The 288,358-nt window shown below is 42.1% G+C and overlaps 2 protein-coding genes across 2 annotated transcripts; both read right to left on the reverse strand.

The window, feature by feature from the left end:
• Positions 1 to 1,169: 1,169 nt before the first annotated feature.
• LAMC2 (laminin subunit gamma 2) lies at positions 1,170 to 59,965 on the reverse strand. The gene is made up of 23 exons (XM_039253000.1): positions 59,799 to 59,965; positions 38,885 to 39,073; positions 31,169 to 31,304; positions 27,974 to 28,072; positions 25,576 to 25,712; positions 24,694 to 24,816; positions 22,792 to 22,981; positions 21,594 to 21,706; positions 20,022 to 20,240; positions 19,227 to 19,409; positions 18,311 to 18,556; positions 16,155 to 16,300; positions 15,066 to 15,222; positions 14,604 to 14,809; positions 13,378 to 13,457; positions 11,369 to 11,518; positions 10,737 to 10,881; positions 9,927 to 10,076; positions 9,295 to 9,409; positions 7,806 to 8,005; positions 5,238 to 5,396; positions 5,045 to 5,144; positions 1,170 to 2,568 (listed from the first exon to the last, which is right to left on the reverse strand). The coding sequence occupies exons 1-23, from the start codon at positions 59,875 to 59,877 to the stop codon at positions 2,315 to 2,317; spliced, it is 3,576 nt and encodes a 1,191-aa protein (XP_039108931.1). The 5' UTR covers positions 59,878 to 59,965; the 3' UTR covers positions 1,170 to 2,314.
• A 31,258-nt stretch (positions 59,966 to 91,223) lies between these two features.
• On the reverse strand, positions 91,224 to 217,765 carry LAMC1 (laminin subunit gamma 1). The gene is made up of 28 exons (XM_039252980.1): positions 217,257 to 217,765; positions 136,302 to 136,606; positions 131,411 to 131,541; positions 129,418 to 129,584; positions 126,409 to 126,597; positions 125,526 to 125,643; positions 123,989 to 124,087; positions 123,758 to 123,894; positions 123,052 to 123,174; positions 122,717 to 122,906; positions 122,236 to 122,348; positions 119,676 to 119,897; positions 119,359 to 119,547; positions 113,765 to 114,010; positions 113,121 to 113,274; positions 112,377 to 112,519; positions 111,259 to 111,437; positions 110,004 to 110,160; positions 105,679 to 105,884; positions 105,165 to 105,244; positions 103,551 to 103,688; positions 102,664 to 102,808; positions 101,277 to 101,426; positions 100,914 to 101,028; positions 99,444 to 99,643; positions 98,185 to 98,343; positions 95,863 to 95,962; positions 91,224 to 94,264 (listed from the first exon to the last, which is right to left on the reverse strand). The coding sequence occupies exons 1-28, from the start codon at positions 217,669 to 217,671 to the stop codon at positions 94,008 to 94,010; spliced, it is 4,827 nt and encodes a 1,608-aa protein (XP_039108911.1). The 5' UTR covers positions 217,672 to 217,765; the 3' UTR covers positions 91,224 to 94,007.
• Positions 217,766 to 288,358: the final 70,593 nt, after the last annotated feature.

The following is a 288,358-nucleotide window of genomic DNA, read 5'->3' on the forward strand; positions in this document are numbered from 1 at the left end:
AAATGAGTCCCAGGGCAACTTTAGAAGTCACATATTGTAAATGGCAGGGTCCCTGGAATGACTATGTGGAGGGTCACCCTGCCAACTTGCTCCCCATCCATTATGAGAGCAAGAAAAAAAGTCTATTGTGTTTGAGCTACATGCATTTTTAGGTCGGTGTGATATTGTAGTTAATCTAAGTAATACATATACATTTCCCGGACACTAGTTGTTAGTTACTGTGAGAGATTTATAGGATATCTGATTGAATATGTGAAGACAGGATAATAAATTCACTTCTACACAAGGTAAGACTAAGTGATTAGACGTGTCAGAATTTGTGGGATTAATGTGGACAGGAACAGAATCTTTTTCCTTGGCCACTTGGGTAGATGGCCAATTCAGGATCTTAATTTATTAGATTTTAATTTATTAAAAAGCATGACAATATGCCACAAACTATTGATTTTACCTTAATTTCATAGCCAAAGGAAAAAAGACAAAAATATTAATTATGACCCCCCCCCCCCCGCCCCCCGTTCAGGTTGTTCAGGAAAAAGTCCTTCTTTATGCTTAGGAGACAGCACCAATTAACTCTCATAAAGTGCTCTCAGGGTTGGAAAGGGCAAAACAAGATGTTCAGAAAAATGCAAACTCTAGGACCCACTGCTCTTTCTGTGACGTTTTGGTTTCTATTGTTTTGGTACCTCCATCTTAGGCTTAGAGTTTGACAAATTAGAAACTGACTACAGGCATCTAGACTTGTTCTTTATTTAAAAACATGTCCATGGAGAAGCCAAGGAGATACAGAGGCGAGGCTACACCTAAGTCTTCCAAGCCGAGATGGAAGCGTCTCTGTGGTGTTATCGTGACTCCCAGCAATTCCAGCAATTCCCAGCGGTGGTATCGTGACTCCCAGCAATTCCAGCAATTCCCAGTGGTGGTATCGTGACTCCCAGCAATTCCAGCAATTCCCAGTGGTGGTATCGTGACTCAACAGTCTGTTGCAATCAGGTGTGGAAAGGGCAGGAGTGACAGCTGGAATGCAAAGAAGTGCGGACAACCCAGACCCATCCCAGCTTTGCCAGACCCGAGGGCCCCATGGGAGTGTCTTGCAACATATTCTGTTGAGAAATGAGGTTGCAAACCAGGGGGTTATTCCAATAAAAACCACTTGTGATGAACAAGAGTTGTAAGTTTAAATTTATTTTTTTAATGTTTGTCTTCCTTACTAGACAGTCAACTATGTGAGGGCAGAGCCTAGGTCATCACTGTACCCCAGACCCTGACACACAGTACGTACTCAATAAATATATGTTGTAAGGATGGATGGATGGAGGGATGGAGGGGTGAAGAATGGAGTCTACCTGGCTCAGCTGTGAGTAGGAACATTCTCTGCTACAGGGAGAGGGAATGAGAAAATAAAACATACAGACACATAATTTTTAGTGTTTGAAAAGTGGGATTGAATTAGGACTAACAAATCTTCTAGATAATTGTACTTCTTTCAATGTGCAAGCTACATGTTTCTATCACTTTGTAACACAAAAGTAAATACTTTCCCATTGTTTGCTTTGCTGGTCAGAAATGTTTTAATAAGAAAGCAGTCTCTAAGTTGCCATGGCATCATTGGAGAAAGGATGGCACGTCCCGGCCCCACGAGAAATCGAAGGTGGCAGGACCCAGACAGGTTACCATTGCTCCCGATGGACCAGGCAACCAGCCTCTCACCACTGCTCACTTCTTCCGGCTTGAAAGTGGATGATGTGTTGACAAACTGGGTGCTAAGTGGGAGGAACTCTGATCAACAAGAAACTTGTAGTTGGACACTACAAGATAATAGGGTTTCACTGGCCACAGTGGGACTGGACTTCACTCTCTGTTTCAGACATGAGGAAGAACTATACGAGTGGGCGAAGTAAAAAATATTCTCCTTTGGTCATATTACTCAAAGAATAAGCTGACTATAGCCCAGCAGCATACTCCATACTCCATACACTGTCCATACTCCAGGACTCAGTTTGTGACTTCCCCAAGGCCAACACCTGCCCATGCAGCCTGTCCTTCCATTCAGTCTACCCTTTGGGGTCCGGGCCCTTGGCCAGTCTCACACCCAGTGCTATTTGCCTCACTGCCCAGCATCAGGAAGCAAGTAGTGTCACACAGGTGCAATAAGACATTTATCTGGCCAAGGTCTCAGGGATGGGGTCAGGTTCAGTGGACCTGAGCATGCCCATTCAGCCTGTTCAAATGTCTCCATCCTGCCCCAACCACATGAGATGGCTCCTGAGGTCTGTATCCCAAGAACCTCAGCTGAGAAATCTCTCTGGCTGATTCACTGTTGCTCGAGAGCCTGGGTATTATAGCAGCCCGGGGGCAGGTTGTCCCTGATGTTCTCCAGGTTCTTCACATCAGCCAGAATCCCATCTATGCTCGTCTCCAGCAAACGGAGGTCGTACTGCTGCCGACGTGCTCTGTCTTCCAGCTCTGACATCAAGGGCCGCAGCTGGCTGTTGATCTGAGTCTTGGCTCGGAAGAGTTTCTGCTCCAGTAAGATCAGTCCCTCTTCATCCACACTGCCAGGCTGGTCTATTTTAGGGAATGAGAAAGGAGTTAATATAGAGGAGCTGTGATTAGATCTCCTTGAACACACATGGGTGTTCTACACCCTTAACTAAAACCTGTTTCCACCTGCCCAGAGAAAATGGTATGCCATACATCTAATAAGGCTTATTTTACATTGGGAATAATATAGAAAATACTCTGAGAGCTCTAGCCTACTTACTAGTTATGAATAGCCCAGTTCAAGCCTCTGAGCTCTACAGTTAAGCAATATGAAGCTTGGATTTCTCCTTTCACTTTAGGGCCAAGTTCATGCTCTGAAAAGATGAAGGCTGAAGGTCATAGGAGACTGAGTACTGTCCAAGGTGTTTGCCCAACACAGCTCACCCTAGGATCAGAATCAACTCCAAATTATGTTTACTGAACTATCCTTGGGAAATATCTTGCTATTTTCCATTAGAAGACCTTTAGAAACTGGCTGGGTTTTGGGGTTTATAGAGGCCAAGGTATGCTTTTGCTATTTGGGGGATAGATTCCAGCTGTTAGGAAATGATGTAAGATTTCATTCTGGCCTGAAACAGCGGGAATTGGACTAGATAGGAGTTTATTTCCAATATGAAATGTAGTCATATTTGTTGAGGTATGTTTTACCCATAAATAATCTAAAACTAATGTCAGCAGGAAGGGCATCTGGCCAAACCTATTTGATCAGAATAGGGTTTGAGTGGCCTTTGGTCAGTTCAAACTCAAGGTCAAGTGGCCTCACATATTTGAGCTGAGGTGTTAGCTTTTGACTGCCCGTTTGTTACATCTAGAGATTAAGCTGTTACTGTTCCAGAACTCCAGAGAGCAAACAGGAGAAACAACATCCTCACAAAAATGTGGATCCAGTAGATCAGACCTTCACCTAGGAGCAGGGGAGAATTCCAGAATTTTGGGTTCTATGACATGCTGGGAACAAAATAACCATGTCTTCAGGCAGCACAATCTGCTCCAAAAGGGCAGGAGCACGGGAATCAAAGAGTTCTCGATTCAGATCCCACCTCCACAGTTTACTGTGCGATCCATGGGACATAATCAACCTCTCTGAGCCTCAGTTTACTCCTCGGTGAAATAAAATAATAAAAATAATAAAACCTGCCTCACAGGACCTCTAAAAGGCTTACATGATATTACACCAGAGAACACCTGGCATAGTGCCTGACACCCAGCAAATGTTTAAGAGTTCCCACCAACCTGCTCTCCCCGAATTCTCATTTTCTCTTGAAGGGTCTGTTAGTTGCATTACCTTTTTCAGAACACTAAACAAAGCTGCTTGTATCTCCACTGGGGAACTGGGTTTGTTTGTTTTTCCCCACCCTTAGAGAGTATGTACTCTTTGGGGCCAATCGGACCACAAAGCACACTCATTAGTATAACAACATAGGCAATATTGATCTGCCAGGGTGGGTACGGTACTCCACCGAAAAATCAGATTTTAAAGTTGTCCTACTGAATTGAAGAGGTAAAACCAAACCTTTTCCTGAATGTCGCTGGAATCCATGATCCAATCCCTCGTTCCCTATCTGCTGCAGACCATGACAAATCAGGCCAAATGAGGGTTTGATATCAGTTCGCCCAACCCAGAACGTTAACCTTAATCAGTATATTTGGGGGGGGGGGGTGCAGGGGAGGGATACTGTGGGCAAATGTGAATTGTTGTCACACTGTGCCACTAAACCTATTGTATCTGAAAAGTTTGCAGTATCTCCTGTACCTACTATCTTTACATTTCTTCTGGGCTATCAACAGGCCGGTCAAGTTCTCACTTACATCAAGGTACAACTGCAGGTTGGGATGGACAAACAGCAGAATCAGCAGGTGACTCTTTGACTTCACAGCCTGGGCCAGTCTCCCCTACTCACAACTACTGCTGCCTCAGAGCTCAGGCTTGGTCACCTCCCTCCTCAATTCCTTCCACCATCTCCAAAGTGGTCACACTCTGCCTTTTGTCTAACTCACCTCCAAGCTCTCCTCCACTCACTCCTGCACTCCATTTAGTGATCTTTCTGAAATATACAGTGATGATGTTATTACTCTGCTCTAAACTGTCCACTAGCTTCTCAGGACCAAGGCCAGAATCCTTAGTAGGACTTTCAAACTGTCCAGTTTTCTCTTTAGCTGTGAAGTTTGAATATACTGCCTTCACAATTTACTATGTGATCTGAGGGGCATGATTAACCTCTCTGAACCTCAATCCACCTTCTGTAAAGACTCTCAGATATTTGACCCACAGACTTTCACCTCCAAGGGCAACAGGTACTCGATGACCCATCTTAAAGATAGTAAAATAGAGTCCAGAAAATGTAAAGTCATGTGCCCAAAGTCTCTGGGCCTGGAAATAAAGCAAATTTCTGATACACTTAAGGGGTATCAGACTTCCATTCATCAGGGCTAGGTCTAGCTTGTTTTCTGGGAGAAGCCCTGAAGCATGAGGCTGGGAGACTGTGGATGCCCCACACACCTATTAGGTTTAGGATGCTGTCCAACGTGTGGAGTGTGTCTTGGATGGTAGCTCCGGCATTCTTGGCTCTGTTATCAACTCTTTGGGCTTCTGTAATTACCTGAAGAAAAAGAAATACAAACCAGTCTTGAAAGGGTGTCTCTCACATTGGCAAGTTTAAAAGGATCTCCCACGGAAAACGACAGAAACTGACCATCTGCACTGCGTCCATATCCAGGTCAAATTCTTGCTCCTTCCTTGCCAGCTCTCCTTCCACTTCTCTCATCTCGCTCTTCAGATTGGCCAGTCCCTTCTCTATGGCCAATGCTCCATCTGCTGTCGCATTGGCTTCCAAGTTCAGACTCCCTATCTCCTGGGAGAAGAAAGGGAGCCAGGGACACGAGGAGAGACAGGGGTGAGGCACAAAAACATCCCAGAGACAAATACAGAAAAAATACAGCTGCAGCCAGGCCCTGATGGAGTCAGTTAGATGAACAACGGAGAGTCAGACTTGCAGACACACTCTTCCCCAAGCTCTGCTTGATACAAATTATTTTGAGGGTACGGCTGTAGGTACTAGGAGGGTCAGAAGTGAAACACTGGCTCCGTCAGGTCAATGCTCACCAAAAGGTGAATGCAATAAAAACTATCTGGGAAAACTCAGAGGGTGAGAAACTTACAACATTTCCTGTCATAGTTCTTTGTTGCCACAGTCTTTGGAGTGACTTTACTAGGATCCCTACGACAGCTGAATTTCAGGTGCAGAGAATGAATGGGCCACAGCTGTGACTTTTGATTGTATCAGGACATAGTGTATCAGTATCTTTGTCAATAAACTGTTATTAAGCATCAAATTGCAGTCATTTCTGTGCTAGAAGCTATGTAAAGAGAGGCACATGAAATTGGTCTCTACCCTCAAGGGACTTATAATTAGAAATTATTCTTGCAAATTACCAAGTGGTCAAATGGTACAGATACTAAGAGTCCCCTTTGGGCTTTCTAGAGCTGCAGAAGCTTTTTAGAAGTCATGCCTAAATGAGAGGTAAGAAGCTCTCTTCCAGCTGAGAAGCACAGCTCCTACAACAGCATTTAGCATGTGGGTTGTAGGGTAACTAGTCTGTCTCTCCCCATTACAATGAATGCTCCTTGAAGCGAAGGACTGGGTCTTTCCCACCTCCATATCCCCAGCACGAAGCACAGTGCTGACACATTGTGGGAGGGGAAAAAAGATAGGTGTCATGCTGAGCGAAATAAGTCAGGCAGAGAAGGACAGATACCATATGTTCGCACATATAGGTGGATTAGGAGGAATTTAGCGGAGGGCCGTGGGGGAGAAGAAGGGGAAAAAATAGTTGCGGACAAGGAGGGAGGCAAACCATGAGAGACTCTTGAATGCTGAGAACAAACTGAGGGCCGACGGGGGTGGGGGGGAGATGGGCATGGAGGAGGGCACTTGTGGGGATGAGCACCGGGTGTTATATGGAAACCAACTTGACAATAAACTATTAAAAAAAAAAGAGTATGTGGAGCTTAGACACAGAGAGATAAGGGATCTAGAACTCCAGAATTTCATAAGCTTGAATCAGACATCGATGATAGTTGTTACGGAGTTGAACTGTGTCCTCCAGAAAGATATGTGGGTGTCATGACCCCCAGTATCTCAGAATGTGACCTGATTTGGAAATAGGGTTGTCATAGATTCAATGCCTTAAGATAAGGTTATACTGGAGCACAGAGGGCCCCTAGTTCAACCTGACCGATGTCCTTATCAGGGTCAGAGACACCCAGGGAAAAAACCCCATGTGATGATAGAGGCAGAGATTACAGTGACGCCACTGCAAACCATGGAATGCTGAGGGTCGACGGCCACCACCGGAAGCTAGGAAGAGGCAAGGGGGGCTGCTACCCAGGGTCTCAGAGAGAATGTGGCTCTGTGGGCATGCTCATTTCTGACTTCTAGCCTCCAGAACGGGGAGACAATAAATTCCAGTCCTTTTAAGCCATCTAGTCTGTGGTACTTCGTATAGCAGCTCTAGGAAACAATTACAATAGTTACATATATCTATCTTGGACGGCTCTCCTCAGGGCATTGTCCAAAAAGCAAATGAAGGTTCCCGCTCTCAATCAATGACAGCCTTGGGAATCAATCAACAAAAGGGGCGCCTGTGGGGGAATAGGTTCTATTTACATAAATGGGTTAGAAAAAAACTGAGGGCGGAAAGCCACCACCACGGGGGTGAAAACGCCCGAGGTTAGCCAGCGAGATAGTGTAATGAGTAACTTGTTACAGCACTTGCAGGAAATTACCTTCCATCTGACGCCAATATGCTGATGTACCTCGATCACAAACACCACTTGCCCCCCAGACCCTGCGCTTCTTACACACACAAGTCAATGATTACTGCCTGATTGTTTTCTCCACATTCACGTGTGGAAGAGCTTGTTTTCTTCACGTTCACCACGTGGGTAATATCTTGTGAGCTCAATAAATACGGAGACACAAGTTCTGTTCGGGCTTCCTGGCTCCTCACAGGCCTTAGCTTCTCTCATGGTCGATTCTGCATTTGCGCTCTCACTGAGTAAGCTAGCACGCCAGACTCCTAGTCTGTGACAGGTGGCTCCGGGTGTGACGTGGATCCGGGGCTGCCCTGGGCCCCAACAGGACTCTGAGTTGTAGGGATCAAAATGAGCCTGCTGCTCTCTCTCACTCGCTCGCTCTCTTCCCACACCCCCCTTGCGTTTGCAGCTGCTCACGCCAGCCTGCACTTGGGTTTCTGCTTACCTGTTCGATCTTGCCCGTGATTTCCAGGGCCTCCCCAGCTGCGGTCTTTGCCCTCTGGGCATCGGCAGCAGCACCGCCCAAGGCCGCCTCTGCCTGCTTGGTCTTGTCGCTGGCACCGGCCACCCTCTGGCTTATGTACGAGAGTCTCTTCATGGCCTCCTCGGCCTCTGCTTTTCTGTCTTCAACCTGCAAGTCAAACTCTGAAATGAAGACGAGAAAATAACGGCCTTGAAGTTAAAGTTGACTTATAAAGCTTACAAATGAAGACGAACGGGGCTAAAGTTCTTATGAAAAATTCCAGGAGTGTTCTTACTGCCTCGGGGCAAAAGTAGGGGAAGTTGTGGCTGTTAGTGGTCTTCTTATCCAGCAGAAAGTACCTTAAAGGAGGCATTGAGAGGGCCAGAATTAACTCCTTGCTCAGAGAAACTGACAGCCTGCACTTGTTCCCTCCCCCCTCAGCGCCCCCCCCCCGCAAGAGTACTAAGGCCCCAAGGTAGATCAAAAGTCGGTAGAATCTTTATTTTTGAGAGAGCAAGCAAGCATGAGGGGGGGGGGGGGGGTGGAAGAGGGCGAGGGAGACAAGGATCCAAAGCGGGCTCCGCACAGAGCCTGACATGGGGCTCGAACCCACCAACCGTGAGATCATGAACTTAAGTCAGACCCTTAATAGCCTGAGGCACGCAGGCACCCCTGAAAGCAGGTGGAATCTTTCAAGCCCCAAGTTTCAAGCCAGAGCCTTAAACCCTAAGCTGCCAATGATAGTTGGAGGCTGGATAGAATGGGTAAAGAGGTTCTTTCTGTGAGGAAAATCCCAAAACTTTAGAAATGTCTTCTTGTACTTGGTTAAAATTTCAGGTTTCCTTAATCTCTACAAGGCACAAACCCAAATTTCCTGGGGTCTAGGTATTGTGACAAAGCTTGCTCTATCCTCCCTACAAAGCAACCACATCGATTCTGTACGTTCAGAAGTTATTAAATGTTTATTTTTGAGACCAAGCACGAGCTGGGGAAGGGCAGAGAGAAACACAGAATCCAAAGCAGGCTCCAGGCTCTGAGCTGTCAGGTCATGACCTGAGCTGAAGTCAGACTCTTAAGCCACCCAGGTGCCCTTAATACTGTATTAGAACCAACCAGGCTACAAAGGAAAACTACCTGTGTGGTAGTGGGAGGCTGGATCTGTGAAGGACCTTAGAGATCATTTTTAATTCAACCTTCTCCCTTTAAAAGACCTTAGGGTCTGGAAAGGTTGTGACTTGCCTAAAGTCACCTCATAGTCCGCTCAGAGCAGTCAGCCCAGCAAATTTCAGAACTCGAGCCTTCTGACATCTAGCTAGTCTTTCCACTACATCCAATATTAATGCAATTTCTTTCTTTAGATATTATCAATATCCCAAAGTACCTATCCTCTAGAGAGCTACATAGGGATTCAAAATAAAGTCACAGTTCTACCCTTAACATATTCAAGTGACCTGAACCCTGAAATGCTTACCTCTGAGGTTCTTTAAGATGTTCTCAACTTCATAAAAAGTGGCATTGCCCATACTTAGTGCTTCTTGGGCTCTGCTTTTAGCAAGGTTGGCACGGGAAAGCAGCTGATCTGACCTCTGTAAATAGGCAGAGCAAGACCAGAATGAATGTAACCTACACCGAGGAGGAGCAGCATTCCTGCCAGCAGAATCACTAACCGGTTTCCCTTCACGACAACAGAGCTGTGGTTCACCAGGAAGTCTCGGGGTGCTATTGCAAAGCCCTCCACAATCTGCGACAGAGCAAACTTTCTAACCGAACGACCCATCCCATATGAAGAACTGTCTCAAAGTCTAGTCCACTATCCAGGACAAGTACAGTTTTGCAAATCCTAACTTAATACTCCAGATACTTCCTAAGACTAACCTAGTAGAAAAAGCTGGACCAAAACTGAACCCTCGCCGGAGTCCTATCCCTAGGTTTGAGGGCTGCTTAAGTGGGTGGAACTGAATTCTACCAAGTTGTGTCTATCTCAGTTACTCCATCTACAAGGTACCATGACCTTCAGAGAGTTTTCTATGGTTCCTCTTGCCATATTTATTCACATGGTATGCATCCATTCCCTGTTAAGTAAATGAATTAACCAAAGGATACCTGTCTCCCGTTCTTTCCATTCTGTAAGAGCTGCTGGGTTTCTTCTTCCCAGCTTCCCAGATTGTTTTGCACATGCTTGAACTCATCCATATGTCTAGTCACCAGGCTTGAGAGAGAATCTGCTTTTTGTCTGATTCTTTTTACTTCTACCTGTAAAGCCAAAGAAATGAAGGAGTCTGACTTCTGCCCATCAGTCCCCGCACCAGCCTTCTTCTGAGCTGGCCTCATGGTTTGAAAATAACAGCAAAGTCTAACAAATGAAGCACTATACCTAATGATAGGCACCAGGTTCCCCCAAGCATCAAACAGGTTTTGTCTCTTGTTTTAATCACGTTAGTTTACATATGCGTGGAAGCATTTTTTTGTAGGAATCCTTGAGTGCTTTTTGCATAGCTAGAAAGCTGAATTTTAGTCTAACAAGTATGTGACAGTTAAAGGAATTGATGACAACGTAAAACTTCTGAGAACAAAAGACTTCTGAATGGCTGTACATAGAGACGTACTATAGGTTGGACCCAAATGTAAATGCCAAGCTTTATGCCAATTTCCCATAGGTTTTGGTAGTCCCCAGAACTAAGATCTAAAATCTTGATCCACTAATAGCTTCAGGATGTGGGCTAAGGCTTTTTCAGAAGCAAAGACTAGGGTTTAAGAACAAGGAAACGGGTAACAAGAACAGATACTCTCTGATACAATGCAAGAAAGGTCCACGTGAAGGGAAAGCTGAATGACTGACCGCTATTATGGAATCCCCCAGAAGCCAGCACTGTGGCCCTTCTGTCCATCAAGTGCATTGGTACATGCCCTCACCTGAAAAGACTGATCACTGATTCCCTGAAGCTGAGACACCGAATTGAGGAGGCGAAGGCTATGCTGATAAGACCTATCTGCTTCAGTGTCTGCTTGAGTGACCTCCCCCGACAGCTGCTGGGCCAGGGACTTGGTTTTCTCCAACCTGCAGGGTTTGGGGGGGGGGGGGGGGGAAGAACTTTGAGAAATCACTTATTAAAACCAAACATTCATCCTGTCGTGTAAAAAGTCTGGAAATTGGAGTTCCCAGAAGAACCAATGAGGTTAAGTGTCCCCCCTCCATGATCTAAACCTAAGCCTTGAAGTTTATACAGGCTAAGTCAGAAGAATTCAGCCCAAGTTTCCCACGTCTTGATAACACATTATCTTTACATTCCCCCGTGTCCTCCGATGCGTCTACTCCCATCCTTCAACCACAACTTCCCCCAAGTATTGCAATCTCTCAAAACAAATTTTACTTTATCATTTTCTTCCAGCTGTAAAGGCATGTCCTTTCCCCCAAATCAACACTCCTTCTCTTGTCCCTTAGGATTAATATTTAATGAAACATGATGCCCCTCACACGTGGCTTGCCCCACACCCCAGAAGGCTTCAAACTATCCTGGCCCGTGTGAGGGCCCGTAGACACCTACTTTCCCATGAGTCCTTGCACCACGGAGCCCTCCACGCTGCCACTTCCGCCTCCTTCCCGCACAGCCTTGTGTGCCAGTGACAGCGCTTGTTTGGAATAGTCCTCGGCTTCCCTTACCAGCCGCTCCATGTTACTGGCTGACCCGACGTGGCTGAAAGGATCAAAAACAAAGAATCTGAGTTTTCATAGCACAGGGCTTCCGTTAGGTGTTCTATTTGAATGACGGCAGAGGAGTTAGGGAACTGGCAGCCAAACGTAATTGATCCAGATTAGACGGAATTAGGGGACCTGAAGGTGTTCTGGAGATGGAGCTCATGTCTTAGACCATGGTTGATGATCTCTTCCGTCTATGGTGGAACCTGGGGGAGTGGGGCGTGGAGATGGGTGCGAGCAGTTCCAGGGGGGTAAAATACTGCATTTATAAGCTGTTTTGTGCCACAAGCCTAGGTCTGATTTCATCCAAGAACCCCCCCCCACTACTTTTTTCTAATTGTTGGACAATGAGATGCTTTATTAAAGTTGATACATTTACTATATAAGAATTCTGTGAAAAGAACAGGGTATTAAATTACTTTGGATCTAGGTCTCTGCCTTATAAAGTCTGTCCCCAAAAGATGTCCTCTCACTATATCCGATGGCTGCAAGCATACAGGTGACTAAAAAGCAGCAATATTTTTCCCTTCTAGGTTTCAACTGACTTGCCTTGGGTATTACAAATCCTCCTCGCACAATAATAATAAAAAAATCCCAATCCCTAGTCTACATAGTACCATCTCCGAGCAGGTGAGATGGATGAAGCACCCGGCCAGCCCTACATTTGTGCTTGGCCAGAGGTCCACACAGGATCAGCCTTGAGAAAGCCATCTTCCCTTCAACCAGACAACTCTACTTGAACTATTCCGAGACTCCTTGGAGGGGTGAAACTTCAGGCATGGGCGTCTCTACAATGAAGTGCTTGTGGTTGGTAAACAGTTCAGTGGAGTCTTGTTCTATTGATCTTTCTTCTAAGTCTGATTCTGGGATGGTAGTACAGCCACCTGGCATGACCATGGTCCCCCCCACTACTCTTTTGATGCAGCTCGCCAGAGGGGACAGAGCCTGTCAATAAAAGCCCCCCCCCAATTGCTTAGAAAGTGATTTTTATTTTTTTTTAATGTTTTTATTTATTTATAGAAGAGAGAGAGACAGCGTGAGCAGGGGAGGGTCAGAGAGAGAGGGAGTCACAGACCGAAACAGGCTCCAGACTCCGAGCTGGCAGTCAGCACAGAGCCCGACGCGGGGCTCGAACCCACGACCCGCGAGATCATGACCTAAGCGAAAGTCGGACGCTTAACCGACTAAGCCACCCAGGCGCCCCTTAGAAAGTGATTTTTAAAAAGAGAAAGGAGAACCGAGCTCAGGAGGCAGCTCTTGCTACAAAAACACAAATCCAGCCCTTCACGGACTGAATTCCATCTGGGATTCGCAGAGCCTGCCACCCTGCTGAGCACTCTTGCTAAGAGCAAACCTCTTCCACAGGGTTAGGATTTACAGTCCCACTACGACTAGGGAACTGCCTGTTCTCACTGGGGCCCCGCAGAGCCGGTTTTTGGGAGGCGGCTCCCCATCTAGTCTTGGCCCCCACAGGCTAGCAAACAACTCGTCGCTACTTGTTCCCAGGCTCGATGTGGGAGCCTGGGAGTCCCTCAAAGCTGCAGAGTGTTCTTTTCCAAAGGCTGATTCATTTCACGGGGCCGAAAAAATCTCCCATCTGACACACACCAAGGCCATACTGTGAGTCATAGAAAAATCCGTGGTAAAAAACACACCTCCACCCCCAACCCTTGCCAAATGACTGTGCCCAGTGGCCACCTACGTACACTAAAAGGGCAAGAGGTTAAAAAGCTGCAGGGCAAGGAAATGGCTACAAAGGAGGCTGGGGGCATTGACTATGTTGCTTAGGTCCTGAGGATCCTGCGGTCTGGTCCAAGTCTGGCCTGAGGAGGTAGTCTGAAGCGGGGGTCTGCTCACCTGTCTGCCAGTCTTGTGGCCTCCTGAGCCAGGCTTTGAAAACCATTTGGCCCCACGTAGGGCTCTGTGGGAGGAATGTTCTGGAAAAAGGAGAATTGGTTAAGACTTTGCACTCAGCCCTGAAACCAAAGCAGGTTCTGCATCTGTCCTGCTAGAACTCGTTGTCATTAGCCACACACTGCACCCTGACACCTCGAGTCCCTAGTCCCCATAATCGTTAAAGTACAGAGAAGAAAGTAGAAATCCAAGTTCAAAAAACCTCTGTATATAGATATCGATGTTTAAAAATCTATTCATGTTCATATGTATTTTCCTATGCATTTAAGGTCAATAGACTATCTACCAGGTTTAATGGTGGTTATTTCTTGGCATCATAGAGGATTTTCTATTCTCTGAAATAGAAAATTGTGTAATGAAAAAATCATACACTTAAAAAAAATTTTTTAAATATTTTTCAGAGCGTGAACAGTGGAGGGTCAGAGGGAGATCCAGAATCTGAAACAGTCTCCAGGCTCTGAGCTAACTCCCTGCACAGAGCCCAACACGGGTCTTGAACCCACAAATCGTGAGATCATGACCTGAGCTGAAGTTGGACGCCCAACCAACTGAGCCACCCAGGCGCCCCTCCATACATCTTTTAAATCCTTCATTTCCTCAGCATAATAATGGTCTTCCAATTTCCTTTATTCATATTCCACCCACCCACTTCCATTATTGTCACCGTTGTCCTCATTGAGAACTCCTTCAGATCTCTCCCTCCTACAAACGACAGCGTTAAGAAAATCCTACTGGCAACATTTTTCCCCTTTTCGGAATTCTGTCTTCACTGGATTCCTTCCTTTCTACCCTTCTTTTTCATTTGTTCATTCATTCATTCGGGCAGCAAACATTTATCACCGCCACACACAATGCCGTAGGCTGCTAGTGCAAATGTGAACAAAACTAAATCCTGCCTGCTGGGTGCTAACAAGCCAGGAGGTGTGCAGCGAGAAGGGAGAAGAGAGCGGGCCCACAGGAGGGTACGGTTAGTGAGAAGTGAGCTAGGAAGAACACAAATGCAGTAAAACAGGAAGTTACAAGAAGCCAGATAACACAAAGAAGAGGTGTTCCTGTTTCCGGAGAAAGTCTAGCTATCTGCCAGGCGGACCTAAAAGTGGGAGCCCATCTGCAGGGGGGTCTCCCCGTCTAGCAGGGGGTCCTCCGTATCCTAACCCAGCAACACCTACAGTGTTTCGCAGGGAGGCCTCGCTTTCCTCCAGGCTCAGGCGCATCTGAGTGACCAGCCTGCGAGTATCCTGAACTCGGTTCTGATACTGACTGCCCAGGGCCTGAATTATTTCCACAGTCCTCTTGAGGTCATCCAGGCGGCTCCGGTAGCTATTCTCTTCACGCTTCACCTTGGCCAGCTGGAGACTGAGAGCTCTAATAGCACCTGATACCAGTAAGGAAAAGAGGGATTGAGAACTTTCGCAATCAACACAGGGGAATCCAACATGACGCAGGGTTGAAAGGGCCTTTGACGGGCTTACGGCAAAATGGCAAAAACCCAGGAAATGAACGCATGCAACTCCTGTTCTATTGCCATCACAGACTGTCCTAGCTCTGCAAGTGCAGAGACCCCTGCTGAACCAACACCCACAGAAGATTATGAATTCCCTTCTGTCTGAAGGGAAATCGGCCCTCGTTACCTTCTGAAATCTGAGCTTCTCTCAGAATGTCCCGCAGGGCCTGCTCGGCCTGCTGCAGCCTGCCTTCCAGCTCCGTGTTGGGCACTGCTCCACTGCCACCCTGGGCCCTTGAAACCAGGGCCTCCAGGCTCTGGAGCTGCTGCATGAACTGGTCCATCTGAAACCACACCGGAAAGCGGATCAGAACAGACGGTGCCGATCATAGTCCAATCCCGGGGACTCGGTGGGTAATAGGTAAGAGCCCAAAAATGCTTGGCATGTCAGGGTAGTTAAAGACTCTAGAGCCCGGATTCGGAGTTTGAATCCTGGGCTCCACTAAGTAGCTGACTGGGACCTTAGGCAAGTCACTTTCTTTATCCATTAGATGGGGATAATAAAATATATTACTTGGATTAAGTTAGTATTTGCATACGGCTCAGAACAGTGTCTGGAACAAAAAGTGCTATAGAGGGCAGGTAAAATAGAACTGGACTTTTTTTTATCTATCTTTGGGGTTCTGTTTGGGCCTTTTCTTCCTCTGCCTTCACCCCAGCAAAATAGTACTAATAACATCAATGTCCTCCTTCTCTGGAATGTGAAACAGAAGTTTCTGGAGGCCATTCTTGTTGGAACAGTCTTGACACCTTGTAGACTCCGCGTATCTTCTATAGGTTTTTCATTTGTTTTGCAAAGGACCTCTCTTGCAAAAACCCAACAGAAAACGGAATATTATAAGCAGAAAGAGGACTGAATTCAGAGTCGGGAATTCTGGGTGGGCTCCGCCTGGCCATGTGACTGAAAAACTGCAAAGGTCTTGAGATTTGGGTCCGTGAAAACTAAAGTCCATACGCTCGCTCTCTTGTAAATTTGCTACAAGATCAAGTGTACCAAATGAGACTGTATCTGCAAAAAGGTACTTTTAAAAACGGCATGCTTAGTATTGTTTCAGATTAATGCTCCTATTTAATACAGCAATTTTTTTTAAAGAAATAGTAATCTCCACCCTTCATCCCCAGGAGACGAGGAGGGTGTCCTAGATTTGTGATCGACCCACCCAGTAGACACTTAGCAGTTGTACTCATGGGGGTGAGACCTGGGTAGCATGCACACCTGAATTTTCACTTGATTATAGCAGGCTGGGCAGCTGGTTAATGCCGCATGCTCACAGGTGAGGCCGCCAAACCCTGGCTTGCAAACACAGCTGCCATCACTTCGACACTCCCCAGGCTCAGAGCCCATTGGGTTGCAGTTGCAAGCTAGAGATAAAAGACAGACAAAGCATTTACATCAAGCTAATCCTAGAAACTGGAGGGATAGCAAAGATAAAAGATCAAGTCACCAATGGCCAAGGATCCTTCTTTGCCCTTGTCAATTCACATTGTGCTAGATTTGTCTTGCCTGTGCCGCTAAGTGCATTTCTAACATAGATGGATCTTAGGAATCATCTAGCAAGTTTGTTTGGCGAACGTGTGGATAAAGAGGGACTACAATAGTCCATCCTTTCTGGCGATGCCTTCCCTCCCCCCACCCCACACCCACATCAAGTTGTAAGGCTGGTGGATATTCTGCAGGTGCTCCAGCTTTCCTCAAAAGAGGAATAACGTTTGTCCTGGACTTACTATATACCAGATGTAATCTCCCTGTTTTCTAGATGAGGAATGTGAGCTCAGAGAGGTTGAGTCCTCTGTCCTAGGTCCCACAGCAAGTAAATGGCAAGCCAGAATGAGAACTTGGAAAGGGCAATGCTCTTTTCCTTTTGCTCTGCTGCCTTTGATGTAGGAAATGCAGTAAAAAAAAAAAAAAGGCAGTATCTTTATTCCTTCGTACTGATTGAGCACCTACTATGTGTCACACCGTGTTCTAGGAACAGGATATAACAGTGGGTGAGGGAGTGCACTAAAAGACTTAAAGTGAGTCTCTTGGCTGCTCTATGATGCTCTTGAAATACTTGCTGCACATGGTAATATGATCACATGTAAGTACTGTCATCTGCTTACAGATTTGTTTTCCTTATTAGCACATGGGGGTCGGAACTGACTTATTCATCACTGTGCCCTCAGATCTAGCTCCATATTGGGTACTTGGTAGGCATTTGACAAAAGCTAGTCGAGTGAAGAAATATATGGTCTGAAGCCGGTGAAGTCTCTTAATAGCTCTTTATCGCTAGAACTATACTGTTTACAGTGTACTTTCTCATGCTATTTTATTTTACATTTGCAACCACGGAGTTAAATATTCATATGAAGAAGCTGAGGCTCAGATTAACTGGAATAACCAGTGTAAATACAATAGGTTAAAAACAGAACAAAACTAGAACTCTGTACTGCAAATGGCATGTGGGCTCTTCCTATCATGTGTACTTTCTAGCACATCCAGGCTAACCGACAGGGTTGGGGTTCGGGCAGGTGGGATCTGTGCTCCTGGGTAGAAGCCTCAGGCTGCACAGAGATCCTTAGGCATTTCTAGGGCTGGAGACTGTGCTGTCTGGGCTCCCTGCAGACCTCACGAGGAACTGGGAGTCCTCCAATCTGGGTCCCCAGAGGCTCTCGGGGGCTCTGTTAGGATAGAGTTCTGGGCATCAGGGCTGGTCTGGGACCTTCGCAACTGAGGGTGGGTCCATGGGGGCAGGCCAGCTCCCTAGAACTGAACTTGCCTCTTGAACATAACCTGTGCAGGGGCTGGAAAGGGCCGAGTAAGGACCCGTGTGCGCGCTGGCGCTTTGATCTGAAGCAGCCCTGAGGAATGCTCTCTGATAGCTGCTGCTTTGAAGCCAAGTCCCCTTAGTAGAACTTGAAACTGTTACCTTTGTCTGCATCGATTACCCCGACTTCCTGAGAGGGTCTCTTAAACTGCTTCAGCCTTCCCCCCTCACCACCACTGTGTGCAGGCTTAGTCTCGGGTCACTTCCTCGGTCCTGTAAGAGGCCTGCCAGCCTTGGAATCAGGCCTACGACCTGGCCGCGTTTCAGCTCCTCTTCCACTGAAGAATGTAAGCCTGACCTCTCTTTACTTCCCTCACCCAGCTTTAACCCATTCGACATCCTCTAGGTCTGTCTTCCAGAACCCTGCTGCAGGGGTCGTCAGACCTTTGACAGGTGAACGGTCCAAACTGTTCGTGGGCCAGTGGGTCCGAGAAACCACAGTGGCATCATCTTACCTGCTGCTGCCCAGCTGATTTGCATGTTCTTAGGCGTGTCCACACTCCAAGCTTGCATGTGTGCACACGCACACCCCATCTGTCCAGCCTGTCTAGGGATGCGGTCCTACCTCGACACTTGTCTGCTGGGTTGGGAGCCAAGGGGTCTCCGAAGTAGCCTGCTTTGCACTGGTCACAGTGGACGCCGGCTGTGTTGTGGATGCACTTCAGACACCTGCCTGTCAGGCGGTCGCAGTTCCCGGAGGCAGTGGGGTCCACGTTGTTGTTGCACTGACAGGGCTGACAAGGCCTCACTGGGCCGTGTTCCCCAAAGGGGTCCCCAAAGTAGCCATCGGCGCAGAGCTCACAGCGGGCGCCTGGAAGGAACGATGCCCAAGCCTGAGTGGTCATCCGTTGGCGGCAAGCAGAGGCGCAGGGGCCTGGGGTCCCAGTCACCCTCTGGAAGAGCCTCCCGCCCTGGACCCCAGAACAATGGCAGGAGAGGGTGCTCAGGGTAAGGGGTCAGCTGTCCCGCTCCATGGGGGTCCCGGCTGTTAGAACACAGCAGCCGTACCAGGAAGCTCCCTGCTGGTTACCAAGATGGGTGAGGGAAAGTCAGATTTACAGCCGTACCACTGAGGCTGTTGCTGAAGAATGAACTCGTCTTTCAGGCTGACCAGCAGAGAAATGGGACCTTTACTTTTTTTTTTTTTTAAGTAATCGCTACACCCAACACGGGACTCAAACCCAGAACTCCAAGAGTCGCATGCTCTACTGATGGAGCCTGCCGGGTGACCCGAGAGAGAATTGGCATTTAAAAGGCCACATATTTATGGCAAACTTCTTCTCTTAAACCTCCTAAGACCGCATTAACCATACCTACATACCCTACAAAACCACACGCTGCCCTTCCTCCATTCACCTCTCGGGCATATTCTTTAGGATGAGCCCTAAGGAATTATAATTCCCCAGAATTTGTTTTTGGAAGAGCAGCTGTTTATGTGAATTCATGGCATCCGGACAGGGGCAGCAGGCCCTCGGCCTTACCAGTGACCGCGTGCGGGCAGTTATTGCACACCACCTCCTCGGTCTCGGGCATCACGGAGCAGCTGAACCCATTGCGGCAGGGACACGGCTTGCAGCTGCGGGGGTCGTGTGGGTCATTGTAGAAACCAATGGGGCAGTCCGCACACTCGATGTCCAGATTCTCATCCCCTGAATAACAATCTCCTGGAGGCAGAGCAAGAACGGAGGAGTAGAGAAATGAGCAGCGTTACACAATACACTCCCTTTAATATGGATGAGGCATGGGAAGCAGAGCTTCGGAACCAAAACCTTCCTGAAGCTTTCCCCCAGAGTGTCTGAGCCCTGGCTTTCACCTTTGCCCTAGTACCAACACCAAACCTGGCCACAACCCTGAATCTCACCCTGGCTCTCCTACGCCAAGTAGACCAAGCTACCTTAACGCTGCTCCCCTGTCCCCACGGCCTGACCCCATGTGTCAGCACATTCATTCAGACCCTGACATTGCCTTTGATCTCTCCATACAATTCCTGAAACTCGACACTAACTACACCAACCCCCCAGCACTGAACCATGACAGCCATTTCCTGTAACCTGGTACCTTTCCCACAACCCTGTGGCATTTCCATAATGAAAAGGATTGAGTGTAATAAAGCTCTGGGTCCATCTTGTCTGACTCTGGCCCCCTACCCTCCTAATCCTTTCCCATCTCCAAAATGAGTTCGGGCGCGGTCTTTCTTACACAGCTGTCTCTTCCTCGGGAGTCCGCAGGCCCCTGACCGTACCCCAGCCACCTGGGCCAGGTGTCATTTCACTCACCCGTGTCTGGATCGCAGGCTCCTCCCCCTTGGCAGTTACATGGAATACAGGTGCCAAAAGGTCCCAGTCTGGCAGAGTCTCTTTTGTAGCCAGAAGCACAGTCCTGACAGAACTGCCCTTTGTACCCAACAGGACACACACATTGTTCAACCCAGGGGGCTGGTGCGCCAGAGACTGGGCGGGCTGAAATCAGGGTCACGTTGTCCAGGTACCCAGTACCTGCAATACATGGAACAGTCAGAAGTAGCAGGGGGTGAGGTCTAAAGATCTAGTCAGGCTTCTCGTTGGATTTTAGATTTTTTTATTTCTTTTTTTTTAACGTTTTTTTTTATTTATTTCTAGGAGAGAGAGAGAGAGAGACAGCGTGAGCAGGGGAGGGTCAGAGAGAGAGGGAGAAACAGACTCTGAAACAGGCTCAAGGCTCTGAGCTGGCAGTCAGCACAGAGCCCGACGCGGGGCTCGAACCCACGAACCGCGAGATCATGACCTAAGTGAAAGTTGGATGCTTAACCGACTAAGCCACCCAGGTGCCCCGGATTTTAGATTTCTTAATACCCTAACAAAGATGGGAGGCGGTCACTCCCTAGGCCACAGGTATAGCAGTCCATCATGACTGACGCACACCAGAAAAGTCCGTTTAAATTCTGGCTCCACCCTCACCAGCTGTGTGAATTGGGCAAGTCGAGTAACTTCTTTATAATGGTTTCCTCAACTGTAGAAGTAACAGTGGTATCCACCTCCCATGTTGGTTGTGAGGCTAGACAACTGCCTATGTTGTATGCCTGGTTCAAAGTAAAGATTCAATAAATCGTTATTTGTTGCATTAATGATATGGAAATTATACATGCCAGCTATGCTTCCTGTTTATGTAAGTGTGGAAAAAGCTCAAACTCCCATTTAAATCCAATGGGATTAGGAGGTCAATAAAAGGAATTAACAGGGGCACCTGGGTGGTTCAGTTGGTTGGGTTCCGACTTCAGCTCAGGTCATGATTTTGCAGTTGATGGGTTCGAGCTCTATGCCGGGCGCTGTGCTGGCAGCTCAGAGCCTGGAGCCTGCTTCAGACTGTCTTCCCCTTTCTCTGCCCCTCCCCTGCTAGTGCTTGGTCTCTCTCTCTCTCTCTCTCTCTCTCTCTCTCTCTCTCAAGAATAAAGCTGAAAAAACTCATACATATAACTTTTAACAGAATAAATACATGTGATGCCTGAACCTGGTAGCCCCGAGTATTATTCCAAAGGAACTCCAGGAAGAGAGGGCTATGTTGTGGATCTCATTTCCTAGCTAAGGGGACATGCCCAATTGTTGTAGATTCTCTTCAAATAATCAGATTTCACCTAAATTTGGAGAGTCTTTTAAGCAAAGTAGCATCATTTCATTCTTCATTGGTGCTAACTTTTTTTCTTTAGAGAAACCTTACTTTTAACTTCTAGAATGTAAAAACTTGGACCTGACCAGAGACTCTTGATCAAAACCATCCAAGTGGTTTTACCTACTTGTTTGGACACTGTCCCCTCCTTAGGTTTTAATTCTTTTCAGCTTTCTAAGAGGAATTCATTTCCCTTCGTTCCTTACTGTATTCTCCATAGGTAGCCCGAATCCGCAGTGCCGTGAGGTTACGCAATAACCTCCGAAACTCAAAGTAACTCAGCTGGGGACTCCAGTTACTGCTTGGGCGTTCATTTAACCTGCAGGATTTAAAGCCAGAAGCTTAAAAATACAACTCTTCTCAAATCCTAGCATTCACGTACAGGATACAAAATATACCCAAGAATGTGGGCACAGCTAAGCCCCTTCACGGTCCTGCCTACCAGAGAACAAAGGATGGGCAGCTGCACCCTTATAGGCATGAACTTGGAGTTCCTCCCTCCATGGGAAGGCAGGCACCCTACAGGCAGTGATGGAGGGCACCCCAGTGTGGGAAGCCCAGCTGCAGGGCCCATGGAGTCCGGTGCTGGTCCAAGTCCTCAGAGACCACTTCCTATTCTTGGCCACACAAAACTTAATATCAGGAACATCTGAGTTCAAGAATCCCTAACTCTCAAATAAGTTACTATTAGTTTTTGGTTTTGTTGTTTAAATGACGTGTTAGCTGAGTGCATTTCACTTTTTTCAAGAGTCTGCTTTCACATTTTATACTACCCACATCCAATACTTCTTGATTTAGCATTATAGTATCTGGCTCCATCATACCACCAGCCCCTGCGCTCCTCTTTCAGAGTTTGGTTTGCTTTTTTCCTGGAATATCTGTTTCAGAAACCACCGTACCCCTTTTGTTTCATTCCCTTAACCTCCCCTCTCACTGTATTCCTCTCCCAACTCCACACTTCACTCATAACAGAACTACCAAGAACTTCTTCCTGCACAAAACATCCTCAAGCATGATTATTTCCTCTGCCTGGCTAACCTTCTCCCCCACCCCCCACCCCCCACCTCTTTCTTTAGAAAACTGTTCATGTGTTATGAATTCTTGGGAAGCTCTCCGTGACCACTCCAGTGTGGGTTACCTGCGCCGCCTCTGTGTGTTCAAAATACCCGTGCCCATCTTGTCCGCCTGGTCATCTCCAAGCCACACTGCAATATCTTTTTTTTTTTTTTTTTTTCCTCCCATTAGCCTGTTGGGGCTTCAGGGCAGGAAGCATGTCCCATTTCTGTATATAATACCAAGTTTCGTATGTGCAAGGTGCTCAGAAAAGCTTATTAAATTAATGAGCAAAGGAACCAGACCTCAGTCACCGTTTGTGGTACTTGACTCACATGTAGTCATTCTTACCTGAACGTGTAGGTCTTGGTGATCCCACATGGCAGCGCCTTGCCACGTGGCATCAAGGGAGCTGCGACCCGCAGACCAGCACCTTCCAGGATCACATCGTGGGTGGATGGGTGTCTGCCTCCCCTGTCCACACGGTAGTCAAAGGACAGGGTTTGCCCATAGCTCACCTGTTGATTCCCAAGAAATTTGGCTGTGAAACAGAATTTGAAAAGATTGAGATCACTGTGAAACTGGAGAAGCAAGCAAGCAAATTTGATGAATGTTGGTAAATTTCTGTGGGAGTCCTGTGCTGTCTGTGTACCGCCCTGCCCCAAACCACCCTTCCAGAAGAGCCAGCTTATGGATGTGGCCATACTGCTATTGGCTATAAAGGAGGATTTGTTACTGAAATGCTAACAGGGCCTCATTAAAAGACAGTTCCGCTCATTAGATGATATGTGAAGATCTGAGGTATGTTGGCAATAGCACCATCTGTTACATAATGCTTTAAAGTTCACATTAATGTGATGTTAATAATTCTTGGAGGTATTATTCCCATTTGACAGCTGGGAGAACAGAAATTTGCCTAGATATCATACAGTAGCTAATGACCTGAACTAACATCTGTTCCTAACTTACAAAGGGTTAAAACTTTGGGAAATGCCTTGTTTTCACTTTTCCATTTGCTGCTCAGTAGATCCACAGGTTTGACGACCGTCTTTATTTTGTCTGGGTGGGAAGCCTCGAAACTTTCCATTTGATTAAAGTTAGGAACTTCAGCCAGGGTCTAGCTGCCTCATACAGTCCTGGTGTTTTTTTTTTTTTTTTTTTAATAAAACTTGTTTTTCAGGAATAGAACTTAGTGATTCATCACTTACATAAAACAGCCAGTGCTCATCCCAACCAGTGCCTCCTTCATGCCCCTCACCACTTTAGCCCTCCCCCTCCCCCTCCCCATCCAACACTCCGCTAGCAACCCTCAGGTTGTTCTCTGTATTTAGGAGTCTCTTCTGGTTTGTCTTGCTCTGTTTTTATATTTTTACTTTCTTTATATCTTTACTTCCTTTCCCTTATGTTCATCTGTTTCATATCTTAAATTCCACATATGAATAAAATCATGATTCTTTCTGAGCTATGTCTGTCTGACCTAGCATAATACACTCTGGTTCCGTCCACATTGTTGTAAATAGCAAGACTTCATTCTTTTTTTTAAATCACTGACTAATATTCCATTGACTACATATACCACATTTTCCTTATCCATTCATCAGTCAATGGACATTCGGGCTCTGTCCATACTTTGGCTATTGATAGTGCTATTATTGGCTATGGTTATGGTGCTGCTATAAACACTGGGGTGCATGTACCCCTTCAAAACAGCACTCCTGTATCCTTTGGATAAACACCTAGTAGTGCAACTGCTGGATCACAGGGTACTTCTATTTTTTAATTTTTTTGAGGATCCCCCATACTGTCTTCCAGAGCAGCTGCACCACTTTGCCTTCCCACGCAGTCCTGTTCTGTTGTGCCATGAGTTAGACAATAGGGCTGAAGCTCCAACCATCTTCTGGAGATACTGCTGTTTTGAACACTAAGTGATATGGTTTTCACATTCTCTACCTCCATTTTTCTATCTTGTCTTTGAGTCTTAAAAGTTGGTTTCTGGGGCGCCTGGGTGGCTTAGTCGGTTAAGCGTCCGACTTTCGCTTAGGTCATGATCTTGCGGTTCGTGGGTTCGGGCCCCGCGTCGGGCTCTGTGCTGACTGCCAGCTCAGAGCCTGGAGCCTGTTTCAGTCTGTGACTCCCTCTCTCTCTGACCCTCCCCTGCTCATGCTGTCTCCCCCCTCTCTCTCCCCTAGAAATTAAAAAAAAAAAATCTAAAAAAAAAAAAGTTGGTTTCTATAAGAAAAACACCATACATACCAGGAGCTACAAAATAGACAGGGTCTGACCGTCGTGCTGAGCTAAACACATCTCGGTGGCGTTGTGACCATTGCAGCTTTGCAGGAGCCCCATATCTTTGGACAGCCTTCCAGCCATCAACATCTGGAACACAAATAAAACCACTCTGCTTTCGGACAAACCTCATCATCTATTGAGTTGAACAAGACTTGATTGCCAAACAGTCCTAAAGGTAGGTAGATAGTAGGGCTTTCTTAACAGTTCAGAATAATGTACAGTCCTCAAGATTTCCTGTACCCTTCTGTACTTGGGCTTCAACTTCACCTGCTCCCACCCTGCAGCTGCTTCGACTTCTTTGAGTCTGTTTCTTGTAATAAGAGAGCATGTTTTCATCCACTTGTAATTTGTACTTTTGTTTACATAAATAAGGTCTGGCCCAAGTGAGTTAAGAGGGTCTAATATGTTCAAAAAGAAACTCAAAGTTGAAATCGTATCTATCTCCTATGTTCTTATAGTGATTTATAGCTTGATAACTAATTTCACATTAACACATGTAATGTATGTGAAAGCAGTAGTAATGTTATTGGTTATCCCATAACTACCCCCCTCTCCAATCTACATGAAAGACTCTTTAAAATACGTGAGAAATGCAAGGATATGAAAATCTGGTCTCTCTTTATTCTTCGTTTTTCATACACTAGTATGAGTAAACTGTTCTAGACCTGACTTTCAAGGCATTAGGATCTGCCTTATCACCCTGACAAAATAATGTATGTTAAAAGCTAGAAAGAGAAATGCTAACAATCAGTCAAGGGTCCCATGCTGTGAGGAAGGGGAGGCTGTCTATAAGCACAAAGCTCTATACAGTGTTAAAAACAAAATTCTAGAAACAGAACACTTTACCTTGATGGAAAGTAGAGATGATTTTATAGACACTGTAGTCCCCAGAGCTGTGGCAGTTGGCCGAATGCCCATAGCAAAAACACTGGGTACAGCCCTCGGGGTTTCCTCCATCCAGGTGATAGTAACCTGGTCGACACCTGTAACAGCATTTTAGAAATCAGGACCATGTTATGGGTTATTTCATACAGAGAATATGATAACTGATCTCTTCTACTCTCTCTCCCAGCTGGCCCTATTAATTCCCAGAGCTAAGTTACACGTACCACCCTCACTCCCAGACCTGATGGACCATCACAGCCACCCACTGAGCGAGCATGAACATTCACTTTCTGTCCCTCTGGTAGAGCAGAATCACATTTGACTTGGTGGTCTGGGAACTTAGTGATTTTTTTTTTTTTTTTTTTTTTACCATCCTTGCTGAAGACTTGAGTGGAGGTCACATGAGTCGGACAAAGAGGCAGGGCAGAAGTATGTAGAGCTGGCCCTGTCTCAGAGCAAGTGTTTAATGGAAACAAAAGAGTGGGAGTTTGGCGGCCAGGCAAGGAAAGGCATATGCCCGGGCCCCAGCACCGGCTCAGCTGTACCGAACTGCATAAGAACCCCAGGGTGCTGCCCACCATCCCTGCCCCTTAACCTGGGCTCTGACACACGGGGGAAGGGCAGGTGAGGGTATGACAAAGAAGGATGGTTCTCTACAAAAACAAGACGTAGGCTGGCATCCCACCCGCCAGTGGCCTCTCTGAGGACCACAGCTACCAGGCGAGATGCAGATGTTGGGGTCACAGAGAAGGAAAGAAAAGCTGAGGAGGACTTGTTTCTCCTCCATCCAAGTTACTTACATCCTTCTACATGAAATAATAATTTCAGTTCTTAGCACTCATGCTATGCCAGGTGCCTTACGTATGTTCTTATATGTAGGCTAATTCTTAGTACAACCCTATGAGATAGGAATTGTTCTTTCCAGCGTTCTTGGATGAAGACACTCAGGTCAGAGAAGTTAAGAAACTTGTTCAAGGTCCTACAGCTGCTACGTGGCTGAGGCAAGATTCAAACCAGGTACAGCTGCCTCTAAGTCATGTGTCTAATCCAAGCGACCCTGTGTCGGGAGTCTGTTTACTGTGCAAAATCACAGGAAGGCAGGTTGGCTGTGAACAGTAAATGCCTCAGAGAACAACTGTAAATAAAAAAGTATTCTCTTTTTCTCTATAGAGCAAAGGCTCTAAAAAAAAAACAACCATGGTTTCCTATGGAGGAAACCTGTAGGTTAAAAGGGATTAGAAAAACCGGAAGGAAGGGAGGGGCACAGAAAGCCAGGGGAAGGAACTGTGGGAAATCAGGCAAAACTAAACAGTGTTTAGGGATGTACTTGGGTAAGGACTTATGAAGTAGGGAAGCGATTACACAGAGGTCAGAATAGTGGTCACTTCTAGAAAGGGGGGAGGGTGTTGTCACAGAAATGGCACATTGTTCATGAAGGTCTATTTCTTAGAATTGGTGATGCTGACCTTTGTGTTAGGTGGTTTTCTATTCCTGTGCTATGCTTCGAAATTAACCTCTTCAGCAAGTGACTCCTCTTTCAACACTTAGTTTCCATACCCTTACCTCAGCCCCAAAGAACCCCCTGAAAACAAAAGCTGGGAATGTATCTGAATTTTCTCTGCCCAGCTATAAGTGATGGTTAGAATGCTAAAGACCTGCTTTCTTACATTTAAGGAAATGAAAAGAAAGCCTTTACCGCCTTTACCTCTGGGGCCAGCCTCACTGCACTCTGCTCACAACAATCTTAGAGGAGGGACGAGTTTTCAAGTCTGGGGTGTCTGTCCTTAAGGAATATCTTGCAAGCAGCGACTGCGAGTAGATCACTGTTTACTGCGCCACCTGCCCCAACATGGCTTAGGGCCCAAAGGGCTCTTATATCTCCTCCCGGCTCATGTGTGTGCATGTAACCACCGTCCCATCCCTGGGCGGCTCCTTTTATGCACATGATGGTTCTATATGGCCATACACGGAGAGATTTCCTCTTATGAGCATTTTCCCAACGTGCTTAATTAGGCCAGGCCTTTTCTGGGGCCCAGCTGAGTCATGTGACCTAATTATTGCATACCACCTTGTACAGGAGCACCTGGGATTCGGAGTCAGCAGCCAAGGGACTCACTGGGGCCCTGTGAGCCCTCTCTTGTAAACAGAGAAGGGGCCCACAGCAAAAGCCTGGAGCCTAGTGAGATTTGGGGGCTTAGTGGTATGTTTTTAAAAGACAAGTTTTTGAGGACCAAGAAAGAGCAGGACTGAGGTCCTTAGCATTTGTCCCTCTTCCATAACCACACTCGGAGGATGAATCCTCATGCTAGTTGCCAAGGGACCCTCCCTGCTATGTCTGTAGGGCCACAGCTACACAGACCTGTCACAGCGCTCTCCAGTGACAGCTGGCTTGCAGACACAGGGGCCTTCATCGCAGGGCCCCGAGATGCCAGCTGGCTCACAGTCACACTGGGAGTCTCTGGGAAAGAAGAAAAAGAAAATGAGGGATGTGTTTCCAAATGCATCTCAACTATACAAGCAAAAATCAAGCGCTCACAAGCAAATGTCACCGACTTGAGTAAGTCCTTCCTCTTCCCTGAGGCCTCCCTCAGCCAGCCTTGTCCCTGCTAATCTAACCCTGTAAGGGCTCACTTGTCTGTGCTCCTGGTGCTCTGATGGCGACAACCCGTCCCTGAACTGTTTGCTTACCCAGTCCGAAGATGAGGAGGGGATTGTGCCAGATGTGAACCAAATTCCTCACTAAACTGGGTAGTTTGGCTTGGTTTGGTTGACTGCTTGGTTCAGTTACCTTTTTTTCTTATTTGTTTCTCTTTTGTTTGATTCAACGATGACTACTTTCATCACGGCTGATCCCATCTCCTTGCTATTTTGTTGTTGTTGTTGTTGTTGTTCTTTTGGTAACACTTCTATCAAGACAGAATTCTTATTCCGTGCAATTCACCCATTTAAAATGGGCTAGTAACTAAACTCAAGGGGTGTCTGGGTGGCTCAGTCGGTTAAGCATCCGACTTCAGCTCAGGTCATGATCTCATGGTCCATGGGTTTGATACCCACGTTGGGCTCTGTGCTGACAGCTCAGAGCCTGGAGCCTGCTTTGGATTCTGTGTCTTCCCCTCTCTCTGCTCCTCCCTTGCCCGTGCTCTCTCAAAAATAAAGATTCAAAAATTTTTAATAAAATGTACAATTCGATGGATCTTAGTAGATTCTTAGAATTGTACAACTATCCTAATTTTAGAACACTTCCATCACTCAAAAAAATAAACCACTGTGCCCTTAGCAAACACCCTCCACTTCCTTCTCTCCCTGCCCCGCCCCCCCAGCCCAGGCAACCACGAACCCACCTATTGTCTCTATAAGTCTGCCTGCTCTGAACATTATCCATAAATGGAATCCTACCATTTGTGGCCTTTTGTTTGGCTTCTTCCACTTAGTATGTTTTCAAGGTTCATCCACATAGCAATAATTCATTTTTTACGGCCAAATACAAGTCTATCATACAGATAGACTACATTTTGTTTATCCATTCAATAGCTCGTGGCCATTTGGGCTGCTTAGCTATTATGAACACTGCTACAAACATTTGCATACAAGTTTCCATGCAGAGGTGGATGTTTGTGTATTGAGTGTATTCCTAGGAGTGGAAGTGCAGAGTTTGGCTGGGTTGGGTTTTTTCGTTTGTGAGTTTTCTTGTTTTTATTTTTTGGTTGCAAGACCTTCTCAATGAAGGAGTCCATGTTTCCATTACTTACTTTTGGTCAGTCTCTGTCTCGTGCAGGCCCGTGCTTTGGCTAGTAACTAGTATCACTCAGATGGGCACATAGTCCTATGTGTCTATATTGTGGGTCTAAAACCAAATATGCTGTCTTTTCCCTACTGTTCTGTTTCTCTTCTGACTGCTCTTTGACCCCATCCAAACCCTACCCAAACCTGGATTGGATGCCCCCCAACCCCCTCACATTTCTCATCCAATCAGATGAGGCTCCCTGAAGATCCCTTTCCCAGTCCTGATCTTTCACTTGCAAGGGTCTCCTGTCCTAGCTCTTCTACATGACTAACCGGACCCTCTGACAGACGTTATACAACACCTCGTGGTTGGTAAGAACCTGGGACGCTAAGGAGTAGGTTGCGGGTCTCTAGGAGTCTCCAGGCAGGGCAGAAGCTTGAACAGCGATGGCAGCGAAGGATAAAGCCAGCTGGGGCCGAGCGGGAGCACGGTCTGTGTGCCTCTCCCCGCTCTGGGCCCTGGGGATGCAGTGGGGAACTAGACAAAGCCAGCATGGAGCTTCCATTCCAGTGGGAGAGACAGACGAACACTTCCTCCCACTTTCTACATAGAGCAATGGTCAGAACGCAGAGGGTGGAGAGGCCTCTGTGGGGAGTGGATGAGGTGAGGATGGAGCCCATGAAGCTCTCTGTGGCCCTGTGGGAAGCAGGAGTGCTCAAGGCCAAGGCCGAGATCACTTGGCTTCGCCCCTTTGAAGAAGGGAAGGCAGGCTGGTGGGGCTGGAGTGCAGGGGGGGCCGGGGGAGAGGGGTGAGAAATCCAGGGAGAGCCCGTTGCTGAAGGTGCAGAGGGCGCAGAGGGCGGGGAACGTTGCAGGGTCCTGCTGGCCTGCACGAGCACTTTCTATCCCCTCAGAGGGGAAGGGAGCTACTGACGGGTTGCAAGCAAAGTGATCTGATCGACTTCATATTTTAAAAGCATTTCCTAAGGGACCCTGGGCCTGAGGAAAGGATGTCTGAAGACCATGTAAAAGGGGGCAGGGAAAGCTGAAGAGAACAGTCTGCAGAGGCCTAGCGGGTGAGAGAACTTGGGACAGTTGTCACTAGGCCAGGGTAAGCATGGCTGGAGGGTGTTCTCCCACGGGCAAGGGGCCAGAAAAGGGGGCAAACAGGAAGTGATCTCTGCGGGCACCCTCTAGCTAACAGCTTCCCCACCACTGTCCCCCTCCTCCTCCTCCTCCTCCTTCTCCTCCTCCTCCTCCTCCTCCTCCTCCCCCTCATGTCCATCTGCGGGCTCTGCATCTCTGTGGATTGCTTAGGTGATTTATGTGTGCTCCATCCTCTTCCAGAAAAGAATCTGAAGAGAGACAGAGGACACTTCACACTATAGGGGAATAAAATACTGCAGAAAAGTTTTCCTAGTCCAATTCATACTGGGTTGAAATGGGTCCCAGGTAAGAATCTGAAGGACTCTTTACCTCCATCCTTGTTCATCTAAAGTGAAGGCGGGGGGTGGGGGCAGTCCTCCAGGTGAAGAACATAGGTTCCAGAACCAAAACTCTGGGCCTAAATATTTGGTCCACCCTCACCAAATATTTAATACTGGGTAAACTTAACCTCCTGGGGTGCAAATTTCTATCCTTAACATGAGTAATAATGTTCATCCCAACCTCCCGAGGGTTACTGTGAGGATCAAATGACCTAACCCACGTAAAGTCCTCAAGCAGCCTTTGGCATGCACGTAGTGCTCACTCAGTAAAGTAAGTGGCCACTGATGTCTCTGTAATTATCATCACTCATGGCAGAAGCTGCCATGTGGGGGCAGTGCTTACAGTAGCCTCTGGTCCTGGGTACACCCGGCGTCGGTGAGCGTGTGGAAGCCTGGCAGACATCGGTCACACCGCTCTCCTGTCACACCTGGCTTACAGCTGCACCGTCCAGAGTTGTCACATCGAGCGCTAAGAGCACCTGTAACCAACAAGGTGGGGAAAAGGAAAGATTTAACTTACTTGATGTTAGGAAACCACTGTGGCCCTGCGGCAGCTCATGGAATACTACTTAATCACCACCCACCACCCACCACCCACCACCCACCACCCACCTGCTGCCTCTAGCCGTTGTGCCACGCTGAGTATGCACCCACCCGCCGGGACAAGTTTTCCCAGCCGACGACAACTTCAGGCAAAGAGGCAATTCCTCGGGAAGGCATTTTTACTTCTGTATCTGCTCCGATTTGAACATTCAGTAGTGTGTGAGCCACTGCTTTTTAAGTTTGAATCCTTGAGCTCTCAAGAGGGAAAACTTGTGAATGAGCACATCAGCCTCCTCGAAGAGAGTCAGGAGAAAGTGAGCAACAATTTTCCCTGATTCCTAGCAGGCAAAAGTCATCTTTTAAGGCTCTGTGCTTGAACAGTGTTGTTGTTCTTTTTTGAGTATGAAAAGGCCTCTTAACCAAAAAATCTTTCTACCTCCGCAGAGTGGAGTCCTCTCCCCTTCCCTGCGCACCATACCTGGCTTAGTGCACAGAGCATTTGTCCTGTGGTTTTCTATAGACGCCCTCTTCTCAGTGGGCCCTCTCAGACTGAGAGTTGCTGAGAGACCGGAAGTGCTCAGGATAGCAAACGCACCACTACGGGAGCCGGCCTCTTCTCTATTCTCACTGCCTTCTCTTCCCCCGCCCCCAGTTCAAGCCTCTGTCCTCTTCCCTGCCTCCATCCTTGTCTCCCTTCCTTCCTCTTGTGTTCCTTTAAAAATGGAATTCATTTTGGGGCGCCTGGGTGGCCCAGTCGGTTAAGCATCCAACTTCGGTTCAGGTCATGATCTCACAGTTCAAGGGTTTGAGCCCTGTGTCAAGCTCTATGCTGGCAGCCTGGAGCCTGCTTCGGATTCTCTCTCCCTCTCCCTGATCCCCCTCCACTCACGCTCTGTGTGTCAAAAATAAAACGTTAAAAACTGAATTCCTTTTAAAATGGGTGGCTCAGTTGGTTAAGCGTCCAACTCTTGGTTTGGGCTCCGGTCATAATCTCCCAGTTCATGGCTGACCACACAGAGCCTGCCTGAGATTCTCTCCCTGCCCCTCCTTGCACTCCTGTGCTCTCCTTCTCTCAAAATAAACATTAAAAAACATTTAAAAATGGAATTCAGATCACATTACTCATCTGTTTAGTCTTCTGGTAGCTCCCCACTGTAAGAAGAATATCATGGCCCATAAGACTCCACCCCTCCTTCCCTCCTTTACTAAGCTCCAGCTCCCCAGCCCTGCTGGTAGAATGTGCCAGACTGCTTCTCCTCAGAGCATCTCACTTCTCCCCTGGCCTGGAACCCTCCTTTGCCAGAACTTCCCCTGATTGGGCCCATCCTCGGCTCTCAAGTCCTGAGTTACTACTACTTCTCTAGTGAAATCTCGGATTCCCAAGTCCTGCTTCCTCAGGATTACTTCAGCCTATGATCTCTGCTGTTCCCCGTGCCCAGGACAGAGCCGATGCAGAGAAGATGCCCAGAAATCTGTTGGACAAAAGCACGTATGCCATGAAAGAAGTCAGGGCTGTTGGGAGAGCATCAGGGGGCAGCAAAAGATCTTCAAGGGGGTGAGAAGTGTTCCTCACCTACTTCACAATTTCCGAGCTGGCAGAATTCTCAATCTATATATCTCAGCTAACTGGGATAGCCAGTATTGAGCCAACAGGAAACTAACCAGTTGCTCCTTTCTTTCTAATCAGTTATTCTGTGAATTTTTAATTCACTAGCAGATACAAATCAAATCAATAAAGATAATTGGCTCTGCCTACATAAAGGCTTTTATGCCACCTGTGGAACGTGGAAGACCTTCGCCACATTCCCATGGCTGGAATGACCCCATGTCAACCCTGCAAAGCTCAAAGGAGCCTTCCTCATCTACAAGCTGTCAGCCAACAAGGAAAGTTTCTTTCTGAATTATGCTCTGATGAGTAACATTCAACAGAAGACCTCTTTTTTTTTTTTTTTAATGTTTGTTATTAAGAGAGAGAGAGTACAAGTGGAGGGGCAAAGAGAGAGGGAGACACAGAATCCGAAGCAGGCTATGGGCTCCGAGCCATTAGCACAGAGCCCGATGCAGGGCTCAAACTCACAAACCGTGAGATCATGACCTGAGCCAAAATTGGACACTTAACTGACTGAGCTGCCCAGGCACCCCAAGACCCCTCCCTTTAATACAACTATTTGTTTCTTTGTTGTTTAACACACGTGTTGATCTGGGGTTCGTAAACGCATTTTTCGCCTATTCCAATTTATGGAAATTATGCTTTCGACTTAAGAAAATTCTCCCTGCAGTAACTTTTCAGAAACTAATTATTCTTAGAAAATGGAGAAGACTGTACTTTTGACTTTGGTCCACATAGACCAAAATGGTTATTCTACAAAACCCCATTCTGAGGGAAATCAGTTATGCTCTCAGGAAAATAGGCATTCTGTATTCAAAAGAGTTGGGGAAATGGTATACTCTGGGTCTTTCAGAGGTTTAGAACTTCATTCAGTAGGCATGACGCTTGTTTAACTTTTAATACCAGTGTGTCCAAACATTATTTGACATTCTTACAGGCAACGTCTACTATTATCTCGAAACTGTGCTCTACAGGACATTATCTAGAGAATTCTGCTCTACAAGCTGGGGGGTCAAAGTGCCCAGACTTTGAAATCCAACAACTCTCCCTTCAAAACCAGCTCTGCCATTTAGCTGCGTGTCCTTGGGCAAACTGCTTACTCCTCACTTATTTTAAGTGAGGGTAACAGCCTGTGCCTTGTGGAGCGGTTGCAAGACTTTGAACTAAAATATTTAAAGAGCTTAATTCAGTGTCTTGCACGTCATGGGTTCTGGAAGAATGTGGTTTACGCTGCTATCTCTAGGCCTCCCACAAACCTTGACGTGGACATGGACAGTGGTCCTTACTGTGAAAACAACAACTTTATTTTACATTCCCAAGCTGCCAAAATAACAGCACTGGGTTTTCTATGTATCTCATTTAAATAAAAACACTTGTTCCAATTCCTACATGGTGAGTTGCTCCTGGGGACTATGAACAACTGGGTTGAAAGAACAAACTAGCTTCCTGTTTCAGTTTTGTGCCCTAATACACTCTCTTAGGGCTTATATAGAGAGTTTATATGCATCTGAGGGCTCAGGAAGGTGTTCTAAAATGATTACTACTTAGGGGCATCTGGGTGGCTCAGTCAGTTAAGCATCTGACTTCGGCTCAGGTCACGATCTCCCGGTTTGTGGGTTTGAACCCGGTGTCGGGCTCTGTGCTGACAGCGCAGAGCCTGGAGCCGGCTTCAGATTCTGTGTCTCCCTCTCTCTCTGCCCCTCCCCACTCACTCTGTTTATTTCTCTCAAAAATAAACATTTTAAAAAATTACTATTTTTTAAACAGTAGTTATTTTAAATTAAACAAGAAGAGGGTACATCCTTTTGAGGGCCCTTTAAATATATATTCACTTGTATTTTAAAGTAACAAGAATTATGTTTAAGAATTTTAAATTAAGACCTGTTTTGGGTCTTTGTAATTGGGTCTTTGCCTGGGGGACTCAGTAAGTTAAGCATCTGAGTTTGGCTCAGGTCATCATCTCATGGTTTGTGGGTTTGAACCCCGCATCGGGCTCTGTGCTGACAGCTCAGCCTGGAGTCTGCTTCAGATTCTGTCTCCATCTCTCTTTGTCATGCTCTCTCTCTCTCTCTCTCTCACTCTGTCTCAAAAATAAATAAAACCTAAAGAAAAATTAAGACATGTTTTCAATAGTAACCCAAATGTTGTAGTATGAGTAACCCACTGTCAAGGTCATAGATAATGTAAAAAAAAAAAATAATAAAATTGAGAGAACAAGTCTAATATTGTTGATGTCCATAAAGATCTCAGGAACTTAGGTGTCCTGGGAAGAAAAACCACACATGTACATACAGTGAACTTCAAAATATTTGCAAAAGGTTTTCAGGACTTACACATGTGGTTATAAGAGTTGAAGAGAACTCAGCCCTGTCACTGAACCCAAAGTCCTCACCTAAAAATAAGCCTGGCTGTTATATTTATGAGAAATCGATGTGACACCCAAAATCAGTGACCACTTAGGGGATTTTTGATGCTGTTGGCTTCATTTGCTATACATGGAATGACCGTATTTTTTGGTAAGGTGTTTTCCTCTGCATTTGAAATTGAATATGCAATTAATTCCTTGGTAGGTGACACATATCTGTGGCTGATTGGGACATTGAGAAATTCCATAGGGAATTAAATTTGTGCCACTGGGCTAGGAATCTGGGCAGCCGCAGTGTAGTGGGGGACAGCTCGGGGTGGGAACTATCTCTGTCACTAACAAGTCACTCAGGCTGGCAGCTCCGACTCTGGAGCTTCAGTCTCTTCATGTCTGTAACAGTGGGTGGAGCGTGCTAACATATACAGGTTGTCAAGTTTCTATGAGCACTGAAGATCTAGTATATGAAAATATTCAGGAAAAATATAAAGCACTACCCAGGTCTTAGGGAATAAGATCCATGAAGCTTTTCCTGGCCATCTAATTGTCTGCTGTTGGGGATAAAAGGACCCCATTCTGATGCTTTATTTGTTCATATGGAGGGAATAAGAGAGAACAGTTCTCCCTCAGAATTCTGGATTCCCACTTCAGCTTCTGCAATTGCTTGTTTGAAGACTGGAGGCCATTCATCAGCTCCTCTAGGCCTCTCTTTCCCCACTCTTTAAAAAATATTTGAAAGCCTCACTGCCAATTTCAGGATATTAATAGAAAAATGTTAATAGTTTTAGACCAAATATATGGCCTCTATAGCCTTCCTTCTGAAGTGGAATGTAATTTTTACAAAAGCCAGTGTCCCACTGGGAATTTGACACTGATCTCTGTCCTAATTAAAAAAAAAACAAAACTGCAACTAGAATTTGCTGAGTTGTCTACCATGTGCTGACCAAACATTTTATCCTCACACAGTCCTATGGTGGGAAGAGCATGATGTCCCCCTTCTACAGATGGGGACACCGGGGCAGCAAGCAGTGAAGGGACACGCCCAGAGCGACACAGAAGTAGTGGAAGTACCAAGATTTCAACCCAGGCTGTCTGGCTCCAAAACCCACCACTAGTCTCAGCCTTATGATCTTTCATGTCAGCGCACCTGGGGCTGGCACCTTCTTGGCCACATAGCTCTACAGCCTTCGACAAGTTTCTTCACCTCCCTCTCTAAGCCCCTGCTACCTCATTTGTAAAATGAACATAATAATAGCACTTTCTTCATATGGTTATTTGTGAAGATTAAATTAATTGCTGGATGAAAGCATCTAGAAAAGTGCCTGGCACAGAGAAAGTGGGTAATGCATGTTAGCGATCATATGAGCTATAAATCCTTGCTGGGCTCCTCCTCGGTCTACCAAGCTGTTCACACTGAGCCTGGGATGTCTATTCCCCAAAGGCAAAGAAGAACCCAGGCTCACGGATGCTGGGCGAGCAATGGACTGGAGTGAAAAAGAAGAGACAGCGTGACAAATCCTTCATTACCATCTCTCTGCCACACAGCAGGCTCCTTGTCCAACCTAAGGACTAATAACCTTGTCCTCAGGCCAGGCTCTCCAGCTAAGTTAATTAAGTTTCTAATTACATTCTTACTTATCGTTTTGCTGGGATGACCCAGCTCCAGTGACTCACAGTGGAAGCTGCATAACCTAAAGGAATATGGGCTCTTCAGAGGGGTTGAATGCCCACTAACATGGAATAATTTTTTTTAATGAAATTCTCTAATTCACAAGGAGAACTGCTAAATCCAAAAGATTCTGGATGCTGACTCTATGCCACAAAGCTGAGCAAATCTGACTCTGAGCACACCAACACCGCAAGTCTGGTGAATTGGGCAGCGTTTGCTGGAATTGGGGTCTGCATCAGCACGGGGTCCTCCCCAGTTTTCTGTAAGGCGCTCCAACACAGTCTACCAACAACTCCTTGGCTAGACCAAAACGTGCCCATTTTTACATTCATTCAGCTGCTACTGTGAATTGGTTTCATAGAGCTATGCTGAGTCATTGCCATGCACTTTGGCTATACCCATTAAGCACATTAACATTTATCGTATTATGCTGTTAAACACTTTCTAACAAAGAGAAACAGATACTGCCCAGAAAGATAATACACGAATAAGGTGGTTTTAAAAACACCTCCACTTCTGTAACAGAACTACTTGTCTCTCCCTCTGTATACGTACTAACTTGTCTTTAACGTCTGTGATGAACATAGCGCAACATGTACATCTGTGTATGCAAGAACTATACATAGCTGTGTGAATACAGCACTGGGTGACAGGTTTTTTAAAAAAAAAAGCAAAAAAAGACTCCTGCTATGAACCAGCCATCTTGTAGGTATTTGCTATTTATTGATTCTATTTTATCTTGTTAACCCTGTGAAAGACTCTAATCTTTTTTTTTTTTTTTTTTTTTTTTGAGAGAGAGAGAGAGAGGGAGAAGGAGGGAGAGAGACAGACTCTTAAGCAGGCTCCATGCTCTGTGGGATATCACAACCCTGAGGTCATGACCCTGAGATCATGACCTGAGCAGAAATCAAGAGGTGGATGCTTAATCAACTGAGCCACCCAGGCGTCCCTCTAGTCTGCCTATTAATCGGGCTGCCTCTTGGACTAGTACAACTTTATATTGCTAGCATCTACCATAGCACCAGAAACCGGTCTTCCTATCCCTTATGTTCTGAGAGGTTGGTCAAAGGCATTGCTATGGATGCACTGGAAGCCCACAAAGCTTCCTTTGTCCCTGGGTCAAACTGCCATCTGCCAGGGAAGGTAATCATGGGCTCTTGCTACGAGAACTCAAGGCAACTGTGTCCTAAAGACTCCAGGTGGTTCCTACAACTCCGACTTAAGAAAAACATGTTGCCTTTCCGATTGAAATTGCTAAGACACTATCAGTACCAGTGTCTAGTAGATTCCCAATTGTTCTAGATGTTGAATACCCTCTCTTGGCCTGCTGGTTTCTCCTTTCCTCTCCCCTACTATCCCCCCCCCCCAGCCCTCACACTTTCATTGCCCCTTTTCCCAACATTTTAAGCATAGTCAACACACAAAGTTACATCAGTTTCAGGTGTACAATGTAGTGATTCAACATCTCTAGGTTATGCTGTGCTCCCCACAAGTGTAGCTGCCACATGTCACCATAGGATGCTATCACAATATCCCCAACTGTATTCCCTCTCCCCTGCACCCATTTTGCCCATCCTCTCCACCTCCCCTCCCTTCTGGTAACCATTAGTTGGTTCTATTATAGATCTGATTCTGCCTTCTTTTTAGTTTATTAGTCTCTACACCCAACATGGGGCTCAAACTCCCCACATCAAGATCAAGAGTCATTCACTCTTCTGACTGAGCCAGCCAGGCTCCCCTGATTCTGCTTTTTGTTTATTCATTTGTGAGTTTGTAAAATTCCACTTATGAGTAGAATCATCTGGTACTTGTCTTAGTCTGACTCCTTTCACTCAGCATACTGCCCTCTAGGTCTGTCCGTGCTGTCGCCAATTACCTTTGGGGTTACAGTTGCAGGGTAAGCAGCGATCCCTCTCTCTATGTCGGTAGAACCCTTCCTTGCACCTCTCGCAGTGAACGCCATCGGTGTTGTCAATGCAGTTGAGGCAGCGGAACCCATTGCCTGTCTGTCTGTGAAGCTCCTGATCAAAAACGCATTGGCTGGACTTCCCATTGCAGTCACAGACTAGGGATCAGAGAGGGGGAAAAAGACACAGCTAGTAAAAAGCTCAGAGACAATATTATGATTGATATAAATTATGCACAGGGTACTAAATATTCATGCCAGCTACTTGGAGTAAGGAAGGATGAAATGGGCTGAACGAGGATTGGGAGGCTTTGCTCCACCTACAGGAAGCAGCAACCCTGCGGGGACTGGGCGGGCCTGTGTTCTCTGTTGGGAGAACATGAGCTCAGGGTGGCCTAATGTCCCATTCCTCAAGAGACCCCAAAATCTTATGTATTTTTTAAAATGTTCATTTTTGAGAGAGACCCAGAGTGTGCACAGGGGAGGGGCAGAGAATCTGAAGCAGGCTCCAGGCTCTGAGCTGTCCACACAGAGCCCAACATGGGGCTTGAACCCACGAGCTGTGAGATCATGACTTCAGCCTAAGTCAGACACCTAATCTGACAACTGAGTCACCCAGGCGCCCTCACCCTGTGTGTGTGTGTGTGTGTGTGTGTGTGGAGAGCTGAAGTGTGGCTTCTAGTGACCGTTCTGCTGGCCAGTATTTGTAGGGTAAATGTGCTTTTTCTGTCAGAATTAGTTGGGAGATTCTTAAAAACTTTATTTTGAGAGACAGAGTACAGGCAGGGAAGGGACAGAGAGAGAAGGTGACACAGAATCTGAAGCAGGCTCCAGGCTCCAAGCTGTCAGTGTAGAGCTCAATGTGAGGCTTGGACCCATGAACCATGAGATCATGACTTGAGCCGAAATTGGAGACTTAACTGATTGTGCCACCCAGGCACCCCTCATTATGTATTTTTATGTAAAAATTCTTGATTTAACTATTTCCAAGGAATTCATTTTTAAAACCATGTGCAACCCCATAGAATAAGTCTACGGGCTAGAGAAAACCTGAGGACTGCCAGCAGGTGCAGTCTGGTGCAACTGTCCAACAGCTGATGGTGTCATCTGCTCAAGATCCACAATATCTGTCCCTCCAGTGATGGTCAAAGCTGAGGAGCCAATATAACTGTCTGAACAGGTATCTCCCTCCATCCTTCACTGTGCCTTGGGTGTCCCTCCCAAAGCCAGGTGTCAAAAGGAATCAGAGTCCCATGAAGAATAAACTTTCCCAAATGTCTAGGAAAGTTCACCCCACTGATGTACATCTCCATGAGGGACCTAAAAGCCAATGACGAACATGAGGAAATGCCCAGCATAATTCCTGGCACACAGCAGACTCTAAAAAAGTTTCAGTCACAACTGAGAAGACAAAGATGATAAGCCTTGAGGTTAAAAGAACTGGACCAAGCCCTTCAATTCTGTGAACCTTGTTTCTTATAAATGTAGAAGGCATTACCTGCCTCCCTGGATTGTTGAGAGGATCCCAATGAGAAAAGAATAACCAGTCCTTCACACCTATTAATTCATGCACACAAGACCGGGTTGCCTCAGAGGAGAAAAATGCATTTCAGAAAGGTTAAGTAATTTGACCCAGTGGAGAGCTGGGGTTTGAACCTGTGTCTGATGCCAAACCTCATTTTCTTTCCATCAGGCACACTATCTCCATTGGCCACGCAGTCTCAATAAGAGTCTGTTTCTAGAACTGCCTAGGGCCATGACTTACCCAGAACACTGATTAAAAAAAAAAAAAAATCAACAAATGTGCCAACGCACATGCTGAACAGCTGCCCTGTGCAGGCCATGTCAGGGCTCTGAAGGCACAAAGGGGACTAAGTAAACCTGATGAGCTTCTGAAGCGCCTTCCTTACCACACATACATCTCCAGAGCCCATGCTGTTTCTAGCACCTCACCTATATTCGCTCAGTTACTTCTCAGAAGAACACATTAGCACGAGCGGTCTTCTCCTCATTGACTGGATGAGGAACCTAAAGTCACACAGCTAAACGGCAACCATACAGTTTGCTCCTACGTGTGTCCAGCCACAAAGCCCTCACCTTTCCCCCGCTTTTCAGGAGTCTTCACCTATCCCTGCTTCTTGAGAACCTGGTGAGCACTGCATGTAGGCGTTCCTTCTAGGAACCCCTCACACAGGCTCATTCAGCCACTCCATAAATCCTGTCCCTCTACAGACAGCATGGGTTGTTCCAAATTATTTTTTATGGAGCCTTAAATCTGCCTCCCTCCCTGTAATTTTTTACTGTGTTCTTGTTCCTTAGAAAACACCTGCACACCTACTCTTCATTTCCTTATCAGACATTTTATTTCAAACATTGCTTTACAAGCACCGTTTGTTTGAGCCTTTGTCTGAAGACCTCTATCCTATCTCCCTCTTTAGCCTTCTCTCCTTCTGGTTAAACTGGAGACCGGTCACCACCAGGTCTTTCAACCATTTCCCATGGGATGGTTTCTAGATTCTTCTGGACTATGCTCCAGAGAACACACTTGAACTTCCCAATGTCTTTCTTAAAGTGGCCTGAATTATTAGAGTCCTCCAAGTGTGGTTTGAACAGCTCAGCGGGCAACACAAGTGGATATTAGAATTCCATGAACGCAGTTCTGCATTTCATTAAACTTCCAGCATATTAAGCCTGCACTCAATTCAGACTCCCAGCTCAGTTTCGCAGAACGGGTGCCAACTCCAATCTTCCCCAACGAATGCTTGTGTAACTGATTTTTTGGATCCCGAACAGATGTGCCACACAGCTGTCATGTGCTGTGAAATTACCGAGAACATCGTTAGGCACGTACAAGAGCTAAATTCAGCAGCCAACGACCCTTGTGTGAGGTCACTCAGCTGGACCACGCAGTGTGCCAATGCCCTTTCTGCCCTGGGTCCCTCTCGAGGGTAGTCTCAAAACAATTACAAAATTCTCATTGTGCCTTTCTGACCCAGAACAAACATTCTGCTGATAATAGTTAACTTTATAAGGATGGCTCATGATCTATTTAGAGCGATACTTTAAAAATAGACAACTTGTTATAATCTGGTGCCGAATGCCTCCCTCCCCTCCTGTCCTCTCTGCTGTCAGGCTCTACTCTGGAGGGGAAAAAAAAAAAAAAGTGTTCTTCCTTCAAGTCTCCAGCCTCCCAGGGAGATACATTCTAGTTGGAGCAAGGGAGCGGGGGGTACCTTCAGTCAGCAGCTCTGCTCTGGAACTCACTCGCTGCCAAATCCCACTCCTCTCTCCCTGCAATTTCCATGAAAGCCCAGGGCTGTGCCGACTGGAGTCGGAGGTCTTGTGTCCAGGAGCACGTTGGCCTTCTGTGTCTGCGTTATGTGAGACCCTCACGAAGAGGCCCCCCAGCCCTGCCCTGCCCCTGCAGGACTTTGAGGTTTCCACGCTGCACTGAGCTCAACACTTAGCTACACTGCACTTAGCTTCATATGGAGTCTTCTGCACATTCACACCCAGAGAAGGAGGCTAGAGACTTGTTCCTCTTGCACAAGATGACCCCTTTTGTCACTGATGAGGGGGACCGTGTTTCAAATGCAGGTCATCTCCCAAATTTTTAAAAAAATTTTTTAATGTTTTACTTATTTCTGAGAGAGAGACAGCATGAGCAGGGGAGGGGCAGAGAGAGAGGGAGACACAGAATCTGAAATAGGCTCCAGGCTCTGAGCTGGCAGTTAGCACAGAGCCCAACGCAGGGCTCGAACCCACGAACTGCGAGATCATGACCTGAGCCTAAGTCAGGCGCTTAACCAACTGAGCCACCCAGGTGCCCCAGTCATCTCCCAAATTTAGACTAAGTTCCCGAAAACTAATTACTACTCATTCTCACTACTGTGTGTGTGGGGGGGGGAATCTTTTTATTTCAAGTTCCAGAATATTCTTGCAATAAAATGTGCCTCCTATAGCTTGAGCTTGGTCTTTTTTTTTTTTTTTTTTAAGTTTATGTATGTATTTGGAGAGAGTGAGCATGAATGAGAGTGAGGGAGGGGAAGGAGCAGAGAGAGAGGGAGAGCGAGAATCCAAGCAGGCTCCACGCTGTGAGACTTCATCTCACAAACTGAGCCCGGAGATGATGACCAGAGCCAAAATCAAGAGTCAGACGCTTAACTGCCTGAGCCATCCAGGTGCCCTGAACCTTGTTCTTCTTATTCGGTGACCAATTTCTGCCTAACTACTACCATGGGCACGCTGGTCACTGAAGGGCACTGCCAGGCTGGGAATGAGGTGACAGGGAACAGTGGGGACTCTGCCAACAAGGCTCAAGGGACAAGCAGCCAAGTGTGGCCACGTGGGGACCCTGCCTGCTGTGGTCAGCATTTCCACTCCGGTTGCTAAAGAAGACAGAATTCTGGCTCCGTGTATACAGTCTACTGATTTTTAAATGTTGGCCAAAAGAAAATTTTGTAAAAATTTCTGTCTAAAATAAATCTATGTCCAAGGACAAATCTTTGCACTTTGCTCTTCTAACAGGCAGAAAACACATCTCATGCTTTAGCTAAAGGAGAAATGAAGCCCTAGGATATGGTACAGTGGCCTGCTCGGAGTGGGTATTTGATGTGTTTATTCTTCATTAAAAATTTTTTATTGTTTTATCTTTGAGAGACAGAGACAGCAAACGGGGAAGGGTCAGAGAGAGAGGGAGACCCAGAATCCGAAGCAGGCTCCAGGCTCTGAGCTGTCAGCACAGAGCCCGCCACGGGGCTGGAACACATGGACTGGTGTGAGATCATAAGCTGAGCTGAAGTTGGACACTTAACTGACTGAGCCACCCAAGCACCCCTGGATGTGTGTTTAAAGAACAAATGACTGACAGTTGAACCTGAACTTTAGGACGCCCCGAGATGTGTTTCTACCATTGAAAGGACTCCATGTGTCCCCACATGTCTGCACATGCCTTAAAAATATAAATACCAGGGCGCCTGGGTGGCTTAGTCGGTTAAGCGTCCGACTTTCGCTTAGGTCATGATCTCGCGGTTCGTGGGTTCAGGCCCCGCATCGGGCTCTGTGCTAACTGCCAGCTCAGAGCCTGGAGCCTGTTTCAGTTTGACTCCCTCTCTCCCTGACCCTCCCCTGCTCACGGTCTCTCTCTCTCTCCTAGAAATAAATAAAACATTAATTATATATATATACACCAATATTTAGCGGTCACTCTCTTCCCTTTTCCTTGAGAGGATGCTTTTCTCCACAGAAGACCAGTCCGGAAAATAGCCTTTCTTAGTAACTTATACTGCAATGATTTATTTAGTTTAATAGACCCAAATATAAGCCTTGGCTACATTTTAAAACAAGAATAAATTCTAAAAATATTTATTATAGTTTCCTCCTTTTATATTTAGCCTTGTTCAATTTTATGTCTAGAGGTTGTTTATCATTTTTATTTCATAATTACTTGCTATGCTTCCAAATTTCATAGTTTGTCTAGTTTCCATCAGGGAATCTTGACACAAAAGCAAGCAATGAGGGGCACCTGGGTGGCTCATTCGGTTAAGCATCTGACTTTGGCTCAGGTCATGATCTCACACATGAGGGTTTGAGCCTCACACTGGGCTCTGTGCTGACAACTCAGAGCCTGGAGTCTGCTTTGGATTCTGTGTCTCCTCTCTCTCTACCCCTCCCCCACTCATTCCCTCCCTCCCCTTCTCTCTGCCTCACCCCCCCTCTCTCCCCCCCCCTCAAAAAACAAAAACAAAAACATTAAAACAAGCGATGAAAGTATAAAGATGAGGGTTTTGGACATTTCCTGGATTGCCTGGGAAGCATTTATCAAGGGCCCATTCACGCAACAAATACGCATGGAGCATGTAGTATGGATACGGTGGTAAACACAACCAATAGATGTCCTAGCCTTCATGGAGGTTTCATGCAAGGAGCTCTACTTACTAGGTAAGTAATAGAGAATATTTGGATAGTGACATTTGTTAAGGAGAAATCCACAAAGCAGTGAAAGGAAACAGGAAGTTGCCAGTGAAGCGGGTGAAGTGAGGAAGTGAAAGTGCCATAAGCTCATTTACTTTTTTTTCTTTTAAGTAATCTGTACACCCAATGTGGGCCTCAAACCCACAACCTTGCGATCAAGAGTCGCACACTCCACCAACTGAGCCAGCCAGGCGCCCCTGGTTTACTATTATATTTCTATTTTGATGCTGGTCTGTTCATGAGCTTTGTCCACTTAACTACTAGGCATGAATGATGTTCTTATCAATTATGAATTACTTAACAAATGTATCAAATTATTCCCCTCTCATTTTGTTACATATTTTCTTTAGCTCTCCTCCTCTTTCTCTCCCAAGTACCTCATTGGTAGATTTTGTTTTACTGGTTCTTACTCCTTTTCTCCCCTCCTCCTCCTCCTCCTGTCCTTAGTCACTGAGATGTATATCTATTTCACTCCTTAAATAAAGATCGTTGGTCTCATGGTTTGTGAGTTTAAGCCCCACACTGGGCACTCTGCTGTCATCAGGGAGCCGGCTTCGGATCCTCTGTCCCTCCCCCCTCTCTGCACCTTCCTTGCATTCTCTCTCTCTCCCTCTCTCTCAAATAAATAAACATTTTTTTAAAAAGGAATAAATTAAAGATCACTTCACTCCTGACAGGCCACACTGGATGTCTGCATCCTGGGACCTCATAAGCCAGCGTGACTTCAAAAGCAGCTGCCAATGTTTTATTTGTCACATAAGATACATATATTTACTATATATATTGGGCTTTGTCAAACACTCCTCATATTATCCATGTTTTCCTCATTTCAGCATGGATGGGAATGGGTCTGGGACCCTGGCTAACTTATCACTGCAGCAGAAAAAGCAGAAACAAATCCCTCTCAGACACTGGACAGACCCAAAGCCTTACAGGGTCCAGGAATCAAGACAGGTGGATTTTCTCTCCCTTTCTCACTGAACTCCATATCCTAGGTGCCAGGTCCCATCCATTACTCTTATTCGACTCCTCCCTTGTCCTGTGCTTTTTCCAAGCTAGAGCGCTCTCTGTCCCGCACTCCGGCTCCCCGAAATCCCGGTCTCCATCAGCCAGGCCTCTGTCCACAGCTACAGCAGTAAGACTCCTCAAGGTGACCTCAAGCCCTGTGTGAACACATGTGAAACCAAGTCCTTCTACTCAGATTTTCACATATTTCTTTCAGTCTAGTAAAGTGTAGGTGGTTTTTTGTGTCTGACTCTGCTGTTGCTGCTTCCTTGGCACTTAAGTATGTATTATAATAATCACTATAATAGCATACCGTCGCTGAGCCTCCAGGTGCTTCTTAGAGAAGCCCTCCGGGTGGCCAGACACGGGCTGTTCCGCCCCCAGCCCCCTATACTCCCCTAGACTCTGCACACAATGGAGCAAGGTGTGCAGAGCCCCTCGGGCTCTTTTTGCAGGGCTCCCACCCTCACACACACACACACCTCCAACAAGTCGAGACAGGAAGCACGGGGCAAAGGCTGTTTCCAAGCTGCATCCTCAGGAGAATGAAAGGAAACTGAAAATACAGGTACTTCCTAGGCTTGCACTGTGGCGCAGCCTTGGAATAATCCCCATCAGCGGCTGCCGTTCACTGAGACCTCATTTTAAATTCCCCATAGGAAACACTGAGAGCAATTACGAGAAATGTTAACAAGTGGGCATCAAACTGATGATTTGTGCATAGGCAGATCTTCTTTCTATTGTTCTCAACTTAAAAGACGTGCTCTGCTTTTCACCAAGGTGATCTAATTTCCATCTCTGGACAATGTATGGGATCATCGTGCTTTTTAGTGCTCTCACAAGTAACAAACTAAAAAATCCGAGCTCCGTTCAAAACCCTGCAGATTTGGCCCCGCCAACACCCCCAACTTTACCTCATTCCTTTTTCTCTTGTTCACTGGACTCCAACACACAGACCCTTGCATGAACTCTGGGGGGGCACCACCTCCTTCCCACCTCAGGCCTCTAGGCTTGCCATTTCCTTTGCCAGGAGCGCTACCTGCCTCCAGTCCCTAAATCCACATGGCCACAGGCTGATCTTTTAAACAGCATAAATGAGATCGTGTAGGGCCCCTGCTGATGGGCCTTCTACAGCTTCTCCCTCCTCTGAATGCCCATGGGACTTCATTCTCCCCTCCATGCTGGTATTGATCACTTCCTGTCCTCACTATTTGTGTATGACTTCCTCTACTACATTTTCTGTTTGTATCCCCGTGGGACCGGGCGCAGGACTGTGACTGGGTGGGTGGGTGGGTGGATGGATGGGAAGGAGGAAGGCAGGCAGTTAGACTCTAAGAAAAGTAAAAAGAACCTGAACATCCAGAAATTTCCCAGGAGTCCAGAGACCCAATATGAAAATTTCTCAACACAACACACCAGATTCAGTGTCTACATAAGGTATTCGGTGTAAGTCTAAAAAGGTCATGTTGGGGTGCCTGGGTGGCTCAGTCAGTTAAGTGTCCGACTTTGACTCAGGTCATGATCTCACGGTTCGTGGGTTCAAGCCCCACATCAGGCTCTGTGCTGACAGCTAGCTCAGAGCCTGGAGCCTGCTTCAGATTCTGTGTCTCCCTCTCTCTCCGACCCTTCCCTGTTCACACACACATACACACACACACACACACTCTCTCTCTCTTTCTCTCTCTCTCACTCTCTCTCAGAAATTAAAAAAAAAAACATTTAAAAAAACTTAAAAAGCTAATGTTTTAACCAAAAAACAGGGTGAGATGGGAACAGAAAGAAAGGTGAAGGTGATCTTTTCAGTGAGAAGGAGTGTCTGAGACTTCCAGGTTGCTCTCACACCAGAGGAACTATTACTGCCTCCAGACCGCCTCCGCACCTGTGGTCCCAGACCCCCCCGCCCCCCCCCCCACGGGCTGCGACACCCCGCCTGCCCTCTCCAAGAGCAGCAGGGCCAGAGGGAGGGCGTGCAGGGGCCCTGGGCGGGCGGGCTTGGCCCACTGAAGACCAGGAGATCAGTGTGTAGCGGTGGGGGAGCCTTGACAGGCAGGGTGCACTTGGCCTGCGCGAGGGAAGATCTCAGGGGCTAGGAATCTGCGCGTCATGTTTGAACCTGGCAGTGTGTGCTGGCTGCTCTCACCCACAGCTCTGCTGCCCTCACTTCCATTTCAGGGGCTCCGGGCGCTAACGCTGACTCAGTTACGAGGCAGCAGGTTTGGAAAGCGTTACCCGTGACCTCCTGTGGATAAGTCCATGCAGAGATGACACTCCATGCTCTTCCTTCTTTAGCCCTGTCTTTCCAGCATTTTGTGCCCCTCATCCCCTTTCTGTGACACCACATCTTTTTCTCTCTTTCCCTTTGGAAACTGTCTTCCCGTGGACGCTAGAAGGACTGTACTGTCCGATTTCCTCTTGGCTTCTGACCTTGACCCCCACCCGTACACAAGTCTTTGTGGCTCCTCTCCTTACACTAACTCTAAATGTTGGGGTTGTTCCAGGATCAGCCCTGACCCTCTATGAGACCTCACTCTGGGACTCTCTCATCTAAGCCAAGGGCTTGGATAACCATGATCGCTATTAACCGGTTCTGCCAAGGTACTTCCTGGCCCAAACTTCTTCCTTCTCAACTATAGACCAGCCATCCACTCCACATCTCCAGCTGGTTGCCTCACAAGCTTTTACACAAACCGTGTTTAAAACCAAACTCCTCGTCGGGGCGCCTGGGTGGCTTAGTCGGTTAAGCGTCCGACTTTCGCTTGGGTCATGATCTCGCGGTTCGTGGGTTCGAGCCCCGCGTCGGGCTCTGTGCTGACTGCCAGCTCAGAGCCTGGAGCCTGTTTCAGTCTGTGACTCCCTCTCTCTCTGAACCTCCCCTGCTCACGCTGTCTCTCTCTCTCTTCTAGAAATAAATAAAAATATTAAAAAAAAAAACAAAAACCAAACTCCTCGTTGTCAGCCCTTCAAGTCAGAAGGCTGGAAGCTATTCTTATAGGTTCTCCGTCCTTCTTACTGCCCGTACTTTTTGATATAATCCACCAAATAGCTCAAGTCCACCCAAGTCTATGTCCACAATAGCCCTTTTAGACCAAATGCCTATCACTTCTTGCTTACAATCCTTCCTGGCTGAATTGCCAACAACTTCTCTTGCCTCCATCCCGCAGTCAGAAAACCTTTCCAAAATACACATCCTACCATACCGCTCTGCTTACAACTTACAACTCCCCCCCTGATACCTTTCCTTTACTTTTAGGATAAAGACCAGAATTCCCTGACATTTCTACAAATACTTCCATGGTCTAGCCCTACTTACTTTTCCAGCCAAATTTCATATAACACTCCCCACTGGGACATCTTTACCTCTCTCCCATTCATTTCATTTATACCTCATTTTATGTCTTTACTTCCTCAGCTTTTTAAAACTCTTGCTTTGTGAAGGAAAAGCATCACGGGAGGGAGAGGTGAGTTGGGGCTAACCTTAGCAACCACCATCAAAACTGCTTGTTTGTTCAAAGCAGTTATCCAAAAAGTTAAACCTCCATTGTCCAATTGAATATTATTTCCTTCCTCCGAGTTAAAGAACTGGCCTCCAGTAAACTGACACTTTTATGCTCAAAGATAGCCATCATCACCTCTGAGAAGTCACTTATACTGAGGCTCTTTAATAAGAAGTCCAAATGTAGAGATCTACACTGAAAACAGTGAATAAAATAAATGTTACATATATATAATGTGAGAACAGCGTACTCATTAAAAAGAAAACCTGGCAGATGCTTATCTTCAGAACAAAAACAGTTATTGAAAGTGTCCTTTATTCATTCATCCATTTATTTATTTATTTATTTATTAGAGAGTGCACAAGTGGAGGGGCAGACGGAGAGAGAATCCCAAGCAGCCTCCATGTTCAACATGGAGCCTGACATGGGGCTCAACCCCACCACCCTGAGATTATGACCTGAGCCAAAATCAAAAGTTGGACGCCTAACCTACTGAGCCACTCAGGCACCTCAAAAGTGTCCTTTGAATAGCAATCTATTCTAATGTATTCTTTGTTATTTTTACATATATTCAAATTGCACATTACTTCCGGAGACCAAAGCAAGATCATCCTGACATCTATCAGTGAAGTAGATCCTAAAGGCACTGGTAGCTATCATCTTACAACAATCAAAGTCTCGAAACCTGAGATGCTCCACATGACCATGTATTTTACCATCTTGTACTTCTAGATGATGAAAATGTTCTTAAGTGTTTTCTAGTTTTAAAACCTCCTACATGAGATTTTTCTTTCCAAGATTTAATGTTTCTCAGGTTGGGTGAGTACTTTAAAACAAAGTCTGAACACTTCTTCATTTAAACTGATCTTGAAATGTTGTAGTTTAATGTGTGAATGTCTGCTTCTAGTTTTATCTTCTTAAGGCCTGTCACAATATGTTTTCTAATTAAAAACTGAAATGGCACTTCCCTCACTAAGAGTCTTTTAACTGAACTCAGTTTTTTCTCTCTCATATTTTTCATAGCTGCCTTTTAAGCCAACAGAGCCAGAACCACTGATGTATATCCTGCCTGACTCGTTTGCTTCTCAGGGATGTGTAAATGCCCAAGCAGGTGTGAGTAAGTCTGCACCAAGAAGTGCCCTAGGGAGGGGAACAACAGAGGTCGGTGTCCTAATCACATGGGCAATTTGGGATGTTAGAATTAGGGACCAATCTTTTGAACTCTTAATAGTCCAAAGTCATCAAGAGTCCATGAAACTCAGGTCACCACATTTTCCTTTGGAATGATGATGGCTTGGGGTGCCTGGGTAGCTCAGTTGGTTAGGCATCCGACTTCAGCTCAGGTCATGATCTTACGGTTCGTGGGTTCGAGCCCTGCGTCGGGCTCAATGCTGACAGCTAGCTCAGAGCCTGGAGACTGCTTCAGATTCTATGTCTCCCTCTCTCTCTGACCCTCCCCTGCTCACACTCATGTGCACGCTCTCTCTCTCTTCCAGAAATAAATAAATCATTAAAAAAATTTTTTTTTAATTTGGAATGATGATGGCTTAACAGGAGTCACCTAGTTTCACTAAGAGCATATTACATTACAACCTAGACTTGGAAACGGCGCACGTGGACTACAGATACTCTGCCTGGTAAGGCGTACACCAGGAGACCACACCTGGAGATGTCTTCCCCTAATCCTTGGACAGGGCCCAGGGAGAAGGAAAGAACGTCCCAGCCAATAGGGAGGTTGCAGACACCAATTTTCATCTAACTAGCAAAGGAGTTCAGGGTCCAGGAGGAGGCTCAGTCCGGGTGAGTTCAAAGGTGAAAGGGAAGAGATTAGGACACGGGATATAGAAGAGACTCCCCTTTTCTTACATCTGACACCTATAAGGGCTCTACTCTGAGACCACGAGTGTCAGCCTTGGGATGGAGGCTCAGTGAATGTGCACGGGAAAAATTCCACATGCAAATATCCAGTACCCCTCTGTAAACCCACACTCCTGTGCCCACAGAAATCGCAATTACTGTATTTCTAAGAAATCATCAATAAACAAAAGCATTTCAATATGGAAACCCTGCTTGACTAACTTCAAAGAGTATGGTATTCATTGAGCATTTTCTACATGGCTCGACAAAAGGTATCCTATACCCTTTTAAGAAGCAACTGAAATAAAGAAGAGTGTTAAGGATAGCTAGGGTGGCACCTGAAGCAACGAGAACTCCCCCCCACCAAAAAAAAAAGAAAAACTTGGGTGTAAGAAGTCTGGGTAAAGAAAAGCTAAAAAGGAAATTCTGATTTGTACTGAAATGCTTTTTCAGTTACAAAACATTAAATATGGTTTTTCAATCATTTCAATTTGTTTTGTTGGCTCCTTAAAAACAAGTTACCAAATAATTCCCTTTTTAAACCTTGCATTGCTTTCATGAACAATATACTTTTGTACAAGGAAAGTAGCCATAAATTTCTTTTTTCTGTCCATACATCCTTCACAACGATAAACTCAGGTATGGGCATGCTTACTGGGCACCATTGCAGTTCTCAGTTTTGACAAAAGAACCAAATGGTAGGTAATTCATGTATGTTTCCAATGTTGGGAAAATATGTATAGAGTACATTTATAGAATCTTCCTTAGAGATTCTTTTCTGAAAAAAAAAAAAACAACCCATCTGAAAACAGTAAATCAAAACTATACTGCTTAATGTCAGAAGAATGAATTAAGTTAACATCTTTTAGGGGACCAACTATTTTTTATATATCCATCAAAAGAGGTAACAAAAACTGCAAGAAGAGATTGGGCCAGGAAGCTTCCACTAGGGAGTAGGTGCAATGTGTCTTGTATCTCAGCTGAACAAATGTGCTGCTGCTGCACTGTCATTTCTCATGGCAGGTCAGCTGTGGCCTCCGCACGGGAATGTCCGCTCCTACCATGGACAACAGCCCCCCTACCCCCACCCCCATGAGGCAAGAGCAGAAGCTTTACGTTACTGTTGGACCCAGTGCACTTCCAAAGTAGACCAGTCTATCTGCTATGAGAAATGATCTTTCAACATTCAGAATCCCCTTTTACCAAAAGCAAAATGGGTGATGTTTTGAAATAGTAAGTATGTGCATTGCTTACAACATTCTGGCCATGAAACTGTCCTGATTCTGAAAGACTCTCAAACTTCTACCAGTGGGCCCCAACAGGGAGAAAAAAATAGCCTCTGGACACAAATATGCATGTATAGAATCATAACATCAGGGTGCCTGGGTGGCTCAGTCGGTTCAGTGTCAGACTTCAGCTCAGGTCATGATCTTGTGGTCCATGGGTTCGAGCCCCACGTCAGACTCTGGGCTGACAGCTCAGATTTAGATCTGTGTCTCCCTCTCTCTCTGCCCCTCCCCCATTCACGCTGTGTCGGTCTCTCAAAAATGAATAAATGTTAAAAAAATTTTTTAAAGAATCATAATGTCAACAGTCATTGAAGAACAATGATAAAACAAAAAGGCTTATCCCTGTCCCTCAACTGTCCTATTTTTTTTTAAACTGAGCCACCTAGTCAATTCCAAGCTGCATGAAAAATCTGACAACAGAGTTGAACAAAAAAAAAAAAAGAGAGAAAGAGAAAATTTAGTCATTTAAAATCTGTTCTCTTGTCAATGCCCCACAAACTAGAGTTCGTGCTTGGTTTTAACCTGTGGGTCTCAGACATTTTTAATGTTTTATTTATTTCTGAGAAAGAGACAGGCAGCGTGAGCAGGGGAGTGTCAGAGAGAGAGAGAGGGAGACTCAAAATCCGAAGCAGGCTCCAGGCTCTGAGCTAGCTGTCAGCACAGAGCCTGATGCGGGGCTCAAACCCACGAACCGTGAGATCATGACCTGAGCCGAAGTCAGACACTTAACCAACTGAGCCATCCCGGCGCCCCTCAGACATTTTTAAAAAGAAAGGCCACTATAATGAGTCACATATACAAATAGAGACTTGAAAATAGACAGGACACAGATGCCCCTACTAGAGCCATAGAGATGTTCTTATAATAGATCAAGATTCCACCAGGTGTGAAAATTAATGTAAATGAACATTTTTAATAAAAATTAGAAATAAGCCAAGAAGCTATCTTGTTAAAGAATATTAAACTAGCAACTGAAATCTGGTCCTGTTACTAAGTGCATGGCTCTGGTCAAGGCAATCACTTTTCTGTGCCTTAATTTTCCAATCTATGAAGGAGGATTACACATGTTATAACCCAGCTCTACTATAACTTACTGTGACAATTCAGTTCCTTTGGCTGCCACCTGGATATCATTTTCCTCATCTACAAAATGAGAGGCTTTTGTAGAGAACCTCTAAGGACCATTCTCATTTAAATACCATGAGGCTGGGGTGCCTGGGTGGCTCAGTCAGTTGAGCAGTTGAGCGTATGATTTCGGCTCAGGTCATGATCTTGTAGTTGGTGGGTTCGAGCCCCGCACTGGGCTCTGTGCTGACAGCTCAGAGCCTGGAGCCTGCTTCTGAATCTGTGTCTCCTTCTGCCTCTGCCTTCCTCATGTTCTTTCTCTCTCTCTCAAAAAATAAACATTAAAAATTTAATAAAAACTACCGTGATGCTGTAATAAGTGAAGAGTGGGGAAAGGTGCAGAAATTTTTGTAAGAAATGCCCCACATAAGTGCAGCTAAAGATGTGAATCACTTTTCCAATGTTTAAATCAGTGTGGGAAATGATTTGGCTGTGATTTAATTTTTTCTAGAATGTGAATATTCACAAAATGAATGAAAAAATCTGGAAAAGAAACAGCTGGAATTCTGTAAATGGTCACCAAGCCTGAAGAAGTCCAGGATACATATACCTTTACCCAATTGCTCTCCACCCCTCCTCTGATGGGAGACTAGAAAGGAAAGACTAGAGCCCTTATGTTGATCAGTGCCAGAAGAACCATTCTTTTCTTCTTTCCTAACCGTGACATAAGGAAGCACATGACTGTTGGGCAGGCATATATACAGGTATACAGTCACCCACAGACACAGAAAAGACTTAGCTTTTGGCTTTGAACATAACTCAAATATTACATCATGTTCTTGGGGGTTATATTAGAACATGGCCCAGTAATGACTCAGTAATCTGCTAGGACTAAATTAGGGTATCCAGAATCCGTGGCCCTCCTATTTCTACACTGGTCTGTAATAAATGATTCAAGTCTTGTTCTTGGAAATTTCTCTAGCCAAAACAAAACAAAAACCAAACTATATAGTTGAGCCACTAAACAGCTTAAATGGGTAAAGTTTTCCCAAGATTGCCTCAACGACTCAATTTCATGCTCCTGACTTTCCCATAAACATTGATCACAAACCAACATTCCTCCTCAGCTTCTTGGGCCAGTGGAGCTAAACCAACGGCTGCCCCCCATTCAGGACACCAGAATTTAAGTCTTTATAGGAATTTCCAGCCTGCACTCCAATTCAAATCTATGGTCCTACTTCTTGCACATACTTGAATATAATAAGGTGGAGGGGGGGTTATTTTTCCAGGGGAAAAAAGTCACTTTTAAGTCTTTTCAAAATCTTTTAGCATAGGGCACTTTCTCAATTACTTTTAATTTTAAAATAATATTTGGGGAAGACATGTTAATTTGAAATGTCACTCAATGCGTTGGATACTTATCAGTAAGAAAGAGGCCAGGCTATTGAACACAACCCTCATAATTGTTCATTATCTCACAATTGTGCGTGCTGAAAATTGTCATAAATAAGCCTTTCAAGATGATTATGCGGTGAAGATTAAAAGATGCATTGAAGGATAATCTTTAAATATTTTAGACATTTTGAGAATGATGTATTTTCCAATGACTGCATGAAAAGCAGAAACAAATAGAGCTATATCTCAAGTCAAGCGAAGAAGAAACTGTATTAGAGTTCTGTTAGCTGCTAAAGGGGAGTTTGAATGTAATTCATAAAATGTGAATTTATATATTAATATTTGTAAGTTATTAATTGTGTGACTTTAAATAGGTTTGTGAATTAATGTGCTAAATTAGGCATAAAAAGACCTGTGACCACTGCGTCTGCACTGCTAAACGTTTTCATAATCAAGTTGGCCAAACCCTTTTTTTTGTTGGGGGTTGGGGAGATTCTCCAATTAAGAAGTGAGAAAGCAGCTTATGGAGGGCTCATCGTATATATTTTTTTCGTATATATATATTTTAAATGTTTTATTTATTTCTAGGAGGGAGAGAGAGAGACAGCGTGAGCAGGGGAGGGTCAGAGAGAGAGGGAGTCACAGACTGAAACAGGCTCCAGGCTCTGAGCTGGCAGTGAGCACAGAGCCCGACGCGGGGCTCAAACCCACGAACCGCGAGATCATGACCTAAGAGAAAGTCGGACGCTTAACCGACTAAGCCACCCAGGTGCCCCGGGCTCATATATTTTGAGCATGTTCTAGAGAGCAACAGACTTGCTAAATCTGTATGTGATGAGATCTGGTGTTTGCCAAAAAGCAAGGGTAAGAAATGGCATGACCTCTAATCTTGAAATTCCAATCTGCTCTGAGTCCCTTGTCAGGAATTCTATTTGTTTCATTGGGTAAAGCTTGGGGTTCATTTCAGCCTAAGCAGAAGGGCTCCTCATCGCCTTTCTTGAGCTCATGAAAGGAATCTCTTCAAAAAGTTCACCACTTAAAACTTGGAAGGCTGTATATTGACAGTCAGCACTGGCAGGAGACTTAGTTATATCACAACAACATGGAATACATAGTCCTTACTAGGCACTGTGCAGAGTGTTTTAGTATTTAACGATCACAACAATTTTCCTCATCTTAGAGATCAGGAAACTGTAACAGCAGAGGTAGCTTGCCTAAACCCCAAAATTGGGAAATGATGGAGCTAGGATTTGAACCCAGGCCTGCACCTGTATGCATGATGCTGTACCATTTCCACAGTTTAAGTAACAGAATCCAAGAAAGTATAAAACTTTCCAGGGGCCTCTTCCACTATCCACAGCACCTCTCTCCCAGTATCAGGCCATGGGAGAAACCAGATTAGTTTCTACACTCCTCTTGGATTCTGAGCTCATCATTCTAGAATGATTGCTTCAAAATGTAACTGATGGCTGAACCCAACAGTATCCTGTTGATCCTCATTCTTTGTATATTTACATTTTTATATCTGAATACCATACCTACATTGTTGTAGATCTTCCTTTGGCTAGCAAAACAGTCCTCTTTGATAATGTTCTCCTCTATCCTCAAGGCTCAGTCTTCCTTATTCTCCTTCATTGTTCTTCCATCTCCTTGGTAAGTGTTGAGGGTTCTCTTACCTCTGTGTCCCAGGTAATCTTTATTGTCAAGGCTTTGCTCTCTACCTTTGGGCTCACCATTTTATATTTTAAACTGTTCTTCTCAACTTCAAGATCATACTTCCAGCTATTCACTAAGACTCTTGGACACGTCCACTTGCATCTCTGATTCAACAGGTCCCCATAGGAACTCATTCCTTCCTCTTCATCCACTACCCAACTTTGCTTCCAAATCTGATCCTTCTCTTAAGAGTTCTTATTTCCTTTAATGGCAGCACTGTCTAACCAATCACACTCACCTGAAGCCTTGGACCCATCTCGGATTCTTGCTTATTTCTCATGACATTCCTTATTTATATCCCTAACACACACTCATTGGATCACCAAATTCTTTCAACTTCACCTTCCAAATGTCTCTGTAATCTGTTTCTACTTTGCTATTCCCACCACCGCAATGAAAGCCTTCATCATCTCTCATTTGGATTCTTGCAATGGCCATTTATTGCCTTCTCCTTGCTCAACTGCAATGTCTAAGGCCTTCAGTGAGTGATCTTGTTAAAACGTGACTCTGGCCATGCTCACCCCTGCTTATAAACCATCTGCAACTCTTCTTTACCTATGAGGCACCATCCTAACTGCAGCCTGGCACATAAGGCTCTTCCCAACCAGGTTCTTGGCTACATTTCTAGTCTCACTCTTACCCGCTTCTTGCCCATTTCCCAATGATGTGATCCATGTGAACTGTGATTCTCTCACACCCACTGTTAGCTCCTGAAGGGAAGTCCTGGCTTAGCAATTTCTGTGCATCCAAGTTCACTATTTATGCCTCGACTGTTGGCTTCAGAGTTTTTAAAGAAATGTGGTTCCAGGCATTTTAAAGCACTTTACAAGAATTTCTCCTCCTCCCAACAACTCTGCAAGGTTGCACAGTACAACTGTTCCCATTTAACGGGCAAAGAAGAAGAGTCCAAGAAGCTGAGGAGCCCAAATGGTTACTAATAATAAGCTAGTGAGTGAGTAGCCAAAATTTGAAGCCAGGTCAGGCTGACTCTAAAACCTGTGCTTTCACTGAGACCAACCCTGAAATTCTCACTGATGACCTCTAACACCATAATTTCATCTTCAAGGGAACAGCCAGGAAGCAATATCATGGCTTTAGGATCCCACAGGTGCAGCCCACAGGGCGCACAGATGCAGGTCACTTTGGGAAGTGGCCAGCCCCATGTTTTAGTCCAACTTCTACTGCATCCCGTGAACCAGAGAAGCATGGGTGCTCTAACCTAACGTGAAACTTTTCACACTCATTGAACCCCAAAATGAAGCCCTTTGAGGAGGGAGTCTAATGTCTTAAGCAACCTATCGCCAAGGAAGGGGACAGTCTAGAAATGAAACTGAACACAGCTTCTGACTTACTGGTCTAGATGGACTGCTCAGTTTGTCCTTGAGAAGCAGGATCCAAGATCTGTTCTCTTGAGTCTGATTTTATTTAACAGTTGATAAAAATCCTACATATTTATTTCTGTTACCCAATGCTAACACAACATTCATACACTCAAATATGGCCAATGGGAAAATTGCTTCAAAAATTCCCCATTGTATAAAACCTATGTACTTGCTCCCTTATTACTTTACAGTGTGGTCCCCAAAGCTCCAGCTTAGGAACTCCCAGATCAAGTGCCAGATGTGTCTCTGCCAATAGCTGGTTGTACAGCTTTGTGCAAATCCGTTCCCATGTTTTCATATTTTAAGCCAAGGGATATAGTAGTCCATAAGCAGTCCCTTTGAATTCTAATATTCAGAGACTCTCCTTACTTTTATTTATTTTTAAATATTTTTCTTTTAGTTTTTTTTTTTAACACTCTTAAAAATTATTTCTGAGAGAGACAGCATGAGAAGGGGAGGGTCAGAGAGAGAGGGAGACACAGAATCTGAAACATGATCCAGGCTCTGAGCCAGCTGCCAGCACAGAGCCTGACGCAGGGCTTGAACCCACAAACCATGAGATTATGACCTGAGCCGAAGATGGATGCTTAACCGACTGAGCCACCCAGGCTCCCCTCCTTACCTTTAGTGAGAAACATCCTAAGTTAACTCTAAGGGAACCTAACCTACATGATTATTGTCATTAATGGCTTTTAAAATGGTAATCAAGGATGATGGGTTGGAAGTAAATTTCAAGACTATTTTAGGAAAAGAAAAGAAAAGAAGGACTGTATCAGTACATTCAAACACATGCTGAAGTATCCATGCCACTCAAATAGAATTCAGGCCAGCGATTTATGGAACGTATAAGATAATTCGGTGTGTTCGTGAACATTGTCTCATGTTCACACACTCACATATGTGAAAATGACTCTTGGACCTAGTGAAATGATTACTGAATTGCCATCAGGGGCAGGGAGGAATCTAAACATGAAAATTCAGGCTAATTAAGCAAGCGAATATCCTCGGTAAAACCAAGTGACCGGGAAAACGCCTGTTATGTGTTGTCATAACTGACACATGCATATAGCAAACAGTTGCTAGGTTCTCAGCAAGTTTTGTTGACGTGAGCGACTTGAACTTCTCAGGCTATAACAGCCCTTGGATGCCCTAGATAAGATCAAACGATCTATGACCTAGGCGCCCAGTAAATGCCTATTAAATGAATATTACGTGGGAATACTATCAGAAGTAACGTTGTGCAAAATAAAGCGTTGCTAAGACTTTCCATCCCAAAGATGAAATGAGAATTCCAGAAGGATTATTAGAGAGGGTCTTTCTCAAACTTTGTGGTGTTCACACTCCCAGATAACGTTCCCACCAAAATCCCGTCAACGAAAACACATGATGGGAAAAGAATTTGTATGCCAGCATATTCCTGATCAAACAGGGGCCCACTGATCCAAAAGGAAACCAAGAAGGCACATTTTGCAAGCAAGGAAAATCCAGATTTGGCACCACCTACTAGCTTCCCATTTTAAACTCAGTCAGCCGTCTAGAGCATGAGTCTTATGTGAAACCCCATCTCTGGAGAAGCCCCAGCCTGGGGAGGAGGAGGGAGCCTTAAAGAAGTTCTCGACACAGCGGGAATCCTCGGAGGTGGGCTCGGCCGTCACAGTGTGCAGGGCAAGGCCCGGGCCGCGACGTTCCCTGCGGGGGGCCGACTCACCTTCCCTCCTGGAGGTGGCCCGGGCGGCGTGCAGGAGCAGCGCGACAGCCAGGCAGCCGCACAGCCGGAGAGCGCGCATGGCCGGGCCGCGCGTCCGTCCGCCGCCCCGGGGTCGCCGCGCGCGCCTGCGGAGGCTGCTTTTCGCTCTGCGCTCCGCTCTGCCTGCCTTTTCCTTGATCAGGTGGTTTTATCGACTCTTCTACCTGACTCAGTCCTGACAGGAAGAGAGCCTGTGTTTCAGGGTGTGACTCACCTGTGAATAAGGAGGACCCAGCCCTCGGCAGCCAGACAAACACACACCGCGCTGCGCGAGCGCTCACCCCCGCCGCCGCCGCGCTCCCCCCGCCGTCGCTGCGAGAGGGGTGCGCACCTGGCCGGGGCCAAGGGCGTGGTGCCGGGGCTGCGGCCCAGGGATCCTGCCGGTGGAATGCGCCCGCTTCCCCCACAGCCCTCCTTCTCTCCCGGGGTGGTCCGCGGCAGAATTCGCAGGTAGACGGCAGCCTGGCCCTTCCCTGTACCGGGAGACCCGGGCTGGAGGGCGCGGACTCAGAGCCAGCAGCCCTGACCAGCTGCAGTCTAAAAGACATCAAGGAAAACCGGCATCATTAAGAGGGTGCTCTCCACCTCCTGCGCGCCCCCCCCCCCCTTAGCCACTCTGAAGTACAGCAGGCTTCCCCCAGCCTGCCTACTCTGCTCGCACTTCATTCCTTCCCTCCCCATCACCGGGCTGGACCCAGGGCTCCTCTCCTGGGCCCCCTGATCACCTGGGCTGGCCACCCATTAAGTCACCTGTTGACCAATTGGTCTCCCTATCAAGGCTAGGCATCCCTCTAGATCCCTAACAAGTCGTGCAGTCGCCGGTGCACTGTCAGTGCTCAATGAATGTTCTGCTGAACTGAAGAAAGAGGAGAACCCAGATTTCATATTCCTTTTACATCTTAGAGCATTTTTCTCATACCGTTCTCTGTGGGCCCACAGAAAATGTTTGCTGAGTCTCAAGGTGAGAGTCATCCAAGTCCATTGTATTAGGTGAGGGGATTGATATCTAGGAACCTGCAAATCCTGGTATATCGTCCCTATTGCTAAGGAGGCTGGTGGCAATCATTCAGAGAGACCTCTGTCAAACAGAAAGTTTTGGTTCCTACTAGGATTTAAAAATTACCGGAGATTTGTAGGTACTCTGGATATATCCAATCTGTCCAAAACAGCCACCCCCACCTTTCATCATCAAGCCCTTCAAGGGCCCCTGATGAATGTTGTGCACTGACTAAAGGAATGAATGTTCTCTAGATAGTTCTATAGATGATAACCTAAGGCAACAAACAATACAATGTGGTAACTGATTGTGTGTCAAAAGGTGTAAGAATTTCAGTGTACGCATGTAAGTGAGACCAGTTGGCTGGGATAGCTTGGGAGGGGTATGTACAAAACGTGGACCATGAACAACTAGGTAGGTGTTGGGGAATAATCAGGATCTGAATACAGCACCAAAGAACCACAGAGGGAGACAGTTTACTGCCCACTGGCTACCATCTACTCTAAAGTCTCCAGCAACAACAACAACAAAAAATGACAAATAGAAAGGAATCTCCAATGTTCTCATCCCAAGCTGCTTCTCTTCTCATCCACTCTTCAGGATTCGTGCAAACAACACAAAGATTCTTCACTCTCTAAACTCATAGTGTCCAATTACCGCTAGTTTCAGTTCCTGGAGACCAGTAACTGTCTAGGTTTTTCTGTCGAGTAACTAGTATATTGTAGAGGCTGAAATCCTGCTCCCGAGTCCTTGATCCATGTACTTATATCCATCAGTGTTGCGCAATCCTCCACAATCCTGCAAGAACAGGAACACAGAGCCCTGCAAAATAAAGGCTTGAAGGTAAATTTCACTTTAGTACAGATGATTAGAGTTTATTATGTCTCAAAAGTTGAAACTGATATATTCATCTACCATCACTTTTGGATAATGATAGAAATAATAGCTAACATCTATACAGTACCTACCATTTGTAACCGCTGGTATAAATCAGTTATACAGAACAACACTTTGATCTTGGAAACAATCCTATGGGATAGGGGTACTGTTAATTTCCCATTTGACAGATGAGAAAACAGAGGCATAGAAAGGTCAAGTAGCATGCTCAAAGTCACACTGCTCAGTAAGTGGCAAAGCCAAGTTTCAAAGCTAGGCGATTTAGTTCGAGAGTTTATAGGTCAGATTTAAAAGCCCCATAAAAGAAGACAAATTCACAGTACTGAATTAAGTCAATATGCAGCCAACGGCTGTTCATCAACATCCATTACAACCCAACCAGATTGGCCCACGTTGATAACCAAGTCACAATGACTCTGAATAAGCAATTTCTGATCTTCCTAACGTGTGAGCTCTGAAAGGACCCCCAGAGGTCCCCTGGAGTAGAAAATGGGCAGCAGAGCCCTGGGCACCAGGCCAACCAGCAGCCTCTTTTATGTGAACTGTGCTCTTCACAATTTCTCCATTCCTGTCCCTTTTCATTGCCTTATTCTGGTCTCTTCACACATCTCAACAACCTGTCTGGCTCAGCCTTGAGACCTCTGCTCTGGTTTAATCTCCTACCTTGCTCAGAGACCATATTGACCGCCCTTTGCCAATCTGAGGATTTTCCTGTAGTGCTCTACTGGTCAAAAGTCCAGGTTCTGAAGCAGATTCCCAGGGCCAAATCCTGGCTTCACCTCTCATCAAGGGAGTTTATTTAGTTTTCTCTAAGCTTCAGCTTCCTCATCTGTAAAATAGGGATAATAATAGAAGTTACCTGGTAGGGATGCTGGGAAAATTAAATGGTCTATCTAGTGCTCAGAGAAGTATCAGACATATAATATGCACTATATAGGTAAGCTATAATAATAATGTTGCTGAGGAACAAGGGGGAGAAGAAGGGGAAATGGTGGGGGAAAGGGAGAGAGGCAAACCATGAGAGACTCTTGAATGCTGACAAAAACTGAGGACTGATGGATGTGGGGGGGAGGGGGGATGGGCATGGAGGAGGGCACTCGTGGGGATGAGCACTGGGTGTTATGCGGAAACTAATTTGACAATAAACTATTTGTAATAAAAAAAATAATAGTTGTTGCTATTATTATCACTAAGCACCATCAGTTTTCCTTTACTGTAATTACTAACAAATACCATATAAGAAAGCATGAGGTTTTTTGCTTCAACCCTTCTACTAATTGACTATTTAATAGTAATTTAAAAAAAATTTTTAATGTTTATTTTTGAGAGAGAGAGAGTGGGGTAGGGGCAGAAAGAGAAAGGGAGACACAGATCTGAAGCAGGCTCCAGGCTCTGAGCTGTCAGCACAGAGCCTGACTTTGGGCTTGAACCCACAAACTGAGATCACGACCTGAGGCGAAGTCAGAAGCTTAACCGACTGAGCCACCCACGCGCCCCTATTCAACAGTAATTTTAAACTTCTGTGGCACTCTTGGTCTAAGCCAGGTTCCTATCCAGATTTCCAACATTTACTTGGGAGTTGTTAATTTGTAGTTTTGCTACATATCTCAAAAAAGAGAATCTTAAGCGGGCTCCACACTCAGCCTGGAGCCCTATGCAGGACTCGATCCCATGAACCTGGGATCATGATCTGAGCCCAAATCGAGTCAGGTGCTCAACTGATTGAGCCACCCAGGTGCCACTAGAACTTCATTTTATTTTATTTTTTTAAATTACTTTTGATTTGATTTTATTTTTTTAATATTTTTATTTATTTCTAGGAGAGAGAGACAGCGTGAGCAGGGGAGGGTCAGAGAGAGAGGGAGATACAGATTCTGAAATATGCTCCAGGCTCTGAGCTGGCAGTCAGCACAGAGCCCGACGCGGGGCTCGAACCCACAAACTGCGAGATCATGACCTAAGCAAAAGTCGGACGCTTAACCGACTAAGCCACCCAGGTGCCCCTAGAACTTCATTTTAAATAAGAGGTAGGAAGGTCTTATATTTCAGGGAAAATTAAAGGTAGGATGGATTTAAATAATTCTTACGATTAACCTCTGGCAACACATGATTTTCAAAAAGGCAATGAAAGTCTATTTACTTTTCCATATGACCCAAATAAATCTTTCTTTTCCAAATCCAGATGAAAAATCACTAGAATATTACTCAGCAATAAAAAGGAATGAACCACTGACACATAGAGAACATGGATGAATCTCAAGGCACTGTGCTAGGTGAAAGAAGCCAGACAACAAAAGACCAAATTGTATATGATTCCATTTATATGAAATCTTAGAAAAGGTGAAACTATAAGGAAAGAACATATCTGGTTGGCGGGGTAGGAAATTGACTGCAATGGGACATGAGGCTCATTTTGGAAGATAAAAGAAATATTTTGAAATATAATAATCAAAAGTAATCAAATTGTACCTGTAAAATAGGTAAATTTGATTGTGTATAAATTATACCTCAATAAAAATGGTATTGGCATAAAAATTGACACGAAGTAAGAAAAAGTTCACAAAATCTATATGATAAATAAGATGTTAAGCTCAAATGTGCAAATTCAGACCCAGGACTAGAAATATACCACCGTCCGCACAAGTTGTGACAAAGCCACAGCAGAGTCCAGCCCTAACACTCTGCTGGTTCTCATACGCTCTGAAGAGCTTCAGGTAGAAACACCACCCAGGAATTGCAGGAGGACCTGTCTTCTGGAAACATGCCTGTTTGGGCAAATTTCAAAAGATCAGAGATGACGTTCTGAAACGTTTGCTTTGGGGGCACAAATTTCAAAAGTCCCGTTGGACTTTTGTTCTAGAAGTAAGCACTTGGAGTTTCATCATATCGTCCCCCAAATTGCCACGATCATCTAGAGTATGGCCTCTGATCAGTGGGGATGATGCTCTAGGCAGAAGGTCTCCCGTTGCAGAGATGGAAAGGTACTGGGGCATTTCCTGGGGGCGTGGCCCTGGAAGTCCCCTAGGTCCATTGTCTATTTGCAGCTCAGTCATCACCCAAGGGACTTTTCCTTTTACAGTGCTGTGTAAATCACTCCACAGAACTGTCATCTCTCCACCCCCAGCCTCCCAAATAGAATTGCAAGTGACATGTTGATTTTTGCCTTGAGTTCCATCATTACCTTAGCTAACTTTCAGAAGGAATGTCTGGCATGTCACCCGCTTTCAAACTCATGATAAAAACTGAAGCACTGGCTGTTAACAGGCCAGCAATAGGACTGTTGGACGCGATTCCCTTGCCCTTAATCTCCCCCAGATAGTTCTAATTATGTCAGCATTTGCATAAAAATTTCAAATATAAAACACAGCAGTTGGAGGCGGGGCAGAAACCCAACCCCTCTTTGTTCTTAATTGACAAAGGAAAATGTCCATAAATGGAAATGGTTCAGTGTTTCCTGGATCATCTGGGTAAATTCGCTAAGGTTGGCCAGACTCCAGAAAACCATGTTCTCTGAAGCAAGCACTCTGGCTGAAGGAGCATGTTTCCACTTTATGCAGAAGCCTATATAGTGTCTCCATGGCTACTTTTCAGGGAACAGTAGAGGCCAGGCCAGAGCTCAGTAATTATTTTCACTTTTTAACTTTTTTTTTTTAATGTTTATTTTTTTAGAGAGAAACAGAATGTGTGAGCAGGGGAGGGGCAGAGAGAGGGAGACACAGAATCCGAAGTAAGCTCCAGGCTCTGAGCTATCAGCACAGAGCCCGATGCAGGGCTTAAACTCACAAACTGCGAGATCATGACCTGAGCCCAAGTCTGACGCTTAACCAACTGAGCCACACAAGCACCCCTACGCCTTTTACATTTTAAGGGGAGTTGATCCTGTTTTCTGTGGTTGACTGGTGGTACCCCTGGGCAGGCAGTGTGGTGGGAACTGAACAGCTATACACAGATTGATCTCCTCTGCATCTTTTTTGGTATTTGGTGTAGTTATTACAGACAGAAACATTCAAATCCAGCATTTGTTTGCCAATATGACAAACGGGGAGGAGCAGAGAGAAGAGGGACACTTGCTCGGAGCCAGATGAGTTAGACATAGAAGAAATGACAGGGTGAAAGGTGCTGGGAACTTTTGTAGAATTAGGGGTATGCCAGCTGTTGTGTTTTCTCAGACTGAAATGTGGTCACCCACTCATCTGTGAAATGTTGATGTGTAGAATAAGTGCATTGCCCATAATTCTGTGGCCACTCTAGTACATCCATGCATATTCAGAGCTGGATGAGAGGTGAAGGAGCCCACACAGTGAATGTTCTCTCCAGGACTGCACCGGTGAGGGTCAAGGGCTGCAGGCATGACAAAATAGGCTGGAAGTGAGAGGTGGGCACCCTTCCCTCCAAGATCCCCACCATGCTTTCCCAAAGGAAGAAACAAGCCCAGGAAACCGTGTTTTTAAACGGGCTTCTTAATATCAATCTGGAGCTTTCCTGCCTTTAATAAAGTCCGAAAGACTCCATAGCATTGAGAGTCTAATTCTGTCTTTAGATAGGAAACTTTGGACGCGTTTTAAACATCTAATAATCATTTTGCCAACCATGATACTGAATATTCTGCATGTGTCCAGCTCAGTGCCAGGAGCATTGCAGGGATTTAAGAATTCATTCGTCACCACCGCCCTATGCAGCAGGTGCTGTTGTTATCCGCATTTTGAGGTTACTCAGGCTCCCTCACAAATCCCTGCCAATGCTGTTCTCTAGAGTAATTATTCAACTACAACACAAAAACAAATTAAGCCTCTCACTGAATAAACACACACTTCCCCATTAAAAAAAAAGTTGAGTTGGACCTTTAAATAAAATAAAATACCTAGTCCTTATAACATATACTATATTCTACAGGACTCCTCTCCTGCAGATCAGCAATAAAGGTTTGGCTATTAGGGGTGCATTTTCCTTTTCATGTTACCTTTGTAATTCGTCAGTGTACAGTGACTTCAGATTCTTACGCAACATCCTTTTCCATCATCCAACCAGGTCTTGATGCTTTCCCTTGGTCTGATACCTTAATCCAGGTATAAGAACTCCTTTATGAAGTACCTTAGCAACTCCTTAGAATAGCTGGAAATTATTTTCAGCATAGTGTAGAGAGTTTGAGCAGTCTGAAAGAGCTCCAGAGTTTGGTAGCTATCTCCGGGTTACACAGAAATCCCCAAACATTCCTGGGTGCGTCTTTTGCAGGAAGCCTGTGGATTGGATTAGACTTGGGTTACAAAGTGGAATTGTCAAACTGTTGCAGTTATGGAGAGAGCTAGCAATAATCACTGAAAAATCCAGAGACCGTTCTCACTAGCCTAAAACCAAAATGACCCATTTCCTTCAATTATCCATTTTAGATGAATATGTTTTAGATCTGAGTTATTTAGACAATCATTTCAATGTTCTGCTTTTTATTATATGAATACACAGTAAAGCAAGATTTCACTGCTATTTCTTTATTAAGGTGGCTAATGCCTTTGCTACTTATTTTTTTATCTCGGGGTCCTCTATTCATATAACTTTTGGAAGCAATTTAGAAAGTCTCAGCCAAAGCAGAATATAGCTACTTGGTTTAGCAGAATTGTTTCTATAGAACCAAATACACTTTATGTGCCTTAGGTAAATTTAACGTGGATTACATCTATGCTAAAAATTCTACATGAACACACACATGAATATAACTTGAGCTCTAGGTAGAAAACTCTTTGGGATAGAATTGTTGAATTGTATATTGTATATCGGAACTAATATAACACTGTATGTTAACTTTACTGGAATTGAAATTAACAACTCAATAAAAAAATCTTTTGAGTAAAATTTGGGGGCTTTTGTTTAGCCAGTTTGCATTTTGGGTTTTAATCTTGTATTCAATATTTTCTAAGGACAGGGCTTTTCCAAATCTTCTGACCCTTCAGGGCCTGATTACAAAACCCATCTTGGAAGTAACTGCCTCAATGTTATCTGCAATATAATCTTTCCTGTTGAAATTTGCTAAAGAATTCTTATTCACTTTGTACATCTATACTAATAAAAATTAACTTAATGAACTTCCTTTCAGAACCAGATCTTGTCTGACCAGTCAACCATAATGTTGATTTTCCCACTGGAATACAATGGGAAAAGAATGATAATGTGTAATGTATATGTTACTGTAGACTGTAACATATACTGTATACAGTACCTTGCTGATTCCGATCAACATCCCCTTACACGGACCTAGGCTTCATCTCATAGGGGCACCAGTGGATGTCTTAAAAGTGGGTTGCTTCCAATGACACGAACTTAAATGTTTAGGAAAACAATCAGAAACATCCACATATTTTTTATTAACATATTATGGAATTATTACCCATGCAGTTAACCAACTCTCTTTTAAATAGCTGTATAAAAGTTCTTGATCTGTATAAAATTGACTTTCTTTATTTCATTAAAAGGACCTCTTCATTGTCCCTGGTTCTAACACTTTAGGACTTGCTAGACAAGAGTATATTTCAACCATTCCCCAAGCCCTGATGACTTTATAAGCTTGATCAATAGGTCCCTTTCTCTTTTTAGCTGAAAAATCCATTTTTAGATTCAGCTAGTCTCCTGCCCGTGTGATGATTTTGGTTGCTTTCCTTAGAATGTTGCCCAGCTTTCCTATGTGTGTGTTCAGAGAGACCAGGTTGTGAAACTTCTTTCGTTTGAGAGCACCATGGTTTGCACACTGGTGGCATATGGTTTTGAGTGGACGGCCCTGGACAGAGCACCTTGTTGGGTTATATGTTGCCCAGGGCATCTAGCAGAGGAGGTGTGCAGGTACCAGGGGGAGTAGAGCACTGCCATCTGCACACAGCTTCTTTGGCCAAGCCGTGCACACCAGCTTGCGTGCATCCCGAGGAAGCAAACCTTTCTCCTGCTCTGTCTACAGGGAGGAGCTCCATCAGCAGGAAATGGGAAGCAAAGGGTCAGTCTATACGACTTCTTGATTTTGTCCTTGATAATTCTGATATCATCATGTAGTTGTTCTGATGTGGATTATTTTTCTTTAGATATGATAATGAACACCAGGTTTCACTGAGGTTCACATTTTACCTTTCTGCTTATTCCAGTTCTTGTGAACTTTTCCAGAAAGATTCTTTTCTCTGCACTGACTTGGTGTGTAGCACCAGCCTCAGCAAAATACCTTCTGGAAGATTAAACCTTGTATTATGTCTTCCAGGTAATTTACAATCATTTTAGAAAACATTGCTTACCACACCAATCTTTGGAGGATATTACTTTTAGCACAGTTTCTTCCATACCCAAAACTGCCCAATCCTCTCGCCTAAGCAAGTTCCCCATGCATAACAAATACTACCTATGGTTCTAAGGTAATAAAAGCTGAAAATAATGCCTGGTATGTAAGTTTTGTAACTTTCTTGAACATCCACACAAACTATTGCTGTTTCTATCTTGTCTTTTTTTTTTTTTTTTTAAAGCAGAGAGAGAGAGAGGACATAAGTGATCATGGGGCAGAGCGACAGAGAATCCCACTAGGGGTACAGAGAGAGGGAGGGAGCAAAGAGAGAGAGAGAGAGAGAGAGAGAGAGAGAGAAGCAGGGTTCACCAGAGGCTCATGTTTTTACCCAAAGTTGTGTTCATGCTCATGAACATAGGACTTGACCTCACCAACTATGAGATCACGACCTGAGCTGAAGTCAGATGCTTAACCACTGAGCCACCCAGGTGTCCCTCTATCTTGTCTCTAAACTCATTCGTGCTCCCAGAGAGCCATCCTAGCGTGATCAGCTGTCCTTTTCCCAGAATCCATTATTCCTTGTCAAGAGTAGGTTGCTTACCTGTCTCCATGAAAGATTCTTTGTTTTTTAATGTTTACGTATTTTTGAGAAAGAGAGTGAAGGAGGGGTAGAGAGGGGGAGAGAAGGTCAGAAGTGGGCTCTATGCTGACAGAGAGCCAGACGCAGGGCTCGAACTCATGAACTGTGAGATCATGACCTGAGCTGAAGTCAGACGCTTAACCCACTGAGCCACCCAGGCACTTCTGAAGATTCTATCAGTTTGACTGCCCCATCTGAACTTCCTAAGGCAGTGCTGCCCAGTGGAAATTTCTGCAGTGATGGAAACATTCTGTATTTGTGCTTCCTAGGGTGATAGCCACTAATCATGTGTCTATTGAGCATTTGAAACGTGGTTTCTGTGAATGTGGAGCTTAAGTTTTAATTTATTTAATTTTATTCAGATGTAAATAACCACATGTGGCTAGAGGCACTGGTCTAAGGCCTTCTCTGCTCCTCCTTTGTGGAAAAAAAATTTTTAACGTTTGAGAGAGAGAGACAGCACAAGTGAGGGAGAGGCAGAGAGAGGGAGACATAGAATCTGAAGCAGGCTCTAGGCTCTGAGCTGTCAGCACAGAACTCGATGCGGGGCTTGAACTCCCATACTGTGAGATAATGACCTGAGCCAAAGTGGGATGCTTAACCAACTGAGACACGCTGGCATCCCTGCCCCTCCTTTTTCAACGGACATCTCACCAAGTACCTCCTTCACGGCGGTTACTTGTAACTAAGATAGTAGATGAAATGACTTCTGGTGGGCAAATTTTTTTGAAAGTAAATACTTAATAATTTATTGCTTGAATATTAAAGTTTTACCCAGCGAAAATTTTCTTATGTGTTTTCTAAACTTTTCTGACCCTGCATTTATACTGGCAAATATCATTTTTATATTAATAAAATCTTATAAACTAAATGCCTGGAAATGGGCTGGAGGTTCCTTGCTCTGACTTTTAGTTTCACCTTCTTGTGCCTAAAGTTAGTAAAGTTGCACATTTTTTTCCATTTCCTGATTTATTGCAAAGTATTCACATTGCTGTATTTGAAGCCTATTTTATAAGAAACAAAATACTTAGCATTTGTAAAATGTCAGGAAAAATGTATTCTAAATTGCTTTCCCGGAACACGCTAGAAAACTTACTCAGGTGTTATAATCACCTACAAATGGAATTTATCTTCAGAAACTGTCATCACAATGCAGATTTTGGTTTTATGATTTGATCTTTTTAAAATAATATAACATGAGAAAGGGGAGAGAAGTGCTTGTAATCCATTTTTTCAGTGACCCTAGGCTACAGTCTTAATATTAAAGTCTGACAGCTTTATTTTATTGAAATAATTTTTTTAATGTTTATTTTTGAGACAAAGGGAGATAGAGCAAGAGTGGGGAGGGTCAGAGAGAGAGGGACACACAGAATCTGAAGCAGGCTCCAGGCTCTGAGCTGTCAGCACAGAGTCTGATGTGGGGCTTGAACCCAGGAACCATGAGATCATGACCTGAGCTGAAGTAGGATGCTTAGCTAACTGAGCCACCCAGGCACCCCCTGGGAGCTGTTGTTTTTTGTTTTTTTAATGTTTATTTTTGAGAGAGGGAAAGAGAGTGCGAGCCAGAGAGGGGCAGAGAGCAATGGAAATGAAGAATCTGAAGCAGGCTCCAGACTCTGAGCTGTCAGCACAGAGCCCAATGCAAGGCTCAAACTCATGGACCTCAAGATCATGACCTGAGCTGAAGCCAGATGCTCAACCATCTGAGCCACCCAAGGGCCCCTATTGAGATAATTTTTATAGAGAATCCTTTCTCACAGTATTTTGCTGTGCTCATTCTTTTGCTTACTTGTTCAATGAATTTCTTGGAGCATCTACTCTGAGACATAATGGTGGGCACTTGACCAATCATAGAACTCCACTCTATCTTACCTATGGGAAAGGATTAGACAGCTGCTACAGAAACCCACTTCCCTGGGCACACAGGGAACCAATGGAACAATATGATCATGAAGTACAGTTTCTAAGCCTTGTCCTGGTAGAATGATTGTACTGGAAAAGAACAATGAACTAATCCCTTCACTCTATGTAACGAATGCCTATTCAACTATTTGCTAAGACTATAAATCAGCTTAATGAGTAGCAAGAATTCATCGGTTTTGCTGTCTTGGTATCACTGGGAATATTTCAGTTTATCAGAGAATCTGTAGGCTAGTGACACTCTCAACAATTCTCTTCTTTCTCAGAAAAAAAAGCCCAACATTGTTGTGGGGCCTCTAAGGTCATACACAATATGTCCCACCCATCTCATTTATTCTGCCCCAACTGGCCCCTCTGCTGTTGCTCAAATACGGAAATGTGCTCTGTCTCAGAGCCAGTCCCATCTGAGTTTGGAAATGACCATGATCAGATACCATCCTCCAACTCTGCCCAATCAGCATCTACTTCTTACTTTGCTTTCTGTGTTGTCTTACCATTTCTTACCACCTCACATCAGACATATGCGTTTATTATCTGTATTTCCCTCCAGAATATAAGCTTCAGGACAGTCACGACTTGGTGTAAAAAGGCCTAAAACACTCAGTGCCTGGCTCTTAGTAGGCCTTCAGTAATTTCTTTTTTAATGAATGAGTAATGCATGGTTAGTATTGATCTTTGCAAGACTGAAGTGACTTACCTTTCTATATCATAGTTTAAGTATTAATATGCTGAGGGACATTATCTAATCTAAATTACCCCTTAGCAATGCTAGGAACATGACTAAGTTAATACTATACAGACTGAATCTGCTTGGAAGAAAAGCAGTTCTAAAACTCAAGTTCCCTTATTTTATTAAAGTAATTATACAGGTCACCAAAGCTGTAAATTCATACAACTAAGAGACGAAAATGAATATAAAACAGGGGGCTATAAACTATAATAACAATGGCATAAAGAATATTAAACTTCTAAATGAGATGCTTCTTATAACAAGTACATTTTTTATACATTTTACAAGTGATTATTTATTGTTGTTTCTGATAAACTCTTTTCATTAAGGCCTAAGGCCTTAGATCATTATTATACTCACCAATCTAGATAATTAAAAAGAGCTATTTCATTTCCTATTTTTTGCATTTGTTTTTAGTGATGGATGCTTCTTTTACAGAAGCAAGTGTCCACTCTTTTTAGCATTTGCAATCTTTGCAAGTCAAAAATTTATTTTAAAATGTTCCATGAGATAGGATGCATTTAGCTGCAAGGAATAGAAATCCCAACTCAAAGTGGTGTTGACAGTAGGCAAATGTATAGGCTCATGTAACTCAAAATCCAGAGGCTGGGTGGATAATAAGGTTAAATTATCCTGGGGTCCAGTGATGCCATCAAGGATCCAAGTTCTGTCTTTCTCTTCCATCAGCCAGAGTTCATTTCATCTGAAGGTTGATTCCCCTCATAGTTGTAGACTCGTTGCTAGTAGCAGTATTATATACTTCCTTATTCGTGTTTGTGTGTGTGTGTGTGTGTGTGTGTGTGTGTGGCATGGGGGCGGGGGGATTAAACCCTTCTCCCCCAGACTTCAAACAAAAATCTTTCCCCTTCCTGTCTGGGCTGATTTAGGTCATATGCCTATCTCTCAGTCAGTAACTATCACCAGGAAAGTACTTTATGCAGATTGGTTTAAGCCCGGGTACCCTGATCACTGGCAGGATGGATGAGATAGCTATGATTGGCTCAGGCCAGAAGTCAGCAAACTATGGCTGTGGGCCAAATCCTACCCAGCAGCTATTTCTGGGAAGTTTCCATCAGAACACAAACTCTTTCCCCACATTTTATCCATAGCTACTTGTGCACCACAACAGCAGAGTTCAGTAGGCATTAACTGAGACTATAGGGTCTATAAATCATCAAATATGTACAATCTGGCTTTTTACAGAAAAAGTTTGCCAACCCCTGGCTTGGGTCAACTTTAGTTGGAGCTGACTCCAACCCCCTACATCATGATGCTACAGGAAAGAAAGTCAGACTCAACTGGACCAATAAAAGTCTCTCACGTGTCAACCTAAGTTGATTTCCCCCTCCCTGCACTAGCACTTCCCTGAGCAGACCTGAAAGAGAAGTGACCATGCCAGCTTCAGAATGAAAGGCTTCATTTTGGAAGCTCACAGACTTACCCATCAATCTGGAAGAAAAGAACGAGGGTATCAGTTCCATACGTTGATCTGTGTTCAAACCTTGGCGGTGTGTTTTGTTTTGTTTTCTTGAATTATCTGCAAGTTATTTGTTGGTTCTGTGAAACCAGACCATCTCCGACCCATCAGCAGTGGTAAAAATGCAATTCCCAGAGTCCTGCAGTCTTAGAAGAAATCTTCCTCAAACCAGGGTACTGCTTTGCCACGCCTGGTCAGTTGTAGGAAGAACCACTCCTGAGCACACTCACATCACGATTTTCCAGGTAAGCAATTTCCTGCCAAAACAACAATCTGAGCTTTCTTACACACACACACACACACACACACACACACACAATCTGTATATGTACATATACGTGTATATGTGTAGCTTTTCTTATTTATTAGGATAGGAGCAACACATGTACCCTGAGGAAACTTTAGAAAACGGATCACCCAAGGGGCAAAAGAGAAGTCTTGTCACCACCCCATGCCCCAGCGCATAAAACAAATGGCATGTTCCAGAGGTCCCGTCTCCCATCCAAGTGACCTAAACCAGCTTTGACTTTTCCAGCAGGAAGTCACGATGGAATATTTTACTTTTAGCCCCCTCTTTTTATGAAGTTACTGAATGGGTCTATTCTTTGATTAGCCTTTCCAAGGGTCTTAATTAAGTTGTGAACTTTACGACCATTTAAGGAAACTTATGGAAAAGGGCAGAGTTTGAGAAGCTGCTGTTTCAAATTACTTTCTCAAAGTCTTAGATAATCTTTTGCAAACATGAAAGAGAATCTACCTCTCTTCATTTGGGCTGGCACATACAATTTTATCTTATTTTGTAAATAGAAGGGAGTCAACCTTCCTGAAATATAGGGTTGGGAAAGAATGTTCAGCTATACAAATCTTCATTTAGGCACACCTGTGGGTTTCCTAGTGCTCATTATAGAAACCACTTGAAAATGCCCCAAGGCTGGATTGTTTCCAAGACATCAGATGGTACAGCCCCTTAGGTTTGGGGCTAGAATAGGCTATAGGATGGGATTCAGTATCACTGCAAGTCCCTGTGGGGATCTAAGCGTGAGAATGGGGGCCAGTGCTGCAATTAGAAACATTACTTCAGAGAGTGGAGCTTCCCCACCCTGCTCACAGCACCTGCCCCCACCTCCATCATTCCTCTCTTGAGTCTACACAGTACAGCTGACACCATGGGTCATCATAAATTTGGCCCTTCTTAAACCAAGAATAATTCCTGTTAAAGAGAGTAGGAGCCCCTGAGTGCCCGGAAAAGGAGTGAAGGAGGTGGGGTGACGATAGAGGTTACAAAAACTCTGACTCTGGGACCCAGACAGTCTGGATTTATAGGCAGGGGTGAGCTTGGGTCCTTTAATTCTCTAGGTGCCATTTTCTGCATGGATAAAAGAATGATAATAATAGCACCCACCTACTTCATAGTGTTGGCTGCTGTGAAGGTAAAAGGCAATTAATGAGCTAGAAACTTGGCACAGTAGTATGTTAGTATTAGCTCTTATCTTTATAAGGGGAAAGGGTCCAAACTGGGGAAGCTGGGATCTTGGGAACATACTTCTGTTCACAGTAGTGCCTGAATGGTGGAGGCCATGTTTAGAGAGCTCTGACTGCCCAGGACTGCCCAGTTCGTGATTAGACTTTCTGCACCAGACTGTGCGAGACCAGTGCATTTATCTTTTATTCATGTAAGTTTTTAAACCAGATTTTATTTTTTTAGAAAAGCTATAGCTTTATAGGAAAATTGAATATATAGTACAGAGAATTCCCATATACGTCACATTTAGTCTCCCCGATTACATCTTACATTAGGATTCTGTATTTGTAACAATAAAAGCAATATTGACAGATTATATTTTTTTAATTAAAAAAAATTTTTTTTTATTTCTAGGAGAGAGAGAGAGACAGCGTGAGCAGGGGAGGGTCAGAGAGAGAGGGAGTCACAGACTGAAACAGGCTCCAGGCTCTGAGCTGGCAGTCAGCACAGAGCCCGACGCGGGGCTCAAACCCACGAACTGCGAGATCATGACCTAAGCGAAAGTCGGACGCTTAACTGACTAAGCCACCCAGGTGCCCCTTGATAGATTATTTATTAACTAAAGACCATATCCTACAGATTTCCTTAGGTTTTTGTTGTTGTTGTTTTTAGCATAATATCCTTTCTCTATTCCAGGATCACACCCAGGACTCCACATTACACTCAGTTGTCATGTCTCCTTTGGCTCCTCTTGGCTTTGACAATTTCTCAGACATTCCATGTTTTTGAGGAGCTTGATAGTTCTGAGTACTGGTCACGTGATTTTCAGAATGTCCCTCAAATGGGATTGGTCTGATGTTTCTCATGATTAGACTGGGGATGTAGGTTTGAGGGGAGGAAGATCACCAAGGTAGGTGCCATTTTCATTTCACTGGACCAAGGTTAGATGCTTTCAACATGACATCACTGTTGATGTTGGCCTTAGTCACCTGGCTGAGGCAGTTTTTCCAGGTTTCTTTACCAAAAAGTCACCCTTTACCCTCTTCCATACTGTACTCTTCGGAAGGAAGTTAACACATGCTGCCGACTGTTAAGGAGCGGGAGTTAACTTCCACCTCCTTGAGGCAGGAAACCTACATAAATTATTTGAGTTCTTCTATATGGAAGATTTGTTTTTCCCCTCAAGTAACTCTTCCAGCATAATCTTTGCTTCAATGAATTGTTTCGTTTTTACCAACCACCGCTGAAACCTGGTCTTAAGCCAATGTCCCCCAGACTGATTTCTTGAAAACTCACCACTTTTTTCTGTGATTAAGCATGAATTAATATTTGGAGTATCCTCAAACTGGACGTGAAAACAGGAAACAGGAGAACAACAAGATTTTTAAAACCTGACTTAATCTTCTAGTTCGGCATCACAAATGCCAGCTCTGGAATTAGCAGTTTCTTGCTAACCCTATACAGAAAGGCCTGAAAATGAATAAAGAATTAAAAATAAAACAAGAGGGAAGGTCAAAACCAATATGAATGAATAGCTGTGAGCCAAGTGGAAAAGCATCCTTTGGCAAGTTTAAACTGGTTACCTCAGCATGTCCTGAGAATGTGCTTTTAGTGTTCCAGGCCATTAGGCTCCTTTTGTAGGCGTGAATCTGCCCCTCCTCAAAAACGAAGCTAGCGCTATGCCTCTCCTAAAACATACATCTTTAGATTGATCTGGCATTAAAGTGCTCTTAAAAAATCCATTTTTGTTTCTCTATCTCTTTCTCACATACACACACACACACACACACACACACACACACGCCACCACCACCACCACCACCACCACCACCACCAATTTGAGAATAAATCTATGTCCTAGAATTAAAATAATTAGAACAACTGGCTGGGTAGCTGAAAATCCACTTGAACTTTTCCTTAGACTTCTTGTAAAACAAAACAAAACAAAATGATGTTTGGAGTTGTTCATTCGAAAGAAAATGGGGGAAGATTATTGTTAGATCAGCCTATAAAGGCTCTACGTTTGGTCAGATCAAACTTTAGCCACCACTGTCTTTTTTTTTTTTTTTTTTTTAAAGAGAATTTTTTTTTCTCCTAAAGCAATTCAGAAGTTGCTTCCAAAGCATAGGCTTACATAGATAGGCAAGTGTTTATTCACTTTTTCAAAGTTTACCTCAAAACAGACCTCTAATGCACGCAGAGGGTTCCTCATCCCCACTTGGGTCTGGCACAGCCCTAGTCATAGCATTCCACCATTCTGACAAATCCCTTTGCAAACGCACCCATGGCACCCGTGGTATATAGAAGCATTCCTCTCCTGGTGGCGGAGGCCCTCATTCCTGCCTTACCCTCTTCTGCTGTGCTTTCACTGGCACCAGAGGACAGCCCTTCCTGATGATCTCTTATCTCAGGCCATTAAAATGAGCAGAAGGGAAAATGCCTTAGAACAGCTCTTGTGTATCATCATGAAGAGTTTTAGAATGAATTATCCTGGCCAGTTCAGAGTCTCCTTAGTTTCCCACTTCTTATAAAGACAGCAAATGGAGAATTTTCAGTTAAATAGAAAGTTCAGGAAAGAAGATGTTGGGGTTGGATATGGTTTCTGCCTGCCTAAACGCCTGCTAACAGATTTTCCTAAAGGATGGCATTTCATTTTCCAGACTAAGGCATCCGTGCCTTCATCTAGCAAGTTAGAAGCCCTCTCTGTGTCACACAAGCTGTCTAAAGCATGCTTCTTAAAGAAGGATCTTGTTCTTTCGTATAACCATTATTTTTACTCTTCAGCAAGCAGTATAGTTAACACAGACCATGTAAGCCAAATTTGTACTCACCCTTTGATCTCACTTGAAAATTTTGGATAGTTCTTTGTCTTTTACATTTTTTTTCGTGAGATAAATTGATATGAGCTTATATTCTTGAGGTATTTGGGTTTTTTTGTTCCTGGTTTTTTTTTTCTAGTTAACTGAATTGCTGGAAAAAAAATCTTCAAATGAAGGGTTTTGATTTAGGTTTTCTGGGTACATGGTCTTCAGATTCTTTGCCTCATCAGGTGTCCTTAAAAGAAGGCCCATTTGCAGAATACACATGACCACCAAAAAGGGAAATACAGTAATCTGCTATTTGTGTAGAATAAATAAAATATCCCTTGTTAAAACATTGGCTTTATAGAAATTACTCAAGTATACTTCATCAACCCCAGCTATGTATGCTAATGCTCATTTGGGATTCAACACCCTCCTTTCCTATCAGGGAGTCTCCTCAACTCTCCTAGTCATGTGTCCGTGATGCAGAGAGCCAGGGCATTTATGAGTCACAGTGGGTCATTCAGGGCCTAGGGGCCGCCAGTGAACAAAGATGTCATTCAGTTTCCTTTGAGAAATAAAACAAATAAAATTTTGGACCCTTTACTGAGGTGGCTTCAACTGGGACAGGATTGAAAACGTGAGAAAAGCGTGACTACGGAACCAAATACATTCTTTGGTAAAACACACCCTACTCAGCTACTCGCTCCTGCGGCCACATCTAGAGAGCTTGCCATTCCAAGGAACTGTACCTCTCCCAGAACTTCCATTTCAAGCACCCCCAATTTCTAATCATCACCTCTGATTTGGGAACCTCAGTCTGTCCAGGGCCCCGACTTGAATCACACCCCAGCCCCTGCAATCCATCGAGCCTATACCATCTGTACATTTCTCTTACTCCCTTTTACCATCCCCAGCACTTTGTACTCATGCTGGGGCCAATTTAAAAATAATAATAATTAAAAAAATGGCATGGCCAGTCATTAGAATCCCTCCCTCAGAGTCCCGCTAGAATCCCAGGCCTCACTTGCTGTCATAGGTTGAATTCATGCTCGTTAACCTCAAAGGGGTTCTGAGCAACCAGACTTCCGTTTCCCTAGTCCGTTTGTTGTCCTAATTCTCCTCGAAGACTATTTCACACTTTCCCCTTTTCTTCAATCCTCTCTCACCTCCTCCCCCTGCCAATGACCTGTATCTGAAGACTCTGAGAAAATAGAAGCACTTGTAAGAGAACCTCCACTAACTACATGCTTTGACTGCCGCACCCAACAGGCTGCCCTCCTTCTCACCTCCGTGCTGTTACATGCCCCACAGCGGGAGGGTCAGCCCCCGCCCCACTCAGGGACAGAGCTCTACCCTCTGGAGAAGGATTCTTCGCATCCTTGTTTTTTCTGCCTTTTCTGGATTTTTCTCAAAGCACAAAATGCCCCTTGAGCCCCTGTTACACTTTAGCTTCTCCCCCACTTTTCTGCTCCCTTTTGGAGTTGTCGCCCTCGTGGACAGCAAAAGAGTTGACCCTCCTTGCCCTCCCCAGTTTCTCCCCTCCTGGTCTCGTAATAGCTGCGGTTAGATCTCCTGACACCTCTCCAACCTCTGCAGTCGGGCCTTTGCCTCCACTACCACACTGAAATTGTCCCTGCAAGGCTTTCGAGGACCTCCGTGTTGTAAAACGTAATGGCTAATTCTCTGCCCACATCTTCTACCATCTGTCAGCATCATTGGTCAGAAGTGATCACGCTTTCTCCTTTAAGAAGACTTTTCTTGGTTTCCAGAATATCTTGTGCATCTCTCTTACCTTGGAATACAGAAGCGCCCTCTTAATGGGGAGGGGGGAGCCACCTCTTCTCTGTCTATAGTCACTCCACTGGTTTTCTCAGCTAGCCTCATGGCTTCAAGCATCGACTGCCTATGATTTCAAATTTATACCTTTAGCTTGCTTGCACAGCTCCCTGAATTCTTTAACATCGTGTTCAGCTGCCTAATTGAAATCTCCCCTTGGATGGGTAATTAACATCCAAGGTGTAATACAAAGCTGAGCTCGTGATATTCTGCCCCCCATACCTCTTCTGCCCCCGACTTCCCCATATGGAAAGAAAGGCCTGAAAATGAGTAAAAAATAAAAGATATAATGAGTGGGATGTTCAGTCCAAGCACCTTAAAGTCATTCTTGACTCTTTTTCTCACAGCACATCTTGCTGCTCACTCTCTCTTCAGACCATAATAGGAATTGGGCCACTTCTCACCACGTCCACTGCAACCACCTCAATACAGACCCACTCATTGTTGGCATAGATGACTGTGATCACCACCTATCTCCTCTCCCTCCTCTTGCCTCTCTCTGCCTTTAGCCTAAACACAACTGTCAGACTACACCTGTTACACTACAATTCAGATCTTTTTTTTTTTAATGTTTTTTATTTATTTCTGAGAGAGAGAGAGAGGGAGACACAGAATCTGAAACAGGCTCCAGGCTCCAGGCTCCGAGCTAGCTGCTGGCCTAGAGCCCGACGTGAGGCTCGAACCCACGAACTGTGAGATCATGACCTGAGCCGAAGTTGGCTGCTTAACCAACTGAGCCACCCAGGGGCCCCACTACAATTCAGATCTTATCATGCCTCATTACAAAAGCTCCTAGGCACTCCATCCCCTTCTGAGTTGAAGCCAAAGTCCCTGTAATGGTGTCAAGGTCTCGCCTGATGTGTACTGCTCTACCCCCAGCCCCCTGCTACCTCACTGTCCTCCTCTTCGCTCACCCTCAGCCACATGGGTGTTTCTACCCCAGTACTTTTGCAGTCTCTGTCTTTGCCTGGAATGTGCTTTCTTCAGATACCCGCGTGGTTAGGGTTTTACTTGGAGGCTATCTTCTTCGTGGAGCTTTCTCGACCTTCTTGTAATCTTATATACAATTGCAAGCTCCACCCCGACTACCAAGCCCTTTCTTTCCCCCCTTCCCTGCTTTGTTTTTCTCCACAGAACTTTTTGCCCTACTTGACACTGGTGAAACTTAGAGGCAGTATAATGTGGTGGTTGAGGTGCAGGTGGGACTTAGTTCAAGGCCTGGCTTGTTACTTAGCAGGTTGTCAAGATAGAATCTCTCTACTCTTCGTTTTTCTCATCCATAAAATGGGAATAATAGCACCCACCTCATCAGGCTGTAGGCATAATATTTATCAAGTTCTTAGAACTGTATCTGAAACATATTAAGTGCTCCCCCATTAGCTAATGTTTACATATTTCATTCATCTTCTGTTTATTATGTCTCCCAAACGAGAGTAGAAGTGCCATACGAGCAGGGGTTTTTGTCTGTTTTGTAACTGCTCTGTCCCCACCACCTTGGGCAGGGCCTTACACAGAGCTGGTTTTCGGTATATAGTTGTAGAATGACGGATCACTAAAGTTTCTTAGATATTCGAGTCCATAAATAAGTTGTTTAAAATTTCCTTAATATAATGATGCCCATATAAATAAAAAGTTCCTGTATTGAGTTCCTGTATTGCAGACATTGATGTGGGCCTAGATAATCTGTGTGAATCATTCATAGGTAGGGAGCCTCCCTCCTAGATGGCCCAAAAACCTATTCCACAGAATAGACCCTCAGTGTGCTGGGTAAGCATGCCTTGGTTCTATTTTAGTGTTAATTGTCAGAAATCATTTTCCTTTGGTAAAGGTAACTCATTGAGTGTTGTAGTCCTAAATTGAAGCTTCACTCAGTGTTTTTCGATCAGACTATCCTTCGGTGTGCCATGTAAGAGAGCAAAAATCCACAAGTTGCTCTAGAGTCCCCAGTGAAATGGATGCCTAAATAAAGGACACTATTATTCTGCACCATCTCACAGGCCCCAGGAGTATAGACTCAGAAGGGTAAACTTAAGAGTTCAGATCTTTGGGGCACCTGGCTAGCTCATTTCACTGTCTGTTTCACCAGTGAATGCATGCCTTGGGGCGCTCTTTCTTCCTCTGGCAAAAGTCTGATTCTGCAGCCTCTGGGCACATTCTTAGAGCCTGGCACTCCCCTTAGGGCCACACCCGCTGTCGTCATGCAGTGAGCACACCAAACAGGTTCCCCTGGCCAGACAGCGGCTGAGGTGTCTGCAGGGGAAGGGAAGTACAGTCATGCACACACCCAATGACGCAGTGACATAAAGGAAGCAGCCACTCGGCCTTCCCCGGGCCTAAAATAAAGAGAGTTCCAACACAGAGGTGGATTTCACATGCGGAAGTAATGGAGCTCTTGGACCCCTTTCCAGCCCATACTTACTTTTGCATCTGAGACCTTTATGTTTTGTGTTTTGTTTGTGTTTTAAAGAAGCCCCCAAATTGTACAAACTTCCAGCCCTACAAAAACTTGGTTTACCAGATGATGGTAAATTCGGTATTCTTTTACATACTGATGTACTGACTTGAAGCAATTATGTAAGGTTTTGATAGCCTCATTTATAGGAAAAATAGGCAAGGTTGAGAGACTTAGTTAAGGGCACACAGCTACCTTGTCCATGAATTGTGGCTGCTCGGTAGGGCCTGAGACTTAAGTTGAGCTTCTGATGTTTTGGGGTTGCCTATCCTAAATTTCAAATGCGTCTCCCATATTAAATGAACTTGGCTCTTTTTATTTCCTACTTGTGGAACCATTCAGAGCAAGCTTGCCAAATTTATAGCATTAGATGATAATTATGAGTCACTAAAAGTCTAGTACATCCCGTGATCTTTTGGCCTGTTCACGCCTAGTGAATAAAATATTAAAAATATTATTTAGAATAAATAATAAAAATATTATGTAGAAGATCTTGTGAAAAGTAGATAAATCATTTTGGAAACAAAAATACGTATATTAAAAAATTTTAAATGGGGGCTCCTGGATAGCTCAGTAGGTTAAGCATCTGGTGGCTCAGGTCATGATCTCACAGTTCATGGGTTTCAGCCCCACGGTGGGCCCTATGCTGACAGCTCAGAGCCTGGGGCCTGCTTCAGATTCTGTGTCTCCCTCTCTTCCCCTCCCCTGCTTGTGCTCTGTCTCTCTGTCTCTCAAAAATAAATAAATATGAAAAAAATAAATTTAAAAAATAAAATTTTAAATAGATATCAGTCTTCACCTACCTTGAAAATTTTTTTTAAAGTTCATTTATTTTGAGAGAGAGAGGGAGAGGGGGTGTCAAGCAGATTCTTCACTATAGAGCCTGATGTGGGGTTCAAAGTCATGCACCATGAGATCATGACCTCAGTTAAAGTTGGACGCTTAACTGACTGAGCCATCCAAGGGCCCCTTCACCTGCTTTTTAGGAAAACTTCTGTATTCCATAAGAGGAATGTTTTGATTAATTAACCAATTTGATGTTTATATAATACTTAGAGTTTCTTAGTATAAGTTTTAAGCATGGAGAAGAGTCAATATTGAAGGTCTCTAACACTGTAATTAGCCCAGACACATTCTGAACTTCTTTCTTCCCGATTCAAAGAGCTAACCTAGCAAGGGTAGCTGAAAGTAACAATGATGACTGGTTGAGACCAACACGCAGACACATAAGATAGAATCCTTGAACACCAATCCACAGCACACTCTGACTTTCTAGCCAGCTTCAGAATCTCTTGGAGAGGGGCTACTAAAGCTCAGATTAATCTCCCCCTGAAATTTCTGATTCAGTAAGATTGGGGTGAGGTCTGAGAATGGGCATTTCCAAGAAGTTACCAGGTGAGGCATCCATTGCTGGCCCCAGAGCCTCACTTTGAGAACCACTGCTCTAGGAGCTGTTTTGAGTCCACAAACCTATGTGAATACAAGCTCATTTAATTACATATTCAACACTCCTAAGACTCAGCCCAGAAGCACAATAAAGCCCGTAATAGTTTTTGTCAGCTCTTCCTTAGAGTCTAGTCAGACACCAAGAGACTACTAGTAGTTTGATAGCTACCCTTTTTGATCTCAGCATGGCAAGATCTTTCTAGTTTGGGCTAAGCACTTCTGTAGAGCCTCAATAAACAGTGAGAGTTTGAGATAATGAAATAATGTGCTATGTTATTGGTCTTATGAGATGACAGCCAACAGTAAACAACCAAAAACTGGACGATGGAAAGCAAACACATAGGGCATAAGAGTCCTCCTTGTGATTAGAGACTACAGTGCTGGATTTCCGGAATGTCTTCAATACACAGATAGCAATGAATGGGAGGAAAACTCCCACTCATTGCACATCACTGAATTTTCTGTTCATGCATTTTCATATCTGAGTCAATGTCCCCAAGCCCATTTCCCATACGATATTCGTTTCAACACAGCTAAAAGTTATACTTTTTCATACAAATATTTGTCCTTCCCAGATTTACCAAAAAGAACAGTCCTTAGCATTTAATTATTTTAATGAAAAAGTCAACATAGTAATATATTATGTTCCTATGCATCTGTTTACCAACATGCCTGCATATTCTTGTTTATAGAGATATGTCTTCCTTTATTTTTGTACTATTTTTTATGTTTTTTGCTGCCTCCCTTACCAAAATCAGTTTCTCAAAGTAAGAACATTTGCCTTGGTCACAGTGCAAAACTCCTGGGTACCAGTACCAGAGAGGCTGCAAGGGCAATGAGTGCTCCAGAAATACTTGTAATGATGCATAACACAGGCACCCATCTATGGGGAGAGAACAGGCCATGCTCCCTACAGCCAAGTCACCTAAAAAACAATTTGCTTGAAATTTAGTGACGGTTTTTTAGAGTTGTTGCATCAATGTGACCCATTTTGTTGTCATGCTTATTGTTCTCATAGACTATTGGCATTTGGGGAATTAATGAAACCTAATTTTACTCCTTAGAGAAGTTACTGGTTCCAGGATTGTGGTAGAGAAAGTAAGGATGAGCCTGAAATGTCTTCATGTGCCCAAAATAAGACCATGCTCAAAGAATGAGGGAAATTATCAAAAGGTCACAGGGGTCAGCTTTAAAGTACTCCTGTTGGCCAAATAAGGGACATTTAAGGATCAAAATAAATATCAAGGACAGCATATTGTACCTCCTTAAATAAAAGGGGAATCCATGAATCTAACATGATATATATAAACACTGGAGAAGGAAAACCTCTGCCTCTTGGTATAATGTCAACTAATAAATATAAAAAGAATGATGGAATTAGAAAATCTCCATTTGGCAGCCATCATCAATGGATACTAAAAATAGTGGATAAAAGTATAAGAAGTAAAAGGATATTTATGTAGTCTCGAAGTATGCCCTCATAAAACACTTTAATGACAAGGGGTAACAGAATAACTTTACCATGTAGAGGTCTGGGAGGCATCACCCCAGTCAACTATCAAAATTAACGTTGCCAGTAATGACTTCGATAATGTGTTGAAGAGAATTCAACATCACTTCTATTATCTCCCTGTCAAAGTGCACAACCTGAATCCAATCAAGAGAAAATATCAAACCAAATTGAAGAGCATGCTTCAAAAGAACTATCTGTATTTTTTTTTAATGTCAACATCAGAGAATACAAAGGAAATTCAGGAACTGCTCCAAAGTAAAGGAAATAGAAGAGACATGACAAGTGAACCCATGATTTCAGATTTTCTTTTTCTTTAAATTTTTTTAAAATGCTTGTTTATTTTTGAGACAGAGCATGAGTGGGGAAGGGGTAGAGAGAGAGGGGCACACAGAATCTGAAGCAGGCTCCAGGCTCTGAGCTGTCAGCACAGAGCTTGATGGCGGGGTTCAAACTCACGAACTGTGAGATCATGACCTGAGCCGAAGTTGAACACTTAACCAACTGAGTCACCCAGGCACTCCAGATTTTCTTTTTTCGTAAGAGATGTTCTTGGGACAAATGGTGTATTAGTTTCCTATGGCCGCACAACAAATTATCTCAGACTGAGTGGCTGAAAACAACACAACTTTATTACCTTCTATTTCTGTAGGTTAGAAGTCTGACAGGGATCTTCCTGGGTTAAACTCCGAAGTGTCAGCAGGGCTATGCTCCCTTCTGGAGACGACCCTAGGGGAGAATCTATTCCCTTGCCCTTTCTAGCACATAGAGGCTGCCCACATTTCTCAGCTCCTTCCCCTGCCTCCATCTTAAGCCTGAAATGGTAGGTTGAGTCCTTATCACATTGCATCACTCTGACCACCTTCTCTGCCTTCCTCCTCCAATTATAAGAATCCTTATGATTATATTGCTATGCCCCAATAACCCAGGATCATCTATGCTAAGATTGGCTGATTCACAACCTTAATTACATCAGAAGCCTTAATTCCCTTTGCTGTCCAACCTACCATATTCACAGGCTCTAGGGATTAGGATGTGGACATCTATGGGGACCATTACCCACCACAAATGGTGCAATCTGAATAATGGCTGTACATTAGATAATAATGTGTCAAAGGGAATTTCCTGAATTTGACAATCGTGCTGTAATTCTGTAAGGAATTTCCCTGTCTTTAGGAAATATACACTGAAGTATTTATGGGTAAAAAGGCATCATGTCTGCAACTTAAAATAGTTCTCGCTACACAGAGAGCAAAAGAGCAGAGGAAAAGCAAACTAGTAAACTATTAACATTTGAGGGATCTGAGTAAAGAGTATTGAAGAACTTTTTGTGCTATTCTTGAAATTTTTCTGTCAGCTGAAATGATGTAATAAAAATTGTAAATGAATGTTTATAAATTTTCTATTTCTAATATACTTTGTGGCATATTGTTATGAAAAACGTGTTCATTCTGAAGGATCTTTAAAAATCGCTTTTAAAACTTTGAGGATCTTTTAGCAAGTTGTTTAGTGACGTTACTTGCAGTTAACTATGAATACGTTATACGTTGGGCTGGCTTGATTGTATTATGAAAATAAAATCAAGTATCCACACTCCTATTGCCTCACAGCTTGGGTATTAATGCTGAGTATTCCCATTTTGTTTTAAAATTCAGTATTACTAAAACATTAAAAAAAAAAAAAAAAGGAGGGGGGGTGCCTGGGTGTCTCAGTTGGTTGAGCATCCGACTTTGGCTCAGGTCATGATCTCACTGTTCATGGGTTCGAACCCTGCGTTGGGTTCTGTGCTGACAGCTAGCTCAGAGCCTGGAGCCTGTCTTTGGATTCTGTGTCTCCCTCTCTCTCTGACCCTCCCCTGCTCATGATGTATCTATCTCAGAAATAAATAAAACATTAAAAAAATAAAAGAAAAAAATTCGGTATTACTTTTTAAAAATTTTTGGATGTATGTTTATTTTTGAGAGAGAGAGAGAGAAAGAGAGAGAGAGAGAATCTGAAGCAGGCTCCAGGCTCTGGGCTGTCAGCATGGAGCCCTATGTGGGGCTCAAACTCAGGAACCATGAGATCATGACTTGAGCTGAAGTCAGATGCTTAACAGACTAAGCCACCCAGGGGCCCTCAGTATTACTTTAAAACTGGGATCTTGAAAAAGAAAGTGTTTAAAAGTAGGCAAAAGACCATAGTTGTCTTCTACCAACTTTAATTTCTTAGTTTTGATGAATGTACCATGGTTATATCAGATGGTAACATTAGGAAGCTAGGTGAGGGTGATATTGGTGAGCCAACTTTACGTTCCTATCCCTGATTCTACATAAGGGAAGAGAAAGGGAGGGAAAAACCACAGCAAATGAGAAAAGGGGGTAAGCTGTTTGCTGTATACAGCCCAGATGCTTAAACACAATCAGGTTCCAAGTAATACTGCCACTAGCTGGTTCCTTACTATTGGGCAAGTTACTAATATATTTAAATCCTGCCTTGGTCTCTCCAAGAAAAAGGGACTTGAGGAATCTTCTTATAAAGTGCATGTATCTACTAGAGCTTCTTAAAATGAAAACGAATCAAAATCACGAGAGAATAAAGCAACATGCAAAAATAGTGGTTAAGGTGCTGGAGCAGCAAACCACGGTTGTGTCTCCTCATTGGTCAAATGAAGACCCTCATCAAATCAGGGGCAAATCAAAGAACATATTATGAAGGTACCTTTTAAAATATCAGTATACAAAGCAAGATATCTTGATAGTGTTAGTCCTTTCCCAGTCTTTCAGAAATGTAAGGAGGGCAACCTGTCTGCAATCTGTGTGGCAAAACTCTGACCAGCTCTGAGCCTCTGGCTCAGCCCGACCGAGACAGCACAGATAGCAGACTGTCTGAGCCAAGAGCGATGAGCAAGTTGCAACACAAATGTCTCTGACCACACTAAACGTGTAATCACTGAAATCATAGCAGTTTCACCTGAGCCTTTATCTCGGATGCTGGCTCAGCAGCCCAGGAACGTGTAATCCACACTAGGACAGCACATCTTCCCCAGACACTTCTGCTCATGGCTGGACTTAAGCTTACTCTGCACTAACCTCAACTTGGAAACCATGCTCAGGAGGAAAGAAATGCCCATGCAAGGAACGGCTGGGATCAACTGACCGAGAAGAGTAGAAAAATTGGATCCCACATCCTAGAAGGCCGGCCCAGAATATTCAGAAAGGAATTGCATTAGAAATTCTTAAGACCCGTTGCTATGGCACAATTTGATGACTGCATTTAGTTACTGAAAGAACAAAGGATCTCCGTAAAAGGGCGGACATCGTGGGCTCAAAAGCATCAGTCTGAAGTTCAAGGAGAGTTTTCTGTTACTAGCCATGGTGGTAAATAATTATGGGAGGATGGAGAGGTGTCCTTGAAGGTATGACCAGGCACATTTCCTGGAGAATCACTTAAGTTGACTTAGACATACTCATGGGAACAAAGTTGTATCAGAGGGTTACATTCTCGATCAAGGGCCTGATGCGCAGCTTTTTATAGAAATGAATACAAACTATACTGAATTAATCATAAGCAATATCTGGATGGCCTTAGATTACCAGTCTTTCTAAGGTACATAGGCAAACAGAATGAAACACCGACCAAGCTGTGGAAATTTACCAGGCCCATTCCGAGGAGTTGGAGAAAAGGAATCAGTGTTACAATGTGGGCCAGGAGCTAGAGACATGTACAAAAGGGGCCGTGGGTAAAACTGGCAGGCTCACGTGCACAGTGTTGTGAACGGCTGGTGTGAGGTTGGGATGCAGAGCAACAGGCGTAGACCGGGCCACACCAGCTGTGTGTGCAGGGCACTTCGCCACTTGGTGAGAGAGTACACTTTTGCTTACCCTCCTGCAAAGCCCTCCCTAGTGGGAGTATTGAGAGCAGAATGACTCTGGCAGGAGGGGACAGAGGGCATTAACAAGTACCTGTAAACCTCCCTCTCTGCTCCAGTAACAGAAATGGGTGAATAGGTAAACGAGAGAGGTAGACTTTACTTCAGACCATTTTGACAACCCAGTGACTACTTCTGGGATGCTTCCTGGTCCTGAGGATGTGGACATGGATACAGAGACCTGGATCTTGGGGAGTTTGAGGGAGGTTGTGGGGAAAGGTGGGTGAGAGACACCTGCTCGATAAGCATGTGTCCAAGAGTCATGTCAGAAGCCAGTACAAGGTTGGGAGGAGCGGTGCACATAGGGAAGGACTGGCCAATTCCAACAGAAGAGGTGACACCTTGACCTCAGGCTTTCCTGGATGGAACAGAGAAAGAAAGAACATGGGTGGGAGAAGAGTTAAAGGAATGACATGGAGGTGTTAGAACAACACTTGAAATGTTGGGGTTTCTCTTATTTGAATTCCCAACCAGGAGCTTCTTAGCTTTTTATTTGACTTCTGCTAAATATTTCCCTTTCTTAAGCATATAATTAATTTCTATTTACATTATCATCTGTGTAGAGCAGATAGAATCATTTGGGGGGACTTGGTACAAATATAAGGCAGGCAATCTAGTTGTTGACTTCTGAACCACTGGAGCCTCTGACAGATTTACTAGGAAGTTTATTTTTCACTCCAGTGATTAATACTTCATTAAAGCCTGCTTAGTGTGAACAGGCAAAAATACCTGCTATGTCCAATTGTCTTATTTTTAGTTCCATGAACTAAGGGCCTGGAGGGATCTGGTCTTTCCTTGGGATGGGTCCTCTCTCACCCTAGGAAGCAGGCACCAGCTGCCTTTCTACTTCATGGCTCTCCTGGGTGCCAGAGGTATTCTTTAGGCTCTACATTTTGAGCTTAATGAAGTGGGGCTGGTGAATTCAGATTTATCAGGGTTCGAGAATACTTATTTTAGGTGTATACCTTTGGGGGATATTTTGAATCAGATTATGTGTATACCAACTTTGGAGAAACTCCTGGCCCTGAAATAACAAAAGAATAGGAGCAAATTTTTAAGATCCCACTCAGCGCTCTGACAGTTATCTACAAAGATGTATTTGCATTTGAGTTGGATCCTACCAAAGGGGTTAAAAACAGGGTATGTAAGAAAGCTAGTAACTAGTGCCCTCTAAAGCTCTCTCTGAGCAAGTCCAATTGAGAAGAGTTCAGGTTCTTCACGGGCATCCTAGCTACAAGGATTTCTGACCGGGAAGGTGCCATGTCGTCCCCAGGGACTCGGGGCTACAAGCAGCACAGAAGAGCAAACTGAAGCCTTCCTGCTGTGTCCGTAGTTCTCAGACTCTTCGCCTGGCCTCGGGTTACTCCAGCGGGGCCAGCCCTCCAGAAGGAGTGAGGTACAAGGAGCTACTTCCGGCCTACCCGTTCAGCACATTACTTCCTTTTTCTCTTCGTTCCATTATGTTTGAGAGTGTTTCCCATCATCTGAAGAACCCCCCCTTTGGCTGAAGTTGTATGTGTATTTAAAGGCAGAAAGACATTGGTTTACGTACAGCTGCTAACTTAAGAAGCAGCCCAAATAAGTGTCAGAGTCTCCGGGGGGTGTGGTAAATGGCAGCCCTCAGGCCCATGCCAGTTTTTGGACTCCAGCCATACTCACGCACGTCCAGGGCCACTTTCATGCTACAACAGCACAGTAGTTGTAGCGAGACTGTATGGCTCGTGAAGCCTACAGTATTTACAGATTAGCTTACAGAGAGTCTGCCTACTTCTGGACCACACCAAAGTATTCTTCATCTGAGAAGGGTAAAAATATATGTATGGTATTTGTATATATAACCTATGCACATGTACGTGTGGGTGTATATGTATCTGTATATCACATACTGATACATGCATACACACTCGTACACGCACACGATACAGAACATATACACATATATTGGACCGTTCTCAAGAAAATACGTCACCCCAATAAGATTATGAGCAGCTTTCTCTTCTTCATACCTTTCAAAACATCCTGTGTCCCCAGTACCACACTCAGGCCACACCAAATGTAACGGGTTACAAATATTCAGATTTTATTATAAATAAAATACTGTTTTTTTTTAACATAAAAAATGCCAAGTGTTGCATTTTATTCACCACCCTGGAGAGCAAGACTGTAGAGATTAAGGCAAACAGCTTAAGTGAAGGCACATATAAAAGGGCCACAGTTGGAATCAGGAGGAACAATTCCAGGGAACAGCTGTCTGTGTCCCCTGCGACACCCAGCATTCCGCAGTGGCCACCCTGTCGATTTTATGACGTAAGATACAGATAACTGGAACTATACAATAAGATCATGTATACCGCAGGAGTGTAATGAAGGTATTGTCTTATAAAGAGCTTTTGTTTTAAAAATAAAATTCTGTTTAAAAATATACTACACAGATGGAGGAAGAAAGCAACAAAACAAAACGGGGAAAAAAAAAACAACCCAAATTTCACTGTGGCCTACGACTTACTGGTGTGTGAGGCTGACCCATGGGCCAGAGGGAAACTATCTCGGCAGTCTATCTGCAGTCACTGTCCTGCAACCTTAAACAAAATGTCTCTGTTAGAATGTGGCCACTAAATAAGAGGAGCTGGCGAGGGAACACTGATGTGAAAACTTGGCAAGAAGGAGCCGCGCCCCACAGCAGGAGAGGCCGGAGAGAAGCAGCCGAGGAAAGGGTATGCCAAGTCGGAACGCCTGTAGCCCACTCGGGGATGCAAGGAGGCGGAAAGAGGAGAGCGGAGTGGCCTGACTGCTCCCACCCACCCTGTCTGTGTACACTGTCCCTGATGCCCTGTGCCCGCTCAGTGACTGCGCACTCCCTCATCAAAATGACCCATCTGGTTCAAAGTGTCAGGGCATTTCTAGCTCGTTCCTGGCTAGACCCACATCGATGCTAAAGATCCCACTGGGCACAATGTCCTAACCTCTCCATGTTCTGTCAACCTGACCTCCCTGCCCTGGAGCGGGTATCAGGAACGCCGACACGCTGCAGTTTAAGGTCCCAGGATTGCAGGGGAAGAGGGTGTGAGGTACCTCTTTTGAGCAGCTGTGTGTGGAGGAAAGCAGGTCACTATGAATGTTAGGAAATGAAGATGCTGCAAACATGAGGCGAGGAGCAGAGCCACGGGGAACAAACGCAATGCAAAGACCTGCAGACAGCGGGGAAGGAGGTATCCAGACACGCTGTGCCAGTGAGGAGGAAAAATGGAGTGAAGAAGTGAACAGACAGTGCCATTCTAGGAACAGGACCAAGTATATTTACATAAATTCCTTACTCTATAATCATGATAAACAAAAAAAAAAAACCACATTCACACAAAAATATAAATTTGAAATAATTAATAGCACCAGTGTGTCAGATAATAGTTTCTTTCCCCCCAGCTACGCAAAGTACAAAGTTGCATAGTGTTAAAGGCTATATATGAATCTCAAAAAGGTGGGCTGGTAGGAGGGAGGGGTTGTGTGGCAGGGAATCGTCACACTGTGATCTTAAAAGAAAACCACAGAGCTGAGGATCAAAAGTTGAGAAGCCAACTAGGCGACTCCACCGACGGGTCTTCCCTCTACACGTGGAGGGAAGGTTTAGAGTGGGTTTAAATCACAAAGTGCAGGAACTAGATGGTGCTGGCAGCTATGTGAAATACTGAGTGCAAGGATTTGCCACCAGGATTTGGCAAACTATGTGTTTAGAGAGATTCTAGAAGATGGGAACGTCAGAAGCTAATTGAGGGGAAGGGTCAAAGCGTCATCTCTCCCCAGTGGAAGAAAAACAGGTATGTGGGATCCTGACAACACAACTTGCGTCTAAGTTTTCTCCCTTTGCTAGGAAAGACTAGGGTGAGGAGGCTTGTTCTGTGTTTGTCTGTCAAGATCTTAGGGACCAACTTCTCTCTACCGGATCAACAGCACTAGTTCCAAGACTAACGTACTAAAAAGGCTCTAAGGATTAGTTTGATTTTGAAAAAGGCTTTAGTGGTTATCATATCCCTATTACTTCCGTATAAATTCCTTTTATAGGAATATCAGAAGATGTCTATGGGTGAGTGCAAGCTGCCCATCCAGATTTATCAGCTGCCCAAAGATCTGAGAAAAGTTTATCTTCCTAGTCAATTATTAACATACGAGAAAATGCTCAGCCTGCTTCTGCAGCCTCATTCTCCTGGAGACTGTCATAAATAATTGCATCCTTACCCGCGGATGGCTCAGTGTCCTCTACTCAAAATAGCTAAAACAACTGATGATGGCTCTTGACATTCTAAATGACCAATACCTTTGGCACAGGATGTTTATTTCCTTTTGCTTAAAAGGAGGAGGGGTAGTAGATGTAGGTGCATTTTCTTTATCGATAGACTGGATGTACTGGCCATCACAGTGCTACTAGTGGTAGCCAAACTTTTCCTTCATAGAAACGAGAGTACTGAGACTGTGAGGAGGTCTGTTGGTATCAGTGAGAAAGGGAGGGCTACTTGCTCAGCCCTGGCAGACGGTTCCCACGAAGCGCTTACGCCACCATACGATAACGTAAGGTGCCACGTCCTCCTGCAACTCAGAAGGGAAAGTGTGGGTAAGGGGGTGCCTTCCGTGGAAGAGAGACTATCAGATAAAACCCTTGGTTCCCGATTCATGATGTCTGACTTGCTTCTTTTTAAGTTCTGTGAATTTTCCTGGTTCAAAAGGACAGTGGTGGAGAGCAGCAGAGAAGTGGGGGTCTGGAAAATGTCATCTTTGTGTTAAGGCACTCTACGGCCTCACAAGGGCTCCCTGGTCGGGGGGCGCTGCCTTCTGGCCCTAAGCCACGACGCTAGGGCTTTTCAATGGATGGGGTGTTGAAGCAGCCAGACGGTAGGGTCTTCTTGATGTCCTCCAGGTTGCGAATGTCCTTCATGATCTCCTCGATATCTCTGTTATAGTCCATGATGGCGGCCTCCTGCTTCCTCGCTTCATTCTCCAGGTCAGAGACTTTCCTGTCCAGGTCGCTGACTTTCATCTCCTCTTTGGCTTTGTTCAGGGTGCCTTCAATCTCATTCAGCTTGTTCAGGTCCACCGTGTCCAGCTGCCCTGTAGAGTCCGAAAGGACACAGAAGGAAACAGATGCATTCACTAAGGGTTATCACATCACTGCACAAGTAACTCCGCCTGCCTTTTATAAACATCCCCCCCCCCAGTTGCCCCCGGCAGTGTCAGCCTGCACGTGTGACATGCAGATCACCTGTGCTGTACAAGGGCGTGGTCAAGGCAGACCAAGGACAAACGCTGACCTGACTCAGCAAGGACAGCTCAGAGCCTATAATGGATACTGGGTTAGATGGGGTTTTTTTCTGAGAAAACAGTTTTTGTGAAATGTTTTCTAAATACACAGCTGCCGTGTTTGAGGCCTTAAGCCTCACTTGCGGTTTTGAAGGTCATCTGATAACATTTATTGCCATTTTCATGTTTATATATGTAAGCTGTATGTCATTTTAATGCCATCTAATGAACATAAAAATCTTTATGCTAGAACTCTAAGCCCTCAGCTCTTAGATTCCAGGGAAGGTGGGCTGGTTTGGGGAGTCATGTCCTGCCTTTAGGAGTCAGACACTATTTGGAGCCCTCCTACGGAAAACGGCCAGGGACAAAATGCTGAAATAATTTCAGCAAAAGCTTCACTTTAAAATTATCAAGAAAAAGTTCTTTTGGAAAGAACTGCTTCCATAATTAACGAAAGCAGACAGCCACACAGCGATCAGCACGTTACGCTTACTGTGCTTGATTAAATTCTCATGAGACCATCTTACGCAAGTGATTCTCAGATGTTAACTGATTTGCCCAAGTTTGCACAGTTTACAAGGCAACAAAACAAAGATTCCTACTCGAGTCTAACTTTAAATTCTAGCTCTTTCTGCCCACAAAAAGCTACCTCCTCTAGCTTCCTGTCATTTTAAAACCCATCTGTTAGCACATTATTATTCTTGATATTTTAGACAGATGAAAAAAAAGATACCTTCCCCTCTCCCTGCTCCAAAAGAAAACTCCAAATGAAACACTGACCAAACCTTAAGGGCTGGTGAATTAAAACAGAATGCCTTGCTACAAAGCTGTACTGGCTGGAGTTTTACCACTTTATAATGTAGGCTCGTGACAAAAGTACATCTGTCCTATAATGAAGCCTGCTCTCTATTAAACTAGATTCAAAGCATTTCAACATGGTCATATTTCCTTATTATGTCAGTAAGAGAATAATCAAATAATCTTTTAAAAAAAACTCTCAGATTATCCTTTTAATTAGCAAATGAAGAGAATTCCAGGCAGTGAAGTCACCCCCAGCTTAAAGTGTTCTTTTATTCTACCACTGAAATCCTTCACTCTAAGTCCTTTAAAAACACTCTGCCAGCAGAATGAGCTGCTCAATATGTCATAAACATTTACCATAAATGAGCCACTCTAACTGGCAGCCTATCTTCCTAATTTTAGAAGTCCTTGGGCCATGGTCAGAGTCCGGTACTTCGATCATATGCCATGGAAGAAGGACTTGTTGAATTAATACAACCTAAAGTCAAGTTTCAGTTCACACAATACTCACACTGTAATATCTGTTTTTGTGACAACTATAACAGACCCCAAGAACAAACAGTCCCCAGAATTGAGAGCCTGCCTAAAATGGCTCTCCAGCTCCTTACCCAGCTGCTCCAAGAGGTCATTAATCAGATTGAGGAGGCTGGTGACGGAGTTTTTGGCTTTTCTGGCATTGATCTCGGCTTCCTGAGCAGCCTGCGAAGCCTGTGTGGGGAAAAGGATAGAGAACAGTAGTCCCAATGGTGTGTCTTCATCTTCCTGAAGTATTTCCCCCCCACTCTGCCAATCAGCCAGCAAGTCCATTTTCAGATGCTTCCCTTTTCCTAACTCGTGAAACAACAATCTCTCACTGTAAGGTTTTTTTTTTTTTGGTCCTATCTTCACGGTGAAATGTTGCTATTTTTAATTCCTATGACCGTCATGAGTAGGCAGTCCACGTGCCTAAACTGACTGTATTTCAAAAAGACCAATATTATTTCCTTTCCTCACTTTCTCACTCAAGAATACACAGTAGATTCATAATAAAATTCAGCAAGCAGAAATGAGGTATTTTTAGGGATGAGTATAAAAACTACATTTTAGAGCTGAAATATGTCCTTCAGGACACTCTTAAGAGACTTATTAGAAATGTTTAGTCTCAAAAAATTTTCATAATCAAGCAACACTCTCTAGAACCCAGCCCCAGGCAACCACACATGGGCGCGTGCATGAGCGCATGCACACACATACACACGAGCGTGCACATACTTGCACAAATTGGGGCAATACAATTTACATTTTAAAAATCAACCAAAGGTAAATATATTTGGGAAAATTCCATGAAACCTGAACAAATACACTGTGCATGAGTCATGGGAAATGGCAATGGAAGAGGAAGTGTCTAAATATCAGAAAACAGATGCTCTCACAAATAAATCTACTCAGGATATAAATGAGTGGCTTGGAGTTCCCTACCACATGATTGTTTTTCCTAGTTTTTGGCTCAAGATAATGCAACATTTTTGGATTGAAACAGTGTAGGATTTTTAAAAAGAAGAAGAGGAAAAAACCTTCACAAATAAATGATTAATTTCTACTGAAATCACAGCCATTCTTCCTGGGCCTTGGTAGGCTGTTCAGTGTGTATCCCAGGAGTGGGTAAATGACTTTGGTACAGCCTGTGGACAGCAATACCACTGCATTTAACCTGTGGTCTCCAGCCGCCTCTTCCAGGACAATGTAAGCTTTGCTCTTGTGGTTAAGAAAAATATTTAAACAATCCTGGCTCAATGCTGTGTCTTTCACGACTGACGTAAATATACATGGGACAGTGTACGCCAGGGTGCTTTGTACTCCTTAGAAGCTCTTTACCAAACGAAACAAAAGGTCGATCTTCTTCCACCCTTTGAACTGAATCCATACCCTTTCTTGGAAGCTCATAAAGAACATATCCTTTTCCTTCTTGCAACAGGCTCGAAGTCTAATGTTCTGTTTCATTAAAAATGAAATCCAGAGATATTCAGCACATATGAAAAACAAATATTTCTTACTATATGGGAATTTCCCTTTGAGCCACACTTTGCTACAGAAAATTAAAGTCCGAAACAAAACCCCAAAAGCACAATAAAATAAGGTATTTGCACAGGGATGCTTCCCGATGTCACTTCCCTAGAGTCTTCTTTGCCTGGATAAACAGGGTTAGTGTTTTTCCTTTCTGTTGCAAGGTGAAAAGGAGCCAGAGTAAAAGGCCTGCTCTTCACCAGCAGTGGAAGAAAGGTCTGGGGCTGGCACAGAAAGGGCACAATTAAATGTGGTTATGTCTATCATTCCTGTGATTGTAGTCCAGCTGAACTGAAAAGTTATGTTTCCACTGTGACTCCATTCAAATCTTTTGAAAACATACAGCATAAAACAGAAAAAGGGATTCTTGTTCTTCATTGGGCCATGCATTTAGTAAGTCAATTTAATTACCAACACCATCGCAAAAGGTAAAAAAGTAATTAAACTAGAGATACAACTGTTTTGTCATCTTTAAAAATGAAACACAGGAAACTGGTCTTGGCCTCTAGAAAGCAAGTTGTGGGGATGACAAAAGTAGGAAGGACATGAACTTTTCGTTGTACTCCTTTTTGATTTTATACCATCAATGAAGCATCCCTCCAAAAATATAAATATGTACTTTGCAATGTCCTAAAGCTTCAAATGTCTGAAAGAACGTTTTGTTTTAACTGAGAGGAGCTTGGGACAGGACAATTGTGCAACGACCTGGCAGGGGGACCAAATTCTTGGTCTTCTATGTCAGTTACTAACCCAGTTCTTGGCCCCAAGATACAACGAGAAGCAGAAGTCAATATGAAAGAGACGCTTCCTAACAAGATGGGGATCTTTATGATTGAACACCCTTCTCTTTCTGCCCAGGGGCAAATAGGCCCAGACAAACTGCTTACCATCCCTGCCATCATCATATCCTGGTCGGCATCATCTTGTTTTCTCTTCAGCTCCTTTTCTGCTTCCTGTAGTTGTTTCAACATATCGTTCACCTCGTTATCCAGGTCTGTAACTTCTGCAAACGTCCTTTCAGCTTCTGCCTTGGTGCTGGTAGCATTCTAGGCACAAAATAAATAATGGCTAGTGAAAAAAAAAAAAAGCTTTCCTTTCTCTAAAGTATGTCCCACACCTTTTATAATCTGTAAAATGGCTGAAAAATACAATCCAGCAAGAAGAGGGCAGTAAATGATGCTGTATGTTGAGCTATGGTATCATTTATTTGTGTTCCGAACAACAGGAATGAAAGGAAAGCTAGCCTTACCACCTAAGGTAATAGCATTATATAGTTTAAAAATAGTTCATCTGCACTCTCTTATTTATCCTTAATACTTCCTGTTCTATTATCACCATTGTTAGCTGAGGTCACATGGCGAGCAACTGAGAAAACATTTACATGGTATACAGTCTCCACTACATCACACTGATTAGACACTTTCAGATGTATGCACTTTGATGGAAACGTAGCCTTATTCTACTTGGCAACTCATCACAATGTAAAAAAAGACCATGATCCTGAAATAGGAGTATTTTATAAAATATAATTAGTTCCCAAACCAACTACTCTTAACAAGCTAAAAAAACATGATTCTCAAACACAGAAGTTTAGAATCTATTCCAGTCTCTCTCCTAAATAAAACAGATTACCATTAAGTAGGAAAACGCCAGCTTAAAGAGATTATTCTTTACGATGAGAAGAAGGAATCCTGGCAGTGGCAGTTACACAGGAGGGGCTCAGACACAAAATACGCCTGAAAGAGGGGCCTCAGAGTTGGATGGGCTTGACACTCCACATAGGGTTGAAAAAAATTTCAGCTGTCCATGTCAAAGAACTGTGTTTATGTGAGAAGAGTCTGATTTTTTTGTGGAAGGGGCTCTGTGGGTCCAGGAAGCCATCCCCTCGTCACAAAGCAGCCCCTGCCACTGAGGCAACAGGAGAAATGTTAAAGGATTCTTCTGATGATTTCAATGATTCTCCCTCTTCAGTCAATGGACGTACCTATTCTAATGCCTAGTGAAAAATGAACACAGATAGTTGAAGATAATTTTACTGGCTTTGAGGAAGAAGCTTGCTAGGCTTTTAGGGGTCTGGAAAGAACCTGGAAAATGACTAGACAAGTACCTGAGCAAAGAGCGTTTAGGAGAAGCGGAAAGCACATACCTTCTGGACAGCACTGGCGATCCTCTCAGCCTCGTGGGCCTTGCTCTTGGCCTCGGTGGCGTCCGCGGCGGCATTGCCCAGCGCCAGCTGTGCCTCCCTCGTCTTTTCATTGGCTTCAATGATGGTCTGGTTGATGGCAGGAATTCTCCTTAGAGCCTCCTCTGCAGCTGTCTTGTTATCGTTCACGCGCCTATCAAAATCTAAAATAAAGCAAGTTCAAGGAATGCGTTTGAACTAAACTCTCAACAAGCCAAAAGGGAACCTTTCAGGGAGCTGCAAGCGGATTTTGTTTTATGAACAATGAACGGCAGGAGAGAAAAATGAAAAACAGCATGGGCAGCCTTGAGAAGAACAAAGCACAAGGCTTCAGATTCTTGTGAATGAACGTGTTTCTGGAAAGAAGTTTATTTTCATGCAAAGTACCGAGTATGCCATTACTACCACTGCAACCAATATTAAAAGCTGCAGTTTATTTAGTGTTTACTGTGTTAGCTACTGAGTGAAGAGCTTTTTGATGTGACTGTGATGCAGGCCCTGTATAATTTTTGTAAGTGAGAACTGAGGATTAAAGAGGTAGATGATTTCTCCCAAGGTTCGCAGAAGTAAGAGGTGGATCAGGGATTCTAACTCAATCCCATGACACCAGAGCCAATATGCTCAACCATTATCTTTTTTTAAATTTGTTTTGGGTTTTTTAATGTTTCTTTTTGAGAGAGAGCAAGCATATGCATACAGAGGGAGATGGAGACACAGAATCTGAACCAGGCTCCAGGCTCTGAGCTGTCAGCACAAAGCCCGACGCAGGGCTTGAACCCATGAACCGTGAGATCACGACCTGAGCCGAAGTTGGACACTTAATCAAATGAACCACTCAGGTGCCCCTCAACCATTATCTTGTAAAGCTTCCATATTTATAGAACCTATGGGCTATTTTATTAGAGGCACGTCCAGCACTATTCAGTGAACTGGGCACATGTCTTTTTTACCTTGGGTGAGGAAAGAAGACGTAAAGATTGAGATATAACTGGCACAGAAAATTAAAAGTAATCTCCATTTACCAACATGAGCCAGCTAAATAGGCACATCTTGATAACACGAGTTACTCTAACATCAGAAAATTTCCTCCCCCACCCCTCCCCCACTGGGATATAAAGGGGTAAAATGCCATGAGCTCTGGGATTTTTCTTTGGAAGGCAGCTATGCTCACCACTGTACCACCAACGCTGCTCTCTGGGATTTTTCTTTGAAATACTTCAGCATACAAAATACAGGGTGGAAGCTGGGGGATGAAGTAGGTACAGGTAAAATCGTACCTGCTGAATCCGGGTGAAGGATTTATGGGATTTATTATACTATTATCTTTCATATTATAGATGTTCCAAGAATCTCAGGGTAAAAAGAAAAAAGAAAAGGAAGTCGCCCTCATGAAGAAAGCATGGAGATTTACTGTATTATGTGACCCGTCCATACCTCTCAGGTTGTTGAGGATGTCATTGGCTTCTTGTAAGGTATTTCGTCCCTTTTTCGCAGCTTCTTCGGCAACAGCCTTGGCGGCATCCGCTCGGGCTAGGAGCTGGTCTGCAGTCTACAAACATGTGGCAGATCAGGGGACAAGCCCTCCAAGGTAAAGCCCTTTTTCCTCCTAACAACCGGGCACCTCTAAGCTACCAACGTGACCCCTGCCTGCTTATAGCACTGGGCCTGAGTGCCCCACACACTTCCCTCCGAACACCCTGTGGCCCGGTCCCTGCAGTAGGGTCACAGACACAGCTTCCGCGTGCACGGTTTCAAATTCTGCCTCGAGAAAGGTAGCAACCTGCAAATCAAACCAACCTGCTGTTCGATCTTTCCCTTCTCCAGAAGCTTCTTGACTTCAAGCTCCTTCCCCCTCATGTCCTCTCGGAGGTCCTCATAATCTTTTAATTTTTGGTCAATCAGACGGTCCAGGTCCGCAGCTTCCTTCTTTATTTTATTTGCCTCATTCTGTGAAAAGCAAGTAAGATTGTGACATTTTAGACAAAACAATGAAACTGATGAAAAGCTAGCCTTAGTAACTCTGTAACACTTAAGACTCAACAGATATTTTTAAAAGAGCAGCACAGGTCAAGATTTTACGGACTTTTTTTTTTTCAAAAACCTTTCACGCACAGTGAAAGGCACAGCACTTAACTGCAATGAGCTTTGACACATATATTTCCCTGTGTAACCAACACCCCAATCAAGATACAGAATATTTCCACCCCAGGAAATTCCCTTGTATCTCTTTCCAGTTACTTTCCACACCTCCCTTTTCAACAGTGCAGCTGCCCCTGGTCTGGTTTTTTATCATAGATTGGTTTTGCCTATTCTCAAATTTCAAATAGGTGAGATCATGCAGTATATACATGTCTGAAGAGACCTAGCTAAACCTTTATGATAAAAAGTCAAGCCAACATCTCAGATGTAAGAAGTAAAACTTAATTTCAAGTTTAATGTAAAAAAAATATATAGAATTTATACAGAACCTGGGAGGACGATTCATGATTGGAGTACAGATGCAATAAAATACTACCAAACCCCAAATATTTCACCTGCCCAACAGCATCCTGGTAAGAGTTCTTCCCTTTAAACCATTTTCTTCCATTTCTCTCATTCTCAACCAGATAGTACCTGGTGCACTGTGCTCTAATAAATACATATCCATAACAATTAGGATTTATATTAAAGATTTAGGAGTGATTGTTAATATCGGTAAATAGTCTTTGCTGTTTAAGGTTTATAATCACAGGTTTTTTTGTTTGTTTTGTCTTTTTAGAGACAGAGAGCAAGCAAGAGCACGAGCAGGGAGAGAGGCAGGGGGGTCGGGGGGAGAGAACCTTAAGCAGGCTCCGCACAGAGTCCAACGGGGGGCTCTATCCCATGACCCTGAGATCATGACCTGAGCTGCAACCAAGAGTTAGACGCCCCGCTGACTGAGCCACGCAGGCGCCCCAATCATGGGATTCTTTATCATAGTATGTTCTGTTAACATATCTAAAATGAACTTGACATTGCCACTGAGTCAGCTGGAGGACGGAGGAGGAAGGTACCAGTGATAGTCACAGAGCAGTCAGAATAGCCTTTACCCAGACTGTGCGGGTATGTGTGTGCGTGTGTGTGCCTGGGGAGCAAGAGTGTGTGCTGTGGCGGGGGATGGTGGTGACAACCAGCTCCCTGTGCATACAGCCTGTCCACCCCGTACCTCCAGTGCTTCTGAATCCACAGGCGTCAGCTGGGCAACGCTGGCATAGATCTCCACTGCTTTCTCTCCCGCCCTTTTGGCCTCTTCATGGACTCGGGCGGCCTGCTTCTCCAGATCCTGGGAGATGTTCTTCGCTTGTTCGTATCTAAGGAACAAAAGATGTGATTGAGTGAAAAACTTAGTTGCTTCTGGCATCTCCATGTCAACTGCATTCATTCTAGTTCAAATCACTACAACAGAGTTTCTAAAACTTCAAAGAAAATGCTATTTTATTTTGAAGTGTATTTCTTTTGAGAGAGTGTGTGTGTACAGGGAAGGGGCAGAGAGAGAGAGAGAGAGGGTGAGAGAATACCAAGCAGGTTCCGCCCTGTCAGCGTGCTCTCACAAACTCTGAGACCATGACCTGAGCCGAAATCAAGAGTCGGATGCTTAACCGACGGAGCCACCCAGGCGCCACGAGCAAATGCTATTTTAAAATGCTATTATTTAAAACCAACACAGCTTAAATTTATATTTTATCTCATCACTTCTATTTATACCATATGGCTTACCACATATTTTCTTACTTTGGACACCTCCTAAACATTTGTAGCTCAAGTATATTTTCTCTACTTACTCTATGATACGTTCTCTCTTCTTTTTAGAATTTTAAGTATCATGGCTAATCTTGTTGCCTTTCTCTGTAGTTACAGGAATTGGATCAAATAAAATCTCTGTGGCTCTACAGCCCCGCTCTAATTACGGCACCATTTTAAAGCATGATTAACAAAAGAACTCTTACTGCATGAATGCATGCCCTGAATCCATCGGCATTTCATTTTTCATTGACATGGTGCCGCTTACAGGAACAACTGAAAGGCCAGAAGCCACTTTTAAATGACACTCACTTTCGATTAAGCTCCTCAATCTCCAGTGCTGTTTGATTCTCTCCCGCCAGTGTTCTCAGAAGCAGATCATATGCCTCAGTTGATGTCTCATTAGCTGTCTTTGCCACTCTTACAATATCGTCAGCTTCTTGTTTATGGCTGTGTAAAGTAAAAGAAACAAATAAACCACAAAACAGAACTATTTAATCGAGAAAGAGGCAGAATGCTTCCCTTATTATATATACATATGCTGATGTGGGCAGAGCTCTATAAACACTGGAAAAATCTTACACATTTGGAATTTTGCAAAGTTTACAATAGCATTCAACAATCTGAGGAAATGATATTTTCCAAACAATATTTTCCTATAACGTTTATGGAGGCAAATGTTTACATGTCTTCAAAAAATTACTTCTAAATATAATTAAGAATAATTTATAAAACCACATATGCTTCCAAGGACTCATTTATCTAGTCATAAGCACAAACCTCAGAGCTAACGTTTAATCCTTACTCTGGTTCAGTTACGATATAGTTCTGAAACAGCTTTGGCTATTCAGATTGTGCACAGGTAACCTAATTACTGACCAGGCGAAGCCACCCAACACCCAATGGAAAGAAACATGTCAACAGGGAATCCACCCAAATAATAGAAATTTCAGCCAGGTAACTCGTAAGACTGTCAGCCCTAAAATTTCTATTACAGTGTCATACTGTTGTATGTGGTCACTCCTTTTTGGTCTGATAAGCTTTCTTTCAAAATTCCCATAGGAAAGACACTAGAATTATTTTATCTTCAAGATCTAATTTTCTTAGGACTTTTCCATATGTTTTCAGCTGTCATCTTTTAATCAGAAAATCTAGCTATGAAACCATGAATGGTCCATGAACTAAATGGCACAGCTCACACATTTACTTTTACAAAGAATAAAAGGAGAGCATGTGCTAAAGCAAGAAGCCGAAGTAATTGCTTTGAACAATAAGGTTAAAATTCTAACGCTGGGCTTACTTCAGCACCCACACCCATGAGGTCTATAAGCTGCTCTGCAATGAATTCGACACACTTATTGAGTACTTACTATATCCTCGACATGGGTTTAAGCGCAGTAACTTTGGCAGTGAACAAAACACAAAAAGGGCTGCCTTCTTGAAGCCTACATTCTAGCAACTTGTTTAACAGATATTTTTCAATGTAAGCTCTCCTACAACTTAAAGTTTTCCTAAGAAACTACCTTCCATTTAATAATAATTAAAAAAATCAGGAATGACATGGTCTGTTTTCTTGGGCTGATTTTCAAATGTACTATGCGTTAGTAAAGGTTTTCTATTAAAATCTGAGAGTTAATTCAATTAAGCTTCTTAGCTACCAACTTAAAGGGTCTGAAATTAAAAGTCTAAAAATGTTCTGGTTTTCTTTGAGATGTGCAAACATAATTTCCCTCAAAGCATCATATTCAAAGTAAATATTCTAATTTCAAAGGAAAGAGTACACATAGCTGATGATATTTCAGAAAAGGGCAAACTTTGTCAAAGTGGGTTATGTGAAAAGTGTCTGTGGGCAAAGGAGGGACAGTGAGTACACACTGTAAGGAAAGTTCTAGCTTAACCATGAAAACACAGGGATCTGGAGGTTACCGTTCAGCAAGCTTTCGTGCCTCTTCTGCCAAAAGAGTCATGTTGTTTGGGTCCCCTGTAGACTCTGGCTGAGTGACTGACTAAAGAAGAAATAAACAAAGCACTAATCTCAAAGGACTGAATTATTTAAATTTAATAAAGCAAGTGTCAAAACCAGATGTATCAGTATTATTTACCAGAAAGAATGTCTCATTAATTTAAAGATCTTTGCTTATTATTAGCTTCGTTGGCTATAGATTACTATTTCTGTTTTCATCAAAGGATAAAGGAAGTTTAAACTGCCTAGTGCCACAGAAGGAACAAAGCTAGAGAAAGGACTCAGATGTCCTTTGTTTTTTATCCAGCTGGTGATAACTACTTAACGACAACTATGAGCAATGTGGCTTTTTTGCTCCATGTTTAGAGACAAAAAGACACAACAAGTCAATTTAGCATTCACCAGACAGTACCAGACTTGCTACAAAATTACCAGGGGACTCCTACAACCCAACCTCAGACCTTTCCAATCACTCACCACATTGGCAACAGCAATCTTTGCTTTCTCAAGTTCTCGGGTCGCGATTTCAATCAACTGCTCCGTACTTTCTACCCTGGCACGTGCTTGCTCAGCCAAGTTTCCAGTCTCTTCAATGGTGTTCCGGATATTCTGTAAACGGCTAATTTGGCTGGATAAGGTGTTATTCAATCTCTGAAGGCGATCTATCAAATTCTGGTCTATATCTGCAATGGCATTGCAGAAAAAAGGCCATAAATTATCTGAAGCAAGGGACATATCTTACGTGAAGTCCAAGGCAAAACTTTATTCTCCCAAACACGGATCTTTCTGATAAGCTTTCCTTAAGCCTATCAGCAGGCCTGGTCAGTCTTTACTGTGCCCAGGCGTACCTCCATCGTTATCTTTATAAAACTGTCTCCAACTGTGTGTTTGTCCCACTTGACTGTGAGCTTCTCTTTCTTACTCATCACTATATCCCCAGCCTTACACAGTGATTAGCAAAACGGAGACACCCAAGAAATGTCTGACGAAGGAAAGCTCTTGATATTCCAGTACATGCCAGATTTAGTCATAAAAATATAACGTTATTAAAAGCACTGCCAGTTCTGAGTGCTGGATATTTTTCTAAACTAGGAAAAAATCAGGTTCAAAACAGATGTTGAAGTGTGGCAGATTAAATTCATTTTGTGTTTTAGGGGTGCCTGGGTGGCTCAGTCGGTTAAGCATCCAACTCTTGATTTCAGCTCATGTTACGATCTCATGGTCCATGAGGTCCCGTGTCAGACTCTGTGCTAACCATGCAGGGCCTGCTTTGGATTCTGTGTCTCCCTCTCTCTCTGCCCCCTATCCTACTTGCTCTGTCTCAAAATAAACATGAAAAAAATTAAAAAATAAATTCATTTTGTACTTTAAGCTAGATATAGACTTAAATGCTGCCGCCTCCCACCCTCTGGAATATCCACGTCATTTCTTTCATACTGACTTCTGCTTCTGAATAGTTCTTCAAATTGTTCTTTTTTTTTTTTTTTGAAAAATTTTTTTTAATGTTTTATTTATTTCTAGGAGAGAGAGAGAGACAGCGTGAGCAGGGGAGGGTCAGAGAGAGAGGGAGTCACAGACTGAAACAGGCTCCAGGCTCTGAGCTGGCAGTCAGCACAGAGCCCAACGCGGGGCTCGAACCCACGAACGGCGAGATCATGACCTAAGTGAAAGTTGGACGCACAACCGACTAAGCCACCCAGGCGCCCCTTCAAATTGTTCTTTTTAAATTATGCCCATTCAACCTCAATTGCATACCTGGGTCCTAATAAATCAAAAGAAATATAAGCCCATGCAAATAGATTCTGTCACTGTCAAAATTCGCACATGTCATGAGATTATACTAATATACAAGAACCTTAACTAAGTCCTACTCAAAATTGACCAGTTCTTATTTCAACATGATGCTCAGAGTGGGCATCTAAATTCTCCAAGGAATGTGAAGAAGAGAGATCATGGTTAAGATCAGTAAAGATGAATACAGATTTGGAAAACAGCAACTTGTAAGCAGGGTCACCAAATACACGTGCAAAGTTGGTGTGGTGCAAAGCTCTTGCCTAACTATAGACAAGCAGGTGACTTTGCTTGAATGATTAAACATTCTTTAGTAATCTAAAGATTTTTAGGAAAATAACGAAAGACAAAAAAGTGCTGAAATAGTAGAAAATAATTTTGACTTAGGAAGCACAAGCAGCCAATGAAGTTACAAAAGCCCCTTCCCTTTAGATCTTCAGGAATGTGACAGATGCCAATCTCTCTGGCCAGCTCATTAGAGAAACAACAGTAACAACAGTAACTGAAAAGGGAATAGATAATCCAACTGGTAGGATCACTTCAAATGCCTTCAAATTGCAAAATCTAGTTGCACCATATAATTTCCTTTTAAAGCTGCAGAATAAACACAAGTTTAAACTACAAATAAATACTCAGGGATGGTTTGAAAGGATAAATCATTGTGAAGATAGTCTTGTTCTTGGCTAGTTTGAACCTAAGTAGGAAAGGTCAGCCAGGAACTCCGTGAATCAAGCTTTAGTGGGAGCAGACTTTAACCCTAGCCTCGCTATGATGCTCCCCAAGCCAGGAGAAGCAGCAGCCCATTATGTTCCTGCCTTGTCAGTGGCTCAAGGAGAGGTATGATGGCCATGGCTTCTGTCAAAGCTTCTGTCCAATGGGATCATCTGCTCGAATAGAGGAAAGGAGGGTAGTCTAGGCCAGAGGAAGCTAGGCCTAGCTGGGGCTGCACCAAGATGTGGAACAATGCTGGCTGACCTCCCTTTCTTGCCTCTTGACTGCTCCCATGTGCTCCTGGTGCTGGCACCGCATATCTCCAGTGGACTGATCAACAGTTAATGATAACTCTGCTTTTAATTCTTCAGGGAGTATGGCAGGACAGGTGTGAATTTGTTGTTCCAAGAGAATACATTACAGGAAAAATGTGTGCCAAAAGGTTTTGCCAACAAATGAACATACTAAAAACACACAGAAAAGGAATAAACAGAACAGGAATCATGTAAATTCTTCTTATTCTATGTTTAACATTTAAGATGTACCAACGACACAGCACACGACTAAAGTTAACATGCACTATTGACCTCTTTTTTTGAAAGAGAGAGGGAGAGAGAAAGCGCTTGAGCATGAGCAGGGGAGGGACAGAGAAAGAAAGAGAAAGAGAGAGAGAGAGAGAGAGAAATTGAGAGAGAAACCTAACCAGGTTCCACACTGCCAGCACGAAGCCCAACCTGGGGCTTGAACTCACAAACTGTGAGATCTTGACATGAGCTGAAACCAAGAGTTGAATGCTTAATGGACCGTGCCACCCAGGTGCCTCAACCTCTTATCTTACTTTTAAATTTCTAAAAGTTTACCTCATAGAACAATTTCTGGACTCTCATATAAAAATTCAACAAACTGGCCAAAACCAGATGCATCTAATTACTTCACTAATTTTATAAAATCAAAATCATATATATTAGGGATATCTACAATAAGAAATAAGGACTACATTTAGTTTCTCTTGGCCTGTACTCTGATAGGAAGATTCTCTAACTTTAAATGGGTAGATTCATAAACTCAATGAAGAAGTCAATCACTGTGGTTCCAAGTGTACTAATGTTAATGCACATTTACTCTGAGAATATGTGAACATCTGTATCTCCATGGTGGGATGCTTCTAGACAAAAGTGACCTCAGCCAGATAGGGGTCTATCACCTACTTTGATAGAAGGAGCAGTGTCTTATTTATCATCTTTTCATTATTGGTATTTAACACTATGCCTGGTATACTATAGGCACTCAGTTAAACGTAGAAAAGGATTTGTCCAAATTTAGAAAAAAGTTTAATTCAGAGTAAGAAATAAAAATAAAACAGAGGGGCCTGGGTGGCTCAGAGAGGTGGGCTTCTCCCTTCAGCTCAGGTCATGGTCTCACGGTTCTGGGTTCAAGCCCCGTGTTGGGCTCTGTGCTGACAGCTCAGAGCTTGGACCCTGCTTCGGATTCTGTATCTCCCTCTCTCTGCCCCTCCCCAGCTTGTACTCTGTCTTGATCTCTCAAAAATTAATAAAGACTAAAAAAATATTTTTAAATATTGAAGTGATTTTAAAAGTAAATTACTTAAAGTAACTTTTTCTTTCAAAGTTTTAAAAACTCAACTTCCTTTAAAGTCAATAAAGTATTTTAAAATAGTTTACTAAATCTTAAACCAACTCCTTCTCTGCTTATGATCAGATAAGCTGATAGAATCAGCTTATATCATAACATGATACAGAAAATGTACAGAGAAGTGACATAGTTGCAAAGGACATTAAATATACACATAGTATAAAATATACTTTTACATGATGTTATTAGCACATTTGTTCATTTATTAAACAGAAGAATCAATCCTTGAAGACTACTTTTTCCTTACGAGGGTCCTTTCTGAGGAAATAAAGCAGTGCATAAAATAATAACTCACTAGTTCACATTTTCAACTTAAAATAATGTGCATCCAAAATGCATACCTTTCATGATTTTTAAAAACTGTTTTTTTAAAACAATTTGTAACAGAACAGATTTACAAACCACTTGGAATTTTAACATCTAATAGTTTCTGATATGCTGGGAGAATTGTTTTTGCTTGCTGTATCTGTAAAACATTAAGTTGACAAGTGCTTGTATTTTCACAAATTGTTCAAGAAAATTCATATTCTACAAATAGTTTAAGAAATTGAGAATTTTATAAAGCTGTACTAATTAACCTTGAACTAGCAGCCAGGTCTAAAGACTGGGCCACCCGGCAGAAGTTACCCACTTTTTAACATGTATACCTTTGACTTCCTGGGCCTCTCGAAGGAGGTCCATAACTTCTCTCTCTGCTTCCTTTAGTCTGTCCTCAAAGGCTTGATCCGTCACTACCTCTTCCCCAGTTCCCAGGTTTGCTATGAGATTCTCTAATTCCTGGAGTTTCATTCGATGATCAGCAACCTGAACGTGATAAAGGAAGGAAAGGGAAAGGTAGAATATGCAGAGAACCCAGCTGTACTTCCTGCAGGAATAATCATTGAGGGGGTGCACTATTCATGTGCAGAACTACATACTTCACGTATGTGTACTTTTGAACAGATAACACAGGTAGTTTTTCTTTATTGCTCCAGCTTCTGGAAAAAAACTATCTATTCCTTTGACCTTAAACACTACATGTGGACCATTCTCTAGTTCTGACCTCTCCCTTGTATTTTAGATTTTTTTCCTGATACCTCCACCTGGCTCTCTGATAGGTATCTCTCAATTCAACATCTAAAAATATACTCTTGATTTTCTTCTCTTAAATCTGCTCTCTCTGAGCCATCTCCATCTCAGTAAACAATGCCTCCAGCTACCTTAAGCAAAAAATCCAAGATGCTTCCTTGATTCTTCTCTTTCCCTGTCCTTCCCCCTTCTAACGCCCCGCCCCCAGACTCACACACTTATCCAATTCAATCCAGGCTTCCCTTTCTGCCCCACTCCTAACCCATCATTCTTCACATAACAGTCAGCGTGTTCTTCTTAAAATATAACCTGGATTTCCTAGCTTAAAGCTCTTGCACTCTCCCTGGATCTGGAATAAAACCTAAATTCCTTACTATGGTTGACATGGTGCAACATGAGCTATGTCTACCAACCTCTCCAGTCTTCTCACAAACTGCTCCTCCTCATTCCGGAGGTCCCGGACCATCTCCACCTTTGAGGCCCATGTATCCCACATTCCCTCTGCCTGGAACAGCCTACCTATCACTTCTCATTCAACTTATTACCTCTTACTCTTCAGATCTCACCTTAGATAAGTTTCCTTGGAGAGGCCTTATCAAAAGTAGTTCCTCCAGTTATTCTCTGTACTCATTCTGGTGCTTATCTTAGTTAGTACTTCTTTTTTTTAAATTTTTATTATTTGTCTCCCAACTGGAACGTAAGTCTTGGAGGACAGGGACCATGTCCACCTTGTTTGCCATCTGTTCTCCAAAGCTAAGTGCACATGAAGCACCCATTCAGTGTTTGCTGAGTGAGTGAATGGATGAACGAGGGAATGCATGGTGGACAGCTTACCTTATCCTTTACCAGCCGGTAACACGCTGGACACTCCTGGCAGCCAGGCCGAGATCGATTGTAGAAATAGTTCTCTTCACACTGGTCACAGCGATTCCCCACAAAACCTTCTCTGCATTCACAGCGACCACTGTCTTTGCACTGGAGTGAAAGAGATCCCTCAGGATGACAGTCACACGCTGTGGAATAAAGGGAAAAGAGTGCATGACAGGGAAAAGAAGGAAGTGTATTTCCTTCTAATTCAGAATGATATCAATAACGCTGACTGTACTAGCATTGTGAGCAGATATTTTAAAACTGGGCCAAATGATGAGAATTTGAATGGTTAAGTCTGCTTAGCAGAGAAAACAGAACTTTTTAAAGCAAAACTGAGTTTTAAAGTAAAATGTACGTCCCTTGGCAGGGGCGTAATTTATGTTACTTAATAATTATAGAAATTAGTCTAGTGAACTAGTCAGTGCCCTTATATGCACTTCAAGCATTTTTCTCTACCTTCATCTCTCTGCTGTTTAATGCTTCTCTCACTAAAGAAACAGAAAACCCAAATGCTAATATTCATTTTGCATTATTTTATAGTTTGTTTGCTTGCTTTGTTCTCTGAACTGGGTCAATGATTTATGCTACATTCCACAGGGGAAATGAAGGAATTCAAAAAGCAAAGCACCAAACTGTTCTGAGGCCTAATTCCAGGCAAGTGTTTATGCCAAGGAGAAGCAGGTGTTTAGATGTAAGCGAATCAAAAGGGCCCCAAGGGTGGGAAGGAGCTGCAGCCAGTGAGTCCACCAACAACTGTGAGCAGAGTCTCTGTTCTCAGAATGTGAGCACTAAAAATATTTCCTTAAGCACAGTGGGAAAGCCCAGTAATCAAAGGAAGACTCTCCTCGTTAAGACAAAAGACTGGAAAAAGACTCAGAAACGCCATAGAAGAAGGTGTAAGTAAGGGGGCCGCAAAGGAACCCGAGATGCTCTCAATCTCCAGAGTATGGGACGAGGCTAATACTCATGGACTAGGGTATCCGTGACGGCTTAGGTACCGCCCTGACTGCAAGCCGCGGGGCCAGGCGGTTCTGACTGGAAGTAGGAAAGGCTTCGAGTTCTATGGTCTCGACAGTCCTTACGTTTGCAGCCTTCGGGGCCAAACCCGAAGTGGTTGACCTCACAGCGCTCGCAGTGCTGACCGGTGACGCCAGGCTGGCACTCACACTGGCCAGTGCGGATGTCACACTGTCCATTGGTGGAACCCAAAGCATGGCAGTCACACCTGAAAATGAACACGACGTTTCTCAGGTAAGAAAAACAGACTCTGGGCAAACCTCCCCCTCACATCCTTGCAGCACAGAACTGATGTAACTTGTATTAGAAAACAGAATGTAAAGGGCTGTTAAGACAAAATGTTATGGGTTATTAAGCACCTGAGGTTCAAGTAATTTTCATGAGTTCTACTAAGAACCTCTTTTTCTAACTCACTCACAAACATGATTATTCCACTGCTGAAACTGCTACAAGGTGGCTCTCCGACCCGGCACCGCATACGTGCTGACCAGGAGCTTTGAAAAGAGCAATTCCCAGGCTGTAAGCCCTAGAGGGTCTGACTCAAAGTGCCTCAGAAAGCACCTTGTGATCTGTCATTTTCTAACTGTTGCTCAGGTGATTCTGACACAACTGGGGCAGCTTCCTTCCACTCTTTTCTCCCATTAGCTTAATCACAACTGTCCAGGATCACCGCTAAGGATACCCTGCCTGAACTGGGCACTCAACTCCTGAACAGAATCCAGGCTACAGCTATCTACGGCTCACAAAAATCTACCTCTCACAATTAAGGCAGCAAAGGTCGCTTCCAGCAAAGGCACCTGGCGTCTCACCTCTCGCAGCCTTGCCCGCTCTGCAGGTTGTAGAAGCCGGGGTCGCAGGCCCCGCAGTCCCGGCCAGTCACATGGGGCAGACACTCGCACTGCCCGGTCACAGGGTTACAGCTGCTCTGCTGCTTCACAGTTCCGTAGGGACTGCAGTTGCAGGCTAAGGGGAAGCGGAGACAGCAAAGCAGGCAAATCACCCGGGAGAAGCACTAGAACGTAAACAATATGACCAGACTCTTTCTACTTAAGTTGAACCAGTACAGTGGCCACTAGTGACCTGCGGGTACTGAGCAGGTCAGTATGGGGCTGGTGTTGAGATGTGCTGTGAATGTGATACATGTTCTAGATTTTAAAGACGTGATGTGGGGAGAAAAAACATATATCTCGATTTTTAGTTGATTACTCACTGAAACGATAGTATGCTACATGTATTAGGGGAAATAAAATCTATCCTTAAAACCAATTTCACCCGCTTCTCTTGATTTCAACGTGTCTGAGAAAACTTAAACTACAGGAGTGGTTCACACGACATTTCTATTGAACAGCACCATGTTAGACCAAACAACTGGAAGTCTTTAAAGAGACCACCCAAAGAATCCTCAGAATAAATGAGAACAAATGGGACAGAATCTGGCCGATGGCTAGATCACCTTTGCATTTGTCGGCTGGATTGGGAGCCAGGGCATTTCCAAAATATCCATCTTTGCATCGGTCACAGTAGAAGCCAGCAGTGTTATAGATGCATTTCAGGCATTCTCCCGTCAAGCGATTGCAATTTCCAACAGCATTGGGGTCAATGTTGTCATTGCACTGGCAGAGGCGGCAAAGCCTCACAGGGCCGTTCCTCCCCAGAGGGTCTCCAAAGTAGCCATCGTCACAGAGCTCACATCTTTTACCTGGACAGGAGACAGATCTGATGTTATGAGAGAAGGGCCTTAGACATTTCCGGTGCTGTTGGATACACAGTCTGGTCACATAGAGTCTAGTTTAACCATCAGCAACAGCTGACAGGGCGCCAGCCGAGGAGAGAAGACCTGGGCTGTGGTCCTGGCCCCGTGCCACATGAGCGGAGTGACTCTAGGCACATCTCCATTTTGTTATTAGGAAGACAGCACCTGTTCTGCCCACTTCACATCAACTGTCCTGGGGACCAACTGAAATCATGCATTAGAAGTGCTTTGTGGGACATCTGGGGTGGCTCGGTTGGTTAAGCGTCCAACTTTGGCTCAGGTCATGAGCTCATAGTTTAGGAGTTCGAGTCCCTCATCAGGCTCTGTGCTGATAGCTTCAGACCCTCTGTCCCCAGCTCTCTCTGCCCCACCCTCTCCCCCTTTCTCTCTCTCTCAAAAAAAAAAAAAAAAAATTTTAAAAAAGTACTTTGTAAATGAGTCAGGCTCAGGGCTTATTAACCTCTCTGGTCCCCAGGGACGGCACATTCATAAGTTTGTGTTGTTCATGATATTAAAAAAGATGAAGGGCCACTCAATACCTTAGTTTCCTATACAACAGAGTAACAGAAAACAGGATAATTTTCTTAAAAAAATAAAAGGCTTGTGCTAATCCTTGTTTGAGCAGTGTCAACTAGTACAGAATCAGAGTATTTAGAAGAGAACTTAGGAGACTGTCATTTGCCGCCTGCTTCTATTTTTAGCTAAGGGAACAGAGAGGTTGAGTAAGTTGCCCACAACCTAACAGCTAGAATCTATGACTCTTTCCACCACACTAAACTCACTACTCCTCCTCTTTCCTTTTTCACTTTCCCATCGTCATTAGCTCAAGTTGGGTTTTTGATATCTTTGTCACTAACAGGGCCTAAATCAGCCTAAATCTTTTGGAGAAACAAAGGTTTGTTCATTTATTCATTTAACAAGCATTTGTTGAGCAGCTATTGCACAGGCACGGTTCTAGGTTGTCAGGAGGATGTGGTGAACATGGCGGACAAGATCTCTACTCTCACGAAGCTTATGCTGCAGCTGGGGGAGACCAATCCACAGACATATAAATTAAAAAGATTATTTCAGATAGGGATACACATTAAAAAATTTAACACTTTGAGCAATATGACAGAGTGACAGGGCAAGGGTGACTTCAGACTGGGTGGCTGGAGAAAGCTCTGTAAAGAGGAGATATTTGGGATGACAATGGAAAGACAGGAAAAAAACAGCCAAGGGAAGAATGTTTCAGGAAAACAAGATGAGCTTATGGAAGTCGTAAGAGCCAATCATGTAGGTCACAGTAAAAAAAAAAAAAATCTGGTTTAAATTAAAGTGATATTAGAGGGTTTTTGAAGTGATGTGACCTGATTTACATTTAGAAAGGATTATCCTAGCTGCTGTGTGCGAGTGAACTGCAGGGCGGCAAAGAGAGAAAGGCTCATTAGGAGACCAGTTAGGAGGTGATTCCAGGTGAGAGAGGGCAGTGGTGTGGACCAGTGTGGTGGCAGGGGAGGCAGTGAAAAGTGGTCAGATGTGAGAGAGAGTCAATCACACGTGCTGGCTGACTGCTTCTGGGAAATGAAGGAATGATAAGCCTAGGGTTTTAGCTTGGGCAACCAGATGGGTGGTAGTATTTTCACTGAGATGAACAGGATTGGGAAAGGACAGGGTTGGGGTTAGAGAAAAAGAGAAGAGATCCAAGATTTAGCTTGGATACGCTTAAAAATGTCTTTAGCCATGTGACTCAGGAGCATAGCAGAAAATAATGGACATGTTCAAATTAGCAAGACCTGAAGAGAGTTTAATAAAGATACTCTCTATATACATATGGGTGTAAGGATTCCCCGAGGAGAGAGTGGCACTGGTGGTAATGACTGTGGGGCATGACCTGGGCCTCAGGGGGTGGGTGGGTGGAGGGAGCAGCTAACCAGAGTCCCACGTTAGAAACGGCCGTCTGGAGAAGGCTGGCAGCAACGGAGAACCTTGATGAAGGTCACCAAGCCACAAAGACCCTACGGAGAGGGGGCCTTGGAATAAATACTCTGCCGTCATCCCCCGACCTCCTAGATGTACTTCCCGCTGCCTGAGCACAAAGAGAGGGTCCATCTGATGTAGTGCACACCGGCCTCGTTGGGGTGGAGAAAAATGAAGAATGGATGTGGAGGGACAAATGGAAGGCTTCCAGCCCACCCACCAAGTGGAGATGGCAAGTAGGTAGCTGCTGCTCGGGAGAGCATGGTCGGGGCTGAAGAAGCAGACTTTTTCAGTAGGCATAGACAGGCTTTTGAAGCCTGAAGGATGAGACTCATTCACCTGAGGGGAGACTACAGATTGAGTTGACAAGGAAGCCTTAGGCTGAGAACTAGAAGCGATCAACGGAGAATCCAGAGGAGAGGAGAGCAGGAAACCCAAGAGCGGGCAGTGTCACTGAAGGCGAGAGGGGAAATGTCGGGGGGGCAGAGTGAGCAGTCAACTGAGTACAGTGTTGCTGAGACCAGGTCAGAAGAAGACTGAAAACTGACCCCTGCATTTGGCAAACAGAGACCACTGATGAGCTGAACAGAAACTAGTTGGGGGCGGGGCAGGAGGGGAAGGAATGGGATGCTAAGAGGGAACAGGAAGCTGTGGGCCCTTCTTGTCTTTGATATAAATAGTTACCAGACCCTCACCCAAGAGCCTTCTCCAGACCAGGATGTGGACAGCATTTCAATTTTGCTTTTTCATCAGATAATTTGGCTATTCTAGATATGATCTATATTTAAAATGCCTTGAAACTGGTTTTGAATAGAAAAATTTTAAAAATGACCTAAAACAGAGGTGCGTGGTAGCCCATGGGAAGCTTTCACTACAAAATCTCTCCCAACAACGTGACAGCTAACACATTCCCTTTTGTCACAGAGTCCAGGATGTAGGTTCAAGTACCGGATGGATTACTTACATGGCTCTGGGCAAGAGCCTACTTTTTTTCGCCTTAGTTTTCCTTATCATCCCATCCCCACCCTGGGGGAGGTGTTGTTCCTTCGCCTCTAGCCCTCTTACTGCGTGCGCTCCTTTATCTGAACTAACTACACTGTCTAAAAATCATGTGTTTCCCTCCACACTTTTAGCTGCTGAAGAGCAGGGACCATCTCTAATTCACCTTTGCATTTTCATTCCCAAAGCCAGGTACTCCAATAAGTGTGTTGAAAAAAGAATATTATTATTAATTTACCCCAGAAGATCACTGTAAAGATCAAACATGAAGAAGATCTCAGGGAATATCAGTAGTTATTTCTATTCTTCAGTAGTCTTCTAAATGAGGGACCCCTTACTCTGCATCTGCAATGTCGATTCATCATCCAAAAAATACTTGCATTCATTCAATAAACATACACGTCAAGTGCTATTCGAGGTGTCAAGGATACAAAAGTGACAAAAAACCGACAAAAGTCCCTGTTCTCTTGGAGCTTAAGCTGGGATGAAGGAGAGGAAAGATAGACAACAAACAAATGAATAAACAGAAAAACATCAAGTGGTTAAAAAGTACTATGAAAAAAAGTAAAGCAGCAAATAGGACCAACAGTGATGGCATTACTTTTTCACAGAGTCCACGCTGTTTTCCACATGGACTTCTACACCTCAGTTAACATCCTCAGGAAGTGCTACTGCTCATCCCCTTCGCGCCAGGTGATAACTAACAAACGTATTTCACAAGTCTTGTGTGAGAGGCATCTAGTTACAGACTAACGGCTTTACAACATTTTGCAAGATCTCCTATATTACACTCCATCTCTCCATTATGTATCCCAGGTCGTCTCAGTGCACCATTTGTATTATTCAGCACTGCCATGAATGAACGCCCCCAAATGCTTAACTTGCAGTCTACCTAATGGAACAACAGAATGAGCAAAGGCATCTCTCATCAAAACGTTTTATCAGGTACATCTAAGAATAGATCCTAAGCAAGTGGGATGCTTGATCTATGCTGTGGCAGCAGAGTAAAGGGCCCTAAAAACCTGAGGTAGTAGTGCAGGGAGGATTCACGAGGAAAGCCTTCCTAGGGAAGTGATGTTTCAACCCAACTCCATGGAAAAGATTGGAGTTGGCCAAGAAAAGTGAGGTCTGAGTGGAATAAAGTGGAGTAAAGCATTCTCAAAACAGACCATCGTGTATGGCAGGCTATGGATTACAAGAAGCCCGGAATGGCTGGAGCAGGGGCAGCGAAGGCAAGAGTGGGTGGTGGGGGATGAGATCAGGTCAGAGAAATGCAGTGGTGAGCCTCTGCTGGGCCACTGTTTCAGAGCATATATATATATATACACACAGAAAAGACTAAAGAACCTGAAAGTCAATAGTAGTTTCTACTCCTTCTTTTCTCAACTACCTTAAGCAAACGATTGAATGTCTTTGTGTTGCAATGCCCTCGTGCTTAGTGTGGGGTCAGTGGAGCAGGGAAAGGAGGATGGGGGTTCTGATGTTTCCCAATGATTAAAGCATGTTTTGATGAAGTACAAGAGACACAAATCATTAGGTCAGTGTTTTTTATGTTTTACTTATTTTCCTGCTCCGCAGCAATATCTTTTGAACAAAAAGGCCTTAATTGTATCTGATGCCTGCTCAGACCCTCTCTGTTACATGGGGGCTGAAATCAATGGAATAAGAGGAATGGTCAGCAGTGAGATTTGGTGTCCTGAGTCACGGCAGTTCCTTGAGTAGCTAAGAAAGACCTAGTTTTACATTCTTATCAAAAAGAAAGAAATTCAGAGAATGGAAACAGAGGTCTATCCAAAGCTATACAAATATTTTTTCCCAACTAAATGTGATGGGCAATGAGGCACAGAAAGGACTTTTAAAGACAGAGAGAATTGAAAGAATTTAAGAAATACCACCTTGTATCTAGAATCTCAGGACAGCCCCACCAAGTATAAAGCAAGTTTTGGTTCTCATGTGGGGGAGTGCATTGTAGCGGTCATGAGCTCTTCCAGTGACTAGCCATGCAGCTGGGACATGCAGCTGAATGCCTCTGCACCTCAGCTTTCTTAGCTGTAGCATGGGGGTAAAAAAACCTCATGGGGTTGCGAGGATTAATGAGGCAGAATGTGTAAAGTGCTCTGAGAACTATGTGGCCATAAGTGTGTTGGCTGTTATTTATATCTGATACACATTCTATAAGCTGTTAATACATCTTTTTCCTATAAAACCTTTGCCTACCCAGAAAACCACAATCACTGAACCAAAGAAACAGACAGAAGTCCACAAACCCCCAGAGCTCTTCTTCCCAAGCGATTTTTGAGCTGGAACATGGAGAGCCAGTGGAAAAGCGGACTCACCGGTGGTGCCAGTGGGACAGTTGGTGCACACCACCTCCTGAGTCTTAGGGACAACAGCACAGCTCGAGCCCCCAGGACACGGACAGGGCTGGCAATCGGAGGAGGTGCCCGCGGTCGAATCTCCATAGTAGCCGTCGCTGCACTTCTCGCAGTGGGTTCCAGCTGTGTTGTCTCTGCAGTCACAAACACCTGCATGGAGAGGGGGGATGAGGAAACAGGCGGTGACACGTGGGGTGCAAGCATACAAGACCGTGAGCACTTCCCACCCATCCGCTAGAGGATGGAGGGCTAGCAGCTACCAAAGACCATCTGCTCACCTGTCTCAGGGTCACATGTCTCACTGTGTCCGTTGCAGGTACAAAGCACACACGGGCTGTATGGCCCGAGACTCGGAGTCTCTCTTCTGTAACCCGGGAGGCACATCTCACAAAACTGCCCTCCGTATCCCACAGGACAGGTGCAGGATTCCACCCACGTTGCGGGCACCCCAGGCCCAGGGCGGGCACTTGTCAGGGAGACATCATCCAAATAGCCAGCACCTGCGTATGGTGTGGGCAGGGGAGTCACTGAATTGGCTTCTGTTTTCCAAAAGCTTACAGAAAGGTAATAAAGCTACAGAGTAATCAGACACAAAATTCCAGAGACAGTAACTATTAGTTACCTCATCTTTTGGAGGAGATAACTAGAAAATAGCTCCAGGTACCCCACGAGTGTTATAAATGCTAAGTGTCTGGAAACTTTTAAACACACACACACACACACACACACACACACACACACACACACACACAACCAGATTTGTTGGATTCTACAGTTCTCTCAATCATCAATGTGAAAAAGGAAATGCACTGGGAAATATTCTGGGGCAAGAAAAGATTGGAGCAAGAATGCAGGGGACAAGAAGAGTTAAGCCCAAAGCCATTAAGCAGGGTTTTTGTTCTTCTGCCACAAAAGCAGGCACTGACTGTAGAGTTCAGGAATAAAAGAGCAAGGAAAGCACGTGCTGACAGGTACCATTCAATTATGCTTTGTGGCCTGCATAAATAGGAACAATTGGTATACAAGTTTTAACATTCAGGGCTACTTTGGCAAATATGCAGTTATTCCCAAGCAATTATGCCATATATCCCAATGCTTCCCCGTTTCCAGAAGAAAATAAAAAGAGGGAGCCTTATATTGGCTTAGACCAAAGGTTCATCCAACCCAATAGCACACAGGATAGCCTCAGCAGGAATATCCTATGAAGTGGCAGTCTCTTATTTCATCATATTTCCCTTTAATTTCCATTCCGCTCCTGTCTCTTACAGCCTTTGGTTTCAAGTTTATTTCCCTAGGTTATGAAATATCACTTGCTGTTTATAGAATTCTTAGAACCTGACAACCCGAGGCTAAAGAACATCTCTTCTATTACTACTTTGAACTTAGTTACTTTTAATATATTTATGGGGTTTTGTTAACAGTTAGATCATGAGATAGACCCACTGGTTAATGTGCTTCCAATTCTAAAAAGTACTCTTCCTCTAATCTTGTCCCTTCTCTTGAATTATAATCCATCTCTTTTCCTTCCTTTACAGCCAGGCCTCTTAAAAGAGTAAGCTTTATTTTACTCTTCACCTTCAAATTACTTGTCAAAGCATAGTATATAACTTCAGTTTCAACCTTTTTAAAAAAAAAATCACCAATACTTCTTTAGTCACCCAATCCAAAATCCAATAGAGCCATTTTTATAAAACCATTAGTTGTTTCTACTTCTCGAGAAATTCTTTTTTCTCCCTTGAGTCTCATGGTATGGTCCTTAGATAACTATGTTTCTGGGTTGTACTTTTTCTCTATTTTTGGTCTCATTTTCGAGTTCAAAAATTATTGCCTATATGTGGTCAAACTTTCAATTCCAGATCTCTAGTCCTAACTTATTCCTAAGCCTCAGACCCATATTTCTGACCATTTATAAGACATTTTCATCTGGATATTCATGTAGGCATCTAAAAACCAATGCATCCAAGCTGCTGATGCCACTTACATGCCACATCACCACTCTGACTCCACCCAAACAGCTTTAGTGTTCTACAGAGAAAGGTCCTCGTTAAAAAAAATTATAGGAAAAAAATTTAAAGGCATACTAATAAATAAAGATGAAGCAATGTGAGTTGGTAGAATTGCACTCAAGATTCTTAGAACATAGGGGCACCTAGGTGGCTCAGCTGGTTAAACATCCAACTTCGGCTCAGGTCATGATCTTGTGGTTTGTGGGTTCAAGCCCTGCATCAGGCTCTGTGCTGATAGCTCAGAGCCTGGGGCCTGTTTCAGATTCTGTCTCCCTCTCTCTCTGCCCTTTCCCCCTCTTGTGCTCTGTCTCTCAAAAAAAAAAAAAAAAAAAACAGGGGCGCCCGGGTGGCTTAGTCGGTTAAACGTCCGACTTTCGCTCAGGTCATGATCTCGCGGTTTGTGGGTTCGAGCCCCGCGTCGGGCTCTGTGCTGACTGTCAGCTCAGATCCTGGAGCCTGTTTCAGAGTCTGTCACTCCCTCTCTCTCTGACCCTCCCCTGCTCATGCTGTCTCTCTCTCTCCTAGAAATAAAAAAAAAAAAATTATAAAAAACATTTAAAAAAGATTCTTAGAATATATTTAGATATAAAGTAACCTCATTAGGCTTTTTCATTACGGAACAATGTCATTTATTAGTTTTAGCAAATTTTCTCCAGGTCCCTGAATGTGGTTAAACAAATGCATTATTTTTATATGTACAATGAGATAGTTTATACCACTTCTTTAGGATCAGGTTTTATAGTATCAGGGCTTTAGAAATAAACTTTCACATTATTGTGGATCTTTTCACCTAACCATCTTCTTAATTTTCTTAAATTATATCATAACTTACTTCTCTCACTATATGTCCCACGGATCTTGATGGAGGTCAAATTGTTTAGGAGCTTCTGAAATTCAAAAGGGGTAAGAGGAGGCCTCCAAGGATAATCTGTTGCTTCATGGAGCCTAGAGAGAAAGAGAGGTCTACATTACCCTCTGTAATACTCTGGTTTCTCTTCAGATCGTATAAATCTTTCGCCTTTTACATTACCCTCTGTAGGGAAAATTCTGGGTACTGAGAAAGCACTTCTCATTCATTTAAGCCACCAACAATGCAATGCTCTGACAATCTAACCAAGTCAGAAATGGGTCTGTTGGTTTGATACTACAACTGGAAAGGGTACAGGTACATAAAGGGAAGGCTTCCTTTTCCGAAATCACCTTTATAACCCAGATGTTCTTCTTCAACATACACCTTGAGGCCAGTAAGACTGGTAAAGAAACTACTTTTAGAATTCTGGTCAAGTCAGATTTTCCAAAGAAGACTGTCTTACCTGAAGACGTATTTCACGGTGGTCTCACTTGGATAGGAATTGCCCTGAGCGATCAAGGGCACAGACACTCTCAGGCCAGCTCCTTCAAGCACCAGGTCTTCCGCAGACAGGCGAGTGTCTCGTCTGTCCACTCGAAAGGAGAAGGTGAGGTTCTGACCATAACTCAGCACCTGCTTGCCCAGGAACTTCGCTGGAGAGCAGACACAGTGGTGTGCGAGAATGTAACATGAGAGCAAACAGGGACACACAAAGCAGACACAGTGGGGTGCGAGAATGTAGCAATGAGGGCAAACAGGGACACACATCGCGCCAGACTGCTTCTCTGTCTTACTTACCAGGAGCAATGAAGTACCTAGGAAAGTAGCTATCTGAGATGACAGCGATGTCCTGCCTCTCTGAGGACCACTCGAGTGATGCTTCAGAGCCGTCCCTTTGTTCTACACGCCATCCATCCTCATCTGCAAGCACAGGATGAGAACATAAGTGCCACCACACTATAAACACCCTGAATTCAGGTTATCTATAGACCACAAAATATATAGAAAGTCAGCAATAAACATTTTTGAATACATGGTTCCTACAACAGTACCTGTGTATGCTATACCTCTAAAGTTATATTTTGATTTCTGTAAATTTATACTATACTACATACTAAAAGCCATATATTTTCATTAAACAGCCAAACAAAAAATAATGTATATTAAAAAATACAATGTTACTACTTAAAAAATCCTCAAAATTATTAATTTTTTAAAACTACTGTAAGTCTTGGGGCACGTGGGTGGCTTAGTTGGTTAAGCATCCGACTTTGGCTCAGGTCATGATCTCATGGTTCGTGGGTTCAAGCCCCACGTCAGGGTCTGTACTGACAGCCTGGAGCCTGCTTCAGGTTCTGTGTCTCCTTCTCTCTTTGCCCCTCCCCTGCTCGCACTCTGTCTCTCTCCCTCTTTCAAAAATAAATAAACATTTTAAAAGATTTTTAAAAACTACTGTAAGTCTAGTCTCACAATTCTGGGAGACAGAAGGGAAGGTCCAAATTACCGATCTGAAAGGTAGAGGTTATAGAATAAACACTGTAGCCGACAGCATTTGTACAGACTGAAGAATGTCCAAAGCAGAAGCAGGGTGTGCAGCCCTTGGGATTAGAGAATTCCAGATTAAAAAATCCAGGTTTGCACCTGAAAAACATAAATGTATAATCAGGAATTTTTTTTTGTGCTTGAAATATGATATCAGAAAAAACACAATATAGCTAGAGAAATACGGAGTTACCTCTCACAATTGAAGCCTTCAACATTGTCTTTGCAAACACATCTTCCTGTTTCAACATTACATTCATCTATGCTGCCAGAAGGATTACAAGAGCATGGCCTATTGGATGGAAAAAGGAGTAAAACAATGAGAGAAATGAGAAAGAAATTCTACTTTTAAAGTCACCTTTTGGTTTTATGTGATAATACATTTTATTTTTTTAAAGAAAAAATAAAATAAAAATATATAAATTTATTATATACAAAATATAAAATTTTTTATAAAATAAAAAAGTGAAAGATGTTTTAAAATCAGTTTTATTTATGGATTTAGTTTTAATTAAGGACACCTATCACATTTTGATACTAAAAACTCTGCTTAAAATAATATAAAAACAGAGAAGGAGACAAACCATAAAGAGACTCTATCAATACAGAGAACAAACTGAGGGTTGCTGGTGGGGTGCTGGGTGGTGGGATGGGCTAAGTGGGTGGCGGGCATTAAGGAGGGCACTTGTTGGGATGAGCACTGGGTGTTAAATGTAAGTGATGAATCACTAAATTCTATTCCTGAGATCATTGTTACACTATGTGTTAACTAACTTGGGTTTAAATTAAAAAAAAATTGTTCAGCGGTCTACGAAGACAGACCATCCAATCCTCTTTATCTTTACTTTTTATAGTATAAACTGTCCATTTGTTCTTACATGCTAATAGAATAGTATTCAAGCACACTTTCCAGTATCATTTTGTGATTCGCTATTGCTTAGGCAAGGAAAAAGAGATACGAGAAAATTACATTGCTTTTATGGTGGCTTAGATGCCTGTCTTCTAACAGAGTTTAGTGTAAAATGTAATTGGAACGGAATCATGGTCTTTCTTCCTTTCCAAGAAACTCTTGTTTACAAATCTTTACTTAGGTACCAACAGAGACCAAATTGCAGCTTTCCTTTCCATTTCCTTATATTTCCTGTGTTCACCTAACCTTTCAACAATGCATTTGATTTCAACAGAGCATCTAATTATTGCACCATATGAAAAGAGTTGGGGGAAACAAATGGCATAGTGCAAAAGTTGTGATTTATGGTGGTAAGTCATCCAGAAGAACATGGAAAGAATTCAATTTATTTTAAATATCTTTAAAAACACAACAACTCTGCTTAGGGGCACCTGGGTGGCCCAGCTGGTTAAGCGTCCAGCTCTTGATTTAGGTTCAGGGCATGATCTCATGGTTTGTGAATTCAAGCCCTGAGCTGGGCTCTGTGCTGACAGTGTGAAGCCTGCTAGGGATTCTCTGTCCTTCTCTCTCTGCCCCTCTCCTGCTCGCCTGTGTTCTCCCTCTAGCTCTCAAAATAAATGAACTTAAAAAAATTTTTTTTAATTAAAACTCTGCTTAATCTCTGTTACAAACCAATTCTGGATTATTATGACAGCTAGAAGTTTTGAATCCTCTTGACGATTATTATAAGGAAAAATGTCTACACAGGCCATAGGATCTCTTGTTCTGAAAAGACTACATTTAGGTTCTGCCCCCTCTTCCTGGTTCTGAAAAGTCTTACCTGCATCCTGCCTCAGTGAGAGAATGGAAGCCGGGCTGGCAACGGTCACACTTATCCCCCATTACCCCCGGCTTACAGCTGCACCTGCCGTAGCCATCACACTGTGTGCTGAGAGAACCTAAAAGTTAAAGAGCTTATCAACAACCACGGATGGACGTAAAATTAAGGTGTCAAGTCAAAAAAGCAATGGCAACTAAAAACACTGCCTGAAACCCAATATGTGATCTCTAGATGGTTACAGAGGGATTAAAGATCAAATTTTAAATCCTCATTGTCTCAAAATTATATCCTTTTAAACCATAACATTTTAACTTTCCAGACACACACCTTGCTCATCAACGTTGAAAAACAAGGCACTCTGCACTGAACGGTAAACTATACTCAAAGCCAGTCGCTTCTCTGTGGGCAAGCACAGGGTCCTTAAGGCCCACGTCAAGAACTTAAGTATATACAGGCACAACAAAATAAAGGTCAACTCTTGAAAGAGGAGAACAGACTAAGAGTACTCTACGTTTCTGAACACACACCAGCATACTGAGAAAGTTCAGCCCTCTAAGGACTGTAAACTAAACAAAATCATTAACATGGAAGAACTCACGAAGCAGCTAACCTTTTACAGTCAAAGTTCAAATTGGTTTCTAGGATCATGTTACTAATTATTTACAAAACCATTACTCAGGCCAACCTCACGCTTTTATACACACCAGAAAAATCATTTGAAAGTTTAACTTGGTTAAACAGAGTGGAGGTGGGAGGTACAATAATGTACATACTTCCATACATAACCTGTGCAGATGCTGAGGAAACAAAGCTTTATTTTTTGGCGAGATAGGGAGCTGTCTTTCAATCCATCAGGCTGAAGCTGACTCTGCCTGTCACTTACCCACAGGACTACAGTGACACGGAGAGCAGGCTTCATTGTTCCCAAGGCGGAAGAAATTTTCCCGGCACCTCTCACATTTGGCACCATCTGTGTTGCCTTGGCAGTTGGTACAATGGCCACCATGGCCGGTGGACCGGTATAGTTCAGGGTCAAAGTAGCATTCCTGTGATCGGCCATTGCAGTCACAGGCTGTTGGCCAAAACATACAAGTTAGGTCAGATCCATGTTCTTTTGCCAAACAGCATTTTAAAGTCTCTAAGAAAACCAAACCATTATTTCCCATAACCTCTAACGCCCAATGGATGGTAGAATAAGACCATCCACTTAATACGTAGTTCATTTAGAAACAAAGCAGTACTTCAATAAAGAGTTTAGGCGGCCATGTTAGCAGTTTACTAAGAAATAGTCTTATCAAAAACAATGCCATTGGGGTGCCTGGGTGGCTCTGTTAGTTAAGCTCCTGACTCCTGATTTTGGCTCAGGTCATGATCCCAGGGTCATGAGATCGAGCTCTCTGTCAGGCTCCGTACTGAGTGTGGAGCCTGCTTAAGATTCTCGTTCTCCCCCTCTATCGCTCATGCTCTCACTCTCCTTCTCTCAATGAAATAAAATAAAATTTCTTCTTAAGCAAAACAAAAACCCCACAATGCTACCATAAAATACAATGAATTCCTGTACTTAGACTCTAATTGTTTATATGCATGTAAAAGCCAAGTTAAATTCTAATTTTTCTGAATCTTTCTCCTTCATTCAATACCAGCTCCCAAAAAAGGTGCCAATTTATATTTTACCTCAACTTTTCAGGCCTAAGATGATTCAAATACATTAAGACACTAATTTTCAAAGTGCCAGACTACTTGCATAGCCAGACTGGGGGAACCTGAGACACGTGGGGTAAGATAAGTATCCCTGTGATGGAGGCAGGACTGAAGGAACACCCAGCGTCACTGGACACAGCCGTCCTCTGGGGAGCCACGATGTCAATTATGTTCCCCTACACAACTACATGTTAAGAACACGTATATGTACTCACAAGAATTCTTTATTATATTTCTATTAAGCTTTATTTTTTTTTTTTAGAATTATTGATTCCACACAAAGTACAGGCAGTATCTTGAGTACTAAATAAGGTTTTATTTGATTTCAGATAAAGTTGTTTTAAAAAATGTTTGAATGTATATATTTCCTTTTTTTCACTTCCCCTTCTTTATAATCAGGGTTTTAAAATAGGATTATGCTTGAAAACTTTTTAGAAATTTCAATCACTGGTGCCAAAAATTAGAGTTGTATTAAGTAACATGTAGAGTGCCCTTTCTCTTCTTTGTCTGCTATTTCTCTTCCCTCAAGCCTCTCTAGATTATCCCACACATCCCACCCCAGCCAAACCTGGTCCATCCCCAGCTAAATGGCTTGGTGCTCTGGGACTGTGGAGCAGAAGCAGGACTTGACTACACTGTCCTGGCCCACGGGGAAAGCAGGTGCTGAGTCTCCATCAGCAGCAGCTGGTGAAAAGGCAAACCACCAGTTTCCTAGCGGTAAACTGGCAATATGCTGTTTGTTCTTCTCATAATGTTCCTGGATGGACTCAAAATGTGACCCTATCACTGAACAGAATCCTTGTCAAATACATGTGTACATTTATTTACATGTCACATCTTAGGGGCATGTCATTCTTTCTGTTAAGACCTTTATCCTGCAGCTTCTAACACTAGCTATTACAGTTCAGTAAAAGAATAGAAGGTCAAGCAAGTTTGTAAGAATTCTAGAGGAAGCTGACAATTTATCTTCAAATCTGGGAACTGCTGAGGAAAAGGGAAGACAAGAAAATCTGATCTATGGGCCTCTGGTTGGCTCAGTCAGTTAACCATCTGACTTTGGCTCGGGGCATGATCTCATGGTTCTGAGTTTGAGCCCCATGTTGGGCTCTGTGCTGACAGCTCAGCCTGGAGCCTACTTCAGATTCTGTGTCTTCCCCTCTCTCTGCCCCTCCCCTGCTCGCTCTCGCTCTCTCTCTCGCTCTCTCTCTCTCTCTCACACAAACACACACACACACACACACTCTCTCTCCCTCTCTCTCAGAAATGAACGTTAAATATATACGTATATATTTATATGTATATAAAATCTGCTCTAGGCAATAGACATAGTCATGAGTCAAGATATTGGTCATTTCTCAAGGTTTCTGCCAACAATTCCAGTGAGTGTGGAGTGTCTTCTTTCTTATTCCTTCATCAAAAGTAGATGATAAATATTTATAAGGCCATAAAAAATTATAGCTGCTTTAAAAGTTTCTTATTTTTAAGTCCTTGGCAAATCACAATCACACAGTTTCATGGTTCCTTTCTCCTGAGACATCTTTCTCTATTTGTTGAGAATAAACCAAGCTATTATGAAGGGATAAACAATGTATACTCTTTTTCATTTTACCTTTTTCTAGAAATACTAGAATCTACTCTTCTTCCCAAAGTCACCCACATCTGCATGGGAGGAGTAGGAAAATTCTCCCGAATGTGCTCTTTAGTGAAATAAAGGAAAAATATTTTGGGAAAATCGTCTTTTGAATGGGAGTCTTAGTCTAGAAATCAACGTACCCGATACATATTTATCAATGATCCTGATTGCTTGAGTAAATGACCATTGGCAGGAAAATATTTTAAATGTGCAGCAAAGAAAAAGACTAGAGAAACCAAATTTTAAAGGAGGCTACACTTGCCCAGTATTTGGATCTACGCAAAGTCCCAAACCTTGGAGACACTGCCCACACCCTGGTGTGTGTGTTCAGGAAGGAAACACAAAACGAGCATACTTTATATTCATAGCCAGTTCTTTATCTAGGATTTTCCTCTGATGTGCATCTAAGTTTACTGTTCTATGCTCTCAAATGATGGAAGAAACACTGCCTCTCAGAGTACTCCTTTCAGCGAGGAACAGAAGGAAGTCACCCATTCCTGCTCCCCACTCTGGAAGCCCTCAAGATAATTTAACAGCTTGAGGCCCAGGGGCACTCACGCAGGCATTCGCTGGCACTCTCGGCGGTTGCCCGTCTCCACGGCCGGTCATTGAAGAAAGGCAGACACTTTTCACAGTCCACTCCGTATGTGTTATGTTTACAATTACACACCAGCTTGCCAAATTCGTTCTTTACACACTCGCTTGCATGTCCGTTACATTTACACCTGGGAAGAGAACAGATACTCAGAAATATGCAACAGCCACAAAGTCCCAGAAATGGATACAGAAAAATGATGTATAGGGAGAACTAAAAGCAACCTCAGAATGTTTTTTAGTTTTACCACTCAAGACTGTAAACTGAGGAACTAAGCAAAATTAAGTAATGATTGAGTTTTTAGGTAGGAATTAAAGTTAAAAAAGCAAAAAAAAAAATACCCCATCTGTATGTAACCGGGGATGGGGCATTAACCAGACATAAGAAGACAGTCCCTAACAATTTCTGAGGCCATCTGGAGGATCACTTCCGGAAGTTAACTGCGTGTGTCGAGGAGCGGCCAAGTGCAGAGGTTAAGCAGAGCATGGACTCTGAAGCCAGGATGCATGCTTGAAACCCTGCCCTGGGACTTACCAGTGTAACGTAACCTCTGTGCCTCAGCTATAAAATAGGGATGATGAGAATGTGAATTTCACAGGGTTACTGAGAGGGTCAAGGAGCTGCTTTATTTATGTGGGTAGGCTTGTGCGGGCATATTATAAGTCAATAATTCTGTCAGCTATGATCTGTCCTAATGATTTTCCTGATCTGAAGGCAGTAAGAGACATTCAACTACCCTGTGGAGCTCTGGTAGCTCGATATGCCCTTAGGTTGTTTGGGGCAAGAATCCTGAAGGATCCCTTAGATGCAGGCACAGTCACACATTAAGGACTCACGGGAGTGTCCATAAGTACTAACACGCACTCTAGTGTCCTGACGTTTTCCTCACTGACTTCCTTACAGCCAGAAGTAGTTCTGTAGCTTCCACTACTACATCCTAACACACTCAAACCTGTCCTGAACATCTACAGTGTGCCAGATAAATCCTCAACTTATATACTCAGTTCTCCTCTTTCTCCCGACTCCTATCCTTCACTAATGCACAAATTTAGATATCCCCCATAACCTAAAATTTTAGATGTCTACAACTTGTCATTTCCCTAAATTAACTCATCTTCATTTATTTTATTAATATTACCACCAGTCTCCTGATCATTAAAGCTTAACATCATCTTTGACTAAAATCCTGAAAATTCTTGCTTCACAATGAAAATCTACCTAAAATGTTCCTTTCCATTCTATTGTGACCACTCTAATGCCAGGTATTTGTCACCTAACACCCAGATCACAGCATCATAACAAGAATATAAATTCTCTCTATGACACTCTACCTTCACCTTGCCTGCAACTAACCTTAACCACTGTTTAGATATCATAGTCCTACTTCAAAAAAGTACACGGTTTTTCAATGATTATAGCCTCCATCAGCTTTTACTCTATCTATGCCACAGATTCACCAAGGAGGCTTTCCTTAAGCCTACTAGGTCTATAATCTCCCAACCCTACACTTCTGCTCATGACATGCACATTCTCCTGAATCCCACCCACCCATCCTCCTTTCTTTGCCAAATTCTACTTATTCTTCAAGGCGCAGCTTGGTTACCATCTGCTTCTCTAGCCTGAGAGTTCTGTCTCATTCTCTGACACATGGCCTCTTCTTATCTAAAACATGTGTTTAATTTTTTACACACTCATATACTGCCTGCCCTGTTCATTTGTAAGATCCTGGAAGGTTAAGTCCTTTTTAGCAGGTGAATGTCCTATGTTTCCTTGGTGGCTTCAGAGTGCCCGTCACAGAGCTTTGTGCTGAGTTGCCCAGTAAGAATTCAGCAAGTGTGCTGATTTGACAAGGTTTCAGAAATTACAAAATTATTAATTAATATGGTTGTAAGCAAGTTCCTACACTCCTAAACCAAAGCTCCAGTCATTTTCAAAGTTATTTAATAATTTACTTACCTACCACCCACAGCAAAATCAGAGATTGCGTAATAGTAGGACTTGAGAACTTTGGGGTCGTTAAACACTTCATCTCCAAAAGTGTTCAGGCGATTGAGTGTGACTCTGATGTCAGTGGCAGTTACCCATTCCTGGGAGGGGAAAAAAGAAAACAAACAAACAAAAAAAAGAAAATGGTAAAGAGACTGAAGACGAAGGAAATATATGTGACAAAATTGTCTAAATTTTTCTAACAGTTAATATATCACGTGACTTATGCCCTCTTCCAGCATTAAATCAGCTATATTGCTCAAGGAGTCCCTTAATTTCCTAATATTTTTCTCCTTCTGGATTCTTCCCTTCTTTTGATCTAAGCTGTTGTGTCACTCAGAGTCCCAAAAAGCAGGAATAATAATCTTTTCTTCACAAGGCTGTTGAGAGGCTTGAATGAAATATACTTTTAAAGGCACAGCATTCAATAGGTATTCTGTACACACACCCCTTCTCTCCACCCTGTATCCACGCCCCAAATCCAGCAGAGAAGCCAGCACAGAGCTCGTGGGGCACCACGGTGGTTATCAGATATGCTGGTCATGGTCTCCTCTTGCCGGTTTTGTACCATCATCTCTCTCTCCCTCCATCCCTGGTCCACTACTGACAGACCTGGGAGAGACATCCAGGTACAAAGTAATAAATCATTACACTGGCCAGAACCAATCAGACGCAGTTTTGACTTGACTCTTCCCATAATGTCACTTCTCTGTGAGGCCTTCCCTGGCCACCCAACCGAACATTGCTGCCACTTCAATTCCCTATTTTACTCTCTTGTCTTATTTATTTTTAAGTTACTTATTTTGAGAGAGCGAGAACTCAGGCGGAGGAAGGGCAGAGAGAGAGAGGAAGAGAAAGAATCCCAAGCAGGCTCTGTGCTGCCAGCACAGAGCCCCCCACAGGCTCGAACTTCCAAACCGTAAGATCATGACCTGAGCTGACATCAAGAGTCATACACCACCCAGGTTCCCCGTTTTATTTATATTGTCTCTTTCCACCACCACCATCCCCCCACCCTGCCAATGTGCCGTTGCCACCACCACCACCACCAAGATTCTAAGCTTAAGGGAAGGACTTAATCTGCTTTGTTTACTGCAGTCTCCCTGGTGCTTAGCACACAGTAGGTGCTCAAATAACATATGCTGAGCAAATGAACAAATCTGGAAGAACCACGACTTATCAAATTGGAAGGTGTACCATAATAACAGAGGACAAGAATGAAAGTTATGAGCAAATGAATAAATCTGGAAGAACCACGACTTATCAAAGTGGAATACCATAATAACAGAGGACAAGAATGAAAGTTAAAGTTTTTCCCTAGGTTTTATGAGCTCTAAGCCCTTATAATAAATGCCTTTTCATTGAGCTAATTTTAGTCAGATGTTTACATCAACAGTAGACTGTTATAATAATGATTCCAATGAATCATGTCTGCCAGTGTCCACACCCTGCATAGTCCCTTTGCACCTTGATTCTAGGCCGGAGCATGTGACTTGCTTTTGCCTAAGGGACATGAGCAAATGTGACACAAACAGAAGTCTAATAAGCACTTGTGCACTGGGACTTACTCTCTTAGAATACTTCTGCCATCACGTGAGGAAGCCTAGTCTAGTCTCCTTGAAGCTTTGGGGCCACAGGGAGAGACAAACCCAGCTCCCAGCAGACCTGCCACTGAGGGAGCCCAGATCAACATGGAATCAGGAGAAATAATACATCATAGTCATTTAGGATCGTTAAGTTTTGGAGCAGCATATGACGTATGACCGCCAAAGATGCCGTTTCCACGGAAAGTCCTATGGTGGGACCGCACGTGGACATCAGCAGTGAGATGTAACAAGCAAGTGCAGGGCGGCAGAGGTGTTTTCAGAGGGCTCCCCGCAAGACTGGGAGGCACACCCCTGATTAAGGAGCATGGCTTAAACCGTGCCAAACACCTGGCACACAGAGCAACATCGAGGCCTCATAAAAGCTAATCCCCATGAAGCCTCCAAGTATAATTAGAAAGGAGAAGAGATGATGAGTCCACCGCATCCAAACTTGGAGCTCCAATAACAACTCCCACTCATGGCCACAATGCTAGGAATCTTTTCGTTGTCTGTAATGTAAATAGCTGAGCATATCTCTGTGTTTAATGCTTATTATCTCTCCTTCGAGCTTCATCTTTATCACAGCTCCCCTTGAATAAAAGCTTCTCAAGGGTTGGGTTTGAGTTGTTTTTTTCATAATGTTCATCTTAAAAAGAACAGACTAGACTAGGTTTTTTTGTTTTTTTTTAATTTTTTTTAATGTTTTATTTATTTCTAGGAGAGAGAGAGAGAGACAGTGTGAGCAGGGGAAGTTCAGAGAGAGAGGGAGTCACAGACTCCGAAACAGGCTCCAGGCTCTGAGCTGGCAGTCAGCACAGAGCCCAACGTGGGGCTCGGACCCACGAACCGCGAGATCATGACCTAAGCGAAAGTCGGACGCTTAACTGACTAAGCCACCCAGGTGCCCCTAGGCTTTCTAGGTTTTGAATCCCATTTCTGCTACTTAAAACTGTGTAGTTTGGGATAAGTTATTTTACCTGTCCTGATAAATGGTGCCAATGCCTCATCTGTAAAATGAAGATAATAAAACTGTCTACCTGTCCCTAAAAAAGCAGGGGGTGGGGGGGGGGCACCTGCATAGCTCAGTCAATTGAATACCTAACTCTTGATTTTGGCTTAGGTCATGATCTTGTGGTTTCAAGAATTCAAGCCCCATGTCAGGCTCTGTGCTGAGTGTAGAGCCTGCCTTGAGATTCTGTCTCTCTCTCCCCCTTCCTCCCCGTCTCCCTCTCCCCCCTCCACCCCCCCATGCACACTCTCTTTCAACAAATAATAAAAATAAATGCAATTTAAAAAGTGTCTACCTGTAGAGTTATTATGAGGGTTAAATGAGTACATATGGCTAATATATCTAAAGGGCTCAGAACACTGCTTGGCACATTACAGCAAGTGCTGTAATAAATGTTATTGTTATAAATCAATATATGCTTAGTAATATTCATATATAATGAAACCAGGAAGGGTCTCCTCTCCCATCTGGGAGATCACAGCTTCTGGAGAGAGGCACAGGAACCAATGAGGAGAGAGGGTCATTATCAGCTAAAGTCACATCAGCTAACCCTTCTGGCAACTGGTTATGAAAACCAGAGCTCTTACATCCAGAGGCACATAATTAATGTTTTTGCATAATGACAGCAACTGACCAAATCGATTACAGATGCCCACAGCATGTTCACTACATTCAGTTTCATGAGTTCCTATGGCATAAAGAGTAGCAAACATCCGGGGTGGCTGACTGGCTCAGTCAGTAGAGCATGTAACTCTTGATCTCAGGATCGTGAGTTTGAGCCCCACACTGGGAGTAGAATTTACTTTAAAAAAAAAAAAAAAAAAGAGTAGCCAACATCAGAATTCCTACAGCTGAGGGAACCACTTGAAGACAGGCTGACAAGGCGTATGGTTAGCACAGGGGCCAGAAAACCAGTCATGTGGGGTCACTGCTTTTTCCTGCTGACTGTACTACTACCTCTGCAGAACACTAACATACACTCATCTGGACAGTAGACACTACGCTAGCAAATGTTTGCTAGTTGATCAGCTTTAAAAGTTCATAGATCACATCTCCCCTAGACATCCAGTCTTCTCTTTTCTCATCTATCAAAAGCAGTTGTTCTTCCTATTTATTTTGAATACATCTTATTCCCATTTATTTTGAATATGTTACTGAAAGACCTTTGCAAACATCCTTACTGCTCACCATAACCTCAGAGTTTACCATGATCAAGGTTTCCAATCTCCCAGCAAACTACAGAAATATAATGGAAGGGAAGAGCTGGACCCACAGAAAAATAAACAGACTCTCATCATTTACTACCATGCAAAACCATACAACCAATTTAGAAACTCTTTGAATATAATAAAGTTCAAAGAGAAAGTGTGAGAAGACACAAAAGCATGAAGCTCAGAAGAATGAGTGGACTCCCTACTTAGAAATCACAACAGCTTTTCATAAAATGTACACAACATTTGCAAACCCACATCCAGTCTTTCTGGTCTCAGTCAGTTAATCCAGGCTGTCCCCATTTTGATGTTAACCTCTGCCACATGACAGAAGCATCTCCAATTCTGTGTTACAGAAAGATTCCAAATTATGGTGTATAAGGAATATGTACACAGAATTCAAGAGGAAAAAAGAGCTTTAATTCTTTCTGTGCTTAAATGGGGGAAAGTTTCTATCTTGACACTCAGGCACTATAGCAAGTGTACCTAAATTTATATCTTGTCACGAACACCAGTGCTTTTAGGCGATGAGAAGTTTTTATGACTGACGACAGAGCCAGACTGACCCAGTCCAAATTTCCTTGCACAATAATGAAGGAAGACGGCATTCTCACAGATCTTGCTTCAATTGTTCCCCCTTGTGAATACTAAAAAATACTTTTTGTCAAATCAGAGAAGAGATAAGAAAAGATGCAAAAATAACCAGTAGACTCATACGCTCTCTTCAAAAGGTCAGAAGCAAAAGTTTCCACAGTGAGTAAAGAGCTAAGTTAAAACTTGGCTTTCAAGAAAATTTCTAAAAGTTGTAGCCCAGAATACACTGCCATGTGCACAGGGACATAAGAACATCAACTGGGTAGCTGGAACAAAACGGCTCTCCTTCCCATCCTCAGCATCTCCAGGAGAGCAGGATAAGACCCACCTGTCCATTCTGCTGGGGTAGATTCCACCCTGACCCCTTACCTCTGAAGTGGGACCACACAGTCCATCCTCCTGCATCCTGTACATACAAGGAACAACTAACTGAGGGCAAAGCCAACTTCTGGATGCATTACCTGCAGCACTGGGCTATTGTCGAAGTTGTAGGCACTTGGCCTTCCTTCTAGGGTTGAAAAGGCCACGTTGCCCCCGGTTAGAGGGGAAATGTCACTGAATTCATCTGTGCACAAGGCTTGCTGCTCATCTCCTCCTGTCCTGATGAAGCCACGGTTTGCCTTCGAGTAGGTGTTCTCGCAGGAGCCGCTGTAGTACTGGTAAGGGACCCAGGGCCCGTCTTCCCGCGTGCGCTTGTAAATGGCGAAGCTCTCTGGGCGGCTGGTGTGGAACTTGAGTCGCACGTATGTGATGTCAAAAGCCTTTCCTGTGAGACAGACACGAAGTTCATAAGTCATGTAGGAAGCAAAGAAATTCCCTCTATTCCCAGTTTGTTTTGGAACTTGAAGAAGAGAGAATACAAATTGCCCTGTACACTGTGGACGAAGATGGTTCCAGAACACAGGACACACTGGCTGTGTCCAACAGGTGATTCCAAACCTGGAAATAGCAGGCCTTTTCCCTGAGAAAGGACAAGTTATAGTTGGGTTTATAAGCTGGCAAATAAAAGCTTGTTTAGGACATGCATTGTTGAAATTCTGTTTGCCATGAAAAATGGTAGCGCTGTACTTCTACTATCAAACAAAAGGAAAATGGAATGAAAAAGTACATTTATTCTTAATGCTGGTGGTTCACCATAAGCAATTTAATTAAAAAACAGAAAATTGTTGCTGACTTTCTAGATTGGTATTCTGGAAACTTTCAAGGTATTTAAGAACACACTCTATTAACTATAATGTTACTTCTTGATGCAGGAAGACTATCTTCAGCACTATTCTCCTTATCCACCAAGTTAAGAGAAGAATTTGAGAAAGAGAAAAGGACAGGGATTGAGAGGTGGGGCAGGGAGTAGAACAGGAATAAAGAAAAAAAAATCCCTCTAGCAGCTGAACAAAGAGGGAAAAAAAGGGAGAGAGAGAGAAAAGGAGAAAGGGGGTTTAAAGTTGACTGAATATGTTCCAAGGAGAATATACAAGATCTGAGCACTTGAGCAGGGAAGAAGAGCAACCACTGGGCTGCTGTCTTTCTGGAGGAAGAGCCGAGGTCAGACAGCTCCCTTGGCAGCCAGGGTGTGGTCTGATGGCTGGGATGCCTTGGCGGCCAGCCAGCCTGCCTTCAGGTGGGTCAAAAAGACAATGGGCAACTGTTTTTAATTTCCTTTCATTCACAAATTGGGTCTTTCTCTGACAGTATTTATCCTCTGCAACCTCCATGCTCTAGTGAAGATTACAGGCTGGCCAACAAGTATTGTGGGGCATGACTACATGTTCAGTCCTACGTTACACACTCTGGCGGACAGAGTGTGTTACACATAACAGGTCCTTATACTCAAAGAGTGGAGTCTTTCCTCCCCCCGTGAATTAACTGCACACGAAGAACCCACAGGAAGAACCGTTCTAGGCCTCTCCTACAAAGCTCACAGAGGAGGAACTCCTGCACACTCGCAGAAGGGTTGAGGAGAGACTTCTGCCATCCTCTCACCTCCACGTACCTACTCATCCCTGGTGGGGGGAGTGATGGTCCTGTGTGGCCTGGAATCTCCCCAGCTCACTCTCCAGCTGCCTGCCCGGGGGCCCCGCTCCTGTCCTGCACTCCTCTTGCAGGAGTGCGGCTGCCTCTGTGCCCGGGAGGCCTGCTGTGGCCCTACTACTAGATGCGGGACTAAGTGGGTAAGTTCAACTGGGAGAGGAGGGGTGGGGGAGGGGGAGGAGCAGAAAGCCCACATAACTCATGTGTCCAGGCTCTATTCTTTAATCCAGTATCACCTACAATAAACTAATATGATGAGCCATATCTATTTCTTAGTTAGATCTTATATAGTTCAGACCTTAAAAGACAAGTGTAATTAACTGTCCCCCATATTCATGAAACACACATACAATTTTGAACACAAAGGTGTGTGGCATGATGGAGAGAACACAGGACAGGGCGCGGTGAGCCCTGCGCTCGGGTCCGGGCTCCTTCAATGACTAGCTGTGTGATTTCTGCTCCACCACTTCCTCCTCTGCAACGATGAAGGTGATGACCCCTGAAGCACTCACCTCAAAGGGTTGTTGGAAGGTCCAACTAAGATCTTACATATACTTGGTTAATTGTAAAACTATACAAATATAAGGCATTATTATAATAGAGTTTAGGAGAAAATTCCGGAATTAGGATCCTGAATATGTTCACATGTAAAGGTCTGACTGGACCAGGGACTACCTCGTCCAGTTGCCAAAGAATATTACACAAACCTGGATCTCCCACCTCAGGTGCAGTACAACATTCTGCCTGGACACAGGTTATGAAAATACAGTTTACAACCGTCTTGTTAAAAAAATGAAAATGTAACCTCTATATCTTTACTGTATCAAAAATGTTAAGGTGTATTCCCTGTGAATAAGGGCGTGGATTTATAATATAGTATCTCTAGCATTCCAGAGCTGATCTAAGACATTCCAGAGTGGTAAAACAATTGTACTCTCTTTAGGACAGGTGGTCTGGGATGTTCAAAGGCCCACTGGCTAACCTGTGGATTACAGATTACCCTTGCTTTCCTACTCTCTCTGTCTTCATTTCTGACATCTCATTGTTCTTTAAACAACCCAACCTGCAGGAGGCTGGATCAAAGGAAAGAAGATAAAATGGAACAGGGTATATTGTGTTCCAGACTAAAATCTGCATCACAGAGCCACTCTCTGAAAGACGTGGGCTTCTGGGGTCACTCTCACTGCTGCCACAGACACAGCACTGGGCAGCAGAACGTGAGCAAGCAACTTTGCTAGCATTAGACATTGAAGCAAACTGGTTTGCTGGTGCTGGCCGCACTCACTGAGTCTTGTTTTCAGAGCTGCCTTTTTCATTCTAACCTACGGCCACAACTGAAGAGGAAAAGGGCTCTGTGGCAATCTGTAAAGGAGGCTATATGTGCCACATGACAAGAAGGCTATGTGCACTACCCTCAGAGTTAGAGTCAGTCCAGAGGTGGAGGAAGACCACTGCAATTCCATGTGATAGGTGCTTTGACAGGGCAAGTGCATAAAGTTCTGGGAGCATGGAGGAAAGTGACCTAACCTGGACTTGTACAATCAAAAAACATTTTCTAAAGGAAGTAACATCGACATCCAGGACCTGAGGAATGCAGAGGAATTACCTAAGCAAACAGAGATCAGTGGTTGCGCTAAATGAAACAGCATGTATGAAAGCCCAGAGAACACAGAGGAGTGATCACCGAGAATCAGAGTTGTGTAACACAGAGAGAGCTGGAGAGAGTGGCGGGAGATGGGCTCACCAGGAAGGAGACGAGGCCAGGCCTGAGGCCGTGTTAAAGAGCAACTTCAACCTAAGGGCAATGGTGAGCTGCTGAAGGATTTACACCAGGAAATACATGATCAGATTTGACTTTTAGAAAGACTACTCTGGCCACTGGGTAGAGATTAGGTTGGAAGGGACAGGACTAAAATTACGGAGAATAGTTAAGAAGATGTGGCAATAATCCTGGAGGGATGACAGTGGCTGAACTAAAAATAGGGGCAGTTGGAACGGAGAGAAAGGAGTGTATTTTGTGGAGATGTGGGAAGCAGACCTCGGCAGTAACTTGGTAACCAGTGGACGGTAAGGGGGAGTGGGAGCCACCTCTGAAAGCCTCCTCTACTTTTACTCTATTGACATGTCGTTTCACTGTCAAAGCTTCTTTTCCAGAAATAGGTAGAAGGATTAAAAATAACATTCCATTTTCTAATTTACAAACAAGCAGATGGAGGGCAGAGCCACCCACTGAAATAGAGGACAGAGGAGGTTAAGCAGGACTGGAGGCTGGGGTGGAAGGCAGGATGGGGACATGAGTTCAATTCTGGATGTACTAGTTCTGAGGTGTCTGTGGGTCATTTGAACAAGAGGAGATGTCTACTATGGAGTTGGATGTGAGTGGTCTGAAAGCCCGAGAGAGACGTCTGAGTTAGTTATATAGATTAGCATGTAGATGGACAGGGAAAGTTGTGTATAGTTGAGACCAATGAAGCAAGTGTGCTGAGTGAGAAGAGAGTTGACTTTTGAGATCACTCTCCGGAGCATCAACATTTAAAGCATAGACAGCAGATGGTAGGATTACAGAGGAGGCTGTGAGGCCAGAGAGGAAGGCAAGTAAGAGCACAAATATCATGGAAGCCAAGAAGGTTTGAGGAAGAAAGAATCAATGGTGTTAAAATATGCTAAGAGAGTCATGTAAGACTATGACTGAGATGTCCATTGGCTTCAAGCTACAATGGGTCACTGCTGTACTTCGTGAGAGCAGTCCTGTGGGCAGGGTGGGTGGGCCTGAAGATGAATGGCAGATATGAGGTAGAGAAGAAGACACAATGAGTGTAGTCAATCTGCTATGGCATTTGGCAAAAGCGGGGGGAAGTGGAGAACAAGAAGACAATAGTGGGATGGGATATAGGATCAAGGAAGATTCTTCTTTCCTGTTTTTTTAGATAGGAGATATGAGGTTGTATTATATGCTGTGGTCGAGTCAGCCAAAAGAGAAAGAGTGAATGTGGAAACAAGGCTGGGAAATAGGAATGGGATTCTGTGCTAGCAAGAGAACTGGCTCTATACAGGAGAAAAGCTGCGCCCTTACCTTACCTTACCTTACCCCCCTTGCTATGTGGAAGCAAATGCAAGTGACCGAGAAGGTTTTAAAGAATGGACATTGAAAGAGTTCTGATGACTTCATTTTTTCTGTGCAGTGAAAATCACAGGTAACTGCTAACAGGTTGAGAGCAAAGCCAGTGAGGAATATCTAAAGAGAGGGTAGAGACCAGCAGAGAAAGTGGACTGGAGGAAAAGGCGGCTTGTTGGGCAGAAACAGGGCTGCCAAGAACAGGGTACAGATTTTGCACAGATATTTCTGTGTGGGTGCAATTTTCTACAGCCACTTCACATCTCCTTTATGGATAATAAGAAAAGGGGACTGAAATTAGGTCAATGAATTTGGAATCTAATCTGAATAAATAAGGAAGCAAATGCCGAAAATGGAGAAGAGTCAAGGCCTGAGTTATCTATCCACAATTACCTGTAGTCATGGATAATCAAAGACTGGGACACTAAGGAGCTGGCTTTTATTCCATTAAACAGCTGCAGGTGAGACCTGTCATACACCCTGGCTCTCGTTCCCTCTCTCCCCCTCACCATACCTCCCTACTCTTTATCCATCCTACTCGTTTCACAGTAGACAAAATAAAAAGATCTAGTTAAATGGTGGATAAATAGAACATGGGGTCAGGTCTCCTGATTTCTAGTCTGACGACAGCTTCTCTACTATTTTTACACTGTGGGAGCATGCAAAAGTAGGCAGTATGCCTTTAAGGTAAAGAGGCCAAGCCAAACAATTAAGAAAATCAGTAAGTAGTCGTCTGGAAAGTATTCCAGCAACTATACAACTAGAAACCCCCCCCCCCCCCAACTCACCTCACGGTCATGCACATGAAGACTGACGAGATATATACACACCCTCAAGAAAATATTTAGCTTCTGAATGTTGTACTGCTTTCCCCCCTCCCCCTGCCACATTCCTTCCATAAACAAAAAGACTCAAGTACAGATGTTTAGAATGAGGCACACAAAATTAACTATTACTTCCTGCTCTGATTCCTACAGTTCAGGCTGGCTGAGGGAACGAGGCGGGTGGGGGGAGGCGTCTGAACAATGAGAATCCAGCCTTTGTTCAGGCAGGGCCAAGCAGAGGAATTCTGCTTAAGCCTCCTACGTGGTTAAGTATTTCTAATCTCTCTGAGTAGGGGAGAAACCTTTCCTGTCTTAGAATTGGATTCAAGTACTGACTGCTGGGGAACATAAATGCTTCTCTGTTATGCACAGCTCAGAAGAATTCCATGAGGATCTTGTGAAACAGCCCCCTTTACAGTGAGGTAATGAATGACAATGGCTATATAGAATTTTTCAAAACGCCCTTCTGTGGCCTGAATTCAATGAAGAGAAATGATTCGTTCTAAAGTATCAAATTAGGAGTCACTGATTCACTGTTGTTCCTATGTGCTAACACCTTAGAATCAGAAAGTGACTGTTCTCCTTGAAGTCACACTGGACCTTAGGACTATACCACTTTAGTAAGGTTGTGGTGCATAAAGTCAATCAGAGATGGCAGATGCTTAGGCTACTAAATGGGATTCTCCAAACAGTTAACACAAACAGTAGGTCACAGAAGGCAACTATTTGAAACGTTTTCATTTTTGTTAGTATAACTGCTGGCTGAAACCAGAGTTCCCAGAACAACGTGTACAGCTGCTGACCAGCTGTTCTCGTTCCACCGCGGCAGACTGTACAAATACAGCCTGGCCCATCACGATGACCCAGGGCCAAGTGAATGCTCAATGTGGGATCCTCAAGTGGACACAGATGGGTGATCAGAGAGCATAAAGGGGAGCAGTCATACACAGGACGTGTGGAGGTGAGATGGTGCACAGAGTTCATGCCAGCCGCTAGAAACCTCAGGTCAAACTGCCTGTTGAAAGGTTAGTTTCTACCGGCTAAAATTCATCCTCAAAGTAGATGGTTTTTAAAACTCATTAGCCCATTTCTTTCCCTTAAACTTCAGTGCTCCTTTTTCATACCCTCTCTCATCAATCAGCTGAATGCCAACAGCACAAGGGGACAATTCTGTGCGAGGCACATCTAAATCAGCACAATTTAGTCGAGGAAAAGTAACCTGCAGAGCTTTGTATAAAACAGTCATTTTAAATTGAACTTATGGAAGCAAATGCAATGGAATTTACAATTGGAGAAAGCATTCCTATCAAATGAATAAACAAGAGGCTTCAACAGTGCAAATTTCCTGAACACATGCAATGAGGACTTCCTATCACATGACGCATGTGGTCCTGTCCCGACAGAGGTGTGCTCAGATTAGTGGTGCCGGGCCGTGGGGACTCTCAGTCCCAAATATACAAAGCAGGCAGATAAAGGAACAGAGAAGTTAATCATTTTAGAATTCTTTTAAAAACTAAAATTCTATACAAAAGGCTATTTATAAAAGTAATGCTATGGCTCTAACAATGGAACTAAGGGAAAAACAGAAGTTTTGAAGTTGATTGGCATGATTTGGGGGAAGATAAACCCATAATCTCTTAGAGAAACTACATGTTTCCATAAAGTACCAATTTAAAGTTTAAGCCAAAGAAGACAGTTCTACTCTCTCCCCACCACTCCCCCCACAAACCACTGGAACCTTGGTGCTATTGCTGAGTAAGACCATGGCACCAGCCCAGTACAGCAATCCTCAAAAACTAAAATCTTCCTGCTTGTATTACCCAACTGCAATACCTGAAAAATGCCATATACATTGTAGCAAATTAAATGGTCAAAAGTGATTTGGCTTAGCACACTAATTAAATATGAGATCATTGCACAGCCATTGTGTGAACAGAGAGGATTCTTAACACTAGAATACCAAATAGTCTTGGAGGGTACTTTCAAATAGGTGCAAAGTATTATTGGAGGTCACAGATATTTTCTACCATCTAGACATACCTTAATAATTAGACATTTTTAAGATAAATAAGTTTATCCTAATTTATATCTTTATCATTTTATTTGAAATCTTCACCAAAAGACACAATTCCCAAGTAAAACTGCACTCCAAGAACTGGGCATATATGCCTTATTAACCCAAACCTCATGTTTCCAAGACTCAGTATCAACCCTAATTCAGGCTAGTGGGTCACAAGCATGCCTGAAATCCTTGAGCCAAGCTAAAGGAATGAAGCCAGCATTACTCCCACTCAGCCAAGCTGAGGCAAAAAATCCACTCAACTGAACGATAGAGTTCTAACTACTAGGAAATGACTGACATATGGAAATTAATGGAGTCACATAAAGAAAATAAAGAAGTTAATTATAATACTAAGGAAACAGAAATAAAGAGGCAATGAAATATAAGCTGCATGAAACCAATACTTTAAAAATGTCTAATTATTAAGGTATGAAAAGAAAAAACACACCATAGCTTTATCGGAAGTTATTTCTTATTCTGTGGCATCCATACACTATTAGGAATTGACTAATTTTTGTCTTTTATCAACAGAAGAATAAAGAATGGTAAAAAAAAAAAAAAAAGAAAATCTGAGGGGGGAAAGATTCTCTTATATAAGTACAATGGTGCAATAACAGACTAAGATTGACTCTGATAAACCCTCCACCCCCCGAGTCACAGAAAATTGACCATCTGCGGGGCGCCTGGGTGGCTTAGTCGGTTAAGCGTCCGACTTTTGCTTAGGTCATGATCTCGCGGTTCGTGGGTTTGAGCCCCGCATCGGGCTCTGTGCTGACTGCCAGCCCAGAGCCTGGAGCCTGCTTCATATTCTGTGTCTCCCTCTCTCTCTGACCCTCCCCTGCTCACACTGTCTCTCTCTCTCCTAGAAATAAATGTTTAAAAAAAAAAGAAAGAAAGAAAATTGACCATCTGCGTACTTTTATTTACTTAACAACTATTTGATAGGTGAATTTAAGTGAAAGTCCACCAAGCTATTTAGAATACTTAATCCTTCATTTTGCTACAATGCCTTTTACTTTCTAGTTTAATTCCTAATAAACCCAACCCCTTCTTTCCTTAGATCTGTATCTGTCCTCAAAAGAAGAAATAACTACAAATACCATAAAATATGTTAAATACCAAAATATCTTTCTCAGTTTTCACAACTGCTTAATTTCTTACCACAGCCACCCATTAGGTCAAGGATAAGAGCCAAACTGCTCTTGAGAATTCCAAGTCCGATTATCAACAAGTGTTTACTGGGCACTTATTGCAGCACTGTTCTAGGTATGGGGCTAGAGCAGAGAATGAGACAGACAAGGTCCCAAACTTGAAGGGCTGACAGCACAGTACGGAGTGAAGTAGGTAAGGGATAGATAACAATCACAAATCAAAACAAAAATGTAATGCATCAGATGATAAGTGACACAGTGAAGAACAAGGTGGAGATGGAAATCATGCGGGAGAAGTGCCATTTAATACAGTCACCAGAGACAGCCTGACTGACCTGGATAAGGTGACATTTGAGGATAGCGAAGAGGTGAAACAGACATCTGGGGGACAGCGTTCTTGGAAGGACAAATGCAAATAACCCTGAGGTAGGAGCATGCTGCCAAGTTCTGGAGAATGGTGAGGAGGCCGATGTAGCAGAAGTAAGAGCAGAAAACAAGGAAAGTGTAGGGAATGAGGTCAGAGAAACTGACGAGAGGGAGGGACTGCCATTCATGTATGCCCTGTAGGCCACTGTAAGACCTGGGCTTCTACTTTGAATGAGATGAAAATCCACTGGAGGATCTTGTCCAAGGGAGTTACATGACCTGACTGGTATTTTAAAAGGATCATTCAGGGGCGCCTGGGTGGCTTAGTCGGTTAAGCATCCGACTTTCGCTTAGGTCATGATCTCGCGGTTCGTGGGTTCGAGCCCCGCGTCGGGCTCTGTGCTGACTGCCAGCTCAGAGCCTGGAGCCTGTTTCAGTCTGTGACTCCCTCTCTCTCTGACCCTCCCCTGCTCACGCTGTCTCTCTCTCTCTCTCTCTCCTAGAAATAAATAAACATTAAAAATTTTAAAAAAATAAATAAATAAAAGCATCATTCAGGTTGCTTTATTGACAAAAGACGATAGAGGAGACCACAGAGGAGAAGTAGGCTAATGAGGGGCTTTTTGCAATCACCCAGGCACAAGATAATGGGAGCTTGGTCCATGCTGGGAGCGGTGAGTTGCGATCAGATTCTGGCCACATTTTTTTTTTTTTCATTTATTTCTAGGAGAGAGAGAGAAACAGCGTGAGCAGGGGAGGGTCAGAGAGAGAGGGAGTCACAGACTGAAACAGGCTCCGGGCTCTGGGCTGGCAGTCAGCACAGAGCCCGACGCGGGGCTCGAACCCACGAACCGCGAGATCATGACCTAAGCGAAAGTCGGATGCTTAACCAACTAAGCCACCTAGGCGCCCCAGATTCTGGCCACATTTTGAGGGTAGAGTGAATCAGTTCTACTGATGGATTGCATGTAGGGTGTAAGCTGTGGTGGAAGCAACTAGAAAGATGAAGCTGCCATTTTTTGTGTGAAGAATATGGCAGGAACAGGTGTGGGGATGGGGAGCAAGAAAATTAGGAGTTTAGCTCTGGATATTTTGAGATACTTATAAAACTTCTAAGAGGACGTGTCAGGTTGACAATATATACATACAAGTCTGGGGTTCAGAAGAGCTCCAAGCAAGAGAGAGAAATCTGGAAGTCACCACCATACAGATAGTATCAAAAGCCATGGGATTAGATAAAGAAAACTCCTAGGGAATGGGTATAGATAGAGGAGAGGTACAAACAGGGTCTTGGGACATACCAACTTTTAGAGGTGGGGGAGAAAGGAAGGACTCAGCAAAAGGGACTCAAAGACAAGCAGCCACTGAAGCAGAAAAAAAAAAACAAACAGAATAGAATTTCAATGGCCAAGTTTTTTTTTAATTTTTCCATTCCATCTTTCTAAAAAATTTAAAACCAAGTTTATTAACATATAGTATAATTAATGATTTCAGGAATAGCATTTAGTGATTCATCACTTACATAAAACACTCAGTGCTCATCCCAACAAGTGCCCTCTTTAATGCCCATCTCCCATTTAGCCCATCCCCCCACCAGCAACCCTCAGTTTGTTCTCTGTATTTAAGAGGCTCTTATGGTTTGTCTCTGTCTCTGTTTTTATCTTATTTTTGCTTCCCATCCCATGTTTAATCTGTTTTTTCTCCCCTTAAATTCTACGGATGAGGGAAAACAGGATGCCTTTGTGTGACTCATTTTACTCAGCATAAAACACTCTAGTTCCATCCACATTGTTGCAAATGGCAAGATTTTATTCTTTTTGATCACCGAGTAATATTCCATTATTTATATATACCACATCTTCTTTATCCATTCATCAGTCAATGGACATTTGGGCTCTTTCCATACTTTGGCTATTGTCAATAGTGCTGCTATAAACATTGGGATGCATGTGTCCCTTCGAAGCAGCATTTTTGTATCCTTTGGATAAATACCTAGTAGTGTAATTGCTGGGTTGTAGGGTAATTCTATTTTTAATTTTTTGAGGAACCTCCAAACTGTTTTCCAGAGTGGCTGTACCAGTTAGCATTCCCACCAGCAAAAAGGTTCCTCTCTCCCCTCATCCTCATCAGAGACCAAGTCTTAAATGATGTTTTAAGAAGAGAGTGGCCAACAGAGTCAAATACTCCAAAAAGACCAAGAAAGATGAAGACTGGGCCACTGGTCACTGGATCTGACAACCTGGAGATTTACTGCTGCCCTTGACAACAACTGGTGTGGCAGAATGATAAGGATGAAAGCCAGAGAATATGTGTGTGTGCACATGCATGTGTGAGTGTGCATATGTGTGTGTGTGTGTTTCTTGGGGGGCGGGTTGACAGGAATTGGAGACAGCTAATAAAGACAATTTTCTAAGTAATTTTCCTATAAAGAAATAAAGTGGTAGGTAGAGGAGAGAAGGAGTTCAAGAGGAAATTGTTTTTAAGGTGGGAAGACAGCATGTGTTATGTCGGTAGGAACGATCCATTCCAGCAGTTGAATTTACACTGAGCGGCGCGGCTCTTCCCTGATGTAGATGAGTGAGAGTGTCTAAAAGAGACCCATTTTGGTCCAAAATAAGGTTCTTTGAGACTTCTCATAGATTTCCCTCTAGAAAGAGAAATAATGGAATGAACACAGGTTACTATAAGTAACTAGATTAAAAAGTTATCTAGTACCCCAAAACCACAGATGCTCTGGAAGGCTGCTCCCCAGGAGAGCCAGCCCACATCTAGTCTTCCCTGCTACAGTAGTCCCATAATCTGGTCTGTGATAAGGACCAACTGCCTGTCAGAATCATCTGGAAAACTTCTGAAAAAAATGCAAATTGTTGAGCCTCATCTTGGGATGTTCCATTTTTATAGGTTCTGGGTGAGTTTTTATGTACAGTTACATTTGAGAAATACTGCCCTACTGCAAACTCTTCATCTTGGTTCTCACCCTTCAAAGATTTAGGTAGGGAAGGAGTTCTGGCCTTCACGCTGCAATGCAGAATGAAATTAGACACTCATGAGTGGTGACTCTGATTTCCACATGTCAGTATTTCAAGGTAAACTTTACTGTAACTGTTAACTATGCAGGCATGAGCAGTGAACCAGAATAACAGCAATCTTTCTTAGGACACGTTCAGATGAGAAACTCCCAGTGCTTGCTCACCTCACATCTGAGGAGACTGGGTGACTGGACCAGTTGAGCCCAAACTCCCCAACATTTTTCTCCATGCCAGTTTCCTGTCACGCAACTTGTATCCTCAAGGCCCTATTTCCCAGGCATGTGGAAATATACATTTCTATTTTGAGAAAACTCGCCTACTGGTAGGGGTTTTACAGTGTTGTTCTTTTCATGCAGATACTGGTCAAGATTCCCTGTAAACTAAATTCCCTATCCCCTCTGGCTCCTTCCTCTTCTCAGTGATGACTAATATTTAATAAAATGATACATAACTATCAGCAATTCTCAATGGCAAGAAACAAATCTGGAAGCAAAGGATTAATTTCTGCTTCAGTACATTCAAAAAGATATGAAAACACTTTAACTTCATTGTCTGAAAGCTCAGAACTAGTTTAACCCTAGTCTGCATCAGGTAATGTTGGCATTTTCAGGGAGGGTGTTACATTTTCTTGGTTAAAGACCAGTGTAGAAATATTTACTTTTCAGAGAAGAAATTTCAGGTGTTAAAAGAAAATAGATATTTTTATATCTATCTATACACACACATATACTAGTCTATGTATATAAAATCATATATGTATATATACACATATACATGTATATATATAAAATCATATAGTAATAATTACCTGTGTGTATATGCGCGCGCGCGCACACACACACACACACACACACAAATGGGGGGCCCAAGAGCAAAGTACCGGGAGTTCATATTAGTATTGGAGAGATGGAGAAGAGCAGGGAAAGGGGAAGAAAAAAAAGGGAGGGAGAGAAAAGGGGGAGACTGAGACTGACTGAGGCATTTTAAGAACACTAAAAATTCAGACCTGATATTCTGGATTTATTTATTTATTTTTAGTATTTATTTATTTCTGAGAGAGAGAGAGAGACAGAGCACAAGCAGGGGAGGAGCAGAGAAAGAGGGAGACATAGAATCCGAAGCAGGCTCCAGGCTCTGAGCTGTCAACACAGAGACCAATGCAGGGCTCAAACTCATGAACTGAACTGTGAGATCATGGCCTGAGCCAAAGTCAGACACTTAACCAAATGAGCCACCTAGGAGCCCAGATATTCCAGATTTAAAAAAAAATTTTTTAATGTCTATTTATTTTTTCTTAGTTTACTGTCAAGTTGGTTTCCATGTAACACCCAGTGCTCATCCCAACAAGTGCCCTTCTCCATGCCCATCTCCCCCTTCCCCTCTCCCCCACCCCATCAGCCCTCAGTTTGTTCTCAGCATTCAAGAGTGTCTCATGGTTTGCCTCCCTCCCTCTCCCCCACTATTTTTCCCCTTCTTCTCCCCCATGGTCCTCCGTTAAAATTCCTCTTAATCCACCTATAAGTGAAAACATATGGTATCTGTCTTTCTCTACCTAACTTGTTTTGCTCAGCATAACACCCTCAAGATCCATCCACGTTGCTACACATGGCCAGATTTCATTCTTTCTCATTGCCATGTAGTATTCCATTGTATAGATAAACCACATCTTCTTGATCCATCTGTCAGTTAATGGACACTTAGGCTCCAGATATTCCAGATTTTAAATACACTCACAACATTCACATCTCATCTGTAGGGAGTGCTTTCTTTTTTTATTTTAGAAATACTTTGAGGTCACTGATCACACCTCCTTCCTGGCCTGAGCCTAAGGTTGACAAACTATAGCCTGCAGACTGAATCTCACCAACCACCTACTTTGTAAATAGTTTTACTGGAACAAAGTCACACCCATTTATTGAACTTTGTCTATGTCTGCTTTCTGGCCACAAGGGCAGAGGTGAGCAACTGTGAAAGAGGATGCATGGCCTACAACATTTACTATGTGGCCCTTCAAAGAGAACACCTGCCAATCCCGATCTAAGAAATCAAAGGCCAGAAGAACAAAGATTTCTATTAAAACCTCTTCTTCCTCTTTTCTGCAGGGCATACTCTTTTAAAATTTGGTCCAAGGAAAATTGAATTTTTCCTCTATTGCCACAAAACTATGAAAAAAGCTTATTCAGAAATTTTACAAGATTAATAACAATTCTAATACACCTGATATAAAAATTACTTACTACTTCATAGGGGAAAAAAATGTCACCTGTTTCTTTCCTGGCAAATGAACAGGCAAAAAGATGAGCCGTTAAAAGGTGAGGGGATGCAGACGTAATCCATTTTGAAAATCACATCTGTAATGACCTTTAGCCCTTGTAGGGCCTGCAAAGATAAATCAGCCAAGCAGAAGGACAGAGGAAACAGCAGTGCAGTGAAAAGCAGCACCACGTTTCCAGGGGAGGAGCACACCCCAAGTGGAGACCTAACGAGCAGTAACTGCAGCAAAAGGAGGGAAATGGAGAAATCTCAAACAGCAATCGTCACTGGGACAGCAGGAAAAATGACATGTTGATAACCACAAATAAAGTGGAAAATGTGAGCAGATCCCATTTAGATCTCTGCGAGGGCCTCCCTCCATTGTCCTCTGGATTGGAATTCAGTCCTTCACACAGGCTTCCTTGTACTTCTCTTCTGAGCGGATGGACAATTTACATCATGAAAGTGCTCTGCCAGCTGGCCCTCTCTCCACAAGTGACTGATTGTGAGCAGATGCCTTTCTAAGATAAGTATAAACGAATACCCACTTCATTTTTCATTCACCCACCCTCTTTGCAGTGGGATGGAAATGCACGCCCAACAAACACACTATCTTTTAGAGACCAAAGTGTGTGTTCTTCACATCCCTTCATCTCTTGTGGGCTGTGTTTGAACTTGCTAGATCACCTTCCTGATTAAATTATGCCCCCCCCCCACCAAATATCCAACATATGCAATCTCCCTAGATTTTTTTTAAAAAAGACTTTTCTTAATGTTCATTTATTTTTGACAGAGAGAGAGAGAATGTGCACACGCAGGGCAGGAGCAGAGAGAGAGGGAGACACAGAATCCGAAGCAGTCTCCAGGTTCTGAGCTGTTAGCACAGAGCCCGATGCGAGACTTGAACTCACAAACTGTGAGATCATGACCTGAGCCGAAGTTGGATGCTTAAAGGACTGAGCCACCCAGGCACCCCGCAATCTCCATAGATTATTTGTAAACACTCTTGCACTCCCAGATGCAAGCATCTGTCTATTCTTCCTAAAGACTTAGATTAAACATTGAATATTCTGCAGTATAGCCTCGGTTTTGAACATTTGATGAACTACCACAACAAAAATAAAAATTTCCAACCAGAAGTCAATCTAAATTATTGGTGTATTTAGTGTTACAGATTAGTCATGTTCAAATATGCTTTTTCTCTAAATCACCCTCCCTTTAATGTATATTATAATTCCAGAAACTTCAGTTTCTCTCCAATTAGTAGATAGTAAGGAATTTCAATGTTCCTCTCCAGCAAGCAGAAGCTTTTTATGATCACTACTGAAATTGTTTTTATAAATTATGTACATACCACATTCAGTGAAGAGACGTTGAAGGCAAAGAGATCATCGCACAAATTATTTACATAGCATACTTCAGGTAGGTCGGTCAGATTCCTAGTACTTCAAAAACATAAGCTTTTCTTATCTACTTTTCCTTCTACGTTGAGAGCAAACATTTAGCAGTGGTATCAGAAGAAATGTTCTTCATATCCATCCTTCACCATATTTCAAACAGACAGTGCTTCAGTTCTCATGCAAGGGAGTATTTCACACGCACCACAATGGGACTTGTTCTACCTTTCTATTTACATTCTGGAGAGCAGCCAAAGTCCTCTCTAGCTCTCTTTGATCTGATGCCAGAGCCTTGGTATCCAACACCCACCTGGAAGAAATTCCCTTAGGAGCTCCAGGACCAAAGAGGAATTGGGAAGGAGCGGGGAAATACTGTATAAACCCATCCTACATCCTATCACTCCCCAGCTTACTAATCTTTGCAAGTTACTTGATCCAGTGCAAACTCCTTAGGCATGTATTGCAAGGTATCCATAAATCTGAACAACTGTGCTTCATCTTCTACCTTCAAACCATATCCTAAATCTCTCCCATATAAACTAAACCCTCTACTCCAGCCTTGCCATCTTCTTTTTTTTTTTTTTATCCATATATCATTTCTCACTTTGGAATTATTCTATAGCCTTTACTGCTTCCAAACTACCTATCTTTCCATGTCTAGTTCAAGTACTATGGTCTCTATGACACTTGACAATTACTTTTCAGAACACCCAACATTCACTAACGAAACCACAGAATTCAGTACTTGAATATTTACTCCTTTGTATAAGTTTCTTTTATCCTACAAGAGAGTAACTTATTCAAAAGCAAGGAGTCTATCTATACTTTTTGGGTGTCCTCTACAAAAGAATTTTTCAAGCTTTTCTAACCATGACACATAGCAAACATACACACAGAACTAAAACTCAAGTTTGATAAAACAATACTATCTATGATGCAATTTGACATTCTACTCTATTCTCCATTTTATTTGTTATAAAATGCTAGTTATAGCTCACTAAATTGATTTTATGACATTAGGGAGTTGTAACCCACAATTTGCAAAACACTACTCTGCAATCCCTCAGGCACTGTCCTTGACACAAACCAGGTGTTCAGTAAATATCTGTTTACTAGACTCACTCATCTATTACACATAGCAGGTCAGAATTCAACAATGAAATAATGGTTTCTGGATACTAACAAAGTTTAACATGATGCCCTTTAAGACCTTCTTCCAATTATTTTAAGGCCAGGACACAATTTTAAAAAGAGGCTTTGTCTGTGGCAGCCTTTAAAAAGATCAAAGGAAAAAACCCTTTTCCTAAAGCTAAAAGGCTAAAAATTCCATTCATCGACACAGCATCCTTAAGACCAATCCTGCCCGGACCAATCTTTTGGTTCTTTCTTCTTTTTTTTTTTTTAATATTTTTATTTATTTCTAGGAGAGAGAGAGAGAGAGACAGACAGACAGACAGACAGCGTGAGCAGGGGAGGGTCAGAGAGAGAGGGAGACACAGACTCTGAAATAGGCTCCAGGCTCTGAGCTGGCAGTCAGCACAGAGCCTGACGCGGGGCTCGAACCCACGAACCGCGAGATCATGACTTAAGCGAAAGTCAGACGCTTAACCGACTAAGCCACCCAGGCAACCCTCTTTTGGTTTTTTTAGCAGCTCTGGTTTCAGAAGAACTTCAACCATGAGCCTGAGCTAAGCCTTCAGGGTGGTAGCAAGGATTTCCTCTCCATGGGATATATGGACCAATGCCTGATTCTGGGGCTTAGATTTCTACTAAAGACATTTGGTTATATACCAGGAAACTCAGTTCTCTACAGCTCATGCTCATGGCACTTCATTGGATTTCATTTGAATTATCTTTTATTTCTGCATGTTTTGTTTATTTGTGCCCCTACCCCTTCCCCAGGCATGAGAGTGACCTTTTGAAAACCAGGTCTTGTCTTATCCCCTGCTATCCCTTTACTCTGAGGTATATTTTTATTGTCTTTTAAAGGGAGAGAAATATTTGACTTGTAAAATAAGCAGCAATCCTATGCAAGAAAGACAGTGGCCTAAAGCTTGATTTGCTGTTTGGTTCTTCATACTATGATTCATTTTATAAAAATCTGCCAAAATGGACTGCATCCCAGGCAGTTGGTTAAGGCACTGAAGAAACAAGGATGAAATAAGACTCAGTCCTTGCCCTGAAGTATTTCTATATATGAGGAAAGACATAAATAATTAAATGCAAAGTGAGAAATGTGCTATACGAGAAAGTAAGCAGCAAGAAGACATCTGTATTTTTCTTCTGTAAAATAAAGAACTTTGACAAGACAAACTTGAACGTCCATCTAGATCCAAAAAGCTTGCTTGATTCTACAATCTTACATGTCAGCAACATTTCTAACGGTACCTCTCTCACCAGATCTTTCTAATACATTGTTTTCTTACAGTGACATTCTAGAGAAATGTAAAATGCGTAAAAACTGATTTCCTGAATACAAATGACATCACAGACATGATGACATCAGCTGATTTCCAATTAACTTCAGTTCTATAAAGAACTCAATAATTTTCTGAACATACACAGTGCTTTTTGCCAATATTCTGTACTCAGTCAAGTCCTGTATTCCCAGCTGCAGAAGAATATAGTGTATAATCTACAAAGGATAACAGAAACTAAGATTCCATTTTTAAGGTTAAAAGTTTCTAATGACTGAGCACAGGGTTCTCAAATAACTGCTTCCATCTTTGGATGAGGAAAAGAGAACTTTTGGTTTTTATGTCCACAAAAAAATGAAGCTGTTCAATCTCCAGACTATAAACAAATAATCATACATCTTTGTCCACATCTAGCTATGAGGGACAAATGACACATAATGTTTTAGATTAAGTTCTTCAGTAGCAAGAAAGAATGGATTTTCTGCTCTTGCTTCTCTCACTTGAAAAACCAAATGTCTGGATCCCTTTGAAAAGTAGCCCAATCTATAAAACACTGGAACTAAACTAAACTCCCACCACTACTTGGCTCCTGCCTTCTTCCGCAAGCCTGGAACAAAGACCCCATTGACTTACACATGTGGGCGGATTAGACTCGCAAGGCAGTCATGTAGCACATTGTTGCACCGTGATTCTATGCCGATAAGTCAAGGAAGCCTTCTCTAGATTTTCCCTGTTTTCCTTCTTTCCACAGCAGTAAAATTTCAGGTTCATACAACACAGATGTATAATTTAGCATACAACAGGCCTGTCTATATATTTTTAGGTAGAGAGACAGGCATTACTTTGTTTGCTTGCTTATACTCAGTACTGTTTTCAACCCTCTTAGAGGTCTCATACAAGGCCAGGTGAAATGGACATGTGCTACAAGTCAAACACTCTGAGTTCTTACATGTCCAGGGAGAAACTTAATTAATGTTAATAATAAAATATAATTGATAGTATTAATTATATATAACAATGAAAAATGAAAATGGGAACGGGCTAAGTGGTAAAAACAACAGCAAAGGGACAGCATGAAAGTGAGCCAATGCTCATTTTCTCTAGAATTTATAAACCAAGTTTATAAATGCCAGTTTTAGTGGCATCTACTTTCTACTTTAATTACTAAGCACATCCAGAATGCCAGAAGTTAATGGAGTATATAAGGATGAATGTGTTCTCTGCTCTCAAAAAATTTACAATCTAGTGGGAGCGCAAATCAAAGCGCAAAACAAAGAAAGATGTGCTAAGTTTCAGCAAAGGCATAAACAGGGCAGATTGAGGGGCGCCTGGGTGGCTCAGTCGGTAAAGCGTCTGACTTCGGCTCAGGTCATGATCTCACGGTTCGTGGCTTCCAGCCCCGCACTGGGCTCTGTGCTGACAGCTCAGAGCCTGGAGCTTGCTTCGGACTCTGTGTCTCCCTCTCTCTCTGACCCTCCCCAGCTCACGCTGTCTCTCTCTCAAAAAAAAAAAAAAAAAAAAAAAAAAAATCAATAAATAAAACATTTAAAAAAACGGCAAATTGAGCTCATAAACTTCTAAATATCAGTTATGGGCAAATTTAGATTTTTCTGAATAACTGATAAGATACAAGTGGGTGGTTTTGACACAATAGATCAATAAAATATACACTCTCAACTGCACTTTCTTTCAGTGCTTCTCCTGAATATCTTACTATATGAATTTTTAGAATACTGATGAGTAAAATGCCTGGTATTGCCATTCTTAATGCCAGAATAATAGAAGGGAGCATTGTAAGGAACTCACAGAGAACTTCTATGAATACATGTACAGATAAGGACTGAGACTAGTTCTACATACCACATATGCCTTAATGTAATAAAAGAATTTCTCCCCTAAAATTATCCTTTCAGAAAGGGAAGAATTACTTTGTATTCTAGTTCTTACAAAGCTCCCAGTTACTTCATTTTGGACCACAATTACTGTGGGGAAATCAAACTAGCTTGAAATGATCTCAAATAATACAAGTTCCTCATAATAGAAGGTTTTTATTTTGTTTTGTTTTTTAAGAGGCAAAGCGATTAAACCAGATTTATGTAATTATCCCTGGGAGGTATGGCTTTACTGTAAATAACAAGCTTTTTAAATAGTTTATTAGGCGGGAGAATAAGTGGCTATATTGTGAAGATCCCAAATATAAACCAAAAGGAGAAATGGAAAAATGCATGCTAATATAACATGAATCAGTATATATGGCTTAAAATTTCTAATGACAGCACTCTTTCACCAATTTTTAAAGTACACTATCATAAATAATTTATTCATGGAAATGAATATAATATGATCTGGGAAACTCTACTGACTGATGGCTAAAAGGTGACTTTAACAATCACTGATGTCAAAGACGTATGCAAAGAATTGGGATAAAATGGTTCCAGAAGATGGACTATGGAAAACAATCCTAATTTTTTATCTATGTTACTTATAAGTTAATAAATATTTAAAAAAAATTTTTTTTTTTAATATTTTTATTTATTTCTAGGAGAGAGAGAGAGACAGCGTGAGCAGGGGAGGGTCAGAGAGAGAGGGAGTCACAGACTGAAACAGGCTTCAGGCTCCGAGCTGGCAGTCAGCACAGAGCCCGACGCGGGGCTCGAACCCACGAACCGCGAGATCATGACCTAAGCGAAAGTCGGACGCTTAACCAACTAAGCCACCCAGGCGCCCCTTAAATAGGCATCTAATTATTTCACTTACATTCCTAAAATGCCTATAGATTCAAGTTGGCATAAGCCTGTTTTAAAAATCTTCTCAAAGGGAAAATGAGAAATAGCTTAAAATTGAGGGTTGTCTTTTAGACACTCCATACGGTAAATTTCATGTTATGACTCAGAAGAAACATGATGGTAGTCCAAAGGCGATTCCGTAGGAGAATGGTCCAAATTCAACAGAGCAGTACCCACACCCAAATTTCAGTCCCAGAAGACCCCTGCACAAGTCAGGTAGCATACAGGTGGCAGGCCAGCCACTTACGCAGGTGTGATTCTTACTGTTCCTATGGAGTAGCTATAAGGCACCTAGGTAGAAGGAGGCCCTATCTTTTTTTTCCCTCTGATTTGCCTTGTACCAATTCAAAAAACCATTGCCTTTCTTTGCTTCCTCCAAAGTCCTCTCATCCATACCAGTGAAGAGTAAACCCACTGGAAGTCAGAAGCACAGACAGCAGAAAGGGAGCATTTAGCTAACTTTACAGGAGCTATGCCATCCAAGGCCAGAGAGCCCTCGCCCCATTGTACCAGCAACAAGGCAAATGATGATTCTGTCCACATCAAGGCCTGGGCTGAGGGAAACAGGAAACTATCCTGACTTCAAAGAGCACTGTCCAAAGTCACAGTTTTCACTGTGACTTTCAACTCCCAGCACTAGGATATAGTCGGCACAGATCAGAATACACCCCAGTAACCAGTAATAGACCAGAATAAACATCTTTTGGGGGGTCTAGGCATATGCCTAATATGCCACAGATATTTTCATCATCAGTACTATTATAATGAACATTAGTGCTGAAACCACACTAACAGCATGATTCTATTTCCAACAATGACTCCAAAACGTAAGACAAGATGAGCTGTGGCAATCTGGAAAAGAAGGTTGTTGAGAAGTCCTTGTGCTTCCACTTTTCTGGGGAAAATATACTCCATTACTTCTGGAATATGACACACGCACGCACACATGTGTCACATACCACAGTCAACCCTCTTCCCCTGACCCTTCAAACTTCACAGTCCTTTGCCAAAATGATATCCTCACAACGAAGTCATCAAAAAGAGGCTAAGAGACTTAGCCTATCAGTCTCTTTCTGATTAAAAAACATTATTACTCTTATTCATTGTTGATAGAAATGCAAAATGGTTGTCACTTTAGAAGACAGGCTAGCAACTTCTAAAACCAAACATACTGTTAACCATACAATCCAGCAATGGTGCTCCTTGGTAATGGGGTGAAAATTTACATCCACACAAAAACCTGCACATGGATCTTTATAGCAGCTTTATTTATAATTACCAAAACCTGGAAGGAACCAAGATGTCCTTCAACAAAACTGATAAACACACTGTAGTACACCCATACAATGGAATATCATTCAGGGATAAAAACAAATGAGCTATCAAATAATGAAAAGACACAGAGGAAACTTAAATGCATGCTACTAAATGAAATAAGCCAATCTGAAGAGTACAGATTGTATGACTCCAACTACATGACATTCTGGAAAAGAAAAACTATGGCGAGAGTAAAACAAAAGATCACTGGTTGCCAGGAATTTGAGAAGAGAGAGTGGATGAACAGGTGGAGAACAGAGGATTTTTAAAAAAAATCTTTTTTAATGTTTTATTTATTTCTAGGAGAGAGAGACAGCGTGAGCAGGGGAGGGTCAGAGAGAGAGGGAGACACAGAATCCGAAACAGGCTCCAGACTCTGAGCTGGCAGTCAGCACAGAGCCCGACGCAGGGCTCGAACCCACGAACCGTGAGATCATGACCTAAGCAAAAGTCGGACACTTAACCGATTAAGCCACCCAGGTGCCCCTGAGAACAGAGGATTTTTAGGGCAGTATCACTTTTTTGTACGATACTTTAATGGAGGTTACCTTTCTTTTCTTTTATTTTTTTTTTAATGTTTTACTTATTTCTGAGAGAGAGAGAGAGAACAGCGTGAGCAGAGGAGGGTCAGAGAGAGAGGGAGACACAGAATCTGAAACAGGTTCCAGGCTCTGAGCTAGCTGTCAGCACAGAGCCCGATGCGGGGCTCGAACCCATGAACCGTGAGATCATGACCTGAAGTAGACCGCTTAACCGACTGAGCAACCCAGGCGCCCCCAGAAATTTAATTCTTATCAGTCCATCAAATGATTAGGCTCTTGGGAACTGACTTGTGCTAACCAAACTCCACCAAACTGATTATACCGTAAACAACTGCATGTTTGTTTTCGAACATAACAGTTTGGGGAGGGTTGGTTTTTGTTATTGTTGGTGAAATCATTAAAGCAGGTATCTGCACAGAGCAAGTCCTCACAGAAGACCAAAATTTCAACATCAATAGGTTGCTTGGTAAGCAGAAAATTGGAGCAAATAAATGGGAGTTGAACATTCCTAGACAACAGTTCTATCAAGTTATAGAAAACTGCCCTTCTTTGATCTATGATCTAGAGATAATTCTAAATACATTCAGACCAGTTATCTAAATTGGAAGACTCTCCTTCGCACAGCATGAGGCACCAATTAAAAATTTTACTAATTTCTCCTTTTTCAATATCCCTTGTATGTCACTAAAGCTTCTTAAACTAACTGTATGTCATGATCCCCTTAATCTCACTATGTTGCCTTTAACCGTAATATAAAAACAAGTTTAAAATTACCCCATCTATTACAGGTTTAGTTTTATCACCTTGATTCCAGATTTGGGGATTTGAGGATCTTATCTAATTACTTGAGTTTTTAGACTTAAGTGCATTTTAAAAAGCAATTAACATTCCAATGTGATACATATCTTTCCAGTTAACTCCTTATCGCCAGATGCAGAAATGCATAGAATCCATAACCAGTCAAAAATAACAAATATGATAAAGTTCCTTTTAAGAATAATCTTTCTGGACCAATGTCTTTCATAATTTTAATCCATATCTAAAGTATCAAGGCAAAAAGTAGATTAAATACGCAAACACATACAAGCAAGCAAACAAAAAACAAAATACAACTTTATTGCTCCAAACAAGTGAACTCCAAAGAGATGGGACAGAAAACTGGTAAGAGCTAGTCAACACAAACAACAGTACAAAGAACAACTGGACAGAGCCCAGAAGAGGATGCGGGAAAAGGCATTCTTGCCAACAGTCAGCAATGCCCACAATCCGAAGTCTCCCCTGTTCAAAACAACTCAGTTAAAATTACTTCTGGGATCACAGTGTTTATAAATCTTTTCAAAGCTTTTAGTTATCTATTTTGAAAGAGACAGCATGAGTGGGAAGGGGCAAGAGAAAGGGAGAGGGAGAGACAATCCTAAGCAGGCTCCACACTCTCAGCATAGAGCCCAATGTGGGGCTTGAACTCAGGAAGTCATCTGAGCCAAGATCAAGAGTCAGATGTTCAACCGACTAAGCCACTCAGGCGCCCCTGGGATCACAGTGTTTAAAGAAAAAACTGCTATGGGATTATTCTGTCAGGTAATTCAAAGAAAGCTCCACTTCCCCAAACCTTTCAGCAAGTATTCCTGTTTACATTTTTTAGATGCTTTCTTCTGTTCCCTTTAAATTAGAAGGAAGTAATCCTCACTGTTCTCCAGAGTACCTCTTTATGACATCAATTTCCAAAGCTCATGAACTCATGAAGCAGCATATCCTTGGCTTTTCAAGCTACTTCAGGAGACTTAACGAAAAGGTCAATCACTAGGTGATAACTAAAATCAACAGGACCTTCCTTAATTAGTTAGACATAAAGTTAAAATATTTTTCTGTGTTTAAATATTTACAAGCATTAGATGGTGGGGAGGGACATATGGGGTCTCTAAAAGAAAAATCAAGTTTTCATTTTTTGCATGTACATGGATGTTTTGAATGCCAAGTGATTTTCTGTCAAAATTTATATCAAAGCTTCAAAAACCAGGGATCAAAACCGTAACATTAATTAGAGAGTATGTTCACATAATGAACTGGTGACTGAGATAGCAGAAAATTGAGGAAAGCAAGTAGAGACTGATTTTGCTCTGATGTGGTCTTAGGCTAAGTGTGAGACAAGCACAGTGCCTCATCCTCAAGGTCTACAATGGTCCTGAAGTAAGGAGATGCTGATGCATGAAGGCTGGTTCTTAACCACCACAGAATAAGGGAAGAGAGAAAAGCAGGTTAACCCCTCCCACCTTACTACCCTAAACCCCCAGCTTGGTTCCACTGTTTCCCTAGGGTGGTGGACAAAAATGCCAAAGGATGATGAACAAATTAATAGTCACTGGGGTGCCTGGGTGCCTCAGTCAGTTAAGTGTCCAACTCTTGATTTCAGCTCAGGACATGATCTCATGGTTAAGAGACTGAGCCCCATTTTGGGCTCTGCACTTAGCGTGGAGCCTGCTTAAGATTCTCTCGCTCCCTCCCTCTGCCCCTTCTTCTCTGCTCACTTGCTCTCTCTTCCTAAAATCAAAGCAAATCAAATCCTTGTAACAAACAGGCATTGGACATGTGATGTAACAAAATATAAGTACTGCAGTGTTTCTCCCCGTATTTCTCATTTTTCATCAAAATCTCCATGACAGCATTCTTTTGGCCCTTACTGCTAAAAAATAAAAATGGCAAAGCTCAGTGAAACAAAATATCCTTCCCCACTCAAGGATAAAGGCAAATGAGATGGAACTGAAGGCAGTAACATGAGGTGTGCCTCACAATCACAAAAACGCTTAGACAGCAAGCAGCCTCTCAAATGGTGAATGGATTCCTCATATCCATCTTTTTTTTTAGACCACTGTGGAGACATATTTATATTATAAATTCACTGTTGGAAAGGACTTGCCAAGGGAGGGAAGTTCTCTCTTTATAATAACTAAAAGATTTGGTAAAATGACAGAATGAGGCTTTGTGATACATGGCTTATGACAGCTGCAGAAGCATTTATAGAAACTGGCCAGACAGCATGATGTCGAACCTCCTGATTTCATATGTCCTGTGTACCAAGAGATTAAGAAACTGTGCCTGTACATACTATCTTTTACCTTTCCTCTCCACACAGGAGGCAGCTGAGAGTTACAAGCCAAAACATTTCAAGCACCCAGAACTTGAAGACTTGATTTAAAGGAAATGGAAGTTTTAAAAACTCTCCAAGGATGTGAGAATTTCCTTGGCCAAATGCTTGTTCATTCCAATCACTGTACTACACAAATTAACACCATACCTCAAGTAAGCTAACTCTAGAAGTTGCAAGCTCCCCATCTTGGGGGAAGGACAAGGGAGGCCAGATCACTGCTAACCAAAATGAGCCAACAAGATGATCCACTGGGATGTGCAGGAAGAAAATACTAGAAACTGTATTTACATTTGTTTGATCTTATCCTTCTAAACTTTACATTTACTATACTTGTAACGTACATTTATTACTATAGCATATATGTAGCATTTATAAATAAGTCAGCATACATGTGTTATGGATATATGCCATAGTATGCTACTAGTGTGGTTGATCAAGAAAGTTGGAAGACTATAGGGCCGAGAGCCACTTAGAGCCAATGCTTGTGAAGGGACTCAAATACTGGGTAGGACTGAGATAATCTGAGAGTTCACTTCCTGATCTTAACACTCTTTCATTCTTGCTCAAACAGATCTACAATTTTAATAATCTATTTTTGGGAAACATTTTCCATTAGCCAAGAAAATATAACCTGTGGACAAACTTCATTTCAGTATAATTCTTTTAAACTTGAGAGATTAAGGTTGTGTTTGAATTTAAAAGAAGTAAGTTTCCTTTTGCAACATCACACTCAATGGCATACAAATCAAAGATACCTAACCCCTTGACATCATACTAGAAACCCCAGCCAAGCATGAAAGTAAAGCAAGTTAAAAGTATGAGGATTAGATGAACATTTATAGCCAATAAACAAAAGATGCTCAGGCTTTTAAATCTGGGAAATAAAAAATAAAACGACAATAACATTTTGCACCCATCTGATTGGTAAAAATTAAAAGATTCATCAACATAAAGTACTATCAACTATATGAGCCAGTAGTAAGCCTTCCACTGTGATAAACATAAATTCAATATTCCACTCTGACCCGCAACTGGATGTAGTACAATACAATTGTGACATTAACCACCTGGAGTTAGTACTGGGCCCCACGGATGTGAGGCTCAGTCCCCCACAAGACTGCCATTACTTCATATGCCAGCTGTACTTCAGGAGTCCCCAGACCATCCATACTTCTGACCAACTGACACTACACTCAGGAGTCCCCACACTCTTTAGATTAGAAAATTTTCTGGAATGAGTCACAGAACTCAGGATGTCATTCCTGACTCAGGTGCTATATATACAATCACAGGTCAGAAACAGCCAAACGTTAACTCATATAGAGAGAGATGGGGGTGGGGGAAACGCAGTGCTTCTGTGCACTATCCTTACTGAATCCAGGACTGTCACCCTTTAAACATGTCAGTTTATTAACCAGGACACTCCAATGGGCCTCAACAGCCAGAGTTTTTGGGGGGGTTATTATATAGGCATAACTCATTAAATCATTGGCCTTCCTGGAGGTCAAGGTGGCCCAAAGCTCCAACCCTCTAATCCTATTGTTGGGGTCTCTGGTGACCAACCCCATCCTGAAGTTATCTAGGGACCAATAATAGACATTTACTTCTCACAGTTCTGGAGGCTAGAAAATTTCAAGATCAAGGTGCCAGCAGATTAAGTTCCTGGTGAGGACCTTCTTCCTGGCTTGCAGAGGGCTACCTTCTCACTGTTTCCTCAATGGGAGAGAGAGGAACAAAGAACTCTAGTCTCCCTTCCTCTTCTTTTTTTTAACTTAAAAAAAAATTTTTAGTGGTTTATTTATTTCTGAGAGAGAGAGACAGTGTGAACAGGGGAAGGTCAGAGAAAGGGGGAGACAAAATCTGAAACAGGCTCTAGGCTCTGAGCTGGCTGTCAGCACAGAGCCCGACCCAGGGCTCGAACCTATGAACCGTGAGATCATGACCTGAGCTGAAGTCGGATGCTTAACCGACTGAGCCACCCAGGCACCCCATCTCTTCCTCTTCTTCTAAGGGCACTAATTCTACTATGAGGGCCCTACCCTCATGACCTCATCTAAACCTAATTACCTCCCAAAGGCCCCACCTCCAAATATCATCACATTGGGGGTTAGGGCTTCAACCTATGAATTTGCAGGGTTACAAACATTCAGTACATAAGAAGTACCATTTCAATCAAACAGATTTTAGAAGCTAACTTACATTTAACAATTTTCATGGAAAATAATTTACAAAGCAAATCATGGCTGAACATTTGGTGTGTATCCAACTCTTGAAAAAGTTGAGCACGGACTCCTAGATGATCTGATTCATATAATAAATTTATCTTCTCTAGGTTCCTTTAGCATATGGCCAAAGAGAATCTTCTAGATGAAACTATACAAACGGCATTTTTAGTGTGACTCTGCCTAATACTTTCTTTGTAAATTCTATTGTATATTCAATCTTATAGACTGGTTTAAGGGGTACTCTTCAAACAACAATAAGTGAAATAAAGAGAAAAGACACTGAAGGTCATAGGTGAATTTAAAAAACAAAACTTCAGGAGCACCTGGGTGGCTCAGTGGTTGAGCAGCCGACCTCGGCTCAGGTCATTATCTCATGATTCGAGAGTTCGGGCCCCACATGGGGCTCTATGCTGACAGCTTGGAGCCTGGAGCCTGCTTCGGATTCTATGTCTCCCTCTCTCTCTGCCCCTCCCCTGCTCATGCTATGTTTCTCTTTTTCTCAAAAATAAATATTAAAAAAATAAAAAACAAAACTTTAGTTTCAATGCTATTAAAAGAAAACACCACATAGCAATGATGCTACAACGATGTGCAGATGACTCTGTCCTCTAACCAGCTCTATCCAAAAGTCATCCATTCACTACATCCAAGTCCGTTCTCTCACAGCTCTGTTATACTAGGAATGTGGGGAAATTCTCTCCCACCACTTCCTAGATTCAAGTCAGGCATTTGCACTGGAAGGACCACACCCCGTAAAGAAGGGTCTCGGTAAAAGAAATAGTGCCTAAAAACCAGTGAACATGTGACTCCCTGGCTGTGACCTGAGGCACGCTAATGAAGCAGACACATATACACACAGTCAGCCAGGACCCAGAGTTTGAGACAGTCCAAGAGCTGTTTGCAGGCCTTGTAAGGACCTCTTCAAATAAATGCCCCCAAGCCTCCCAATCTCTGGAATGTGTTGTAGTAAGATTTTATCAAAACCCAGACACTTGCCACGGTCATGTGATCACAGATGGTGCCCCCAAATAACAGACTTCAGAAGGTCAAACTTTAAATAAAGAATTCAGAAAGTCAAATTTTACCTCTGCACTAGTATTTGTTCTTAGCTCCAAATTAAATAGTTCCTTTAATTCCCAAGAGATTTTTACTTTATATTTTCAAAAGCATAGAAATTGTCACCTAGGCATGTGACCAATGAGTAAGACCAATAAGCTTCTACTCCAAATAGACTCAATTCTCATTATTCCTGGTAACTATGTTCTATAAAGTAGTTGTGAATGCTGACGCTTCACTCCTAGGAGACACCCAAGACTAGGTTCTTACAAGCCTCTAGTCACAACATTTCATCAACAGATCAATACATTATCTCATTTTATGTATGTTTCTGTTCTCTGACACCTTATTTATTATACATTGTTAATTCACTAACACTGAATTCATGGCCAACAGTGCTTATAAACTCATGCCTGAACAAAGCTTGTCTAACACAAGTATTTTTTTCCCTAAAAGCACATCAAAGCCTTCTCGCACTTAAGAACAGACAGTTGAGGGTCATTTTAGGCAGCAAAATCACCAAGAAAAAGCACAAAAATGAAAACCATGGCACTAAACAAACCATGAAAAGTACTCTTGGGGCACCTGGGTGGCTCAGTCAGTAGAGCATCCAATTCTTGTTTCTGGGACAGGTCACAATCTCAGGATCATGAGATTGAGCCCTACATCAGGCTCTGTGGAGCCTGCTTAGGATTCTCTTTCTGTCTCTCTCCCTCTAGCCCCTCGCCTGCTCCTGTGGGCTCTCTCCCCCTCAAAAAAAATTTTTTTTAATAAAAAAAGGACTCTTGTTTACAGTATGAGAGCTGAAGAAAGAAGGCAGAGCACAACTCAACTTTAGCTGAGAAGGAGCCTGCCAGGGGACTCCACTTTTTCACTGTTCCACCCATGTCCCCAAATAACCGCAAAAGTGTCATGAATATTGATTTGAGGATTACAAGTAAAGTTTAGTGAATAGGTGAATTTATAAACACCAAATCTGAATAACATAGATGGATTTACAGAGTCTCTCTGTGTACCTCAAACAGCAACACAGTTGTTCTGTCATCCCAGTTTCCACAAAGAGAAAAATAGACTGTACTATCCTTATTATTATTTTAAATTACAGCTGTATCTGGATACAGTTTCAGTTTTTAAGCGAGAAATCCCACAGGATAATAGCTACAGAACACAGTGTAAAACATTATCCTCCACCCACGTGTGGACAAAACATCCATACACGCACAATTCCGAGTTAACTCATTAGGTCTCTTCCGGCATCAATTACCAATTCCCTAACTTGACAGACCGAACACACACACACACACACACACACACACACACACACACACACACACCCTTTCAAATTTAGAGCCTTGAGAGACATTTCCTGGATCAGCCTTCTGTGGAACAACAACAAAATTGGCTTCCTGACACATAAAACACATTTCCTCAACAGCAATCTTTAACAGTACTGTTACTTTGTATAGCGACACAGCAGGTGGCAGAGTGTGATGAAACAGGAAATGAGAACAAATGTCTCCCACACAAACTTGCAGACCACCACAGGGAATCTATCAGCACCCGATCCCACATCTTTATCATCCAACCAGCCATCATCTGTAGGATTTCTCTTCTTTTAACTCACCCCCGCCCACTGCTCAGTCACCCTTTCCACCTGTCGCACTATTCTTTACATATTAATTCTTTACATATTAACAGGAGAAATTTGCCAAGGGTGGTAAGAAAGACCCCACTGAATTCAAGTAAGAAACAAATTCCTAAATTCCTTTTAAAAATCCTAAAACCACATCTTTTCCTTAAGCCCTAAATTTAAAAATATATTGCTAAATCCTTTTCCCCAGAGTAAGATGTCCCTAATTACCACCTAAATACAGCATTTATTTTACTTACAGTTATAAAAATCCAATAGGAGCTTTTACCCCACTACCCCAAAGATCAAAGTGACCAAGTAAATACAAATGGTGGTTATACCCATGAAATCATGACCTAGACAACAAAGGAAGAACACACAGATGTTATCATCACCCACAAAACTGGAAGCATCCCAGGAACATCTGGGCATCCACAAAGCACCTTAGTCATCTAAACTCTATGATAGCCCAGAGTGATGTCTCCAGAGCCAGGATGTGGAACCCAGCAGAAAGAGTCCAGGAGTAAAGTCCCATCAGAAGCACTGTTCCTGTCCCCTTAATAAAAATCACAGAAAGTCCCATCAGAAGCAGTGTTCCTGTCCCCTTAATAAAAATCACAGATGTTCTAAGGAGGAAGGGACAGAAAAATTCCCAAGTCTACCTGCTCCCTTATAGGTGAAGAAATAGACCAGAGAGTAAATGATATGCTGATATAACTACTGAATCACAGACTGAACTATTTGACTGTGGATTTGCCTCATAAAGGGGCTATGGAAGGATAATTTATTAGGCAATAAAATTACCCCAAGTTTTAGAAAATACAAATCTGGTCATTTAGTTCCCCTGTTCAGATCTTTCAATAAATTCCCAAAGCACACTGGACTTAAAAAAAAAAAAAAAAAAAAAAAGCTCCTTAATATAAGGCATAAGAGATTTCCACGGCCAAGTACACACATCTCTTAACTAATCCTACACTCACTCTACAATCCAGTGCATTCATTTATTCATTCATTCATCAGTTCATTCACTCAATCATTTTTAGAGTAACTATTTAGGAAGGGTCTACTGTGTGCTGGGCACTGCGTCCTCCCAAATTACTTAAGGTTACAGACAGTCCATGACCCAGACTTAGCGTAGTTCAACCTTGATGTTTCAACTTTAGGATGGTGTGAAAGTAATACACAATCAGTAGAAATCACACTTTGAATTTTGGTTTTTAATCTTTTCCCAGGCGACCAGTGTGTGGTATGATACTCTCTCCTGCTGGGCAGTGGCAGCCGACCACATCTTCTAGACAGCCACGTGATCCTGAGGTTCAACAACCGAAACATTTACATTCTGTTTTTCACTTTCAGTACAATTTTCAGTTACATGTGATACTCAAGATTTTACTATAAAACAGGCTTTGTGGTAGATGGTGCTGCCCAACTGTAGGCCAATGTATGTGTTGTGAGCACTTTTAAGGAAGGCTAGATTAAGCTATGATGTTCAGCAGGTTAGTGTATTAAATGCATTTTTGACTTAGGATATTTTCAACTTATTGGTTTATTGGGACATAACCCCAGTGCAGGTGAAGGAAGATCTGCACTCAAACAGGTCAGTCTCTTTTTAGACTAAGAGCCTTTGCCCATGTTATTCTAACTGGAATGCCCCTCGTAGTTCCACTTCTACTTCTAAACATACACAGTAGGACATTATTCTATTTAGTAATTAGGTTTTATGTATCTTAATGGATAGCTCCCATCTGTCTTGCTTTGAACATGCATTAGCACAACAGTGACAGAGAAAGTCCACCGTTGTTCCTAGGAACTTACAACACGGTTGTGAAATTCTAGCAAGAGGGGCACCTGTGTGGCTCAGTCAGTTGAGCATCCAACTCTTGGTTTCAGCTCAGGTCATGATCTCAGGGTTTGTGGGTTTAAGCTCCATGTCAGACTCAGTGCTGACAGTGTGGAGCCTGCTTGGGATTCTCTCTCATTCCATCTCTTTCTGCCCCTCTCCCACTCTCTCTTCCTTTCTCTCCCAAAATGAAAGAAAGAAAGAAAGAAAGAAAAGAAAGAAAAGAAAGAAAAGAAAGAAAAGAAAGAAAGAAAGAAAGAAAGAAAGAAAGAAAGAAAGAAAAGAAAGAAAGAAAGAAAGAAAGAAAGAAAGGAAGGAAGAAAGAAAGAGAAGGAAAGAAAGAAAAGAAGGAAGGAAAGAAGGAGAAAGAAAGAAAGAAAGAAAGAAAGAAAGAAAGAAAGAAAGAAAGAAAGAAAGAAAGAAAGAAAGACAGGCTGTCAAGAAAGACAGCCAAAATATGCCTATTTGCCTGCATCCAAAGGGACTCAAAGTCCTGACAACAAAGGTATAACACAGTATATAATGTAAAGGTACACAATAAAATTTTAAAATATATAAACCAGGCAGAGTTCAACCATGAATTTTAAAAACAAGCAAAGAAAAAAACTTACTATCCAGCCATTTCCTATGAAATCTTTCTAAAACAGGAATACTGCTGAAATTTCCCTTATGGTTTACCAGTAATTGATAAGTTTCTAGTAATCTGATTTGTCAAAAATTTTAATTTTTTTAATGTTTGTTTATTTTTTGAGAGAGATGGAGTGAGAATGAGTGGTGGAGGGGCAGACACAGAGGGAGACACAGAATCTGAAGCAGGCTCCAGGCTCTGAGCTGTCAGTACAGAGCCCAACGCGGGGCTCATACTCATGAACTTTGAGATCATGACCTGAACCGAAGTTGTAGCCTTAACCGACTGAGTCACCTCAGTGCCCCAGATTTATCACAATTTCTAATTACAACCCACCACCTAGATATCATTTCAAATACCCTAGGACTACAAGATTAACTACCAGATTCATGGCAGGTTACTCCCTGAAAGAACCCAGTTTTTCGGATCTAAGGAAACTAAGATCTAAAAATATTACACCATCCCGAAGTGACAGAGTAGAAATCAGAATCCTTGCCCAACACCCCACATAGTACATCTCTCCACATGTGCCCAAACTGAAGCCGACTCCGGTTTCTCTTACTATCAAAACTCATATTTAGAGTTTATGCTATAAATTTTGACAAACTCTTGAAACAGAATTTTAAAGACCTTTTTACCCCAAGCATAAGGCATTCAAAAAGGTATCATTAAAGCAGGAAAAGCACAATGTTGGGATCATTATTTCTCTAAAACATTTTTGGTTACCATAATGGCTTAGAGACTGTGTTTTCCAATTTCTGCCTTCAAATGACTGCAGACTACATTCCCAAAGCACCAGCTAGCAAAACCAACAAAAATAACAAGTGTCTGATGAGCATTCTTCTTCTCCAGTGCCTCGAGCATCTCAAAATGGGAAGACAGGGCAATTTCCTTAACCTAATATCTACAAAAAGCTTTAGCTAGTATCAAAGTCAATAGCAAAACACTAAAAGCATTCTCTTATGAGACAAAAAATGCCCTCTGGGCACCTGGGTGGCTCCGTTAATAAGCATCTGACTTCGGCCCAAGTCATGAGCTCATGGTTCATGAGCTTGCCCCCTGCACCAGGGGAGTCCTCCTCCTCTCTCTCTCCTTCTCCCTCTCTCTGCCCCTCATGGTCTCTCTCTCTCTCTCTCCCTGTCTCTGCCCTTGCTCATTTGCACCCTCTCTCTCTTAATTTAAATAAATAAATAAACAAATTTTTTAAATGCCTGCTTCACCAACTCCATTCAAAACTCCGTTAGTGTGGCATCTGGGTGGCTCAGTCAGTTAAGCATCTGACTCTTAATTTCAGCTCAGGTCATAATCTCACAGGTTCATGAGTTGGAGCCTGACGTCTGGCTCCGCACTGACACAGCAGAGCCTGCTTGGGATTCTGTCTCTCTTCCTCTCTGTCTGCTCCTTCCCTGCGAATTCTCTCTCTCTCTCAACAAACAAACAAACAAACAAACTTAAAAACAACAAGAACAACTCCCTTCACAACTCACTGCCTTTACCTCCAAGCCTCAGAATTCCTCCAGTAGAGCTTTTGGTGTGACCTATAATCAGCTTTCTTGTACTTGGTCAAGTGAGGAAAAATGGAAAGATCCCAGCATAGACTCCACTCTACAGCAATGAAATGCTCCCACTGAGGGTGGGAAGATGAGCCTGTCCCTTCAACCCCAGAGTCTTGATTTTCTCAACTAGAAAATGGGGATAAATCATTCTAGTCACAGTGCATTTATTGAGATCTTCTGGCTGACAGAAAAGATAAATAATGGTTTAAGAAGAACACATAAACAGATATACTGCTGTGAAGTAAGATGTCATAGTAAAAGGTATGAAAAGATCTTGGAAAACAGACAAGAAACCAGTTAATTCTGTCCTACTTAAATCACAAGACTGTAGTAAGGATCAAAGAAGATATGTAAAATTTTTTTATAAGTGACAAATCTATCCACAAATATGGGTTATGTTATTATTATAATATATAAGCTGGCATCTGTGTTTTAATGTATCTCTTTATTCCCTAGAGTACGGAGGACAAGTCAACTGAATTAACACAATATTTACTGCGTGAATAAAAAATGTACAAAGCCCAAGAGATTTAGATTAATGTGCCAAGTATGATATACCTGGTGAAACCTCTCTGAGAATAGGTCTTTTTTTAAATCAATACATAATTCATATAATAAAATTCACCCAAAATATATAATTCCGTTTTTTAGTAGATTCACAAGGCTGTGCAACCATCACTGCTATCCAATTCCAGAACATTGTTATCACCCCAAAAAGAACCACTAGACCCACTAGCAGTCACTCCCCATTCCTCCTCTTTGTAGCTACTAGACACAGCAAGCTACTTCCTGTCTTCATGGAACTGTCCATTCTGAATTTTTCATAGACATTGAATCCTACAATATGTGGCCTTTTGTGTCTGGCTTTTTTTAGGCATAATGTTTACAAGGTTCATCTATGTTGTAGAGTGTGTGTGCATGTGCGCACATGTACTTCAATCCTTTTTATGGTTGAATAGCATTCCACTTTATGGCTATACCATATTTGTTGATCTACTCATCAGTTAATGGGCATTTGGGTTGTTTTATGTTTTGGATATTATGAATAGTGCTGCTATGAACACTGTGTGCAAGTTTTTGTGTGAACTCATGATTTTCATTCTCTTGGGTACTATAGAATCAGGGTTCTCCAGAAAAACACAACCAGAAGGACGGGCATATACTGAAAAAGACATTTATGTTAAGGAATTAGCTTACATGATTATGGTAGCAGGCAAGCCCCAAATCTGTATGGTGGGCTGGCAAGCTGGAGACACACAGAAAAGCTGATACTGCAGTTCAAGGCCAAAGAGCATGAGGCTCGAGAATCAGGGAAGAACTAGTACTGCAGTTCAAGTTTGAAGGCTGACTGCTGGCATAATTCCTTCTTGCTTAAGAGATGTCTTTTTTCAGTTATGGCCTTCAATAATGAGGTCCATGCACCATATGAAGGAGAATCAGCCTTACTCAAAGCTCACAGATACAAATGTTAAATTCATCCAAAAAAAAAAAAAAAAAACACCCCCTGAGTAAGGTCCAGAATAACGTCTGGCCAAATATCTGGGCACCATACCATGGCCCAGACAGACTGACATATAAATCCACATACTTGAGTAGGATTGCTGGTCCCTATGAGAATTCTGTGTTTACCTCAACTTTGCCAAACTGTTTTTCCGAACCAGCTGCATCATTTCACATTCCCAACAGCAATGCATGAGGGTTCTTCCTTCCCTACATCCTCACCAACACTGGTTATCTCTTTTTTCTTTAATTATAGCTACCCTAGTGAGTGTGAAGTAGTACCTCATTGTGGTTTTCATTTGCATTTCCCTAATGATTAACAATGTTGACCATCTTTTCATGTACTTATTGTCTCTTTACATATCTTCTTTGGAGAAACGTCTATTCAAATCCTTTGCCCATTTTATAGTTGGGTTATTTATCTTTTCATTGTTGAGTTGTAAGAGCCTATAGGTTCTGAATACTAGATCCTTATCAGACAGATGATTTATAAATATTTTCTTCTAGCTAGCTATCTTTTCACCTTCTTTATCGTATCCTTTATAGCACAACAGTTTTTAATTTTGGTGAAGTCCAATTTATCTGTTTTTTCCCTCGGTTGCTTGTGTTTTAGGGGTCATACCTAACAAACCAATGCCTAACCTAAGATCACAACAATTTACCCTATGTTTGCCTCTAGGAGTTTTACAGCACATGGAACAATATAATGAGAAGAATGCTCAGGGTACACAGAAAAGGCTTTCTAAAAGTTAAGACTTTCCCCCACTACGTTGAGTTCCTCAAAGGCATATCTTCAGAATTTCCTGCAGTACCAGGTATATAACGGTCTTCGAATAAATGTCTACTCTATCAATGAATGAATGTCCTAAAACTATCTGAAGATGTCTAAAAACCGTGGATGCAAATACTCCCTTCTTTTCAGCCCTGCCACTTCCTACTCACTCTGAGGATAAAACAATACAGCCTAGGAAGTGCATTCCATCTGTTACTCTTTCCATCATCTGAGGCACAAATATTCAAATGCATTAATGTTTTTAAGCTATTTAACCATTATTTATCCTTACTCTCCAGTCACCATGATTGACATATTTTGATTGATTGTAATAAATTTGCTGTAAGAACTCTTTTCATCATCTATTAAGACACTTGCTACTTAACGAGAACCTCACTTACTCTGCTCTAAGGCTGAGAACGTTCCTAAAAAAAGGAACCTCACCTTTGGAAGCCACCAAGATCCATCCTCCCCTAACATTATTTCCTAGTGATTCTTTTTTTTTTTTTTAAATATTTTATTTATTTCTAGGAGAGAGAGAGAGAGAGAGAGAGAGAGAGAGACAGCGTGAGCAGGGGAGGGTCAGAGAGAGAGGGAGTCACAGACTGAAACAGGCTCCAGGCTCTGAGCTGGCAGTCAGCACAGAGCCCGACGCGGGGCTCGAACCCACGAATCGCGAGATCATGACCCAAGTGAAAGTCGGACGCTTAACCGACTAAGCCACCCAGGCACCCCAGTGATTCTTTATTTTATAGAAATAACAGCCCGATAAGAGCCACCCAATAGAATTAGTAGCTAAGGGGCAAAGAAGTTGCTCATCTAAAAGGGGAATAAATTAACTTCATTATTCAAATTGGTTTACATTCGCTTTAAAAGGTTTTGTTCAACTCTAGAGCATTACATAAAGTATAAGAAGAATCTGATGTGAAATCAAACACAAACTGAATAGTAGATGTACACTAGAAAATACCTTATAATGCATACTTATGTTTAAAATATAAGATAGTGTCTCCTTTTTATTTACTGACAAATTAGCAAATGAACTCACAAAGCTACTCAAAATAAGGCTTTCTGACATACTCTCTAAAAGTAAAAGAAATCATCACATTGGAAAATTTTATAAAGCCACAATAACTACCAGGTTGTGTTAAATATTAGGTAGCATTACGTGGCAATAAATTCCGATTTTCTTAGTGATGATGAAAAAAGGTGATGAAGATCACCATGAGAGAGAAAAGGGAGAGTATGGGAATTAGAAAAACTCACTGTGAATGTTGGATTTGTGTCACAAGCATTTTCAAATCATTACCCTAGAAATATTTTGTAAATTCACAAAAATCACTGCTACACCTGGTTATGAATCTGATGGTACAGCTCCCAGAAGAAAGAAGGCAGGGAAAAGGTTGAGAAGGCCACTACTTGAAGGTGAGGGGAAAGGTGAAATCCTTAAACTTAGATACTTAAAATGCTTAAACTTAGATGCAAATCTGATAAAGAATTATGTCAGGTAAGAAAACCTTAGTTCTGAGTGCCCAAGGGGCTCAATAGGTTGAGTATCTGACTTCAGCTTAGGTTGTGATCTCAGTTCCTGGGTTCAAGCCCTGTATAGGGCTCACTGCTGTCAGTGCAGAGCCCCATTCAGATCTTCTCTCTCTGCCCCTCCCCCTCTCATTCTCTTTCTTTCTCTCTGTCTCTCTCTCAAAAATAAATAAATATTTAAAAAAAGAAGAAAAAGAAGGGGCACATGGGTAGCTCAGTTGGTTAAGTGTCTGACTTCGGTTCAGGTTATGATCTTACCCCCTGTCATTGGGCCCCGTGTCGGGCTCTCTGCTGTCAGCACAAAGCCTGCTTCTGATCCTCTGTCTCCCTCTCTCTCTGTCCCTCCCCCACTTTTGTGCTCTCTCTCACTCATTCCCTCTCTCTCTAATATAAACAAACATTAAAAAAAGAAGAAAACCTTAGTTCTGCTTGGGATAATAACAGTGAACACTGAGTTAGCACCAGGTGACAAGCTCGGTCTGCTGGAAATATCTCTTCACTTAATCCTTCAGACAGTCCTTCAAAACCAGTAGTATTACAAGCCTGGGATGGCAGCAGGATTAGATCTCAGGCAGCTCGGCTGTATAGCCCTCAGAATCTTCTCCCCCAACATCTTGAGCCTATTCTGAGTTTTCTCAATTTTCCCCCATTCATATCAAATCAAGAAAGTAAACACGAACTATATTGTAGGTAACTTGCCAAGGAAAACACTAACAAATATGCTCTGAACCCTTAGAAAACTGGGCAAAATCTTAAACACCCTGTTGTTTTCTACATAAAAACTAGTGAACGTGCACTGATTTACCTTCAAGTAAGCTATTTTTATATTTTGCAAAAAAGAGACAAAGTTAGGAGATGGTTAATAGAAACCTGCCAATGGAAAGTAACTAACAAACAAAATACCCCCATGGAGTAAGACTATGAAGAACCTTTGAAAGTATGTAAAATAGGAAATCTCCTAATTTCACCTGCAGTACTGAAATTTCCCAATAATGCACTAAAACCAGGTCAAAATGCAAAATTAAGGGGCACCTGGGTGGCTCAGTCAGTTGAGTGTCTGACTTTGGCTCAGGTCATGATCTCAGTTGGTGGGTTCTAGTCCCACGTCAGGCTCTGTGCTGACAGCCTAGAGCCTGGAGCCTGCTTCGGATTCTGTGTCTCCTCCTCTCTCTGTTCCCCCTCCCCCCACATGCACTCTGTCTCTCTCTCTCTCTCTCTCAAAAATAAATAAACATTAAAAAAATTTTTTTAAATGCAAAAGTAATTTAGATGGAAAAGAATGAGATGGAAAAGCCAATAATGACTTATACTGTCTTTAGGATTCAATGATGTATAAAAACTCAGAAACACTAAGGTGATTAAAAAGGTAGAGAAAAAATGAAATGACATTATATGTATGCATCTGTTCTTATTCCATGTAATACCACATACTACCTGCTGTAGTGGGACAGTGGTAAAGGCAGGAGTTAGAGTGTCCTTGGGAAAATTATTTTTCATGCCATTACTTTCTTAACTATAAAAATAGAAATTCTGACCCCTTTTCCTTAAGTCTGAAACTTCAAAAGCTCTGTAAACCAGTTTTGGTTCTGTTTTAAGTTAACAGCAAACTCCTTTGGTAGAAAACTCATTTGTAGCAAAACTTGACCTGAATAACATAGAGGATCTTTGTAGTCATTATCCCACTTATGTGTGAAGTTTTATGTATTTCACTACAGAAATAGTCATGCATTCAATTAAGGGGGGGCTTGGCCAAAAGCTACTGAGGGAGGGGGGAATACGCAGTATAAAGTATATGCTAAAATATTTTAAACATCCAAAAATAATTCATAATTCTAACACGTTTTGTCCCAAGAGTATTAGAAGTGTGACTACAGACCTGTGATAATTTAGTACCTACTTCTTAGAGTTCTGACTAAATATAAAATACTGGCACAGTGCCTGTGCTTAGCAGGTTCTTTTCAGGAGTCAAGGGACTTGGGGCAAAGCAGATGACCCTCCATAAGATGTGGGGCCTCATCCAATCAGTTGAAGGCATTAAAAGCAAAGACTAAAGTTCCCTAAAATAAAGGAATTTTACCTCCAACTCCAATATAGAAATTTTGGCTGAGTTTCCAGTGTTTGAACTCAAGACTACAGTATAACTCTTACCTGAATTTCTGGCCTGTTGACCTGCCCTATAGATTATAGGCTTCCCAGTCCCTACAAATATGTGAGCCAATTCCTTAAAATAAATTAATATATACATATACAAATACGTGTGTATTTATGTATGTATTGACTAATGCACTCACATATATTAAACATGATATGTGTGTATATATTTATATATAAATACATATATGTACATATATGCACATATGTAACTATTGATTTTGTCTCTCTGAAGACTATATATACATTTAGATGCACTGCATATAAAATTTTTAATACCAAATACACTGGGGTGCCTGGGTGGCTCAGTCAGTTAAGCGTCCAACTTCGGCTCAGGTCTGATCTCACCGTTTGTGTGTTCGAGCCCCACATCGGGCTCTGTGCTGACAGCTAGCTCAGAGCCTGGAGTCTGCTTCAGGTTCTGGGTCTCCCTGTCTCTCTGCCCTTCCCCTGCTCGCTCACTCTCTCTCAAAAACAAACATTTTTAAAATTTTAAAAATAAATAAATAAATAAATACCAAATGCACTAATTGACACAGAAAATCTATTTTTATGCAGACCCTGGAAAAACTCTCCTCCATCTCTGTGGTCTATCTCAACTTATCCATGTGTCTTTAATTAGACTACTTATAGTTCCGCTTTGTCTTCATGTGAATTTAGTTTTGGGTTTGTCCATCTGTACAAAATTGGATAAGCACACATACTATCACTGTCTTTGTGTGTCACCCTCAATGCCAGGGCAAGCCTAAGCACAGCTGCCACTGGGTGCCTGCACATGCCACCGTCAAAGAGCCAACTGTACGATAATAAAGATGTTACCAATACCTTAATGCAGATTTAAAGTTTTAGGACTTACAGTTTTTATACTTATAACCTGACCATAAAAATTTACGTACTCTGACATTCAAAGTCAATTATATCACAGAATGAGCTATAAGACAGGCAAGCATTACGATGATGAAGGAGGAGGAAGAAGAGGAGGAGAAGGAGACAGAAGAAAAGGAGAAGAAATAATACAGCATTAAGGTTGATGTATGAGTACAATATTATGAAAATAAAACTAACAGCATTATCTCATAACACCACCCAGGGAAGATTCTCAGCAAGAGCTGCCTTTGATTATGATGAGTTCATTCCATGTCGGAAATTGACCAAACTCTTTACAACAATTCAGTCTGATGAGACAGATGTGCCTGTCTTGCTTGCTTTTGTAACATGTTTCTGCTACAAAAAAATATATGGCAGACTTACAAGTCATTACATCATTCTAAAAGCAGTAATAGGAAAGACCTCAGGAGTAGCATGGCTCCTACAAAAGCAATTGCTAAAGTATGTTCAAGTGGTCTGTAATAGCATTAGATGCCAGCATCTTCCAGATAGCAATGGGCAATGCCATAAAATTTCACTAAACCATCTTTGAAACGTTCATTTTCCAAGGTTTCTATACCAATATAAAACAACTTCTACTTTCTTTTTCATACCTAAGCTTGCTATTTGCTCTGGGACAATGGGATGATTTAAAAATCTTCTATGGAATTTTAAAGAATTACTTTTTGGTTGATAAATTCTATTAATTAACTATCTCTGAAATAAAACATATATGCATTAACTTGCCTGTCCCGCTGAACAAGCCCTAATCTTACTATAGTAAGGGCTGCAGGGAGGTTAGTTTGTACTCAACATGTAAAACAAAGTAAGTTTGACTCTTCCTGAAACTGTGAGTGAAAAGCTAACAGTCTGTTAAGTAACCATGAACATCTTAAAATGTTATAAGGTATATTCAAAAACAGTTTTCTGCCAAATAATGAATAATGAAACTAGATGTGGAAAGCATTCCCTAACTCCCTGCCTGCTCCTTACTGCCCACCCCCAGCCACGAACTTAACTGATAAGTAATGTGGACAACACTAAGTATGATTGGTAATTCAACTTTAAAACAAAATTTCCTACTATTTCTCCTTCCACTTTTCTAGATCAATATAATCAGACAGCTCTGAAACTGTCAGACATACTATTTTTAAAAGCAATTAAAGATACACATTGTAAATATTAGTGTTTTTAACAATAACATTGATACAGGAAAAATCAAGCTATTAGAATTATCTTATCCATATGACTTTGAATTCTTATGTATCTTACATGTATAAAAATAAGCTATATGATGAAACTGACTAAAGACCGAAACATAACTCTCAACCTAAAATCTAGTATATCAAATGAAATAAATGTATATAATAGACCACTATTCTTATCCATTTTAAGTATCAGGAATTTTATTTCATTGGGTAAAGGGTCCCATCACTAAGAAAGTTCGAGAACTGCTGTATGCAAATGTACAGCATCTATAGGGGATATTCAAAAAGATGTGATTTTCCTTCTCTGCTACTTCCCAATTATGCACAGTGACACAACACCTGCCCAAATCCTTATTTTCCTTAATAAAGTAAATCATTGGATATTTACTTTACCAGGTGTTGGAAGCATTCAACAGAATATCTGTGGAGCCCCCGGCTCCAATACTGGAGTAGAGCAGGCCCTCGATATTAAATTAAGATGAGAGAGGTTTATCATTTAGATAACTTTTTTCTTTTTCTTTTTAGATAACTTAGTTTTCAGTGTACAAGTTCACAGAACAAAACTGACATCTGATTAGAATTCCATTTGATGTTTTTCAAAATCCATGAAAAGAAGACCTTATAAGAATACCTCAAAGAAACAAAACTTAAAAAGATAAAGATGTCTTTAAAAAGAAAAAAAAATTTGATATAGGCACCTATATCAAATCAGTCTGAGATCTCTTTATTGTACTTGTTAGTATTTTTTTCCCTTAAATAGTTTATTGTCAAGTTTGTTTACATATAACACCCAGTGCTCATCCCAACAAATGCCCTCCTCCATGTCCATCACCCCCCTTCCCCTCTCCCCGACTCCCATCAGCCCTCAGTTTGTTCTCAGCATTCAAGAATCTCTCATGGTTTGCCTCCCTCCCTCTCCCCAACTATTTTTCCCTTTCTTTTTCCCCGCATCATCCTCTGTTAACTTCCTCCTAATCCACCTGTATGTGCAAACATAATGGTATTTGTCTTTCTCTTCCTGACTTATAACAGCGTAAGTTATAAGCATAACACCCTCAAGGTCCATCCATGTTGCTACACATGGCCAGATTTCATTGTTTCTCATTGCCATGTAGTATTCCATGGTATAGATAAACCACATCTTCTTGATCCATTCACCAGTTAATGGACACTTAGGCTCTTTCCATGTTTTGGCTATTGTTTAGAGTACTGCTATGAACACTGGGGTCCATGTGCCCCTATGCATCAGTACTCCTGTATCCCTTGGGTAAATTCCTAGCAGTGCTACTGCTGGGTCATAGGGGAGTTCTATTGTTAATTTTTTGAGGAACCTCCACACTGTTTTCCAGAGGGGCTGCACCAGGTAACATACCCACCAACAGTGTATGAGGGTAGGCACTGTTTTTCAATACACACTCATCAAGAGCCATATCAAAATGTCAGGAAGCCAGGCTCTAATAAGGAGACTATAGGAACATCTTGTAAATGCCAAAGAGAACTGACAAATTATTTCCCAAGTTTCCTTCTGGGCCCATAGCCCAGCAGAGATGAACCCAGACCGAAAAACGAAAACAAACAACAAAAAAAACTACAACAGAAGTTATTGAAAGAATTTGTTTCTTTTTGAAAAAATCAGAGTAGAGAATTTCAGATTAAGTTGGAATTTTTAGGCAATAATAACCCGAAGAATCAAATGGAGAAAACTTTACTTTTGAAGGGAGGAAGAAAAAAAACAAAAACTCTGGCAAACCAAAATATGAGAAATCTTGAAGAGAACAGATTTGCCAGAATTGTGTGGTTCGTTGTCTTAAATGTCTCTCCTCTTGCATTTCTCACTGGCATCACCTCGGCTCAGCTCTCGCTATTGCTGCAATAATTTAAAGAGTACCCCAGGACCCAAACTTTCCCTCATTCCAAACCATCCAGCCACTGGACTCATTTCCCTGTAACTGTGCCATGTAACCACGTCACTCCTCTGACAAAAACGGCTCCCTTCCGTAACACATCTCAATTCTTCATAATGCAAAGCCTTCCAAATGAAGGGATATCTTATCTTTTACACAAACTTACTTCTCAACACAAATCCCTTCCAATTGCCTCATTCCTCACATCAAAATGATACCAGTTTTGCAGCCGTATCTTTGCTCATGCTGTTATACCAATTTAGGATAGTCTCTTAATTAGGATAACTTCCCCCTTCCTTCCCACCTTCCTTCCCTCCTTCCTTCTGTCCCACCTTCCTTCCCTCCCTCCCACCTACAAGCATCTAATGAGCTACTACTACATGCTGGCACCAATCTAGTGCTAGGGATATAAAAATGACTAAGACCTGATCCTTGTCCTCAGGGGACATAATGATTATTTACTGAGTCAGACACTAAACAAATCATTAGGACACTTTAGTAACTGCTGTAACATTGTGTACAGGGTACTATGGAAACACAATACAAGTAGTGATTCACCATAAAGGAAGGTGGGATGGGGAGACCATGGTCCAAAAGACTACACTGAAGAAATGGGATCTGAATTAAGTCTTGAAGGATGACTAATGGGGAGTGGAGGGACAGGTTAAAGCGGCAACCGCTACTTAAGAAAAAAAAATGAAAATGCATGCCGTGTTCCAGGAACTGTAAGAGATTCAGCATGACTATAACACCAGAAGCTGGAGACCACATTCATGTCAGCCTGAACTTCTGGATACGTGATGAGGCACCAAGGAGGATTTTAAGCAGTGACGGGACCAGATGAGAACATTTTAAAGGCTTGCTCTGAAAGACTCTCCTTTCAAGATCAATAGAGCTTTCCTGGATGGTTAATTTTACCTGTTGACTTGACTGGGCCATGGGGTGCCCCGATTAAACATGATTTCTAGGTGTGTCTGTGAGGGCGTTTCCAGGGGAGATTAGCATTTGAATGTGTGCACTCAGTAAAGCAGAGAGCCCTCCCCAGTGCCTGTGGGCATCATCCAATTCGTTGAGGGCCTGAACAGAAAAAGGCAGAGAAAGGAACGTTTTGCTTCTTGTCTGCCTGCATGAGGTGAGGCATCTGTCTTGGACCTGGGGCTCCCTGGATCTCAGCTCCTGGACTCACACCGGAATTATACCACCAGCTCTCTGGGCTCTCCAGCTGGCAGGCAGCAAGCAGACCATGGAACCTCTCTGCCTCCCTAACAGCATGAGCCAATTCCTCAAATAAATCTCTTTAGATGTTTATCTGCCATTGTCTGTTTCTCTGGAGAGCCCTAATATGCCTCCTACTACATACAGCAGTGCTCACATTTCTCTCCATGCCCCCGTCCCCCATTAAACCACCAGTACAATCACAGCTACCATTATGAGACTTTTACTAGGGCCCATGCACTGGGCCAGACATTCCATACCATCGTCTTATTTAACCGCTACACTTCTACAATAAAGGAACTTAGAGTCAGAGAAATTAAATTTCTTGTCCAAGTATCTTGGAAGTGATCGATGCCATTCAAACCTAACTCCAGATCCTATGGTCTCCATCCACAATGCCAAATATACTCCTACCCTGAACTGTGCTCTTTGTATCCTCTCCCTGCTCCACATCTGTGTCTTCTCTCTTACCTAGCTCCTCAGCTGCTATGGAATCTGGGTCCTATCCCTATGGCTCCCTCAAATTAAGGGTTGACTTACTGGGTAAGTCACTGACCCTGTCTAGTTTCCTTAGCTGAAATGAAGAATTAGACCAGGTGGTCTCTCAGATCACTTCCATTTTCTCCTGCTACACACTTGAGGTTAATACAAACCACAAATGCTGGTATATGACAGGGCACATGGGCTGAGATGGCCTGGGATGCCACAGTCCCCCGTGATAGAACTTATTAATAGTCCCTCCATCAACATTTCTGTGGAACATCTCTCAGAGCAGGAATCCAAGCCCAAGTTAATAAAATAATCAACAATGAAGCCTCCCTTTTTACCTCTGAGCAGGTTTCTTGTTCTCCTAACACAGCCTCCTCAAAGCAATAGACGCTTTGCTTGTGAAGGCTTGAATCAGAGGCCACTGCACTACCAGTTGTTTCTAAGAAAATCACAAGATAAGCAACAGTGTAAGGGGACACAATGGAAGCAATTACCCACATTAAACTTCCAATAAACTGAGACACATAACAAAAATAGATCCTGTCGCACTACAGCTAACTTTCAAGAAAATTTTGTGAGACTTTATTCTGGGGGAAGAAAACCGTACATGTTCTAGAACAGAACGACATATGGATATTACCTTACTGGAAGAGCCCGCGGGGCCACTGAGACTGCAGCCCATGGGTCTTATCTTTAACAGACACGTAGGCAGCTTTTTGTTGGTGGCTTTTTGTGAGGTTTTTCTCCTCCACTAATCATCTTCTTTCACCCTCCAGGGAAACCAAGTAGGTGGGCAAAAATTCCTAGAGGTTTTCTGGGAGGTACTTAAGAACACCCACACCCAGAGACATTAAAAATACTTCAAGTCTACATAAACAATCTTAGGAAATAATTTGGTTAACAAGAAACATGAGTATAAGTAAAGATAAAATATTTATCTTTCGAGACGTAAGAAAATGTTACAGGAAAATGGGAGATGTAGAACTACAAAACTTAAGCCTGAATCCTTTAGTGTGTTTTCCAACGAGTCACTCACACACCAGACTCCTGAATTACCAAATCCATCACTCTCCACTCCGATGAGTATCTTCTGGAGACAAAAAAACAAAACATACAAACAAACAAAACAGCTTGGCCTCTCTAGTATTAAAAAACTGCAAAGAAGATACCAGATAAATTTACACCTGCCAAGCAAATTAAAATAACAACAAGGAGTCCTGGCTACAAAAAGTAATGCATTCATTTCAAGAAGCAGTCCGACATAAAAATGTAGAAAACTGCAAGCATTTTAAATTCCATCACTCCCAATATCCCTATGCTGTCACTGTGAAATATAGTGACTGATCACTCACAGTCACACAATCAACCAGGCTTGAGATTAAGACCCTTAAACTGCCTCTTTAAGCATACGTTCAAGAATCTGCTATATTTAGAACAGAAATGAAGCAGCCAATAGTAGTGAACTTTTGGAAAAGTACATCACAGACAAAAATAAATAAATAAATAAATGTCCTCCTGTGTTAGAGAGAAGGAGAGCGAGCCTCTTTTTAGAAGGGTCAAATATACTCAATGACATAAACTGATGACTTATTTTTAGAAAGAGATGAGGTCTGCTATTATTTGCTAAACCAGAGCCAATCCTTCTAAAGATGACTTTTAATTATGACTTAGTTACTTCTTGGGGGTTTGTGTGCACATAAAAAATATATGCTATGTTTGGTTAAGGCACACAATATTTATTTAAAAAGAGAAAATAATAAAATAATAAAAACTTCAATAGACAAAATGAGGATGAGCTGTATGTACACTTTCAGCTTCCCAACCCTGCTAGCTTAGCCTGCAGTGTGACAGCTGTTAAAAATTTTAAAAAATTGTCTTTACCATTCATTTATTTTAGAGAGACAGAAAGAGACAGCACATGAGTGGGGAAGGGATAGAGGGAGAGAAATACACAGAATCCGAAGCAGGCACCAGGCTCTGAGCTGTCAGCGCAGGGCCCGAGATGGGGCTTGAACTCATAAACTGTGAGATCATGAACTGAGCCGAAGATGGAAACTTAACCTACTGAGCCACCCAGGCGCCCCACAGCTGTTAAAAATTTTAAATGAATTTCTATGTGGTGTGGGATGGCCTGGGAAGCTTCCCAGAGAGACAGACAACCCAGTCAAACTGGACATCAGCCTGTATCATAAAATGTTTCCCCACAAAAGATGGCTAAGGGAATGGTAAGGAATGAGAGCTGACCAAATAAAGTCGCTGGCAGCTTCCAGAAAGCTATGAGGTAGGCACCACCATGCTTTGAAATATAAATAAACATACCTGCCTCTACCAAATACCTGCTCTTGGAGAAACAGATGAGAACTAGGTGAACACCAATCTCTGTTTCTCTGCATGGGTCTTATGGGCAGAACACTAGCAAGCTCATGAACATTCAGTCCTGCTCCAGAATCTTCCTGATCCCCATGGTTTCTTAACAGCCCAGGAGGCTGTGAGCTTTCCAAAGGCACAGACTCCCTTTCTTGTTAAGTTCACAGTCCTCAATGCTTTGCACATAGCGCTCAGTGATTATTATCGATTATGATTAACACTTGTGTTGTGATTTTTAATAAAGATTACTCATATACTATACCTACCACCTAAATAAAATAGGTGTATAGACTGTGAACAGGATGGACTCTGAGCACACTTAGAAGAGGCTACATATATAACCTATTTATTGTTTGTTTGTTTGTTTGTTTTTAAATAAGCTCCAAAACTGCGACGGAGCACAGAGAGGGGAGAGAGCCCTGGTAGAGAAGGGGGCAACCTGACCGTAGGCTACCATGATCTCCCCTGAGCTTCATTTATCTCATCTGTAAAATGAGTGTGGGCAATGAAATGTCTTCTTCTGAGGTCTCTGAGGTGCCTTTATGCTGCCTCTTGGGGTTTATTAAGCGCCAAATAGGTGGTAGGAGAATTCATGAGGGAGAGTGCAATCAGAACGTGGGGTGGGAGCTGTAAAGAAGCCCTCAAGGATGAAGCCGGCTCATGTCTGTCTTGAAAACAGCACCGCTTGTCCAGTGGACAACAAATACACCACGTTTGGGGAGGTGAGGCTGTTCATACGAGGAGGAAATGGAGATAAGAGAGGGAGGAACCAGAAGATGATGAGCCTCAAGTGTCAGAGAAAAGGCAAAGCAAGCAGAGGGTGGTAAGGGCTGTACTGTCTGCCCTGTATTCACTATTTTATTTAATCCTTACACTCCTGTAAGAGAGGTATTATGATTCACTTTTCATACCCAAGAAAACGAAGGAATTTTACACCTGAGGAGATGCTGCTCAGGTCACACGGTAGCAAGCTGCTGAAGCAAGACTGGAGTGAGTTCCATCTGTCACCAGAGCCCATGCTCTCTCCACTGCGTCACACGGCCCACTCGTAGTGCTGGGCAGCCAGAGACAGGGCTGGGCCAATCCTAGTCAAGTCTTGCTAAAGAATGAAGACTGGAGGAATCAGGAAGGACGTTGGGTTTGAGGTTGGTGTTGAGGAGAATAACTACCTTGACTTCCGGTGCTTTGATGAAACCTCAGATGCGAGGCCTTCTGGCCAAGCGCCTGCGATTTCATATCATTGGAGCATTCGCTGTGTCCCTGGGGGTTGCAGCTTTCTATAAGTTTGCTGTGGTCGAACCAAGAAAGAAGGCATATGCAGATTTCTACAGAAATTAAGATTCCATGAAAGAATTTGAGGAGATGAAGAAGGCTGATATCTTTCAGAGTGCAAAGTGATTTTGGAGTGTAAAGAATTTCTTTGGGTTGAGTTCCATGGAAGTTTGTCACTGACCTGTGTTCCTGAACTATGAAACATGAATGCTGGGTTATGGAATAGTTTCTCTTGATAAATAAACTAACAGATACAGTGGAAAAAAAAAAAAGAATGAAGACTGGAGTATAAAAATATGAAAATACTACTCGATTCTCATTTCACACACAAGATTTTTAACGCAATAGTGTCTTAATAATGTATACCTTTTAAGAAATGTCCCAATTAGAGTCTCACTTTTACTAAGCAAATTAAAAATAATCACTGATTGTGTTTGTGCCAAACACCATGTGAACACTATAATGCATTTACTCCCATTAATCCTCACATCAATCCTACCAATAGGTGTCATTATTACCTCACTTTTTCAAAGGAGAAAACAGGCTTCTAGGGGCTAAGTCATCCTTAGCAAGTGTCAATAACACAGACCAACACTAGTAAATGGTTAAAAATACCCACCACTGCATTTCACAAACTGGTCAAAGAAATGGTAATCACAAAGAGACTGTGCAAGGGTCTCACTAACCAAAGGAATAAGCCAGCAGGACAGAAGGCAACACAACAGAACACAAAGAACAAGGGACCCTGATAATCTGTCCTGTTTTTTCTCTGGTAGAAGACGTAAGGTGGAGAAAAAAAAAATCTTTCAGGTGCCTGTGGTTTTAGGAGTCCATGGGTAGTCAATGTCTCATCCATTAATTAGAGCCCAATTTTCTACCTCATTTTGTAATCTTAGAACCAGTTATGGGGTCTAGCATATGGTACACACACTGAATTTTTTTTAAAGTTCAATGTTTATCAATTACATTTCAAGCTAGGAGAAACTTCAGCATGGATTTACTGTGAGATAAACGAGGTGCATGAATCTTGAACCCTTAAACACCAACTCCACTGAAATACTATAAGGACCTTACTTTAGCCCTTATGTTTCATTCTTAACATAATCCCAAAACATCAATACTCTAGGGGCAGTGGTATAGTGTCACTGCCATTAAAATGCTGGAAGTGACGCTCAAATTTTAGGGATGAGTTACAAGTACTAACAAGTCCAAAAGCCATAAGCAACATAGCTACATTTTATATAAGGCCTTTCATTCTGAGAGGTACGATGAATCACAGGCCAGTTCAGAGAAAGGGCTCTGCAACCAGACCCCAAAGTGCACACATGGTGCATGGCTCTTTGTGCCTCAGCTTCCTCTTCTGTAAATTGGAAAAGCTTACCACACTTTTAAGGTACACTTACCATGGGTACACTCTGAAGATAAACTTAAGAAAAGCACTAGGGAGGGGCGCCTGGGTGGCTTAGTCGGTTAAGCGTCCGACTTTCGCTTAGGTCATGATCTCACGGTTCGTGGGTTCGAGCCCCGCGTCGGGCTCTGTGCTGACTGCCGGCTCAGAGCCTGGAGCCTGTTTCAGAGTCTGTGACTCCCTCTCTCTCTGACCCTCCCCTGCTCATGCTGTCTCTCTCTCTCCTAGAAATAAGTAAAACATTAAAAAAAAAATTTAAAAAAAAAGAAAAAGAAAAAAAAAAAAGAAAAGCACTGGGCACCTGGGTGGCTCAGTTGGCTAAGCGTCCAACTTTGGTTTAGGTCATGATCTCACAGTTCATGAGTTTGAGTCCCAGGTCAGCCTCTGTGCTGACAGCTTAGTGGAGCCTGCTTCAGATTCTATGTCTCCCTCTCTCTCTGCCCCTCCCCTGCTCACCTTCTGTCTCTCTCTCTCTCAAAAATAAAATACATTTTTAAAGTTTTTAATTAAAAAAAAAAAGAAAAGGACTCAACACCATGCATGGCACATAATAACTTTTCAATAAATGCTAACTGTTAAGTGTTGGTACTAATAATGAAGCTAGTGTTATGAATACACCTGAAAATCAACAACCTAAAAAAGAAAACTGGGCATGATAAAGCTATTTATAGAAAAAATACAAAAACTAAACTGCTTCAGCTGGCAGTGCTGTTACTTTGAGAGAACATTCTACAAACCAGTGATAGTGCCAAGGATAGAAACCATCATTTGAACAAAGACTATAGATCCCGCCTTATGTTTCTTCCCAATTAGAAAATCGACCTTTCACTATGCACATTTTGAATTACACAAGATCATTATAAAATGTGACTGTTCTGATCAGATTCATCCACCTATGTGGTCTTTAAAAACACCAATTCTCTCAGGAAAGCTGATTAGCTTCAGAATCAGACCCCTACTATTCAAGCCTTTATTATCTGAGTATATTTCAAAAAACAGAATTGTTTGAAACAAAAATCAGAAAGTTTCTACGTCAAGACCAGTATTTAAAAAAAATTAGAATAGAGGGGGCACCTGGGTAGCTCAGTTGGTTAAATGTCTGACTTCGGCTCAGGTAATAATCTCACAGCTTGTGGGTTCAAGCCCTGTGTTGGGTTCTGTGTTGACAGCTCAGACACTGGAGCCTGCTTCAGATCCTGTGTCTCCTTCTCTCTCTGCCCCTCCCCCCCCATGCTTGCTCTCTCTCTCTCTCTCAAAAATAAACATTAAAAAATAAAATTAGAATAGAACATATTAGAACACAATAAATGAGAAAAAAGGTTAAGATTTAAAAAACTTTTTTCAGTTATATGTATTGACTAGGTAGCAGCCGAAAATATGCTTATAACGGGTTACAGTCAAAAATATCTGGGAGGGGTGCCTAGGCGACTCAGCTGGTTGAGCATCTGGCTCTTGGTTTCAGCTCAGGTCATGATCCCAGGGCAAGGGATCGAGCTCTGCGTGGAGCATAGAGCCTGCTTATTAGCACCCTCCCTCTCTCCCTCTGCCCCTCTCCCCTGCTTGTGCTCTTTCATTCTCCCTCTCTCTCTTCCCACCCCCCCCCGTGAGAGAGAGAGAGAGAGAGAGAGAGAGTGTGTGTGTGTGTGTGTGTACAGTATATGGTACATATATGAAGAAATATATATATTATATATATGGGAAAAGCTGATTAAAAATAGACAAGGAAACAAAATTTTTCAAGTTTTTGAGCAAATTTTTCAAGTTTTTAGATTTAATGCAATTAAGGCAATTAAATCTAAACCTTAACAAGAGATTTGATTTACAGCATTCTGGTACCATAAATTCAAACAAATACATTCAGAAGTGACTGATCTTTACCCTCCCTGGACAAGAAGCAGAAATACAGAGAACTAGCCAACACTAAGAAGTACAGAGGAAAGCCACATGGTCACAAGACAGTAATTCCTTAAGTTTCTAGTCTAAACCCCTAAAGAACTTTCATGTAGTTTCTCTGAATAAGAAATCTTTTGAGAGAGAGGAAAATGCAAATATAGAAAATAATCTAAGTACTTTAATGAACACTCTCATTTGTTATGAATAAATAACAACTTCTCTGTCTTCAAACTGCTGGTAATCTACTAAGGGATATGAGATAAATACCCAAAAGCCAGGCTGACTGTGCTCAAGGTGGGGGGAGGGGGGGGACACAAGCAGGAGGAATAAAGAAATAAAGTTTTGGGGGCACAAGTGGCTCAGTCGATTAAGCATCCCCCTCTTGATCTCACAGTTTGTGAGATCGAACCCCACACCAGGCTCTGTGCTGACAGTGCAGAACCTACTTGGGATTCCCTCTCTCTCCCCCTCTCTGTCTGTCCCTCCCCCACGTGCACATGCTCTCTTTCTTAAAATAAACTTTAAAAAAAGAAAGATTTTAAGAACAAGAAAGCAATGGAAAACCTTTTATAATGAATAGAATACCAACTGGCATTGTTTGGAAAAGACAGGATGAGGAGTGGAGAGTGGGGGTGCCTCTGGAGGGGAGAACATCAAGGAAAAGGCATGAAAGCACAGTAAAAACGAACAGGTAGCTAATGAGACACCTGTGGGAGACAGGTGGGTCTGAGGGCTACGGTGACTGCACTAGGCCTCCAGCACAGGGCACCCTGAAGAGCAACCAGGGGTATTTATTTTCTCTGGCAGCCAGTGAAAGGGAAGCTTTTTGGTCGAGGGAATGTCAGGAGCCTATGGATCCCAAGAATCTGAACACGGCTTGTCTGATGGTCACCCACAGTTATGGCTCTCCTGAGATCATCTTAAAGATGGGTCCCTACCTCTGCCTCCCTTTCAGTAGACACAAAAGCATCTGGAACAGAAGAGAGTCTGCTCTCTCGTACACAAGAGTCCCGTGATAGCAATTTGGTTTGAGACTTCAGCCAAGCTTCAGATCTCACAGCCTCAGGATACTTCTGGCTTCCCTCCCACTGCTCTCTAGCTGAAGCTTAGAACTACGGTATCTGCCAGGTCTACAGGTTCTTTCTAAGCGGCCATTCCAGGAAGAAATAAGTGTTGGTTCCTCTTGGAGAAAAACAGCATAGGATTTCCGACTCAATACTCTGGACTCAGTAACTCCCACTTATCTACTGCTGCACAGCAAGCTCCATCACCTGTAACTACCCCCACTTTCATGTCGCATGATTTTGAGAGTCAGAAACTGGGAAAGGGCTCAGCCGGGTGATTCTCGTGTTCCACGTGGTGTTCACTGAAGTCACTTGGAAGTATTCAGCTGGCAGCTGAGCTGCTCAGGCCCAGCGCCCTGACAGGGACAGGCGGGAGGCTGGACACAGCTCGAAACACACCGGAGAGCCTGGCCATGTTGCGCCTGCCAGTCTTGGGTAGCTGGGCCTCTACATGGCAGCCGACGCTCCCGAAGGCCAAGGTGAGAGCTGCCACTCTCTCAAAGGATGAGCCCGGAGCTGGCATGTCATCACACCTGTGAGTCCACACTGGTCAGCGTGCACATGCAAAGTATAGGCCAGCTCACATGCAAACGAAGGAATGCCAAAGCATTCCCGGTGATCTTCAATCCAACAAAACAACCAAAATCCAAGCTGCACCTAGGCAGCCATAACTTACTAACTACTGAATATACGGATTTTAAAGACCCAGATGAAGAAAAATTGACTACCTCGTATTAGGAGAGGAGGCCAGGAAATTCCCACAGCAGTACTCTTAGATGCTGTTAGTTAAGAGTTTAAGAATTGAACACTAAAGGCCTTAAAAATATTCATGTGTTTTAATTCAGTAATTCCATCTTTAAGAATTTAACCTAAAGAAACAACCAGAAAAGCACATAAAGTTAGGTAAATTCATCAAAACACTATTTACAATAGTCACAACATAGAAGTAATCTATATTTCTATAAGAAATGGGTTAGAGAAAAAAAGTCTTTTAAAAGAAGATTAAGCAATATAATAAAACAGATAATAAAATCCTATACAGTGTGATCAACAGCAACTTTGAAATCTGATGATACTGATCAATTAGTAGATAATACCATGTTCACTGGTGACTCTATCCGCAGTACAAAAGATGCTAAGTGTATCAGCGTATACTGAATCTGAAAGAATAATGCATAGAAACATATGTAAAATACTACCCATTACAGATCTAGCTTACCACTGATACCTCCCAAACTCTTTATACCCAGATAAAAAAACAGATACACGAGGGTACCTGGCCCAGTCAGAACAGCATGCAACTCTTGATCTCAGGGTCCTGAGTTCAAGCCCCACACTGGGGGTACAGATTACTTAAATAAACTAAAAAAAAAAAAAAAAAAAAAATAGATACAAGGGACACAGAAGAGAGAAGGTCCAGAATGATTTTTTTTAATTTGCTGAGAATGGGAGAGTTTGGTGTTTATGGAGAAAAGAAGCAAATTCCCTCACAAGGAAACAAAAGAGAAATGCACACAATAAATCAAATTCCAAATTGAGGAAAATAGCTACCAAAACAAAAATTAAGAATATAGTGTTGACTTAACCTTTCAGACAAACTTAGAAACTAAGACTACTTTTACCACAGGTAAACATATTTTTAAAAAAGACTTCTGTATAACTACAATCAGACCAGTACTAAGGCCCTTCCATTTCTGTACATCTCCACTATATCTAGGGATGGTGTGCATGCCATTCCACCATGGAAAATATTAAGACGATATTCACTGCTAAGACCCATTTAAAGAGCAGTCGTGTACAAAAAAAAGGGGGGGGGGAAGAATTAGTAAGGAAACATGGAGAACTTTCTCCAAATGTAGTTTCTATCAGAGGGAGGGAAAAACAGACGAAAAATGGCAGCCAACAAACACTCCTGGAGTATATACTAGGCACAAAGAACTATGTTAATGGAGACATAAAGGAATTTAAGGTATGGCCCCTGTCTACCTTGTCTCCAGCTGGTGGGACAGTATATATCCCAAAAAGTTACTACAAGCTAGCACTTGGGGAAGTAACATTTGGTATTTTAGAAAGATGCCCTGGCTTCCCGTGTACAAAAGACTGGTGGGGAGGGACAGGGGAGAAGACCACACAAGTGAGGATGAGGTGCTGTGCGACCGTTCCCAAGCCCGCCAGAGTCATGCCTGCTTTTATAACAAATATTTTGTAATGTCTCCCCTTTATCATCCCAAAATGAAATCCATAAATTATATCATCTACAACGTATATGACTTCTAAATGGAGTATACTTGCGTGTGTAGCCCTAACCATAATATAAAGCAGAAATTAAAAGGAATCCTAAGCATTTCAATAGATAAAGGCCCAGGGATTACTACAGGGCAGTAACAAGGCCGTTAGACATGTGTACCTACTCATTATAACAAATAAGTCTGCATTTTTAAAAACAGGATTGCATGCCCTTGTGTACAAGACATACAGGAAAACAAAGGCGCAGGAGTACAAATGGACATCACAATAAAAACCGGTGTCAGAAAAAGTAACGACAGACCAGACCTACCCGTATGTTTTATGATAAAGAGGAATATCTCTTTAACTGAGTGGGTATAACATGTTAGGACAAATTGCAGACTGTCAAAGTGGAGAACATGAGGAAGGATGATGTATATCTGCCAACTTTATTAGCATGTGACCTTATAAAATATTCACTTAATCTGAATCTGCTTTCATTGCTTCATAAGAAAAAACATGTTGGCAGAGTAGGCATGTTGGTAACTATTTATGTATAGGAAAAGCTGTAAAAGCAAATTTCAAAATACCAACTAAATATTAGCAACACTTTTCTTTACATTGGATGTTTCAGAAAAAAAAAGAGGCTACTTAAGAATATACAAATATATACAGAGAATCCCTCTGTGAGTGCTACAAATTCAGAGTGATCTACACATGAACTCATGCTAAGCTTAAAAAATATTTACTTATATATTGATTGTATTCATAGAAAATTATCTATAACAAAATTATGTAAAAGAAAACTCTGTTTATGTATAAAGACAAAGTTATGTCCTAGGCTCAGATATTTATAATCAGATTTTTTAATAGCACAAATGTCCCATGAGAAATTCCAAATTGGGCAGGATTTGGGCAATTCTTTTTTGCAGGAGACTGCCTCCCCTCCCCTCTCTCTTCATATTCCCTGCCTCCTGTCCACGAGATGCTCCTACTGGGACAGTATTACACTCCTCTGAAAACCACTTCTGTGGGGTTTGCAGATGAATGCCACATGGGACTTATCTATCCCAAGAACTTAAAAAGACTCACATTTAGCACATTTTATATTATACAAGACTATACAGTATAAGACAATCATTCAACAAAATCCCATAGATCCATCAGTCTTTTTTGTAAGACCTTTAAGTTCAATCCACCTCTCAGATTTATAAACAAGGTTTCAGAGTGTGTTAAGATAGACTTAAGGAGGGAAAAGAGCTTAAAGTGTATGACCCACATTAATGTTATGAAAACCATGAAAACTGGACGTAAACATCTCAGGAGCTTGAGAAATTTATCAAACTCTGAAATCAAGAATGATTCATTTATGAAGACCAAAATAAAACCCAGATCTCTCTACAAGTGCTTCCTAGAGTTGCCGCTGAAACAGTTTGCTATATTCCTTAGGGGAACCAATGTATTAATCAAATCTTCAGTGAATTTTATAAATAACAACGTTTTCATTTTCCAAATTACCACCTATCATGCCAAACAGTAAGAATAGCAACTACTTTGATAACTGATTTTACCAAAGTAATATCTGTATATGAGTCCATTTAATATTTTAGAGCTATTTTAATTCACTAAAGGTGGTACCCAAAACATTTCTTAAAATGGTTTAACAGCAAAAAAAGGGAGGAAATTAAGCAGAAAAAATTTTTTTTTATTAATACATCTCTTTCCTAAAAAAAGGAAGTGAGGTAGCTTATAGAAATAAACATTATGCAAAATAAAAATAGCCTCCACAATTACAAAAGAAATGTAACCTAAAATAAAAACATTTCTCATCTATCAAATTAGCAAAGCTTTTGTACAATCATAGTACGTACCTTAAGGGGAATGTTTGACAGGAACTTTGTATATTATTCTAATTGACAAGGAAAAGAAATAATAAATGAAGAGTTAAGGATTGATAGAAACAAAATTGTCCTTATTTACAGATGATGATTGCCTACACATAAAAACCAAAGAATCTAATGATAAATCATTAGAATAAGAAAATTAAACTAGTGGCTAAAAGATTAGTATACAGGAGTGCCTGGGAGACTCTGTCAGTTAAGCAAGAGACTCTTGATTTCAGTTCAGGTCGTGATACCATGGTTTGTGAGTTCGAGCCCTGCCTTGGGCTCCACGCTGCCACAGTGTGGAAACTGCTTGGGATTCTCTGTCACTTTCTCTCTCTGCACCTCCCACGTGCTCTCTCTCCCTCTCTCAAAATAAACTTTTAAAAAACGATTAATATACAAACACCAATTACATTTTTATATATCAGCAACAGAGTTAGAAAATGTAACTTAGAAGAAATTTTAATAGCAACAAAAAATAAAATATACCCAGAAATAAATCTCACAAAAAAAGGCAAGGCTTGTGTAGAGAGAATTATAAAACATTACTGGAATTCAAAAACAGGGCCTAAATTATACTATGTTCATGGACAGACTCAATATTATCAAGATGTCAATTCAACCAAAAGAATATATAAAATCAATGCAATTTCAATCAAGATCCAAATAGAGGTCAGTTAGGAACTTGACAACCTGATTCTAAAATCTGCATGAAAGAGCAAAGGCCCAAAGACAGGTAGAATATTTTTTAAAAAGAAAAATAAGTTTAAAAGGGACTAGCCATTGCTTCTCAGCCTTTTGGCTAAGATCAAAAAGAAAAATAAGTGTAAAAGGGAATAGCCCTAGAGATAAAAACAACACACAAAAGAATTTCAGGTAAGTTAAGAACTTACATGTAAAAGGCAAATTTTAAGACTTTAGAAGATCCTAAAATAAAATACAGTAAAGATTTCTTCCATAAGACAAATAATAACCAGAGAAAATACTGATACATTCAATCACACAAAAATTAAGAAACTCTGTCCAAAAGATAACATAGAGAAGATAAAAAGACAATATGAACAATATGAAGCTAATAAAGGATTAATATCCAAAAGTATATGAAGAATTCTACAAGTAAGAAAAATGGTCAAAAAACATGAAGAGACATTAACACAGGAAGACATTTGCCCTTATAAATAAAACCATAATGGGAAACAACTTTCCATCACCAAATACGCAAAATTTACAAATTCTCACAATACCAAATGTTGATCAACAGCCTACCAACACTGCTTGTGAGCATCTAAACCAGCACAATGATTCTGGAAAACAACGTGCATCATCTCATAAAACTTAAGATACCCTTTGTGACCCATCGACTCTGCTAAGGAGACACTTTCGCACAAGCAGCAGGAGACAAGAATGAGAATCTCCTAGAACTTTACTCATAATAACAACAAAAAGGCCTACCAGCAGGAAAATCAATAAATTAGCTCTAGTATAATCATTTAATAAAATGCCACACAGGAATGAAAATAAATGAATTACAACTACATTTTAGAAATGTAGTGAAAACTAAATGAGTGAAACTAAGTTGCAGATGACTACATGTAATATACCATTTTTATAAAACAAAAACAAGGGGTGCCTGGGTGGCTCAGTCAGTTAAGTGTCCAATTTTGGCTCAGGTCATGATCTCCTAGTTCATGGGTTCTAGCCCTGTGTCGGCTCTGTGCTGACAGCTCAGAGTCTGGAGCCGGCTTCTGATTCTGTGTTTCCTTCTCTTTCTCTGCTCCTCCCCTGCTTGTGATCTCTCTCTCTCTCAAAAGTAAACAAATAAACATTTTTTTTAAAAACTCAAGAACAAGCAATACATTATTTAGGGATGATAAAACTATTTTTCTTGTTAAAGCAGGAGAATAAAACACAAATTGAAGGTAGTGGATACCTGGGATGGGTAAGTTAGATAGAAATGCTCCTACAGTTACTGATCCACTTCATGGAGAAGTTTTCGCTTCTATTCCAGATTTCTGTGCACTGAAACTGAGTATCTGCTGCACAATGTAATTATCTGTTTTATCTTCTATAAACAAAAACATCGCTTCATACTCATCCACAGCTGACCATATGTATTTCAAAACAAAACACAAAAAACCTCCAGAGATGAATCCACTTATTACTGGCGAGTACTTGAGAACCAGTAGGCCAGGTGACAATAGGATTTTCTCCCTAAAGGAACAGTCCTTAAGTTGATTGGCAATCAGTATTAAGTGTTTACAAGAGAAGCATTACATTGTAATAACTTTGAAAAGACATGAAGAAGGAATTTAAACACCTACTTTACAGGACCTTATACTTAGTGAAACAGAAACTCAAAGCGTCAGTCTGAGAAACTCTGCTATTCTAAAAAAAGAAAGGTATTTAACTTGGCATTGTGGATCCTGGAAAGGAAGAGGAGGCTGCTTAAACTGAAACAATTTTATGGCTGGTTTCAGCTATATTCCTGTTCTTGAAAGAATGTTCATCAGAACAAACGGGCAGGTTTTCCATTATTACTGTCTATACGAGGATGAAGTCTTTTTTTTTTTTTTAATTTTTTCAGTGTTTTATTTATTTCTAGGAGAGAGAGACAGCGTGAGCAGGGGAGGGTCAGAGAGAGAGGGAGACACAGAATCTGAAACAGGCTCCAGGCTCAGAGCTAGCAGAAAGCACAGAGCCCGAAGCAGGGCTCGAACCCACGAACCGCAAGATCATGACCTAAGCGAAAGTCGGACGCTTAACCGACTAAGCCACCCAGGCGCCCCTACGAGGATGAAGTCTTAAATTTTGAGAACAGCTCTGTGGTCTTTCTCCAAAGATTAGGAAACATACCTCTTTGAAACACTCTTCCAGAGCCATGGTCTCTGAAAGAATATTCAAATACCTATGAGTTCACAAGTCAAGGACCTAGCTCTAAATTGCTGACATAATGCTCTCCTCAGTGAGCTCATACGAAGAAACAAAATACACATTAAAAAGATTCCAGAATAAGGTGGTATGCTCAAGTGACCAAAGAGTGGAACAATAAGTATCATCCTTCTAGAATGTGGAAATGAATTTATAGTGAAGGCAATTTCCTTCCAAAAGAAACTGGGATAATAAAGCCCAGAAGACAACATTAAATATTTTAGGCAAAGGGAGACAGCTAAGGATTCTCAATAGACAATGAGTTTGACTAAGGAAAAAAAAAAAAAAAAAGACTTCAAGGACACCACAACCTTTTAGAAACTTTTAGAACTCTACAGGCAAAAGCAATGATTTATAGCCATTTATATAGTCATCCTCAACATGAGTAATTCTTCAAAGATTCCTAGAGACACCAACTTATTACTGATTTAAAACAACTGAACAGAAAAGAAAAAAGCCCTGCTAACTAGGTCAGTAGACAGGGAGATGCAGAAAGTGTGGCAAGAGCAAGGAACAATCATCATGGAACAAGATGAATAGCAGAATTAACTTCCAATTCAAAAAGTATCTCAAATGAAATGGCTTTAATGCAGCCAGGTTCCTAACACAACTGTGCATAAATGCTGGAGATGAAACTGCCTTTTTACACAAATCAGTGAAAAACAAAAAATGAACACCCACAGATGAAAAGGAATACTTTTATTATTTATTTTTAATTTTTTAAAATTTTTTCTAATGTTTATTTATTTTGGAAAAAAGAGACAGAGTGTGAGTGGAGGAAGGGCAGAGAGAGAGAGGGAGACACAGAATCCAAAGCAGGCTCCAAGCTCTGAGCTGTCAGCACAGAGCCCGATGCGGGGCTTGAACTCACAGACCGTGAGATCATGACCTGAGCTGAACTCAGGCACTCAACCAACTGAGCCACCCAGGCACCCTGAAATACTTTTCTTTCCTTTTCTTTAATGCTTTATTTATTTCTGAGAGAGAGAGAGACAGCATGAGCAGGGGAGGGTCAGAGAGAAAGGGAGATACAGAACCTGAAACAGACTCCAGGCTCTGAGCTAGCTGTTGGCACAGAGCCTGATGTGGGGCTCGAACCCACGAACCGTGAGATCATGACCTGAACCGAAGTGAGATGCTTAACCGGCTGAGCCACCCAGGTGTGCCAATACTTTTCTTTTAAAATAGGTAATTTTTTGGTTAGAATTCAACTACCCACTAGTACTTTTTAAAAATATTTATGTAATGCCATAGTTGTACTTCTAAATATTCTTACCATAATTTGATAACCCATCCCTCAAATTATGTTGGAATAAACCTGTTAAAATTCATCCTTCCAAGGACATTAAAGTTCTATTAAATGAACCTTATTCACTTATTTAAATAATAAATTATCAAATGCCAACTAGGGGTCAAATTTTTAGTCTTTACTAATCTTACTATTTTCTGTAAAAACTAGTATACTTTATATAATCAAATGTGATGCAAGTCCGTAATCTTTTATCTCTGTGATTCTACATTCAAAAGTCCTAACAGCAGAGGCAAAACTGGGTGGCTCAGTCGGGTAATCTGATCTCAGTTTCATGAGTCTGAGCTCCACGTTGGGCTCTGTGCTGTCAGCTTGAGATTCTCCCCCCTCGCTGCCCCTCCCCTACTCACACTCTCTCTTTCTCAAAACTAAATAATAAATTAAAAACTTTTTTTAAAAAGCCTAACATAAGAGCATTTTCATAACATCTGACAACAAAACACAAACTGAACTAGTGTGAGGCCATTATGGTCTTTAACGAGCCTAAAATGTGAATACGTTGCATGTAGAAACACTCAAGTGTTTGGGGGCTACTGCTACAGGTGTTATGGAATACATACCCATTTTACTAAATCTGCTATTTGCCCTCAATGAAAACATACTAAAGAAAAAGATAAGTACACATTTTAAAAAAATCCAGAACAAAACAGAACGTTCAAATGACGAAACAGTGGTACAAACAATAGTCACTGTTTTATCACTTCTGGAATTCTCATATCTAAAACACATGTGGAGTTTAAAACAGCTTTGATTCATCCATCACAGCTGAAGGTAACATACATGTTTAGTATGCAGATATGGAGTGTGAAAGCTGCATACTGAGAAGAGCAGAATGGGTGTGCACCTCCTTTATACTCGGGTCTTCTCCTGAAGACTAGAGTATGAGGGTCCACAAAGAGCGTCTCTGCCAGTTTTTCCAGACCCTTTGAACAAGGTGTTTCAGGAAGACCAAAACTTGAGGGAGAAAGGATGCTGCAGTACCGGAGCTGGCAAGAACATCACCGGAGCAGAAGTGTGGCACGTGCCAAAACCACGTGCAAAATCAGTTCTCCCTCTCGGTCACCATCACAGATCTGTGGCAGGGTATGAGGCTGCCCCACTGGACTACATCTTCCAGCCCCCACTGTGTGTATGAGGTGGCCCCCCAGTGACAGATGATATAACGATATATGCCACTTTTGGGCCTGGGTCTTCAGAATTAGGCATCTGCTCAAGCGCAGCATCCTCCCATCTGGAACACAGAGATGCCACTGCCCAACATCAACCACACCACACACACAAGGACAACACCCTGAGAAGGCAGGTTGTGAAGATGAAAAGACCCTGGGTCCCAGGACGTCTGTGGGATCACAGCCACCCTGCTGCCCATTTACTTCAGGACTACCACATGAGAGAAAAACAAAACTTCAATGTTTTTAACTACTTTATTGTTGGGGCTCTTTTCTATTGTGCCTTAGTCTTTACCTAACAATGCTGATGAGGAAGTCATCCCATTCCTTCTGAAAGGAAGGAATTTTCAACTCTATCTGAAAGGCAAACTCCTTCTTGGGATAATCCTTAAAAAATTGCCCTTTCTCGCCTTCATCTACATTTTATGGCCACAGTCTCACAGAAATAGGAATTCATTCATTCAGCAGACTTTCAAGCCATCTGCTACTATAAGAAAGCTATTATGTTATATACTAGGGATATAAAAGTCGACGGAAAAAAGAAACCCAATGAAACCCTCCCCAAGTCAGGCCCTCTGTACTACACACTTTTCACCTAGAAGGTAAGCTCTAGGTCATCTCTGTGCCCTGTCTCCAGCACTTTGTGGTGCCTTTTACACTACAGGCACTCAATAGATATTTGTTAGGTGAATGAGTCAAGAAATCAATAAATGAGGGGCGCCTAGGGGACTCAGTAAGTTAAGCACACAACTCTTAATTTCAGCTCAGGCCATGATCTCATGATTGGTGAGTTTGAGCCTCATGTCAGGCTCTGTACTAACAGTGGGATTCTCTCTCTCTCTCCCTCTCTCTACACTTCCCCCACTCATGCATGCTCTCCCTCTTTCAAATAAATGAACTTCTAAAAATTTATATTAAAAAAGAAATCAATAAATGAGTCTTGTCCCCAATGAACTCAAACAGGGGAAACAGAGGAAAGCAATATGGTACCTCTTACATCATGGGCATGCACAAAGTTCAGTGATTTCTAGAAATGAATGGCTCAAACAACATAATGCATGTGCTGTGGAGGGGCAGGAGCAATTAGAAACCAGTACAATCTTCCTGAAGTTGAAATCTGCCATAAGTTCTAACAGACAATTAGAAGATAGCAAAAAACAAAAAACAAAAAAGAAGGACAGCAGCAAGGAAAGATGCAGCGCCCATGCTGTGTGGACAGGTTTACAATGGCTAGAGCCTAGGGCAGAGTTCCAGTCAGACAGAGAACAGAACTAGTACCCCCTTGAATACTACTGCTTCCCCTAATTAAGCCTAAAACAAACTTTCTTTAGCTTTCGCATCACCCCTCTTGCCTAATGTGAACTGCTGTCAACTCAGAGCTCCCCCTTCTTTAACTTTCAGATTTAATTTTCATTTCTAAATCTAAAATCAAGATATATTTGACTCATTCTAAGTCCTTGCCATATAATCAAGGAGCCTCAGGTCCAGGAAACAGAAAGGTCACTGGATAAATGTTCTGGGAAGTCACTTACCCCAATCAGCTAGAATCAGATCTCCTTTGCTGTCCTGCAGGAGGCCTATCCTTTTCGGATGGCATTTCTGGTTCTTCCTCAGAGTGTATTTGTTGATGTACACACTCTTGCTCCCCCACTAGACTACACACTCTTCATGCAGAACCCACATTCTCCTTTATCTCATTATCCTCCTGTGCTCAGTAATCAAAGGCTTGGCACAAAATCGTTTTTTAACCCAACCCCATTTGCTCTGGCAGCCCCCGTCAGGTCCCATCTACCGTTTCTGGGTGCAGCCCACTGCTCCTTTCAGTAAATATGAGTCATCGTGCCTTCTTCCCCAGGACCCTCAGCCATCCCCGCAGGCGGAGCCACCTTCCTATCTTTAATGCCAACAATGCCACGTTACTTCTTTCTTCACCTCCCTTTCTAGATTAGGGCTTAATACTCCAAGCATTTTAAAGAAAAAATAGAACAAGTTCCAAATAAACCATCCCATTTGTAGAGTGCAGAATGTGTGTATCTCAGAAACTGTCAGATGTTTCCTGGCAGATGTTTTAAGCCTGGAATCATCAATGGCCTTTCCAGTTCCATCTTTTGTTCCTCTGACAAGGTTACCATGCTTCCTTGAGACTTCCTGTTTGAATAACCGCACACTTGGGTGTTCAAACTCCCATGTGTTCATTATTCACCATAAAAGGGACCTGAGGAAGTAGCCAGGCAGTTGAACACAAAATGATGTATGAACAAAAAACAGCTGTGTGTTAGCAAGATGGACAAAAAGACAGCAGGGATCTAGGCACTGCTGTGAATTTCAAAAACAAGGTCTATTTAGTCAGGCATGGTTAAAAGGCTGCTGATTCAGAGCATTAGTGACCCGTTTCATAATTTAAAATCACTAGAGACGAGAATAAGTCTGTTTTCAGTTACTACTTCCAGAGTCTCACCCCACCACCACCCTTCCCAACAATCTCCCTCGTGGGAACAAAGCTGCCGCTCCTTTCTCTCACAGAAATGGCAATACCAACTCAAAATATTTCATACAAAAAAAATTAATACCTATTTTATTTCCCAAACCAAAAAGCAGATTCTTCCTTCCCCAAGGGGCTTTCCTATAAAAACACAGGAAGGTACAGATATAGGTACACATAGGAAAACACAAAAAGCACAGAAGGGGAGCCTGTGTGACTCAGTGGGCTGAGCATCCAACTTAGGCTCAGGTCATGATCTCACAGTCTGTGAGTTCGAGTCCCGCATCAGGCTCTCTGCTGTCAGCATGGAGCCTGCTTCAGATCCTTGGTCCCCACCACCCCCCCTACCCTGCCCCTACCCTGCTCTCATGCTCTCTCAAAAATAAACAAACATTTAAAAAAAAAAAAAAAAAGCAACACAGAAAACATGACTACATTCTCTAAACATCTGGAAAGTATGTCAATTTCCAGACTCAGTCCATCTTTTGGTACCCTGAATTCACCATCCGGGTCTTGTGCCAGGATACAAGAGCTTTAAAGTGGTCATAAGTTTAAAACCAAAATGTTATTAGAATGGCCATAAAACGGAATAACCCCAAATTCCTCCAGGAGTTGATGCTAACTTATTTCTTGGCATGTGGCAAAAATGCTGAAAACAGCAGTAAACAAACCAGCTTGAGCCTCTAAAGCAATCCTGATAAAGTAAACACATTTTATTACAGCTGTATTACAGATGTTCCCAGAAACTTTCAAAATCTGTAGTAGAGATCTACGAATTTGGTCTTCATCAGACTTTATCTAAAATATTCGCTAAAAATTCAAAACTATGTAGAGAGATGCTCTAAAAGTTAATCCTAGACACTCAACCGTGCAGAACAGGTCCCTTTGCCCATGAAAGGCAATCATATGACCACAGCAATTAAACTACACAATTGCTCTTTTGGTTTCTAACTCTCTGACCCCCCACTCTCTCCAGCCCCCTACCCCCTTTCAGGATACTCATCTTTATCAGGTCCAGATTTGGCATTAAAATAACAACAGTCTAAAAACTCAGTGACACGAAAACAACAGAGGTCAGCAGTCCTATCAGAATAAGGTCCACGACAAGCAGAAGCCACTGGGGTGAGGGGCCACAGTGATGAAGTACAGGTGGACAGATAAACTGCTAAACCAAGGCAACTACACCCTAACATGAAAATCCAGATCTATGGGCATGGAGGAGGGCACTTGTGAGGATGAGCACTGGGTGTTATATGGAAACCAACTTGACAATAAACTATTTGTAAAAATAAATAAATAAATAATAAATAAAATTTAAAAAAAGAAAATCCAGATCTAGATCCAATCATTTTACATTGCCAAGTTACTCTCTTTTAATTCCTTAATAGTTTTTGATAATCGGGTGACCTCAGATCCTGAGAACATCTGAGTAGACCACTCCTCCCTCTAATCAGGATTTGTGCTGCCAGAGCAGGGAAACATCACTTCCTAACCTTGCCAATGAATAGAAAGCCCAATAAAAGTGGTTCAGCTCATTTTCATCAAGACATCACTATCCCCTCTTCAAAAACTGTGAAGCTCTTCTCTTGGGAATACGATCCTTTCATTCTCTTTGAAGAAAATGGACAGAAAAGATTTGAGAAAATACTATGCTTCTATGCTATTTTACCAACTGTTAAAAAAAAAAGGGGGGGGTACATTTTAAGCCCAAGACTCAGCCCTCAAGTGTAGCAGTGGGTGCCATCCCACCAAACCTCCCATTAAGAAAGCAGCACACCCATTTGAAAATCATTAGTCACTAGGATAGGATGGTGTAACCACATGTATCACAGAAGTGCAGTGTGTACTGAGCAGGTCTGTAAAAAGACAGAAAAGGTAAGATTCAGTAATGCTACAATGTAATCAGCCAACTCACATCCATAAAGAAAAAACAATTCTAGAATCTTTAGTTCAAGGAATGGAGATAGTATGTAGTGCGGGAGAAGCACAAAGTACAAAACCTACGTGGGAACTATGACCTTTTTCTTCAGCGATCAAGCAAAAAAAACAAACAAAAAAATTAAGGTATCTAAGAATCCCCTGACCGAACCTTAGCTCAGCATGCTCTGGAGAAACTAAGGAGATAATACATTGAATAAGGCATAGATACACAGATAAAACAGATGGATAAAACAGACAGTTACAGATTTACAAATTACCACATACAAAAAAAATCAAGGGGGAAGGGTGTCACTTTCTAGGCCTGAATGATGAAAACACTGGCAGAGAAATCTCCCAGGATCATACTAGTTATGTATCAATCAGTAAAAGGTTACTTAGACCTATTTAGTTAGCAAACTTGAACAACAAAAGGGCTACTATATAAGAGTTAGAATTTATTTGGAGCAGAATGGAAATGAAATCGAACCTGGAGATGGACCTAGAGCCTTATCTTGAAGGATGTCAGATAAAGTAAGCAACTGAACTGAACTCAGCAGTTCTCAACAACCAGATAAGGCAGAAAGGAGATAAGGTGACACACCCCTGACCACCCTTCAAGAAATGGGGTATGTGGTACACTTTCCCTGTCAGTACACACTGACAAAACCCAGGATCTCATTCCGAAATTCAGTAAATTCCTTAGAAATTCCTAGAAGCATTAACAGCTAAACATTATAAAGCTAGTATAAGCACCCCAAAACTAAAATTCTTCCATTGCTAATAATGCTCTGTTCTTTACAAACAAGTGCAAAGCCCTTTTAAAAAAGCAGCCATCCAGGGGCACCTGGGTGGCTGTCGGTTGAGCGTTGAGCATCGGACTTCAGCTCAGGTCATGATCTCACAGTTAGTGAGTTTGAGCCCCACGTCAGACTCACTGCTATCGGTGCAGAACCTGCCTTGGATCCTCTGTCCCTCTCTCTCTATGCCCCTTCCCCACTCATACTCTCTCCCTCTCAAAAATAAACAAACACTTAAGATAAATAAAAAATGAAAGCAGCTGTCCAAACTCACAGCCCCTCAAGCAGAGGCCTCACAGGGAAACCTTTGGTTTCGGATGCTCTCATTTCACTCCCCAGTTAAAAGTCTTTCTTTTTTTTTTTTTTTTTTTTAAATTTTTTAAATGTTTTATTAATTTCTAGGAGAGAGAGAGAGACAGCGTGAGCAGGGGAGGGTCAGAGAGAGAGGGAGTCACAGACTCTGAAACAGGCTCCAGGCTCCGAGCTGGCAGTCAGCACAGAGCCCGACGCGGGGCTCAAACCCACGAACCGCGAGATCATGACCTAAGCGAAAGTCGGACACTTAACCGACTAAGCCACCCAGGTGCCCCTAAAAGTCTTTCTTAAGTTCTGCATCACTCATCGGGTCTAACATGGTAGAACAGTAAGAGCATAACCTATCCATCACAGGTCTAGATCCCAACCTAAACTCTGCATATTACTAGTGACCTCAGAAAAGTCACTTGTCGTCTTACATGATTATTCCATAGGGAGGAACAACAGTTCTCGATTCTTCTGAGTATTCAAAAAGGTATGAGGGAGCACTCAGTGAAAGGTAATCTGCTTTCTTTTGTCATCTAGTTTTCAGGAACCTTATCTTCTCAGAACCCATTGTGCGTGTCTCCACTCCTCCGTGAAAAGCAAACAATTCCTTCACCATTATCTGCTTACTTTTAGAACTTTATTTAAGTAACTCACCCTTCCTGGAAAGTCCTCCAATTCCCGTCCACTACTTTTCTTAAAGACCCAAGAAGCTCTTCCTGGTTAACTTCAATCTACACTCTTCAAAGTGTTTGACAAGTCTTCCTTCTACATGTTAAAAAGTTTCAACTGAGTTGTTTTTACTATGCTTATATTCCCCCATTGATTTCCTGTGCATGAGTGTTTCTGTCTCATCTCCTCAAACACATTAAAAATTCTCTGAAGATAACATGTTTCAACATCTATTGTTACCTACACACCCCATATTACAGCAGCCATAAATGAATTTTCTCACCAGGTCACCTTATTTACAGTGGACCTTTGTCCCCGCTAATTAGAATTACAATCCAATAAGCTCATCCTAATTTGAGTAGGTAGCTCTTTTCACTTAGTTGGAAATACTTCACAAAATTTCCTAAACCTCTAAGAAAGCCACACAATTCAAGCTTTGAGCTTTTTATCAAAAAAGACTCAATGAGGGGCGCCTGGGTGGCTCAGTCGGTTAAGCATCCGACTTCGGCTTAGGTCATGATCTCACCGTTCATGGGTTTGAGCCCCATGTCAGGCTCTGTGCTGACAGCCAGCTCATAGCCTGGAGCCTGTTTCAGATTCTGTGTCTCCCTCTCTTTCTGACCCTCTCCTGTTCTCTCTCTCTCTTTCTCAGAAATAAATAAAACATTAAAAAATTAAAAAAAAAAAAAAGACTCAATGAGAAGGGGCGCCTTGGTGGCTCAGTCAGTTAAGTGCCTGACTTGGGCTCAGGTCATGATTTCAAGGCTTGTGAGTTTGAGCCCCACATCAGGCTCTGCACTGACAGTTAGGAGCCTACTTGGGATTCTCTCTCTACCTCTCTCTCTGCCCCGTCCCACCTACATGTGCACTCTCTCTCAAAATAAATAAATAAACTTTAAAAAATAAATAAAATAAAAGGCTCAATGAGAGGAAGTCACTACCCAGAACATGTCAAAGGAAAGAAGATGGGGTCTTCACATTACGTTGTAAATAATTTATGGAACATTTATTTCCCCACAGAAATTAAATAGTTATATAAAAACCAGACATTGTAACCAAAGCACAAGCCATGCAGACATTCTTAGAGGATTCTCTAAGTCTGCAAGCAAAACCCACAAACTTCTGATTTTACCACTTCAAGCCATAAAAGCATCACCCAAAACCACTACCTGCTTAAAGGGATGTGAGAAGAGCAAAGACATTCTTCCTACACCCTTCCCCACACTCCACTTCCTGAGACCTTTCATGAAGCTCACCTGAATGCTTCCCAGAAAGCATTCCACAGGCATTTCAATGAAAACCATCTGTCCACTCACCCAATGAGCATCTGTTAACACCTATCAAGGCCAACGACTGGTGGTAGAGAACAGAAAGACAGTAAGAGAAACAGGCCTTAGGGGCACCTGGGTGGCTCAGTCGGTTAGGCGTCCGGCTTTGGCTCAGGTCACGATCTCGCGGCTTGTGGGCTCGAGCCCCGAGTCAGGCTCTGTGCTCACAGCTAGCTCAGAGCCTGGAGCCTGTTTCAGATTCTTTGTCTCTCTGACCCTCTCTCTCTGACCCTCTCTCTCTGACCCTCCCCTGCTGTCTCTCAGAAATACATCAAAAAAAAAAAAATAGATCTTAGATGATTAAGTCTCAGATTCTGTGCTCTACTACTGGAAGCCAAAAATCATACCAGAAACAAACAAAACCACCTGTATTTTATTTTGTACAAATGACTGAAAAGTTTAATTTTTTTTAAATTTGAGGAATAATTTCACACAATGAAATGCACAAATATCAAATGCATGGCTCTGAATTTGGACATATGTATTACACGCCTATGTAACCCCTACCCAAGGCAAGACACAGAACATAAAGTCACAACTATGAGAGACAAAAAGGACTGGTCATTAACCACATCCCTGAGAGCGCTGACGGGCACCTTGTAGTCCCTGTGTCGTGCACAATCATTCTGGTTAGCAGAAAGCTTCACACACTCTGTGGTTTATCATCACGGTACAAAATTTACCGAGTCTCTAACTCTATATAAGACCATTTGTATATTCTATTTCAAGAATTTTTTTTTAAATGTGAAGGAGACTGATTCTGGATTAATATTTCCAAGAACTTTCAAAACAGAAAAATAACAAAAATCCCAAAGAAGGCGGTATTAACAAAAATTCAACGTTGCCTTCAGTGTAACAGGAAGCAGCCACAGAGTCGGAAACAAAGAGTAAAAGAAGGGAGCCCAGGGAATAGAACTCCTCAAGTTTTAGAAGAAATCATGTAAATCCCCTAATTCATCTCCCAGCCTTGCCACAAGGTTCTCCTCCCACCAGAGATCTGAGAGCCCCATTGTCTAAGAAAGAGATAAGTCTGCTTTATTTTAATTCATGAATATGTAGCTTCCAGGGCACCAGGCTGACTGGGCCCAGTTATTTTAGGATGGCCCCCTGGAAGAGCCCATGGAAAGAAAAGCAGATGTACTTAATTAGTGTCCCCACAGTCTGGCACAATACTCTAAAACCCAGGAGACATTTCTATAAATGAGTTTTCTGGCAACCCCTTTTAGCAAGCTATCGATTTTACTGCGCAACATCTAATGCACAAACATCTAACTTTATCATTTTACAAGAAAGGAGATGCTTGCAGATCGTAGCAAGGCCCTCTTACAGATCTAAGAGCAAGCAACCTAGACAAGGTAACAGAACCAGCACACAGTAGGCTTGGAACTTCACCCTTTGAAACCGACAATTTAAGAGAAAGGACAGATTACTTAGTTTTAAAAATCTTCTCGGGAATTTTGGGCAGTAAAAATAAACAAACAGCTCCACTCTAAGCATTGACACTTTTCTCTGAAACCCAAACAGAACAGCAGCAGAGCTGTCAATTAAGTACAGCAGGAGATGAGGAACCAGTAGAGAAGCATCTGGTGGGTCTGCGCCTGTTAAACTCCAGACAAGTTAGGGACGACTATTCATCTGCCTAATTAATGACTATAACACGGTTCTTCAATATCTGCAGGTCATTTCAGGATGCCTGTCTTCTAACGGTACCCCAATGAATTAAAGAAACTAAAACTGATATCATACACAAGTTAACAAGATATCTCATTGTAAATTTTACCTACAACTACCTTTTAAGATACTCTTGAAGGTATCTTAACAACAGTAGACATGTGAGTACCTTTTAAAGTAAAATGTTTTGGAAAGAGCCTAAGTGTCCATCAACAGATGAATGGATCAAGAAGATGTGGTTTATCTATACCATAGAATACTACATGGCAATGAGAAACAATGAAATCTGGCCATGTGTAGCAACATGGATGGACCTTGAGGGTGTTATGCTGAGCGAAATAAGTCAGGCAGAGAAGGACAAATATCATATGTTTGCACGTATAGGAGGATTAGGAGGAACTTGACGGAGGAACAAGGGGGAGAAGAAGGGCGGAAATGGTGGGGGAAAGGGAGAGAGGCAAACCATGAGAGACTCTTGAATGCTGACAAAAACTGAGGACTGATGGACGTGGGGGGGAGGGGGGGAGGGGCATGGAGGAGGGCACTTTGGGGATGAGCACTGAGTGTTATGTAGAAACTAATTTGACAATAAACTATTTGTAAAAAAAATAAATAAATAAATAAATAAAGTAAAATGTTTAAGTCCATTTCTAAAGAAAACACAATATTAATGTTCAATTTTCAGAAATACATATTCACATATAAGATTCAAATCTGAAAAGATAGCTTATTCATATAATTATACACCTATTTATCTAGATGGCTTCAAATCATATAAAAGTCTAATTTTTACTCAAAAAAAGGACAATCCTAGATCTTTCAATTCCATGTCAGTTCCATACCTAACTTCGTACATCTTTTAAAGCTATAGAAATCAAAGAACCATATACTGCATTTAATATCAGCTATTACAGTGGCATCTCAAGAAAATACAGAGATGACACTGACAGAAATAAACACAAACTCCAACATATTGCTGACAAGAATTTAAATTAATGTACAGTGTTTGGGGACTTCTTATAACTCAGACATTCATTTATTCACTTACCTTACATACTTTTACAGAACACTACACCAGACCTGTTGGTAAGCACTGGAGATACAAAGATTCCAGCCTCCATCAAAATGGTAAGTGAATGCTCTCTGTGCTCACACCTTTTCACTTAGAACTTATTAAGCACCAAATGCATTGATCCAGGGCAGAAGTCACAAAGCATGTGCTATAGAGGCCCACATAGGAAGTATTTTAGGTTCTGAGAGACTAGCCATACAGTATCCATTACAATTACTCAACTCTGCCTTTACAATAGCAGGCATAGACAATAGATTAATAAATGAAATTCACTGGGGCACCTGGCCGGCCCAAGTGATTGAAGGTGTGACTTTGACTCAGGTCATGATCTTGAGGTTCGAGCCCCACATCAGGCTCACTGCTCTTAGTGCAGAGCCTGCTTTAGATCCTCTATCCTCCTCTCTATCCCTCCCCCATGTGTGCTCTCTCAAAATAAAACACTTTAAAAAAAAGAAATTCACTGTGTTCCAACAGAACTTTTTGGGTACCAAAATTTGGATCTCATGATTTTCACATGTCACAAAATGTCATTCTTCTTTCGATTTTTGAATGAAAAAGAAAGTTAAAATATTTGCCTGATGCATACAAAGATAGGAGGCAACCCTGGGGTGGATTTGGCCAGCAGGTGTAATTTGCCAACATCCCAGTCTAGAGATATAGGTCTCCACATCCAAGCTACAACTTCCATGAAGTCACGGCAATGTCCTATAAATCACTGTACATCCAGGAATTTGTATGGTACTGAGGAATGGCAAGCAATTAACTAATGTTAGTTACATTGAAACGAATTAAAAGACTAAGTCCCTGACCCTGCCTTCAAAGACTTCATGGTCAAGAAGTGGTAACAGGCAAAACAAGAAACATATAATACCACATGATAAGTGCTGTGGTAGACACCTACAGGGTGGTGTGAGTGCAACACCTAATCCACGCCTGAGAGAAGGATGGAAAAGGGTAGAAAACAGAGAAACTGGGGAAGAATTCCTGAAGGTGGTGATACCTGGGAGAAGATTCCAAACCAAAGAAGCAGTCCTGTGAGCATTTAAAATGACAAAAGATAAGCCTAGAGGTTAAAAAAAAAAAACCCAGCCCAGATCCTAAAGTACACTTGTACACTATCCCAAGGAGTCTGGACTTTCTCCTAAAGGTTTGGGGAACCACTGAAGAATTTTAGCTGGGAAATGACATCATCAGATTTGCATTTTAGAACCATGACTAAGTCCAAACTGTGGCTGCCTGAAATAGAGGGGCAGAATGGAGGCAGACAGGCCACCAATTAGTTAGAAAGCTATTGCAGCAACCCAGGTGAAATTCAATGGAAAGCTACAATAAGGCAGAGATAAAGGTGAAGAATCAAGAAACACAGCAGCTGGATATAAGAGGTAAGAGTGGAATCTTGGACAGACTGTATTAAAGATGGGTGGGAAAGAAAGGGGTGGAGTTATAGTTGCCCAGAACTGACATGCGTACAGCAGTGGATCCTCTCTGCTCTTCAAACAAAGTAATTTTACTGATGAGAGCCTATCAAGCCTGGTTATCTTTTATGGAAGACCTGGCAAAAGACTGGGTCAAGAGCCTCAGGGTTAAACAGTAGTGTGTCCATTGAGATTTGACTTTGAGTTGGGCAACACAGTGAGGAATGAACAGAGTTTTGGACATGGTCTCTGGACATCACCAACTGACCATGTCCAACAAGTCTTCAGGACTGGAGAGAGAGCTGGCTTAGAGATACAAGTTTAGAACTGATATTTGCAAACAGTAAAGGAAGCCTTGAGATTAATGAGAATTCATTCAAGGAGAGTGAGTCACATGGAAAACAAAAAAAAAAAGGAATCCAAAAACATAAGTGAAAAAGAATAGAGGGAAAAGGAGGAAAACCAAAAGAGTTTGGTATCTCTGAATCACTGTGTACATGAACTTGTATTTTAAAGCTGGCCTGGAATAAACGAGTCATTCTTTGGAGAGATCTGTTAGAGAAGCTAAGAGCTGCAGGGGCCAGTGCATTAGACTAAGGAGTCAAAAACCTACCTCTCCGCCATGACTTTCGGCAAATCACAACCTCGGAATCCATCTTTGCCCTCACTGAGTTGTGGGAATCTTATCAGTGATAAAGTAAACTGGTGGTTTCATTAACTATAAACTATTATAAAGGCACTCTCGATTTACTATTGTCATTACAACAGAGTGTAAACTTCTGAAAATGGGACTTTCAATCTTATACACCTTTTCTATCAGGTACCATGCTATGTATTTACTAGGTATTTAAAAAATGTTTGCAGACTATTTGGCAGTAACATGAGAATGTATGAAATGGGGGGGGGGGAGAGAAGCACATAGCAGAAAGCATATCCAACTTCCTAAAAGGATTTAGAATTGAAATAATCAAACCAACCCTCCCACAAATGTGGCCAGTGACAAAATAATGGGGGGGGGGGGTTGCTTATAGTTCCAACTTCTCTCCTGATGTGTAAATTGTTTCTCTGAACGCTTTAGAAACATGGAGATTATATACAGAAAAAGCACTGAATTGTAGAAAAGGAAAAGAGCCAACAGCAACTTTATAAAACTGTTCAACAACCACTGGCCATTAAAGGAGAGCTCCCTAAATTCTCAAGTTGAAACCTGCAAAATGTAAATCAGGCCTTTGTGAGACAAACTAAAATAGTGTCCCCTCAGGGTACACAAATACCACAGTGAAGTCACCAGAGTGAACTATTCCCAGACACAGTTAGAACCTACCTGGCAAACAATGTCCTGGGGAAAAAACAAAACAAAAAAACAGCTGTTTGTTACATTTTAAATGTACACTGAAAGGATGAAACAGAATAAAATAGAATATCCTTATATATCAATTATTCTGATTTAGACCCACAAAAAGGATATTTAGATATAGCTAAAACCATTAAAACCATTTAATCACTGGTCCTAAAACTTATAGAAGGAGGTAGGAAACAAATCTGGTCTTGGTGTAAATTTTAGGAGTTCCATAAACTTTGATTGAGTTGGTTTATAGGCACTCTCTTTCCTTAATCTAATTGTTTTCAGAAAGGGGGAAGCTTCCTCCAAAATCAAGACCCAGCCTGCCAAGTTTCCATCTGCAATGACTATCATGTTAATTAAAAAGACTTTAATAAAAGGCAAATCCTCAGCTATAATCTTACTATCAACTATCCCACTGATACCAATAAAACTTATTATAACTTATAAAACGCAAAAGCCAAACTTTTAAACAGCAGCCAAATAATCCATATAGAAAGTTAGGAAAGAAGATCCAGCAGTTGAATGCAAAATAAGAATTCTTTTTAGAAAAGGGGGTCTGGCTGAGATTTCTCTCCACAATAGGCGGAAAATGCAATTCTTGTTCCTACAGCAACTTTATCTGATTATATCTGAGGATACTTTGCACCGTGGATTACTGTATATGGTGCTTAAGACATGGCTGCTTTCAGAATCAACACTGATTTTCCTGGCTTTTATACAAGTGATGATAATGGTACAATGATCTAATTGGTCCCTGCCATCAGTTAAAATATGCCTTAACCACCCCCCCCATAGTAGCAATTAAAAGAGTAACATATAATTTATAGATACATGTGTATGCATGAAAAGTTTCTGGAAAGGTACATGAGAAATTGTGAACGGTGGTCTCCTACCATTTAGCAACTGAAGAGGAAGAGACTCACTAGTCATTATCCTTAACTGTTTCAATTCACTATGTCATGTTTAATTTTTACAATAAAAAATGACTTATGATTAATGTCAAAACATATGTTTCTTATAGTGACTTAAGTGCGGTCTGATTCTGCTTATTTTAAAGTTTACTGTGTTTAAGTTCAACATCAAAAAGGAGAGGAGCAAAGTGTTGGCTAGCCCTGCTTCTTTCACACTGCTCACTTCGAGTTTCACAGGCTCTGTAAGGGCAAGGCACAATATGCATCACTTGCTTAAGGGTATGTGAAATTTGAACTGGATGGGAGATTTAATAGATGCACAAACAGTCATGGTACTTGAATTCATGGGAAACAGCTAGCTAGAGCTGAAGTTAGGGACTGAATAGGCTGAACATGAAAACACACAATGTTACATAAAGCCCTGACTATAAATTATCAATCAGAACCTGCATGTGTACATATATCCTTGTCATTTAAAAAGGAGCAGGGGAAAGGAGATTGGAGGAGAGGGAGAGAGAGGAAGAGGGAGGGAGGGGCGGTGGGGGACTGAGACATCAACCCTAATACACACAAATCTCCCTCCCCTTTTCCACCTTTTCCATCACACGCAACTTCCTCCAGGACATCATTTCTGATCCAAGAAAAAGTACAATAAGTTCTAGTCAAATTTTTAGAAATCGTCTACCTAAAAAGTTTCAAGTAAATGTTTTTGCAGTTAATCACACTACTCATATGGAAGCTATTTTAAACTTTTTTTGAAACCATAGTTTTATGAACTTCATTTACTACGAATTATTACCAAAAGCTGAAGACCTTTTCAGCAAAAACAAGTCCAAGCATATAACATTCTTAGAGTACAAAGTCTTGTAAGAGTCCTAACTAGGTGACCTCTAAGATTTCTTTTGACCTTTAAATCACCATGACCCAAAATTAATATATATGCTCGTCAACAGTAACAACCTAACTTTACTGTTACTATCTCACCTATGACATTACCTTTGTAACAGAGAAGTAATCTCGGAGTAATCTATACCTCTGCAATCACCTGAAATAACCTTTTGCTACACAGTACCCACAGCAGAAAACTCAGAAGGCCAAGATTGATAGCCCAGCTTTAACCTACATAACAGATTCCTATTCAGAAATTTTCAGCTGAATCTCAGGCATTTTGAGACATCAAGTTAATGCTTTTGCTTTGAAATCTTTAGTATTTAAAAATAGCTAAATAAGACTTTGTAGGCATTCAAAATACAACACAGAAACTTTAGTAAGTTAAAATTTCAACAAAAATAATTGGATATAGGGGCACTTGGGTGGCTCAGTCAGTTAAGCGTCCGACTCGGTTTGGGCTCAGGTCATGATCTCGTGGTTCTCAGGTATGAGTTTCACATCAGGTTCTGCACTAAAAGCACGGACCCTATGTGGGATTCTCTCTCTCCCTCTCCCTGCCCCCACAAAATCAAGAAATAAACTTAAAAATAAATAAGTAAAAATAATTTGGTCAAATTATATTTGCTTAAAAAGATATAGCACATAAGAGAATATAGCTGTCATGCCCACAAATTTTAGAAGACGCTAGATCACTTGCTGTGTCCTAGAAGGCATTTCTTCCAAGATTCTGCTGGTTCTATGCATTTCCAATACCTTTAAAACACTGAAGTACAGTTCGCTTCTTCCATCTCTGAAAAACAGGTGCCTCAGAGTTTCACTTTATGAACTCATTTTCCCAAAGTTCATATTCCTAACAACTTGTCTAGAAATAAAATAGTGCTAAACACTCCTTTTTTAAAACTTACTACACACAGTAATCTGACTGCTTTTCAAAGCACTTTTTGTAGGTTATATTCCTTCTCTGGAATCTTGACGCTTACGTAAAGTTTAATGTACCAGAGAGCAGTGGAAAGAAAAATGCAAAATCGTGACCAAAAGAGCTACTTGGGCCCTATGTTCTCTCTAGAAGTTCATTACAAGAGACCAGTAAAATCAATTCTTTCAATGCAATGGGGATTGAAGCTCTACAAATCAGAATGTCAATATCTCTGCCAATTTCTCAAGCATATTTTACTGTTAAACACAATAATGAATCATTCTGCTTGTTTCCATATTTCAGCGATGAAGAAAAACTTAGATCAAACATGACTTTGATACCTTAGTATAAACATGTCCATCTTCATCCACTACCGAGCAATAAAGTTTTCTATACATCCTTTTCCTGAGTTCTAAAGGTATCTACACTTGTTTTGACTCAAAGTAAAAGGAAAGACAGTAAAGAGCTTTTTTTTACCCAGGGACCAATCTGAGCCAGAAATTAACAGCGAGTGCACACTTTCTTTTGTTTTCTCTGTACCAGGATTAACAGTGAAACAGCTTTGTGGTCCTTAATTAATGCTGAACAACTCTGAAGAACAATAAGTGAATTTCTATTTTAATTACACGTAGGCCATACCGGTAGTAAAGACATTTGCTTCCCTCAAATTCCCTTCACTAGAGACCCTTTCCTCTGCAGCTTATTCAGTAGAGCAAACAGCAATCAGGCTCAGTCCCGGGGAGAGGAGTATTTAAACAAGATAAAAGTGTTCAAGGTGGACTTTCCCATCTCTGATCCAAGAATGCGCTGTGGTGACCCTGCTAGGAGGGAGAGAAGCGAGAATAGGGGTTTCTGATTAACGCTTCAAAAAAGAGGGACAGAACAGCCCAAATGGCGAATCATCAAGCGAGCGGGAATCCGGTTAAGTTAGAAAGTACAGAAAAGCAAACAGATGCTAGCGCGAAACATCTCGGCCCTCGCGGAATGTTAACTGCTAGCTCTAGTTCAGAAGTTGGAGGAGGGAATGCTGTGTGGCCCATGCTGGGACGCACAGAGCCGGCCCGCAGCTGTTTGGGCCCCGCAGGCTGCGCCAGGGGTTGGAGAGGACCGGGGAGCTGGGCTGCCGGCGAGCAGTAATAGGAACAGGGCTGTCACCGCTTACCCAGGTGCAGCGTGAGGTTGATGGAGTTGGGGTACTGCACCCCGGCCAGCATGGTCTGGCTTTGCCACCAGGTGGTGTCGGCCTGGTTGTTGTAGTCGGTCAGGAAGGCTGCCCCGTGCTGCAGGTGGGGCTGCCCGGCGTCGCACAGGTGACAGGACTTGGTGACCCCGGTCACCCCGGTCTGCACACAGTACTCCTCGGGCGGAGCCCCGCACGTGTTGGTGGCCACCACGGTCACGTTGAAGGCGGCATTGACGAACTCGGGCATGCAGCGCTGCGGCCGCCCGCCCTCGTCCGTGCACTCGTCCATGGCTGCCCGGGCACAGCCGGCCGCGGCGGCCGCCAGCACCGCCAGCACCGGCCAGAGCCGCCCCCGGGGCCGCAGCGCCGGCGCGGCCCGCTCGCTGCCCCTCATCCCGCCGCCCGCGCGCTGGGCCACGGCGAAGGCAAGGGCGCGGGCGCGTTCCTCTCGCCCAGCGGCGTCCCCAGGAGGCCGCTCCGCGGGCTGAGCCTCGGGGCCCAGGGGCCGGACTCCCGGGGCGGGCGGTGGCGGCGGCTCGTACTGGGGAGAGCGGCCAGTGGGCGCCGCTGGCGAGGACCGCGCGGCTCGCCGACCACTGCCCCGCGCGCCGCCTCCGCGCCTCCCTCACCCACCCGGGACACAGCCCGCACTCAGCGCCGACCCCCGACTTCCGAGCGCGGGCCCGAGTGCGCGCCCCCGAGAAGGAAGGAGCAGGGGGTGGGGTCGGCAGGGTGGGGTGGGGTCTGGCGGAGGAGACAGCCCAACCCCGGCGTCCTCCCAACAGCTCGCGCGGCCCCCGTAGCTGCTCCCCCGCCCTCCGCGCTCCGTGTACAGAGCGTCCGCCCGGCGACTCGCGGCGGCGGCGGCGGCGGCGGCGGCGGCGGGGGCGGCGGCATCTCGCGCTCGGGCCCGCGGCGCGCGGTCGCGGGGGAGGGGCCTCGAGGGGCGCGAGGGGTGGGCGGGGATCTAGGGAGCGCGGGGGGGGGGCGGGGGGTGAGGGGCGGCGGGGCAGTGCATGCCGGGAGGGAAGAGGAGGCTGTGGAGAGCCAGCCCGCTGCGGGAGTTGGGCGCTGGGGTCCCCCGGCTCCGCGTCCCTGGGCGACTCCGGCGGGGGGAAGGGGCCGCGGAGAGAGTCTTAAAGGGGCGACGCTAGGTGGGTGAGGTCACTCGGAATCGGCCCTTGGGCCCCGCGCCAACCCGGACCGCGACAGCGCGGGTCTCTGCCCCACCAGGTGTCTGTCCTTGCGTCCTGCCGGCCGCACTCTGGGGCCGGGACCCGAGGGACACCGACCCGAGGGGCGGTGGGAGCTGCCCGCGGGCTCCTGGCCCCCCAGGCGGCCCGGGAATGCCCCCTGCTGCGCGGGGCCGCCTCTAACCCTTTCGGTGGAGAGGTCGGGTTGGGGGGGGGGGGTGCGGGGAGTGCCCAGGGAATTGACACGGTCCTCGGAGAATAAAGGGACTGATCGCAGCATCAAAATGAATTTTTTGAAGCAATTTCCTGCCTCTAAATTAAAGTGTAACCCGCCGTTTAACTCGGGCAGAGAAGGAAGTGAAAGGGCTGGGAATGGAATGACATTTTTCCCCTGGGTGCGCAGACCCACTGCGAAATTCTTCCACTGTGTTGTTTATGTTCCCCATCTTGCCTTTAAAAGACTCGAAATTATCTGGATCTGACATCCTCCTTTTCGGGCCTGCTGAGTCACGGAATATTCTCCGTGCCAGAATGACTCAGTTCACAGAACCTGAGCCAGAAGATCATGAGTTTTAGTCTCAGATCGGAACCTGGGCACTAGCCCAGCGCTGATACGACAAGCGAAGACCGGGAAAGGAATTGTACAAGTGGACGGCCCGGGTCGATGGTATTTAAACCTTCGGAGTCTCCAGGCAAAGTGGGTGCTCGTAGTGGATGCTTCTTGAAACAGATTTTTTTTTTTACTTTTCCAGAACTTAATAGTAAAGTGAGAATAATAAATATATGCCCCCTCCCCACGGAGGTGGGGGGGGTGGGGAAAAACCGACCCGACTGAAACAGACTAAAAAAAACCCATACCCGGTTTTGGATCCACTAGTTCTAAGAGAGGGATAGTGCGGATCAGAAATAATGGAGTAAGTAAATGTTAGGTTACTATGATTAGGGTCAGTGTTAGCTCCACGAGGACTTTAAGGATAATGGTCTGGTTGTCAGAGGTGGGGTCTTCGGGACTTGTCAAAATGCTGAGCTTGCTTAGCTGTACGTGGATCATTTATATTGTTCATTTATTCGACTAGATGGGAGAAGATCACACTTGACTAAAAGTCTCTTAACTCCTCATCCTTTGGCATCTCCACTTTGGGAGAAGAAAGTGGTGGGGTGTCTGTAAGAGTCTTTTAATCCCTTCATATTTGAGTTGAAGCAAAATAAATATACTCATTTATACGTAGAGTGGATGATACTATCTCTCAGTCTTTTATTGTACTAGAGAACAAACAAAGGCATATAGGACAAAGATAAGAATGTTAGTTGTAAATAAAGCTACTGATTTTAATAAATATATTTAAGTAAGTATATTAATGCATTTATTTGCTCTTAGAAATTTTCAATATTCTGTTAGATATTGGCAAACCAATTGGCAAATTAAATTGAATTAATTTCTAAATTCTATTGTTCACAAGGAAATAACTGTTTCAAAAAAAAGGTAAAATGCCATAGGTCCCAGGCCATATGCTTCATGATTTAAAAAACAATGATGACAACAACAACAAAAATCCCAACACTTTCCTCCATTGTTCAAATCCTAGTTCAGAGAAAACAAAGGTTAAAACAGTTTGGAAATTTTAAATGCTAATTAACTATTTCATGGTAATATTTTAGGTACCTGGAGATTCTACTATTGACTAAATAGACTTGGTATAAAAAAAATAGTGAAAGTGGGGCACCTGGGTGACTTACTTGGTTATGTGACCAACTCTTGATCTCAGGTCACGATCTCATGATTTGTGGAATGGAGCCCCAAGTGGCTCTGAGCTAACATTTCAAAGCCTGCTTAGGATTCTCTCTCTGTCTCTCTGTCTCTGTCTCTCTCTCCCTCCCTCTCTCCCTCTCTCTCTGCCTGTCCCCTGCATGTGCTAGCCCATTCTCTCCATTCTCTCAAAATAAACTTTTTTTAAAAATAGTGAAAGTGTGTGAGATTTTTTACTTAAGGTTACCTGTTGTTTTAAATCTTTAATACATGTTCTTACCTGCTTACAAACTACAGGTTTGTGTTTAGAAGCAAAGTGTAAAGATGTGAGAGAAATGGTTTCAGATCCTCAAAAGATTATCTTAGTGCCCAACCACCTGTATCTATCTATGCAGCAAGAGAAGTAGAATGAAGGGATATAGTTGTTCATTAAACAGACAAAAAGAGTTCCAAGATTTAAAAAATCCTACTTAGAACTCTAGAGAAAAAGATATCCCCCATCAGGGTCTATGTAAACAATATCAAGGAAGGATACTGGCTTTCCTGGCTGGGGTCACCTGCAAATCCCTGGCCATACCCACCCCTAGCCAGATGAATAGAGTAATGTCACTAAGCAGCTCACCAGAAAATGATGGAGTTTGGGAAAAGCAGTTCTCTAAGAAAAGAGATTGCTGTTACTAGAAGGGGGCAGGTTACAGGTAGAAAAGCACAAGAGATATCTACTACATTCAAAGTGAGAATGTGTGACATAGAAAAATAAAAGGTTATTGGACCTTTTAATGAAATTTTGCCCTTTTAAAAAATCTATAATTATCAGTGTGTTCATTTTCCCATTCCTTAGTCTTTCTGACTTCACTTCCTTGTATTTTTCCCGACTAATCACCACTGTACTATATGCTTTATCTTTTATATTTAGAGTGAGATCTAAAGATAATAATTATCACTGCTAACATAATGACATTAGCCTATATTTACTTTGTGTCTTAGGCTTTTCAAAAAAATGTAGTAACTCTGAAGTAGGGGTTATTAACTATATAGAGTTGAGGAAACTAAGGCTCAAAGAGATTAAGTAATCTTTATAGACTAGTAAGCAGCAAAATCAAGACTATAGCCTGCACTTTCTGGCTCCCTATCCAGTATCGTTTTCTGTTGTGTAAAGATCATGGGCAAGTGTAAAGGAAGAGCTACCTTGAACTTTCAAGGTTTTTAGCTTATCAAATGGAAATTCTAAATTTGATGAAAATTAATGTGATACTGGAAGAGAATTACAATATCCCTCTTCTAAGTTACACTACACATCATTCTTTGTGTTAGGTTTATAGATCCTTCATGGAACCTTGGTACAAGTCCAAGCATAACAAGATAAGATATCTGCTGTGGCCATGCTCAGGTAAAGACAGGATTCCTCTTACATGAGGTAAAGCCCTTTCTTCCCACCAGCCCCATGTACCCAATTTAAAACATCTTTATATTGTGATGCTAGTTTAAAAAGGAAGAGAGGAGTACACGTATCATAATTTCTAAAATTCAAATTAGAGCTTTATTACAAAGGCAATAAAAAAGTTAACATTTCCCAAAATCAGCAAAGCCCAACCCCTCCCCAACACAAAATCTTCCCATCAAAGGAACAAAGAACTTCACATCTCAAAAATTTTGTTATTCTACTAACCAGCTGTGGACTGCAACCCACCACAGAGAGCAGCATGGTGACTAAAGTTAATAATACTGTATTGTAGGGGCACCTGGTTGGCTCAGTCAGTTAAGCATCTGACTTCAGTTCAGGTCACAGTCTCATGGTTCCTGGGTTCAAACCTCCCATTGGGCTCTGTGCCTACAGCTCAGAGCCTGGAGCCTGCTTTAGATTCTGTGTGTCTTTCTCTCTGCTTGTTAAAAATTTTTTAAAAATAACACTGTGTTGCATATTTGAAAGTTGCTAGGAGAGTAGCTCTTAAAAGTTCTCATCACAATGTTGGGGCGCCTGGGTGGCTTAGTCGGTTAAGCGACCGACTTTCGCTTAGATCATGATCTCGCGGTTCGTGGATTCGAGCCCCGCGTCGGGCTCTGTGCTGACAGCCAGCTCAGAGCCTGGAGCCTGTTTCAGTCTGTGACTCCCTCTCTCTCTGACCCTCCCCTGCTCACGCTGTCTCTCTCTCTCTCTCCTAGAAATAAATAAAACATTAAAAAAAAAATTTAAAAAAAAAAAGTTCTCATCACAATGTAATAATGTAACATTAAAAGTTCTCATCACACAGGAAAAAAATGTATTTATAAATGGTGATAGATGTTAACTAATGTATTGTGGTGACCATTTTGCAGTAGATACAAACATGGAATCATTATGTTATATACCTGAAACTAACATGTTATATGTCAATTATACCTCAGTTTAAAATCTTTTTAATGTTTATTTATTTTTGAGAGAGAGACAGAGTGTGAGTGGGGGAGGGGCAGAGAGAGAGAGGGAGACACAGAATCCGAAGCAGGCTTCAGGCTCAGAGCTGTCAACACAGAGCCCAACACAGGGCTTGAACCACAAACCGTGAGATCATGACCTGAGCCAAAGTCAGACTCTTAATTGACTGAGCCACCCACGTGCCCCAATTATACCTCAATTTTGAAAATTCAACTCTAAAAAAAGAAGAAGAAAGAGAGGTTATTTCTTTCAAAACCAAAGTTGTTATTAGCTTTTTCCCCCACATTTAATTGCCTTATAGTTGGCTATTCAACTACTTAGATATACATTGCAATAGGTTTGTGGGGTTTTATTTGGAGGATGTACTTGGAAATCATATTGTTCAAAAATCAGAAGTTCACAGCTTTTTGAGCAAGACTCTTTGGGAGGCTGTTCTAATACCAGCTTTACAATTTTTTTCTGGCTGAAATGATTGTGGTCTTGGCCCAGAACTCAAGGGCCTCCATTTCCTGTTTGTATTTGAACAAATGCTAAATTACTTTTCCTCCCACCCAAATTTTATTTATTGTGACAATTCAAAGCAAGATTTTTTAAAAATTTACTCATAATTCTGCTACACTGAAGTGACTTTTTCATCTATCAGAATTCCCTCTCATTCTACTGTTTGTTTTTTTTTTAATGTTTTATGTATTTCTAGAAGAGAGAGAGAGCGACAGCGTGAGCAGGGGAGGGTCAGAGAGAGAGGGAGTCACAGACTGAAACAGGCTCCAGGCTCTGAGCTGGCAGTCAGCACAGAGCCCGACGTGGGGCCCGAACCCACAAACCGTGAGATCATGACCTAAGCGAAAGTTGGACGCTTAACCGACTAAGCCACCCAGGCGCCCCTCATTCTACTGTTTTAATAGACATCCTTATTGAAGTATAATCTACATATCAAAAAACCCCAGAAATTCCAAGGGTACAGCTCAATAGCTCATATCACAAAGTGCAGACAAACCCTTCTGCAATCACTGCCCAAGTCCAGAAACAGAATTCTGCCATAACCCAAAAGACGCCTCCTGTCCTCGACAATCATCTGCCCTAATCCACAATTCCCATATGTGTTCTCTATTCTTACTTCTGCCCCCACAGATTAGATCAATTTTGCTCATTTTGAAGGCTATTTAAATAAAATCATACAGTTTGTATTTTGTGTTTTTATATGCATCTGTATTGATGAATGTAGCAATAGTTCATTATTTTTCTTTATTACATGGTGCTCTATAATATAAATAAACTCTGATTGTTTATTCATTCTATTGTTTATGGACATTTCAGTCATTTCCAGTTTCCAGCTATTATGAACAATATTACTTGTTACTATGAAAATTCTTACTTGTTCTTTGGAGATATATATATATATACACACACACATGTTTAAGGGTATCTAGCTAGGAATGGAATTGCTGAGTTATAGGGATAGACATATTCAAATTTGATAGATATTCCTAAACTCTTTTCTGAATTGCTTGTACCAAAATTCTCACCACCTGCTCACGAACACTTGGTATTGTCAATTTTTCATCTTCACCATCCTAGGTTAACATCATTATGGTTCTATCTTTCACATTTAAATCATTAAGGGGAGCCTGGGTGGCTTAGTCGGTTAGTCATCCAACTCTTGATTTCAGCTCAGGTCATGATCTCACAGTTTGTAGGAGTGAGCCCCGTGTTGGGCTCTGCACTGAAATCATGGAGCCTGCTTGGGATTCTCTCTCTCTCTCTCTCTCTCTCTCTCTCTCTCTCTCTGCTCCTGCCCACTCTAAATAAATAAACAAACAAATAAATAACTTTTTAAAAATTGAAATCAATCTAGAATTGATTTTAGATTGTTTATGGTATGAGGTAGAGATCAAAATGCATTTTTCCATATGACAAACCTATCACTGAATCACCGTTACTGACGATACTATTCTTTCCTACATAATGCTGCACTGTGAGCTTTGTCACCAAACCCTCAAGTACTCTGTTTCAAGCATCTGTATTTTGTTTTATTGTAGTTTAACAATAAGTCTTGATATCCAGTAGGGTAGGTTCTCCAACCCCTTTCTTTTTCTTCTTAAAGACCATGGTGATTATTCTTGGCCCTTTGCATTTCCATATAACTTTAGAATTGGCAAGGTGCTGGGGTGGCTCAGCCAGTTGAGCGTCAGACTCTTGATTTCAGCTCAGGTCATGATTCCACAGTCCTGGGATTGAGTCCCAAGTTGGGTTCTGTGCTGAGCATGGATCCTGCTTAAGATTCTCCCCCTCTCTCTCTCTTTCTTTCTCTCTCTCCCCCTCTCCCTGGCTCGTGTCAATTTCTACCAAAAAAATCTACCCAGAATTCTATTTGTGATTATATTCAACCTATATATTAATTTGGGAAGAATGGCATCTATACAACATTGAGTCTTCCATCCCTTAATGTCTATATATAATACAAATATAGGTGTAGATACATAGGTATATCTCTCCATTTCTTAGGTCTTTATGTTATTTTGGTAATCATTTATCATTTACTATGTGGAAACTGGTACATTTTTAATTAACTATTTTGTTAAGTACCTACTTTTTCTATCCTACTGTTTATTACTAGAATTGATTTTCCTTTACTGGCCTTATGTCCAGCAATCCAACAACATTGCTAATTTCACTTTTATTTCCAATAGATTGTAAATCATTTAAAATTTTTCTATCTCCACAATCAAGTCATCTGGGTATACCAACAGTTTTATTTATTTTCCTTTTTAATATCTTTTAGTTCTTTTCCTTCTCTACTTCCACCAGTTAGAACATCTGGTATAATATTGAACAGAAATGCTGAGAGTAGACATCTTTATTTTGTTCCTGATCTCAGGGGGAAATTTTTCAACATTTCACAAATATAATATCTGTTGTACATTTTCTATATTCACCTTTTATCAGATTAAGGAATTTCCTTTATAGTAATAATTTGATGAGAGATTTTTATCTTTTAAATTATGAATGAATGTTGGAATTGGTCAGGATTTTTCTGCATCTAATGAAATGCTCATGGCTTTTCTATTACCCATACCACATATTATTATCTTTGTTAATGTGGTGAAGAACATTCATTAATTATTAAATGCTAAACCAAACTTGTATTCCTGAAATAAACCCAGTTTGGTTGTGCTATTATCTTTTTATCTTACATTGAATTTAATTTCTAACATTATATTTAGGATTTTAAAATCTATATTAATGAGAGAAATTGCCCTCTTATATGCCCAGCACCCCTTTTTTAACATCCCTGTCAGGATTTGGGTACCAAAATTCTGCTAGCTTTACAAAACAAGGTGGGAAGTATCCCTATTTTTTATTCTCTAGAAGAATTATTTTAGGTGTTATTTCATCTTTAAATGATTAAAACCATTCACCAGTGAAGCAATCTGGTTCTGGTTTTGTTTGTTTGTTTTTGTTTTTGTTTTTTGGTGGGGAGGGAGTAGAAGAGGAAAGACATTTTAATAGTAGATTCTATTTTAAAAATAAATATAGAATTGGAGCACCTAGATGGCTCAGTCAATTGAGCATCCAACTTCAGCTCAGGTCATGATTTCATGGTTCATGGGTTCAAGCCCTACATTGGGCTTTCTGCAGACAGCTCAAAGAAACTTATAAATAAATAAATATTTAAATTTTCTATTTCTTCTATAGTCAGTTTTAGTAACTTGTATTTTTCAAGGAATTTGTCAGTCTCATCTAAATTTCAAATTTATTGGGATAAAGTTATTCATAATACCCGCTTATTCTCTTTTTAATGATGGCAGGAACTTTATTCCTAAAACTGGTGTTTTCTCTCTTTTTAGTTACTAGGTTTATCAGTTTAATTAACTGTTACAGATTACCAGCTTTTGGCACTTTGAGTTTGATATCCTGTTCTGATTTCTTTTTACTTTCAAATTATTTTTAAGTTTATTTATTTTGAGAGAGAGAGAGAGAGAACACAAGCAGGGGAGGAACAGAGAGATGGGGAGACAGAGAATTCCAAGCAGGCTCTGCGCTATCAGTGCAAAGCCTGACACAGGGCTTGAACTCACAACCATGAGATCATGACCTGAGCTGAAACCAAGAGTCAGATGCTTAACAGACTGAACTACCCAGGTGCCCTTCCTCTTCTAATTTCTTGGCTGAAATCTTAGATAATTAATTTCAGCTATTTTCCCCTTATACATGTGTTTAAGGACATAAATATCTCTCTAAACACCACGTCAGCTACATTCCCTGAGTTTTAATACACCACACCATCGTTATTATTATTTAATTCAAAATATTTTCTAATTTCTGTTCAAAGTCTACTTTGGTCCATAGGTATTAAGAGTGTGTTGCTTAAGGAAACAATCTCTTTGACCTCAACCGCAGCAATTTCTTACTTGACACATCCCCAAAGACAAGGGAACCAAGAGCAAAAATGAACTATTGGGACCTCATCAAGATTAAAAGCTTCTGCACAGCAAAGGAAACAATCCATAAAACTAATAGGCAACCAACGGAATGGGAAAAGATAGTTGCAAATGACATATCAGATAAAGGGAAAATATCCAAAATCTATAAGGAACTCACAAAACTCCACACCCAAAAAACAAACAACCCAGTGAAGAAATGGGCAGAAGATATGAACAGACACTTCTCCAAAGAGGACATCCAGATGGCCAACAGACACATGAAACTGCTCAGCGTCCCTCCTCATCAGGGAAATACAAATCAAAACCACACTGAGATACCACCTCGCACCAGTCAGAGTGGCTAACATGAGCAAATCAGGAGACTATAGATGATGGCGAGGATGTGGAGAAACGGGCACCCTCCTACACTGTTGGTGGGAATGTAAACTGGTGCAGCCCCTCTGGAAAACAGTGTGGAGGTTCCTCAAAAAAATAACAATAGAACTCTCCTAGGATGCAGCAATAGCACTCCTAGGAATTTACCTGAGGGATACAAGAGTGCTGATGCATAGGGGCACATGTACCCCAATGTTCATAGCAGCACTCTCAACAATAGCCAAAACATGGAAAGAGCCTAAGTGTCCCTCAACGGACGAATGGATCAAGAAGATGTGGTTTATCTATACGATGGAATACTATATGGCAATGAGAAACAATGAAATATGGCCATGTCTAGCAACATGGATGGAACTAGAGGGTGTTATACTGAGTAAAATAAGTCAGGCAGAGAAGGACAGATACCATATGTTTGCATGTATAAGAGGATTAGGAGGAACTTAACAGAGGACCATGGGGGAGAAGAAGGGGAAAAATAGTGGGGGAGAGGGTGGGAGGCAAACCATGAGAGACTCTTAAATGCTGAGAACAAACTGAGGGCTGATGGGGGGTGGGGTGGAGGGGAAAGGGGAAATGGGCATGGAGGAGGGCACTTGTGGGGGTGACCAATGGGTGTTATATGGAAACCAGCTTGACAATAAACTATTTTTAAAAAGAGTTTGTTGCTTAAATCCAAACATTTGGACATTTTCTAGTTATCTTTTTATTATACTGTTTGTTATTATATAATTATTTAAAATCGAATAACTGGGACCTTAGGAAATATACTGTTAATTATTGTGATGGTCATGCTTGGATCATGGAGTCTGCCCTTAGCTGTACATTAGGAAAGTGAGAAAAAGGGGGCGCCTGGGTGGCTTAGTCGGTTAAGCGTCCGACTTTCGCTTAGGTAGTGATCTCGCGGTTCGTGGGTTCGAGCCCCGCGTCGGTCTCCGTGCTGACTGCCAGCTCGGAGCCTGGAGCCTGTTTCAGTCTGTGACTCTCTCTCTCTCTGACCCTCCCCTGTTCACGCTGTCTCTCTCTCTCCTAGAAATAAATAAAAACATTAAAAAAAAAAAAAAAAGAAAGTGAGAAAAAGGACTTTGTGGTTTGAGCAAATTGAAAGAGAGGGCTGGCATCAGAACCTCTGATCCACTACACTGAGGTTTTATCACAGGAGAGGCAATGGCCTTTCAATAGCAGAGAGGAGTCATCAGAACTAACCCCTTGAGGCTGAGTAACAACTCCTGGGTTCCTGCATTTACCATTACATAGGGACCTAGAAAAGGAAAGAATTTTCATCATAAGCCAGATAGATGTTTGGAGTCATTACTGTAAACATTACTCCAAACATTGCTACTAAAAATATGTGACCTTAAGTTATTCTCAAGGCTGGTGAAACAGGATATAGCATTTTTCATTTGATATCATATTTCACTTGGTTTTTAGGAGACAAGAATATAATTTGGTTTCCCTAATGTGATTATTATATCCATTGCTAAGATTTTCTTACCACTTACTATGGGCCAGAGACATTTCTAATCATTTTACCTCTATTATTTCAATCAGTTCTCATGTCTATTATTATCCCCATTTTCAACTGAAGAAATGAAGGCACTGTGATACTAAATAACCTGCCCAAGGTCATTCAGCTGGTGGTGGAGCCTGGATTTAAACTCTGAATGTCTGGAACTATGCCCCCTAACCACTATGCATGATAATAACAGCTTATTTGGAGTTTTCTAGGTATCAATGACATTTTAAGCAATTCATTTAAGTATATGAACCCACTTAATCTTTGCAGTTACTTTATAAGTAGATATTTTACTACCATGCTATGGCTCAGTAACTTGCTGAAGATCACAGCTAGTAAGTGAAAGAGCTGAGATTCAAAGTGGACAGTCAGGCTACAGTCTTTGTCTTCACCACTAAATAATACGGCCCCCAAACTATATTGATTTATTGAGGACACAGCCAATCAGAAGACATGAATAGACATTCTTCCAAAAAGACATACATGGTTGGCCAGCAGACACATGAAATGATGCTCAACATCACTGATTGTCAGTGAAATACAAATCAAAACTACAATGATATACCACCTCACACCTGTCAGAATGGCTAAAATCACCAACACAAGAAACAACAGGTGTTGGCAAGGATGTGGACAAAGGGGAACCCTCATGCACTTTTTCCTCAAAAAGGTAAAAATAGAACTACCCTATGGTCCAGCAATTGCACTACTAGATATTTACCCAAAGAATACAATACTAATTCAAAGGGATACATGTACCCTGATCTTTATAACAGCATTATCTATAATAGCAAAATTACAGAAACAGCCCAAGTGTCCATCAACTGAAGAATGGATGAGAAAGATGTGGTGTGTGTGTGTGTGTGTGTGTGTGTGTGTAGTATTTTCACTTAATTGCCTTATGTACTGATTATGTTGTATATATATTAACTATATATTATATATAATATATATACACATAATGGAAGATTACTCAGCCATAAAAAAGAACGAAATCTTGCTATTTGCAATGACATGGATGAGCTAGAGAGTATTATGCTAAGTGAAATAAGTCAGAGAAAGACAAATACCATGATTTCACACATTGCAGAAACAAAACAAATGTTATAAGAAACAAAACAAATAAGCAAGGGGGAAGAAAAGGGGGGAGGAGGTAAGCCAGAACTGGACTCTTAACTATGGAGAACAAACTGATGGTTACCTGAGGGGGGAGGGGGGATAGGTGAAATAGGTGATGGGGACTAAGGAGTGTACTTGTGGTGAGCACTGGGTGTTGTATAGAAGTGCTGAGTTACTATATTGTACACCTGAAACTGATATTACACTGTATGTTAACTAACTAGAATTTGAATAAAAACTTAAGAAAAAAAAGACACCAGCCAGGGTCAAACACATCAGTTCACATATATTATCAAATTAACATTCACCTAGGTTTGGTAATTATGTCAGGAATGACGAGACACTTATTTCTGAATGGATGCTTTGCTCATAAAAAAGTTCTCCATAAAGTTCTTTCCAATTTTTAAAATTTAAAAATATAATCCATATGCATCATAGAGATAACCTGCAAACAATAATGTTTAGGACAAAAATCGCTTTGCAAAAATACACATATTTTTTTAGTTTGAATTTGATCCCCCAAAACAAGACTATTACAACAAAGATCAGCTGAGGGAAAGGAAACTTCAATTTGCCTCAAGTTATGCACAACAGGTTATTTTTTCCGTGGTTGCAACCTGAATTATTAAAGTTTAGAAGTTAAACGTTAATGTTAAACCACTCAAGGACTTCATAAATATGCTGTAGTAACAAGGCTTATTCAGTATTAGTGCCACATGAAGGGGAAAGGTCCATTTTCATCCAAGTCCACAGACAAGGTCACCTAATAACCCACTCAGCTTAATGACAGCAAAGCCAGACAATCCTCTTCCCACACATCACATTTCTTCAACTGCTTAGTGAATTATGTAGTAATTGGAGTCCTTCACTTGCTTTTAAGTATTAGTGCACCACAATTTTAGGTATAGGACTTTAAGTCCTTTCTCTAATCACATTTGACTGAAGTAATAATAGTTCTGTACTAACTTTCACCTTTGATCTTTGGGGTGTGTTCACTATACCCATTTGTTAACCACACAGGATAGGCTTTTCCGAAGCAAGAATTAATACGGACTCAAACTGATTTTATGGAAAAGTCATTCCAGGAAGTAATTTGATATCAGAGGTTTAACTGAATACAATAATGACATTTTCTTTCAAAGATCTAAATGGTCTTTTGGATATCTATTGCATGCAAATCTGTAGAACCTTTTAGACATAAGTCACTCTTATTTTGTTTTTAATAGCATGTGAACATTTGTGCTAATGGAAGCACTGGTCACTTATTCTGGAATAAGTTTTGGAAAGGACATTCTTAATAGAAAGGACCTCTATAACATCAGTGCAGTTTTAGCAAAGAAAATACTACAGGCTATAAAGCCGGAATACAGTACAATCAGTACAAAGGCAAGTAAGTGAAACTACTCCATGTGGCTTCCTAAGCAGAAAAAGAAAATAATCAGTTCCAAAGAATTCTTCTCAATATGTCACAAAATGAAGGTCAAAGCAAATTGTTAAAGTCTGAGAAATAAAAAACCAGCAGAATGTAAAATATAACACACTACAGAAACTGGCACCATGGCAATAGCCAGAAATGCTTCAAGCGAAAAAAAAAAAAAAAGCCTTTAAATAATTGTTATGGGCTAAATGTGGACCCCAAAATTCATATGTTAAAGCTTCAACTCCAAATATGATGATATTTGGAGATAGGGCTTTGGAGAATAATTAGGGATAGATGAAGTCATGAGGGTGGGGCCCTGGTCTTATGAGATTAGTGCGCTTGTAAGAAAAGACACCAGAGGGAGGCGCCTGAGTTGGTTAAGCATCCAATTTACGCTCAGGTCATGATCTCATGGTTTGTGAGTTTGATATCTGCATCAGGCTTTCTGTTGACAGCTAAGAGCCTGGAGCCTACTTCAGATTCTGTATCTCCCTCGCTTTCTGCCCCTTCCCCCCATAATAAACATTCAACATTTTTTTAAAAAGAAGAGACACCAGAGAGCAAGTGTTTGCTCACTGGTGCGTGGTTACATGCTCTCTCTCTCTCTCTCTCTCTCTCTCTCTCTCTCTCTCTGTCTCTCTTCCCATGAGGATACATCAAGAAGGTGGTTGTCTGCAACCTTGGCCTACACCCTGATCTTGGGCTTCTGAGCCTCTGAAATGTGAGAAAATAAATTTCGTTGTTTGAGCCACCCAGTCTATGGTACGTGTTAAGGCAGCTGACCTAATACCATTGCTAAAAACTACCTTTACTTTGTTTCAATAGACACAAAGTGAAACTGCTATATCTCAGAAATTGTGATTCTGTGTGTACTAAAGAGAAGCCTGCTTTTTCTTCATCAGTTGTGGTACCTAAAAATAGGAATAAATTATATCTTAGTATGCCCAAATTTGTCACAATCAATATTCACTTATGTCTAAAATATGCCAGTAAAAGTAATGACTTAGTAACCCAGAAAAGTTCAAGTAGTCCCAACAAGATGCCAAAATCTTATCCGCCTATAGCTGTAAGATATGTTCCAGCTCTGAAATCTTGTGATTTTGTTTCAACTTTAATTTCAGTAATTTTAAGAATGGATTTTCTTCACTCAAAATGTATAACATCTGAACATTTTCATGGAAATAAGTTGTAAGAACTGGGAATTATAATACTTCTCCCTCATTTTGCATACAGGATCATTTTAATTAACAGGACAGCTTTACATTATGTTCAAATACTGGAGTCTTATTCTGGAACTTCCATCTTGGATACCTCATTATAAAAACATCATATCAATGTCAGTTAAGTGCATGAAAGAGTCATTGTCATCAGGCTGCCCTCCTGGCCAGTCTTATCCCCTCATCTGTGATATATAATTACATAGCAGTACTGGAACTAGAAAAGAATAGAATGTGTTTCTCATTGCTATGCCGAAACAGCCAAGGAAAAGTCCTTCTTAGCACTGGCAGATCAGGGCAATGGCCAGTGATACACAAAGAATAAATGCAAGTGTGTGCCTGATTTAATTCATACAAGATGGGTCTTTAATATTCTAGATCACTAAGATTCTTTGTTTTTGTTTTGTTTTAAATATCAATACTAATGAGAGATGGGAGGGTATAAGAAAAAAGTAGATAAGTTAGATCTTAACATTTACAAATTTGTGAATGAATAAATGCAGTTAACTTTAGGTTTCTGTTAAGTTTTCAATATATTCAAAAGGACCTCAGAGAATTTTTTTCCATGTATTAATTTTAAGGTGTCTTACACATAACATGGGGTCATTAAACGTAACTGACTGAGTTGTTGGGGAAAAAATGCATGCTGGGATGGAGCCCAACAAAATGAAAACAATGAACACAAAGTATCTTGTACCTCTGACCCAAGACCTAGATGCCAGTCCCAAAGTTCATTTCTACCTTTAGGCAAAGCCAGGAATCCATTCCAATTACTTGCCTGCTGAGAATTTCTCCAATTCATTTTTCACTCTTGTAGGCTAACTCTTGCCAATCCTTCAATTACTGTTGTGAAACTAAGTGATCTGCTTATGCAGCAGGCTAGGCACCAGAAGGGTTAATGTTGTGAGGGGAGGAAAGAGTTTTAAAACACTGCTCATAGTTTCAGTTCTTTTTAAAATTTTTTTTGATATTTATTTATTTTTGAGAGAGAGAGAGATGTTAATTTATTTTTGTTTATTTATCTTTATACAAATAGGGGAAGGGTAGAGAGAGTGAGGATGGGGGTAGGGGTGGGGACAGAGGATCCAAAGCAGGCTCTGTGCTGATGGCAGAGAGCCAGGTGTGGGCCTTGAACTCATGAACTCTGAGATCATGACCTGAGCTGAAGTCAGATGCTTAACCATCTGAGCTACCTAGGCACTCACATAGTTTTAATTCTATGCAATTTTATAATTCAGTCAAGAAGACAGAATATACAAATGTTAAAATTATTGAAGCACATTTACAAAATAACATGAAATTTTAAATGATATATAACTCAGATGCATAAATGCATAAGAATTAATGTGCAAAGAACCTCCTTCCCCAATAAAAGGGTGAATAAATGAGCCATGGATTAGAATTTTAAAGGTTGCAGGGGCTGTGGACTGACATAAAAGAAGAGAAAGAGCACTAAAAGTTAAAATATGCACTGATAAAACATTTCAGAATGTATTAAAATTCATATTTGCTTAAATATATATGAGCTAACTGTTGGCTATTTAACTATTCAAGAAACACCTGTTGAGCACCTGCTAATTTCCAAGTATTCGTTCATTCACTTGTTTATTCAACACATAGTTTATACTGCCTGTTGTGTGTCAGCAGCTAGAAACAGGCAAGACAGGGTTATTCCCCAACCACACTTGAAATCCAAGGGGAGGTATAATATGGTGATTTGTAAGAAATATATATGTATGTGTTTTATACATATGACGTATGTATGTATGCATATATGTATGTATGTATGAATCTATGTGTTTGGTCATACAGACAGCCAAAATATATTTCTCATATATATCTGGTCTTATTTAAGCATGGAAGTAATATGATCATATTTGCATACTTTAAAACATTTTCCTTTTATTGATGATGAAAAATGAATCACAAAGGAGCGATCCAAGGGGGCCATTTAGGAAGCTGGTGGCTAACATCCCAACAGGAAATAGATAATGATGGATAAGAGGATGAATAAACATGGCAAACTCAAGGCATACTTAGAAAGTAGGATAAGTATTTCCTAAGTATTCTTGACTTAAGATGATTAAGACAATAAGAAAGGTAATTCTAGGGGCGTCGGGGTGGCTCAGTCTGTTGAGCATCTGACTCTTGATTTCAGTTTAGGTCATGATCCCATGGTTCATGGGACCAAGCCCCAAATTAGTCTCTGTGTGAGCTTGCTTGGGATTCTCTCTCCCTCATTCTCTGCCCCCCCTCCCCTCTCAAAGTAATACTGAAAAATAAAACCAAAACGGGAGGTGTCACCATCCCAGACTTTAATCTCTACTACAAAGCTGTCATCATCAAGACAGTATGGTATTGGCATAAAAACAGACACATAGACCAATGGAACAGAATTGAGAACTCAGAAGTGGACCCAAAAGTATACAGCCAACTGATATTTGACAAAGCAGGAAAGAATATCCAATGGAAAAAAGACAGCCTCTTTAACAGATGGTGTTGGGAGAACTGGACAGCAACATGCAGAAGAATGAAACTAGATCAATTTCTCAAACTGTACACAAAAATAAACTCAAAATGGATAAAGGACCTGAACGTGAGACAGGAAACCGTCAAAACCCTAGAGGAGAAAGCAGGAAACAACCTCTTTGACCTCCACCGCAGCAACCTCTTACTTGACACATCCCTCAAAGCAAAGCAATCAAGAGCAAAAATAAACGATTGGGACCTCATCAAGATTAAAAGCTTCTGCACAGCAAAGGAAACAACCCACAAAACTAATAGGCAACCAACAGAATGGGAAAAGATAGTTGCAAACGACATATCAGATAAAGGGTTGATATCCAGAATCTATAAGGAACTCACCAAACTCCACACCCAAAAAACAAACAACCCAGTGAAGAAATGGGCAGAAGAGATGAAGAGACACTTCTCCAAAGAGGACATCCAGATGGCCAACAGACACATGAAACAATGCTCAGCATCCCTCCTCATCAGGGAGGAGGTGATACCACCTCACACCAGTCAGAGTGGCTAAAATGAGCAAATCAGAGAACTCTAGATGCTGGCGAGGATGTGGAGAAATGGACACCCTCCTACACTGTTGGTGGGAATGTAAACTGGTACAGCCCCTCTGGAAAACAGTGTGGAGGTTCCTCAGGAAACTAACAATAGAACTCCCTTATGACCCAGCAATAGCACTGCTAGGAATTTACCCAAGGGATACAGAAATGCTGAGGCATAGGAGCACATGTACCCCAATGTTCATAGCAGCACTCTCCACAATAGCTAAAACATGGAAAGAGCCTAAGTGTCCATCAACAGATGAATGGATCAAGAAGATGTGGTTTATCTATACCATGGAATACTACATGGCAATGAGAAACAATGAAATCTGGCCATGTGTAGCAACATGGATGGACCTTGAGGGTGTTATACTGAGCGAAATAAGTCAGGCAGAGAAGGACAGATACCATATATTTGCACGTGTAGGAGGATTAGGAGGAACTTAGCTGAGAACCATGGGGGAGAAGAAAGGGGGAAATGGTGGGGGAAAGGGAGAGAGGCAAACCATGAGAGACTCTTGAATGCTGAGAAACAAACTGAGGACTGATGGGTGTGGGGGGAAGGGGGAAGATGGTCATGGAGGAGGGCACTTGTGGGGATGAACACTGGGTGTTATATGAAAACCAATTTGACAATGAACTATTTGTAAAAAAATAAATAATTAAAAATAAATAAAAAGGGACACCTAGGTGGCTTAGTCGGTTAAGCGTCCTACTTTCGCTTAGGTCATGATCTCGCGGTTCATGGGTTTGAGCCCCGTGTCGGGCTCTGTGCTGACTGCCAGCTCAGAGCCTGGAGGCTGTTTCAGAGTCTGTGACTCCCTCTCTCTCTGACCCTCCCCTGCTCACGCTGTCTCTCTCTCTCTCTCCTAGAAATAAATTTAAAAAAACGTTTAAAATAAATAAATAAACATGAAAATTTTTTAAAAAAAGAAAGGTAATTCCAAATCCTGAACTGAATGACTACATTAACAGTGATGTCATTTACTGAGAAAGGAAATACTGAAGAACAGTTTTGGGGATAAAGTTTGATGATACTGAGTTTAATTTTCAACAAGCTCAGTTTGGATTGTAACACTGCATTAGATGCAAAATGAGGCATTGTGTCTGACCTCGAGGGCTCATAGTATAGGAGAAAAATAATTAACACCTTTTTGTAATTTAACATAATGAAAGACTAAACAGAGATGGGCAGAATGTTGAGTTAATCAAGACAGGTGAGGTTACACCGTGGTAATGAAACACCAATCTCAGTGAACCAACAAAAGTTTGTTTCTTGCTTATATGAATTCTAATGCAGTTGCAAAGGACTTTCTAGAGCAGCTCCCCCAATGTGGTGTGTTTGGGCCATTTCCATCTTGTGGTTCTGCCATCTAGTCAAAATTCCTCCATGGTTTCCTAGGGGAAAAAGAAAGTTGGAAGGTCATGCAGCAACTCTTCAGTGTTTTGGACCAGAAGTGGCACCTCTCACTTGTACTCATAGCTCTTTGATCAGAAGAAGACATGTGGCTCTACCTCATTAGTCAGGAGATGAGAAATGTAGGGCATCAGGAGATCATTCGCTGGGGAGGAGGAGTTTCTGCCATGGTTCTGAAATGAGAGTGATTAAATAGGGAAGTCAAGAAATCCTTCATAGGAAGGCGACATTTGTGCTGGGATTTGAGAGAAGTCTATGAGTTGGCCTTGTAATAAATTCAGACGAAAAAATCTGCAGACCAAGGGAACATCACAGGCAAGGACAGTGAAGCATGAAAGAGCTTAAGATGTTGGAGATGTTTGGGGAATGGCAAGAAAGAACTTGTAGGGGCGCCTCGGTGGCTTAGTCGGTTAAGCGTCCGACTTTCACTTGGGTCATGATCTCGCGGTTCGTGGGTTCGAGCCCCGTGTCAGGCTCTGTGCTGACTGCCAGCTCAGAGCCTGGAGCCTGTTTCAGTCTGTGACTCCCTCTCTCTCTGACCCTCCCCTGCTCATGCTGTCTCTCTCTCTCTCCTAGAAATAAATAAAACATTTAAAAAAAATTAAAAAAAAGAAAGAAAGAACTTGTAGTTAGCATAGAGGGGTTTAAGGAAATAGAAGAAAATAGGTGATTATAAAGATTGGGGAGTGCATGAATATCTTACTAAGGATGTTGTAGTCTGATCTGTAGGCAAGGGTGATCCATTAATGGTTTTTAGGTTAATAACTTTATCAGATTGGGGACGAAGAATGACTAGGAAGAAGTGAAACTGGAGGCAGGAAAACCGTCTATAAGACCATTGCATAGTCCACAAGAGGCTCAAACTTTGGAAGAGGCAATGGAGATATGTCTACTTAGAAAATAAAATGAGCAGAACTTGGAAAACCATTGACATGTGAGGGTGAGGGAGGAGGAGCTATGAGAACAAATCTGAAGTTTCTAGCTTGGTCATTTCAATGGATGGTGAAGCCATGGACAGAGGTAGGGAAAGCAGTCACTGAAACATATTGAAGAGTAAAAATAACTTTTCTGTAGTTAAAAAAAAAAGGTCAAGACTCTAAGATCATCCTTTGTTGAAGGTTGTTTACGAAGAGCTAATCTAGAACTACACTGTAATAATATTTTTCTTTTAAAAAAATCTTTGTCTAGGGAAACACTGAAGAAGTAGACTTTGTTATTAGCTAAAACCACCTCCCTCTTTGAATCTTCGCACAGTTTCTATTGCCTACTAGATCCTATGTGCTTGGAGCATGGAAGCATCTGGAGCAGCCACATTTCCTTATACAAGCCAAAACAAGTTAACTCATCTCTGGCTTATCTCATATCCGCCCTGTAGATCTCATGGGAGGATATAGCCCTTATTACTAAAATAATGTGTAGAAAACAAAAATAGCATGGAAAGAAGTTTCTGAACATGATCTTTATAGTTGCTTTTCAAAACCATGTACTCCTAAAGTTAACATAAGTTAATGTTTTCTGTTTAAATATTGCTTGGGTTTTGATCAAGATCTTTTTTTTTTTTGTATCCTTATGAGAATTCATTTAACTTCAGGGGAATCTTTTTTTAATAAGAAAAGAAACTGTGAGAATCTGTTTTTTCCTCTACTGACTGACTTTATAACTTGTGAGCCACTTGACCTTTTGACAATCAAGCTCTTGATTGTGAAACAGAATAATAATGTTTAACTCTCCTGTGAGAATGTTATTGAGACTTATTCAATCAAAGCTTTAAAATACGATTGTACCCTTAGGTGAAATGTATTCATAAATATTAATATGAATAATTACTGATACTTATTTTGAATATAAGCATTTATTTAGTCCTTATATTTAGTGATCCTCTATTGTATATTAGGTGCTGAAGATAAAAGGATACATAAATATGGTTCTTACCTTCAAGAAAGTCTTCATCTTCATAGGGAAGATAAACAATAAGATCAAAAAGTCAACATAAAGAAGCACAACTTCATGAATAGTCAAGTGAATCACTAGAAGAAAAAAAAGGTGAATGAAAAAAAAAGGTCAACAGAAAGGTTACCTGAGCTAGCTATTTAAAAAAACTTCAAGAATCTTTCAAAGCTTCCCTTTGATGGCAAGATATTTGAAGCAAGTCTTATTTTTCAACTTAGTATCTTATTTACCACAAGCAAGTAGTTACGAGATTTGGCCCCAGATAAGCATCACCTGTATTTAATCACTGGTAGGTGACCCTGAGCAAGCTTCTAAACCACTTAATGCCTCCATTTCTTCATCTGTAAAATGGGAGTAATAACAGCAACACTTCAGAGTGTTGTTTAGTGGAGGAGTAAACAAGTTATACATGCAAAATACTTAGAAGTGATTGACACTTGGGGTGACTGGGTGACTCAGTCCACTAAGCACTTGATTTCAGCTTAGGTCATGATCTCACAGTTCATGAATTTTAACCCTGCATTGAGAGCCTGTTTGGGATTCTCTCTCTCCCTCTCGCTCCCCCGTTTGCATGTGCACAACATGCTCGCTCTCTCTTTCAAAATAAATTTTTTAAAAAACTTTAAAAAAGGTGATTGACACTTATTAAGCATTCAGTACATGCTAGCTATTTTATTTGCCCTCTCTCCTACCACAATGTTTTACATATAGTAGATACATGCTCTTGGAATTAAATTAGCAGATGCTTGGATATAATCCAAAATCAGATAAAAGGATCCATTCAACTGTCATTGTTATTAACAAGGATCCATTCAGCTGCCACTGTTATTGACAAAAGCCTGGAAAGATCTGACTGCCTAAAGAAATGGAGACCACGAAAAAGTTCTACGGAATAAGAAGAAGGAAACAGTACCTTTAACATGCCATAGGAGGGACAATGCCAGTCTTATTGTCCTGACACTTACCTAATGTCTAGCACATAATAGATTCTTCATAAATATTTGTTGACTAACAATCCAATGGGGAAGTGGAGGGGAAAGAGGGGCAAGAACATAGTTCAGAAAATCATCGAGAACATTATTCTGGAAGAATTTTCCATTTTTTGTCCTCTTCCATAAAATGCAAAAAGACATACCCTCTATGAACAGTATCAGAAAACCATAATGAGAAGAGGAAGGGACATTGGTAGTTCAAGGACTAGTGATTAAAAAAAAGAAAAAAGCTTAAATTACCACGTGTGATGACTCTGAAGGAATTGTCTATTAAAGGCAAGTCCTTAGCAGATGTCATATCAGCTGCAATAGATCTTAAGCGAGATGTGGAGGATGGTACACACAAGAAGGCTGGCTGCTTCTAAGTGCTAATTTACATTGCCCAAACCTTGGACAATGAATATGTGTGGTAATAATTTCTAAGGATGTTAGATCAGGAGGCAGGAACATAACTTTAGACTGGGCTGAATTTATCAACTGGCATGTATCCATGAGAGATTCTGGATTCAGTGAGCTAACTCCAGCAGCTGAGAATAGTTCTAATTGTTGGCTTTGATTTAACAATGTTCTGTGCTGAGTTAAACTGAGATAACAGAAATTCCTTGCTTTTATATGAAACAGTGATTCTTTACTCTATTAGACCCAATGCCCTCTTTTTATATTTTTTAGTAATAACCTCTTTATTTTGAAAGAAATTCATAGTTAATATGATCTATTTATACATATTATTTTTAAATCAAACACTTAACATTTAAATCAATTTAACACGTAATGTTTAAATCAATTTAACAATTAACATTATGTGACATAATGAAATAAAAAGAAAGTATCATTTCAATGTATTAATGCTTAGGCACAACTCTACTAGAAGACACTGTAAAGTAGTCCTAAGTCTGTGTCTATATTCAGAACCACCTTCTCCAGATTATATAGATCTATGATCTACGCAGCTCCAGATGATATGGATGTATTCTTATGAAGTTCATAAGCAGTAATGCAGTCAGTGATAGAATTTTTCCTAAATGGTGAAACAAGTATTGATAAAGTTCTGAAAAAACAATATAATAATATCTTTATTTACATGAATCTTGCTTTCCCAAAGATTTACTGTGTATTATAGCATTGCGAAAGTACTGTGTGTTTAGATATTCGATGGAGTTAGGCTCTAGGTTCAAATCATTGTAAACATATGATTTTTCACATACAGTAATATCTGGAGAACCACTGAATACTGTACAGGATGCAGTACAGTTCTCTGTTGAGTCAGTCTGTCCCACGAATTACAGGACATTTACTAGCCTAAGTTTATGATATCTACCAAATATCATAAACTTAGGCGTATTAAGTGAATTTTTGACAGGATATTTTAAACTTCTGATGGGCTTATATATGCGTAATGCCATTGTAAATCAAGCATCTGAATCAAGAATCTACATAATGACTAATTTTCCTTTTTCCCCTTTTTCTTTCCCCCGCTTTTCTATAAAGTATGTTGATAAAGCTGAGTTTATTTAGTCGACATGGCATAGGTTATAAACACAGGTTAGTGACTGAACTAGAGGAAGAAAGAGAATCATCCAGATGGATACAGAGAAGATTTGGGGTCTCCTCTTTTAGAAAGATGTTAAGGATGTTTCCATTTGTACAAAGTATAGTTACATTGTTTTAGGTGGGAATATATTGTCCTTAGAAGTTTAGAAATGGGCAGAAAGGTATGGCATTATGTTTGGGAAGGTTTAGGTATGGGAAGAAACTAGTTCAAGAGGACTAGCTCACATACCATAGAATGGTTTGCACACCTATTTCACCCTTGTCCCACAATGCCTTCCTGTAATGCAGAGATTGGAAAGCAGAAAGCCATTCATACCAGAATTTAGATGTAAGTTGCAGTTAAGATTCCTGATGCAGATTATGTGTAGTAGGCCCAGCAGATGCACTCTGAAAGAATGTGACTTGGAACTGAATTATGTAAGGATAGAGAGACTGATAGATTGCACGGAGGAGATATGCTTCCAGAGCCAGCAGCTATGGCTGCGGCACACTGATTCCCAGGGATCCTCCTGATTTATCAGGGGGCTTTTAGGGGACAGCTGTGGTGTGGCAGAAGTGGCCTGGTGCTCGTGCCAGCCATTGTGGAAGCAGCTTCCTGATCCTGGCAGAGTCAGCCACTACCCAGTTTTATGGTATGACTTTGGAAGAGGTCCATAAAGGTTGGCCTAGCGATTTCTCCTTCAGCTCTTTCAATGATTGTACAGATCAAATGAATTTCCTTGGGTTAAATCTAGCTAGAGTATATTCTGCAGACTGCAAAACACTTGCAGACTGTAAAACACGTGGGATCTAGGAAATAGATCTCCGACAGGAGAATGACAAAGAAATACCCATCTTAACAACAACACACCAGGCCTAGAGGCCAATTGGTTGATATTAGAGCAGGAAGATAGTGAACTTTGGGACACCAAAGCAAAATAGATGGAATTTATAGATTATCTGATGTGATAGAGCATTTGGAAACCTTGCAAGGTATTTTGGAAAAATAAATGGTAGTAGTATTTAGAAAATACTTCAGACTGCCCTGCTCCATCAGTTCTCAGTTTTTGTCAGCCTTCAAGAGTCTCTCATGGTTTGCCTCCCACCCTCTCCCCCACCATTTCCCCCCTTCTTCTCCCCCTTGGTCCTCTGTTAAGTTCCTCCTAATCCTCCTATACGTGCAAACATATGACATTTACCCTTCTCTGCCTGACTTATTTTGCTCAGCATAACACCCTCAAGGTCCATCCATGTTGCTACACATGGCCAGATTTCATTGTTTCTCATTGCCATGTAGTATTCCAGGGTATAGATAAACTACATCTTCTTGGTCCATTCATCCGTTGATGGACACTTAGGCTCTTTCCATGTTTTAGCTATTGTGGAGAGGGCTGCTATGAACATTGGGGTACATGTGCTCCTATGCCTCAGCATTTCTGTATCCCTTGGGTAAATTCCTAGCAGTGCTATTGCTGGGTCACAGGGGAGTTCTACTGTTAGTTTCCTGAGGAACCTCCACACTGTTTTCCAGAGGGGCTGTACCCGTTTACATTCCACCAACAGTGCAAGAGGGTGCCCGTTTCTCCACATCCTCGCCAGCATCTCGTGTTCTCTGATTTGCTCATTTTAGCCACTCTGACTGGTGTGAAGTTGTATCTCAGTGTGGTTTTGATTTGTATTTCCCTGATGAGGAGGGATGCTGAGCATCGTTTCATGTGTCTGTTGGCCATCTGGATGTCCTCTTTGGAGAAGTGTCTGTTCATATCTTCTGCCCATTTCTTCATTGGGTTGTTTGTTTTTCGGGTGTGGAGTTTGGTGAGTTCCTTATAGATTCTGGATATCAACCCTTTATCTGATATGTCATTTGCAACTATCTTTTCCCATTCTGTTGGTTGCCTATTAGTTTTGTGGGTTGTTTCCTTTGCTGTGCAGAAGCTTTTAATCTTGATGAGGTCCCAATCATTTATTTTTGCTCTTGATTGCTTTGCTTTGAGGGATGTGTCAAGTAAGAGGTTGCTGCGGTGGAGGTCAAAGAGGTTGTTTCCTGCTTTCTCCTCTAGGGTGTTGATAGTTTCCTGTCTCACGTTCAGGTCCTTTATCCATTATGAGTTTATTTTTGTGCATGGTGTGATAAAACGATCTAGTTTCATTCTTTTACATGTTGCTGTCCAGTTCTCCCAATACCATCTGTTAAAAAGGCTGTCTTTTTTCCATTGGATAGCCTTTCCTGCTTTGTCAAAGATTAGTTGGCCGTATACTTTTGGGTCCACTTCTGAGTTCTCAATTCTGTTCCATTGGTCTATGTGTCTGTTTTTGTGCCAATTCCATACTGTCTTGATGATGACAGCTTTGTAGTAGAGGCTGAAGTCTGGGATGGTGATACCTCCCGGAGGGCACTCGTGGGGATGAGCACTGGGTGTTATGTGGAAACTAATTTGACAATAAACTATTTGTAAAAAAAAAAAAATTACTTCAGAATACTACAGAGCTACATACAGAAAAAACTTCAGCAAATAAAAGAAAGAGGCAATTATTACTTGCAGGAAAACCAGAAAGGACACATGATCAAAGTACATTATTTTGCTCCATAGTGAACAATATTTACACATCAGAATGACATGTATGTTGGATACAGTATTAACAAAATTTTTTTCTTAATGGAAACAGGGAAGTACAGAAGTAAATTCTCAACTACGTAGGTATCTATAAATTCTGTCTAAAAATGATAAGTCAAGCAATAGCAACATAAGTATCATTTCAAAAGATGGAGATGAATAGCAGAAGACACAGTTTTTTAAAAGTGAAAATTTCTCTGAGCCACAATTTTTTTTTTTTTTTATTTCTAGGACAGAGAGAGACAGCGTGAGCAGGGGAGGGTCAGAGAGAGAGGGAGACACAGACTCCGAAATAGACTCCAGGCTCTGAGCTGGCAGTCAGCACAGAGCCCAACGCGGGGCTCGAACCCACGAACCGCGAGATCATGACCTAGCGAAGGCTGGATACTTAACCGACTAAGCCACCCAGGCGCCCCTAGACTGTTCTTATTTTGAAGGAATTATTCAATGAGAAGATAATATGTAGACTTTTGGCCCATTGTAGTCATTCTCAGAGAAGAGACCAGAGGTCTGTGAGCAGGAGAAAGCAAGGGCTGTATTATGGAACCTTTTTGGTTGTAAACTAACTCAAGCATCACCAGCCTTGCTGGCAACCAGCCCAACTCACCTGTTTGTTGCTGTTGAACCAGTGCCATGTGGCCCGCTTGTTCCAGAGTCAGATTGAGATGGCCTGTTTCACAGCTCTTCTTTGTGATCTGTCTCATCGCCGGCCCTACCTCCGGCCGTTGATCCTGACCCCCTCATCCCCTGTGATCCGATGGATGGGTGGGACACCTTCCTTATTCTCATGAGGGACAAGCACCTGGAGTTCTCTTCACTCTGCAGAGCCCAGTGGTGCACCATGTGCATGCTGGCAGAGCTGCACACCCAGAGCTAGGACCACTTTGTCTGCACCTGCAACGAGTGCAAGCATCTCGTGGTGACCTGCTAGCGCAGCACTGTCCGCGAGGTAGGCCCTGGGGGCTGGGGAGCAGAGGATGCTGGAAGCTTCCAGGTTCCTGTCTCAGGTCAGTTGTCCAGTGGCTACACCTGGAGCATCTACATTCCGCACCAGGCTAGATGGCACACGATGACAGGATGCAGTCATTTCTATCTTCATTCCGGTGATTTGCTAGGAGGTGGACCTCCCCACCCTGCCAGCCTGGGTCCCTCTGTCCAGGCGACATTCCTCCCAGCTCCAGGCATGGCTGCGCAGGTGTGACAGGTGTGGCTGCCTGCAGTTCGTGCTGGAACCAGTGCCACTCCCCCCCCCCCGCCACCTCTCTGGCCACCAAAGCTGTTTCCTGATGTAAGCCTTCAGTACTACTTGATCATTTATCTATTTTTATGTATTACCTTGATGACAATTTTTAAAAATTGAAATCAAACACAGGCACTAAGTATTCCACTCAAGAAGTTAGAGGAAAGAGGTGTCTGTGTGGTTCAGTCAGTTGAACATTTGACTCTTGTTTTCAGCTCAGGGCGGTGGGTTCCAGCCTTGTGTGGGGTGCAGGCTGAGCAGTGAAGCCTGCTTAAGATTCTCGCTCTTCCTCTCTCTCTCTCTGCCTCTCCTGCACTCTCTCAAAATAAAAAAATTAACTTCAAAAATAGGTTTGGCTGTATTTAAAAAAAATTCTCTCTCTCTCTTTCTCTGCCCCTCTCCCCTGCTCACTCACTCTCTCTCCCTCAAATAAAAAAAAAATAACAAAACAAGAAGTTAGAGGAAAGTATAACAAAATACAGTAAAACCTTGGATTGTGAGTAACTTGTTCTGCAAGTGTTCTACAAGACAAGCAAATATTTCTAATAAATTTTAGAATGTTTTTAATGTTTATTCATTTTTGAGAGAGAGAGAGAGTGAGCAGGGCAGAGAGAGAGAGACTTACAGAATCTGAAGCAGGGTCTAGGCTCTGAGCTGTCAGCACAGAGCCTGACATGGGGCTCAAACCCATGAGCCACAAGAGCATGACCTGAGCTGAAGTCCGATGCTTAACTATCTGAGCCACCCAGGAACCCCTCTAATGAGTCATGCTTGCACCACCTCATCGATTATGGAGGGGTATCATGCATGCTCCACCCTCATCAGGATGGAGGTGATGTTACTATTATATCAGTCATTTCCCAGGGTAGTGGGGTGGCTCAGGTCATGATCTTAGTGTTTATGAATTCAAGCCCTGCACCGGACCTTCGGGATTTCTGAGTTCTGGTCCGAATGAGACCTCACGGTTTGCAAGTTCGAGCCCCCCTTCAGGCTCCCATGATGTGCAAGTTCGAGCCCCGTGTTGGGCTCTGTGCTGACAGCTTGGAACTTTGAGCCTGCTTCAAAATCCATGTCTCTCTCTCTGCTCCTTCCCCACTTGTGTTCTGTCTCTCTCTCTCTCAAAAATAAACAAACATAAAAATATTTTATTTATTTATTTTTAAATAGTTTATTGTCAAGTTTGTTTCCATATAACATGCAGTGCTCATCCCCACAAGTGCCCTCCTCCATGCCCATCACCCCCCTGCCCCCCACCCCCATCAGCCCTCAGTTTGTTCTCAGCATTCAAGAGTCTCTCATGGTTTGCCTCCCTCCCTTTCCCCCACTATTTTCACCCTTCTTCTCCCCCATGGTCCTCTGTTAAGTTCCTCCTAATCCTCCTATACGTGCAAACATATGGCATCTGTCCTCTGCCTGACTTATTTCGCTCAGTATAACACCCTCTTGTTCCATCCATGTTGCTACACAAGGCCACATTTCATTCTTTCTCATTGCCATGTAGTATTCCATTGTATAGATAAACCACATCTTCTTGATCTACTCGTCAGTTGATGGACATTTAGGCTCTTTCCATGTCTTGGCTATTGTTGAGAGTGCTGCTATGAACATTGGGGTACATGTGCTCCTATGCATCAGCACTCCTGTATCCCTTGGGTATATTCCTAGCTGTGCTATTGCTGGGTCATAGGGGAGTTCTAGTGTTAATTAACATAAAAATATTTTAAATCAGCTGTTTCCTGAATGGTTCTTTTCACTTTTACTGCTGAAGAAGCATGCATCTGCCTCATCTATTATTCTTTAGTAATGTTTGGGATTCTTGATGTCGTATAGCAGATTTCCCCAGCCAGCATCGGGTTGTGCAGAATTTCTGCGACCAGCTGGACAGCTCTCACACTGAGACACTGGATTCCTAGAGCACTTCCCACATGCTCCTGGAAACTAGGCTATAACCTTGGACAGTAGCATTGTCCCATCGTCTTCTGATGGTATTTCAGTGGGCTTGTCATTCTCATCTTCGGTTACCCAGGTATCTTCTGACATCTTTTATTTTCCCACTAGACCACTGCTGGGAAGCCACGCAGGGAACCCAAAGCAGAGAGGGATCCAGGAGCAGCCCAGTTACCTCTTTGCTCCCACAAAATGACCGTCCTGTAACTTTTTATGGAAGAGGACAAAACATCACTGCCACTACTGGCACCACCTGCGTTTAATAACCTTGCACTAAATGTTGAGAAAACAACCACCCACCCCCAAAAGGAAATTCTGGCAGGATACATACATACAGTACGTACAGCATTGATCAAGTATTTTGGATCAGTAAGTCATTTTGTACTTTTGATTGGTAAGTCCAAATCTAAATCGCTCGGAGGTTATTTTATGCTCTGAGGTCACCCCAACCTAAATTGTGGGCCCATGTGGAGATCTGTTGTCCCTAATGGTTGTATTGGTGTAGTCACTTTGGGCCAGTTCATTAAAGCTCCATAGTCTTCTTATCTTCTTCTCCTATTCCCACCTCTTCATAGTAAGGTCAGTTTCACAGATTGGAAGTAAGAAACAATAAGACTCTCGCATAGCCATTCATTCCAGTACCTATGTAGAGAATAAGTGATTATGCTACCTTTGCAGGGTCAGAATACTATGGCCATTTAACGAATGTCATGGGGCAGGCAGTGCCTCTAATAGTAGAAATGCTAGAGGTGATGTTTATGGTCAACAGGCAGGGTTGCTGAGTTTGTGTTTGCTGAGTTCCTTTTACTTCTTTTAATCTGTCCTTGATTGCATACCTGTGTTGGGTCAACAATTTAGTTTACAGTTAGGCTATTTTATCTTATTGTTAACTATCAGTGGTTATCTGCTCTGATATAAGCTTATGCAAGGAGAAATATTTCTTGCTACTCCTATTAGCATTATTGTTTCCATTGTTAAAGTAACCCAGCATGAAGTTAGAAGTTGGTTGCATATTTTTGGTATTAACTTCTTAAGATCATATACGAATACCTGAGCCCTACTAATAATCTCATCACCACATCCCTAACAGCTGCCTACATGATGAAAAATATTCTCCCATCTAGAACAGGCTTGTATCAATTCCTTGCAAACCCCATTCAGCCATGGAAGGGCGTCACCCTTGCACCCCCCTCCATCAGCCATGGAGGGGTATTATTCTTGCACTCCCTCTTTGATGATGGAAGCACCCCTCCCATCGACATGGAGGAGTGCCACGCTTGCACACCCCCATCAGAGATGGAGGGGAGTAACGCTTGCACCCCCCCCATCAACGATGGAGGCACCATCAACAATGGTGGAAACCCCCCACCAACAATGGAGGGGTATAATGCTGGCACCGCCCTATTGACAATGGAGGCACTCCCCCCATTGACTATGGAGGCATCCCCTCATATAAGATGGAGGGGTGTCATGCTTGCACCCCCCCATCAACGATGGAGGCACCCCTCATCGAGGATGGAAGCACCCCTCCATCGACAATGAAGGAGTGTTCTCTCTTGCATCCCCGCATTGAACATGAAGTTACCTCCCCCACCTATGATGGAGGGGTCTCACACTTGCACTCCCATCAGTGATGGAGAGGGGTGTCAGGCTTGCACCCCCACACTGAGGATGGAGGGGTGTCAGCCTTGCATCACCCCCATGGACGATGGAGGGTTGTCAGCTTTCACATCCCTATCAATGATGGAGTCAGCCCCCATTGACGATGGAGGGGTGTCATGCTTGCACCCACACACCCCCATGATGATGGAGGGATGTCATGCTTGCACCCCCCATCAAAGAGAGGGGTGACACGCTTGCTCCCCCACATCGATGATGGAGGGGTGTCATCCTTGTACCCACATTCCTGCATCAACTATGGAGGCGATGGCATCAGCTCACTCTTATGCCCAAATGTGTGAATCTCTGGAGCAGGTGCTGCTTCACTTGGCTTCCTGATAATGTGTATCCATCTGGTGTCATTGGGATTCCACATGCCCTCCCTCAGCCCCTGCTATGTGTCCATCTCTAGGTAGATTCTCTCTTAGAACACAAATTACAAATGAGGAATAAGGGAATGGCTGGTCTTTAGAAGATTTTTTTTAGAAGATTTTTTTAAATCTTTGGATAAAATAATATCTGCTCATATAAGTGATTGAAAAGACCATCTCATGGTGAAATGTTTATGACATAATAAATATTAAATGACAAAGACAGAATGCACAGATGATTCTCAAATTCTTTTTTTGTTTTAATGTTTATTTTGAGAGAGAGACACACACAAAGTGTGAGCAGGGGAGGGTCAGAGAGAGAGGGAGACACAGAATCTGAAGCAGGCTCCAGGCTCTGAGCTGACAGCTAGCTCAGAGCCTGATGTGGGGCTCAAAACCATGAACTGGGAGATCATGACCTGAGCCGAAGTCAGTTGCTCAACCGACTGAGTCACCCAGGTGCCCCGATTCTCAAATTCTTAAATTGTAATGACATCCCTGCAAACACTTAAAATTACATGCCAGGGGTGCCTGAGTGGCTCAGACAGTTGAGCATCTGACTTTGGCTCAGGTCATGATGATCACGGGTAGTGGATTCAAGCCCCACGTTGAGCTTTGTGCTGATAATGCGGAGCCTGCTTCAGATTCTCTGACTCCCTCTCTTTCTGCTCCTGATGCCCCTCAAAAACAAAACAAAATAAAACAAAACAAAACAAAAAAAACACACAGATGACAACTCAGTGGACTTGGGGTAGAGCAAGGACAAAGATCTATACTCTGAGCAAGCTCACTAAGAGATGCCATGTACCCTTGAAATGTTATATATTCACTCCAACCTTAAACATGGATCAGAGAAGAAAAAAATGAGGGATTCATCCATGAGTGAAGAATGCTTACCTGGGTGCAGTGAATCTGAGAGAAGTTTCTTCTCTGTCTTTGCTGTGTTTCCCAGATTTTTCTACTCAGTAACTCTGATGTTGAGAAAACAAAGAATCCTCTAAAAATCTAGACCAACCCTCCTCTTCTCCTCCTTCCTTCCTTTCTTCCTGATTCAGCCCAGATTGAAGGAGACAGGAGAGACCTAAAACTTGGTTACAATGCATGATCATGGACTGGATGTTTTCTGCTAAAATGCATCATTGGGCAACTATTAAAGTTTGAATAAGGTTTGGTAAGAAGCATATGGGAGTTCTTTTTTGGAATTTGCAACTTTCCTGGAAATTGGAAACTTCAAGGTTTTGTGAAAGCATCTTGCCATCACCTTGGTGAGATAGTAAGGTTTTTCTGATGCCAGAATCCTAAAGCATCAGAATATGCCTCTTAGCACTTAAAAAAAAGCAATTATCAGGTCTCTCCAGAACACCTTATAGTCGGAAGTCCACACTGCCTCCCCCATAAAAAAAATATTTATAAAACTCGGGAAATTAACATTGATATGGTACTATTATCTAATCTATGGATCAATTTGCCCAATAATGTCTTCTATGTAAATTTTTCAAAATTTTCAAATTTTATTTATTTTTTAAAAATGTTTTAAATTTTAAAAAATGGTCTTTTTTAATGGTTCAGGATCCAAGCCAGGATTATATATTGCATTTGGGGGTCTTGTCTCTTTAATCTCCTTTCATCTAGAATGTTCCTCAGCTTCTCTTTGTCTTACATGACCTTAATGTTTTTGCCAATTATTGTGTAGAATGTTTCTCAGTTTGGGTTTGCCAAAAGTTTTCTCATTATTAGATTCAGGTAATGCAACTCTGGCAGAAATGTCACAGATCGATCTCATGATTTTCTTTGCCTACCAGATGAGGAGCCCATGTGTTGGCCTATGTCATTCCAATGTCTTTAACTCTGATCACTCAGTTATGATGGTGCCTCTGCCAGGTTTCTCCACTTAAAGTGGCTACTCTTTGTAATCAAGGAGTAATATGTGGGGAGTTATTCTGAGACCATATGAATATCCCATTTCTCATCAAGACTTCACACTATATTTTTTTATTATTAAAAAAAGTTTTAATGTTCATTTATTTTTGACAGAGAGAGAGAGAGAGAGAGAGAGAGGAGAGGCAGAGAGAAAGAGAGGGAGACACAAAATCCAAAGGAGGCTCCAGGCTCTGAGCTGTCAGCACAGAGCCCAATGAGAGGCTCAAACTCACGAACTGCTCAAACCCATGACCTGAGCCAAAATCTCGGGACATTTAACTGACTGAGTCACCCAGGCACCCCAAGCCTTCATACTTTGATTTTGGCTTCCGCTCATGATTCTGCCCTGAAACAAGTATTATGATGGTCGCCAAATCGTACTGCCTTCTTGAGAAGACAAGAAGCAAGTATATATCAAAGGACTTTGGTCTACTTGTTGTATTTCAAGGAAAATAATCTTATGAGTCAATTCTGTCTCAATAAACCTGGTGCGGGGGGGCAGAAAAAACTCTCAAGGAAACAATACAAGATGTGAACCAAGATTTAGGTGCAGAGATTTTCATGGCAACATCACTTATAAGAACAAAACTTAGAGATCACCCAAGTCAAGCAATATGATAAATTGATATCAAGAAATAAAAAAAAAAAGAAATATAAAGCAGTCATTTAAGACAATGTTTTCAAAGGTGTTTTTTGGAATACAGATAATGTTAAGTAACAGAAGATAAGCTATAAATTTGGCAAAATGCAGTTTGGTATCCTGAGTTGGATCCTAGAACAGATAAAAGGGCACTGTGGAAAATTCAGCAGTGAAATCCAAATGAAGTCGGTAGTTGAATTAATAGTAATGTACCAATATCAAAGTCTTGGTTTCAATAAACGTACGTGGAAATTTAGGGGAAACTGGGTCTGGGGTATACTGGACCTCTCTTTGCAACTTTTCTGTAAATACAAAACTATTCCAAAATAAAAACTCCACCTAAAATATTGACTTGGAAGTGATGGATACATGCATTTTCTTGACTGTGGTGATGTTTCATAAGTGTATATGTGTCAAAACATATTAAATTATACACGTTAAATATGTGTAGCTTATTATATGTTAACTATATCTTAATTGAGTTGCTTTTTTTTTAAACTGTATTTGATAAGCTCCCAATTTTGTCAAACATATGTATAGAAAAAGTACTGGATGGAAATGTATCAAAATATCACTGAGTGTTGGTATTGTACCTGGTAGGATTACAAGGCAATTATCACTTTTATTTTATAATTTATAATATGTTCATAGTGGCCTATGCTAGACCTGAATAAATGGGGGAGACTGCTATTTTTAAGTGGGGTGATTTGTAATCATAAGGCTTTGTTTCCTGGGCGCCTGGGTGGCTCAGTCGGTTAAGCGTCCGACTTTGGCTCAGGTCATGATCTCGCAGTTAGTGGGTTCAAGCCCCGCGTCAGGCTCTGTGCTGACTGCCAGCTCGGAGCCTGGAGCCTGCTTCAGATTCTGTGTCTCCCTCTCTCTCTGACCCTTCCCTGCTCATGCTGTCTCTCTCTCCCTCTCAGAAATAAATAAAACATTTTTAAAAAAGTAAGACTTTGTTTCCTTGTCTGTAAAGTGTCTGGCTCTCAGGGAGAGCTAAGGGCTGTTACCGTCTTTGCTCATTAAGAGAACACAAGTAAACGAACCTGAGGAAAGAAGCAGACACCTCGTAACTGAGGCCCCTCAGATACCATGATAATAAACAGCCTTGAAAATACACACCTAGCGATCTAGAGTCAGGACCAGTGGTCCCCAGACTTTCCTCCATGTACATGTGTGTATGTACACACTTGTACCTGCTAGAAGTTGCTTGTTAAAAGCCGATGCCCAGTCTGCTTTGTCTGTGACTCATGGGTCTTAGGTGGAGCTGCCTTGGGTGAGTATGAACAGGTGCTGGAGATCAAGGCTCCACCCCGCAGGAGGGTAGAGTGTCGTCATATCAATCCAGCCAGCTTAAAGCCAAGCTTATCTGACCCTTCCCGGCTGGCCCTTTCCAGATCTTCTGCAGGCCTAGGAGGATGTCCCTAGAAGCCAGAGGTAAGTGGCATTTTTCTTCTCTTTTCTATGGGTCTCACATGGGTGTCCTTGTTCCTGGTGACCCAGCCTCACACCAGGTGTCTGAGGCTCACCTAGCTCCAGGGAGTTCCCTTGCTGCTGGAGTTTGGGGAGCACAGGGGGTTGGGTGAGAAAGGCTGGGGGGGGCGCTGGGCTGTTTGGGGGAGTGGGCAAAGTGAGCAGGAGCCCTGGTCTCTGTGAAGGCTGCAGGGATAGACAACATGGCCAGGTGAGGAAGGAAGGCCCAGAGACGGCAGTGCTGGGTGAACTCTTCTTAACACTGCGAGCTCCACATTCTGCGGGCTGTTCTGGGAGAGACAGGACTGAGGCTTGTGTCCGGAGACTGCTGTGCCAGGAACAGCCACCACCTCCCAGGTCCCAGCTTAACCCATGAGACACACCTGTGTCCCAGCTCTGGTGACACCTGGGTCCCCCTCTGGCTCACCTCATGGAAGTGGGGTGTCCTCTCCAGCATGTCTTCAGAAAGGTGGCTTGCTGGGATGTCTTCCTGGAAGGAATCTGAAGAAGGACTGTGTCTCCACCAGCACATAGAAGCCCCCCTGGGGGAAAGAGAGGGGCCATGGGCAGGATACTGGGTAGGAAGCCATCTCCTCCTAGGTTGAGGTAGAGAATGGGCTTCCTGTTTGTCTGCCAACATGGGAAAGTGTAGGAAAACTTGAATAAAAGATGATTTTTCATAATCTGGTGGGAGCAGCTATGAAGTAACTGACCATTATGATACAGCTGGGAAATGAGGAAAAGGTTCGGGTTGCCCGGAAAGGGGACCCCCAAGACCTGCCTGGTCAGGGAGGGCTTCCTGGAGGGGGTGGACAAGCGAGGCCTTAGCTCTTTGGAGACAGAAGTCAAGGGCATTTACTGGTTGACAGAGCAGCTCTAGCTGAGGCATTGGGGCCAGTGGAGGTAGGAAGAACTTTCCTAGACCAGCAGCATCAGCATCATTTACGGAGCTTGTTGGAAATCTACCTCCTCAGATCCCATCTGGATCTGCCTCAAATACTGAGGGTGGGTTTTAATGAATTAGATTTTAATAGACATTCCTGGGGATGTTTGATGCATGAAAAAGTCTGAGAACCACCTCCATGGTTATTTAGTTCCTGAAATATCTGCTCTCGGGTAATGTCACCCGCCTGTCTAGACCACAGCAGGTGGAGATGCTTCAGGGCCTGAAGTTTATGCAGTTTGCTGGATCTCTTTAGGAAATCCTTGGAACTAGGAGCACCCAGATGGCTCAGTCAATTAAGCATCAATTAAACGACCTGATTTCGGCTCAGGTCATGATCTCACACTTCATGGAATCGAGCCCTGCATCAGTGTGGAGACTGCTTGGGATTCTCTCCTCTCTCTATCTCTCCCCTGCTCCCATGTGCGCTCTCAAAAAAAAAAAATATTGAAACTAGATCTATAATCAGTTACTGGATGTTAGAAGTGGCCCTTGCGAATGAGGGAGGCATCCTCAGCTTTGTGTGAAGTTTGCCTACAGACCTACATCCTCCATGTTGTTAGCAGAAGGACAGCAGGTGCCGGAAGCAGCAAGTGTAGGACTGTTCATCCCACACCATCTGCAGAGTTCGCCCGTGGCTTTGTCTGAATGCAGAGACTACATGGCGTATGTAGATGCATGGGAAGGGGACCTGCTGCTTGCTTCCCACAGGCAGCAGGTCCCCGTGTAGTTTACGTCAAGCTTTTCAAACCCAGCTGGCTGTGCCCCACCCCCAGTCTCCACTGAGTCTGATGCTAAGCTGCTTTAGTGTGCTCCTCTATCAAGGCACCCCTCAACCTTGGAGGTGGTTGCCGTGTTACCCCCATTGTATAGATGAGCACAAAGGTTCAGCAGAATCAAAGGAGCCACCTGAGCCCCAGTGAGGTCTGGCTCTAGCGAGACAGACCTTCTGACAGCTTCCCATCCAATGCCTTATGGACTTGAGTTTATTAATGAAAGTGGGTGGACAGGGTGCACACGTCAGTACCTGAATCCCCACACCAGAGGATAGCACCTGCTATGGGTCAGACACGCTATTGCCTTCAGTAAGTGTCAGGTGCAAACATTTTTTTGCATTAGCTAGAGCACAGGCTGGTGAGGTCTGGATTGTAATTCAAGTCTGACTGGCACACCTCTGGGAATGTCCCACCAAGGCACCATGGTTGTTAAAACTCATAGAGTTGGCTGGGGTCTGGTGGCCAAGATCCAACACCCCAGCCGCTGGCCTCCTGAGCCACTGTTGCTGTGAGCACAATTCCAGCAGGGCTGAGAAAAGTCTCTATTTGAATGTCACGTGATCCCAGCAAGGGTGCAGAGGAGGCCTGGGGTTACCCAGAGGCGGAGGGCCCCAGCCCAGCTGTCAGAATCTTGTGTTCTCAGGTTCTCTGAGCTCCTCTGACTCTCAGGCTTTGGGGCCGAAAGAACATCCCCTCTCCTGACATCTACTTAGTCTTCTGGTGGAATTCCCTGCTTCCTCTGATGCACCGTTGGTCCCTTCCTGGTGGCAGCTTGGAGACCCCCTTGAAGTAGCGAGTTAATGTGGTTCCCAGCTAAATTGTCAAATGGGAGCCAGTTGTGCTGCAAATGAAATCTCCTGTAGCTGGAGGACCCGTGGATTTGACACTGTTTCTTACCTGTCCAGCGCCTGCTGTTTCCCACTCCCTTGGTACAGCTCTGCTGTTGTTCCTGCAGCTCTGCAAACACATGCATGTTCCTGTCTCCGGGCATTTGCACCCACTCTACCCCTTGCCTGGCCTGTCTTTACGCCAGATCTCCTGACTGATGGGTGTTCAGATAGCAGCTCCTCAGAGAAACTCTCCAAGTTCTCTGCGTAAAGTTTATCAAATCGTGATAAGAGGGCTTAATGCTACCAGAAAGGACTGTCTGTTGGCTTAGCTGCCAGCTTCCTTCCCACTCAATGGTACATGTCAATGAGGGAATAGGTTTTTTAAAGCCTGTTTCTCTGGCACTTACTAGGTGCTCAACTAACACTTTTTCCATATAAATGCCTCTTTTGTGACTCTGATGATAAACCTTGATGTTGTCTTTGACCTCTCCCTCTCTCATTCCACTTGGAATTCTGCAGAAATCCTGTTGGCTATTCTTTCTCAGAGCATCGGGAATTCAATTCTTGCTGTCCTGGTCCAAGCCACCACTTTGTCTGAATTACTCAGTAGCCTAACTGGGCTAATTCTGCTTTCTCTCTGCACTCTAGTCTCTAGCAAGCCCTGACCATGCTTGGGACTGGGTCGTCCTCTGCTATGGGGCTGTCCTGTCCATCATAGGACTTGGGCCAGCATCCCCAGCCTCATAGAAGCTGATAGCATCTGAGCATTGTCAGATATACCCTGGGGCAGGGGGTCCTATCACCCTTCCAGAGCAGCCCCACTACCAGAGGGTCTATCAGAGCATCTACTCAGGACTCTCCAGAGACTTACAGTAGCATCCTTAGCCTGTATTTTACTTTATTTTCATCCTCATTCACTCCTGTTTGCCCCTTGATGGTTCACAAACCCACCAGGCTTCCCCTGGAATGTCCTCTGGCTGTCCCTGGGTCCAGAGCTCAGCGTTCCCCTCCAGCCTTCTGCTGTTCCCTCTCCAAAGAGGCTTTCCTTGAAAGTTCCATCTCCCCTAGCTCTCCTTGTTCCATGCTGTGAAACCCGTGAAAGTGGACTATGACCAGAGCCTGCAGAACCATACGCCCAGGGCCAGCCTCCTAATCTTTCACCCCCTCCCAAACTTCAGGATTTGTGAGCCTGGCTTTTGCTCAGCCTCTTCGTAAAGCTGCACTATGCCTGGCATGTTAACAAACAGGATTTGCCATCATCCTTGTCTGTCTGATCTCCACTCCATTTTCCCATTGCTGACCCTTGCCTTCCCCGGCAAGACCAAATCAGTCTGTTAAAATCTCCCTGCTCTGGTTTCTCATGTAAGTTATGATGCAACTTGGTGTAGTACTTGATCCTATCTCACCGTGTTCATCAGCATGTGTTTGGCTCTCCTGCAGCAACTCCCTCTCAGCTCCGTGGCTTGGCATAGGAAAGCCTAGCCCTCGCTCCACGTGGGATGGCTTAGCTGTCCTCCACATGGTGGCTCGGGATCCGAGCTGGTTCCACCAGTCAGTACCTGACTTCTAAGGGGAGTGTGTGTTGTGCCCAACTCCTGAGTGCTTTTGCCTGGAGAGGACCCCCCTCACTGCCACTGAGGGCTTGCAGGCTGGAACCAGTGTCTGTGTCCCAGCCACCTGAATCTGGAGGGGCTGGGGAAATCAGGAAGGGAAGAGGTCCTGGAAATCTGGCATCTGTAAAAGACATTGAAAGAGTCCCCACCTGGAGAGCTGAACCCCCTGGGACTGTGCATCATGTTTGCCCTACTCCTTTCTGGGTCCTGCATGCCTCATCAGTGCTGGACTCACAGGTGGCTGGAAAACGATGCTTGCCTGGAAAAAGCTCCTCCCGCTTTGGGAGGTGGTTCTATACCCTGACCCTTCCATTTGCTTTATCAACTTAGGTGGGTCTCTTCACCTTTGTACCTTAGTTTTCTGTAGGATGTGGGCGGTGTTACCCACCTGCAGACTTGTTAAGAGACCCAGATGCGAAATCCACATGAATGCTTAGCAGAGAACTAGAGCACAGTGGTTGCCTGATAACCCACCCCCAATATGCTGGCCTTCAAAACGGCTCATCGCGTGTAGAATACACAGAAAACTGATGTGAATGCTTTCGTCTGACAAAGTATAGGTCTTACTTGGCTGTGATCTTAGACCCCTGCGACTGGTATCTGATCATCTCAGAGGTGGGTCTGAGGTATGGGGAACCCCGTGCCCCCCACCCTGGTAGTCTTGCAGACACAGAGCACCAGTCACCAGGAGAGAGCATGGGACACACGTGCCACACTGAAATTCCAGCCCTCCCACTTGCTCTTTGCCTTGAGCAAGTCTCTTCTCTGTAAAATGGTAGAAATGACCATCCCTAGTTCACAAGCTGCTGTGAGCATTGTCTGTGCAGAGGGCTCGGCACTGTGCCCAACACCTAGTAGGTCCTCATGTGGTGGTTTTCTTCTTTGTTTGGGCCCAATGCTATTCTGGAAAGAAGCAGTGCCCCAGAGAGCTTCCTGGTATCCCCAATCCTGCGTGGAGAGTTGGTAGTCCCTGTTGGTGACTGGAGGAGGGACCTTGAACACAGAACAGGGAACAGCCTGGGAAGGGTATGGGGGACCATTAGCTCTGGTTCCAACAGCAAGTGGCTCCACTAGTAGTAAGGATTTTCCAGCATGACCTGAACATGTTGCTTTCCTGAGTCAGTTTCCTGTCTGTCAACTGGAGGGGTGTGGATTGATGATGAATAGAAAGCATTTAGTACCATGGGCTGCTCAGTAGATGGAACCTACCACTTTGTATTCTTATCCTTCTTATTCTCGTCATTATTTTCTGTTTATAATATGAGATGAAGATGTGCCCACCACCTAAGGACTGGGCTGGGGGACCCCTACAAAACCGTCCCTGCAAGAGCATAAAAGGATGCTGGGATGGATCTGTCAACAGAGTAGAAGGTACCTCTGTGGTAGGGCAGGAGGAGAAAGTCTTGCAATATTTAAGGTGTTGAGAGTCGCTGTGTAGAGTTTCAGGAGGCTGAACGAAGAGCTGCCTTTTCCTACTGCTGGGACAGGAAGCTAGTTGGGCAGATTTCCTACAGAGTGACGTCTTCTAGTAAGGTGCCCACCAGCAATGAGTGGCTTGAAATGTGGCTGGTGGGACTGAGGAGTGGTTTGAGTTTTCATTAATCTAGAATTAATTTTGAAACATGATAATCTAGTTATTGGAAGATTTAAATATGCTTTGGACAAAATGGGTATGTGAATCTTTTTCTACAGAAACTCTTAGGAAGAACAAAACCTTTCCAACCAAAGTTTAGCATCTGGATAGAGAGATACTGTAAGTTTAAAATCCCAAATTTCAAAGAAGCAGTACTCTTCAAAAAAAAAAAAGGGGGGGGGTGTAAGGATCTTTCATAGCGAGTTAAAATAACACTTTTGGTATATCGGGTTAAAGGGATTAAAATCTCATTTGGTTATCTTTGCTTTTAACATGGATCCTGGAAAGTGTTAAATCCCATATCTAGCTGACAGGTGTCTCCTGAGATGGGATTACTATAGGGGTCTGTCCTGCTTGATTTGGGGTCAGTATTAAGTATTACTGGTATTTTGACTGTGGCCAATATGGTAACCAAATAAAGTATCTTAATTTGTTCTTTCCTTGATGCTTCACTTTCCTTTTTTTTTTTTTTTTTTTTTTTTTTTGAGTTTATTGGCTTTTTTTTTTGGAAACTCTTTTTCTGTTAGAGAATTTCTTTTTCACATTGGTTTGCAGGAGGCCTCTCTGTTACTAAATGTGCTGTCTGTTGCTTTCGACATTTGTTGGCCTTATTTTGCCTCTATTACTTGATATAAAGAAGATATTGTTTGGATTTGGATCTTTTTATTATTTCATTTTTAGTGTTTGATTATTTCATCTGGGCTTTTAGAATATGGTGTGAGGTATAGAACTCCTGGGAAACTTTAGGGGGAAGAGAATTTTAACTGTGTCTTTAATTAGTTGGTATACACACTGTCCTGGTGTGTGTTTGGGAGGGAGTCAACTGTTCCATGTGTTGAGGGTTTTTTTTATAGCTTTCAGAGAACTTCTGCTTATGTTGTGTCTGACTCAAAGTGACCAGAAAGGAGACAGGGTGGCCTGGAATGCCCTTTCTATGTATATAGTGATGATAGGCTTGGCGATATAAATGGCTCACCCAGAGATCACCTGTTTAGAAGTGGGATTGGGACTTACATATGGGATTCTGATTTTTGTAACCAGACACCTGCTGTGTCACTGGGGACCAGAAGAAATTATATTTTCTTAGATCATGACCTTGAAAAAGAAGCGTGTTTTATTCCCGACCTTGTTTTACTGACTTAAGCAGACCCAACCTCCCGCATCTCCGAGTCCATTTCCCTGCTCCTATCCCTTGCCCATTCTTCTAGGACACAGCAGATAACTTTTTTTTTAAATCTAATTTATTGTCAAGTTAGCTAACATACGGTGTATACAGTGTGCTCTTGGCTTTGGAAGTAGATTCCCATGATTCATTGTTTACTTACGACACCCAGTACTCATCCCAACAAATACTCTCCTTAATGCCCATCTCCCACTTTTCCCTCTCCCCAACTCCTCTCATCAAGCCACAGTTTGTTCTCTGTATTTAAGAGTCTCTTTTGGTTTCCTTCCCTCTCTGTTGGAAACTATTTTTTCCCCTTCCCTTCCCCCATGGTCTTCAGTTCAGTTTCTCAAATTCCACATAGGACTGAAAATATGTGATCTTTGTCTTTCTCTGACTTATTTCACTTATAATAATACCTTCCAGTTCCATCCACATTGTTGCAAATGGCAAGATTTCATTCCTGCTGAGTAGTATTCCATTGTATACATAAAACACATCTTCTTTGTCTACTCATCAGTTGATAGACATTTGGGCTCTCTCCATAATTTTGGCTATTGTTGATAGCATTGCTATAATCATTGGTGTACATGTGCCCCTGTGAATCAGCACTCCTGTATCCTTTGGTTAAATTCCTAGTAGACCAGCAGATATTTCTGAAGATCCCTGTCAATATATTAAATCTCCTGACCAAGTGTGTGTTCTTAATCCTTTTTGACAACTACGTTCTTTACAATCTGGATGTTCTAAAGTTCTCTCTGAACCAAAGTCCTCTCTGACCACTAGCCACCATCCAGACTTCCCCCTTTCCCTTCTCTGCCCCTAATTAAGTGTGTGCCTTTCAAGACATCTTCCTGTGGGCAAAAATCCACAGGATCCTGTTGTCAACAGTACCATCTTGAATATATTGTTGATTTCTTTCACCACTTGCATCTGAGGTATACCGGTATACTGGTATGCTTAATTTCCTTCTTTGCAATTGCTGTGTTTGTAGATTATGGTACAGATATATCTAGCACCGGACATTTGGGTTGTTCTCTAACTCACTTTTACATGCTATATGATGAACACTGTGTTTCAGGCTTTCTGGGTAACGTAGGCAAATGTTCTTCCGGGTGAGACTGTGAAAAATAGAATGGCTCCATCCTAGGTAGGCACATAACATTACTGGCAACATGGTCTCCAGAGTGGTTCTAGCAATTGGCAACCAGCCATGCATGAAAGTACTGTATTTCAGGTTTTGGCAATTTAATAGGTAGAAAAGTTATTTTGTTTAAATTTGCATTTCTCTGATGGATAAGTAGGATGAATGCCTCTTCATATGATGGTTGGGTACTTTCCATTTGCTCTTCTTTGTGTTCATCACTACTGCTCACTTCTCTTTTGGCTCTTTTTTTTTTACTTTTAATTTTTAAAATCTTTAAATCCAAGTTAACATATAGTATAATAATGACTTCAGGAGTTTGCTCTATTTAAAGACTCACTTATATGGGTGCCTGGGTAATTCAGTTGGTTGAGCGTCTGACTTTAGCTCAGGTCATAATCTTGTGGTCTGTCAGTTCGAGCCCCATATTGGGTTCACTCTTGTCAGTGCAGGCCCTCCTTCGCATCCTCTGTCCCCCTCTCTTTCTGCCCCTTCCCCATTTTGCACTCTCAGAAACAAATACTTTTTTTTTTTAAAGTAAAGTGTATTACAGTTTGCCTCCCTCTTTTTATCTTCCTTTTCCTTCCCTTCCCCTATGTTCATCTGTTTCCTTTTTTCTTTAAATTTGAAATTTATTTTTTAAATTTACATCCAAGTTAGTTAGCATATATTCAACAATGATTTCAAGAGTAGATTCCTTAATGCCCCTTACCCCTTTAGCCCATCCCCCCTCCCACAACCCCTCCAGTAACCCTGTGTTTGTTCTCCTTAGTTAAGAGTCTCTTATGTTTTGTCCCCCTCCCTTCTTTTATATTGTTTTTGCTTCCCTTCCCTTATATTCATCTGTTTTGTATCTTAAAGTCCTCATCTGAGTGAAGCCATATGGTTTTTGTCTTCCTCTGACTAATTTTGCTTAGTGTAATACTCTCTAGTTCCATCCACATAGTTGCAAATGGCCAAATTTCATTCTTTTTGATTGCCGAGCAATACTCCATTGTGTGTGTACACCACATCTTCTTTATCTATTCATCCACTGATGGACATTTGGGATCTTTCTATACTTTAGCTATTGTTGATTGTGCTGCCATAAACATTGGGGTGCATGTGCCCCTTCAAAACAGCACACCTGTATCCCTTGGATAAATACCTAGTAGTACAATTGCTGGTCATAGAGTGTTCTATTTTTAATTTTTTGAGGAATCTCCACACTGTTTTCCAGAGTGGCTACACCAGTTTGCCTTCCCACTAGCAGTACAAAAGAGATCTTCTTTCTCTGCATCCTCACCAACATCTGTTGTTGCCTGAGTTGTTAACGTTAGCCATTCTGACAGGTGTGAAGTGGTATCTCAGTGTGGTTTTGATTTGTATTTCCCTGATGACAAGCAATGTTGAGCATTTTTTTTCATGTGTCATTTGGCCATCTGGATGTCTTCTTTGAAGAAGTGTCTATTCATATTTTTGCCCTTTTCTTCACTGGATTATTTGGTTTTTGGGTGTTGAGTTTGATAAGTTCTTTATAGATTTTGGATACTAACTCTTTACCTGATTTGTCGTTTGCAAATATCTTCTCCCATTCTGTGAGTTGCTGTTTAGTTTTGCTGATTGTTTCCTTTGCTGAGCAGAAGCTTTTTTTTTTTTTAAAATAGGGTCCCATTAGTTCATTTTTGCTTTTGTTTCCCTTACCTCTGGAGATGAGTTGAGTAAGAAGTTGCTGCGGCCAAGGTCGAAGAGGTTTTTGCCTGCTTTCTCCTCAAGGATTTTGATGGCTCCCTGTCTTACATTTAGGTCTTTCATCCATTTTGAGTTTATTTTAGTGTATGGTGTTAGAAAGTGCTCCAGGTTCATTTTTCTGCATTTTGTTGTCCAGTTTTCCCAGCACCACTTGCTGAAGAGACGATCTTTATTCCATTGGATATTCTTTTGTGCTTTGTGAAAGATGAGTTGGCCATACATTTGTGGATCCACTTCTGGGTTCTCTATTCTGTTCCATTGATCTGAAAATCTGTTTTTGTGCCAGTACCATAGCCATACTATCTTTCTGATTACAGCTTTGTAATACAGCTTGAAGTCCAGGATTGTGATGCCTCCTGCTTTGCTTTTCTTTTTCAAGATTGCATTAGCTATTCAGGGTTTTTTCTGGTTCCGTACAAATTTTAAAATTGTTTGTTCTATCTCTGTGAAGAATCCTGGTGTTATTTTGATAGATTTTGCATTGAATATGTAGATTTTTTGGGTATCTGATATGTCGGTTACCTTTTAGTTTTGCTAAACTAAAGAATATTTTAACAATATTTGTTCTTCCTATCCAGGAACATATATCTTTGCTTTTTTGGTGTGTATTCTTCAATTTCTTTCATAAGCTTTCTATAGCTTTTAGTGTATAGATTTTTCATCTCTTCGGTTAGATTTATGCCTAGGTATTTTGTGGGTTTTGGTGCAATTGTAAATGGGATCAAATCCTTGATTTCTCTTTCTGTTGCTTCATCATTGTTATATAGAATGCAACTGATTTCTGTGCATTGATTTTATATCCTGCAACTTTGCTGAATTCATGGATCAGTTCTAGCAGTTTTTTGGTGGAATCTTTTGGGTTTCCCATGTTGAGTATCATGTCATCTGAGAATAGGTTAAGTTTGACCTCCTCCTGGCTGATTTGGATGCCTTTTATTTCTTTATATTGCCTGATTGCTGAGGCTAAGACTTCCAATACTTTGTTGAATAACAGTGGTGAGAGTGGACAACTCTGTCTTTTTCCTGAGCTTAGGGGGAAAGCTCTCAGCTTTGAGGATGATATTAGTGTTGGGTCTTTCATATATGGTTTATGATCTCAAGGTATGATCCTTCTATCCCTACTTTCTTGAGGGTTTACATCAAGAAAGGATGTTGTATTTTGTCAAATGCTTTCTCTGCATCTATTGAGAGGATCATGTGGTTCTTGTCCTTTCTTTTATTGATGTGATCAATCATGTTGATTGGTTTTGTGGATATTGAACCAGCCCTGCATCTCCGGTATAAATCCCACTTGGTCGTGGTGAATATTTTTTTTTAATGTATTGTTGGATCTGGTTGGCTACTATCTTGTTGAAGATTTTTGCATCCATGTTCATCATGGAGATTGGTCTATAGGTCTTTGGTTTTGGAATCAAGGTAATGCTGGCTTCATAGAGTTTGGAAGTTTTCCTTCCATTTCTATTTTTTGGAACAGCTTCAAGGGAATAGAGGTTAACTCTTCCTTAAATGTTGGGTAGAATTCCCCTGGAAAGCCTTCTGGTCCTGGACTGTGGTTTTTTGGGAGATTTTTGATTACTAATTCCATTTCTTTACTGGTTATGGGTCAGTTCATATTTCCTTTTTTTTTTTTTCCTGTTTAAGTTTTGGTAGTTTAGATGTTTCTAGGAATTTGTCCATTTCTTCCAAATTGCCCATTTTATTGGCATATAATTGCTCATAATATTCTCTTATTGTTTTATTTCTGCTGTGTTGGTTGTGAACTCTCCTCTTTCACTCTTGATTTTATTTATTTGTGTCCTTTCATTTTCCTTTTTGATCAAACTGGATAAGGGTTTACGATTTTGTTAATTCTTTTTAAAAAAAAGCTTCTGGTTTCATTGATCTGTTCTACTGTTTTTTGGTTTTGATAGCATTGATTTCTGCTCTAATCATTATTATTTATTTATTGTCTTTATTTATTGTCTTCTGCTGGTTTGAGGTTTTATTTGCTGTTCTTTTCCCAGCTCTTTGAGGTGTAAGGTAGGTTGTATATCTGAGACCTTTCTTTCTTCTTTAGGAAAGCCTGGATTGCTATATACTTTCTTCTTATGACTGCCTTTGCTGTGACCCACAGGTTTTGGGCTGTGATGTTATCATTTTCGTTGGCTTCCATGTACTTTTTAATTCCTTCCTTAACTTCTTGGTTAGTCCATTCATTCTTTAGTAGGATGTTCTTTAGTCTCCAAGTATTTGTTATCTTTCCAAATTTTTTCTTGTGGTTGATTTTGATTTTGAGTTTCATAGCATTGTGGTCTAAAAATATACATGAGTATGATCTCGATCTTTTTGTACTTGCTGAGGGGTGATTTGTGTCCCAATATGTGGTCTATTCTGGAGAATGTTCCATGTGCACTGGAGAAGAATGTATATTCTGCTGCTTTAGGATGAAATGTTCTGAATATATCTGTTAAGTCCAACTGGTCCAGGTGTGTCATTTAAAAGCCATTGTTTCCTTGTTGATTTTCTCTTGAGATTATCTGTCCATTGCTGTAAGTGGGGTGTTGAGGTCTCCTACTATTATGGTATTTTTATCAATGAGTTTCTTAATTTATAAGAAACTTTATTTTAAAGTCTAGATTGTCTGATAGAAGTTTCTTTCGTCAACCATTGACATGATAGATGGTTCTCCATCCTCTTATCTTGAATCCAAAGGTGTCTTTAGGTCTAAAGTGGGTCTCTTGTAAACATCCATATAGATGGATCTTGTTTCCTTATCCATTCTGTTACCCTATGTCTTTTGATTATTTAGTCCATTAGCATTTAGAGTAAGTATTGAAAGATATAAATTTATTGCCACTATATTTCTTGTAGAGTTGGAGTTTCTGGTGGTGCTTTCTGGTTCTTTCTAGTCATTATTGCTTTTGGTCTTTTTTTTTTTTTCATCTTTTCTCAGAAAGTCCCCCTTAAAATTTCTTGCAGGATTGGGTTAGTGGTCAGGAACTCCTTTCATTTTTGTTTTCCTGGGAAACTTTTTGTCTCTCCTTCTATTTTGAATGACAACGTTACTGGATAAAGAAATCTTGGCTGCATATTTTCCCAATTCAGCACAATGAATATATCCTGCCACTCCTTTCTGGCCTGCTAAGTTTCTGTGGATAGATCTGCTGCAAACCTGATCTGTCTTCCCTTGTAGGTTAAGGACTTTTTTCCCTTGCTGCTTTCATGTTCTTTCCTTGCCTGAGTATTTTGTGAATTTGACTATTATATGCCTTGTTGATGGTTGGTTTTTGTTGAATCTAATAGGAGTCCTCTGTGCTTCCTGGATTTTGATGTCTCTGTCTTTCCCCAGGTTAGGAAAGTTTTCCACTATGATTTGCTAACATAACCCTCCTACCCCTATTTCTCTTTCTTCATATTATGGGACCCCTAGGATTCTGATGTTGTTCCTTTTTAATGGGTCACTGATTTCTCTAATTCTTGTGCTCTTTTGCCTTAGTCTCCTTTTTTTTTTCTGCTTCATTATTCTCCATAAGTTTGTCCTCTATAACACTGATTCGCTGCTCTGCCTCATCCATCCTTGCCTCTGTGGCATCCATTTGAGATTGCAGCTCAGTTATAGCAGTTTTTATTTAATCCTGACTAGATTTTTTTTTTCTCTCTACAGAAAGGGATTCTAATCTATTTTCAACCCCAACTAGTATTCCTCTTATCATGATTCTAAATTCTGATTCAGATGTCTTGCTTGTATCTGTGTTGATTAAATCCCTTGCTGTCATTTCTTCCTGCTCTTTCTTTTGTAGTGAATTCCTTCAGTTTGTCATTTTGAAGGAAGAAAAGAATTAATAAGGTAAAAAAACTTAGATAAAAAAAATTAAAAACAACACACCTACACACACACAAATCAAATAAACGATACTAGATCCCAGCATGTTTTTTGGTCTGGGAGTTGAAAGGGAAAAGAAAAAAAGGAAAATATTTGAAAATTTGAAAAAAATGAAGACAAAAATAATAACATGAAATGATAGAAGTAAAATAGAATTTGAAAAATTTAAAAGAAAGTAAAAAATATAGTAGAAAAATTTTTAAATATTTTTAATAAAAATTGAAACTAAAATTTTTTCTCTTTCTGTGCTCAAGGAAAAAAAGAAATGAAAAAGAAAAAAAGAAAACTGAATAGATGGATCAGTGAACAGATTTGATTAAAATCGTATTCTAATCAAAACAGATTTTAATCAAATACGATTAAAATTACCCCTTTTTCTCCTAGAAGTCAAACTATGAAGCACTTTATACTCAGTAAACTAAGCAGGCAGAGAGACTTATGGTGTTCCTGAAGAGCCAGGTTGGCCCAGCTATTACACTAAGCCCCGTTCTACACTAGATGGCGCTGCTTAGCTTGGTGGGGTGGACTGTTGAGTCATTCGCAGGCATGTATGTGCAAGTGCAGAAGGAGTGAAAATGGCATCACCAAGCTACCCAGTTTCTAGTATGGGAACTCTCTTCTCCCTGGTCAGCAATTACTCACCAGCCTTCTGTCTTCTGCTTCTGCCTACTCTCTGCTTTTACACTGTCTGTGACCAAGCCATCAGGTTGCCAGGTGGCACCTCCCTCCTGAGATTTATCTCCGATGCGACTGTGTTTCCCAACCCCTCACTTCTAAGGAACTGAGGCTTTGACCCATCCTGACCCTCTGCAGGAGGGTCTCACTGGCCAGGGCACCCAGGAACGTTTGCAGTCCGTGCTGCCGCCAATGCTCAGAGACGGTGGCTGGGTGCCAGCCCACCCCAGAAAAAGCTCACACTATTGTGTAGCAGCAGCATTTCAGGGCTTATGGTAAGTGACAACACCCATCTGGCACCAGGCTTCACACTTAATAACCTTGTTCCAGCACCAGCAGATGTGGTTGTTCTCTGGGGTCTGCTGTGGTTGTTGCCTGTGGGGTGGTCACACAGCCTCTACCAAATGTCCTCCCAGCAGGAGAACCGCCTCTCCCTGTGTGGCCTGAGCCCTTGGACTTCACTTTGCTCCTGGGGATTCACCCTTCCCATCAGAGTCCTGCCAGGTATTGAGTTGTGGAGTTTCAGACTCTGTGATTCCCCTGTTTATAGAGTCTTAATGGAATTTAAACCCTCTCCTTTCTTCTTTCTCCCTTTTTAGTTCAGTCCCTGTGGCTGTTTACACTTTTCCACTTTGTCTCCAGCTGCTTTTTGTGTGTGTGGGGGGAGGGTGCTTTTACCCTACTGTTTTCTTTCTTAAATTCCATATATGTGTGAAATCATCTTAAAATTTTTTACTGTTTGTTTTTGAGGGCGAGCAAGAGAGAACACAAATGGGGGAGGGGCAGAGAGAGGAGGACAGAGGATTTAAAGAGGGCTGTGCACTGACAGCAGAGGGCCTGATGTGGAGCTCAGGCTCACAAACTGTGAGATTATGACCTGAGCTGAAATCAAAAGTTTCTCAATCGACTAAGCTACCAGATGCACCTAAGTGAAATCATTCTTCAACATAAGAGGCTTTCCCTGAAATCATTGTTGCGATATATGCTAACTTGGATGTAAACTAAAAAAATAAAAAAAATAAAAAGAATGGGTAAAAAAACAAAACATAAAAGGCTTTCTCCCTGTTCCCCCCTCCTCATGAATGTGTATATAATGATTTTGGATAACTTGTCACATGTGTTAATATATTCTGGGGAATGTTCCTTGCCTTTGAACTTTTTTTTAACTTTTTAAAGATTTTACTTTTAAGTAACCTCTACACCCAACATGGTGCTTGAACTCACAACCCTGAGATGAAGATTTACACATTCTTCCAACTGAGCCAGCCAGGTACCCCTGAACTGTGCTTTACTTCCCTGGAACCCTAATTTCTTCATATGCTCACATGTATCAGTCTTCTCTTCTGTGGCTTTTAAAACCTTTCATTTGTAAAGGCCTTTAAAACCCTAAAGTCCTAAACATTTGTTCATCTTATTGTAATAGTTTGAGTTTTTACTAAAACTTAGTTCTGTGGGTCATGAGGTAGGCTTGCAATCTTTTTTTTTTTTTTTTTTAAATAAGTACACCCAATTGTCTCTACACAAGTTATGAAAGTCTTTCTCTGCTTCTGTGAAATCCCTCCTTTAACACAATAACCACCCCCACCCCCCACCTGGGTCTGTGTTGTCTTTCATAGCTACGTTTATTTCTGCTTTATAATCTCTTTTTGGCATCTGATATGACCAGTCTCATTTGTTCCTGTTTTCCCAAACTTGGTCCTGGCTCTTGTTTTGAATTTCAGAATAATCTTGTCAGACTCCATGAAAAATCTTACTGGGACTTTGACAGGGACTGTATTTACGAGTTGACTAGGGAAGGAAGGACTTCCATTTTTGTAATTGTCTTCTCCTTCATGAACACATAGCATCCCATAAATGAGGCTTTTTGTTAACCACGAAAAATTGATCCTGGTCTCTCTAACCTATTTTTTTTTTTTAAGGTTCATTGCTATCTAACTCTTAAATTTCCTATTGCATCTTTTTGGGTGTGTCTACCATCTGTCTACTTTGCTCTCATTTATAAATGGTATGTAAATTTCTTTATAGAATTCTCTATGATTTGTTGTATTCTTTACTGTATACTTTGTTTCTGATCCTTGTAGCTCTTGTTATGTGTATTACAGCCTCCAGTACAGGCCTGAAAAATAGTGATCCCATGAATCTTTGTACCTAACTTGTACAAAATTCTACTTGGGGCCCATTTTAAAGCTATTCAGTTCCATTGAGGACATTGAGCGTTAATTCTTAGGTCGACCTCCCGCTGCTCTAACTATTGCAGGTTTGTTTTGTGTTTTAATATGATGATTTAGACCCCACTTGTTATTGTTTTTCTTTGATATTGCCTTAATCTGCCAATAATGTCTTTTCCTCTGCTTTATACGCAAATAACAGCTTGCCTGGGTGTAAATTGTTAACTCAGGGCTTCTGCTCTCAAAATCCTTCAGAGTTTGTGTTACGTTTAATTTTTATTGGAGAAAAATCTGTGGCCTATTGTGGTTAACCTTAATTTTATCTTCCTGGATGTTCCCATAATTTAGCCTTCTAACCTAGAAACTTGAACACTTTTGATGTCAAATAATTGCCTCAACTGGGAGTTTTTTTTAGTTTTGTGAGGAAACCATCCATTCTAGGACCCATTATAATTTCTTCTCTTAATTGTTTGTTATCTCCTTTGCTTTCTGGCCTTTGGTCCATTGCTCTTTGTTGAATAAATGAACTAACACCAACTCTGATGGTGACCACCATGCTATGGGCTCACTGAACCCCTTCTGTTTCCTTCTGCTGTAATGAGGGACTCTCCAGGCATGGCTCTATTTAGGTAAGAAAGATTTAAGGTCTTCTTCAGTCCCATGAACCTTGAAAACCTAATTGAAGACTGTGGAATCTATTTGCATATCTCTAACGTTTTGAGGGCTCTCTGCTACATCTTCTGAGTCACCATGGTCCTGCATTGAAGGAGCCCCCTTCCTGTTTACACGAAGCAAACTAAGGATCATCTGTAGTATCTGGAGATGTGACAACTCCAAAGTGAAGTCAGAGGCTAGGTTTCTTAACTCCTTGTTCTTACCTTCGCTTCTCGCTTAGGAAGGTGTCTGGATAATTCAAAGTATCCTTGTCCAGGAATGTGCCTCCATTGTGCTTACAGGAAGTGCACCGGTACCTGGGCAAGGCAGGATTACCTGGTGGTCAGGAGCACAGGCTTTGGACCCCAACTGCCCACTGTGTACCTCAAGCCTCCACTTCCATGTCAGAGAAGTAAAATAATAGTACCTCCCCACAAGATGGTAAGGAGTATATGAATCCATGTGCTGTGAACCAGTCTTCCACATGACACAAATTCCTAACCCCTCCATGTGACTGTATTTGGACACAGGCCTTTAAGGAGGTACTTACAGTTACATGAGGTCCTGAAGGTGTGGCCCCAATCAATACAACCGGTGTCCCTCTAAGAAGAGGCAAGGACAACACCACACAAGGGAAGAGTCATGTAAGCATACAGTGCTTCTCTAGAAAGCAGCTCTCCAGCACCTTGATCTTGGACTTGGAGCCTCCAGGACAATGAGAACCTGCATACTGTATGTGCCCAAATACTGTATGTGCCCAATACATTTGGGCCACTTTTAGTTATTATAGCTATTATCATTATTTATTCCATCTTTTGGGCCAGTAATAAATAAGTCATGTTTGGACCACTTATCCACTTTTGCCAGTCCTTCTCTGTTGAATATCTTGTATCTTCTGTTGAATAACCTCCCACATGGATTATGAAGTTACTTATGTGTGTTAGATAACTTGGGTTGTAGAAGATGAAGACCATGGTTGTGGACTGTTTTCTGCTGGAAGGAGGCAAAATTGGCTAGGAAATGTAAACTGTGTCCCTGAGAAACTGGGGCTCACATATCCACAGAACCCAGTTCACACTGTTAAACATGCATGAGATTTCAGAACCTGGGTTCTCACACATCTGCGGTTACAGACTGGTATTTCACAAGCTTGCCACTACTCACGTGTGTGCCCCAGAAGAAAACCACTGAGCATGGCTGCACTTTTGCCCCTGAGGCACCATGATGCTTTGAAGCCTATCTGTGGATCATGTACAGCAGCCACAGGAAGGTTTCTGGTGAGCCAGTGGTGGTGCAGGGTGTAGAAAGAACATGAGCAAGGATCCTGTCTGTCTGTCCTTGAGGTCAAGGACAGAGGCACACAAGTGTGTGCTAGGTTACAGAACTAACCCCTCCTCGTCTACACTGTTCCCCTTGGGAGAATGATATTCCTGGTTTCCTGCCTCTCTGGCTTCCCTTGATCTTCACCAAAAGACCCAGAAACGATCTTGCCTCTCTGGCTCGATGGTGATGTTCATCTAAGGTACAACTTGTATTCTAATTATTAAATCTCAAGGTTAAGAGACTTGAACTCCACATCTAGTCAGTGACTTTTGGGAGAGCTCCTTGGGTGTGTCCATTCCCATCTCCACTACAGTAGCCCCCTTGTCAATCTCAAATATTGTAGCATGGACCCTGAAGTCAGCTGGAGGAGCAGAATACACATTCTTCTCCAGTGCACATGGAACATTCTCCAAGATAGATCACATACTAGGTCACAAAACAACTCTCAATAAATATAAAAGAATTGATCATACCATGCACACTTTGAGATCACAATGCTAGAAAACTTGAAATCAACCACAGGGAAAAGTATGGAAAACTTCCAAATGTATGGAGGTTAAAGAACATCCTACTAAAGAATGAATGGGTCAGTCATGCAATTAAAGAAGAAATTTAAAAATATGCAGAAACCAATGAAAATGAAAACACGACAGTCCAAATCCTTTGGGATGCAGCAAAGGCAGAAACCTGGAAAGCAAGCCTGCCCTACATCTATATAGGCAGGGAACCTAAAGCACTGTGGTTCTTATTTTGGGCTACATATAGCAATGGACACAAACACTGATGTACTTAAAAAGAACAGACTCTGTTCATAATTGATTTCCAAAGAGAAATGGGAAATTTATATACTGATGTCCCCAGACCTGAGGGTTCTGAATTCCTTCCATGACAGCCTGCCACATAGGGTTTGTCCCTCCTGGGTTGGGTGGGGTTGTGTGAACACGTCCCCTGAGTTCCCCAGGCAAGGAGGAGCCTTCCTCACTAGGCACAGGGTCCTGCCATGTCCTTCTTCCTAGGGGACCCACACAACATGGGCTCCACGAAACCTTTGTTTCACTTTGGGCTTAACGTTTGTAAGCCCGCCCATAGCCTTAACTCACGAACTTGATGTACAATACAAAGCGTGACATCACCTTCCCAGGGGCAAAGCCCTGTCCTCCCAAGAACTAGAATCACTGTCACTAACTGAATGCCTTCATTAAGGGACTCCCAGGTGAGGTCTTCAGTGTGCATGTGTGGATCAGCTTTTTCCATCTGTAAAAGGAAAGTGAATGTTACAGGGACTATTCCTCAATATTGGGTGGTTAATCTACCTGAGGAACTTAGAATAGTGCCCAGTACATAGTGCGTGCTCAGTAAGGGTGACCTGCTATGAGGAGGAGCCTAGAATCTGGTGTATTCTCTGCATAGGAATCTCTGCTCGAGATGACCTAAAATCTTATAAGTGGGAACAGTATGGTTTTTTCCACTTAAAAGTTTATTTTGAGGGTAAGCAAGTGCAAGTGGGAGAGAGGCAGAGAGAGAAACCCACACAGGCTTTGTGCTGTCAGTGCAGAGTCCAATGCAGGGCTCAATCTCCAGAAATCTTGACCTGAGCTGAAATCAAGAGTCAGATGCTCAACTGACTAAGCCACCCAGGCGCCCCCTCTAATTGCTGAAGCGTATTGCAGTGTGTGAACATTATTTACCTTTTCTTAGACATTTGGGTTGTTCTCAGCTTTGGGCTATTTAGACACAACACCTTTGTTCCTTTCTTGTACAAGACTAGTTTTGGATACAGATCTTCATTTTTCCAGTGACTTTCTGATCCTACAGAACGTTTCTGCTGTTTTCGTTTTCCACACCTCCACTGGTGGTGTAAGAGGTGAATGGCTCCACATGTCTGCCCACATGTGATGTTTATGGTCCTAGATCTTCCTGTGCAAAGGGACCTTCAGGCTTTTTGTTTGATTCCTTTTTTGTCTTTCTATTCATATATAATATTTGTTTATACACCATAGATGTAAGTCTTTTGTCAGGTATATGTGTTTTGACTTTCTTTTCCAGTTAATGGCTTACCCTTTTATTTTTTTACTGGTGTCTTTTGATGCATGGATATGTATATGTGATATTTTTTTGATGAAGTATTTCTTAACGTTTTACAACTTTAGTGATTATGTCTTTTTGTCTCTTGGCTAAGAAATCTTTATCTCAAATCATGAAGTTATGTTCCTATGTTTTCTAGAATCTCTGTGGATGGTCTTTGATGCATCTTGTTCTAACTCTTGTGTGTGAAGTGATATATGAATTCAAAGTTCATTTCTGTTCTATAGAAATACCCAGTTGTTCCTTCATCACTTGTTAACTGTCCTTTCCACGTTAAATTGTCCAGCAACTTCTTTTGGGAACTTTATTTTGTGTGGGTCTACTCTGCAGCTTGTTATTCTATTGGTCTATTGGTTTTTATGTCAAAGCTATGCTTGCCAAAGCTGGTTTGACTGCTTTAGGGCACCTGTCTCCCCCTGTAAAACTTATATTCATCTTGCCAGTTTCTACAATAAAATCTTGCTGTACTTTCTGAGATTGTTTTAGGTCTGCAGGTAAATTGGAGAAGAAATTGACCTCTTAACATTGAATCCTCCAATCCATGAGCAGAAAAGATCTCTTCATTTAGGTCTTCTCTAGTTATGGGATATAATTTTCAGTGAAGCTTCACCTCTTGAAATTTTTCTGAGTGGGGTTTTTTTTTTTTGGATGCTATTTTAAATGGTATTGTTTCATTTTTCACTGCTCATATCATAGAAAAATGGATTTTTGTCTGTTGACCTCCTATTCTGCAGTGTTGCTAAATTTGATATTAGATCTAGCCAGGCTTTGTTCTCTTTTTGGTAGATTGCTTTGTTCTGTTTTTACATATACAATTATCATAACTTATAAATAAAATATTAGCTCTTGACCAGAATAGACCTCTTTTCCTTGTTCCCAATGTTAGGGAACATAGTCTTTTCACTATTATGATAGCTGTAGGTTTTTGGGGGTACACTTTATCAGATGTTCTGAGGATTGTCATAAGTGTATGTGGATTTTTTTGAAGTTTTTTTCTGCATCTTTTGAAATCATTTTGTGGTCTTACTCCTTTATCTCCTAATGTGGTAAATTGTGTTGATTTTCAGGTGTTAAACCAACATTGCATTCCAGGATCAAACTTCACGTGATTGCAAGATTTAATTTTCTGACTATTTTGTAGAGAATGTTTGTGTATATGTTCCTGAGCAGTAATGGTCTGTAGTGTCTATTTCCTGTAATGTCTTTGCTTGGTTTTGTGTTGGAATGATGCTGCCTTCTTAAAATGAGTTGGGAATATTCTTTCATGAATGAGTTGCTGTAGCATCCTTTTTGTCTGATAAAATTCCTTAAATGATGGACAGAATTCACCAGGAAAGCCCTCTTGGCATGGAGTTTTCTTTGTGGGATGCTTTTAAATTATGGATTCAATTACTTTAATACATAAAAAATCTCTTCAGACTTTGCATGTCTTCCTGGTCAGTTTCGCTAATTTCTTTCATTCCAGGAATGTATTGACTTTTTAAAAAAATTGTCAAACTTACTGAAACAACTGTTCATAATATTATTTTTCATGTCTATAAGACTGTAGTGATATGTTTTCATTTGTAATATTCCCTTTACACTGTTAACCCTTCTAAGCTAGTAGCACATAAACGTTAACTTTTTCAAAGAATCAACTTAAAAATCTTTCCCTTTATGTCTTCTGTTTAGTTGATTTCCATTCTTGTTTCCTTCTTTCTGCTGGTTTTGGCTTTACTCTTTTTTAACTTAAAATGAAGACTTAAATCCTTTCACAAATTTCATCTCAAGGCATATGTCTCCATCTGAGCCCTGCCTGCATTTTGTTCTCCTTCTGACACTCCCATTTCACATATGTTAGACAGCTTGATAGTCTCCCACGGGTCACTGAGGTGGGTTTTTTCTCTCTGCTTCAGTTTGGATCATTTTTTTTTTTTTATTGAAGTGTAATTTACTTAGTGTTAGATTAGTGTCAGGTGTGCAATGATTCAGCGTTGCTCTACATTACTCAGTGCTCACCACGGTAAGTGTTCTCTTAATTCCCTTCACCTATTTTATCCCTCCCTCTGCCACTTCCCCTCTGGCAACCACCCGTTCTCTATATTTAAGAGTCTGTTTTGTTTCTCTTCTCATCTATGTTCATTTGTTTTGTTTCTTAATTTCACATATAAGTGAAATCCTGTGGTATTTCTTTCTGACTTCTTTCACTTTATATCCTATGGGTCCATCCATGTTGCAAATGGCAAGATTTCATTTTTTATGGCTGAGTGATATTCCATCCTATACTTTATCCATTTGTCTATGGATGGATACTTGGATTGCTTCCATATCTTGGCTGTTTTAAATAATGCTGCAATAAAACTAGGGTGCATATATCTTTTTGAATTAGTGTTTTTTGAGTCCTTTGGGCACTCAGTAGTGGGATTATTGGATCATAAGGTAGTTTTATTTGTACCTTTTTGAGCAACCTCCATACTGTCTTTCCCAGTGGCAATGCCAGCTTGCATTCCCACCAACAGTGACTATGTGATGAGGGTTCCTTTTTCTCCACATCCTCCCCAATAATTACTTATATTTTTAAAGATGTTTTTATTACTTATTTTGAGAAAGAGTGAGCATGAGAAGGGGAAGGGCAGTGAGAGAGGGAGAGAGAATCCCCAGCAAGCATGGAACCCAATGGAGGGCTTCATCCCATGACGATGAGACCATGACCTGAGCTGATATCAAGAGTTGGATGCTTAACCAACGAGCCACCCAGGCGACCCTTTGTTGTTTTTTGATAATAGCCATTCTGACAGGTATCAGGTACATCTACTGAAATGATCATACAGGGTGTTTTTTTTTTAATCCTTTCTCTTATTGACATGATGTATCCCATTGATTTGTGAATATTGAATCACCTTACATCCTTGGAAGAAATCCCACTCGATCATGGTGAATGATGTTTTTAAATGTATTTCTGGATTTGGTTTGCTATTATTTTGTTGAGGGTTTTCCCATCTATGTTCATCAGAGTTAATGGCCTGTAGTTTTCTTTTTGTGTAGTGTCCTTACCTGGTCTTGTTACCAGGATAATGCTGGCCACCTACAATGCATTTGAAAGCTTTGCTTCCTCTGTTTTGGAATAGTTTGAGACTAATGGCATAAGATGGTCAACCATTCATTGTTTTATAACATGTTCTTTAGGCTCCATGTATTTGTGTTCTTGTTTTTTCCCCCCTTGGGTTTGGTTGCTAGTTTCATATTCTTGCAGTCAGAAAAGGTCCAGGATATGATTTCAGTCTTCTTGAATTAATTGAGATTGTTCTGTAGCCTAGCATGTGATCTATTCTGGAGAATGTTCCATGTGCACTCAAAAAGAATATATTCCACTGTTCTTGGATGGAATGTTCTGAATGTATCTCTTTCATCCATCTGGTCCAGTGTGTTGTTCAAAGTCCTTGTTTCCTTGTTGATTTTTCTATCTGGATGATCTATCCATTGATGTAAGTGGGGTGTTGAAGAGCCTTACTATTATTGTATTATTTTTTCCTTTGTCTGTTAATAGTCACTTTATGTATTTAGGTTCTCCCATGTTGGGTGTGTAAATATTTACATTGTTATATTCTCTTGTTGGATTGTTCCTTTTGATTATGTAGTGTCTTCCTTTGTCTCATGTTAAAGTCATTTTAAAGTCTATTTTATCAGATATCAGTATTTGTCACCCCAGCTGTCTGTTGGATTTCCATCTCTTCACTTTCAATCTGCAGGAGTCTTTATTTCTGAAGTAAGTCTCTTGTAGTCCACATATAGATGGGTCTTGCTTTTTTATCCTTTCAGCCACCTTCTGTCTCTTGATTAGAACATCTAGTCCCTTTACATTTAATTATTGATTGGCATATGCTAATTGTCATTTTGTTACTTGTTTTATTAATGTTTTTGTAGTTCTTCTGTTCCTTTCCTCTTGCTCCTTTCCCTCATGGTTTGATGGATTTCTTTAGTAATCTACTTGGATTCCTTTTTATTTTTTGTGGAACTATTACTGGTTTTTGATTTATGGTTACCATTCAGTTCATATAAAACATCTGCCTGTAGCAGTGTAAGTTAAGTTGATGGTTGCCTAAGTTTGAACCTCTTCTAAAAGCACATTTTTACCACTGCCCCACTGCACATTGTACATATATGATGTCCTACTTTGTATACTTTAATTTTGTAAATTCTGTGAGTGATGTTTACAAGTAAAATTGCATTTTTGCTTTAACCTCTGTGCTGGTTTTCTAAGTGATTCGTCTATTTTGTTTGCATTTACCTGTGAATTTTTTCTTCTCATTTTCTTACTCCTTAAAGCCTTTAATTTCCATGCAAAGAATTCTCTTTAATGTTTCCTGAAATGCTGGCTTAATGGTGATGAACTCCTTCAACTTTTGTCTGGGAAACTGTTTATCTCCCCTTCTATTCTGAAGTGTAGCCTTGCTGCACAGAGTATTCTTGGTTGCAGGTGTTTCCCATTCAGCCCTTTGTATATAGGGCTGCCACTCTTCTCTGGCCTGCAAAGTTTCTGCTGAACAGTCAACAGATAGCCTTATGGGATTTCCCTTATATGTAATGGTTTTCTTTTTCTGCTTTTAAAATCCTCTATCACTGCTTTGAGGGGGCGCATTTTAATGAGTATATTTCTTCCTGTGGACCTTCTTGGGTTCATTTTGTTGGGGGTTTTCTGTGCCTCCTGGATCTTGATGTCTGCTTCCTTCTCCAGCTTAGGGAAGTTTACAGCTGCTCTTTCCCACTTTTCTCTCCTCCCAGGATCCCTATACTGTGAATGTTATTCCACTTGAAGATTTCATGGAGTTCTCTTTACCTACTCTCATTTATCACTCCATTTTCTTTTTGCTCTTCCACTCCATTACTTTCATTTATTGTCTTCCACCTTGCTGATCTATCATTCTGCTTCCTGTAGTCTACTATCGATTCTATCACGTGTATTTTTAATTTCAGTCACTGAGTTCTTCATCTGATTGGTTCCTTTTTTATATATATTTGTTGAAGTTCTCACTGAGATTCTCCCCACTCTTAAGTCTATTGTCTTTATGACCATAGCTTTGAATTCTTCATCAGGTGTATCGTTGATCTGTTTCACTTAGTTCACTTGCTGTGGGTTTGTCATCTTCTGTCATTTGGGATCTATTCCTCTGTCTCCTCAATTGTTGTAACTCCGAGTTTGCTTCTGTGTGTTAGGAAAGTCAACTATATCTCCTGACCTTGAAAGTTATAGCCTTAAGAAGAAGGGGTCCTGTGGTGTGCTTTAGCACAATGCCCCCTGCTCACCAGCACCAAGCACTTCAGGGCTTGTGTGCGTCCTACTGTTGTGGCTGAACCACATCCGCTTTCAGTTCAGTCATCTGCAATGGCCCCTTTTGTTGATACATCAGGCAGATTTGGGTCCCTGTGCTGTTAAGGAGCCAGCCTGATGCTGCCTTAGGCTTGTAGTTGGGTGGTGTCGGCACTCAGACCAGACACCTGGTCCCTAGTTAGCAGAACACTTTCTCTGAACTGCCAGCTCTCCAGTGTGGCTGCTAGGACTGTGGATGCACTGGCATATGTGCTTATCTTACCCTCTTCCTGGGGCAGGAGTCTCTTTGGAGTGGGCATGCCTTTGCCAGGGACTCTTATAGGATACAATGCAAAAGAGCCACTTCAGAGAGACTCCTGCTGAATGGGATGGGTTGAATAGGACGGGAACTGTAGAGATAGGGAGTTCGCAGTGTTAGCAAGGTTGGGGTTGGAGGTGTTCATGCTCATTCCTGCAACTGTCAGCCTACCTAGGCTGGGGGGTGGGGATGGAGAACTGGGGCCTGCCAGCTCTCGGTGGAGAAATCTCAAGATCTTCACCCCTCCAGCACATGTTCTGAGATTAATAAAGAAATCTCCTTCCTACCTGAGGCACCTGTTTCTATGCTGTATCTCAGCCCAGTTCTCTGTTATACTGGCTCTTTAAGGATGGGACTCAGTTTCTTATTGCCCTCTAGCTCTCCAAGAGCTAAGCTCACCAATTTTTAAAGTACCCAGAGGTGTAAGCCCTCCTGATTACAAAAAGTTATGAAGTTAAGCACCACTGGTTCTCAAAGTCAAATACTATAGTGACTTGCCTCCTCAGTGAAGGTCCCCACGTCTGGGATGCCTGGTGTTGGATCTGTTCTCTCCCTTCTCTTTGCTTGTGGTGTCCCCACTATTTGTGGTTCATCTCAGGGATTTAGGTTCCAAGTGTGTGTCTGCCCCTTCTATCCTTTTTGACATCCTCCTCTCTGCAATTAACTGGGGAAAGTTTGTTATGTTGGTCCTCCAGTCATTTTCTGGGCTAGCTGCATTGACATGGGTGTTGTCTCAGTGTGTCCATGGAATGAGGTAAGCATAGGATGCTCCTATTTTGCTATCTTCCCAGAAACCTGTAAAGTTTCATTTTTAAAAAATTAAATGGCTTTAAAGGAAAATATTAGGTAAATAATGGTGCACATGGATACAGCATTAGGCAGCAGGGTGGCTAAAGGATTAGAAAAACCCCACTTTATTGAGAGATTCACATAACCTATAATTCACCTCTTTAAAGTATATATTTCAATAGTTGGCCACACAATCATTGTAAATACTATCATCACTATCTAATTTTAAAATATTCCCTTCATTATTGCCCTTAGCAACCAACAATGTGTTGTCTGTCTCCATGAAACTGCCTCTTATGAACATTCCATGGAAATGGAATTGTACAATTTTGTCTTTGAGATTCTGGCTTCTTCCATTTAGCTTGTTGTCAAGGTTCACCCATGTTGTAATGTGTGTCCATGCTTTATTTCTTCTCCTGGCCAACTAGTGTTCCATTGTATGGATCGACCAATTTTGTTTATACGTTCATCAGTTTTATGGACGTGTAAGTTATTTCTACTTTTTATTTTGGCTCATGTGAATGTTATGTGCCTTTTTGTATAAATTTTGTACCAGTGTTTATTTTCAGTCTTCTTGGGTGTATTCCTAGGTGATAATAGTTGGGTTATATAGAAACTATGTTTAATCTTGTGAGGAACTGCCAGACTTTTCAAACCAACTTGTTTCACAATCCTACCAGCAATGCATGAGCATTCTCATTTCTCCAGAGCCTTGCCAACATTTGCTGTTGTCTCTTCTATTTTAGCCATCCTCATAAGTGTGAAGTGGTATTTCATTGTGGTTTCAATTTGCATTTCCCTAATGATGAATGCTATTGAGAATCTTCTCATGTGCTTAATGACCCTTAGTCTACTTTGTTGAAGTGGAAGATTTTGAATTAAGGTGCACATGGTGAATAAATTTGTAGTCTGGAATTCATATTGGATGGGACAGCCTCACAAGCAGGATGCTGAGCACTTAATGCCTTTCCTGTCTCAATTAAACATTACATTCTTCCCCATTAGCCTCAATTATTCAAAAAGAACTTTCTTTTTGGAATCAAAATATGCCTTCCTGAAACTTGTACACATCAAGTTTCATCTACCCATTCATTAACCAATTCAACAAATATCCTGGAAGTTATCAGAACAAAACCACCCTTTTCCTGGGGACAGCTGTCTGGGTGTCTGACACTAGTTGCCATGCTTTGCCTTAATCTTCTCTTCCCTGAGCTAAACCTCTATTAATGCGTTCAGACATTAAGACACAAGCCCTAGACACCACATTATCTGGTGGACCTCTCCAGTATTTTCTCTAGCATATTAATATCTTGTTACATAATTTCAGCTGCAAATGAGATCACCAAATAACAGGAGCCTAAGCCAGATTAAGACCTCTCTCCTCTGCAGAATTTTCAAGGGCCCAGGCTCTTCCTATCTCGTTGCTCTGCTATCCCTGATGTATTGTTTTTGTCCTTGCAGCCCAAGATGGTGCCCCCTCCTGGCCACATTTTAGCCAGCAGGATGGGGAAAGAGAAGGACAAGTATTTCTCCCTTGAAAGCAACTGCAAACTTGGGGTGCCTGTGTGGCTCAGTTGGTTAAGTGTCACATTTTTTATCTCAGCTCAGGTCATGATCTCATGGTTTGTGAGTTTGAGCCTCCCATTGGGCTCTGCGCTGACAGAGCATGGACCCTACCTGGAATTCTCTCTCTTCCTCTCTCTGCCCCTCCCCCACTTGTGCGTGCTCTCTCTCTTTCTCTCTCCCTCAAAAGTAAATAAATAAACTTAGAAACTGTAAACTTCACTGTTGCTATTGGCAAGAAATCAGAAAGCTCTAGAACCGGGTGGAAGAAGAGGCCAAGGAAGTACAGAAGAAAAGAAAGGATGGAAATTGTCCCAGATGTCTTCTGTCAGGTTCTCTTGTTCTTAGTTCCAAAGTCCCAGTCATGACTGAATGTGAGGCTGATGACCATCTTAGGAAAAACACTTAGGTTGCTCAGGTTCCACATCATTTGCTATGATTGCTCTTATGGAGCCAATTGAGGAAAATCTTCACCTAATGCACTGGATGCCAAGATGGAATCCATGTCCACAGAAGCCAGTTAAGACAATTCACTGGGAAGAACAACAAATAGAAATAAAAGTTCCACTTCCAAAATCTCATTCTTTTATAATGCCACTTCTGAGTATGTATTATAAATAGCATAGTATTTTAGAGCACATTTCATCATTTCCAAGTTTAAGAAACTATTGCAAGCTCATGCTCGGAAATCTGCAGACCAGTCCTGTGGTCCAGGATGTTGGAAGGCACTGCACCAAAGAGGTTAACGTCAGAGCCATGCTCTTCAAGCTGAGGCCCCTGAGAGCCCCTATCCCCTCCTGACCCTCAGAGCCAGCCTAGGCTCTCACTGAGCTACCCTCCCCAAAACTCTGACCTCAGAATCACAGAAGGGGTGTGTTTATCTTCCACACCAGTGTTAAAGTGCTGATTTAGCTACTTCAGGGAGTCCAAACAAATATCATAAGCAACAAAAGCATTTGTGTGGTCAAATCACATCGTCCTGCACCACGTTTCTCTCTAGGCCTTCATGGATTTTATATACAAAGAATGTCATCTGTTTCCTGAACATGTGTGGTCTTTACCTCTGCTTTTCCCTCCCCATGCCAAGTTTATGAGCAATAATATGCCTTGACCAAAAAATACAGCCAGATTTTAATTGTGAAGCACTTAGACCTTGCAAACAAACTACTTAGAGCGAGTAGAATATAGGCAGAGGAGAAGCCTTCCTCTCAAAGACGTGTGTGGTTATTGGTGTCTTGTCAATATTTATGTTCCTTTCTATTTGATTTCCCCAGTCAGTGTAGGAGAGAAAATAAAATTGCTGGGCACATAGTGAAGTTTGAGGATTTCCCCCATCATTTACTGTTTCCATCCTTCTGAGCAGTGTTGATTCAGTACCTGTTGTAGGGGGCTAGGGATGTGGAGAACGATCAGAGCTCACTGCCTTGTGAAAGTGTATATTCTAGTGGGTAAAGGGGAGACTGTAACAAGTAAAATGAACAGTGTGTCAGCTGATGGTAGCTGTTATGGAGAAACAAAAGGATGTGGGGAACGTGTGCTTTCTTGAAGGCTCATGTAAAATTTTGAACAGGGTTGTTAGGGAAGCGCTCCCTGAATGAAGAGGGGGTATTCCAGCAGACTTGATGGACGTGAGGACTGAGCCATAGTGACCCAAAGGGTGTACGTCCTCACCTGCAGACACTCTGTTGTGGAGGTGCTGTCCTGTGCATCTTAGGATGTGTAGTAACATCCATGGTCCTTGCTCACCAGACGACAGCAGCAGATCCCCAGGTGTGGAAATCAAAGCTTTTCCCCCAACCTTCCCAAATTATCTGCCAGGGGGTCAAGTCACAGCACAGTTGAGAAGTGCTCTGGGGTAGGACACTGCCATGCGGATGGGAAAGCAGGTGCAAGGGCATGAGGTAGAAGAGTTCCTGCTGCATTAAAAAAAAAAACAGCAAGGAAGCCAGTGAGGATGGAGCCTAGTAAAGGGTGGTGACTAGGTAAGGTGAGAGAGACCTCGGACGACCAGGCCATTGTATGTCACTATGAATGAAGTGCGTGTGTCATACTGGATTGTGTAGTCATGTCAGTTGAGTATATACACCTCAGAGCATAACTGCTGGACCGCAGGTTACCCATAGATTCAAATTTAGTAGATTGTTCCATCTTGAAAGTATGTTTGCCGAGCTGATCTCCTCCAGCAGTATAGGAGGATCCTAGCTGTGCCACATCCTGGCCAACACTTGGTATTTCTTGGCTTTCTCCTTTGTGGGTTTTGGTGGGTATAGAGTCCTAACTCATATCAGTTTTTTTTTCTTTTAAGGTTTATTGTCAAGTTGGTTTCCGTATAACACACAGTGCTCATCCCAACAAGTGCCCTCCTCCATGCCCATCACCCCCCTTCCCCTCTCCCTGACCCTCATTAGCCCTCAGTTTGTTCTGAGTATAAAAGAGTCTCTCATGGTTTGCCTCCCCCCCCCCCCCGTTTTTCTCCTTCTTCTCTCGCATAGTCCTCCATTAAGTTCCTCCTAATCCTCCTATACATGCAAACATATGGTATCTGTCTTTCTCTGCCTGACTTATTTCATTCACCATAACACCCTTGAGTTCCATCCACATTGCTACAAATGGCCAGATTTCATTCTTGCTCATTGCCATGTAGTATGCAATTGTATAGAAAAACACATCTTCTTGATCCATTCATCACTTGAAGGACATTTAGGCTCTTTCCATATTTTGGCTATTATTGAAAGTGCTACTATGAACATAGGGGTCCATGTGCCCCTATGCATCAGCACTCCTGTATCCCTCAGGTAAATTCCTAGCAGTGCTACTGCTGGGTCATAGGGGAGTTCTATTGTTAATTTTTTGAGGAACCTCCACACTGTTTTCCAGAGGGGCTGCACCAGTTTACATTCCCACCAACAGTGTAGGAGGGTGCCTGTGTCTCCACATCCTCGCCAGCATCTAGGGTCTCCTGATTTGTTCATGTTAGCCACTCTGACCAGCATGAGGTGGTATCTCAGTGTGGTTTTGATTTGTATTTCCCTGATGAGGAGGGACGCTGAGCATCGTTTCATGTGTCTGTTGGCCATCTGGATGTCCTCTTTGGAGAAGTGTCTGTTCATGTCTTCTGCCCATTTCTTCACTGGATTATTTGTTGGGTGTGCAGTTTGGTGAGTTCCTTATAGATTTTGGATACTAGCCCTTTATCTGATATGTCATTTGCAACTATCTTTTCCCATTCTGTCAGTTGCCTATTGGTTTCATTGATTATTTCCTTTGCCGTGCAGAAGCTTTTAATCTTGATGAGTTCCCAATAGTTCATTTTTGCTCTTGGTTCCCTTGTCTTTGGGGATGTGTCAAGTAAAAAATTGCTGTGGTTGAGGTTAAGGAGGTTGTTTCCTGCTTTCTCCTCTAGGATTTTGATGGTTTCCTGTTTCACATTCAGGTCCTTTATCCATTTTGAGTTTATTTTTGTGTATGGTGTAAGAAAATGATCTAGTTTCATTCTTCTGCATGTTGCTGTCCATTTCATTGGTCTCTACTCCATTTCATTGGTCTAAGGTCTGTTTTTGTGCCAATACCATACTGTTTTGATGATGACAGCTTTGTAGTAGAGACTAAAGTCTGGGATTGTGATGACTCCCATTTTGGTTTTCTTCTTCAATATTACCTAGGCTATTTGGGGTCTTTTATGGTTCCATACAAATTTTAGGATAGCTTGTTCTAGCTTTGAGAAGAATGCTGGTGCAATTTTGATTGGGATTGCATTGCATGTGTAGATTGCTCTGGGTAATAATGACATTTTAACAACATTTATTTTTCCAATCTGTGAGCATGGAATGCTTTTCCATTTCTTTGTGCCTTCTTCAATTTCCTTCATAAATTTTCTATAGTTTTCATCATACAGATCTCCTGTATCTTTGGTTAGGTTTATTCCTAGGTATTTTACGGTTTTTTTGTGCAGTTGTGAATGGGATCAGTTTCTTGATTTCTCTTTCTGTTGCTTCATTATTGGTGTATAAAAAGATAATCTATTTCTGTACAGTTGATTTTGTACCCTACACTTTTACTGAATTCATGGATCAGTTCTAGTGGACTTCTGGCAGAGTCTGTCGAGTTTTCCATGTAGAGTATCATGTCATCTGCGAAAAGTGCAAGTGACTTCATCTTTGCCAATTCTGATGCCTTTTATTTCCTTCTGTTGTCTGATTGCTGATGCTAGGACTTCCAGCACTATGTTAAACAACAGTGGTGAGTGTGGACATCCCTGTTGTGTGACTGATCTCAGAGGGAAAGCTCTTTGTGTTTCTCTATTGAGGATAATATTAGTTGTGGGCTTCTCATAAATGGCTTTTATGATGTTTAAGTAAGTTCCTTCTATCCCGACATTCTCGAGGGTCTTTATTAAGAAAGGATGCTGTATTTTGTCAAATGCTTTTTCTGCATCTGTCGACAGGATCATATGGTATTTATCTTTTCTTTTGTTAATGTGATGTCTCACATTGATTGATTTGCGAATATTGAACCAGCCCTGCAACCCACGAATGAATCCCACTTGATCATGGTGGATAATTCTTTTTTATATGCTGTTGAACTCGATTTGCTAGTATCTTGTTGAGGATTTTTGCATCGTTATTCATAAAGAATATTGTCCCATAGTTCTCTTTTTTGGCTGGATCTCTGTCTGGCTTGAGAATCAAAGTGATGCTGGCTTCGTAGAATGAGTCTGGAAGTTTTCCTTTGATTTCTATTTTTTGGAATAGCTTGAGAAGAATGGGTTTAATTGCGATTTAAATGCCTATAGAATTCCCCAGGGAAGCCATCTGGCCCAGGGCTCTTATTTGTTGGGAGATTTTTGATAACTGACCCGATTTCTTTACTAGTTATGAGTCTGTTCAGATTTCTGTCTTCCTGTGTGAATTTTGGTAATGAGTGTGTGTTTAGAAATGTGTCCATTTCTTCTAAGTTGTCCAGTTTGTTGGCATGTAATTTTTCATAGTATTCTCTGATAGTAGCTTGTATTTCTGAAGGGTTGGTTGTAATAAGTCCATTTTCATTCATGATTTTGTCTATTTGGGTGCTCCCTCTTTTCTTTTTGAGAAGCCTGGCTAGAGGTTTGTCAATTTTGTTTATTTTTTCAAAAAACCAATTCTTGGTTTCATTGATCTGTTCAACTGTTTTTTTTTAATTCAATAATTGTTTATTTCTGCCCTGATTTTTATTATTTCTCTTCTTCTGCTGGGTTGGGGTGCTCTTGTTGCTCTGTTTCTATTTACTTTAAGTGTGCTGTTAGATTTTGTATTTGTGCCTTTTTAGTGTCTCGAAATAGGCCTGGAGTGCAATGTACTTTCCTCTTAGGACTGCCTTTGCTGCATCCCAAAGAGTTTGGATTGTTGTATTTTCATTTTCATTTGTTTCCATATATTTCTTAAATTTCTTCTCTAATTGCCTGATTGGCCCATTCTTTCTTTAATAGGGTGTTCTTTAACCTCCACATTTCTGGAGGTTTTCCAGACTTCTTCCTGTGGTTGATTTCATGTTTCATAGCATTGTGATCTGAAAGTATCCATGGTATTATCTCAGTTCTTTTATATTGAAGGCTCCTTTATGACCCAGTATGTGATCTGTCTTGGAGAATGTGCCATGTGCCCTTGAGAAGAAAGTGAATTCCATAGGCTTAGGATGTAGAGTTCTAAATATATCTGTCAAGTCTGTCCGGTCCAATATGTATTTCAGGTCCATTGTTTCTTTAGTGATTTTCTGTCTAGTTGATCTATCCATTGCTATAAGTGAAGTATTAAAGTCCCCTGCTCTTAGCACATTCTTATCAATAAGATTGCTTATGTTTGTGATTAATTGTTTTATGTATTTGGGTCCTTCCAAATTTGGTGCGTAGACATTTATAATTGTTAGTTTTTCCTGATGGATAGACCCTGTAATTATTATATAGTGCTCTTCTTCATCCCCTGTTACTGCTTTTACTTTAAAGTCCAGTTTGTCCAATATACATATGGGCACTCCAGCTTTCTTTTGATTTCCAGTAGCATGATAGATATTTCTCCATCCACTTACTTTCAGTCAGAAGGTGTCCTCAGGACTAAAATGAGTCTAGTGTAGACAGCACATAGATGGATTTTGTTTTTTTAAGCCATTCTGCTACCCTATGTCTTTTGATTGGAGCATTCAGCCCATTTACATTCAGTGTTATTGAAAAATACAGGTTTAGAGTCATTGTGTTCTCTGTATAAGCATGTACGATTCATGCTTATAGTGGT

This window comes from Hyaena hyaena, unplaced genomic scaffold (genome assembly GCF_003009895.1).
Source record: "Hyaena hyaena isolate Hyena2069 unplaced genomic scaffold, ASM300989v1 scaffold_439, whole genome shotgun sequence".
In the NCBI taxonomy this organism is placed as follows: Eukaryota; Metazoa; Chordata; class Mammalia; order Carnivora; family Hyaenidae; genus Hyaena; species Hyaena hyaena.

Excerpts from the sequence above, each read along its gene's own strand:
- LAMC1 (XM_039252980.1), bottom strand. The coding sequence starts at position 217,671 with ATGAGGGGCAGCGAGCGGGCCGCGCCGGCGCTGCGGCCCCGGGGGCGG. Across the intron at positions 102,809-103,550 it reads ATTGAGGAGCTTAATCGAAA|ATACGAACAAGCGAAGAACA; the intron begins GTGAGTGTCATT and ends TTTGTTCCTTAG. Across the intron at positions 101,427-102,663 it reads TGGATTCAGAAGCACTGGAG|AATGAGGCAAATAAAATAAA; the intron begins GTACGGGGTGGA and ends TGCTTTTCACAG.
- LAMC2 (XM_039253000.1), bottom strand. The coding sequence starts at position 59,877 with ATGCGCGCTCTCCGGCTGTGCGGCTGCCTGGCTGTCGCGCTGCTCCTG. Across the intron at positions 31,305-38,884 it reads CTGCAACTGTAACCCCAAAG|GTGCTCTTAGCGCTCGATGT; the intron begins GTAATTGGCGAC and ends TGTTGGTTACAG. Across the intron at positions 22,982-24,693 it reads TGTCTATTTTGTAGCTCCTG|CCAAATTTCTTGGGAATCAA; the intron begins GTATGTATGGTG and ends TCTGTTTCACAG.